The sequence below is a fragment of the Diadema setosum genome, chromosome 2, assembly GCF_964275005.1.
Source record: "Diadema setosum chromosome 2, eeDiaSeto1, whole genome shotgun sequence".
NCBI classification, from domain to species: Eukaryota; Metazoa; Echinodermata; class Echinoidea; order Diadematoida; family Diadematidae; genus Diadema; species Diadema setosum.
This window is the reverse complement of record NC_092686.1, coordinates 9541217-9812697: the sequence shown is the minus strand read 5'-3', so window position 1 is coordinate 9812697 and position 271481 is coordinate 9541217. Positions and strand designations below refer to the sequence as shown.

General features: G+C 39.6%; 8 protein-coding genes across 8 annotated transcripts in view; 6 read left to right on the top strand and 2 right to left on the bottom strand.

The window, feature by feature from the left end:
* Positions 1–56436, top strand: part of LOC140238239 (uncharacterized) — a 211587-nt gene extending 155151 nt beyond the window's left edge. Inside the window, exons 2-20 of the mRNA XM_072318178.1 lie at positions 28016–28920; positions 34462–34573; positions 36195–36289; positions 43823–43965; positions 44708–44862; positions 45354–45377; positions 46262–46324; positions 47189–47229; positions 47812–47907; positions 48954–49115; positions 49876–49971; positions 50509–50610; positions 51330–51440; positions 52063–52237; positions 52889–53004; positions 53518–53611; positions 53975–54208; positions 54644–54741; positions 55309–56436. Coding sequence (XP_072174279.1) covers positions 28016–28920; positions 34462–34573; positions 36195–36289; positions 43823–43965; positions 44708–44862; positions 45354–45377; positions 46262–46324; positions 47189–47229; positions 47812–47907; positions 48954–49115; positions 49876–49971; positions 50509–50610; positions 51330–51440; positions 52063–52237; positions 52889–53004; positions 53518–53611; positions 53975–54208; positions 54644–54741; positions 55309–55431 — 2945 coding nt within the window. The 3' untranslated portion in view covers positions 55432–56436. The remainder of the gene's footprint in view (positions 1–28015; positions 28921–34461; positions 34574–36194; positions 36290–43822; positions 43966–44707; positions 44863–45353; positions 45378–46261; positions 46325–47188; positions 47230–47811; positions 47908–48953; positions 49116–49875; positions 49972–50508; positions 50611–51329; positions 51441–52062; positions 52238–52888; positions 53005–53517; positions 53612–53974; positions 54209–54643; positions 54742–55308) is intronic.
* An 8231-nt stretch (positions 56437–64667) lies between these two features.
* Positions 64668–67811, top strand: LOC140238229 (uncharacterized; the record flags this gene model as incomplete). The annotated part of the gene is made up of 3 exons (XM_072318168.1): positions 64668–64848; positions 66179–66381; positions 67242–67811. Coding segments are annotated over 3 exons (954 nt in total), but the record flags the coding sequence as incomplete, so codon positions are not given.
* Positions 67812–76927: 9116 nt separating this feature from the next.
* Positions 76928–171442, top strand: LOC140238217 (E3 ubiquitin-protein ligase HUWE1-like). The gene is made up of 80 exons (XM_072318157.1): positions 76928–76979; positions 81113–81192; positions 82538–82630; positions 92055–92261; positions 92997–93070; positions 93539–93680; positions 94417–94497; positions 95580–95627; positions 96492–96560; positions 97163–97262; positions 98509–98609; positions 99600–99661; positions 100902–100990; positions 103837–103917; positions 104991–105079; positions 105800–105901; positions 106232–106454; positions 108318–108419; positions 108820–108900; positions 109863–109969; positions 110540–110717; positions 111616–111707; positions 112188–112390; positions 113154–113211; positions 114057–114233; positions 114694–114939; positions 115688–116340; positions 116667–116789; positions 117718–117791; positions 118248–118405; positions 119136–119468; positions 120220–120330; positions 121612–121707; positions 122391–122587; positions 123187–123268; positions 124138–124278; positions 124663–124781; positions 125151–125229; positions 125742–125909; positions 126545–126701; positions 127347–127449; positions 128077–128317; positions 129165–129351; positions 129975–130136; positions 130748–130992; positions 131561–131806; positions 132567–132795; positions 133438–133773; positions 135593–135673; positions 137565–137629; positions 138155–138293; positions 139016–139132; positions 139677–139759; positions 140201–140417; positions 142468–142545; positions 143569–143779; positions 144483–144775; positions 145541–145749; positions 146262–146352; positions 147278–147494; positions 147950–148041; positions 148474–148788; positions 149672–149729; positions 151585–151744; positions 152269–152535; positions 152927–153236; positions 153613–154709; positions 155970–156165; positions 157629–157738; positions 158575–158723; positions 159128–159474; positions 160066–160205; positions 160812–161081; positions 161644–162064; positions 162530–162863; positions 163598–163810; positions 164742–164847; positions 165494–165793; positions 166296–166486; positions 167731–171442. Exons 2-80 carry the CDS (start codon positions 81148–81150, stop codon positions 167831–167833), a joined length of 14070 nt encoding a protein of 4689 aa, XP_072174258.1. The 5' UTR covers positions 76928–76979; positions 81113–81147; the 3' UTR covers positions 167834–171442.
* Positions 171443–178471: 7029 nt separating this feature from the next.
* Positions 178472–185682, top strand: LOC140239642 (aqualysin-1-like). Its single transcript, XM_072319473.1, has 9 exons — positions 178472–178604; positions 179789–179911; positions 180207–180330; positions 180918–181027; positions 181766–181904; positions 182629–182813; positions 183180–183351; positions 185036–185144; positions 185519–185682. Exons 1-8 carry the CDS (start codon positions 178497–178499, stop codon positions 185140–185142), a joined length of 1068 nt encoding a protein of 355 aa, XP_072175574.1. The 5' UTR covers positions 178472–178496; the 3' UTR covers positions 185143–185144; positions 185519–185682.
* A 5435-nt stretch (positions 185683–191117) lies between these two features.
* LOC140239633 (aqualysin-1-like) lies at positions 191118–205859 on the bottom strand. The gene is made up of 11 exons (XM_072319466.1): positions 205845–205859; positions 205511–205652; positions 204640–204752; positions 204087–204209; positions 203286–203409; positions 202510–202631; positions 197447–197585; positions 194697–194881; positions 192943–193114; positions 191924–192038; positions 191118–191650 (listed from the first exon to the last, which is right to left on the bottom strand). Exons 3-10 carry the CDS (start codon positions 204745–204747, stop codon positions 191926–191928), a joined length of 1086 nt encoding a protein of 361 aa, XP_072175567.1. The 5' UTR covers positions 204748–204752; positions 205511–205652; positions 205845–205859; the 3' UTR covers positions 191118–191650; positions 191924–191925.
* Positions 205860–223554: 17695 nt separating this feature from the next.
* On the top strand, positions 223555–241169 carry LOC140239622 (transmembrane protein 209-like). The gene is made up of 13 exons (XM_072319457.1): positions 223555–223697; positions 225602–225798; positions 226612–226877; positions 227732–227861; positions 230137–230226; positions 231293–231534; positions 233178–233274; positions 233855–233980; positions 235096–235193; positions 236896–237010; positions 237395–237489; positions 238236–238309; positions 238971–241169. The coding sequence occupies exons 1-13, from the start codon at positions 223555–223557 to the stop codon at positions 239023–239025; spliced, it is 1728 nt and encodes a 575-aa protein (XP_072175558.1). The 3' UTR covers positions 239026–241169.
* A 4697-nt stretch (positions 241170–245866) lies between these two features.
* LOC140238207 (monocarboxylate transporter 13-like) lies at positions 245867–249394 on the top strand. The gene is made up of 4 exons (XM_072318146.1): positions 245867–246056; positions 246849–246989; positions 247809–248672; positions 249141–249394. The coding sequence occupies exons 1-4, from the start codon at positions 245867–245869 to the stop codon at positions 249392–249394; spliced, it is 1449 nt and encodes a 482-aa protein (XP_072174247.1).
* A 3801-nt stretch (positions 249395–253195) lies between these two features.
* Positions 253196–257557, bottom strand: LOC140238197 (uncharacterized). The gene has a single exon (XM_072318136.1). It carries the CDS (start codon positions 257555–257557, stop codon positions 253196–253198), a length of 4362 nt encoding a protein of 1453 aa, XP_072174237.1.
* Positions 257558–271481: the final 13924 nt, after the last annotated feature.

The window sequence follows — 271481 nt, the reverse complement described above, 5'->3', positions numbered from 1 at the left end:
CTCTTAAGATTTCTCAACCACACTTCCGACAAAGACATCAAAGAGAGCGGCTGGGATACACAGCCGGCTCATTTTCATGCAGAGCATCAGTGGAGGCGCAGCAGTAAATTGAGGTGTGGCCAACTGGTAATTTCCCTTTATCCTACCTGGCGCGATTAACGATCGTAATGTCCGTGATCTTCGAGATCCACATGCTCATGTGACCCAGAGCTCAACAGCTCTTATTTTTTTTTTTTCGGTCAGGGGAAGGGGGGCTGTGGGCCGGGGATCAACGGTCAATGCTGCCCCCCCCCCCCCCCCCCCGGAAAAGAATGTAAGAACCTATTGGGTGAAGTGGTGCATGTTGTGATTTCTTTCCCTATCTTATCTAAGACCCAAAATGTGTGTGTGTGTATGTGTGTGTGTGTATTAATGAGTAAAGATCATTGAAAAAAGTGCGTGTAAGCGGAGTGGGGAGGGACTGTAGTCTAGCCCCCCCCCCCCCTCCCCCACTTTCCCTGTTCCCCGGCCCCTGTTCAACGCACATTCGATTTCCGCTTATAAACAAGTCGTTATAAACAGACAACCTTGTACGCCCCTTCTATACCATTATGAAGCCAAGCTACATGGTGGCGTCCAATAAATGAATCTGGAGCTAACATTCCCTCTCCGGGGAACGCAAGAAGTCTAATTGACAAGACAAAAAAAAAATGAATCTTCATCAAAATTGTCCTTGGGCGAGCAGGATTGGAAAATTTGAATTCATACTTCCTTGGGCGTAATGAATAAACGCTTCGGCTGTTACATCAAATATTATTATTCTAACGTAGCAAGTGGTTTTAAAAGCCTCGCTATAAAGCGACAATCTTAGTGTATGCGGTCGGCCTGTTGTGCGGCTCTTACTGATACCGTTTCATTCCGTCTTGAAATCATTTTCTTGTTCTGTTTATATAATGTACGAGTCCTTATATTTTGTTGAAGTCAGAAGAATAGCGTGTAGGTTCTCGACCAGGGCCCTGGTTCATAAAGCTGTTCGTAAAGTTACGCATGACTTTACAAACGACTGAAATACGAAGTGCCAATATGTGTGTCCACCCCCCCCCCCATGTTTTAACAAAGTACAACTTAATATCAATAATTTCGTATACATTGTGGCAAAAATACACTTTCAACTAAAATCGTGTGTTAACATAAGTAAGAATAATCTAATTATCATTAGCTATTGAAATTAACAATGATTAGGAAGCTCACTGTCTTGGCTTGCCACATTTAAGTTGTTCGTAACGTCGTGCGTAACTTTACGAACAGCTTTATGAAACAGGGTCCTGGATACAGAAGCAGCTATACGTCATAGTTTTTCTTCAGTCTGTTTTGTAGAGTCCCGTCTTTAAAGTTTCGTCGTAATAAGGGAGATGGAAACAAGATCGTTATTCAATGAAAGCAAGATATTATTCAGAGGGGTGAAGGTTCAGGTGTGAGTTTCTTCAATTTGTCTCTCTTGTTGAAGGAGACCAATTGAAGAAACTAAAAAATGATTGTTATTGTTAACAACAAGAACAACATGAGCTCGGTTCAGTAATGCCTGCTTGTATAACTTCACTGGGAGGTGATGATGATGATGATGATGATGATGATGATGATGATGATGGTGCAGAATATGGTCTGAGATCTCCAGACTAGCAGCGGCATATATCCTATTGGCGTAATCACGTGGGCGGCTGTAATTAAACTCCTCTCGGGGTGGCTTGTACACATCATCGAAATCTTCAGGTACGCTTCATTAAAATTAAACAGCAGGAATGCATTTTTTGCCATCGACTAAAGATCACGGATGCCCTCCGACCACCACTGCCCCCTTCCATCCTGTTCCTGCACCACTGTTAAAAGTACGATGAACGCAAGATGTTGTCTTCAATACATTCCTCCGTCGTGGGTTCCAATGAAAAGTCGTCTATCCCTTTCCCTGCGTCGTATAATGGGGGTCGTCGTGAACATCTCATGGAAATGAGCGCATAAAGAGAATAATGCCGCTTGCATCTATTTAAAAGGATCACGAGTCAACAACCGATTCGGACCCCCAAGTGATGTTGTGTAAGATGAGGGCTGCGCTTTTACCGCTTTAAGCAATGACTATAATGGGGAGAACAATCGAGACATTGCTTCTTTCGATTATAGTCGTCATGTTACATTGGCAAAACATTACTACTACTACTACTACCACTACTTATAATGATATAACGATGATAATGATTATGATAATGATAATAATGATAGTAACAACGATAACAATAGTAATGATAAAGATAATAGTAATCAGAAATGTTGATGATAGTGATAATAGTAATAATGATAGTAAGAGTTATGATAGTGACGATGACGTTAGTCAAATGAGATTAACATCTTCAAATTACACATGTAACGATGTCATGTACTTGTGTTTACCTTGGCGTCTAAATAATTTCATCCCCGCCATCGACATAATATCATTTTGAAACATATCTCCTGTCGGGCAGACATGACACAGTGTTTCGAAAACGAGCGAAAATAGTCTTGTAGCTTTGTTTGTTTGTTGTTTGTTTGTTTGTTTCTGCTCTGAAGACGCCTACAAACATGTCGCAAATGTTCCGGCACTCTATGACAATTGCTTCACATTTCCAGCTTAGATTTTTTTTTTTTTTTTTTAGTCGATTGTCTGTAATGGCGTCAAATCATACATTTAGATTTTAGTTCTAACTTTTTTTTAACTTTCTTTTTTTTTCTTTTTTTGACACAGTGATTACACATCAGAATATTGTGCATTATCTTGACGATATAAGGTGTCATCCCATCGTTTTAACATTAAAGCTATTTCTTATTTCGTAGAGGCCCGTAATAACATGGCGATGATATTTTTGAATAAAATAAGATGTCAGTCTAGTCTAACCTTGAACTCAGCTTTGTTTGATAAGAATTCTTTCCGTAACGCAAAATATTTTCGCCATGGTCATGCTCCTGTTTACAAATCTAATGAAGATAGGAAAATATTCAATTGTTTTCTTTTCTCTCATTGCAACAAAAGGGAGTGGATTGATTTCATATTTCAAATAGATGGCAAGCAGGTGAAAAAAAAAAATAGGAGTGTGTTACCTATGTGAACGTTAGATTCGATTATATAGCATTTCTCGAATCCGCACTGTACTTGCATCAAGACGACCCTAATAGGTTCTGAGTCTTTTTTCCATAATGCTTCCTTGAGCGCTGCCTCTTCCACGAAATCAACTTTGATATACAGGTACCGCATCTATTTCGGCATATGAATATGAAAAAATAAAAGAGTAAAACGAGCGAATAAAACAGGCGAGTTTTGTCTTGTATGATCTTGCTTTCTTGGCAGACAACCACGAATCCCAGAGGCTGTATTTCATGCATGCTAGACATCGAATTGTGTGTCGCAAAGCGGAAATCAGCAATAATTTGACTGTCTTGGCAGATGCTTTAATACAATTTACGTTCTTCCACTCCCATTCCCATTCTTTCTCTCTCTCTCTTTCTGGAGAACTTGAATGTTTGTACATTGGCTCAATTGTTCTCTCTGACATGTCTGTTACAATATTCCGGACCAGGTATCCAGAGCTCCTTCGATTAAAATCTCATTACGTTTTCCGGGGAAATTTACGAGGATATTATAATGATCATAATAATGTTTTCCGCTGAGCAAAACAAAGCAGCGAGCAGTTTCGATTTCATTTCCTTTTGACATCTCACATTTCCCATATATATATATATATATATATATATATATATATATATATATATATATATATATATATATATATATATATATATATATATATATATATCTATATATATATATCTATATATATATATATATATATATATATATATATATATATATATATATATATATATATATATATATATATATATATATATATATATATATATATATATATATATACATATATATATATATATCTATATATCTACATTGTTTTCTCACCCTTTCTGTTTAATAACCGAGACGATTACTAGAAGGCCCTACATGGATAATACGAGAAAGGTGCGTGTGATGTATGTCGTATGTGTGATTGTGGATGTGCGTGTATTGAGTTTGTGTCTTTTACGTAATTACGTAATTCAAATTTATTCAGAGTTTTCTACATCCATCGAACATACCACAAATGAGACAGTCTGCTATAAACTTTGGTTTGCGTGTTTGATGTATTCTGCGGAAGCACATACACCATGACTGCTCCCCCACCCCCCCCCCCCAAAAAAAAAAAGAAGAAAGAAAAAACTTCCCTCTCTTTCCCCTTCTGTTCAGCCTGTGCTACCAGAAATAGCCCCCGATAGCTCGAGGATGTTATTAGCGCGCGGGTCGTTAGGCAGGTGTATGGATCCGGGGAACCCTAAGCCTCCCTCCCGCACACCAATCAGTCAAATTTCTTCATGGAAATGCACGGTGCACCGTATGTACGCGGCAATTATTGAGCAAACGTTGAAACAACAAACAGTTCGTGACTATTCTGGCGTTTTTCCTGTTTTCTCCCGGCAGTCATTTTAGCACGACTCCACGTGATCAATCAGCGCCAAGAAATTGTAACAAAACTTGCTGTCGCTCTATTTGCATCTTACGAGATTAAGCAACATTGATACCGCGGCTACAACGTGACAGGAATACGGAAGTTCACTACCTCACACTGTCCTGCCTTTTAGAGACTGTTAATTGAAATCATGTGCTATTTTTTTTTTCTTTTAACCCGGTCATTCATTCTTATGTTTATTTTGAGAACACAGTTCAAAGTTTATTTTCTCATTTATATGTCAACAAACGTTATAGAGACTGAGAGACGTGCTGTCTCACTCCACATATCATACTACAGCCAAAAGACTATACGAGTGAAGGTTTCGTCACTTTACAATAACACAGAATCTTCTTTCTGATGATGTCCAATAGATCATAATAAGTGTCAGTACCTCAAGGACAGTGACAACATGGAGGCACGACTCACTTGAGATTTCTGGAAACTAAAACAAAACGGTGAACATTAAGACAATGAAGATCATTCGAATGCAAACCTGTCATTTGATATCTTCTTTCCTTTGGAAAATAAAAGAAGCAAAAATAACCGGATTGAAACCACTCCGACCTCGCGTGTATAAGATTTCCAATTGCTTTGTACAATCATATTAGCATGATGCCTCTTGATTTTGTATTCTCTCGAAAGAACCTCGCTTCTTCCCAGAGTCCTGCTCAACACACGTCAAGGACATTATGCCCTCGCAAATCATGCCGAGATGAACAAAATGAAGTCTTCCATCAAATCTATTAAAAAAAAAAGGAGATTCGATGATTCGATTTGTCTCGCCACCAAAAAAAAAAAATAAATAAATAAATAAATAATAATAATAATGAAATAAAATGAAATAAAAATGGAGGGGGATCTTATTTGCGTCTGCTCGTTGTCTATCACAGAATGTTGAAGTTAACATGCAAGACTCTATCGTGACAAAAACAACAACAAAAACAACAACAGACAAACTTCTAAACCATTACTCCAATGACCACCAAACTACTGGGTCAGAGATACACTTGCTATGGATGAGCGTCATGTTCTTAACTGCTGTCCAAGGTCGTGTGCCAAGGTTAGAGGTCATTAAAGGTCACAGGTTAAAGTCTATGAAACGTCTTTAAAAAAAAAAACAGGTTTGCCGTTTGGTCATAACTCGTGTACGATTGTATATCTACGGTGCGTTTTTCACATCTTTATATCAAACATTGAAGACATAAGTCCGCATCCCACTTTCGGATATCTACACCGCTGAATTTGATGGAATCATCTGAGTGTAATCTTGTTTTGAATTCTTGGCTCTGCATCGAATATCATGACTCTATAACCAGACTCGTGGTCGTTATTGTGCAGCTTAATTCAATGCGAGGTATATCATCAGCGTGGGTTGCTCATTGTTTTAACCAAGGTGATTTACGTCATAATTCCACTCCGTTTTGAGGAAAATGACGAAACAAATGGAGAGAGAGAGAAAAAAAAAAACACAGAAGAGAAAATGCCCAAGGTGACAGACAACAGAAATCGAAATACTCCGACCTGCCATACATCGTTTGTCTTCTGCCGACATGTTATTGTACACCCACATAGTCGAAACAAGGAGCTTGTAAGCTCCTTGGTCGAAATGATTTCCTGACTCTTTGCTCGAGAAATAACCATCGTCACTATAATGGGTTTGGGATGCATTTGCATGTCTTGTGATGTCCTGCTTTGTTTCAGTCTTACTCTAGACCGACGGTGATCTCGCCTTTGACTGTCCAGCGATGATTCCTCGGCAGAGCCGACGACTCGCCTCCGGGAAGTTCTCCCACATCTTTTCGTCCTACTCCTTGTCCCCAATTAAAAGGATGGTATAATTCTAGTTGAGATGGGGAATTCAAATTTAAAATTTTTCAAGATAATTCAGAAACCACTTATGAAATATGAAAGAGCTTACAGTTCTAACAGGAGTTCAAAGTTTATTTGATGAAAATCGGTGTTAAAATCCTTCTTTACATTTTTTCTTCTTCTTGCTACGTCTCTTCCACCCCTTCTCTTTCTCTTGTTAATGTCCGTGGGAAGAAGACAATGGAAGGGATTTGTTGTTTACCCATGCATTTGAAATATTTACGGTAAGAAAGCCGGATTGGATGTGCTCTACTGGGATTTTAAAAAACACGTCGTCTGTACACTCTGGTTTTGTTACACCTAAAAGATGGACGTAGGTTCATCTGTGCTATCTGACCGAATTTAAGCTGTCGAAGTAATCTGCTTGAAGATGACAGTATCGGTGATGAACTGGAGGAGAACTGGACCATTTCATTTGCCCATATTTGTTTGCTCAGTCTCAGTTATAGCTGGACATTCATAGCAACCAGTCGAGACAAATATATAGATCAAGCGAGTGACTGAGGATCGCTCATCGAGAATTCAAACCCAGACGGGAAATGGCATTCTGTTTGAAATTGCAGCTTTAACACGTAGTATGTATATCGACGTTAGTAGACGGGAGAGCGAGGGAGTATCTGCTGCCCCATACACGCTCTCTCCAAACTCAACTTTGAGGGCGTAAATCAATGTTAGGCGAGGACACAGTCTCGCCAGCTTGGCATTCTCACTCGGAAGAGCAATTTATCGATCAAGTAGTCACTTCGTACTTTTAGGTTTTCTTCTGGTCCCATGTTAACTCTCACATTATTCTTGCCTCTTCGAAATAAAAGCAACAATGGTGTATGAAATATATTTTATCCGGGGTGATAAAATGTTTACTTGATTTCGACGTAGCAGTCTGCCTTGGCATGATATCGTTAGCCCCTTGAGGTTGTCAACGAGTTGCCCTGTGATGTCATGTTCGTGATCACATGTCTATGAGAGAGCGATTCGATACCAAATACATCTGTCATCAAATCATGCCAACGAATCGATATGATTCGATATGACGTCGACACGTACGAATGTCGGTCACGGGCCCAGATATTTGAGAGTGATTGCCATATTATTTTGCAGCTGTATATCTTCCAAGATGATCGCATTCTGCCTATTAAGGCTTACATTCGTGAGCTACATTCTGCATACATTGGGATGTATAGGACGTGAAGCTGCCTTTTGGCACCTGTGAAACTTGAAAAAGGACTCTACATGCGGCGAAAACGTAATACTTAACTGATCACCTTGCTTATTTTCGTCCACATACCAGCATGCACACGCACTCTCTCAGACCAAACGGTAGCCTGACGAATGAAGTATGAAGTTCAATGCTAGATTTAGAAACTGGCAAAAGCCCACATGTTTTTTCCCTCCCCCGCCTGGACTTATCCGTCGGCCCACCTGGTATGACCTCCCGACCTTTTCTTCTAGTTTTCGGGTCACACGGGGAGTGGCTAAGTGATCCCTGCGCTCATGAAACTTTTTTTTTTTCCACCAGTACTCACGAGTAACTTAACAGGGCATTTTTAGCGAAGGTTTCCATGCGCGCCTTCTCCACAGTTTAGTATTGTTAAGACTGAAGTACGGGGATTATCGGCTTCGTTACCTTTCGGTGTTGTTTTGTGAGTCGTGGGGTTCCTTCGAGGGGGATGCTGCTTACATTTTCTACCGAAACCCCCCTTAACCCCACTCGGAACGTGTGGGTCTTTGGACACATCTTTGGAGAGTCAGTCTTTCGCGCCATTTGTTGCATTCGTCCTCACCATGGTAACGGCGTACCATTCTTCATCCCACCGTCACTGCATGCCGTGCCCAGACGACATTGATCACTGCTCGCTACGGAAAAGGGATATGATGGCGTGCTTTCGTTTCGCTGGCCTGAAGACTAACGACACATCGTCTGATCAAACCATGTGATATTACTTTTTCCCATTAGCTGACAGAAACGACTTACAAGTGATTAAATTTGAAGTACGGCTGGTGCAAACTGCTGCAGCCAAATTGCGTAGAAACACTTCTCCATGTTCTCCAAGGGGCATGTCCCATCTCCCCTTCGGTACGCTGGGTGGATTACGTATTCTCCTCGCCTTCTGACAGGAGCGAAATGGAGCAGCACTTTCGGATATTGCTCGTGTCAATTTCGCTGATTCTTCGGATTAGAATGCTGGTCCAGTAAGTCCGCTTCAGCGAGATTGTTCATGACAGCATAATGCGATACACAGGTCATGTCATTCTCTGGACAGGATAGTCGAACCAGTTATGTGTTGTTTTCGTTGGTGGTGGTTGAGCGAGAGCCTTTGAAAAAAAAAAAGAAGCCTCGAGTGCTGCTCGTATTGTGTCGTCTGCCTTTCCGAAGCGCCGTAGCGTGTAGAAACTTTTTTTTTTGTCTCGTGAGGGTATAATATCGTGCAGCGCAGGTCTCACGTCCAGTCAGAGCTTCGTCCGCAGCTTGCGAGTGTGTGTGGCTGTGGCGGGTTTTCGGAAGCGGCCGATGCCAACCTGTTTCGTTTCGATGCAGAATGCTGATCGGTTTAGCAGTTTGGGCTGTTTATCTCTCGAGTCATACTTCAATGAACATAATTATGTGTTGCTGACGATAGAAGGGATTAAAAAAGTGCTTTCTTCCGATGAGCTGCCATATAGTATGCTATCTTGACGAGATGATAAAGGTCTTATACACACAACGAGTAACAATCCGAAACAAAATTGCTCGTATTTTCCTTCGTCGGAGGAGGACGTCTGTGAGTTATCGACAGATTTGTTGAACACCGGTGGAGCTTTTTTGGTGGATTTCAGTGTTTCTTTAACAGTTTGTGTGATATGAGGGACAACAATATGAAACGACGGTGGCGAAGTTTTTCGGTGATCGCTTTTCTGGATAAACGGGATCATATAGGTAAGTGACTTCCCTCCCCCACCCCAATTTTTATCGTATAGCTGGTAATGTGCTAATGGAAGTACTATGTCAGATAAGTTTATAAATGCATATTTGACCCTTTCAAACAAATTTCTGGTCATAAGATATGTTGTCTTGACACTTCACTGCAAAAGCGACTATAAATCATAAGAATATACGCTACTGTCGATTTATAATGACATTTTGTTTTCTCTGTGGTGAAATTGCTTTCAACAGTCTTCTGTAAATGACATGGCATCTGAATGCTTAATATCGAAGGATGCAAACTGTCGAAGATTATCAGTTTTGTCACCAACGGGCCGTGTGTGTATCACCTTCATCGCTGTGATTGCTGTGAGTGTCAAATTAGCACTGACTGATAGTAACATTAAGTTGCTGGTACAGAAGAGGAAACTACAGCATAATATATAGAGAGCACTGTCTGCTTATAGACTATAGCATAGAGAGAAATGGCAAATGAAGAATAATTATCTGAATGCGCCTAAACTTGTGATAAAGACAGTAGTCAAACGTTTCGGTTTTCGTGAAATGCTGTCATTTTGGATTAATTTACACAATGACTGATTCTCGGGGTAGCTTTAGTTTCTCTTAAGATGAAGCTAAGCTATTAAGTACAATAGTGATACTGTATTTTCAGTGCGTTCTGCGTGCGTTGTTTTTTTTTCCAAAACGTTGAGAATTGAGAACAGTTTTGCGGTGATGGGTTCGCGGTGACTGACATGGTCACATGCAAAATTTTACCCACAACAGGTGCAAAATCTTGTTTGCTTTTAAACAACCCTGAATCAATATCGCCAATGTTTACTTTACTCTTGATTTTATTCTTGTTGTTTAGAGTGTGATCCTTCAAAATCGAACTTTAAAATAAAAACTACCCTGAATCAATATCGCCAATGTTTACTTTCCTCATGATTTTCGATTCTCGTTGTTAAAAGTATTATCCTTAAAATGTAAATTTTCCCTAACAACCTATACCACACCCTAAGTCCTATCATACCCCACCCCATACAGTGGCAAGGTAAAGCAGCTGAATGTAGCGGGAGACTATCCCTATCTACAGAATGTACGTTAAGCCTGTTGAGTACGAGAATCTGTTGGGTCGTTTTAGCAAAGTCTGTTGTAATGAGAAATTGAGCAGTTCGGAGGGGGACAGATTCAGAGAGGAGAAAACGTGCTGGGACTGATAATTATGACAAGCATTGTATAGTGTCAGTCATTCAATTTATTTGCAAAGCACCATGGGATATATCGGTGAGAATCAAGAATCGAGAAGAGAGCTCCATAGTAAGATTGGATAATGACCCGTCTTTGAATCGTTTCACTACATGTGGAAATTATGATTACATACTTACACATCACGAATTAAAAGTATAAACACTCTTCCTGTGGAGATGTTAAAAATATGCTTTTATCAGTTCATTGGAATGACAAGTTCATAATTTAGGGAAGTTTCACTAAATCGTATTGTTTTTGAATAAAACTAGAGGAACGATTGCGGCTAAATGTCCATCTTTGGCAATGACGTACGCAGGTGAAAATGCGGTCAAGATATACAACATTGTTACCATGGTTACACTCGAACTCGAAGTCAATTTCGGCTTGAAAACTGAACATCAGAGCGATAAACGTGATGTGCACCCGGCCTTGTGAAAACGTAATTCCTCGAATTCACAGTGGTCGGTCCGCGGGTCGGCCATCGTTGACGAATGAGCGCAGTTCAATCAGCGATAAATTTGTGATGTTTTTCCGACTTCTGAAGAGTATGAATAAAAACAGTTGTTTTTGTAAACCATTCATTGGACCCCCGGAAGAACATAGTAAATCAGAAATGGGTAATTTATTAGTTTTAATCTTTCTTTTATTCATGTATGATGTATGTATTGTTCTGAGTATTTTTTAATGTAAAATGGCGAATAAATAAACAAATATAAGCAAACACACAAACAAGTCGAATTTTCTTTCTCATTTAAGGGTGAATGCAGTTCAAACAGGGATAACTTTGGACAGGAAATATTCTTCCCTGACTTTGCAGAATTTTATTCACCTTCTCAAGCGCATATTATCTATACAATTGGTTTTCCGAACCGTTGGACGATTATTTCTTTTCCTTTATTTTTCCTCGTGCGATTGTTTCCTTGTTCCAAACACTTGAGTTCGTCATCACGCGGGAGACTGATCTCCTTACGTATCCATCTCTCAGCTCTTGTATTTCACATCACTGTGGCACTGCCTACCCCTTTGTGCTTGATCAAATCTAAAGTCGGGTATGAATGGATGAACATGTAGACAAATGGACAGGGTATCCCTCCTTCGACGCGGGTATAATAGCGATGTTCAAATATCTGGTGTAGGTTTTCCGTGGCGGACAAATATCAACTGTTTGATTTGCAAACTTTCCACGGGAACGTTTCGGCCAGCAACAGTTTGGATAGTAAGTGACTCCCGTCACCCACTTCTCAAATATTATTAACGCAGGAGCAAGAAAAGCGAAGAAGGGAGATCCGCTATATAGATACCGCCCTACGGTGGCATCAGGAGAGTTTAGCCCAGAATCCTGTTTACTGTTAGGAGCGTCACAGTGTTTACATGACATTTCCCTTGCTTTTGTATAAATTATTTGAATGCTTATAGCAAGGATGGCACATGTTAACCTCCTTTCATGCAGCTCCGACCCTTGTGTCTTTTTGGCGTTTTCTTTGCTACGGAAACGAATGCAGTACTTTGCGGCTGACATACATCTCTGTGAAATTTCAGAATCGGTGACAAATCTATGTAAGACGTGAGTTTTGATTTTTGACCAAAACACACGTTGACCAGAGAGTTTCAGCTGCACGCAGCTCTCCGGACGAATGCCCATTGCGCCAACTCTCTCATCGAGTGTTGTTTCGCCTTGAGTGGCCACGGGTATTTTGTTGTGTGTACTCTTCCTCTTCCGGTAATAGGATAAAAACAAAGCGAGAGAAATCAGGTCTTGCGCAAAGACACCAATCCGTGACATCCTCACAAACAAAACATCCCTTTGCACGTAGGCACGAAGCAAAGAAGAAAACTCAGAAACACTGCTATACGTGACTGGAATCCTGTTTTTGCAGGCATTGAAAAAGGGACGCTATATGCTACTTTCTTGGAAGCAAACCTGCGAAACAATCTAACGGAAGTCCATTTTGGGACCAAACATCATGCTTCCCTATACGATCAGGTATAGATATCTTGATTGTCTGTAAAAAAAAAAAGTGATGTTTCGAATGAATCTGTACCACTTTCTACGAAGAAAACCTTAGAAGAGGGTAGTCCATTTTGGGACAAGCACCATGCTCCTCTAAGATCAGGTATAAAAATATCTCTATGTCTGCAAGAAAAGTACACTGTTTCGAATAAATCTGTACTACTTTCTTGGATGCAAACCTTAAAAAAGAAGGAGGTCCATTTTCGGACGAGCGCCGTGCTTGCCTAAGATCAGATGTGAACATCTTAAATGTCTGCAAGGAAAATAACTTTTTGCCTAAATGTAATACCTGCAACAACATTTTCTTTGAAATCATTGATCACCATTGTCATAATCTGTGATATTCAAATTATCGCAATTTCCGTTAATGCCGTTACTCTCTCATGATTACTTTCTTTCATCGATATAAAAGATTGTTAGCATTTTTTTTTTACTGGTGTTTTTATAGTTATGATGATGGTGATAATGATAATGATGATGATGATGATGATGATGATGATGATGATGATGATGATGATGATGATGGTAGTAGTGATGAAGGTGAAGATGATTAGAAATCATAAGCCTGTCCTGTAATATGCATGATTATATGTAATTCGATACTGGTCTTAGGGCTCTGTGAAGAACACACTATCTACTATCCACTATCTCAAGCTGTCCGTCACACCTGTTGCACTGGTTTGCTGGCACTCGAGTCCGACCTGCCATAATATCGATCGATCCTGTCTGGTCCCGATATCCCCAGCGATCTCAAGAATGTGTGTACCGTCTCCAGTTCAGGGAAAGATCGAAATTCTACTGGGGACCCTAAACATAAAGGGGGATGTTCTAGGACTGGTGTCTCACATAATTGGCCCCGCTTTGATAGATCGAAAATTGATAGTGTCGCGGTAAGACGTCGCCAACCTTTTTAAATGTTCAAGGAATACTTTGCACAGAGGGCGTAGGTTCCAACCCTTTTATAAGACGTCTTTCTCTGAACGTCTCTTTTTCTTTTAGCACGAAATCAAAGCACATTCTTGATTTTTTTTTTCCTCAATAACCAAGGATTTCCTAGGTAACTGAAGCATTATTCTACACGGTGACTGTACGATTTCCTTGCACTATGTACTGACATTTGTAAAGTGATTCATTTCGAGGATGTGCCTGTAGAATTGTATAGCTGCTGTCAGTGCATGTGTATATGGGGGGGGGGGGGATGGGACTGCCATGTTTGGAACCGTGACAGATGCGACCGACATTAAACGGCAACTCACAAGGGACACGTCTCAAAGTCGGGGAGGTCAAAGTCACGTGGGAAGTAAGAAGAGTCAAACTTTGGTTTCAATCGTAGGCAACTCTTGCCTTTAGAATAACCCGCCCCCGTGGGGCTGCACGAATCACTTCTAGAAAAAAAAAGAGGACAGTGTCATGTTAACGATACATGAATGGTGGAGACGAAGAAGAAGAAGAAAAAAAGGCTTGAGATCAAATTGAAACAATTTCAAGAGAAAAGGAGTTCACGAAAACTGTCATTTCTTCATACGATTGAACAAAAACCATGACATGAATAATTTCTGATAGAAAGAAAAAAGAGAGAATAGGAGAGATGAGGAGAAATTGAGCGAGACGAAGGGAAAAGACAACTAATAAAGAATAAACAATAAAGTGGTGAAAATCCATCAATACCACTCTCTACATTCTCCCAGATAAGTTACTTTCTTTATCTCACTGCATCCTTAAATCCACCTCACCCGAATCCCGTCACCCCATTCCATGTCCCTCCCATTCATATTAGCCCCCCCCCCCATACCGACTCAATGATCCCATCCCTCCACTCCCCCTCCATACCCCGCTCGCATGATCAACCCAGGTTATATGCAATTGAATGGCAATCGAAAGTAAGGATCAAAGTAGCATTAGGTGCACATTACAATACGAGAAGATACATCTCTGGTCGAGAATCACGAACGGCAAAGGGCAACAGACGCTTGGTGGTACAGCGCCCCAAGGAATTGACAGTATACGGTGTCCACCGTTGTTCGTCCCAACCCCAGGTACGAAGATGGCACGCAGAAAGTGCGAAACGAAAACATCAGTTCTTTATAACAGTTTAAAAAAGCGACCCAGCATCAATTGAGGTTATTGGTATTTCAAGTAATAAAAGTCAACCCGCGTTGTCAACAAGTCTAAGGAAGTAACACCACACCAAGAGTGGAATTTCGTGCCATTGAAAGATAAATCGAGGTGTGAACTGCCGCCTTCCTTGACAATGGCATGAGGCTAGATACAGAAACAAACTCTTGTGTCACACCTGGTGACTTTTTCGACAAATAACACGCTCAGAAATGTTTGATGACGAAAACTACTATACATATCACACGTGAAAACAAAGAAGATAACAGAAAAGGAGACAAGGTAGAAAAGGGAAACAACAAGAAAAAGGAGAAAACAGAGAGAGTGTGTGTGGGGGGGGGGGGGGGGGGTGGGGGGGGGGGGGAGGTGGAGAGGGAGAGAGAAAAAGGGGAAGGGTTGGGGTCCGGCCGTCATTCCGACATGATAACCGTGACGAGAAGTCGTCGTTTGAATAGAAGGAACAAGTAGAAAAGTACAGATACGCATATACACAGTACTTGTGATATTTGTTGTTGTTGTTTTTTTTTTCATCTCAGTTGTGGCAATATCTCAATTTCGCGTGATGACGAACATTTACAGTGTCTTTTGGTAACCTTTGATATTTGTTATGACAGTCTATTGTGTTCAAGTACGTCATTTTGACCACAAATTGAATATCGTTCTGATGTACACCATATGGGTTGCAATAAACACAACTTTGTATGTAGCTTCAATAAACCTAATTTACGGGTTTCGTTGTTTCCTCTGTTTTTAACCCCCCGTTTCAAAAAGTTAAGAGCTAGTGCCTTAATCACGTGACCCATTTCCCGCCCTCACTAACAAAAGTCGTTATAGAGCCATAGAGGGGGTTCACATTCTGGGAAGGAAATTAGTCCGAGCAGACGGTCTGGAAGCCAGACTAGGGTAAAGTTGAACACGCCGCCAGACACGAGTGACACCTTACTAGATTTTGTTGTCTTTTTTTTTTCTTTCTTGCTTGCTTTCTTCCCCCTTTTTTGTGTCTTTGTGTCAAACAATGCGAACCGACACGGGGCCTCACCAACGCCCTTTGTGATGTCATCGTTATCTGTCAATTGAACACTCCTTTCGGTATGATAAGAAAAACAAAATGATGGACATTTGCAGCCATAAAGGAACAAACCAAAACAAAACAAAGTTAAAGCTAAAACTGAAACTATAAAACTAAAACAAAAACTGAAACTAAAGCTTAAAAAAAAAAAAAAAAACTGAATAAAAAATCCCGAAGACGTTACGTTGGCGGTGGGTGTCTATCTTTGAAGACCGGTACAAAACGTACACATGACAGGTACACGTGTATCTTGGTCTATTGTGACATACAGCTATTTTTGTTCCTCCGTCTACAAGGGCAAAGTGCGATGCTGCTTCTTTATTGCCCCAGAACATGCTTTTGATTATGCACCTGCGCGTGGGTTCCATTCTTCTTTCTTTTTGTCTGATTAGAAAAGAACATTATCTAGATTAATGCAGTAGGCCCTACTTGTACAAGTGACAATAACTTCAACAGAATCTCCGTCGCATTCGTTGTCCTGTCGTGAATTCAACCCTTGACAATCATCACTAAAATGTCGCGTTTTTATTGAATTCGTCGGGATGTCTCTATTCCATCTTCAGGTGATATTACTTGTGCTTTGAGTAGAATCCATATATAGCTATGCAAAGGGTCAGCAAACCTTTACTTTCCTGACGATTTGCGTCTCTGCTTTGAACCTCGAATGGGTCACCCCCGCAGCAGCTCATAGAAGGCTAAATTGGGATGGTTAGTTCGATAACGACACTGGCCGACGGTGCTTCAAAGTGTTTTCATCATTACGATAAATGGCATATGCGTGCGAGTAAAATAAGATAATATAGGAATACATTTGCTTGGAATTTGACTTATATCTTGTTTCACGGAGATGCAATTTTTTATTGCATCATTAGATTCCATTTGATTCAGGCATTGTCATACTCTCCCTCCTCAGTAAAACAGCAGATGCAGTGAATCTGCAATATCAAATGTCCGTTAAATAACTGCTTGGGTGACCATGAATAAGTTACTTGATGACCAGAAGCATTGGGAGTTTTTATCGTCCTTTTTATGATGCAGATCACTGCTTTTATCTATCTTTGGCAAATGCAACGTTGTCACATGGGGTATATAAATTGGCAACATTCATTCCGAGAACGTTTACCCATGCTCCGAGCATACGGTTGTTTATTGTGCAACATAGATAGTGTGCCGGACTATTGTATACTCGTAAACGACACTGACCTCCAACCTCCGGAAACAATGGACGAAAAATCATAGTATGAGGCAATATAATGTAGCTGAGACGCTTGGTCAATATTCTTTTATATTTACATTCTGACTGAACCAGGAGAGAGGAGAGGAGAGGAGGAGGAGGAGGAGAGAGTGAGAGCGATCATAATCAGTTTGAGTTATATAGTGTTGCAAGAGTCACAGTAGAAAATGATGTAATCAGTGTTACTGGGTTTTGATCATTCTAATTAAACGTAAATTAAGTGTATGCGTGGCACATGCTTCTATCAACAATAGAATCTGCACAAAGCAAGAACACAAGGCCGAATGGGCCTGGCCTATAGGTTATACCGACAAATATGTAGTCGTAGACAAACATATTACCAGACAGTGTATATTTGATTCTTTAACGACGTGTTTGGCATGATTACTGTGATTGGTATATGGTTGCAGAATTAATTCGAATCATTGCATGGGTTAAAGCGTATTTACCAGAGATATCACAACTAACCTGGTAAACTAACACGGCGGTATGGGAAAGGAGGACATTGTCTGCTTTAGGATCAACCAATTCACATTCCTTGTGTTTTCATTCTATGTCTGTCGAAACGTCTTCGCCTTTTCTTAGATTTTGAAGTCGGGGAAAATAGGGAAGAAAAATCGACATGCTTGTCATGACATTCGCTTTAGTATAGGATGTTGCACTATCTCCCTCAAGTGGGATATACCTCCCTGACTATCAAATTATCAACTCCTTACTTGGCTCAGATCAACACCTTCACAATCTCTCTTTTGGAACTTAATTAATTTATCGGGTGGAATACCTTTCTTGTAAACTGAAACGGAGAAACGAGATTTCACCAAGGTGTTCCTTTCTCATGACAACATTTTCGACGACTCGTAATATGAGTTTAACAGGGTGTATGTGCATGCTGCCGCGACCCAATAAAGGTACCCAGGTAGAGTGTAATGAGGTTCGACTTTAATTGGATCATTATATTAGTTTTCTCCTACCAAAGCAAATGATAGATCATGGGACATAGGTTTTTTGTGTTACTGAACGCCTAATGCACTTGCTTTCCAATACAACATTCATAATACAAGTACTCCAATAGGCTCTAAAACGCTGCCCAAACACGGTCTATAGCGCATAGCCAGTGACCCACATCTGGTGCGGAACGCGCTAATTGTACGATCGAGAGTCTTACGCAACGCGGGTGTCCGCATGCATTCAATAATCGCACGAGATCGCTTCGCTTGAGATTATTAATGCCCCCCTTTTTCAAATGTTTAAGAGGCGAAGAAGGGAGGGTTAGTTCACGCTTGAGGTATTAACGATTCATTCCAGAGGGGATTGCTCTTTCCACGTTGGCAGGTGGGCAACACGTTGGAGCTACTTGCAGAAAGAAATGGAACAACTCATAGGCCCGAATCACGAAGGTGGTACAATTGAACCATGGTTGAAACAGGGAGGTGGGAAGAGAACACCTCCCTGGTTTAAACCATGGACAAAGACCGTAGTTTTGTATGAGGCGCCAAGTGTCGCATGGCCTATTTCATTGCGAAATCAGTCATTTCGTCGACGTAATGTTAACATTTCGTAACGAAATGACTGATTTCGTAACGAAATAGGCCATGCGACACTTGGCGCCCCATACAAAACTACGGTCTTTGTCCACGGTTTAAACCATGGTTTCAAGATAGTGTACCACCTTCGTGAATTCGGGTCATAATGGCGTGGAGATGATTTTGTTTGTTATTCGATATCTGACATCTAACTCAATCACTTATATAGTTCATGCACGTGCATGCTAATTCTCTCGTCATTATCGTCATAAAAGCTGACCTCGACATACCACACGGATGAAACATGTGCCAATCCGTTATCTCGTCTCAATCTTACTTGGAATACGCATTGGAGCAGGAATAAGAAGGGAAATGATATGTATCAACAACAAACATCGGAAGAAGAAAAAATATATATATTGTCGTGTAAAGCAAAACAGGTGCACAACAAAGAAAGACACCTGGTATATATCACGAACCATTCGGGTATTTCATCCAAAGACCGTATAAAAGGGCAGCTTGATTGACTCACAGTTATCAATTATTGGACAAAGAGAATGTTTCTCAATGCTTACTTGCCTATAGCCAATATTGGGAAGGGCTGGGAGTTTCAAACAAAAAACAATATAGATTGGAACATAGCCAGTATTCTGCTTCATGGAAAATAGGGAATCAACGTATTTCCCGGAGAATGCGGCGATCGAAATCTGTCCATTTATCTTCCCATGCCAGCAGAATTTGCGATACGCAAAAGAGAAGTTCATCCATTATTCAAGAGGAAAATCACTGTTTGTGTGTGTATTTTGTGTGTTTGTGTTGTTTGTTTTGACATATTATTATGATATATATCATTCAATATTATATATGAGCAGAAGAGAAAAACAAGCCCGGATTGTCTGATTCCCATAATTCCTTATGTCTCTTTGCCTGGAATGTTGAGCGGGAGGCCTAATGATGCATGTCACAATCAATTCGAGTAGGAGACGAAACCAGTCAATTAATGGGGGGGGGGGGGGGTAAGAGTGGTTAGAAAAGGGTAGCGTTCCACTGAACCTGTATTTCGTTATGTTGAGCACCGACATTGCATTATTTTGTTCTCTAAAAGACAGGAAGTATTTAGCTTGGCGCTTGTCTTATCAAGAAATAGTCATTTCCTCGGGGGAAAAACACACTTGTTTCATGCAACTCTCAGTGAGCTAGTGACAATCGTACTATAGTTGTATGCTTCATGCAGCGATTCAACTTTCTGAGTGATTTAGGAGGCATAATAGATTTGAACTTCTTACCTCTGACCACAACACCAATCTCATCTCCTTCTTCAATGTATGCTGCCCCACCCCAACTCCCTAATACCTCCTCCCCACCCCACCCCACCCCACCCACATTCCTGAATTCCTTGACGCCATATGAAACGGCAAGCGCAGTTGTGTGTACATTTACATTACATTGGAGGATGGGATTTCGAAGTTTGTAGTGAATGCTAATCCCGAATCAGACAAAAAAACAGGACTGGTAGCATAGCGTCTTTACACACGACACTCACTGCATTTTGTATGGCTTCATCAGCAAGCAAGCTGCACACGTCGAGCTGTTGACAAGTTAATACACTTTTTGTCATCACTTTTTGTGTTTGACTTGTTCGACCGTCACAACAATTACCCCAAGGTTAGTCGCTCAACGGAAGGAACAGAAAGCGGAGAAGCAGATCGGGCGATCAGGAAAGACTTAACGACAGAATAATGTAGACATAGAAAATGAATAGATCTGTAAACAAATACACAGTATGGGAAGGAGGGCGATTGTGTGTGTGCGAGTGGGTGTGTGTGTGTTTAACAGAGAATAAGAAATCAAGAGAAGTAGAATACTCTGCGGTTTTCTCTTTTTTTTTTCCAGCAATCATTGTTTTCTCATCCCAACATGTTGTCATCTTAAGTAGATCAGTGATTTTTTTTTTGCAATTTTTCAACATTTATTCAGATCAAATCTGAAGTAAAGCTTTTCGTGTCGCATCCCCACCCCCCCCCCAAAAAAAAATAGGATCGAACAGCAGTATCCACAAGCCTTGTATCTAGTTTTAACCCATCGAGCCCTAGTGTGATTTTGCTGCAAATAATATGTTATTATGTTCTAGATATGCATCGCCAACTCTAAATTTCACTTCTTATCCTGTGTTTGAAACAAATAAGATAGATCTGGTTAGATTAGTCAAATGTACGCAAAATCAGACGATGAAAAACTACAAAGGATTTGCCAGATATCAAAGATGAAAGTATGATTTTGTAAATTGAGATACCTATTTTAAGAAGCGGTTTGAATGCAGGTAGGCCTAAAAAAAAAAAAAAAAAGAGGCTGTGAAAATCCAGCTGAAACATAAAAAAGAGAAGATGGAAGCAGGAACTACATAGTGGCGCTCTAATAAAAAAAGTTTGACTTTACCTGATGAAACATCTTTACCTAATAAAATAAGACTGTATAAATGAATGAATGAATGAATGAATGAATGAATGAATGAATGAATAGATAGATAGATAGATAGATAGTAGATAGATAGATAAATAAATAAATAAATAAATAAATAAATTGATAAATGAATAAATAGATGAATACATAGATAAATAAATACATGAATAAATAAACATTAAGGATGAAATGTAAAAGTTATGATAAACAGATAGAAGAGCAAACAACCACAGAAATGTGGTTTTTCTGGGACCTTTGATGTGTTCAAAGAATGGTAGCTGTTACCGGTCTGTTTTTCTTCGAAGTGTGGCTTTCTATGATGAACTAATGATGGTAATGGATGGTGGGTTTCCGCGGATGGTTAGGATTGTAACTAGTTATGTTTATTGTGACGTATAACATACGTATCTTTATTGTGACGTATTACGTATGTTTAATTGTGACCGCCCCGAAAAACGTGGCACATATCACGGAAAAGAAAATGCAACAATTTACTGTATTTCGTATGTAAATGATTTATTGAATTTGTTTGCAAAACTCAATTTTTGTTATCATAGAAAATTTTATTTCACCCAAACTTCTGTGTTGTATTTTCGTTTGTAAATTGTATTCTTGAGAAAAAAAAAAAGTTGCGGAAATAGGTTGAAATTGACATAATTGTCAGACAATAGACTTTCAGACACGGAGTTCGTACGGACCTTCATTGTCCTTTCAAAAAAAAATACAATATTTTACAGTAGTTAGTTAGGCAAACTGGTATGATATGTTGACAATGTATAAAATACCTGCGCAATCAATGTCCTCGTAGAACCATACACAGTTACTGATATTGCAGACACGTATACTCACCATATACCTGCACTATCTTTACACTCCCACTCCCGACCGTCTCTCAGTTCCTAATGCTTTTTCTTTCGTTTTCTCGCATTCCCTTATTCAGAATTCATATTTTCTTCTCTTTTATATCCCATATTATGTTCATATTTCGACGCACAATACATACACAGCTTTATTTGTTTTCACGAACAAGAATTGGGTAAAGATGGCGGCTTCTGGCATCTGTTGAACTTATAATCATTTGCGAGTTGCTGCGAAACATTAAGACGTTTGTATGAAGCAAAAATGAAGTGTGTGTGTGTGTGTGTGTTTTTTTTATATTTTTACGCTGAAATGCAAAATCTTAGTATGAATGTTTGGGCGGTGAGTTAGCTCAGTCGGTAGCGCGTCTGCCTCACGATCCAAAGGACCCCGGTTCGATTCCCGGGTCCCACTGAGCAATATTGTGTGTAATCATACCGTCCCCTCTAGTAAGAGGCAAAACACTCTGTCCCTCGGATGGGACATGAAATGGAGGTCCCGTGTGTGAGAGAGTAGCAACCCATGCACGTAAAAGATCGCGCTTCATTCATTCATCGCAAAGAGCAAAGACTAACCCGGTGAAGAGGTCCCGCCTTATACATCCATTTGGACCCCATGGAAGACCAGCTGTTGCAGCTGAATATGGGCTATCCAGCCATCTTCTCAAATGGAAAATGAAACAAACGTTTAAACAAAAACTGCGCCTCAAGGTGCATGAATGTGTAAGTGTTTGCTATGTTTCTAACTTACATGGATAAATCAAATCATAATTATTAATCTACAACTAATTCTTGCACATCCTGCAGATCGTAGTCAGTTATGGCATCTATTATCCTGACGAATTTTACGTGTTCTGACAAAATTCATGCAAATTGGAACAAAACATATTCTCTGCATTCACATGCTCTTATTAAGCCATGTCCTTTTTCCATAGAAATGCGATATTCGGCCTTACATTCTGCGGCATCATGCAGTCTAACGCTGGAAACATATTCCCTGAATTATGGCTACGTGACCCACTTTGTTCACATTTATGGTTGTTGATGACATCATCCTGCATTAACAAAAGATTAAGGAGAATAAATGCGGTTTTTTTAGGTCCTTAAAATCTTTAAAATAGTCCTTTTTGTCGAATAGCAGATGGAGGGGATAATATTATGATCCGGTATATAAAATCTATTTTGGACTACATTTTTTTAACAGAAAATGTGACAATAAACGATGAGGATAATGTAGAGACAAAAGTGGCCGTGGGTACAGGAACTATTTTCTGGTGGACGAACAGTCACGTTAACCATCCCTTATTTGGGCCCAAATTCTCGGACGAACGCGGATCACTAAACAAGGGGGTGTATACCTGTTCTTGCCTTTAGAAAGGTAAAGATATTCGAGCAAAAGATGAGTTGAGTATAGGACCATGCCTTAGTGCCGATCCTGCGCCCCCTTCCACCCCTTTAAAATCTAACAATCCCTTTGAGAAGTAAATACGGGAAGGATACGTTTGATATGTAAGGTACACGAAGCCTTCGGCGATTATCACTAAGGTCTCTTTCTCGAATTGTTATAAACAAGGGGACTTTTCGCAACGCATATATGAAACGCCAAAGAAAAACACTACGTCCCACTTCTTTCCCCTCTGACACATAACATGATATTCTCCCTATAATACTGCCTGTTGATTCTTGGTTCACGGGGATTATCACACGGCCTTCCTTCTAGGTCATTTCGTAGAAGAGGATTTAACATCCATTCTCTATCTCGTCCCTGGACAAAGGATATAATGCTTGGTGAAAACATAGGAATCGGGAAATAAACGACCATTCTTCGCCTCTTCTTTTCTTTCCCATCTGTCCCTTTTTCTTTTCTCTCTCACTTTTTCTCTTTCTGACAGTACAGCTCACCTCAAGTTATTTGGAAGTTGGTAGTGTTTGACTCGCACCTGTAGAACTCTGTGGTTTGTAGAAGAAAAACAAAAACTGAGTGGAATTCGATTGATAATAACGAAGAAGTGTAGCTGTGTGAACATTATAGAGCTATTAAAAGGAAATAAAGATTTCGTCATATTCCTGTAACTTTAACCGCAAAGAAGTCAGAATGACTTTTTTTTTCTGTATCCTGTTCATACACTAACAACAACAACAACAACAACAATGTATGGAGGCCTATATTCTTGTATATTTTTCTTATATACATCCATTGTCGGTGACAACAAAGAAAGCTGAGTAATCATGTGGTCACGTCATGTAAAAACGATAAACAAAGAACCAAGGCAAGGAAAAAGGGGAAAAAAGAGAAAAACACATGATCGCATTCCTTTAGGTGATATTGAAATATTACAACGTCTTTAAATGGAAAATGATCCTGCTGAATTCTTTAAAGTAAGAATAGACATAGCAGACAGTCTGTTGAAACTGGCAATGAAGGAGACAAAATATAGGCCTACAAAACATGGTAACTTTTTAGGTGGTTACATACAATTTTTCCAGCAATGAGTGCTGCTGTTCTCATGATTCCTTTCCTGCGTTGACAATATAATAAGTATAATTAGATATGATATGATATGATATGAAATGATATGATAATATGATATGAATTATGATGAAATGATGATATATGATATGATATGATATGATATGATATGATAATATGATATGAATTATGATAAATGATGATATATGATATGATATGATATGATATGATATGATATGATATGATATGATATGATATGATATGATATGATATGATAATATGATATGAATTATGATAAATGATGATATATGATATGATATGATATGATATGATATGATATGATATGATATGATATGGATAAGTTGAGTGAGGTCCATAGCGACGGTGATGAATGTAGTTCAGCAGACGCCGAGAGGAGAGGCGCCAATTGCAACTATTTTGCCGGTTTCGTGAAAGTTCAGCATCTGGAACGGGACAAAAAAATAATAAAGCGCAAATATTTGTCTTGTCAATGTACACCGAGGCACTCATGGTCACGGCCTATACACAGCTCCCGATGTTTTGATTTCAAAATCTTTACATTCCGGCTTTTTGTTCTCCTCCTCCGGGATCATTGACGGTAACCCACATTCTCTTGGTTATTTTTAGCCGAGTGACAAGTGAACTTGTAGCGTCATCAGGCAGCTGTCAAACTCGTCCTTCCTTCATTTTCTAGACGACCTTTCACCTGCCTACTTTTTGAATTTTTATCCAAACTGAAGAAGAAAATTAGTTTGACGGTCGGGAAGTATGATTTTTATAAAAACAGTAACATCAGTAATTATATAAATTATTTGATTAATCACTTGTTTAAAAGTTAGATTACCGATGTTTCGAAACAGAGAAAAAATGAAAAAAAAATGGAAAAAACAGAAAAAAAAACGATGTTTCGAAACAATTGTTATAATATTCAGCAAGTTTATGAATTTTCAGTGAACTTGATGGAACTATACGCACCCTGCAACTCCAAACGCCAACTCCCCACCCACCCACCCACTTACCCCCCCCCCCTCGCTTCAACGACTGCACCCGATTATGTACGATCCGTCACCTTTTAAAAGTCACCTGTGTCCAAGGGTGTTAAAGAGCATGTATACCGTTAAAGTGTTCCTTGTCCTTCGTGGAATGCACGCGAGTATCATTTCAATATGAGGCAACAAAGAGGTCAAATTAACCTACAAAAATTTATCCAAACAGCTCAGTGTACCTTCCAGTGTCCCGTGTTCTTCTTTCTTTTAAACATACAATTGGATTCTGTGGCGAAGATCAATCGTCCCCAACTGTGACAGGGAATGTTTGCTGCGCCAATATTTGTGCGCCTGTTTGGTTAAGCGTCACCACAACATGTTGGCACTCTCGAAGGGTGGACGCGCGCACGATTGTTAGCTGAGCTCCGGGGGTTTTTTCTTTGTCGTTCCAGTTTGTACGGTCAACGATTTCGTATCGATCGTCGCAGATCACGATCAGAAGAAGTCCCAATGTGTATTTATCGTTTGCCACAATCGTTCGAAATTTATCTTGTTGGGAAGATGAGAAACTGACTCTTCTGTGGTGTTATGTCGTTCAAGCTATAAAGACAATGCCTCCATGTATGGAAAATGTATATGAGAATGATTTTGATATCTCCACAGATGTTTGCTTAATTAAAGAAAACATATCAGCACTCGCTGTCAATCAAACCTTCGAATGTTAACCCTATAGCCATCGACGTCCACGCTTCAAATCACTCTGACTTGGCTTCAAGAAAACAATACATTTAGATTTGAGGAATAATAGTGATCGCTGCTGTTCTTCGCTTGTCATTACATACGATTTAATCAGGGAAATAATGATAATGATGATGACGAATAGCATTTAATTCCTTAATCTAAATAATAACCTCATTTATCCGTAGGATATTCAAAGGCGCCCGGCTCCCACAATAATAATGTCAAACGTTATTCACAAAAATACAGGACAATGTCAGATCCCAATAATACAGGTATTTTCACGATAATAGTCAGAAAAATACATTGCACTCTCATAATGGGGTGCTTGGTTTCTCTCAGGAGGAATTAGTGACCGCGTTATTAATGTAATGGATATATTTTTCTTTCAGTTGTTTTTTTTTTTTTTTTCATTGGTCTGCTTTGAGTGGTGCAGTTTGCGTTATTACGGATTAAAAAAAAAGACATGAAGGCAAATGCACACGGCATTCTATCGAGTTGGTTAAATGTGTTTCTGGTTGGGCGCGTCCGAATAATTATGAATAGGTATTAAGGTGCGCGTGTGTGCTGAGAAAGAGTGATGTGCGCAGGTCTCCAATCTTCATGGTCATCACTCTTTAGTTGTGTTTGGCCATTGAAGCCGGATACATCATGTCACCATGATTTCCCCCTCTGGACTCCCGACCTTATTTACTGTCCCTCTCCACGACGGACTTTTCATTCAACCGTTTTATGCTTGCGGAGTGCGGACAGAATATTCTTGGCAGCGTAGTTTCTTGGTGTACTCATATTCGTTTTCTATAGGACTCGCCATGCAATCCAGGAGTTTTCTGTTGGATGCCTGTGATATGAATGCTGCCTGGAAAGCATTTAACTTGCAGTGCAGTTGGTTCATTCCCGTGATTAAAACTACGCCATCTTTTGTCCATAAAGGTACCAGCGCATAATGCCAATGCATTGGGCAGTAACTGCCGTTGCTGTTTGCCGTTTCATGAATGCGTGTCATGCTTAATCGGAATTCGAGTAACTTTCGTTAAAACCTACCTTGTTCAACCTGTGTTTGTTGCTTTTTGTTCGTTTTTGTTTCGCAATAATGGTAACAATTTATCAGTATCTTTCAAAAATTGTTTGTATCTCGTTAGTCAGATTAGAAGATTTAAGGTTGAAGCTTGTGATTTATAAGTAGTTTTAAAGAAAAAACAACAACAATAATTTGTTCTACATGCATGACGTATTGTTGAACAAAAATTTGGATTATTTGCGATGAATCTGCAAATACGTGATTGAATGGTGCGTAAATTACGATTTTTTTTTTTTTCATTGGGTGAAACCAATTTGATATATGACGATTTCAGTTTACCTAGAAATTGTTTTCATCCAAAATCCCAGTCGTAAAGGTTCGTAGAAACTAGGCTTATAATCAGTGTAGCAGAGGAAACAAGCCTGCACATTTATATCATAATACTTCCCAAATCATCATTCTAATTTATCGCTTAAAGTAGACTTCCCATATTTCATATCAAACATTCAATCGAATCACTCAAAAAGCTGTTCTGAAGTCTATGTATAACATTGAAGCTGAAATACAAATGCCATAGATTTCACACCTTTCGCTGTGAAACGAAATTCTGCATATTTGTGAGTAAGCAAAGGTCGTTTTTTTTTTTCTTCATGATATTCGTGATCTTCAGAGGGTCTTTAAACCGCTGGTACCTAAGTTGCTTGCTTACAAACACTCTTTATACCCTTAGCGGTAACGTAAGTCATAATTCAATCATTATGTCCAGTCAACAATGTACAGAAGATTTGAATCAATTGTTATCAATTTAAAGTAATTGTTATCGTATTTAATGATTAATATTTTTTTTTCTCTCCCCCATCTCCCCTTCTCTTTTCTTCTTCTTCTCCTTCCTACTTTCTATCTTAAACGTGGTTTGGTTTATGCAGAGAGTTCCGACTGTACCAAATCTGACTCTCTTAGTTCCGACGGTCCGCACAAGGCAAACGGCCGAATTCGAGCTAGCGTCGACATCGGAGAAGTAGCGTCGGTCGGTGTGATGGGCGGGATACGACCCCCTCCGCATTCCTCCGTCGCCTTGGACAAAGCTCCCGCCTCCGGACAGTTCTCTGTGGAGCACACGAACGGCGTGCCTTTCGTGACGGACGACATGGAGCGCGAGAACAACAACGATTCCCTGGCCGTCCCCAAGGAGGAGCAGCAGCAGCGCAACGGCGAGCCCGACCTCCAGTCCGATGAGGATTCCATGTATAAGGACCTCGATATTGTCGGCGATAGTCACGGTGTGCGGTTCCCATGGCAACGGGACGTGATCACGCAGTGCGATGGCGTCGGAAAGCACGACATGAGCGTGCAGACGGACATCTCGGAAATCTGTGACAAGTGCAACTCGGAGAGGGCGCTAAAATCTGAACACAACTCGCCGTCGTTGCTTCATCGAGTGTTCCCGTCGATCGGGCGCGGGTCCCCGGACAATCGGCGGAAGAAGGGGAAGCTCTTCAAGCAGGCCAGCCTGGACTGCATGCTGCCTCCTAAAGATTTCGGCATCGACGGCACGATGACGCCGCCGCGTCCCAGAAGCAAAAGCGCCTTACCCACAGGGCGCCCTCTATCGGATCCGGACGTGATCGCATCCGTGCTGGCTCCCACTATGTTGTCTGTGCCAAACAGCGGACGCATGATGAACGAGACTTTCTCTCAGGGTGAGGGCGGCAACCCCAGGACCTTGACGAACACACTCCAATTATCCCTACCGCCAACAGACCAGGGGCAGGATGTTTCGTCCTATCCACCATCACCACTTCCCTCACCATACCACTCTCCTGAATTACCGGTAAGATATCTGATCCCTATCATCAATTGCTGTGTATCTGTCATTCAAATCACATGCAATGCACTTCACCCCAGTATGGTGTCAGAAGAGTTCATTCAAGTATGGATTGATAATTGTGCGATGATAGAGGATCTTGGCAAAACTTCCGTACAGCGTAGGTCTTTCACAGGCATTTCCGTTCAACTGTCATAAAAATGTATGCAAAGAACTTACGACTGTACTGCATTCAAGAGTCAAAATAGATATGAATATTTCCCTTTTCCATCGTGTGGTCATTTTTTTTTCCCACTCAAACTGCGTTTGACATGAAATAGTCATGTACTTTACCTAGAAAACAGACTTTGTTTAGTTTATGTAGTTTGTGTACATGGATAAGTCTTTGATATCCATGTCGTTAATAAAGATATCGGACAATAAGATAAGATACTTCCAAGTGTTTGCAAGTTGCATGCAACATAACAGCTCACAATAATAACTTACGATCCCTGTTTTTATTTTTCTCATCAAAAGTCAACTGCCATCAGAAATGAAAACAAATCTGCTAACTTCGATGATACCTTTGTATACGATTCACGTCGCGTGCATAAAAATGATGTCGTCGTACGCAAAAAATCCTTAGACACATTTTACTTTTTCTTTATGTATGCGATGCATGCCTTTGTAAATACGTAGTGGGTGTGGTTGTCTGTTTGTTTGTTTTTTTACTGTTTTACTTTACTTCCGTGGGGGAGGGGACTGACTAGTATAATATACACTGTATGAGTCGTTGTTCCATCCAGTGTTTGGTGCTGCTCGTCTGCTGGTATGATTCTGTCTGTCGGTTTAAATCTGTCAGACCTTCTTTCCCCTTGAGGCGATATGTATCGCATCGTTGGGAGGAAATTATGAATCGTTGCAATTTCCTGCCTTTCTGTCTTGTATATCAAACATTTACTTCGCAGCTGATCCGTAAATATACCATCCCTCTTTTTTAACTCACCTCCCTTTCCACATATGGAATCATAAAAACCCATATAGTACTGCGCTCTTGATCAATTTTCCTCTAAATAGAACACTAATGTTCAGCCTTCCGAAGGACCACCATTAGCAAATGCTAAATATCCACAAGTTGCCTGCAGCAATAAATGATTTTCTCCTTGACAGAAAAGGAGTAAGAAGAAGAAATGAAAAAATAAAGAAAGTGAGAGCAAGGCTTCCGAAATCGCGCTGGCGCAACCAAGATTTTTTTGATACCTTGTTTACCGTAATTCCAATGACAATACGCGCTGATTTGGCGTCGAGGCAGCCGAGAAAAAAAAAAAGAAAAGAAATCATGCGCCTTGCTGCAAAATGCATTGCCAGTTTCGTTAAGTCTCTCATTGCCAGATGACGACTTTCCTACTATCAAAAGTCAATAATTTTCCTTTCGCTGTAGTCTAGAGAGGGCTACTGGATAATGAAGTCTTTCGCGGTGGTCGCGCTGTAAGCCATGAAACCAAGGCAGCAGAGCAGCGACACTTTCTTTGAACGAAATTGGAAATATTTATATAAAAAAAAACCATGGGCGTTTAAACATCAGTGTTTCATCCAGTTTGGCGTCCACCGCAGACGTTTTGTCTTCATATATTTTCTTATACATTGTCCCTATACAATTACTGTGAGTTATACACATACATGACATAATTACGTGTAGTCCGGTTCTTATATAACCTCCCGGACAGAAATACAAAAAAGTTGATATGAAAGATATACTTTGTGCAAAAGCAACGTATCAATCAGAAACCTAAATCAGACATCGTAGACACACAACTAGTTCCAGTGCTTTCTGCATGATGTAGAATTAGTGAATTGAAGCTGAATTTAATTTAAATGGTCACTGAACTCCTAAATCATTTTGCTCCAATAACTCTCATTGATTGGGCACTGTATCTGCTTAATGCAGTTTCCAGCTCAGTAATGGTCTTTTTTTTTATAAGATTTTGGTTCTTGCCTTTCATAAAATGAAATCTATGAGATTCCCGGGACTTAATGAGTGGCATTGCATTTTCGATGGCAAATATTGTTGAGTTGTTGAATCAACACTGACGTTTCGAGGTAGGAGCGAGGTATGCATGACATCAGCAGTGTGTACGTGTGTCTGTGTGCACTCATGTTGCAAGGCTGCAGACGCCAGATGGCGTGCTTCTGTTAAGAAGGACAGTGGATGTCGCAGTGTTGGTACCACTGATCTCGATATTTTATAGAGACCAGTGGTGGGTACTGTGCATGTGGACATGAGATCTCTAGGCTGGTAATATAAGCAGGATGTTGAAGGGGCAATATCAAGATGTCAGAAATTTCATTTTCCTTTTCCTTCACTCGAGTAAAGCAACTGTCCTGACCCTGCAAAGAACAAACGATGTCTCAGTGATACACGATGGGTTTATCTTACGAGCTAGACATTAAAAAAAAAGTCCATGAGTCATACGCCCACGAGTCACACAGCCCACGAGATAGGCACCATGTATAACAGGCCCACGAGATAAATACTGGGGTAGAAAAGGTCCACTAGCCCCTTTTTGCCTACAGTTGAGCTCGTTGGCCTTATTCGCCTAGTGTCTATCTCGTTGGCTGGACGACTACTCGGTGTGCACCTCACGAGCTTGACACCCACGATCAAGTCGTACAGCCCACGAGCAAGACACTAGTCAAAAAGGACCCACAAACTCGACAGTACATCACGGAGCTTCATAATGTAGTGTCGAGGTGGTGGACCTTTTTGATTAGTGTCAAGTTTGTGGGCTTTATTTGCCTAGAGTCGAGCTCGTGGGCCGTATGGCTCTTGGGTGTATGACTTTTTTTCAATGTCTAGCTCATGGACAGTTTGTAATATTGCTGCGAATTAGATAAGGAATTAAGCATGTTTTATCTTTTATTACTTAAAATCCTGATTTTGTACGACCCGATAGTGCAATAATTATTCATTAATGTCATTCACATAGACGAAATCGCGGGATCAGGGGAAATGCTGTAAATACTTCCCTTCAGCATAATTATCATTATATTACTATTATGTGTAAGTAGACTATATAACAACTCGGAAAGTGTGTGTGTGTGTGTGTGTGTGTGTGTGAGGGTCAGTGACGTCGTCCGACATGTCTCAATTGTCGTCGTAATTTGTTCTTCGCCCCTGCCAAATCGTCCGCTCAATCAGCACACATTGTCTTCGTCTAAGAGCTGAAAACGCGAAATCGGAACGGATTAACTCCGCTCTTTCGAATGCTTAGCAAACTAACCCCCTAATGAGCATTTTAATAGAGCTACGAAATTGCGTATGTCACACTTTAAGGGCTGCATGCTACCTTACAGAAGACGCCACATGGCTAGTTGGAACATGTCTCTTATAGGAGTGCATTGAGCAGACTATCATTCGGAATGCTCATTCAATAGTGTTAATGATGCCTTCGAGACTGCAAATTACGGATGAATATGTGCTGGGCGACATTTACCTTCATTTAAGGTTCCATTCATCATTTGATTTGATGTAATTTCAGTTCATTTCGTTCATTAAAAAAAAAGAAGAAAAAGTGATGTGCGTCATCCTGTCCCCTGTTGTAAGAACGTTCGGAAATGAGTTTACCAACGAAACAGCTTACATAATTTACTTCCCAACGCACGTTGCACGTTGTTAATCCTTTTGGGTCTAGGGCAATTACTCCCTGGGCAGTTACCCCGGACCCTTCCCCTGATCCTTTGCATGATTCGAGGGCCAATTGGCACACAAAACCCTCATAGCTTTGTACACACTGTCCAAAGTTCCTGTCAAGCAAGCAAGCAAAAACAGACAGACAGACACATAGAGAGACACACATATGATTTAAACACACATACGCACACATACACACACAATCATGTACATTATGATACACACGCATATAGGCTTACATACCCATACACCAACATACATAAGCTGCATACATACATACATACACAAACATACTTACATACATACATACATACAAACAAATAGACAGAGAAGTCAGTTAAAAGAAGCACGTACTTGCCATCGGAATATGCATGATGCAAGGTCGGGTAAAAGTCCCTGAATGTCCATCAAGGATGCAACGATCGCATCCCCACATACGCACAGTGACAGCACTCGAACGAAAATGGCAATAATCTTATCACTTGAAGTGTGGGCAAGGTCAACCCAATGTCAAATGTATGTGTGTTTTGTTTTGTTTTGTTTTGTTTTTAGTATGATTTTTGACAATAGAGCTATCCACGCATCGCTTTATCAATCTTGGTTAACCCGAGGGAGGGGTGGAAACCAAAGAAAGTATTGCAAATATGATTTGGAAACATGGACCAATGGGAAAGAGAAGGGACGAATGCAACTAACTGTAAGATAGATTGAAAAAAGGGGGGGGGGGTTGAAATGAGACTGAGCAAGGAAGACCTGACAAGAAAAAAACAACAACAACAAACAGTCATAATAATTTAACAAACAGAGTCCGAAATGCTGCAATCTATTTTGGGAGGAAATAATACATAACATACACTGCATGCACAGTATTGATAGTCTGTCTGTTATATGCATGGAGTCAGTTAAGTGTCAGGGATAGTCTATTCAGTCGTGAACTAATGCTTGCTTTTAGTGCAATTTGATACGTAAAGTGTGTACCAATTTTGAAGAGTGTACTTCAAGACATTCTTGTTTAAATGTAAACAGTGTGAAATTCAATGTTCTAAACATGTATTATAATTACAAATGTATATACATTGTTTATTGGTTCCCTAAATCGCAATAAAAATAGTTAAATTGCTTATGGATTACACTACAACATTATTTGTAAATTCCTAACACACAAATGCTAATAACACGTAAAATTTGCACTTTCAAAACTGTATCTAGTAACTTACAGTGATATTGGCACATATGGTATATTAGATGTAGTGAGATTTTAACAAAGAAAATGCTATATAATAATCAACATGTATAAATCCTGTAATAAACCGACCGAAAAAGCCTGCAGACGGAGCATCTTAGTGTTCTATGAATTTGTAGATGGCAAAAGAGCACGCGGCCGACAACGTCCACGCTTTCCTGAGGCTGTCTGGGCCTCGAGATCCTAGAGCATCACGATGCTGCACTCGTGCGACGACGAAAGGGCCTGGAGGATGACTACATCGACGATCGCCGGCGGACAGTGCGATGTCCACGACAGAGAAGAGAAATAGTCCCCTTCTGTCATACTTATCATCTCAACTCCCCTTTATAGCATATTTTATGTTGTTCCCCATTTAACTCTGGCTGACCCATGGGCAGTGTGTTGTATACATTGCGAAAAGTATTAGAGGATGGTAACCTTAGAGATGGTTTGAAGGTTAAAACCAAGTGGAGACCGTATATAACCCCTTTTGGAGGCACTCCAGGCGATATCCCACTCCTTAATTCCATCTCTGCTATTTGATCTCTGTTTTTGTTCGTATCAGACTCATCCAATGCATTTTATCATAAAAACAAAAACCTACATCATATCCTTTCTCATTCTTTTTTTCTGTCGGGATTAATTCCTCCAGGTTCGGAACGCTACCCGCCGAGAATCGGGAGGAAATCGCCCAAAAGTCGTCGTAAGCCACCACGAGGAGGACTCCGACTCGGTCTCCCTTGTCAACGCAGACAGCCTTCACGGTAAGAACAAAATCATAACCATCCGATCCGCAAGGTTGCCGGGCTTAAAGAAGTCCGCTCTCGAACAACGCGAAATGGCTCACGTTTAATGGAACTATATAGGAACCTTCCAAGTTTATTATTATTATTATTATTATTATTATTATTATTATTATTATTATTATTATTATTATTATTATTATTATCATTTATTGTTCTTTTTATTATTATTATTCATTCATTCAGCCAAATGAAAATGGCAATATAACAGTATTTTCGTTAGCTTCTGGTGACCGCAACTTCCTGCGAGCACGTTCTGTAAATCAATCTTCAACTGAGTTCTAATGCTGAACCTATATCAGTGAAAATAATGCAAATTCATAGTAAACATGAAGGAATACAATGAAAACGGATAGTAAATTTGAAGGAAATATTATGTGAATGAAAAATCATAAGTTGTATTATTGATATAAAAAACAATAAAACTATTGCTGCTGTCACTTTTGGTAGTAGCAGTAGTAGTAGCAGCAGCAGCAGCAGTACTAGTAATAGTAGTAGTATAGAAATAATAAAAGTTGTAGTATCCAATATTGGAAACAAAAAGGTTTTGTATCCAACATTGATCGGAATCGCATTCATGTTGTTTAGACTGTTGCTTGTCAAATTGTATCATTTGTCTTTATGTATCATATGTGACATTTGCTTTGTACCCGAATGTTATGTGAATAAAATTTCTTTGTGAAAAAAGAGAGAAAAAAAAAGATGAAATAAAAGTTGTAGTAAATGACGTAAGCATGAAAATTTCTTCCGGTCATCCTATGATTACCAGATCGTTCAACAGAACCTACCGGAAGATATAAATTAAATGACAATGTTCAGGGGCATTTAGTGAACTGCACAATACTAGTGGTCTCCCATTACCGCGCGGCAATGTGGCTGTCGTGTGCCGGAAATGTCACCGTATACCTAGAATACTCGTCTGTCCCTGCCTTTTCATCCCGTTTGCTTTCCGAGAATGCGAGGCTGCTATCTCGGTTTGCATTCGGGCTTTTCCCGCCCGAACACGTATGTGATATTTACGCGGTGTTTCTCTCTCCCCTGCCCCCCCCCCCCCTCCCCTTACTCTCTACCACTCTCTCTCCCCTTTCTCCTCCCTCTCCTCTCCCCTTCTCTCACAACTCTCATTCTCTCTCTCTCTCCTCTCTCCTATCTGTCTATCTCACTCGCATGAAACAGCACGTGCAATAATAATATGTGCGTTATGTCATAAGCATATACTTATTTTTTATTGTCCACTGCACATTGTCTTTCCCGTGACCCCTCTCCACTATTGACTAATGGACGTGAAAAACAAAATTGAAAATGACGCAATGAGGATACCTCGAAATCAATAATATTGTTGGTTTTGAGACATTCATTCGAATGGTAATTGTTCTCTTGGGAATGATGCACGGAGTTGAACTCTTTCAACACGACATGAATCGGGTAGAGCACATCAGTAGAGAATGGATGCGCGAATGTCATCAGAGAATTTCATTGACGGGATTGATGCAGCGTCATACTAGTAGGTCCTACATTGTATCGGCCCTACAGAGTATTCCTAACCATCTTTTTATTTGTTTCCGTATTTGCGACACCATAGATTCCGTGGAATCTCTTACGAGTGAGAGCAGTTCATTACGGGTACCTTCACCGGAATTTCTCCAAACCAAAGCAACTTTCAACAAGGACCGAATGGTAAGCGTAGGCGCATGCAGAAACGTTGTCATTATCAATGTACATGTATCAAGATTTGTATTTGAATTGTTTTGAGAGTGTAAAAATGATGTCATGCGCACGCGCACTACACAGCTGAGTGATTAAAGGCATATGATATTATTTTCTTCGTATTATAATCTCCATACGGCACAAGAACGCACGATCTGTTGCATTTTAATGAGTTTCTTAATGATTTGTAGATAATCATTATAAAGAGCATCGGTATATGTATTGCAGGGGAATTCGAGTTTTAACCTTTGAAGCCATTCATGATTATTACCAGTGGGTAGGTCAGTATCAAATAACACAATGTGTCTAACATTTTCTTTGTTATTCATTATATCCTATAATATTCGGTAAACGACTGCGTCATCTAGAGCACAAAACAAAACAAAACAACGGTTTCTTTTATTTTGAAAGAATTCGTACTTTGTATTCATCTTTCTTTGTGCAGTCCTACTTGTAGAAAAAAAAAACCCCATACATACAGATATAAAAGGCAACATAAGGTACAAGGAAAATGATACATCATGCATAAAATGAAACATACATACATGGCAAATGAATAGTGTGACACATCATCGATATACGAAAAGGAATAGAATGTAGGATTAGATAAAGATAACGGCGGGATAGACCATAATCAGCCGCACTTTTCTGGTGCCGCTGGTCTTCCATGGGGACCAGTTATAAAGAGGTAAGAAAGAAAAAAAGAGTAAAAGATTACATATTATATAAATACAAAATTATAATAGTCTCATGAAATATTGTTTTATATTGAAATATTATACAAAGTCTCATGGCAAAATACACTTTCTTGAGCTGTGTAGATACATTTCTTGTGTATCAGAAGAAAAAAAATATATATATACGGTTCCGTGCAGCAAGTCGCGCAGTTTGCTGATTGTTATTGGCATTGTCCTTTTTATTATGCCCTGAACTTTCAACTTAAAAAGGACAATCTTTACCCGCAATCAGACAAGAAAGCAATTGGCTTTCAAGCTTGTAAGTCAGCATTTGCATGCAGATATTAGCCAAGCGTGGGACAACACATCTAATAGTGAATGGTTTGAACGTAAGATAAGCTCAGCACCATTTAAAAAATAATAATTTTTAGAGTCCACCATCAAATTGAGCAAAGTACATGTAAAACTGACACCTCAGTTGTTACAATAAAGTGAGGGCATGAAGTTGAAATATGTGTTTTCACAAGTTGTGAGAAAGTCGCCTTAATGTTGGTGCATTATTATGAAATTCGCGGTATAGCATACACCTGCCAGCTGCCATTCGTCGACACAATTGCGAAGCGGGTTTTCCCGTGATAAGACGGTATCGCGGATGTTGAATGAGGGATCAGGCTTGATGTTGACTCGTTCATACTGGCGCCGGATCTCGGGTTTTGTTTCACGTGATTCGATATCCATTACATTGTTAGATTTATGTTCTTCTTCTATGGCGAGGTGGATGCGACGCATTTTTTTTAAAGTTCTTCTTTACAAAATAATGTGCAAAATTCATTCATTCAAAAAATTATTTTCGATGTAAGTTCCATCGGATCATCACATGAGCTTTACCGTTGAAGTATGATTAACGACTTAAGACAGTGTTAGCTCTCAGCAATTAGCTTACGAATCCTTTCCTATGAAAAAGATTCGTGTTCAGCCTAAAATTCTGGCATAGTTTGATAGACGAAATTTAGAATATGAGGATATCTTCCAAAGTACGCTCTTTGTTATATCGAAGAGAGGTATTGCCGTTGGTTTCCCGCAATCTTAAAATCATATCGGAGCTTACACGCCATGTGGGCAATGGTATTACTCAACCAAACAGAGAAATGCGAAATTGAAAGTAAACGGCATAATGCTGATTAGAATAAAGAGAAAGGAAGTGAAATGAACTATTTAATGTGATACGCAATGGTGTGAGTGGCGATGAGGTATTACTCACCCTACTTAAGCGAGCGTGGCGAAATCTCGTCTGACCGATAAGACTTGATGATTGCCTAGCTTCCTTGATTCTCGCGTTCGTCATGCAGCGACCTGGCAGCCGCAGGGATCGTGCTCACAATCATGCACCCGAATTGGTCCGCGTTGGCATTTCGTCGAAATGAAGTAGTAATTGATTAGAAGTCTGAGAAGGAAAGAGAAAAAATGAAATAGAATTGAGATCTCACATTTATCAACATCAATGCAACGCCAGTGCACCCATCATGTAACATGTGGCTAGGCGTAAAAGATCGATTACCTATGATGCTTTATTCTTGCTGGTCGAGTGTTCATCTCGGGTATTGTATTGTCGGGGTTTATCAAACATGTCTTTATACCCCTCTTTTGTGATTATTCCCTTTAAACTCATATGGAACATGCCCCTCCCCCGTTCGTGTACTTCTCGCTTTCATTTCGATGTCCAATGAGTTTTTTTTTCAAGTAAAATGAAAGCAAACATGAAGATTAATATCAAGAAGAATGTATAATGTGAATCCCCCCCCCCATTTTTGGATACGAGTAAACTATAAGAAGAAGACGTGGTAGACGACACGGAATGCTTGATAATGTCATATACATCTCCATGCAGTTATATACGTAAGATGTCGTTTAAATTCAAAACATGGTTCTCGTATGCTTGCAGAAATGTACACGTAGGCACAAGAAATGGGTGGAATAACGCTGTAATAACACTATTTCTGTTAGGTAGCGACGAAAATGCGATATATTAACCAGAAGGGTTCGCGGGAAGTCAAAAATCACAGAACTTACACGATCGTGGTTGCTACGGAATCGTTCATAATCGATTATCGATAATCGACAAATCGGTCCACAACGATCTTCCGCGATAGAGTGAATCGCTTGCAGCTTGTTGGAAAATACGATTGCAAGGGCACGATCGATCATCACGTAATGTTACAGTCACACAATGCTAAGTGGGGAGGGCTATTCTGGAATAAAAGTCTTGCACTACGATCAAAATTATTTCACACTTTTGATCTCAAAACATATGTATTCCAAAACAACTCATCATCCCGGCAAATCGCGTCGGACAGGTAAGTTTCTTGGTAGACCCTATATTGATGTATTGAAAGCAAACACCACATGGTGGCAGATGAACTTTTTTAGCGCTTCTGAGAACTATGTTTTAGCTTGTAGGTATATTATAATGTGTACGGACTTGAACAATGCTATAAATAGCACGTCACACCCGTCCTCGCAGCGCGGCACTTTCCGCGGAGTGACTCTTCGCGCAGTAATCGTCTATGTTGGCAAGATTTTTGATCAGTCAGTTTCAACGTAAGTACGATGAAGATTTTCAATGTTTCTTTTTTTCTTCTTAGCCCTTTGCCTCCAACATGCTGTAAATTCCCTAGCGGAATAGTATCTTACACACTTGGTTCATGTACTGTCAATGGGCTACTGTGATTATCCATGGTCGCATTCCAATCCATGATCGACGCTGTGATTGCTGTACGCAAAATTTGTGCTTAGTGCAGTCCTCAAGATTGACACGACCTTTTTTAATCTAAGGCGGAAAAGATTATTAAAAATGGATGATGGAGTTTATTATTCTTTTTCCTTCAATGCAAATCGTGTAGGTACTTAAACACTGAGTATGAAAAACACTACTTGGAAATTAAACCTTGTCCATTTCCGGGTTGCTCTTATGTCCGTTAATCAATTCATATAAATATAAAAAACAAAATAAAAGGAAGAGGATTCTAGTAGGGTTAATTTTTACACTCAGTGGGTTCACGTTACTGCGAAGCCGGTATGATGTTTGCGTACAATACTACCTTGGCATTTCCATCCGCACGGCGGTCACTTCTGAAGCCCAAATGAGAATGCGGAAGGATTATTGTGAAGATAATAACGCCCCTGCAAATATTTTATGAGACAGTCAGGGTTTTCTTGACCCATCTTTTGATGGGTAAAAATCGAGCAACTCAAAGCAACGGAGGACGCATCATTATCTCGATCGTGTCGAGTGCTGTCCAACAAATGGCATAACACGTGGGACGCGATGAGAATGCGTGTCAGTCGTCAGAACAGGGATTTTTCGATTTGCATCCAATGTCTACATAGTGGACAGCGACATGGTAACGCTATATAAGCACAAACGTATCAAATGCCGCGACCATTCTCTATGAATTACAACCTGCATACTTCAGGATTGCCGAGCGCAAAACAGCAACAGCCATAGTACCCTGAATCAAAACAGATAGATAGATACATACATACATACATACATACATACATGATACATACATACATACACACATAGATTAATAGTAAATAGATAGCTATGGGGAGAGAAGGAATGTGGTGGCATCCTTCGCGCACGCATGTGTGCACGTCTGGCGATCCTACTCTTCTCCCATCTTTTTCCCGCGTTTTCCTGATTGCTACGAGGGATGGCGTGAGTGGCGTCCTCATCCGCAGGCTGTTGCAATCAATGAGAGCAAGTCACGTGATCTGAAGGAGAGAATGCTCGAGAGCCCAATTAATCAGCTGTACTGACTTTTCCCCCCGCAGTGTCATTTCTACTTCGCCCGCTCTCTCGGTCGGGAAGTGACGCGAACTTCAAAAACCTAAGTCTGCGTTTTGCAAAGCGCACTTTTCACTTCAACCGCTATCTCGGAATCACTGCCGGCTTCGTCTGCTGATTAGATGTCAGTGTCACTTGCAGTCGCGTGATTGACATTCTTCCCCTGGAGTTTTCAGCGTCATTTTTGTTGTATCGTCTGTAACTAATTCATCACCGATAGATGTAAAGAACACATGATAGACATCTCTCCGTGTTGCATTGACTAATTTCCTCTCGACGGAAGAACGGTTGATATCGTGCGAGTATTGTAGACAGAGAATCGTCATCGCCACCATGATCGCCTGTGCCGTGTCGTCGTCTGCCTCGGCGCTGTTGGCGCCAAATTTTAGCCAGAGCCTGGACTGCGTCCAGGGGACGAACGGAGCGATGGTGATCGATGCGGGAGAGGGCCCAATGTCCGCCCCGGAGACGAGATCGTTGCCGTTGTCGCTGCACGGATACAACGTCAAGCGGCTGAGACGCTGTTTATCAAGCGACCGATGTGTGTACCTCGGCAGCCAACAAAAGGTTTTTTCCCCGACTTTGTTCGCTCGCACACGTGTGTGTTCTTCACCTCCTGCTTAGTTTGTGAATGTGTTGATTGTATTATACTCGTTGTACTCTGCTGCTGTGCCTATTGTGCACACAATACTGAACCTACTTAACTATTTTGTTTTGCTGTTTTACTTGACCAGTCAATCGAAGGGTTAAGGTTTTCAGTTATAAACTGGCGAAGCTGCCATCGTCGACCAGTTGAATAAGAGTAGGGAACGATATGATACAAGTCCAATCAAGTTTTGCATCTTTTTCGAGGCAACTAACAATCTAGCTCGTCTAATTCTTCTCCAAGCTCACACCTGATAGAGTTATAGACCTCAATGATAAAAATGTATTAATCAACTTATCAACTCGTAACTTCGTCAGTTGTCTCGACAGCCCGTAAATCTCTTGATATCTTTGCGTTTCGAGAAAATTGTGGATTCTATAGCTCTGTTTTGTTTCGTGTGGTTAAGCCATGTTCACATAATATTGTGAAAGAAAGTTCAGTGCACGCAAGGTATGAATCGGAATGTCGCTTGGCAACTCATCAATTGTCAAGAGTCGTTATCATAATTGTCATGCATGCTTGTTCGAGGTGCGTTGATCTCGTGAGCCCTCAACCTATACCGCAGGGTCACGTGGAAGCCGTGATAAGGCGGGTTATAGACAATTGTCGCCAAGAAAGCGGTCATGATACACTCACATGTCATGATACATACACACTCGCGATATTGCTTGGAAACTTCATTGCCTGAAAACTTCATTGCCGAACGCATTAGAATCCCCGCTCATCACCAGTCATTACTTGGACATGACATGCTAGCTAGGGATCATTAGACGACACGGTCGGGCCTCTGGAGAGGACATAATGAGCTTCACCCACCTTTTGTTTATTCTATCTTATTTCTTTTTAGCCATCGGCAACCGTAGACCTGCAGGTTAAAAGGTCATGGTGTCTTTGCAGTCGTATTCAATTAGTTTCCTACGAAGTTGTTGGGAATTCTCCCAGGGGGCTTCATCAGTGAATAATGTTTCGCCTCGGCGATGCTCAGATTGTCTCATCATCAGATAATTACGTAACTCCAAAGACCCCGTAATTCGTCACTGGGTTCGACAAGCCAATAAGTTCGTATAATCATTATACATTCTCCAACGATTATTAAGTGATGAAGTGTTTCACCTTAGTTTCGACGAACCGAGCGGCGGAAACATGTAGCGGAATAATCGATACATTCTTTAGGGAAGGTTTATTTTTGAGGGTCGATGATTCGCATGCGGCAGAGCACGCGATGGTATGATTTCATTTAGTTTGCAGAGAGAAAACGCTTTCTGAATAGTGCTTCAACGAAATGCCAGAACATGTTACTGCTCTCTAACAGATGCATACTCTCCATAAATGTATTTTTTAAATATGACATACCACCAATCGCACGAAAGTGCAAAATTATCATCTTTCCAATTATCGACGGCTGAAATGAGAAGAAAACATTCAGTTATGCGTCAGTATACAATGTAACTGGTTGTTGTTTTTATTTTGGGTTTTTGTTTTCTGTTCGTTTGTTGTCTTGGGGGCATGTTCTAGTTTAATTGCAAAAGTCAGAAGGCATTAGAAAAATGCGTTTTATGTTGCACCTCGACAGTTTCGTCAAAATGATAAATACAACAAATTTCTTATTCATACATCAACAACCTAAGATATGACCCAATCGCAAATGAAATGAATAATGTCCTAAAAAGGATTGAAAGGATTAAATTTCAAGCTCCTTAATGTTTATATTTAAATTTTCTCATGCCTATTGTTGATAGTTTTGTTTGTCTTCCCCCTCCCCATCTTAGCACCCAGTTCACCCTTAGACAATAAGGAAATACACTTTAAGTCATAGGACGATGTAGAGAACAATTCATCTGCAAATGTTTTCATTAAGTTACATATGCAGCGGACCTTATGCCTCATGTTAAAACACAAACATGCACCAGCCCACATCATGAGCAGTTGGTTTTTGATCACTCATTAGCAACTTAATGCATTCAAAGTGAATTCTGCGTATTGACCATTACTCAGTTCTGAAGGAAACTATGTCGTCATTATGCATTCCGAGAGGAAATGAACACCAATCGATCTTCCGCACAGGCTTCTGATTTAAAAGAATGTTTACAACATGCCCGCCACGTGTGTTGTTATTTTGCTATTTATACCATCTCTCTCTTCAGCCTTTTCTCTCTCTCTCCCTCTCTCTCTCTCTCTCTCTCTCTCCTTCCTCCTTCTGCCCGCTTCTCTCCCTTCTTTCCCTCATCTAGCTATCTATATATATATCTGTCTATCTATCTATCTATCTATCTATCTATCTATCTATCCATCTACCAATTTATCAATATTTCTCAATTCTCATCCACCAGGTCACTTCGACGAATAGTGACGTGGAGGAGGACACTCCCATGCGACCGCTCAGCTCCCGCATCAGGCAGCGGCGAGGCGCCGTCATCTCGCAGGTCGCAGCTGCCGCCAACGAGGTGGTGGCGGACGAAGATACATCGTGCAAGTAAGCCTCTATCATATCCGATCAAGGATCCCTTGAAAACCCGCTAGCATGGTGATATTATGGAGTGTGAAGGCTTGCCCGGTTCGGATATATTCGAGAATCCCCGCAACAAATTGTGTACAGCTTTATTACTGATCTCTATATAAGTACACACACAGAGCCGAAGAGTCTCGAATGGAGCCGAACGTTTACCGATTAGCGTTCGCTCCTATAATTTTCGCTGACACGTGGCTGACGGGGACTATTCGTGGTTTTCGAATGTACCGCCGTGAGCAGCGAATGAAGGTCGATTCAATCCGATCGCCCATGTTTCACCATACTATAGGATCTTTAACTCTATCATAACAATTGCTTTTAGACCTAAATTTTATAAAGTGGATAGGCATGATAGGAGTGGCTTATCGGCGCCGTGCCTAAATGCACACTGACACGGACTTAGGCATTGTTAGGGTTGACTGCCACAACGATAAACATCGTCGCCGTTTGAGAATATAGCTTACTTTTAGGATAACATAAACTTTAGAATGTATCGATCACAAATAAGAAAAATAAATCAAACTTTTGGATTCATGTGAAATGATTCTTACCCACATGGTCATTTTCTTCCCTTTTCTGCTCCTTTTCCTCGCAATTCATGCAAACCTTTGCCTTCTGGCGCAGAGTCCCTCTCACCAATAAGATTATTAACCTCATTATCTTCTCTCTTTAAAAAAAAAATAATTTTGCTTACTTTTCACTGAAGTGATCAGACCGATTCACCACCACGTGCTTCCGGAACGTCATCCACACTGGGACTGAATCCACCTCAGATGGACCTTCTCTTGCCTCCGGGCCTGCCCGGTGCCTCGCATGAACACCGGGCTAGCATCATGAGCGAAGCCAGCACCACGCTAGCATGTACGTTGATCTATATCATGATCTACTGTTTTGCGTGTATGTGTGTAACAAGAATTGATGGGGGGGGGGGGGGTGGTATGATATCTAATGAGTTCCTTTTGGCCTGTAAACCCGCAACAGAATCACTAAGAGCAAGATAAGAGGTAAAAAGTGTAAGAGAGGGAGAAAAGCAATAGCTGAAGAAGAAGAAGAAGAAGAAGAAGAAGAAGAAAGGAATGGTAAAAAGAAGAAGAAGGAGGGGGAGGAGGAGGAAGAGGTGACGCTTGTAATAGATGTCTGCAGTTTGCGCAAGATTTTTATTAATGCTTTTGTCATATAACTCATGAGATCCAGCTGCACACGAGGTGCTCCAGACGTAGTCCGCTTTCTTCTCTTCTATGTTTTTCGATGTTCTGGGGAGACAGATGCACTCACTAGATAGCAATAATTATCTTTAGCCATCGTAGGCTCCGAAAATAACACACTTCCGTTTGTTTCTCTTGCTCTTTCAGCTGTGGCGGCTGTTCATTTGCAAGGTGAGTGTCCTATATACACAGTAATGCTTATCAATGATATCGTGTCAACCTAATGCTTAAAGGGATAGTATAGTGTTGGTGGAGATGAGAATTGTGCTTTTAACTTTTTGCAAGATACCAAGAAGCCACTTATGAAATAGTACAGAGCATACCATTCTGAGAGGAATTCAAAGTTTATCATTTCGATGAAAACCGATTTTGGAATGGCCGAGACATCTAAAAACAAAGTAAAACAAAGCGAGCGTAATAAAAGGTGGGTCCCACCTTTTATTAGGATCGCTCTGTTTTGGATATCTCAGCCATTTAAAAACAATTTTCATCAAATAATGAAGTCCTCTTGGAATTGCATGTTTTTTTCATATTTCATCGGAGGTTTCTCATTATCTCACCAAAAATGTTAGAAACGTGGAAATAAGCTTTAACGAAAACTATACGATCCCTTAAGGGAATCAGATGTAGCATGTGTCTAGCCAATGGTGCCGTTACCGCACCCCTAAGGAGCCAAAGGGGGTTAAAGCCAATATGTTCATATCTGTATCTGATGTGTCGATGCCAGTCCTTTGGTGGGGCTTTGGTTTGGGATGCGGTTGCTAGGGGAAATCGTGAATGTAGGCAAGGGCATCCCTTGGTGAAATACGGAAACCGTATTACTGCAAGCACTGCTGCTGCTACTACTACTCCTACTGCAAATTTATTAGCTGCAAATTATCGCTGGGGATGTAACGATGTATATCGATATAAGCCCATTTCCCGATAAACGAGTGAATTTACTTTATCCTGTTTAAACTGAACAGTAATATCTATGTGATTACTATGTCGCCATGTTATTTTGTCTCACGTGATTAACGGAAATGATAAAAAGAAATACACGTTGTCTTCTGCAGATTTTATCGAACAGAGTGCACAAGGCTTCGAAAGTCCTGGCCTCGTTAGCGACGAAGGACAAGGTAAGGCCTATAGTAGTTCATTGTTAAGGTTTAGAATGCTAATGAGTGTGTGTGTGTGGGCGTGTGTGTGTGTGTGTGTGAGTGGAGGGGTAATTTCCACTCATCACAATGGTTATGATGATTGCGATGGTCGCAAAGGTCTTCATCGAATTCCTTTCCACGAATCCTCCAGCACGTGCCTGTGTTTGCCTGATGAGTCATTTGATGAAGGGTTTGTGCCTTTGGGACTTCCTTCTTACATGGGGTTATGGAGACTTTTATGATGATCGAGTGTATCGGGGACTTCATGGAGACCTTCATGATGATTGAGTGCAAATGTTTGAGCACCCCGAATTTTTTCCCCTAGGAAGTACTTCTGTAACTGGATAAAAGTTCATTTTGTCACAATCAGTTGCAAATTATTCTCTAAGATCGGCGTGCGACAGCTACGTCGGCTAGTGGGAAGACAACTCTCTCGCAGCGTTCGATCTGAAGAAGCCTACACATCCAGTAGGCGAAAGTCTCATCAACAATAGGTAATTTGCAACTGATTGTGACAAAATGAACTTTTATCCAGTTGACATTGCAATCAGATGAATCTTTTCAGCGGTCTTCTGTAACTGGTTGAGGAATGTTGATTACATTGATCTTCTAGATTGGTAGTATTGAATGCTTGCGATCATCTGCAAGCTAAGGATTATACCTTACACACATGCTTTGCAGGTTGGAAATAGAATCAATGGTCAAAGAAATGACGGTTCCTTGCCGTTATCGCCTCTTGTCTGTCTTCGCTGGAAAGTCGAAATTTTAAGTGTTGTACACGCTGTCCTCTGAACGTGTTGTTAAATTTGTATTTACATTTTATATCTCTTTGTTTGTTTTCAGACAACAAGAAGACGATTGCAGCCATGTTCAAGAAGAAATTCGTAAGTCGAAATTATGTCCTTAGAATTCTATTCCCCTCCCCCCCCCCCCCAAAAAAAGGAAGATATTTGCGTTGATTCAAACAACGTCTGATATGGAATAAGGATAAATGAGAGAAGACCGTATATACGTTTCAAGGATTTGCCATACCTTTTACATTGAAGGAGCGAGTGGGAATAAAGAATCTTGTACAGCAGTCGGAATGGAAATGTGAATAAGTGGTAGTAGCATGTAATTCGCATCAATTGGGGCTGTAGTAGAATGGATAGGGCTCAGTGGACACTCGGTTCGAATCCTACCCCCGGTCCGTTCGTCCTTGACCAGGATTTGCTACTATTGCGATGTCCTGGTATTACTGTTCACCCTTAGAGGAATATAAGAGGATATGCCTGGCAATAGCTGCGGTAATAGTCCAAATGATAATTTTCAGACCCTTATGGAGAAAAGTGCTTACGCTGATGAGATTTAAGTGAATGAAAGACTAACAATATCCTATCACTTTTACTATCTGCGAAGCATCTCAAGGCGTGTCTTATCCTTCTTTATAATGATATCAACCCTCTCTCTCTGTCTTTGTCTCCCAGGGAAAGCAGGAGAAGAGTGGTATGGAGGACATCACGGCTCTCTTCTCCAACTTCAAGATCCACGACCAAGATGAATTGGAGTTTGCAGAGTTCAAGGTTAGTTTGCAAAAAAAAAAAAAAAAAAAACCACACACACAACACGCACTAATTACGTAAGTGACTCTTTAACAACAGGAGTCTAGTCGTCCAAAGTAAACATTGCTACCATACCGCTCTCTCTCTACTTATACCTCCCTCCTCCTCCCCCTCTCTCTCTCTCTCAAACACACACACACACTTTCACACTCCCTCATGATGAGAGATCATACCAAAGGACTCACGTAACATATTTAGATCGTTTATTTATGGTAATGTGACTCTTTGTATACAGAGGCTTGGAAAAAAATGTAAAGAATTAAATGCTACATTTTGGCAGTGAAAAAACCCCGAATATGATTTGGAAGACAATGTACATACACTGAGGGGGCACTTAGAGGAGACTCCGGTTGTCCTTTAGAGCATAACATTTAGTGACAGGATGGAACAGAAAATATGAGATAATGACAGAGATGCATTAAATGTGGAATCTGACATTTAAAATTCAACATGACACGGAGGAAGCTGTGAAGTGATTTGCAAAAGTGACAAATGTCTATGCAATATTGCGCTTTGTACTTTGCCCTGGTCGTTCACGATGGCGTGTAGGTGTAATCATCCTGTAATCAGCCAAAGATAGAGATCCTGAAAGTCAGCAATTACAGCGAATTAATTGCAGGAGAAGCCATAGAGGAGGCGTACCATTTCTAGGTCAGAGTTTTTAACTCTCGTTTTTTATCTTGTTTGTTTGTTTGTTTTTGCTTGTTTGTTGGTCTCATGCCGCCGAACGTGAATCTCCAGTTTGCCAATCATTCAATTTCTCCATTCTCCACTCTGTTTAAATGCTCAAGGCGCTTTACATCAAAGCAAAAAAGACTATGTATCACTTTCACTCACTACGATAAATGTTGGTAGCCTATCATCAAAAGACAAACGCTATAGATGCACCAGCAAAGTCTTGCTCACCAGGTTGTAACCAGCATTGTGGCGATGTCATCGCTGTTCTGGAAGAGATTTCAAAATATCCAACCATCTTTTTTCCCCCTTTGCTTTGCTTTCTCCGACAGGACAAACACTGGAAGGACTTCGTCGAGTCGAAGACGGAGCAGTCCGCCCAGCCCAACGGCCTGTCCCTGGCGAAGGAAGAGACCAAGCGGCGGGACAAAGTGTGGGAACTCTTCAGGAGCGAATGCGTCTTCATGGTGGACCACATCCTGGTTCTAAAAGAAGTAGGTTATTACTTGAAAATTTGTTTTTCTTCTTCGTTTACGATGTTTGATTTTGGAATGTCTTGTACATACTGTCAGTCAGATTCCATCTTTGACATGTTTGATAATGATAACAACAACAACAAAATTCACGCTTTGTAACAGAGATGAATGATAAGCTGTAATCAGTTTGATGCTACTTTACACACGATTTTCTTGATTCTACTGACCATTAATAATAATGATGATGATGATTCATCAAAGAACTCATCAAGCCCAAGACGCAAACCACTTCCATCCGGCTCCGTTCATCATCATCAATTCACTTACAGCTAGCACCGGGTCCACGTACTAAGACTCGCTACGGTGACCGTGCTTTCTCTGTGTGTGCCCCCAAGCTTTGGAACGATCTCCCAGTGATAATCCGTGACTCTCCTTCTGTTGACACCTTCAAAATCAGACTCAAAACATATCTATTCAATGGACTGTAGTTTGATTCACTGATTCCATGTCATCCAATCTATTTCGTTCAATTACTTATTATAATGTCATACAATGTAATGTAATATAACGTAATTTAATGTAATATTAAGCAACGCAATGTTATATAATTTATTATGTTTTTCATAATCTTTATATACATGTATTAATTTAAGATTTAAATGTTAAGCGCTTAGAAACTACTGTAATAAGCGCTATATAAATGTACATTATTATTATTATTATTATCATAACTTTGATATGATCCCCCCCCCCCCCCTCTCTATCTCTCTGTGTGCAGATATTCCAGGAGCGTCTTCGTTGGCTACAATGCGAGGGCCACCTCATGCATATCGAAGTGGTGAAGCTCTTTGCCAATGTGGATGAATTATGCACAGTAAGTAAATCTAGTCAATACGATCATCTTACTGAAACCATGTCATCAATGATTAAATCCACTCGCTTCACTTTATAGACAAACAAAATGGTAACACTATGATTGCAGTCTCTATAAACATACCGTCGCCCTCGCCTAAGTTGATCCCGCACAAGTCGAAAATTGGAAAAGTCAACCAAAAAAAAAAAAAAAGAAAAGAAATGCGAACATAATTATATTTTAGAAATGTTATTGTGTAAGTCGAAATTCACGTAAGTCGAAGGATTGTATTGTTTTTTCCAGGTCCCTCTCAATTCGACTTGGTGAGGTTGACTGTATAATGCATTATGTATCAAGAATTTGATAAAAACACATGACACTTTGTACCTCGCAACGGCTAGTTTTTCGTTATACAGCTCTATGGTTGTGAGATCCAGACTCTATAGCCTATACTGTAGGTAGGGTCTCATTTTCTGAATGCGTGTATCTCATGTTCAAACCGGAACCGGAAAGCAATTGAAGTCATATAAGTTGCATCGTGTCTTTTACTCTTTGCAGGTGAGCGCTCATTTCTGCCGCGACCTGATCAAGAACTTTTCGAGCAGAGTGACGCGCACAGAGTTCGGTCACACCGAAGCGATTGTGGTGGCATTTGCGAACGTGAGTTTTCTTTATCTATCTGATATTATTTTTGATGAATTTTTGCATCCTTATCAGTAAAATGCTTCACTATCACAGTTATTGAACATCACCGTCGTTTTGGTGAACCTGTTTTGTTGCAGTTGATCACTGGGTTTTGCGCATCATCATGCTTTCATAATATGCTTGCAATCGGGACGCGTTTACTAAATGCCTGTAACTATGAAGATTACTTGTCTGTGATCATGGAGAATCTGTTATGGGTTTTTCGTATGTTTCGTTTTCGTTGTTGGTCTTCCTTTTCCGGGGGGGGGGGGGGGGGGACTTAGAGGAGACTCCGGTTGTCCTTTAGAGCATAACATTTAGTGACAGGAGAACGGACGGGATGGAACAGAAAATATGATATAATGAGAGAGATGCATTAAATGTGGAATCTGACATTTAAAATTCAACATGACACGGAGGAAGCTGTGAAGTGATTTGCAAAAGTGACAAATGTCTATCCAATATCGCGCTTTGTACTTTGCCCTGGTTGTTCACGATGGCGTGTAGGTGTAATCATCCTGTAATCAGCCAAGGATAGAGATCCTGAAAGTTAGCAATTACAGCGAATTAATTGCAGGAGAAGCCATAGAGGAGGCGTACCATTTCTAGGTCAGAGTTTTTAACTCTCGTTTTTTATCTTGTTTGTTTGTTTTTGCTTGTTTGTTGGTCTCATGCCGCCGAACGTGAATCTCCAGTTTGCCAGTCAGATCTGCCCCGCCTACTCCCGTTACTGCATGAATTACTCCGGGGCGCTGCAATACCTCGAGACTCTGAAGAAACAGGAAGACTTCGCAGAATTCTGCAAGGTGAGAGGGGAAAAAAGAAAGAAAATGATGGTATTCAGTAGTTTAAAAAAAAAAAAAAAATTATTACGTCCATTAACATGGAGGTATAGACAAAGGAATTGTATTTTTCATTGCAACTAATTGACAATTTCCTTGATTTGAAAATGGTACTTTGTGGTAAAATTAGGTCTTGAGACACCGTGCGAAACTCTAATGCATTTTCGTTGTGACGTTATTATTGCTCCATGTATTGAGTGCTGTTGCTTCATTTTGCTTAAAAAACGACAATAAACGCTGCTTTCTACATTAAGATAACGTAAAATTAATTTACCAGTGTTCAGTTTATTCAAGGAAGTACTAGGCGAGCTACTTCCTTGGTTTAATGGAGTAAAACAGGGAGAGAAAAAATGCACAACTCATTTAATTGTCTCCATTTCATCGAATCGGTATTATGCTTGTTCTCTTTTCTTGAAAAAAAAAGGAAAACAGCAACTAATGAGTTCAGGTAGTGACGTGTAGAGATAAAGAGAAGCCAACTAATAGTAGAAAATACTGACTTTCTTGAAACCCTTTTATCAGAAACTCATATTTATTCAGTTCTTGTGGGGATTCTTTTTTTTTTTCCCCCGGTTGCATCCGATAGCTATGCGAGCAGAGTTCTCGCTGCAAGCGGCTACAACTCACCGACTTTCTCATCACGCCGATCCAACGCATCACCAAGTACACCCTGCTCCTGCGGGACATTCGGGACTGCACGCGGGACATGAACGAGCGGAATTCCCTGAACGCCACGCTGCAGGCCGTTGAGGGCGCAATAGGTAGGAATTTTTATAGGATTGATGAATGATAGTCAAGTGAACGTATGATATCATGTGAAGTAGTAGCAGTGAATCTAAAGGAAAAGGCATCCCCACAAAAAAAAAAGTAAAACAAACAAAACGAACAAACAAAGCAAAACAAACATGAAAAACAACAGCAAAGCAAAAAAATGAAAGAACTTGTACATTAATTCATATCTCATGTTCACATCTTATTGTCACTTTTCATTATTTTGATTCAGTGCATCATGTGTCTTATTTTCGTAGATATTAAATTTCTGCACCTCATAAACAAAGTCTCTCTTTCTTCTCAATTTCTCAAGCTACTCATTATCCTCGCTTGGATGTTGTGAAAAAGGAAAACAGGCCATTGCAGCTTCCTTAATTAAGTATAGTCTGTTGTTGGATGCCCTTTGTCGTATGGCTTCAAACTATTCTGGGTAATTGATGTCACTCTTTGTCAAAAACATTCTGACTTTGATGGACAGATTAAGGAAGCTTAATTTGTGTTGTAACTTCCTCTCTAGAAAGCATTAGAACTGATCATTAGTGAAATTCATGTAATCTATAGTAATGATCACCCCCCCCCCCCCCCTTTGCGGTCACGCGTGATTTTTTTTTTTTATTTATTTTTTTTTTTAATCTCGCCAGGTGATCTGGAAGGCAAAGTGAAGTGGCTGTCTAACTTTGAACGGCTGAGGGAGCTACAACAAATGGTCAGCTGGCCGCCAATGGAGGACCTGGACTCCAAGATGGTGGTCCCAGACGTAAGTTTTTGTTTGTTTGTTTCCTTTATTTTTCATGTTGATGTGATTTTGTAGGGCTAACAGTATTTTTGTTGAAACTGTGTGAAGTCGTTAGCAACAGTCGTATTGAGCATATATATTTCTATATTATTGATTTCTTAGGATCATATACATATGATTATGTGTTCTGAAAACCGTATTTTTGTCCCGTGGAAGATAGGTAGGGAATAGAAATAAACAGTACAAAGTATGCATACTTCCCAATTTATTAGTTTTGAACAGTATCTTATACATCCAACAGTTACCTGTGATTAAAACAAAATGATAATTGATATGATCTACACCGTGATTACGTGCGACCCTTTGGCACCTCCATTGGCACATGGCACGATTTGCATCCCGGTGTAGCTTCCTTGGAGCTGCGAATGGGATTACTGCAACAAGTAACAAGTAACAAGTAACAAGTAATGATGACAATGTCCATGTACCGCATATGTCTTTATCAATTATATTTGATACGTTTCCTCTTTACAGTTCCTGAAATCGACCGTCACGAAAAAGTCCAAGGACAACTTGCTTGTGAGCACAAAAAGGACGCTTGTCCACGAAGGGCCGCTCCAGATTTTCGGTGAGTTCATGAACGACGCCATCTTGTGGTGATGTTCAAACAAAATTAAAGTTTCTGTTCGATGCAGTGGAATGGTATAGTTTCTTCGAATCTGCTGTCTTGTTGAACAAGCATGGTCAATCTATGTTATGATAAATGCTCTATAATTTTTCTATCAGGGATATCCGTGTTCACATTGTTCATCACAAGTTCCTAACCACTATGTGCGTAATAGAAAAATGTTCACCCCAGCTCATGTACTGTAATAGGTACGATTTAAAAGCGATTGGTAAAGCCATTGCCTGTACTGAGACCTGATGTAGGCCTAAGCTCCGAGGTGTTGATTAACGATGACATCTTGTTTTCTGCGGTTTTGTTTGGCAGAGAACGGCAAGCTGGTCGACGTGTACGTGTTCCTCTTCGACGACATGCTGCTGATAACCCGTAGGCGGCGCTCTAACGCCAAGAAGCGTTCCCTCCCCGACAGCCCCGTGACGCACAGCGGCCACCAGCCTTCCGTGCCTCGCCTGAAGGACGGCGCGGCGTTCGTCGTTTACAAGCCTCCCGTGCCCCTCGACCGCCTGGAGCAAATCGACATCGATGGCAAGCAAGCCTCGGGTGAGATTTTACCTCATAAACGACATATCGAATGAGACGTGAAATGAAATGCATACACCTTATACCAGCAGTTTTCTGTGGCAAAATGGTAGATTTTTTGGTGCCAACTTGCACGAGAAAGTTGTCGTTTATTGCACACGCCGTTTATCAAATGTAACTTTCCACATGCTTGATTCCATAGTATGACATCCAAATTGCATGTGATATATCTTGACCTTACATGTTTTCCAACACATGATGGGAAAGAGATTAAAATTTCCAGTCTCATGCAAATTAAGAGAGGGGTCTGTAGAGAAAGGTGCACGAGCACCAGTATTGATGGAAATATTTCACAAAACAAATTAATGACATACCTTATAAGTTATATAGAATGAAAACAATGGATTAAGATGAAGTTTAAATCAGTCAATGTCCTCTGTGATCTTTGCCCCGCAGCTAATGGCTTGAAGAACTGCCTAGTGCTCCTACAGATCAGCAGGTACGGCCAAGTAACTGGTGTCTACACGTTTACCAGCACCACCGAAGCAGTAAAGGTGAGTGCCCCAGTAAAACGACGTACTCGTGCGTTGGGAGAATGGCATATCAGTATCTTTGTGGTATTACACGCACCTCGTGCAATAAATACTTAACTATACAAGTATACTATCTCGAACCTTTGTGAGATGTTAGAGTCCCATCCACATGTACATGCGACGCAACGGCAAGAAACTGTGCATTTCACCATAATCCATCTTCGAGTCTTGAGTTGTCCTATATTCATGTAGGGGCCTGTATTAATTTTCCAAAGGAATATTACTGCTGACATAAACATTTCTGTTGTCAGTCAAAACATTTCTGTTGTCAGTCAAAACAGAAATAGGATGTTGTGTAAATAAAAATGATATCTAGATAGAAAATAGTAAATACATATGCATCAATACTGTGAGATGAAATACAGATTAAGGAATAGGTGAAAAATTGATTTAGTGCATTCCTTTTCCCCTGAGTCTTCTGGTTTTCATTAAGTCTCGATAGATTCCGCGTGACACGAGATTAAGAGTTATTTTTTTTCGAAGCACAATTTGATCACGACATCCACTTACTTCCATTTTGCTCTGCAGCAAACCTGGCTAGCCCATCTTCGCGACTCGAGGGGGAAGTGGATCCAGGCGCTCCGAGAGGACCAGGCCGCCCAGAGGAGCAAGGAGGACAGGAAGAAAGATGAGAGAAAGAAGACGCTGTGAAGGGCCTCTGACTGGTCCTCGCACCTATTGATTCCCTTTTGATGCGGCAGGTGGCTGATTAAACAATTTTTCGTTTAATCGAAGCCGCTGTAAGTGCTGGCTGCTTTTGTTTTCCTCGGGAGGTTCTGTTCTCCTTGGAAGTCGTTTCCAGGCATGACGTATCGCCACCATCTTGTGAGGGGAAGCGACGTGATAGTGATGAGATATGTGGTGACAGTTGCTTGTTTTGTGGCGCCAAGACTACGAGTTTGATTCTGCGCCGTGGGTCGTTGAACCCTTTGCTTGCTCTGAGTGCCAACGTGGCACAGAAAACCACATAGCATTGTACAAACTATCCAAAGTCCCTGACACAAAAAGGGTTAAGCGAGTTGGAAAGAGTCTAATTGAGTGTTAATTACTACCAACGCAGTGCACTCGTATAACAATTCTGTGTAGAATTTGCCACTCACCTACCGACCAGAAGGCTTGTCGAACGTTATATTTATCCTTTACCGATTTTACAACTCTCCAGAGCCATGTTGTGGAAAGGCATTCGGAAATCGACCGATTTACAATGGTCTACCGAATTCTTGTTCATCTCAGAGCTTTGAAGAAGAAGAAAAAAAGGAGTACTATAGTCGTTCGTAGGGAATGTGCCTTTCGTGTACTATTCAAGAAACAAAGAAGAGGGCTCTTTGTCTTTCCATCATACTTCGACTGTGGTGTGAAGAAAAACAAAAGTATTATTGCCCCCATAACAAAAGAAATGGCATGCACTGTACTTATACAGAGTGACTACCCGCACGGTACTATAGACAACATTCGGAGTGAGTTTCGATCATGCCATTAATGGCAATGTGCCTCTGAGATATCTAACATCTACTCTTAATGTTTACTGGGATTTAGATATTGAAACCAATAAAAATTCACATCATTTGGTGTTATTTATGGAGCTTCAAAGTTGTGTTGAACTACTCATCAGTAATGAAGGGTAATAGTTGTGATTTAAAGTCTTGTTGAACTGGGCGAGCATTGATTCACCTTGCGCACGAGTCGAGCGAAGGCGGAATATCACGTGATTTATTGAGTGGTAGTGACTGGTTGTTTGTCTACTCAATATTAAAAGCGTTTCTCGTACAGAACGCGAAACACGTTGAATCTGAAGTGCGTAATTGCATGCAAGAACGTGAGTAAATGTACGAATATTGGGAATGGCCTGATCCTGTAAAACGCAATGAACATGGCTAGAACAATAACTGAAGAAAACCGGCATGTAAAATAGGCCATGCAGATGGCAGCAAGAGTAAAAGCAGGACTTTTACCAAGCGAGTGTACTCTTTAAGTGTAATTCTTGCGTCATTGTGTACTCTTTTTCTACAATAACGCTGGGTCAATTACCTGCGTTAAAAAGGAGAAAAAAAAAATATTTGATGTACATAATTATTTATAAATGAAGACGCCTTCACAGTTACATTGTCGCTGGTCCGAAGCTCCTCTCTCGAAGATAAACTTGTAAATGTAAAGCTGCGCTTTACATGCTTTATATCATATTTAATCAAGTGTAGTACTAACTTAAAAATTAGTGAATAATCCTTGTTGATATGATATATATATGTCACAGTTTAAATCAACATCCAAATTTATATCTATTGATCAGTGCATTGACACTTTAAAGAAATGGAATACCACTTTTTGAGTAGGCCTACTAGTAGCGTGTTGACAGTTGCAATTCCTAACATTCAAATGTTATTCGTTAAATGTCCGGTATAATCATGATAGCGATTACTATCATTATTTTTGTTTAGGAAACACAAACTAAAGTAGAACTTTGCTCATTCTGTGTTGAGTTTAAAAAATATATATGTATAAAAGGTACAGAAAATCGCTGAGAATCATCTTATGCCTATATAACTACGAAAACAGATTTGAGTACATTTGATACGTTGGAACAGCTTTCGAGCGAGGAGTACACTTTTGCACTGTTGGGGGGAAAAATATCAGAATAGTACTTTGTAATTTCCGGTAAATCCAAATAGGCAGTTTTTCTCTTTCAAGTTCATGTATCTTGTTGTATGACCTTATATTGCATAGTATTGTGGAAAAGATCCAACTTATCCCAGTGCGATACTGAATTAATACATGGGCATCTTTATCATGGGACTCTTTAAAGCTTTAAAAGCTGTATGTCAGTGTTTTGATTTGTTTTGTTTTGTTTCTTGAACAAACAAATACACGGTTGTCATCGTCATAAAGGCAGCAAGGAGATTAATACATGGTATTATGGTGAGTGTGCGAGCACGTAGTGTGTGAGCATGCATCATTAGGCTATCATGATTTCCATAACGAGGTATAGTTTATTCCCGCTTTGATATCCTTGTAACAGACGTGTAATATTTCGAAATGTTTAACCACACTGGAAACATGTTATCTTTCAACCATTGGACATTGTTGGATATGTTTTTGTTGTTTTTTAACATCTCGTTTATCATTGATATCTTGGTTTACTTGGAATAACATTGTGTACATCGCTATCTTTTCTTGGAAAAGCTGGCAGGTCGTGTGGACGATGGAGTACTCTGGCGAAGCACATATTCCCTAATAGGAAATATTTATGAGTATATATTGATGAGCAGTGTTGCAATAAATGATACACAGTTGCCTCTGACGTTTCAAATGTAAAAATTGGTGTCATAATTTCCCAAAGGACTAGTGGAGGAGAATTTCCATTAACTTTGAATAAAACAACAACAACAAAAACAAAGGATAATGGGACGTAACACCTTCGGAAGATTGTGCTTTTGCACTTTGGAATGAGAGAAGAGAGAAAGAGAAAAAAGTGGAGAGGTGGAAGGGAGCAGGAGAGAGAGAAGGTGAAAATCTATATGTGTATCTGTATAATATGTGTGCCAGTTTTATTTCATAAGAATTTTCGACTATTTTCCTTCAGAATAATCGGATACACCCTCAAAAAAACAAACAAACAAACAAACAAACTTCCAAACCAAGATTCCGTCAGTACATTATCTTTTAATCATCTTGCAGTGGTATGACACGTACAAAGTACAAACTATTAACAAAAGACATCGGAATGCACTTTCCCCTACCAACGAAAGGCATTACTGGCAAATACACAAGTAATGCTAAGTCTAACGGAAGGTGCATATTAAAACTTCACTAGTAATTGACAAATTTCTCAACATTTCAAAGTCTGCACACAAAGCACACAAGAATGTTTACAGGTTCACCGCGGGATTATAGAGGGCGCTGTTGGAAGGGTGATGCAGTGCGGCCGAATACTACTCCGCTTGTGTGTTACAAAAAAGTCCCACTTTCGATCCTTAATAGTTCAAAAACTATACATCAAATAACACTGACATTGATATGAGCAATAGCTGAATAGTGTACAATTTTGTTGGAGGCAATCTAAAAATGAAAGCATAAATCATTTTCGTTAAATTCAAGATTTGGGTTTCAGATTTTGCTCGCTATTTTCAAACCTCTGTACAAAACTTTAATTTTGCACAGGGGTCAATTGGTGTGTATGGGAGTGTATGATTAAGACCCAGACAATGGTCCTGAACAATGGCCAGAGTTTGGATGCTCTACTAAGTATTACACATTCATGAGAAATTCCACTATCACAGCTAGTCTTTATTCATCCTGAAATGTAGTGTATGCCAGTACATGAAAACATGTGCTTACTTTTTTCATGTGCATGCATTTTACCCTTTAACATGAATTCAGACTAGCAGTGCCCAGGGCAATCCATCATGAATTATTAATAAGTAAGCATTCGTGTGCCTTGGAGCAAGAGTCCAGAAGCCTATGTCAGCAGAGCTCTGGAAAGGTGGTATTCGTGGTATATATGTCTATTGTTCAAAGTCATTTCATTGTAAGCACACACTCACATACACATCATTGGTTCTTGTGTAAAGTCCAATTTTGTACAGAGGGTTCAAATTTGACCAAAGTCTGGAAGTTAACTTTAAAATTGATCATGGATTTAACCAAACTGATTCATGCTCTCATATTCAAATCACCTCCAACTAAATTGCGCACTATTCAGCTATTACTCATATCAGTGACAGTGTTATCTGATCTATAGTTTTCGAACTATTAAGGATCAAAAGTGGTAAATGTTTTTGTAACACCCAGTAAATGTATATGGCACTGGTGTGATGGGGACTCCAGCGCGATGCAAAGCCATCAATACTCAGAGTTTGGTCAACGCAGCCTTCACCGCATATAGGACACGAGTTGACAGAATCAGAAAGATCACAAGGAAGAAGAAGAAGAAGAAGGTCAACTCAATTTCAGCTGGTCTCAACATGGCGTACATTCCTTTATTGCATGCTTATATCATGCCACCGTACCCACTTGTATTGAGCAGAGTTGGACCATGGAGCTACTCTCTGTTAGTAGCTCCATGGTTGGACAAACTCTTTGTAATATGGGTGCCACTTGCTTCATGACGAACGCCATCTTCATTGCGAAGATCGACTGTGGCAAAGCAGATTGCGGGGACGTGGAGTGCATGCGCTCTATAATTATGTACAGGTATACAGGTATATAGAGGGATAGTATAGTTTTGGTTCAGATGGGGCTTCCTGCAGGTTTCTATTCTTTTTATTTTTTATTGATAAGATAATGAGAAACCTCTTATGAAACATGAAAGAGCATACAATTATGAGAGGAATTCAAAACTTATTAGATGAAAATTGGTTTTGAAATGGCTGATATGTCCAAAAACAGAGGTCATATTAAAGGTGGGATCCACCTTTTATTAGGACCACTTTGTTTTCCGTACTTTGCATATTATTTCATCCATTTCAAAACCGATTTTCATCAAATGAACTTTGAATTCATCTTAGAATCGTATCCTCTGTAATATTTCATAAGTGGTTCCTAATTATCTCCAAAAAAGTTAGAATCTAGATCCTCCATCTCAACCAAAACTATACCAGCCCTTTATATAATCGTTCTACTAGGCCTACATGATTTTGGACTGGATCGGTCGTATCGATCTTATGTAGATCGAGACTTAGTCTTATGCATCAATTCATTGACTTACCACCGTACTTGTTGCACATAATTATTGAATAATTTTCCGCGGCTAGCTAGCAGCTCTGTCTTTGAACGATGTGTATGTATGATAGAAGGAACTGGCCAGGAAAAATGGTTTATTCAACAAACGAACTCAGGTTGCCATTAGAGCCTTATTTCGACCACTTTCGACATAATACGAATCAGTTTTATTCGGACGTTCGGAACATGACAGATGCGTAGTTGTGGGTTCAGACAACTACACCCTTTTGAATCCAATGTCTGTTTCCCTTTAACATGCACACACACATACACGCACACCCCCACACACACTCACACATGAGCACATACATACAGATATCACACTTTACTTCGCCACAGACACCTTATCACAGACGGTGGGGATCTAGTCTATGGAATAATGCATAGGGAATATGCAGATTGGCTACTTTTCGACGTTCGCTGTAATTGTTTCACATAATCAATATTAGATTTTGTTAATCAGGGAATCAGAAAGAGGTTAGCAAATATACGCCCATACCAGACTATGTCCACTTTAAAAGCAAACAGTGGTCAAGACTTTGGACTGGCATTCACTTTTTTTTTATTACATACATGAATTATGCTTATTCATCAAGCGGTGCGTTCGAGCGCTCTCCTATAAAGCGAAATGTACCGTGTATATACCATACCCGCGCCAGAGGAGCACTCGAACGCTCCTATCTTAGTGTACCATATCCGTACTGTACCGAGCCAATAATTCTTATCTTGTTAAGTGGACTACTTTGCTATGTGCTCCAAAAGGGTACCAAAAGCGTACAGTCAGACCGCAGCGCGGCGGAAAGCGCTCTCATTCATCGTACTCATATGCATCCCGAAGTCTCTTTATCGTTTCTTCGGTGATGTTCGTTTTTAACGAAAGTTCATAAATCCGAAAAGGAAACAAGGTTTGTTATTCTGAAGCTTCGTTATTCCATGAAAAACACACAAATTCCGTTTACTACGATGGTTGTTCATCCAAATATGAAATATTTGTGGCGTTATTCCGAAGGTTAGCTGTAGTCCGAAAACGAAATTAGGCTTGCGATTCCTAAGGTTCGTTGATACGAAAAAAAGTGAGCATTGATAAACATTCGAAATTGCGAACTTTATTTCGTTTTTTGATCAACGAACTTTCGGAATACAGCAACGAACCCGCTCCCCTTTTTTCATTGTCTTATCAACGAACCTGTGAATAACGAACCCTATATTTCATTAATGATTATTTTGTGAATTACGAACCTTCGGACTTATGAACTGTAACCATTTCTTGTTAAGTTGATAAATCTAAAGATCATAGGGTTCTATATACTTTTTTTTCCCATTTTCGGATAAACGAACCTTGGAATAACGAACCTTGTTTCATTTCATCGCAAAACATGTTAACCGCCATTTTTAAACATTTTTAAAGTAAGTTCATACAGATATAGAGCAAGCTATGATCCTTCTAATAATATCTCACTTGTTATACAGAATAATCCTGATATGAACGGTCTTTATAATAAAAAAAAAATGGCAAGTCTAATCGCAAATATTTCAAATTGACAAAATGGGAGTTCACTCGTCTTGTGATCAAACCCTTCATGTACATAATGAAGAACATCTTTTGTTGAAGAATATTCAAACATCTTCATCGCTGATTTTAGAATTCTTAAATTGGCAGTAGGGCTACTATTCTAACCAATCATTGTTTTTTTCTTTTAAAAAATTTCCCATAACATTTAACCGTGCAGTTCAATGTAGTCTTTCTCAGATATCCTGTGTATGCAAGACATGCAGCAGTGAAATTCAAAGTTTTCAACTTAATGATGGCAAAATCATTTTTGCAGCAAAATTCCCCAGGACTTTGATGGGTTAACAAGTTTATTAGCCATTTTGTCAACAAGTGGACAGACTCGCGCCAGTGAATTAGGAGTGAGGCATAAGCCCGCGCATTATGTAGTGAAGTGATCGAATAAACAACAACAACAACAACAACAACAAAATCGACTAAACATCAAAGGAATATAAAGTGTTGATAGTGTGAGAAGTAGAAGTATTATAATGATGATAAAAATAATGATACCGAGGATGGTGATGACGATTATGACAATAATAACAATAACAACAACAGTATAAATTAATCAATACAAAGCTATAAGAATATAGGAAAATACTTATAATTGCTCATGGCAGTTTTCATGAAAACAATAATGATTATCATAGCAATGAATATATAGGAAGAAAAAGATTTTGATTACAATAATGGTCAGAGTGGAGCCTGTATCAGATTATACCAATGACAGTTGTGACTATGTGACCGTGCATCACAAAATGAACAAAACGTCGCACCCCTTGATTTTACGTGAGGACTCAAAAAAGGTGAAACGGGATAACTAAGTCATTATTGAGTTTTTCATATTTTCTGAAAGAACTACCCTTCTTCTGCATTATTCTTAAGTTTGGGATCATAAAATGAATAGGAAAGTGCATTTTCTTCAGTTTTTCTACAACTCTTTTTTGTCGACTAGTGAGGCCACTTTTCGTTTCTTGATAACCATTTGCACACTCTTCACTTTCAAGTCTTATAACTTTTGAAGGGATAAGGCTACTGCTTTAAAAGTTGGCATTAATCATGGTCAGAATGAGTTAATAGAGCACGCTCAATTTCAACTTAATTTGATAATTTCTTCATTGTTGTTGCCCCAGTGGTTTACATCCTGTTTTTTGTCCCATTCATCGCACAACTAGCACGGTTTGGTAAAGATTAAGCGCTTGAATAGATAGATAGACCCTATACTTCAGAGCCTCTTTGCTCGGTTCACACTTTTCCAGAGTGCGTGCTTTCTTTCCAATATTTAGATAGGTTAGGAGAGTCCATTTCAATTGAGCTGTGCATCATTTTAAAGCTTAGAGTCTGCTCTTTCAAAATCTGCCCTTATCTAAAAATCCATGTCAGGCGACTTTTTGTTTGTTTTGTGATGCAGGGTCACCTATGCGCTGTATACATTTGTCATTTTTTCATTGCCTTTGAAAGGTGACTTTGGTGGGAATGATTATGCTCGCGTGTATTTATGTGTGTTTATGCTTCTTTTCTTCCCTAATTATAGTGTTTGGGTGTCCTCAACTTCCCTTCATAGTTATTCTGTATAATAATTATCCTTTGATATGATACACTTTAGTATCAAAATGATTAGCTCGGATTATATGATTATATAAATATATTTCATTCTACTATACTTAATGTTCCGAACTGGATGCATATTCTTCAAAATAAAAGACGGGGTAACAGTAGGTTAGATTATCCAAAACTATAACACTGTTAAATAAAAACTTAAAAAAAATGTCTGATCACTTATACTTTGTCATTCTTTTTATGCAATATCAATTTTCAGCCCTACAGGCCTAGTGATCTGATTTCCTTAAGTGTCATCTGCGTGGATGACACGCGAAAATAATAACACGAAAAATGATGTAATCGCCATCCGCATTGTCATTGCCATTGTCATTGTCGTCGCAAGTGACGAAGTCAAAGTCTGCTAAGAAGCGCAAAGCCGTTTAGAATGATTGTAGTCGTGGATCCCAAAGGCCAAGTTTATAGCCAACAAAACAAAACAAAACAAAACAAAACAAAATCACGAAAGTAAAGAACAGCCAAGACTGATGACAATATCTTTAGTTGTCAAATAGATAACTTTCTCATGGGAAACACCACTTGAGGAGCTGGAGAGGATCGAAGTTCAAATCCATTTTTTTTTTCCTAGACCCGTAGACCCAGAAGCGCACCTCTTTGGTACGTAGGCCTGCTAGTGTTCGTTTACATGGGAGAGACTCTAGTTTGTTTGTTTGTTTGTTTGTTTGTTTTTTAAGCGTAGTTTAGTTGTGAGAACGTAAGTTGAATATCCTATTTCAAGTATGAACGGCAACAATGTTTACTAATGCAACCACGATTTACGCAAAAAAACGCACAATAATAATAACACGAGTGTAATACAAAACAAAACAAAACAAAACAAAGCAATGCACTAAAAACGTCATCTGGCAGCCGTAGCTGTCCAATCTGAGATGTCGGTGTGTGACGCAAGCTCAAGGCAGACGCAAGGCACGCGTTGTACTGTTTGCTTGAACGTTGCTTTTGTTGTTTATGTTGGGATCGCTAGCTGCTTTTCAGTTTTCTGCATGCTGTGCTGTGAACGTTGGTGATCATGGCCAACGTTGGGGAGAAGAAGGTGCTGTGGTCCACAAGAAAAATAGATAAACTTATTACACTATTCAAAGCTCATCCATGCCTGTATAATAGATCACTGAGGGAGTACAATGATAAGGAGCTACGAATGGAAGCCTTGCGGAGCATTGCGGGGGCCATGCAAATTTCTTGTGAGTAAACAAATCGTATTCGCCAGCTGCACCGGCTACGTGTTTTGTAGTGTGTGGGATTACAGTATCATAGTCCCACACGTACGTATTTATGCGGTCTGATCCGATCATTCAAGCCACGGCTATGATGGCTACCAGAAAGATTTCCATCCATGTTGTAAATTTACGTGCAATCGTGCATAAAATATGATTCATGGGGTACTTAGTAAAATTTTGAAATACAAATAATTTCCAAGTTCTGGATTATAATTATTGATAGGCGTTGGTATAGGCTTTCTTCTTCCTTTTGTTCCTTGCTTATAAAATTTAAAGCCTTTTCAGAGTTTTTGCAAACCAAGCCCATTATTGGCATTGTCATTGACATTGGCATTGGCAAGGAACAAAAAAAGGAAGAAGGCCTTAGGCTTTTTGCCAAACCGAAACAAAGGGTAAATTTAAGCCCTGTAACACTACAGTTTTTCTACAAAAATAAAATAAATTTACAATGTAGTGGAAACTAGAATATCAAATGTTAAATTCTGATAAGTGTTTACAAACTCTTAAAATTAGTGGATGATTCTCCACTTCAGATTAGGCACTTTCAATTAATGTCTTAAACTAAAGAATTGATATAGACTACATGTACATTGTAGATAGACACTGCCATTGGTTTTCTCGACTTGAACTGCCTCTTCCATCCCAATGTCATCATCCCAATGTGATCTACTTCTTCTGATTGGCTCTGTGAATAAAATATCAGTCAGAGCTCTGTGTCCAGTCACAGTTTCTATGAATGAAGAGGAAAGAGCGTGTTGGAGAAAGTTTCAATTGTGCCCTCCACTAAATATGACCTATTCAGCTTCAATTCTGGCATTCTTAGCATTTTTTTTTTTCAGTGGGGTGGAGTAAAGAGCACATGGGATTTGTAATTTTGGGGCTGTAAATTTCAAAAGAAATCAAAAGAAATTGAACCTCCTAACTCTAAGCCTAACCTTAACCCTAAAAGCATTTAAATGATTTAGGGGTAGAATTGACTTTTTTTTTTCTTTTTTAAGGGGAATGAGGGAGTAAGTCCTGCTAGGAAGGAAGGGGCAAGGCAAGAAATGTTTTCCAAATCACTCATTATGCTAGATTTATACATGGTACAGTATGTTAACCAAACAATTGCAAATGTGCCACATACATGTAAATCTGAGAAAAGAATGAAATACCCATCTATGGCAATTGCTGCTTCTGAAATGGTTCAGAGACAAATGAATGCTCAGGTAAATGGCACTAATAATATGTTCTCTGTATATCAATTTGGTATGAAAAGCTTTCTCTTTACTCCATGTGAACCTCTTGGATACAGGTGATGATGTCTACAGAAAGATCGTCAACCTTCGTTCCCAGTTTCGGCGGGAAAAGCACAGAGAGGTGAAGCTGTTGAACGAAGGCGTCACGGATGACCCAGCCTCCTTGATCAAATGGGTCCACTACAAACAGCTCAAGTTCTTGGATGAATTTGTTTCACTGAGGAATCCAAGGACTGACTTGCCACAATACAGTCCTATGGTAGGCATTTGTCATGATATTTTTGTTGTTGTTGTTGTTGTTGTTGTTGTTTTTGTTTGTTTGTTTTTCTTAATGGAAATGGGAGGGGAGAATGGCTTGCAATGAATGGAATATGGATCTTCTTATCTTTCAGCCCTCCCAAATTAATCATTTTGATGATAAGGGCAGGAAAAAAAAGATACAAAGGACTAAAGGATCAAGCAGGAGCCGTGATTACTTCTTTTTTTCTCATGTTGTCTTAAGAGATGATTCAACTTTGTATCTTTCAACTCTTGTAAGATTGGCTTTATTCCTTCCATTTAGGAAGATGTTGGTAGTGTTGTATCCTTTGCCACTGGAATTACTTTGAAAACTCCAAGAATTTCAAAAATTAAGACTGAAACCACAACAAAATATGAAAAAGAATAAGTCAAATATGATATGTGTATATTGTCGCAGTGACAATACAGCTTTGTGCTATGGAACTGACTTTTAGAGCTTGTTGCTATTAAATGGAAAATTGTAGTTCTTGGTCATGCTGTTGAGTTTGGATTTCAGACAAATTCATTCAAAACTTACCCTGTACTATGGTCTGTTGTTGCCAACATGTTCCTGTGCTGAAGTTAAACACATGAGAAGCAGCAAATTGTTGCAAAATGTATTTATAATGTATTACAGTATATGATGTAATTGCAGCAATGTGATAAGTAAACAACTCAATAAATGTGTGTAAGCCAAATTACCACATCCTCATGAATTTTGGCACATTTCTTTACTCTATTATGGTCTGGAAGAGTACATTGCATAATGTGTAGAATTTGTAGAATGTGGCATCAAAAGCAGTCACTGTTGATGGATGTTTCTATCACATGTCTCCACAGAATGAATTTGGTGATTTTGACGAAAGCATCGATGACGATTTAGAGTATGACTGCTCCGCTGGGGAAGAGTACAAGGTTGGACAAGCGCCCGACACTAGCACCGATAATGACCTACTGCTAGTTGATGGCCATCCCTGCGATGGCCACGACAATGGTCACTTGCCCATGAGAGGTTCGCACGTGACGGACGGCGGAACGAAGCGAGCGAGGACAGAGGTCCATCCATTGTCTGACCACCACCAAGTCTGCAACCGCCCTGGAATGCAGATGCCCGACAAGACTGACTTGGAAAGGTCGTTTAGCACCACCCCACCGAGAGTGTCACTGCGCGGTCAGAGGTCCAACCCTAGTGGAGAGGGTTCCAGGGGAGACAGCACGTCGTCCTGGCACAGCCACAGTGAGGAAGATGCTGAGGACGATGATATGATCTTCGCCCGTTACATTGGCCGTGAGCTGAGACACCTGAAAGACCCAAATTTGAAGAGGCTAGTCAAACATCAAATCCAGAATCTAGTGTTTGAAGCACATTGCAAAACCTCACCAGCACTATCAAGTCAACTACCACACTGACAGGTCGTCTTTCAACGTAAACATTTACTTTATTTCTGTTTGAAGTCTGCATCACCTGGCGTATCGATGAAGAGATGAACCCAAGGAGACACAATCACATGGAAGTTTGATGCAAAAGAGAAATGTGGAAGTCACTTTTTCACTTTACAGATGCTGTGTGTGTGTGGCCACAGCTTTGAAACCAATTAGGATGGTTGTATCGAGCTGTGCCCCGTTAATATTCTTCTGTTTTATCAAGGAGGTTTAAGAGTTGGAGATCCAACTGTCTGTAATTATTCAAACAGTTGTCAGATTTCTATTGATGTACAAAAGAATTTCACAGGTGCATTTGTGCCTTTGATGATAGATGTTCGAAGCCGCCGTCTTGCTGAGCAATCTGAAGATTCATTTTGAACGTTAACATAATATTGACCATATTTTGCTCATTTATTTATTAAATGAAATGGTATTTCACTTAATAATAAAGCATGTTTACAAAACAAAAGTCAATCCCGTGCAGAAATTTGTGCAAAATTGTAAATTAGAGTTGTACCATGTGAAAATGTTTAAAATTGTACCATCCTGGAAAGCTGGTTTTATCACTTTTCCGCTTAACTCCGACAAATAAAACTAACATGGAATAATCTTCAAATATAATTCTTTATTGATAGATATATCATATTAGTGCCCGGGTATGCCCAGTCGAGTAATTTTCATCTTAATTTCAGCATTTTTTGCGCAATTTCCATTCACACATCCTCGTGTCTGTACCACCTGCCTTTTATAAGAAGGGATAGCGAAAAGTAGTTACCATCACAAAGACATATCTTCCTTTGAAAGTGGCTGGTGATTATGCAATGAGACACGAGTCAATTGTCTTCCTATCTGCGTGGCAGATCCTGTTTGGCACATGCTTCAAATATTTTTGAGCGGCGGCATCGAACATCTAGCAAAGGAAATAAGACACTTGTGACTCCATTCTCTTGAACCTCCTTGGTTTTATAATTTCCACCTTAAAAGCCCAGTAGCATGGGGATACCATGGAGTGGGAGGCTGGCCCGGCTGGGTTACACTTCAGAATCCCCATAACGAATTTGTGTACAGCGTTATTACTGATCTCTGTACAAGTGCACATGGATCGTTAGTATCTTGACTAGAGTCGACCATTGCTAATTAGTGTATGCTTGGATGCACATATTCACTGACTGGTGCTGCATTGTATTCTTGGTGTTTTTTAATGTACCCTGTGGGCAGCAAATGAATTGGGCCGCCCTTGAACCCGCAAGCTACCAGGTCTTGAAAGTACAGGTGTTAAATTTGATCATATTCAGGTTAATCAGGAGCACCTGCTTCAAGCCAGAGTATAGCTCTGCAGAATAGTAGAACTGAGCATTTAGCATCATTTTGAAGTACAATTTGTATTTGTGCAATTTTCTTTGAGATTTGCAATTTCATGAAACAAAAATTGTTTCATATAACTAACTATAGTATTATAATGAAGTTGCTTGAAGTATCCACTGGTATTTGAATTGACTTGTCCCAGATTTACAGAGTCAAAACAGTATGTTATGGCAATATACTCTATTTCTATGGAACAGTAGTTGAAAAAGTATGCAATTAGTTCCATGTACCCCCCCCCCCAAGCAAATGACCAGCAGACTGTTTTCAATGCCACCAGACATGGGATGCTTTCAAACATGTTCACACACCATGTACTGATTCAACGTTTACTGTGTATTGATGTGAGAGCATTCAGATATGTTTCCCTGTGACACCACAATCCTGTTGGCGTTACTTAGACCCTATACCCTGTCAGGTGATAATCAACCGAGCTATGAAAGCACATTTATATCTTTGTGTTCACTCTTGCACAGTGTGGACTAAAAAATGCATTTCACACTGCATTAACACGTCTCAGTGGGTACATCTGGTGAGTCCAGGTGAAATGGCAGTCAAGTCAAGGTGGTGCTCCCTGTAAAGCAACTGTATGTACTCATACATGCGACTCTCATTATAGCAAAGTCCTCAGGACCAGCAGTCGCCATTTGTTATATTAATATTTTGTTCTAGCTGAACCGCAAAATGTATACGATATATACTGTAGATGATAACTTGGGGAACTGAATTTGTACTTCATCATAACAAGAATTTCTTCATGTCCATGCTCATTATATCGGGAGTGCACAGTAGTGTATTATTGCTCCGCCATACCAACACATCTTATCATATGAATTTTGTAATAATAGTTCAAAACAATGCACCCACCATTATATCAATATACTACACTTATTCATGATGTACACTGTATCACTATAAGAGCATTCAGACACTCAAATGGATATTAAATGGAAAGGAAAAGTCTATTGAGGCAGAGCGGGTCATATACCATTTTATATCATATGTTTGAGGACAGTTGGTGAAGTACATTGCGTGAAGGTAGTATGGATGTATACTTTGTAAAGTTTTAAGAAAAAAAAATAATACTGAAATTGGATCAAGAATAATGCATGATCTGTAACTCTCACTGAAAGCTTGTTTATACATGTATATTACTTATTGATACATACCTGTCTTTCACTGTCAATTCTGATGATAGCAGAAGCACTTTCTGAAAAATTATATCACATGGAAGATCCTGTTTTCAGATCAACCTGTACATGTAATTCTTTGATTATGTACCTTCCAGTCCTAATTGTGCCAGTACTGGACAGACAATTTATTTTCCAATCAAGTGATGTATTTTATTTATTATAGTGCAGAATCATGTCCTGATACACACAACGACTGATGTGTTGTGTTTGCTGAGTGGCACACGCATGCTGGAGTGCTTTCTTCTGGGATTGGCACAAAGATCTCAAGGCTGATTGTCAATGAATAGAGATTAGCCAATCCCCTAATCCCTTTTGTGTTACCATATCCTTCATGTCAGACTATTAAAGGCACATTGTATACATGTATACCTTATGCCTCGATCACAACCCGCTGTCGTGCTGTCTACTTGAAAACATGTGAGCAAAATTTGGGGATCCGTACGCAGTAAGTACCGCCTCAGTATGGATTTTGGAGCACGTAGACATGAAGTTGAACTTTTAGTGCATGTAGAACTTTCACTGCGTTCCAGCTGCGGTCGGGCTACAGATTCACCCCCAGTAGGGCCTATGGGTGACGGGCGTGCTCTGTTCAGCCGACTTGCACGCACGTGCAACATACGTGAGCAGCATGTGTAAGTACATTCTCTGTATGATAACGTGGCGGTCGCATGGAAATTGTACATTGTAAGCACGTACAACATAGCATGTGTGCAATGTATGATGGACGTGACCGCTTATGGCATGTACTTACACTTTGCGCAACCATGCGAGTGACGCACTCCCTTCCTACTCTTGCCACATTTTCCCCACATTTTCAGGAAAACGTGGCGGCCTTTGCCTTCTCAAAACACGTAGGGACTAGAAACATGCACGATGGGTTGTGACCGAGGCTTAAGTGGGCTTGTTAGCCTACATCTACTTTCCAAGCTTTGTACGGTCAGCATTCAGTGACTCATCCAGACTGTACGTTCAAGTCCCTTTACACCTGTAGCATGCTCTGTAGATGTGCCTAAAGAATGTCTGCTTTACATATGCATGACAAGTATTGCTGTAGGCCTAGTAGATGTGACCACTTTTGCACATAGTGTGCTATAAGTTTGAAAAAAAAAACAGAGAGGAAAGGAATACACTGTACATATAATCTTTGAAAAGCACTGTCATAGACTAGTACACTTTTATGATTCGCTGCTTGGCGTCGTTTGGAATGCTTATTACCAGATAAAAAGGTTGACGCTTGTCAAGGACATTAAAACAGAAGCATATACAAGTAGGCTGAAGCCTACTTGTGTGAGAGATTTAGTGCCCACAAATTTACAGTGCATTAAAATTCTGTGATTTCCTGCAAGCATCTACAATGAAATGGATATAGTTCATCACTTTGCATTGTTAAGTTTCTAAATAGTTGATAAAACCCCTCATAGTTTTTTATGGTGAACTATTGTTAGGGGTGTACAAGTAAAATGAAAAATTTCACCCGCGTTACTGAGGAGTGAGGACAGTATCTTACTTTTCAGTTTCAAGTAGCTTTGTATCGGGACTTCTTTCAAGCAGTGCATTAACTATGAATAGAACCCAAGTTAGTAAGGATAGAGTACTAGAAATATATGTTGCTGAGTTGTTCTTTTTGTTTATGTTTTTACCACTTACACACAGCCTTGCTTACATGTATGTCTACATGTGACACTGTTGTGCACATCATTGTATGCATAACTAGTAAAAATTGTACCACTTGGCTAAATAAGCATTATCGTGTTGTATACTATGTGTGTTTTACTAAGTTACCAATATTGCAATATCTTGAAATACCGAATTGAAAGTGTAATGTGTATTTTGTTGTTACTTGCATATATACCAAATGTACTGGCACTTGTACATTAAACATGTCTTTCGATGACTTACGGTATTAATAAGTATATAGTTATGTACCATTTGAGGGGCTTTTAAAGCTACACGTAGTGCACTGTATGTTTAATCTTTATTTGAATTGATACTATTGTCACTTTTGGCTATTACTAAATAAAGCCTAATTGTTCTCAGATTAGGTATCTTTTCTGAGTACACACATAATAATGCCGTTAAGTGAAATAAAAATCAGCACTCTATGATGCAGAATTTATTTTACATGTAGCTTATTTTCCAGATGAAATTATATTGCAATAGAAATCAAGTGAACATAGAAGAGAAAAAATATGTTTCATACAGCCCTGTTAATTAAAGATGTAATTGATACAGTATTTTCATGTTTTGTGCTACATTTTGATCTTGAGTGTTTCTACAATGTCATAAATCTACATGATTGTTGGGATTATCTGTGAAGTGCATAAGACATGGCTACTGAGCAGTTGCTGAACTGTTCAAATTCAGGAGTTTTCAATCTGTTGTGGGTCATGTGTAATGTGATGTGTATAAAGCCTTTTAAGTCTTCTACTTCTTCAAAATCTTTAGTTTCTTTTGTGTCTTCTTTTTCTCCTCTTCTTCTACTTCTACACTGTACTTCTTCTTTTTATCAGCAGTAGCACACTTCTGTTTTTGTCATATTCAGCAACATATTAGGATGGTCCATTGAAAACATTTCTTTTGTGTTAAATTTCTGTCAATTCTTTATGCATTTCAGGAATTTAAAAAGCTTAACCATTCAACTGGTTGTCACCCTCCACCACCCATCCATTGATACTGTTTTCTCCATGGTTTGACATATATACGGTATCTAATTTCCAAAAACACTATCAACAGAACATCCCAAGGCTTACCATGTGTGTTGATATTTGCACAGAAGAATCTAACATGAAAGTGCACTGTGTTATCACTGTGGTATACGCTTGGGTGTGTTTCAACATAGTTGTGAAAACCTGCATCGTATGAGTTCACCACAGATGTTAATCTTAGGCAAATTTGGTGTGTGAAAGCATTTCATTTTCTATTCTTTTTCATTGCCATGTACTTAGAATAATTTTATTATTATCATTGCCGTTTGCAAACAAAAATTTGTAAATCACTGTAAATAAATTGAGAATAATTTTTATGATTATTGCAGTGTTGATACACTTTTATTACTTTGTCGTTTATCATTCATTATGAAAAAGGAGAAGTGCACTGTACGTGTGTGTCATTTTTCAGCAGTGTTGCAGGAAAGTAGTACAGGAAAGGCAGAGAGAAAAAGAGAGAATGTGTGTGCGTGTGTGTGTGTATGTGGGTGTTTGTGTGTGCACAGATTATTATATGTTATTTGCGTTTATCAACTCTTTTTCTCGGCAGAAACAGGTTTTCCAAACGGCTTTCGGGGAATTTTTACGAGATGATAAACGCTAAGCTGTTTTGAAAGCCTTTTCGGAAAGCCTTTTCGAAAGCCGCAAATTTGTGCTTTCCGAAACGGGTTTCCTGAACAGGTTTCCAGAAACCTGTTTCTAGGAGCCTTTTGAAACGAGATAAATGCAAAGCTGTTTTGAAACGGCTTTGTACTGCAGTTACGAACAATGCACGCCTTATATGACCTCTTCTCCTCGGGTCGAATTGCGCAATGCAGCTGTGCAGTGACAGGCCAGTTATCGTGTTCGCGAAGAGTTGATAAACGCAACTATTTTGGAAGCCGTTTCTAAAGGGCTTTGGAAACGGCTTTTGAAATCCGTTTAAACAGGGGAAAGATGATAAACGCAGCCTCAGAGAGAGGGGAAATTACTGAGCAAAATTTGACAATACTGTACAATATGCTGTTTGTAAAGGAGATAAAAAAATGTACAGAAGCGGATCTAGAGGGGGGGGGGGTTGTGGGGGTTGCAACCCACCCCCCCCCCCCAAAAAAAAAAAAAAAAAAAAAAATCCGGGGACCATTTTTTTAAAAATCTTATCTTTTTTTTTTAAACTTGTAATTTTATTTTTTTTCTATTTATGGCAATGACCTCTATACCAAAAAGAGTGGTGTTTTAGATGCAAGAAAACGCTATCTTCACACACAGATTTTCAAAAATTCTCCCTACTGTGGGAGGGGGGACACCACCCTCCTCCCCCCCCCCCCCCCTCGCTCGCTCCGCTCGCTCGGGCTCGGTCGCTACGCTTCCTCGCATACTGCCCCCAACCCCCCCCCCCCGTTTATAAAAAGCTAGATCCGCCCCTGAATGTAGGTATTCAGTGAATATGTCAGGTCAGTACCTTGTTATAATTTGTATACTTCATGAAAATTAAATTTCACATTTGGTCAAAGTACACAGGGGAATGCCATAATGATAATCATGCATTGCTCTTGAATATTTCTGCTTAATAATTAGGTGAAGATTATGCTAAAGGACAGATCATGGATAAATAGATATATGATATGTGTGTGTGTGTGTGTGTGTGTGTGTGTGTGTGTGTGTGTGTGTTTATTTTTTTTATTATTTTTCATTTTTTTATTTATACATTGCTGATTGTTATGTTTATACATTCAAGATGAATGTTTTTTGTTATGTGAAATAATAGAAATCAAATAAGGATTACTGAAAAACAAAAAGTGTGTATGTGTGTGTGTGTGTGCGTGTGTGGTGGCTGATGGAGGGGGCGTTGACATTTGACCCAGTCAACTATGAGCTGAATGCCAGCACGCTGAAAAACCACAACAGCAACAAGTAAAAAAAAGGCCCCTGCATTCAGTAAGTTAGATCATGATCATCAGAGCCGGTGGAAACGGGAAAGGGAGGGGGAGGGGGGGGGGGGGGGCGGCGAAGAGCTCAGATCCCTCCTCCCCCTACTTTTTTTTTCCGGAATATAGAGCGTAATCACTTTGCCCCCCCCCCCCCCCCCCCTCCCCCCCCCCCCCCACCCCCCGCATTTGACGTTTGCGAACCGATGAAGCGCGGGAACGGCCTTTTTTTTTCGATTGTCAGCTGATGAAACGCGGAAGTGGCATCTGACCAGAAATATAAAGTGCCCCCCCCCCACACACACACACTTTTCAAAACGTGGCGCCGGCAATGATCATAATTTTGTTGTTGTTTTATAAGGTGCACGAGTATCTCTTTAGGTACCTTATTATTATGAACACTTTATAAAAGTCCACCATGATGAATGAGGATGATGATGATGATGATGATGATGATGATGAATAATGCTTTAATTATAGCATTGTGGTGTAGGAAGAATGTCCCTCCCTTCAACAAATTTCTTAATTTCCCGTTTGTTTGTTTTTATTCCACAGGAAAGATTTTGCAAACGTAGATGTCGATTCGGCCAATGTAGGCCTACTCAATGAAAGTTGAGGTAATTCGGACGCTCCGTTCAAAATTGCCCCGACTTCTCCGACATCATAACTGTTGCAGGGTTTCTATCTAGAGAGGGCAGCAAACAGGTGAAATTGACCCAAAATTCATGTCTAATAATTTCGACAGATTGTTCAATTTTTCCTCAAGCTGTAACCAAAACATAGCGTGTTTCAGTACAGACTTTGAGTGGGCCTATATCATTCAAACTTTATAATGACTTAATAAACTTTATCCCTTCGATACTGGCTTTTTTATTTATTTATTTATTTATTTTTTGCTCCGCGGAAAGCAAAGGCCCCGCAGGAAACTTTGATTTGGGAGGGCCAGTGGGAGTGCGTCTGTGACTATTATGTGCCAAGTAGTTCATGAGCTACTTTACTGAGTACCTCGGATGACTGCATTTCATGCATTATCTACTTTCTGAACACCTAAGACGAAGTATTCTGCTTGGACGGCACGATTGACTCCAGTTCACTCCGTCTTGCGGATCTTAGCTGGTCATCTAGCAATGTCATGAACTATAATAGTGGTCTTGGGGAGCCAACACCGAGAATTGCAGTATATAGGCCTGGTAAATTGCGACGAATTCACACAGACCTGTTGATTTTGTAGGGAAAGTGGCCTAATTTGGTCCATTGCCGTAAAACAGAAAAATCTCTTGTTGGTCCAATAAAAATCCAACACTCAAAGCCAATAGATCTGGGGGTCTAAAACTCTCTGTTGGTCAAGTAGAAATTCAATGTCATCAGACAGAATACTTCATATCTATTGGTACAATACTTATAAACGAAACCCACACATACGTTTTCAGAGCTAAAAGTCGTTCTTTACATTTATATATTACACATCAATCAAAAATTATCCAGTCCAATTACATTTTATAGGATAGGACCTAAAATCAGTTTTTAATTTTCAATTTTCTATTTCAATTTCAATTTATTTTCGTATTTTTCAATAAAAAAATGAATGAGATACATAACAAAATAATTATGGTGATACATAATAGTATCCAGCTTGGATACGTATACCATAATAATAAAATAAGTCCCCCATGAGTTAAAATTTTCTTAAGATAGGCCTATTATGATAAGCAGACCGTACTTTTAGCCACCGCAAGTTGCGAAATGTGCCGGAGTTGCGTTCATTGCAACAGTTGATTGGGGTTTCCCACAGTTGTTGAAATATAGAACGTATCATGCGATTGTGGCAATCAAAGAACGGCGCGAAAGTGATGGGTGTGCATGTGCGGTGACCCTCATCCGAGGCAACTTTGCGTCTGTCATTTCGAGACTAGGTTATACGTACATCCGGGCCCTTCGTATGCACTAGCTGTATCGTGTATGAAGTCAATATGGCGGCGAGTACATGTGAGTCGTCAAATTTGTTTCAAAGTTGGATTTTCCGAAGATTATACCTTATTTTGTCGTATTTCGTAGATATTCATATAACTGTAACCTTGCTGTAAAGTGCATAGGGATATTTATGCTTAGTGAGGTGGTAGTTATCCTTACTGAAGACGTGAATTTATCAATCGCAAGCTGAGCGAGTGACGAGGTCTTGTGACTGTGAATTCCGGTGCAGTGGGATTGCTTGCGACATAACAGGGACCATACGATAATTTATTGCACAGTGTACGTAGGCCTACTCGTAGTAGGCTAGCTAGTGCATTGATTGCAAGCTCATTCATGCCGCCAGACCACCGCACACTGGACACTCGAGATCGTGCCCTAATGTTAGTGTTCTATTTGGATTCCCTTGTAATGTAAATTACTGAGCTGGTACTGCCCTGTTTTCTTCAACTTCAAGTCACACTCACTGTACTCTGTTTGAGATTCTAGTATAGAAACTGTGTGTATGTAGACTAGAAATCTAGAGTAAAATATCCCGTTTGCGGCAGTTTAAGCATTGTTAAGAGTTTTTCCAACTTGTAAACAAATCAGGCAAATTATTTTCAACCATTTCATATATCATAGACAAGATTATTCATTAACGCAGTTGTTTTCATGAAAGAAACTTACCATTGACCAACACAGTTTTCATGATAATACCAGGGCAAAACCCGGCACAATTTTCGCCGATAAGGGCGATATGCGACGTAGTATTTCTGCTTGCGGCACGATGTACAATCCCTATGCAATACGCGCGTGCTCCGCGATCTTTAGCTGAACGCCTTCACACGTCTCGCGAACATTGCGGAAGCGCCAATTCCCATTGCGAAAGCACGTGAAAATAGCGTGCGCACATGCATTGGCCGCAAACAAGATCGCACTTCTGGCGGTGTTGTTGATGTCTTTCTCGTGTTTTTCTCATTTTTTTCGATGGTAACATCCACTTTCTGAAAAAAATGGCGGCCCACATCGGCTCGCGAAAATTCGATTTTACGTGAGGATATGTTTTCAAAATCCATGAACATCGAGAAAACGAAAAAAAATCCAGTTTCTTGGACCATTGTTTCTTAACTGTTATATTAAGAAGTACCGAAAACTTCATTTTGGATGCGATTTGGATGCGATATGTTGTCATTTAGGTGAGAAAATTTCACTTTCGTCAGAGATTGTGCCCATTTTATCGGTTGGTTTTTGTTGATTGCCAGTGTGTTAGTATATGTGTAGTGTGCATGTTACAGTGCAATGCTGTGTTTAGCTGTATATTACCGTGTATGTTGTACCTGCCGCGAACGGCTGCACGGCCGCTTACTGACGCAGTTACTCTAGTAGAAAAGGGAATATTTAGAAACACTGCATTCCTGCAATATTCTGTTTTGATTTAGAATTATGTCTGCTAGCTAGCCTACTGCTGATATTGATAGATTTAATTTGTTAATGAAAGTAGACTAGGCCCATTCAAGGTGCTAGTGTACTTTCGCACACCTCAGGTGAGCTGGGTCATCTCCATCAAATGATTTCTAAACACGCACAAGCTTGCCCTAGTTATTGCATTGGGTAACTAAAATAACTGCATAGCTCCTGAATTTTCAAAGTCGAATAGAAGAACACTGATTATGTTACTAGCATTCGCCATTCAGCACTAGATGGCGCTCTAGCGCATGTACATCGTTTTCTACACACGCAGTGTGCTCAATTTCTGAGCCCATTCGCGACGATCGCTAGCTGTAGCAGTTATGACAGGGGTGCATTGATATCATTCTTTTCAAAAGTAATACGGCCGTACTGCAAACAACATGTTCAAATCACAAACCTGAACTACTTTTGCCATCCTGTACGTGGGTTTGCGTCTGCTACCTACCGCTAGTAGCCCGAGGAGGACGATCTGTTCGGCATGCTAAGTCGAAATTTCGCACTTATTTGTCGTGACCTTTGGTGCATTTTGTACTTAATCCACATTGCGCAAAATATGGCAGTATCGAAACTTCACTTTTTTCAAAATTGAAATGTTTTCTGATTTTTTGAAAGGAAAATTTATCGAGCGCAAGTTAGCGCATGTGGCAAGAACGGTACACGAAATGGACCTTGCAATGCCTGTTTCAGTGAAATTGGCTGCCCGATCGGAGCCCGTGAAGAGCTTCGCGCTTGCTGCCGCGGGAGTCGCTAAGGGTGTTGTGTGATTTACGACTGCCCGCGGACGCGGCGCGCTGGCTCAGCTCTCTACTTACGATGATTGGCAAATCGAAGCCGCTAGGGCCGCTAGCGGCCGCTAGGACGCTCGCTACTGCAATGGGAAAATTGCAAACGCGAAAAGTTATTAAAATGCAAGATTTTAACAAGAAAACGAAAACATCAGTTGATTTTAATACTTTTCATGTCTATATTAGGTATCAATCTACGGATAATTAATCTCATTTCATGGCTTGGTGTACATCTGATTTTTATATGAAGTAAGCTAATGTTACAACTGCAAGTGTTGGAAAATCTTGATCGCTTGAAATGCTGCTCTGCACACATAACAAGCAATCCATACAGTACGAATGTATTGCAGTATTAAAGGGTCAGTCATTTAATCTGAAAGTAGCGCTCACAGCCGCTTTTCTGTGGTGTCTTTGAAAAGCTAAAATTTGTTTTGTCCTTTTCCTCAACCAAGTCTGGCTTGTATACAAAGTGGTTGAGCGTGTGTGTGTGTGTGCATCCGTTTACTTTCTCTTTTTCATCTCTGTTTCTTTGCTCCTTTCACTTTCAGGTGTTCCTAACATTTTCCTTTCCAATTAATAGTGATTAATAGTTTCTTTGTGGATTTCTTCTTGTCTAACTTTCATAATTTCCATTTCAATCTCATTTTCAGTTATTTCCTTCTGCTAATTATCTTTCCCTCGATCTTCCTTTAATATTTTTTTTTCCCTTCTGATATAGGGCCTGGTTTTTTTTCTTATTTCTTTTTTTCCTTATTTCTTTTTCAACCTGCATAATTCTTTCTTTCCTCCCTATTTATCCTTCCTTTTATCCAGATTTGATTCATCTCTCATTCTGTTATTCTATCTTTGCAGTTTGTAATTTGTCGTTTTCTTTCCTATTTTTTCCAACATATTAATCTCTCCCCTTCTGTCTATCTTCTATTTTGTAAATCTTTTTGTTTGTTTGTTTTTTTTCTCCAGGTTTCCCTTTGTGGTATCTTTTCATTCATTTCCTGTTGCCCCTTTTCCCACCTCTTTATATATTTTTTTCACTCCACATTTTTTCACATTCTCATTTCATTCAAACACACACGTAAACACCTACACCTACACACACTCACACACAAATGGCAACATGAACAGCAACCCCAAACCTCCCTAAACCTGCCTCAATCATTTCTGCAAGACTCGGCACCAGCTGAGGTAAAGGCAGAAAAAAAAGTTATCTTTTTAAAGATACCACAGAACTTGATAGAAGAACTGTAATCGCTACATGTATGAGATTGCGATGTTCAAATCAGTTGCTGCGCTCGCTGTGCCATCTGCTCCTGTGCAAAGCAGCGCAAAGCGAACTAGCTGTTGCTTTGAGTATGCAAAGTTTGGATTCCATACAGCTCCATGATTAGCTATAGAACTTGATCTACATGTCCTTGAAGGAACAGAGAGTGTATGGTATCTGCTAAAATGCTCTGTACATTTTGTTGACTATGCGCAATGTATGTTGACAACATGTTTTGGCTGAGAAATCTATGCAATGCTTATAGCATTTCTTCACGATCTACATTTGTATGTCACAGTTTTTCGTAAGGTACAGTTGGATCCTCAGTAGAATACATGTGTAAGCATCATTGATGACATGGAGATGTTTGTTAAATATTTGTAATATCAGTATCATTATGGCTCCTTCACTCGTACTTGTCTCATTTGTTTGGCTGACTGCATGTACAGATATATGTTAGATATTAGTATCATGATTTTGGCACCTTCACTCGTATGTACTTGTAGTTGTGTCATTTGTGTGGCTAACTGCATGTACTTTGCATTCACCTTTGAACAAAAAGTTGTAGGTAATTTCCATACCTTTTATTAATTTTGCAGATGAAACTAACTAGTAATATTGTTTTGTTTCTTTCATGACCAAATTTGTCCTCCCAGTTTCCTGATTGTGTCTGCTTTGAAGAAGATTGATCATGAAGATTGACAGAAGCAAACTGAAGAAGAGCACCTCAGAAGTGGTAAATAAAGTTTGTTTAAAGGGACTGTATGTAGTACTGGTTGAGGTGGGGATTCGTGTTTTGAACATTCCTAAGTGAGATAATGAGAAACCTCTTACGAAATATAAAAGAGCATGTAATTTTAAGAAGGATTCAACGTTTATTTGATGAAAATTGGTTTTCAAATGGCTGAGATATAAAATATAAAAAAAAGATAATAGAAGGTGACAGGCCACGCCTTTTATTAGGATCTCTTTGTTTCACCTTGTTTTGGGATATCTCAGCCATTTCAAAACCGATTTTCATCAAATAAACTTTTGATACCCCTTAGAATTGCGTGCTCTTTGACATCTCATAGAGTCGTTTCTGAATATCTCGCAAAACGTTCAAAGCTAAATCCTCACCTCAACCAGAACTGTACACACCCGTTAAATACATACACTAGTAGAACTTTTTGCCCAGCTAATGGTCTCATTACATGTCGAGCAGAGAAATTTCTGTGAGTTCATTCTTCATAACAATATTTATCTTTCATACATTTACTTAATGCAGTAGATTCATTGACCTCATTTCATCAAAATTAGTGTGCACATTTTGAAAGAGCAAATTGCTGAGTAATTGTGGATCCCAGTACTGTGTTGATATGGGATCGGGGTCAAAGTCTTGATTGTCAAATTTAGTCATGTTAGTATTGAATTGTACTACTATTTTTGTATATGATATGTCATATTTATTGAGAGATTATATTTATTGACAAGATCTAGTAAATTTAGGGTCAAAGGTCATGTTCAAATTCAGCTATTTACTGTAGTCTTTGTTTGTTTAATAATCCTGATTTACCTTTTGTGGTTTCATGAGGTAAGGTATATGTTTAGAGTATTCAGTCAGGTCAAATCCAAATGACCTGTTAGTACATCGTAAAGAACTGCAGCAGTATCCAGAAGCATGTTAGTACATCATAAAGAACTGCAGCAGTATCCAAAAGCATGCAAATGTGAAATATGGAGTTGCATATAGATCTATTTTGCAAAGTCATGGATTTGAAAATACAATATCCAGACCAAAACTGCTCTCTCAGAGAATCACATATTAGCAGCTCCATTTTCTTTTGAGATTTAAAACATATTACAGTTGGAATTCTTTCTAATTGTAATAGTAATTGCATTTTGGCGCTTTATACAGACGTTTCTAAACACACTGGTGCTATCTATACGAGAAAACTAGTTTGTAAGCAGATTACGTAAGGACATGCAAACCCAAAGTAACAGTAATTGAAAAAGATTAAAGAATTAGAGCACGTTGTTGGATTGTTTGTAATTATTCCCATTTCTATTGCATCATGCTGTGAATGCTTTCCTTTTTTCAGCCATTTGACTGTCAGGCCCTGATAGAGCGATTGAAAACCAGTCCCGATCTGCTTGCAGAGCTTCAGGGAATCAAGTCTTGGAACTATGGCAAGGTAACGAATGCTGATGTTTACCATGCATTATTGTGTGTGTGTGTGTGTGTGTGTGTGTGTGTGTGTCTGTCTGTCTGTCTGTCTGTCAAATTGTCAGTATGACTTTGGGCCATTGTATTTGTGTTGTGGTTGAAGTAAAAATCAGAAAAATAAAAGTGATCAAGTGATAATATGCACGAGGATAATCATGATTGTGATGATTGTAATGAATCCTGAATGCTTTTTGCATGGAGTAGAATCAGTATTCTTGTGTTGATTTAACAGGAGGACTGTAAATACCCCAGTGTGTCTTATTTTTGAAAAAAATAGACAATTCTTTCATTATTTTGGCCACTGGGTGATACATGTATATTATTATTATTATTATTTAAAGTAAATCAGGGAAACTAAGTATGCTGCCACCTGTGGTTGGAAGAAGAGTTGTGCATCTCCTGCGAATGAGTTACAGCTGTATGCTGCCATGTGCATCACCTACACTGTATTGCAATGACTTTGCTAAAAATATAAAAAAGGAAAATGGTTTTAACTCAAAGCCATGAAAAGAAAGGTTAGCAGATCAGCAAACGTGTAAATAATGTAAGAACAGTATTTGGAAAGTAATGACAGTTTGGCTTCGTTTAGTAATTTTGCCACATATGAAACACATTTTAATACCCATGCTATCGAAGCAAGTTTGCATATGCCTTTCTGATCATGTTTCTTGAGTTGTTGATTTTATCAACTCTGTTGGGAGTTGATTGGGAGACCTTTGACACTGCGCAGTTTGACCGGAGGAGTGGAGATGTGTAGTTGGCAGTGATTTGCATAGGCAGGTCTGAGCTATAAATGGTTTCAACACGACTTTGCATTTATCAACTCTACAGAAACGCCTTTCTGACTCAAACGTGTTTGGGAGCGTACTTTTTTTTTTTTTTTTTTGGATATTTCAGAAGCACGTTTCTAACCCAATAATTAAAACAGCTTTGCTTTTATCAACTGCCCAAAACTATGAAATTTTTTTGGAAACCGTAATTCTGCACCTAAAGTGAGTTGATTTATAAACACTTTCTTTGATATCCTTTGGCGACCTCAAAAAAAAAAAGCACTCTCAAGAGTACCATCACTTGCAAAGTGCTAGTCGTCTTGGTTAGTATTTACACAAACAAGCCAAAACTATGATTCTTTTAGAAGCTTTCTGTGAAGGATTAAATCCATATGGTCTTTTGAAGATGTATGAGAATGTAAATTCAGTCCTGCATTGAGTAGAGTTTGTTATTTCAAATATTGCACGTTAAAAACTGGCCTTCCAAAAATTATTAGAAAATATGAATGCAAGATCATTGCAGACATAAAACAGATGAAGCTTATGATACAAAGGATGTCGTTCAAGCAAGTGTATAGACAATATTTCGGTCTCATCTTGTGTGATTTTGGTATTACAAATGTATTTTACTCCAGTTTTGATTTCATCTGTTGCTTTTCGTACACTCCATGTGGGGTAATACGTTAGTATATTGGGCCACATTTTTCTTAAAGATGGATTGATCTGCCTAACCCTGACTGATCTCCCCCCCCCCCCAAAAAAAAAGAAGAAGAAGAAAAAAAAAAAAAAGAAAAATGGGAAAAAAAGGTTCTACACTTTATATGCTAAAAGCTTTGAACCGATCTTGTTCCATGCAAATGCAGTATTTGGTGTCAGGTTCTCTTGCATTTGTGCTGTGTAAGTGAGCTGATAATTTCTCACAACAAACTGAGCCCTAAGGGAGGGATGCTGTAGATTACTTACATTCCTATGGAATCGAGGTACTGCAGCATTTATTTGTCTGGGAAAATGTTGATTGTCCTGCTAAAATTCCGTTCCTCATGAGTGCATTCAAGAGCCGTTTGACCTGACGTTTATACTTACACTAGAATTTTGTTGACTGTATGTATGTACACACGTATAATATATAGTGTGCCTGTGTGTTTGTTGATTTTAGGTCATAGCATGTACCTGATGAAAAGGTGTTAACTGGAAATACTGTTATTTCACACAGCACTTCAAAGCGATGGTTTGAAATAGTTTTGATAATTTTTATTTCACTATTTTTGAACATAAATGGTGAATAATCTCATTTTATAGGGAACTTGTTTCCCTAATAGTGTATTATTTCAACAGGATTAGTAGTTAATGTAAGTTTAACCTAAGATTTAAAGAAAAAAATGCAATATCCAGTAGATTATGTGCTAGTCTGCATTACAAAATATTGAAAGTTGAACTTAACTTCAAATTCTGATCACATTCAATTGGTGTGGAACAAAAAAAAAAAAAAAAAAATCCACCACCCTTGACTCTTGGTGGATAAGAACATTGTATTGTGGGTATTTAAAAAGAGTATTCCCTGCAACATATTACAAGCATCCCAACCCCCCCCCCCAAACAAAAGAGTACGACATATCCTTTAAATATCAAACTTGTTGCACATGTTTATGTGTCCACAAATGGATTGTTTTATTCCATTACAGTATGCATTTCAAGGGATCTTGATTTGCTGCATTATTGTATATTGCTACAATGCATCTTTGCTGAAGGTAGCTACAGATTTTGTTGTGATGAACTTTTGAGCTCATAGTCTTTTGTTTCAGGAACATGCCCCATTCCGACAAAATATCACAGAGCTTGCACACAGTCATGCCGTGCAAATTATCAGTAGAACCAGAAATAACAACAGGCAAAGGAAAGCAAGGCATTAACTGACTCAAGTGAATAATGTCTATTTGCAGTCGAAATTTATATCATACAGCTGTATGCAGTAGTGTGAGCATTCTGGATGTGGAAGTACATGTACATAAAATGTAAATGTTGCAACAGAACAAAAAAGGCCAGATTTGAACTTCAGCTGATCAGCCAATTAGAAAAAAAAAAGAAGAAAGAACTGTTAGACAGTCTTAGAAAAAAAAAAGCAAAGAAATCAAATTGAACAAGTAGAATACTTTCAGAATTTATCAGAATTTAATCATTTTCAAAGGTGTACGAACGAAAGCAATGGATAATGTCCACGTGGATGTGAGACCATTTTGATTGTAAATGCTACTCTAGATATGACGTGTTAAAATGTAGTTGTCGACACTGTCCTTGCTCGTATGAAGCAATGACTCATCCACTTGTGCAGTCTGCAGCGATTGATAAGAGGTGTTTGCCAAACAAAGTAAGGCAATGTTCTGACTGAAAGACAGCCCATTTCCTGTATGTCAGCAAAAGCCTATTTTCCTGTGTGCTACTTGGGGATGTTTTCTCTGCACCGATGAATTCTCCAAATGTATAGAACATACACTGTGTTCTTCTTCTTCTTCTTTTTCTTTTCTCCTGGTTTCATACAAATTGTGAGAAGGTTGTGCAGCTGTAGCCAAGGAAGAAATTCATATTTCTGATGAGTGTGTTGAGTTATTAAAAGCAATATCACTTAATGAAAACAAGTGTGTGAGATACATTAATGCAAAACTGGACACTGTAGATCTTGAAATCCTGATCATTTATAAATGTTACAAAATCATCTGACGTGATGCTAATGAGTTGTTCTTGTCCTTATAGTCAATAAAATTGCATGTTATATATTTTCATACATGTACATGTATGTCTTATGTTGTACAAGATGCATTTTTGAAATACTTCACATTCTTCAGTACAAGTGAAATTTATTCCATCATGAAAATCATAGGAGATTACGTTTGGATAGTTTTGTAGTGAAAACAACAATTTTATGAGAGCAATGTTACAGTCATGTTACAATAGCTACTTTTTTTAAAAAAGTGTTTGAGGTCTTCTTGGAATCAAATTGTCAGAAGATGAATAAGATGATTTTAAGGAATATAAATTCAGCTACTGAGCACATAACATAGGAAACAGTGTAATAGAAAATGGCAAAAATTCCAAAGTGTGCTGTGATCATTGATCATTATAAAAAATGTGTACTATGTAAGACCTTTCAAAGAAAAAAACTGGCCTGGACACATTTACTGTTGCATTAGAACTACACGTTTTGTAGGCATTTGTATTCAGATGTAAACTTGGCTGATTTAGTTGATGCTGACAATTTCATGATGTGCAGTATTACTGAAGCATCAACAGTCGTGCATCCAAATGTATTAAATTCTGTTTGTGCATACAATCTGTACAGTGCACATAATGATGTCGTTAGTAAATATTTTCGATCAAGCTGCCTTTGCCCTTGCCGCATACTTCTTAAATACAAGTGTGGAAGTGCGTTCCTTTTGTGTGTAGCAGAGATGGGGGTAATGACAGTGCAGCGGGCGCCTTTATGAGATCAGTGCTAATACTGAAGAGGCTGCCCTGGCTAAATCACAATCTGATTAATACAGTGAACCATACATTGTATGTGACCCTGCCACAACAAAAGGATCCTAAAGTCACTGACAGCTGAGCCAAGAGAATCGAGTTTGAAGTCAGATCATCAAAATTGTAGGTCAAATGATTGGATTTCTGTTTTCGGCAAAATTTTTGTAGTCTAATGTATCGTCTATCATCTGAAATTGCGAAGATAAATGATCAAAGGAAAGGCAAGAAATTAGCGCTTTTCTGGGCTGTGATTTCCGACTTTCAACGGAACAGAAATATGTCCGAAGATTTGGATTTAGCGCCGCAGCTAGACTCAGCCTCTAGCAATGAGAGAGCAATCTTATTGGTCAGTGCATGACTTCCTGGTTACTGATTGGTCGTGCATAGACCGCTGGTGCTATTAAGCTTGAATGAACATCGCAGAGGTTGCTAGGAGCATACCTTCTATTGTCAAGCGGTGAAAACTGCCTTGCCTCCCCTAGATCATGATAGCATCAGAAAGAAAACTTTGAAGGCTGTTTTCTCGAAACACTGATTTCATGAACCACTCAACATGCACCAATAAAATCATCAATATCTCCGCAACGGAGTACTTGAGTCGTGTTATATATGAAATTATAGTGGAAGAGCAAGGGAATAAATGTCATGTCATTTTAAGAAAAGTGTCCTCCCCGACTATAGGATCCTTTTGTTGTAGCGGGTCACATATAGTATAGTGTCAGTGACTTGTACATATACACTGTATTTTGTACATTGTACGCAGTACATACTGTGTTGTCTTTTTCCTTAATATAGCTTTAGAATTTGAATGTATTTTTTGGTAATGCTGTGATGTACCTTTGCTGGTGTCTTTTTCATTAGGTATTACTGCAGAAAACTACATGTGTACACTGTGGTTACTTGGTTATAATGAAGTGTTCAGTGTAGGGCCCACACAACATCTTTAGAAAACTTTTCATGTAGTACATTATGTAGTTGGCGTGTAGTGCATGTATGCCATCTTTTTATCAGAGTACCAAAACAAAGTCACTCAGGGAATAATTTTCCGTCTCGAAATTGAATAGCAATTTTTGTCGATGGACGTACATTTTCAACAAAATGGTATACAAGTCTACAATGTATGTAATGAAACTGCTATGCAAATTACATTTTGTACAGCAGTCATACCAAAATGCATAGCAAAGTGCTATGCGATACCAGGAAAATCATTCCCTGTCCCGTCACTGTATCTGTTTGATGATTTTTGTTTCTTCATTTTGATGGTTTTATTGTCTGTGCATTATATGCAGCATAAAAATTGAAGTTTTCCTGTATAGAAATGTTCAGTCAAAAGAGAACCCTAATAAGGCCAAATTTTGATAATGAGGTACAGTGTACTGTGTAAACCACAGCACTTCTACTCTGTAAAGTCTTCCTGATTCTGCATTGTACTCCCTGAAAAAAAAAAATGAATTCATGTCTTGACAGGAGAATATCAGAATCTCCCTGATTTGGGAATTATTTTTGCCTGTCAGTAGTCATGCACTACACAAGTACATGGTACAGCAGTACTCCCCGCATATAACTCTTCAGAATTTTCCTGATTTTGTTATATGCATGTGACGGCAGCCCTGAACCGTGTGTCATTTGCATTAGCTCTACATGTTATGCATAATACACACTGCCTTACTACCGACATACATGTACATGTACATTCTTTATCATGTAAAGCTCCCATGAACATTCATTTCCTGCTGTCAATGCTAATTGAGATGCGCTGTGATTGAGCCCAATGATCCTGTGCTTTTGACATTATATGTCACAGTGAAGGGCAATTCAGAAGGACATGTACCTAGAGTGGTTGCATTATTTTTACACATGTAGTCACCCCTAATGAGATCTTTAGGATCTAACATTCTAAAAGTGTGTGTGTGGGGGGGGGGGGGGAATACCTTTTACTTGACATTACCTGCAATTCAAATGCTCATGTGCACACTTAATGTGTTCAGCCCTATGTGTGAGATGTGAGATACTACATTGTATTTGCTTGTCTCATATACTTTGTTTTAACACACTCAGCAAAAGCAGGTAATGGCTGTTAAAAAAAAATGCAAACTAATCTTGATAACTCCATTAATCAAAAGCAGCATGATATTATGCAGAGAATGTTCTTGAGGCACGAGGTAGTGCAACAGTTATTTTTGTTGATTGAGATCAAAGGATATTTATCCTCTGCTGCAAAAGTCACTAGACTGGACAATTAAACTGACAATATATAATTTGTGCAATTCTTGCAAAGATGATATCACTTTGAATCTTGCACAATCAGCCTGAATCTAAAACTGAGATTTTTTTTTTTTTTTTTTTTAATGCCAGGAATTACATTGTACATTTCATGAGATATAAAAAAGTTGCTTAAATCACTTTTATTATGTATTATAATCACCTGTACGTGTAAATACAGTATATGTGCATGTACATGTATATAATATGTATAGTACATTTGCAACAAGCAACACATCGCATTATATCAAGATTGGATTGTTAATAGCATGTTTATTGGCACTGTACCAGGTTTGGGGGGGGGGGGGGAGGGGATCCAGGGATTCCGAAAAGGGGAGGGGGGCGCAAAATAAAAAAATAGAGGGGGCGCTCGCGCCTCCTTTCATTTTTTCTTTTTATTTCTTTTATTTAAAAAAAAAAAAATAAAGGGGGTGCATGCCTGGTGTGCCCTCTAGATCCACCACTGCTCTAGGATTCACACATTTAAATGTCATACTTCTATGTATAGTAAATTGGTTTCATAAAATGTTGCAAGCATGCCATTGCAAAAGCTCAAGAGAGTATTTAGATTTATCCAGAGTACCTGCATCACATGCAGTTAGCGCACAACTTTGCCCAGTACTAATGCAGTCAGGTGTTTAAGCCATTACCACTGCTCTCACCTTGAGGATTGCTCAAGATTGCGCGGAAGCCTGTCTCTCTCGATATATGTCAGTGTCCCAGGGTTCACTTTGAGCATCAAAGTGTATTTAAATGAGACTTAGAAAAAAAAAAATACAATCTGTGCTTTGCTTGGTGAGTGCACATTGTTTAAAGGGTGTGTACAGTTCTGGTTGAGGTGAGGATTTAGCTTTTAACATTTTGCGAGATATTCAGAAACCACTCTATGAGATGTCAAAGAGCATGCAGTTCTAAGGGGTATCAAAAGTTTATTTGATGAAAATCGGTTTTGAAATGGCTGAGATATCCAAAAACAAGGTGAAACAAAGAGATCCTAATAAAGTTGTGGCATGTCGCCTTTTATTATTAGCACTTTTTGGGATATCTCAGCCATTTGAAAACCAATTTTCATCAAATAAATGTTGAATCCTTCTTAAAATTACATGCTCCTTCATATTTCATAAGAGGCTTTTCATTATCTCACTTAAGAATGTTCAAAACATGAATCCCCACTTCAACCAGTACTGTACAGTCCCTTTAAGCATACATACTGTGGAGGACCTGGAGTGTATTGTAATCCACTGAAGTGTGAAAGACTTACATGTACCTGTATATGGATATGGTATACGTGTACATGCATTCACATACAGTGAATGAAAAACAAAAGCAAACAAAAGAAAACAGAACTGCCACTCAATGGTCGGTTTAGTGTACATACACTGTTATATTACCTGCAGTTGTTGTTTTTTTGTGTGTGTGTGTGTGCCTGCAAATGTCAAGTATTTCAGGAAGTCAACGTACTTTACATACAATGTACATTGTACAATGTAAGTGTGCCATGCCTCTGTGTGCATGTGTGTGTGTGTGTGTGTGTGTGTGTTTACAGTACCTGAGAAAACATATGTACCTGCAGTTGTGTATAGGAAGTGAATGATATACTTTGTATACTGCAGGTACAGGTACTTGAAGACATGCACCTGTAGATGTTTACTTTTGAATCGATGGCTGTACGTATGTACTTCATCTGTAGTGCTTTGTATTTGTTGGGAGCTCCAGTTTGTGCAAGAGTATCCATTTCTATTTAACCAGCAGGCTTTTATTACTGTAAAAGATATGCTGTCCTCTTGGGATATAATACAGGTGTACCAGTACTATGTAGATCCAGTTGCCCTCTACTTCATATGGAAAAAGACAGTGAAGTCCCACGTACATGCAGTACATCATTTCCCACAATATTCTGAAATCCCTCCAGTCTTTATTCAGACTCCACCAGGTTTTTTGCAGGAAATTGGCCCATCATCTTCACCTGAAAATTTCAGTGCATTGAATATACAATATACTATGTATGTTTTGGGGTTGACCTGAATTCCAGTGTAAAGTCATGTGCAAGTTGTACTGTAAAATGCCAAACAAAGGGTTCCATTTCATTCATTTATTTATTTATTTTTATTTTTATTTTTTGTAAAGGTGAGCAATTACACTTGAAATTCTACTTGAACACTACTATGTGTTTTATGCAGATCGGTTGTGCCAAGATGGAATGGAAGATAGTTGTTCAGGTGTTGGACTACATCTACATTGGAACTAAAATATGCCTCTGAAAATTTGTGCCAAAGAAAATGAACAATCTATGCTCTTTCTGTTTACACTGAATATTCATCCCTTTCATAGGAGGAAGCTCCAAAGATGATTGTGAATAAAATGGCTCGTGTGGGCACATGTAGCATTCATGTGCAGTAACGTCTTGGACGTCAAGCTTTTAAGTGTCAATGCAGTCACAGAAGTTTGGCCTGATTCAGTGAAGTGAGCAAGAAAGGTTGCACATTTCCCTTTTTTCAAAGAGGAAACACTGTCATTCATGCAACAATGTTGAATGATGATGAAATGGGAATTCAGCCGGTGCTTATCTTAAAAAAACAAACAAACATAATCTCTGTTAATGTTATTAACTTAGAATGCATTTTCCCCTTTTAGTCCCCGTTATTGCAAAGGTCTTCTGTGTGTTGTGATGATCGAATAATCCTGACAGAAAGAGGCTGGAATGCTGATTTGCAGCTGTATATCGAGTAACAGAATAGATTACTGTGAGTTCATTATTGCCATTTTGATTAATTTATGAAGAGTTACCGTGATATTAGTTGAGATCACTTCGTTAACCTTAGAATCTGCTGTTGCTTTACCTTCTAGTGTGAGCTGTACCACTGGGTGGACGTCCTCGACCGGTTTGATGGCATCTTGGAGGAGGGATGCGCGGCGTCACCTGACCAGCTGTGGCGCCTGTCGTGTGACCACCCCCAGAATGTTCGCCTCAAGGAGTCCGTGCACAGCGTGCTGACCTTCACCGCCCTGCTCATCGAGCACAGCTTCTCACGGCATCTCTACAGCTCTGTTGAGGTACATTGCAGTTGATAGGCCAGTTATCCCTTTATGGGCCCATGCACTTAGCTTTATCTTGTCAAGCTTTTTACATCAGCTTTCAGTAATCCACTCAAACTTAACCTACTTTTGATGTTAAAGAGCCTACTCAGGTGTAGCCATGTGTCTCAGTCCAACTAGGAGGCCATGGTGACACATAAGGGATTAAGGGGATTAGGTAATCTCTATTCATTGCCAATTTAGTGTATAGACATCTGTGCCAGTTGGTAAAGAAAACACTCCAGCCTGCATGCCAATCAACGCACAAAGCACAGTAAGGGTTAACTGTTATTCTGAAATTCATGGATATATCCTTTTATCATTACTTATCATGCTGTTTTGCTGTGTGTCTATGAGCTTTCTTTTCCTTTCCACTCTCCCTTGATGCAGCCATAATGTGATTTCTTTGAGTAATTTTGGGCCCTATTTTTTCCTGGTGAGGAGCAGGTGATGAGAGGGAAGTCTGTAACTGTTACGTTAGTGGTGGAGATAAACCGAAACTGCTGAAATTATAACATGCTGCCGTGTTGATATAAACTCAGCTGCCTTTTTGCTATAACCCAAGAGTTTACATTAGGCATCATTCAATAAAAGTATAGCCAAGCCTGCAGTATGCAAACAAATCCCAATTTGATGATTTCCATTAAAAGTTTGGGTTGTTCTAACAAAAATGACAAGATACAGTGATAAGTGTTTACTATTTTTCTTACACAGCACCTTACAACTCTTCTGGCATCCAGTGATATGAATACTGTGCTGGCTGTTCTCAATCTTGTCTACGTCTTCAGGTGAGCAAACTAATTGTTGAGGAAACAAATATTGAAATCTTTGAAGGCTTCTGTGGTGGTAGAACGTTGGGTGGTAGAAGGCTTAACGATGCACCACATATTCTTTCTAGGCTATGTGTGTTGCCCTGAAAAATGCCTACCCAATTTTTTGATTGGGTAGCCCCTTTTCAGGGCCACACACATACCCTAGAAAGAATATGTGGTCTACCGTTAAGCCTTCTACCACCCACCGAAACAAATATTGTTATTTCATGTGCAAAATTTATTGTTACACGTTGAGCGGAGATTTATTTCTAACAGTTTCTGAAGAACAGTGACTTGTGTTATTGCTTACAGCGCCAATCAGTTTTCTGATGTGTTTTCTGGAGAAGCAACTGATCTGCCAAAATTTTAGCCATTGTTTTCGTTTTGGCATCACTTCCTATACGCAAATCAAGAGCGCTCTTTTAACTCTTGTCAAATCCGCAGCAAGCGATCCAACTTCCTGATAAAGCTGGCTGCAGAGAAGCGCCAGGAGCTGTTCAGTCGGCTGACGTACCTGGCTGAGAGCTGGGGAGGGAAAGAGAATGGCTTCGGACTGGCAGAGTGCTGCAAGAATGCCGCCAAGCAGGTAATGGATAGCCAAACTTTGCATTAGAATGTGTCAAAAGGACAATTTCTGCCTTTATTATATGTTCAGTTATCACTTCTTGGAAATTTCCTTCTCTCTAGGTACAGTTTCCCACACAGAGATCATTGCTCATAATGTCCATGTCATCAGAACATAAAAATATCATGGTTTCTAAAGTATTGTATAACATATGAAATCATGCTTTGAGCAGAACTGGTGTTCTCAATCAAAACAGTGAGTTCAATAAAAAAACTGTAATCAAAATCTTGTACACAACGTGATGATGTCATCTCCTAAAGACCTGCTCACAAATCTTCATTAAATTACCCCTTTTTGACATCAGTTCAATAAAAATGAGTTCTATGCCTCAACTCAAATTGTTATTTGGAATGATGTAGCAATGATGAATTGTAGGGGAAAAGAGTTGTAGGATGTGTCATTGACGAGAAACCTTATTTTTACATTTTTTGTGAACATGTTAGTGGGAGAGTTTTGAAGTGATGACATCGCCTATTCTAGTTTGTGTATCTGTGTTCTGGTGACACTGCTTTGTGAAAACCTAAAAATTTAGATTCCTTTTCGAGCATATTGAAGGTCCACATTTTGATAAGCCTCTATAATTCTTTTTTTTTTTTATTTTCTAAAGTCAGTTTGAGCATAGAGTGGAAAGTACTTTGAGCTTGCAACTGCATTGAAATTTGCTGAACTGAATATCTGCTGCTCCTTTCTTTGACAGGGAATTCCTCCCAGTGCAACAACTCTTCATTTTGAATTCTACTCTGAGAACACGTCGGAAGAAAAAGTTAGCGTCAAGAAGGTAAGTTACGAGAGACAAAGCTCACGTTACATTATTATCTCGCGCCGTGTGGGCATGACAGTGTAATCAAAGAAGATACTTGTGTGTGTGTGTGTGTGTGTGTGTGTGTGTGTGTGTGTGGTTGCGCTTACTACATGTATGTGACTTGTACGGGAGGAATGTATCTGCCCATCCTGTGTTATGTCTGTTGTCGTATCTTGCTTATCAATGTATGTAGACGGCCTTTCTGTCAATATTGTCAGCTTGTTTAATAACCTCCCATGAGATCATCCTTGGGCTAAGTGCAAGTAGACGTTTACTGGGAAATCTGCTTTGACTTTTTCTTTGTCAGAAAATATTAACAAAGGCCATGGATAAAAACTGAAGCATATCATACAAATAGGCCATGCTCTACAATGCACTATACTGGATTGTAGAAGGACAAATACCAAATAATCCTGAGTACTGTTTTGTTTCACCTCGGCCCGCGGCCTCGGAGAATAGAACTTCACAAGGGATACTGTAGTATTTAGAATTCTATAGTCCAGTACTGGTGCATTATTAGAAAATGCCCTAATTGTTATAGTAAATAGGCCCCTCGATCTACATGCATTTTCCATAGGTCTAGGCCCTAAAAGTACTAGATTTAACATTCGACTCACCTTACTGATTTCTTGCACGCAGAGCAATAGCCTTGTTTATGTACAGCTAGCTAGCACAACTGCGTATGTGTGTATTGCTTAGCAGACTTGTGTAAAATGAACTGCTACTTTCTGCGTCCAGTGCTCTACGTGCGCATACGTTGAAAGGCTTGGCCCTGTCCTATGTCCCTCACTGCACAAATTTCTGTGTAGACAAAGCGTAGGCGCGCTGTAAGTGTTTGGTGTAGTGTCCCGACCGTGCTATTATACTGAAGTTTTCCCACAATCATATGATGCAATCTAACCAATCACAACGCATATTTTTCTCTGCCTATTTACTATTGTGATAATCATTGTACATGTACATGTATGTGCTGATCTTATGACCATCCTGCAAGAAAGAAGACACTGAAGCTTGATTTGCATTTTATTGTTTCTTTCTCTCCCCATTTCATTTGACAGCATGCTGTCCAGGCTGTCACTGTTCTTCACCTGGAAAATGTGGACAGAGTAAGTCTCGTGTTTTATTGCTTCTTTAAACCAGTTTGAATATTCACCCATAATCTCTATGATAAGATTGGGGAAAGGGGGCAGTAGTTTGCCAAGTTCTTTGATTCCTGTTGAGGGCTCTTCTTGATTGGTGGTGGTGGTGGTGGTGGTGGCATGGGAATGTATTTATAATGTTATCTTGTTTGTATGTCCACCTATCTATTTCGAAAGCTCTGCAGGGCATGATTCGTGGCAGCAGGAATGTGTGAGATATATTGGTAGCAAACGCATCTCCGTTTGCTATCCAATTATGCAAAACTTGCAAGTGTATTTTGTATGAATCACTGATAAAGGGTCACCTCTCGTTTTCTTTTCCTTCCACATGCAGCGATGCTGATACAAAAAAAAAAAACAGGAAAAAAATATATATACATATTGATTATTTCATATGTGTAATTAACTTGACTCTTGAATGCTAAGGACTGCGGTTTTATTTTAAGCTGCTTCTTATGATTTGTGGGTAGACTTAGACTGTAAAAACGATGCAACAAAATCTTGCTTCTCTTATTCACCCATTTCATATAATTTTGCTTTGTTACCCATAGTGACAGTGGTGTGAGAGTGGATAGCCTGGCAGAAATTGAATGGAAATGTCTAATTTGACAAAATTTATCTACCATTATAGAGGTCACATTGATGTGAGAACTGGACAGGCTGATCCCTTTTTTAATCCTTCTGGATTATGTTGGGGTCGCGTACAATTCCAATGCACTTTTGCTAATAGCCTCAGGCAGGAATCTGCAAATAAATGTGGATGTGATAAACGTTTGTGGTGTATGGAAGGGACTGAAGGTAAATGTCGAGGGCTTTTCTTCTTCTTTTCAGCTGTCACATGATCCGGTGGATGTGATGGAGGATCTGCTATCTCAACACAGTGTGCCAAAAGACAAGCAGGTGAAGAATCACTCAAATTTCCTGTAGTATATTCATATATAGCAAGCCAAAAAAGACAAAATGTTAATCTCTTATCAGTGTGGTGAAAGACAAGCAGACGAATCACCCAAAGGTTGCTCTCTTGAACATATGTATATTTTATTTTTCTTTCTTTCTTTCTTGTGGCCAATTTGATTGAGAGTCCCATCAATCTTCAGTTCTATATTAAAGCAAAAAAGAAAAAAAAAGAAGAAAAAAAAATGTTGCAACATCATGTATATTTGGGCTTATCTTCGCGTAGAGTACCTTTGGAATTGCATTTTATCCGTAATAGGTTGTGTATTAGATTACATATGTACTTATGTTATTGCATGATTTTTATGTCTGTCTGAAATTTTAATTCTTGATGGGAAGGAGTGTCATCTTGGCATATCCTATCAAGCCATCTTTCCTGCTGACAACTCTAGGTGAAGGTAATCAAATCCTTGGTTCCTTGTAGCGTCCTTCCCCCCCCCCCCCCCAGCAAAAAATTACAGGAAGTAACCATGTACCACAACTGGCATTGTTGGGTTTTGATATGACATTTCATACCTGGAACTATTTCCTGTTTTATACCCGCACAGATGCTTCTCTTTACGCACATCCGTCTGGCGCATTGCTTCTCCAACCACCAGAAGAGGTTACAGTGTGTGCAGGCCAGGCTTCAAGCTTTGTCTGTCCTAGGTGAGGTGCCCTGGAGAATGTTGAACTTTGCCCCCTCCCCTCCCCCTTTTTTTTTTGGGGGGGGGGGTGGAAAGATACGTAGAGCCATTTTGTTGTTGTTGTTGTTTTGTTTTATATATGGGGATGCCAATTTATAGGCAAAAGCCTGAATTCAGGCCTTGGCAGTTTCAAAGTTCAGACTTTTCATGTACAAAGGAGCTCCATGTAGATGTACATATCAGACCCTCTTTTTTTTACTCTAACCGGTGTCCCTGTGATAGTGATGTGAGAAATACTAATGCATCTGCCAGAAGCAATTGCCATCTAAATGAGCAGCTTAAAATGTTTCAGAGCCAAGAGATGTGTGTGTCCTGTCCATTGAGATGTTAGTGCAATGCAATTCCAGTCTTCTTATCCATCTTACAGACACACGCATCCACACTCACAGGCATCTACACACCTGCACACACTAGCACACACGGACACACATCAGCCTGGGTCAGACTCCTTTTGTGATTGTCGTGCTCGTATTTGTAACTATACATTGGGAGTAACAAACATAGTACATAGTGATGAAGAATGTGGAATTACATTTAAGTTTTAATTAAAAAAAAACCAACAACTTGTGTTCCAAGTTTGGAATCTGATGATATGACAGTATTATTTGATATGCGATGAGATATTGGTCTACTTTTGGTGGAGGTTGTAACCTAAGTTGACAGATGCTATGCTCCCTTGAAGTTCTTGAGTTCTAAACTGTTAGGCAATGATATTGCTCTGGAGAAAAAAAAAAATTAAATCACATCTTACAGTATTAACAGTGATGACTGACATATGGTAACGATCTCACATCATTATTATTTTTTTTTTCATTCATTCATTTACGTAGCCCATTTAGCAACGATGAAGAGATTATTAGTGTTGTGTGGTAATTTGTTGTGTAGCAGTCAAACTTGTTTGCACAGTACTGTTGTAATTCTCACTTCATGTTCATGTCTTCTTCCCAAAGGGTGCCAGAGGCATATTTGTTACCTTGCCCCAGGAGATATTAGAGATGTATTAAATACTAAACTAATCGCAAATATTCATCAGCTGAAGTTACAGATGTGATAGAGCATAGTTAACTTTGTTAAAAACTTTAAAGAGCCGTTGAGATTTTAATGCTTTTTGACTGAGAAGTTTTCAGATGTTGATATAGTTGTGCTCACAAGGAGTGGGTGTAAAGTGCATTTCTCTGTTCTGTCTCATACTATTTGCCCTGCTGCAGTTTATTCAAGTGCAATCCAAGAAATCTCCAGTTCATTATTGTACAGTGGCCTCATAGAGGAATTAGTAGATGTCCTGCAACTTGAAGATGCGAAGCTAGTGGTGAGTGTCTTATCTATTTCTAGGATCAAAATAATTTGAAGTAGAGACCTTTGGTCTGACAACATCCTGAAAGATATAGAAAGAGCATACTTGTTGTAATTTCAAGTGATGTGTCATCATCATAGAAAGTCTTGATAGTATTCAACCCTGATGGAATATTTTCCCTGATGAATTGAAATGCTTTAATCATGAGTTGGCATGAGGACACCTCAAATATCCTAAAGAAACTTCAGAATATGTAATGAATATTTTTTTTATTTTTTCCATCACTTCATCCAAGCTTAGCCATTTGTTCAAAGTATGTCACTGAATTACGGGCATATATAACCACACAAGTGGTACTCTTAATCACACGGATGCTGAAAAAGAAGTACCGGTTACTATCTTGAAGCAAAAATAAGCTGTTTCATCAACCTTGTTTGCTCATGTACAAGGAAAAATGCAAATACTCTGCCCTTGCAGAAATGAGCGCAGGCATATTCTTTTGACTCCTGTATACGCTGTTATTTTCGCGTACAGATTTCGCGAATGACGAGGCAGTACACATTTTCGCGAGATGTTGGTTTCGCGAATTGACGCCGACGCTTATGTTAATGCACTATTAACAGGGTGCATGGAGACATTTTCGCTTGTTGAATTCGCGATCCAACTGTGATTTGCGAAATTTGTGAAAATTAAACCCTCGCGAAAATAACAGCTTATACAGTATTATTTTTTGTTGACTCGACCGTTTATATGTACCTTCAGTGCCTTTGTAACGCCCAACTTGGATGTGTTGATATTCCTAAATATTGCTTGATGCTGCAGTATGCTTTGAAAATGCAAGTACAATTGAAAGTGTGCTGTCAGTCAGTTAATGAGAGTACTTGTAAACCTATACAGAGTTGCATAATTATCTTTGCTTTATTGATACTTCTAACTCTACTTGACGTTTCATATCACTGGTATGTGGCATTTATTGGGTGTTTGACTCTTTCCTTTCGTTTTCAGGACATAAAGTCTGCGTCACTTAGAACTCTTACGTCAATCATTCACCTAGATAGAAATCCCGAGTAAGTAATTCTTTTGTATCATGTTTCTGATAGTGTGATATGTCATTTATTTCGCAGTGAATGAAGTGGGTTTTTTTTTTCTGCTGAATCCATTCTGCTGACATTATCCCACTTTTCAAAGTGAACACACTTCATACGGGGTTTGGCTTTGTGAATTTGCAAGTAAAATTCCTCATTTTTTTTTTTTTTGGGGGGGGGCAATAGATCACATGAGAGCGCTATGGCATGTAAAGTATGCTGTATCTTTCATAAATATACCTAGTATGTTTGTAATGCTCTGAATGTGAGCATTGAAATGAGATAGCAAAGCCTTATTGTATCATTCATCAGTTTCTATACCTCTGTGCCATTCTCGCTTGATACACTTGTGACCAGTGGCCATGGCAAGAGGATAGAGTGTCCATGTTTTAGATGAAATGATGGGGTTTAGTCAAGTTATCTACATTTGAAAAAGAAAACAGCAGACTGCAGAGCAATTCCCTGTTATATACTAATTGATTGACAGGTCCTTGTTACAATTTTCAACGAGTGGTGATCCCCAATACATTAGAGACTGCAACATGTGCAAAATAAAATGACAGCAAAAATACATGCAAAATCAAAATTAGTGTCTAATGCTGGCTAGGATAAGAGTGGTATAGATGTATTCTCTCTGTGTGAGGTGATAATGAAAAAGAACTGTTTAGTAACGCCTCTCTGTCCATTTTGATATGCAGAGCAGTCATACAATGTCAACTTATATAATATGTGATTAACTGTATACTCTCGTACGTTCTTAACCTGTTGAAGACCCGTCCCGGGTATACTCAGGCAGGTGTCTATGAAAAATGTGTGTTATAGCAAAATCAGCCCGTCCTCAACGGGGTAATGTCTTTTCTTCAAGTGAGAATTGAAACAATGTCTGATATTTTAATGTTTTGTAGTATTAATTTGCCAGTGGAGGCCAAATTTCGTTAATCCTTACATGGACCAATGAATTAAATCAGTAATTACCTCAAGGTGAGTGAGTAGATAACGTTTGATAGGTTCCTAGTGATCTGTAGTGTACCCCACAGGGTTAAGCACTTTTAGTTTCTATGTATAAGTGTGAACGCATACATATAGTACGTGTAAATCTAAGGTGTATATTTGGCCCATTGGTGCCTCATAAGCTTTACTACTAGTAGTAGGTGCCAGTCATTTCCCAGGGGCAAGTAACATTGTGGGTACTGATGCAAAGTGTATCCCTTATTCTCAACAGACTTGTAACCATCATAGATGCGACAGGTGCTGCCTCATATCACGGCTTTCTCCCCGTAATGGTCAGACAGTGCATCCAGGCCATGATCAGTAAGTCCAGTTGTCCACTACTTTTTTGTCCCCGCCGAACGAGTTCGAGCAGGGGACTATGAAACGGGCTCCGTACGTGTGTGTGTCCGTGTGTCCGTGTGTCCGTGTGTCCGTGTGTCCGTGTGTCCGTCCGTGCGTCCGTGTGTGATCAAAATGTTCAAAATGCTACTCCTTCGCCATTTCTAACCCGATTTTGATTCTGTTTGCTTTATATGATAGCACTACATGAGAGCTTTGAAACTTGTATACAGAATTTCAGTTGTGACCTTTGACCTTGACCTTTGACCTATATTGTACATTTTGCTTCAAAATGCTACTCCTTCGCCATTTCTAACCCGATTTTGATTCCGTTTGCTTTATATGATGGCACTAGGTGAGGGCTTCAAAACTTCTACGCAGAATTTTGACCTTTGACTTCTTTGACCTTTGACCTTGATTTTTGACCTATATTGTACATTGCCTACAAAATGCTACTCCTTCGCCATTTCTAACCCGATTTCGATTCCGTTTGCTTTATGTGATGGCACTAGGTGAGGGCTTCAAAACTTCTACGCAGAATTTTGACCTTTGACTTCTTTGACCTTTGACCTTGATTTTTGACCTATATTGTACATTTTGCTACAAAATGCTACTCCTTCGCCATTTGTAACCCGATTTCAATTCCGTTTGCTTTAAGTGATGGCACTAGGTGAGGGCTTCAAAACTTCTACACAGAATTTTGACCTTTGAATTCTTTGACCTTTGACCTTGATTTTTGACCTGTATTGTACATTTTGCTACCAAATGCTACTCCTTCGCCATTTCTAACCCGATTTCGATTCTGTTTCCTTTATGTGATGGCACTAGGTGAGGGCTTCAAAACTTCTACACAGAATTTTGACCTTTGACTTCTTTGACCTTTGACCTTGATTTTTTTACCTATATTGTACATTGGCTACAAAATGCTACTCCTTCGCCATTTCTAACCCGATTTCGATTCCGTTTGCTTTATGTGATGGCACTAGGTGAGGGCTTCAAAACTTCTACATAGAATTTTGACCTTTGACTTCTTTGACCTTTGACCTTGATCTTTTTACCTATATTGTACATTTTGCTACTAAATGCTACTTCCGGCGGGGACATATATTACGCACCGCGTGATTTCTACTTTTCCTTGTTATTTTTTAGCTCGCCTGAGCCAAGAGCTCAAATGAGCTATTACAATTATTCATCATCCCTTGTGTGTAAACTCTTTAGGTTTTAAGCTTCTTCTTTAAAAAAAAAACCCCAAACAAATTTTCACCAAACTTGTCAGGTAGCATCCCTATTGGATGCCCTCCCTGATAGGATCTCAGTTTGTCAAAATTGGCATCATGTTCCCCCTGAGTGCCCCCCCCCCCCCAAAAAAAAAAAAAAATAAAGAAATAATAATAATAATAATAATAATAAATAAATGAAAAATAAAAAAATAAAAATAAGAAAATTAAAGAAATTAAAGAATACTAATTTTTTTTTTTTAATTCTCATCTAGAACCAGAAGCGATGGAGCTAAGTTGATGTTATGAGTGTGTAGATTGGTGACTGTAGTGTCAAGTTTGTTCATAGCAGTTCCAGGAGTGGCCCCGTTGGGCCAGGGCCAAATTTGTCATAGTATATGCAAATGGTCACCATGCCCTCGTGGAGGTCCCCCCAAAGCTCCCTGTGGTTACTATCTTCTTCTTGGGTAATCAGTCTGCAAGAGTGTGTGGTAGGTGAACTTGTGTTACTTCAGTAAGGGCAAGACCCGGGGTCTCTTGTTTAAACAATTTCTATAACCCTTTCATTCCCACCTCAATTGTAGGCCCTTTCAAATTGCAGTTTCATTTGATAGCCCTTTCATTTCTCAGGACCTCTTTATACCCGCTCACTGTGGAGAACAGTTTCTAAGTTCCTATTATTCCCAGTTATTTTGTAGCTCTGTTCAAATTGTTCCATCTTGATACCCCTCTCATTCTCAGTACCTCTGTGCACCCTTTCATTTTGCAGGACATTTTCTGTAACCTTTTCATTTCCAGCTGTTTCGTAGACCCTTTTCAAATTGCACTTTCCTTTTGATAACCCTTTGTTAAAGGGACTGTACAGTACTGGTTGAGGTGGGGATTCATGTTTTGAACATTCCTAAGTGAGATATTGAGAAACTTCTTATGAAATATGAAAGAGCATGCAATTTTAAGAAGGATTCAACATTTATTTGATGAATATTGGTTTTCAAATGGCTGAGATATCCAAAAAAGTGATAATAATAAAAAGCGACAGGTCACGCCTTTTATTAGGATCTCTTTGTTTCACCTTGTTTTTGGATATCTCAGCCATTTCAAAACCGATTTTCATCAAATAAACTTTTGATACCCCATAGAATTGCATGCCCTTTGACATCTCATAGAGTGGTTTCTGAATATCTCGCAAAACGTTAAAAGCTAAATCCTCACCTCAACTAGAACTGTACACACCCTTTAATCCTCGGGTCCTCTTTATTTACAATTTTAACAAGAGAATACCTTTTACTGAGAAGTTTCTGTTCAGTGCATCTTTTGTATTGATTTGTACTTTATATGAAATTATTTTCATGCCCTTTGTCTTAATGCAGTCTACATTGTACACATGAATAGGCATTTCTCTAGTCATTCACTATTCCCTTTTACTGTGGCAGATGCAGAATGGGAGGAATCAAGATGCCCATGTTTAAAGTGACTTTCTTCCTCTCTTCATGTAACTATGGCCTTTGAGGGGTCATGTTGTATGCAGTGAAGTACTAATCTCTGATCACAGGAAGGACCTATGAGATAGTAATCTTGTGCATTTGTTTTGTTCTTTTACTTTTGTTCCAGATCCTGATATGGAATCCTTCCCTCACAGCCTTGCCACATCCCTCTTTTCCTTCTTGTATCACCTAGCTAGTTATGAAACTGGTAAGTTTTTCTCTTTGTTGATGCTGTTGTACTGCACTTGCATATGACACAGATACGAGAATTTGGATTCGCTTTGTTCTCGTGTTTGTTGGGGGTGGGGTGGGAAAGTAGGTTTGACAAGTATTGAATGGACACCAGGGACGGTGATATCTTCTCCAAAGTTTCATGTTAGTGAGCAACATTCTGTATTTTTACAGATTGTAACGGTTTTGCACATGGTGCAACTGCAACAAAGTGAAGTTTATTACTTGGAGGAACATTTGAACACTGTATATACGCATTAGGTGTAGGTATCTTGACCGTAATCAACATCATGTGGTACATGTCCAGATGCAAGACCTATTGAAATGATACATTTGACCACATAAGGTTATCACGGAAGATAGTAACCCCCTTTTTAATTTTTTTTTTTTTTTTTTAGGCATTGATGTATTCAGAGTGGCTCTAGAGATTATTATCCCTTGATCATTAATCGTCGCTGGGGTGACAAGACCTTGTATCTGCAATTTTGGTGAAAATGACTTTTTTGGATTAATGGTCAGTTAATCAGTTAAGTGATGTCCTGTCCAAATCCTAGATGTCTTACCCCAAAAATGAAGCCACCACAGCATGTCAAAGGAATGTCTATCCCATTGGATACAGTGCTTTGGCTGCCATGTTTTTTTGCTCTCCTGAACATTTGACATTTTGTAGATATGAGGTCTTGTCGCCCCAGCGACGATTTGTTCTCTGCCCCCTTTATTGATCCAGATCTAGAATCACCATCCTTAGCCCTGTTGGTCAGAGCTATTGGTAATCTGAGAATTGTTTTTTAGAGTATGAACATATGGGGAAAAAAAATGTTGAAAATTTTGTATGATCATACCTCACATCTTTGTGCGTGGAGGGTGAAAAAGTAGAAATGTATATCTTTTTCATTCCTTGTGGATTGTTTACACCTTTGAAGTGACACCATAATGTGGGCCATTACGCACATCATCTGATACAATTAAGCTGTGTATATTAAAGATAATTTATTGCATGAGGCCCATGAAATTGCAGCTTTTTCTTTCCCTCCTCGTGTTCTTCCTAAGGAGGTGAGGCATTAGTGTCATGTGGTATGATGGAATCCCTCCTCAAAGTCATCAAATGGCCGGGAGAAGACGAACAACTCCATACGACGGTAAGCTTTGGTCGTCCAGTTAACCCTCTATGTGCTACATTGATTTCCTGGCCATAGGTTTGTGTGTGAAATTTGTGCACATTTGACACATTGGCATAGAAGGGGTTAATTATAGCAGCTAGTTTTTTCATTACTACATATACTACAGGGAAACCCTGTCATAATAAGTTCATGGGGATCGCCTACTGTACAAGCTGTCGTTTTCGCAAGGGTTTTATTTTCGTGAATTTTGCGAATCACAGTTGGATTGCGAATTTAACAACACACGAAAATGAATCTGTGTGCTGTGTTAATAGAGCATTAACATAAGCGTCGACGTCGATTCGTGAAAACAACATCTCGCGAAAATGTCTATAACCTCGTTATTCGCGAAAATATCTGTATATGAAAATAACGGCGTATACAGTATTTTACTGTGTAACAGCCGATACCTCATTGTAAGGTACAAAGAAGTGACCAGCTCAACACAGAGATAAAAAATGGGGAGCTCCGAATTCATCTTGTTGAAAAGAGAACCTCATTGCAAGCGAGCTCATTAAAATGGGGTTTCTCTATGTGCAGTGGATAGACCTTACTCAGAACCATACTGCCATTCTACTTCTCCAGCTCTCCATATGCTACTAGGACATAGTTTCAGTGTATGATGTTGGGGGAAACATTACCATATTGCACTTCGAATTTATGTGAGCATTTGTTTTTCCGCTTTATCCCATTTTCCAGTTTGTCACGCGGGCAGTTCGTGTGGTGGATTTGATCACCAATCTGGACATGGCTGCCTTCCAAACACACGGGGGACTGTCTACATTCATCAATCGCCTTGAGGTAAGATCAGATGCGAAGCAGAATGTCTTTCGCAAAAGGAATAACGGAATTTGATTTACCAATGTTTTCAACTGTATCATATGTGCATTTTTTTTTTGGGGGGGGGGGGGGGTTAAGTAGTAGCGACATTCATTTTTAACATATCATTAAAATGATATGAGTTATTTTATTTTGCCATGATGTCTTCACATTCCTTTACATTATTACCTAGATCAATTTCAATTCAAGTATTTCATGGCAGCGAAACAAAATTATGATGATTGTTTGAATTATTTTTTTTCATTATCATATCAAGAAAAAATTTCACATGAACAATTCCTTTACTGACAGCATGAAATCAGTATCTGTCGGCGAGACGTCCCCTTTGTCATCAAGCCAACCATCCGGACGTCCCAAGACACCGTCCATTCGGCTCCCCCCTCCCCGTTCTCCGAGGACAGCACAGCCATGGAGACGGACAGCCCCTCAGATGGTCAGCGGGTCAACGAGGGGGCATCGTCCAGCTCAGGAGCCGTCAAGGATGAGGGTGCAAGACCCAAGAAGTCCAGACCTGGTGAGTAGTTGCATGATGCAATTTTTGTACACTCATTAATTTTCCTCTCCCAAGAAATATTAGGCGTACAAATCCATCTATGGTATCTCTTCAAGCTTTTGATTTGGAAGTAGGAAAGTGTCTTTGAAAGTTGGAAACACTTTAGATAAGGCCATAAGGGGACTTTGTGACTCAGAGAGATTGATGGCAAACTTCTTTTCTCTAGAGAGGATTTTTATGCCTCCGCCACAAAGTGGTGCCGGAGGCATTATGTTTTCGGGTTGTCCGTCCGTCCGTCCGTCCGTCCGTCCGTCCTTCCGTCCGTCCGTCCGTCCGTCCTTCCGTCCGTCTGTAATGAATTTTGTGGACAAGGTAACTATCGAAACCTTTTGAGGTATCCTAATGAAACTTGGCATGTATGTGTATTAGGGGGTGAAGTTGTGCCTATCAACTTTTGGGTGCACATGCTCAAGGTCAAAGGTCAAAAGGTCAAGGTCAAATACATAAAATTTCACTATTTCCACCATATCTATTGAATGCCTGAAGATATTTTCTTGAAACTTAGTGTATACATGTATTACCCAATTAAGATTCTCTGGTGAAAGTTTGGGTCATGAGGTCAAAGGTCAAAAGGTCAGGGTCAAATACATACAATTTCACTATTTCCACCATATCTATTGAATGCCTGAAGATATTTTCTTGGAACTTAGTGTATGCATGTATTACCCAATTAAGATTCTCTGGTGAAAGTTTGGGTCATGAGGTCAAAGGTCAAAGGTCAAAAGGTCAAGTAGAAATATTAAAACTTCTTTTTTTTCTCTGTACCTTGGAAAATTGTTCAAGGTATCTTCATGGAACGTATAGTATATACATGTACTGACTGATTATCTAGAGAATGTGGGGTTCATGGGGTCAAAGGTCAGGGGTCAAAGGTCAAGTGCAAGACTTCAAAATTTTACTATTACCCTCATATTTATACAATGCCAGCAGGGTTATTTTTTTTACACTTGGTGTATGCGTGTGTAACCTAATAGAAATTCTTTGGAAAGTTTTTTTTTTCTCTTTTTACCTCAAAGGTCAAAAGGTCAAAGATCAATTGAAAGTGCTGAACTAACTTTTTCCTCCATATCTCCGAAGTGGCTCAAGTTACCTTGAAACTTAGTACATATTATGCATGTTCTACCTGAAAGTAATTATCTCATGAATTTTAGGGTCAAGGGCCAGATGAAAATGGTAACAATTTACTATTCAATTCAGAAATTGCACTTTTTCTCCACACCTGTACCTTGAAAATTACTCAATGCCTAAATGTATGAATGGGTCAAAGTCAAGTTAAAGTCCTTAAATCCCTAGATACATGCTCTCCTATTCATCCAATTAAACCTACGTCAAGGAAGGTGAACATTCAACACATTTGTGACAAACTTGTCATTCCAATATTTTGCCAATTTTGTGAAAATGTAATCACACAGTGTCCACATGTACTATCTAGACCTATTGGGAAAATCATGCATTATGGCGGAGGCATACCAGTCGCCATAGCGACATTTCTAGTTTTTTTTAAGGAAATGTAATGGGGAATGAAGTGAAATCCTTCTTTTTGTGGGGATTGGTTATTGGGGGAACAGGTGAAAGAGACATAGTAGGATAAGGCAAGTTGCTGGCATTTCTTCTCTTTTTCTTTTTTTATTAAATCAAGTTAGACTTTTCCACTTCTTCAATGAACAGCTTCTGTCTTGTAGTCATTGAGGTGAAAATTATTTTGGGGAAGTTAGGAATATTCTTACTTGCGGGAGAATGTTTAGAGTATTTTCATGGGGTGGGGGGATAGACAAGAAGCTATTTTGTCATACTTATGTGTTGAAATGCACCTCTTTTCTATAGCATCCCAGTGTTTTCCCCAGAGAGCCGCTCTCCTAAAGTCAATGCTGAACTTTCTCAAAAAGGCCATCCAAGACCCTTCCTTCTCAGACAGTATAAGACATGGTGAGTATATCATTTGCTGTTTTTGTTCTAACAATATTGTTCCCTGTCTAGATTTGGTCATAATCCCACACCTTAACCCTTTCATTTACTTTTTGTTACTCTGGTAACTTATCCCCATGTGACTACCATGAGTGGCCTAGCAACATGATGAAATATGCATTTGATAAGGGCAAGCCACCCCTTCAGCATGTTTAAGATTTGTTTTTATGTGTTTTCTCCATCTCGTTTGTGTTCTCATATCAAATGAAGAAGTATGCCCATATGAATAATTTGAATACATGCTCAGTAACAGTAATTGGAGTAAAGTATAAAGTTTATTAGCATGTCTCCAGCACATTTTTGTCTCATGTAGACTGTAAGCTTGAGTGCCATCTGTGGTGTTTTGGTTTGTTCTACACAGTGATGGATGGCTCCTTACCGAGCTCCCTGAAACACATCATAAGCAATGCAGAGTATTACAGTGCATCACTGTTTCTTCTTGGTAAGTCAGTGTTTTCAATCCGTAGTCAGATTTCTGTGGTGTTCCATGTGTCAATAATGACTCAGTTTGTCTGTCTCAGAATATTGCAAGTCATAGCAGTTAATATTAAAAATTTTTCCTGTTCCAGCTTATTGTTTCTTCAAATTGTGATGTCTTGGTCGTAGGAAGTAAAACAGTTGTATAGTTGGCGAAAAAGCAGATAATCATAGAATCATCACAAATGCTGTTATCACACTATTAAGAAAATTGATTTTCCCACAGGATGCCATGACTGATGATTCACAGCATTGAAACCATGACAACTTTCCAATTATTTAGCAGGACATAATGCGCCGAAGTTCCCCTAATCACTTCCTTTAATATTAGCGCCTTAACTTGAAACAACTTCACCTTGGAGGTTAATCTCCTTTAGAGAATGAAATGTGACCGAAAACTTGACTGTATGATAGTGACCATATCTAATGTGTTATCATGCTCAATAATGATAGTCAACGTGTGTAAAATGTGTATTGAACAAAAAACCTGAAGTGCTCCTTACTTTCAGTTATGTAAAGTGTGCATTATTGTCCAAAACCTAGTACCAAAGTTGTCGATGGACACCACATTGTGCTGGTGTGAAAATCTCCAAACCTCTATTCTAACCTCCTAGACAAATGCAGTACACATTCTTTTTTTCTTGCCTCCTCTACTCTCATCTCTAGTAAGTCACCAAACATCCAATGTCAGATTTATGAAATTAATATGTATATCTAGAGGGCTGCAAATGCATCAAGCCTTGCCTTAGCTATAGCCCTTCTGTAGAGTTTCTGTTCTGTTTTGTGTGGGAAATTTTCATCCTCAAAGACCCCTATGGCAAAATGTATAAAACCAGATACATTTTACCCAGATTCGCCCTTTTTGCCATATGAGGGCAGTGCTGTCCAGTCATCTAACATCCATTTAATAATGTCATTCATCCACAGCATGTGAGCTGGTGACTGTCTATGTGTTCCAGGAGCCGTCACTTCTCTCCTCACTTCAAGACACTGGTCTGACGGATGTCATGCTTCATGCGCTTCTCATCAAAGATGTAAATATCCCCCTTCGCCATGCAAAACCTGAATATTCAACCCCTGGACATTGTTAAGGATTTAGGCGTGCTGGCTGATTTTATATTAGATTGTATGAATTAAAACATAATTCTTTCATATGTTGACTATATTTATTATATCTTTTAACTATACTTGTCAGAAAGTGAAATGAAAACCATGATTTAAGTGTATGTTTTAAGATTTATCATCATGCCAGGCATGAAAGAAAAAAGTGAAAATAATCAGTGGAATTATGCAACATGCGAAACAATGTATCTCTGTGAGTATAAGATGCAGTAGTTATGAGACTGTAAAGGGAATGACAAGGAACAAATTCAAGTAAGTTTTGTTGGTGTTCAGTAAGGTAACATTGTAAAATAGTACAGCTGGTTTTAGGGGCTTACAGCACAATCATATCCCCCAAGGCCCCCCCCCCCTTCCCAAGAGTGTGTAGAATTACATTCCCACGTTCATATAAACCAATACCTTGCACTGTTATGATAGTGTCATATTCTATGTTTGTGTATGACCGTAATCTTTGTGTGACCAATGTATCCTTTTGTTCCCAGGTCCCAGCAACCAAGGAGGTGCTCGGTTCCCTCCCAAACATCTTCAGTGCCCTGTGCCTCAACTCCAGAGGTCTGGACGCCTTCAACCAGTGCAAGCCGTTTGAGAAGCTCTTCAAGGTGCTCCTGTCCCCTGTCTATCTCCCAGCTATGAGGAGGCGGCGGACAAATGATGCAATAGGTATCCCATTTTAAATCTTATCACTCTTGATGCCCCGTTCATACTGGATAAAAGTCCATTCTTACGTTGCTTAGAACCATTTTGATATGATCTTGTGCTCAGTGACAGTAAACCGAATTGATTGGGTGAAGGTGATATGCTTCAATATGTTCTTTAACTCACTGACATGAAGTGTCCTGAGGAGCAGTTTGAGCCGGTAGTTGCTGAGTGTAAGTGCTTAAGACATTGGAAACAGAGTGAGAAGCTGCTCTCACTTAACCCAGATGTTGATATTATGTATTATGATATTTTTTGCTGCACTGTATGATGAAGAATTGTTGTGCTATCCACCATGTGCCTTTTTATGTAGAATGGGAAGCAGTTAACTTCTGCTTGTGGTAGAAATCCATCTTACCACAAATGATCAGAGAGACATTGGTTGCTGTGAAAAGAAGTGTAGGCAGTTTTCATGGACTAAACCCGTATTGCTGTGTTAGTTGTATGCATTTGAGAGAAAGTAATTAGTCTAACCTTGCATTAAATGGGAACTTTGAAATAGCTACTTTCATCGTATGTACCTGCGATATTGCTTGCATCAAACCTGTCAGAACATAACATGTTTCATACCTGGAATGGCAAATATTTCCCACTTTTGATTCCGGTGTAGATATATTTTTAATGGAGTGCACCAAAGTTTAACCATGTAGTAAGATGAAGAGCTATCCTGATTTTTATTTATATTTGTGGCTGTGAATGATATGTATACAAAAACCAAAGCTCTTGCAAACTTGTAAATTAAGACTCCTATTCAACAGTGCTCTGTTGATGCTGTTTATAGATAACTTCCTGATGTTTAATCATTTATGGCATTTATGCACCAATTTTCCATTTGTCTTGTTTTGGGGGATGGTGTTGCTAGGAGACACCGCATCATCATTGGGCAGTGCCATGGATGAACTCATGCGGCACCAGCCATCCCTCAAGGACCATGCAATGATGGCTATTATCAAGGTAACTAATAGTACTTGTAATAATTTCCACTACTCTTATTATGACGAGTCCATCACATTGACTGAAATCACAATTACAATAACTCTCAATAGGGCTTTACTGATGGAGTCTATAACATTGAACAATGAGACAGAAACTTTAAATGACACAAGATGCAGACATTCTTTGTCTCAAACACAATAATTGTGTGTTGACAGCGATGAAAATAGTGTGATCTGAATATTCTTTCATGGAATAAATGTAGAACACATCTCTGTTATTCAGTATCTGCCTCTGTTGAAGATCTTGTTTAAAATCTTGTGTATTCATCCTCTATTTGGACGTATTCCCGAGGCTAGTTCCACATGGTGAAATTCAAAGGCCTTTATGCATAAGTCTATTCCCTGTGTGAGTGTGGTGAGTTCCATTTTGGTGTGTCATGTTCACGTGTGTCTGGGGAAGCCCCTCTCATATTTGGATGTATCATGTCATTCACGGCAGCTCATGGAGGACATCTGCACCATGGGCCACGACCCCAACATTGTGTGCAGTCGGTCAGCGGTCAAGAGCAAGACGCCGGCATCCAGCCAGTCCCAGGCGACCAACGGCGATGACACGTCCAGCGACGATGAGGACGAGGAGGATGAGGTGCCCACGTCGGTCAGGGAGCAGGAGGCCAAGCTGGTCACTCCCATCCAGCCCCAGTAAGATCCCCCTCTTGCTTGATTGATGCTAGTTGTCCACCTTGTTGCTGATTCTACTTCTCACCAAATCAGTTGCTCTTGCCATTACTGAACATAAGAAAAATGAACCTGTAAATTGAACTGCATTGTAGTAAGGCCAACCCCCCCCCCAATAAATTAATTAAAATGTGTATGTCATTTTACTGGCAAGTGTGGATGGTGTCTACATAATTTCTATGGTAAACTTGGGTAAAATGACCTTAATTTGAACTTTAAAAAAATTTGTGATCTATCTTTCATATTTAAATTCAACATGTGTTGGACAAATCCGCAACTGCTGTTCGAAATTTGATGTATTTACAAAGTTAGGGTGAAGTTCCTCTAGCATGTAAATGTGTCAGAGTGTTCAGCAACCTCAAGTGATGTGCTCTCAAGAAGCTGACGTTTGTATCACAGGGGTATCAAGATGCTCAATCACTAACATGTAACCGCATAGATGATAATCAACAGCCGCAGGATAATACTTTAAAAAAAATGAAAACGCATTGTTGTTCCCCTTGCAGTCGAATTCTCAAGGCTGTCAGGATAAAAGGCGATGCTATACAAAACACACAAAGTCCTGCACTTCTGGCTGGATTTGGTATTTCAGTCACGAAATGTACTTTGTGTGACACTAACAGTGAATTGTTTTCTTACTGTCTTATCTTATTATTTCTGCGTTGATGACATGATAAGTGGGGGGAGCTAGTTAAATGATTTTCATGCTTATTGTTTTTCTCACCAGGTCCTCTGACCCAAGTGACAAAATCCCAGTGCCTCTAATGGACTACATTCTCAACGTGGTGAGTAATTTACATTGCCAGTGGCAAACCCCTGCTATGATGTTAACGTTGTAGCATTTGCATACTGTAAAATCAGTTGACATTCTTTTCATGGCATGAAACTTTTGCAAATTGCCACTGGCATTCACTGCATTTTTGTAGACAAAAACTTTTATGTGCATTCTGATTTTGCAAATCTTGGCTCCTCATGAAATTGGCAAAAGTTTCATGCACATGAAAATTTATGGTTTTACAATATATTACAAGTGAACGTAGAGTCATTTTGCAAAAGGTCAAAGGTCACTTCAATTAATCATTCTGTATCTGGTGTATTATGAGGCAGTTTTTGCACAATGTGTTCATCTGTGAATTGTGCTGTCGTTCATATATTTATGAGATATTTAAAGTATGTGTAAATATGAGCAATTCAGACCAAAGTATAGATATAAAACACCATAATCATTAAAAGAACAGAGCGAGATTATGAAAGAAAAAAAAAAAAAAAAGGAGAAAAGCAGATAGGCTAATGATAGGTACATAAGAACACAAGCTCAATATCAAAGTTCTGTGTGTGCAGATGATTGGAAAATGCTTTATAGAAAGCCAAAATCGGGTTGTTATGCTGCACATACCCTAAAATTAATCATTATAAACCATTCGTAAAAACGAGTAATACCAAATTATATCTGATAAATATTCAGAGAGAGAAGAGCACTTCAGTGACGGTGAGACTCCGATGCATGATGCGCTGCCTGATCACAGCAGCTGAAAAGAGCGCCATAAAAATTGAATGAATTATTTGACAGTGGCATGTCGGTGTTCAAAAGTTATTGTACTTAATTGCCACTGTGTTACGACCCTTTCAGATGAAGTTTGTGGAAGCCATCCTGTGTAACAACGCTACCGACGATCACTGCTGGGAGTTCGTGAGCCACCGGGGACTGGAGCCCCTGCTCAAATTCCTGCGACTGCCTAACCTACCCATTGACTTTCCCACCAGTAGTGCCTGCCAGTCCGTTGCCAGTGTCTGCAAGGCCATCCTGGTGAGACCAAAACAACATTTGCAACATATAAAATGTATAGTAAATAGTGTATTCATAACAAGACTTGTGATTGGTCAAATTGCTACCATGTGACATTCAGTGATTTTGTTATAGTTTAATAATAATGATAATAATAAGATCTTATTTATCCAGGGTAGCCTCTTCAGTGTTGCCACTGCTCTACCAGAGGGCCCTGCCCTCTAGTTTATGGTCATGAATTATACAATGTACTTTTGAATTCTTGCAAGGAATTGCAAAGTAATCAAGACAGCTATTAGTATCACAGAGTACCAGTCTATGATGTATTTGATTGAGAACGATAGAAGTGTGTTAAATATTTCAAGTACTCGCCGCTTTTATGGTTTTGTCATGTTAGGGCATGGGAACTCTGTATCCCTGGTACCTAGCAACATCTCTCATGATCTTTGTTTGAGTGGAGTTACTTGTGACCTTGTTGCAGTCACTCGCCAGAGAATCGGGTGTGCTGACAGAAGGCTTGCTGATGTTGAAGGAAGAACTCACTGCCCTCAAGCCCTTGCAACTTCCCCTGGAGCCCCCCGGAGGGTCCATACTCCTGCGGGAGCTGGTCAACTCACCAAACTTCACCAACGCCCCCCTGGGAGCCCCCAGCACCCCACTGCTGAGGGCCATGGTTTCAGCTCACTCCTACGTCACCATGCTGGTACATGTGTGCAGAGTTGGACAGGTGAGTTATGATCTTTTGCATCTTGTACACATAGACTCAAATCTGTCCAACTTCATACTCCAAGGCTGGCACAGTAATCCATTTTCTCTCTTGCATTATGTCTCATCTTCGAAGTATAAAAACATTGTTTTATTGTGCATTGATAACCAATTTGTTCTCTATGGATATACATGCATTGTATGTCTATTGCTTATGGCCCACATGCTCTATTGACAAATATTCTCTGTAATACTTCTAAGAGAAGTGTAGCCTTTCCCCAGTTGTGTGTTGATTGTTGTACTCTGCTATGGTTAGATTGCAGAAATCAGGGTTCATACGGGTCATGGAAAACCTGGAAAGTCATGGAATTTGGCTAAGTCTTTTTCCAGGCCTTGAAAGTCATGAAAAACTGATATTTTCATCAAAAGGTCATGGAAAGTCATGGAATTGCAAAAATTATAAAAGTTTAAGTTTGTCTGTTGTTTGTGTGAGATGTGTAGGTACCCCCTTTGCTTTGCTTTGATTTGAGATCAGATTTTCAGTCTAATATGTAAAAAAAAAAATTGTATAAAAGTCATGGAAAGGTCATGGAATTCTGGCTAAAAAGGTCATGGAAAGTTATGGAATTCAATTCATGAGAGAGAGTATGAACCCTGGAAATCAAAGGATTGCATTTCTGTGTTTTTAATGGCTTTGTGATGTCAGTTCATAGTGGAGAATTGACTTCATTTGATGTCCTCACTTTCCTTCCCTTGCTTGCCACCACCAGACCGATGTGAGGACCATCTCTGTCAAGCAGTGGGGGTCAGAACTCGGCCAGGAGGTGCTACGCCAGCTGAGCCACCTCTACATCTCGCTGGTCTGGGAGAGCATCGTCCTCCTGGCCCTCTTCACCCCCGGCACGCTCCCCGAGGGCTGCCAGCTGGGCAAGCTGGAGCGGGAGAAGCTGCTCCCAAAGGATTTCCCCAAGGACGCAGAGGCTGCATCCACATCCGCGGCGGGGAGCAGCAAGGGCGACGCGAGCGCAAGGACTAGTGAGCTCGATCCTGGTGCGGGATCTGGGAGCACGCTTATGGATGTTAGTGATGCTTTGTCTACCATGGAGGTGGATGACACCAAAGGGGATGCTAAGGACTTGAGAGCCAGGCCCAAGCCCAATGCCCAGATGCTACAGACGGTCAAGCAGGCCATGCCGGTGCTCTACGCCCCCTCACGGCTGGGCAAGGCTCTATCCGAGCTGTTCGGGCTGCTCGTTAAGCTGTGCGTGGGATCGTCGGTAAGGCAGCGGAGCAGGCAGCACCTGCACCCGAACCTGACGCCCCCGTCGGAAGCAGCCAGGAACACTGCTAAAGTGCTTATGGAGTTGCTGCTGCAGAGTCTGTCGTGGACCCCGCCGCCTGCATCCCCACTGCCAAAGTTCAGGTGTGGTAGCTGGACTTCACAACCTTTCCTGCCATTCAGAGCTGCTATCAATAAAATATGATTTGATGTCTTTAAATTATGTTACCCATCCCAAATTATGTGTCTTCAATCGGGTCCCTGTTTTGCTTTTGAACTGCCACAATCATGAATGCTAAATTCTACCATTTCAAATCCCATTTAGTCAGTTTGTCAGGATTCATGTAGTAATCGTGTAATTGGCTTCTGCAGTTCACCAGGTTTCTAGATTTTGCAGAGTTTCTGTGTCCATAGTCCCATTTGTTCAGAGGAGTAATACCAGTTTGTCATCCCTGCCTTTCATGATGCAGAGTGACGTTCTACATATGCGCTGTGAGCTTCGCATCACCCATGCTGTTCGACGACAAGAAGAATCCGTATCACCTCATGCTACAAAAGTTTGTGAGCACGGGGGCGCACACGGCTCTTTTCGAGTGAGTTTTTCATGAATTCTCTCCTAAGAAACAACACTCTGACTCAGTGAATTGCGCTGGAAGATTGTAAAGTTAAAACTTCTTTAGTCTTGCTATAGACACACAAGTCTGCAAGTCAGTGAGTAGTTAACCCGTTGAGGACGAGTCCCAAGTATACTCGGGCAGGTGTCTATGGGAAATGTGTGTTGCAGCATAATCAGTCCGTCCTCAACGGATTAAATGATATTAAGTGTATGTTCTCTTATAGCAAACGTTTTGTCTCTGGCAGTTGCCCTGTAAATCATTTTGAATATATGGGATTAAACAGTATTCAAGAGTGAACATGTTGATATTCTTCATGTCTGGTCTTATTCAGAACAAAATGGCTCATAAATTTGTGTGTAGAAATATTCTGAAATTTGCACATCAGGTGCATTGAAAACTGACTATGGCAACAGCTTAAGCGAAAATCGAGATTAGCCAATAAAATCCAGACGGGTTTACCTCGTGAGTTGTAGATGCATAGGTGCGCTGACACCTAATTATCTAGTGTGAGTAGGGCCAGCATTACCCTTGATGCTATCGTGCAAAGTATGCATGTGTCCATCACCTTTTCAGTTATGTTTGTAGCAGTGGGCATTTGATGCAATTTGTTTAGGTGTGTAAAGCCAGATTGGTGTATAAGTAGATACTTTTGCATGGATAGTGTGCCTGTTTGGTCAATTTTAGCCATCCTCACTTGTTTATAATTCTGTGTATAAGATTATATCTGTACATGGTTTGATATTTATGTGTAGATGTTGGTGTGTTCAAATTTATTGTGCTAATTCAGTACAGAGCAAAATTCAGAAAAATTTCCATACCATGAAATATGTTATGTTTACAGTTAGTGGTGGAGGTGTTAGAAAAAAAGACAATTTTTCAAAAATGGCTGCATTCTTGTGTACAGTGCATTCCACTGGGCAGTCACGATGGGAGGAAAGATGAGAGCGTCAGAGTGTATGGAACACCCAGACCTACCAGGTAAGTGCCAATCACAGTGACTAAAGATCAATCATTGTGAGTTAAGATAATCTTCGTCATCATCATCTTTATCAGTAAGTCCTACAGCACCCATATTTCATCCCAAGTGAATGATTGTTAATGAACCAATGCACTGGACAAAGCTTTAAGAAGGTGAAATGTGGAATTGGACACGGAAAATTTGAAAATTAATAGAAATTTAGTCATGCCTGAGGAAGGCTGGTTCCCAACAACTGAGAATCATTGATATGTTATGTAAGTCTAACGTGGAATATGTTGTACTTGCATGATATTTTTTTAGCGTTTAGGCACACCAGGTCGCCAAAATTGTTGTATATCTTGAGGACATTTACAAGTCATACCACAGGTATCATTACCAGATAGATCCAAGGTCAGCTCAGATATGCATGTGATTTGTGCAGAATTGGAATTCAAGATCATTCTTGTGTCTTCCAGAGGGTACGGGCGAGTTCATCGATGCCTGGCTGTCCCTCATTGAGAAGCTGGTCAACCCAGAAGCGGTGCTAGACTCCCCCCACTCCATGCCCATGAAGGCTAGCGTTCCAGGCTACACGCCTTTCAACCCCGTCCAGTTTCTCATCAACACGCACAAGGTAAGAGTGTATTCACTTTGAAGATCAAAGTATATTAGCTTATTAGTCAATTGTACTCAAGTCAAAAGTTCACAGCTCTACAAAGGTAACTATTTTAGTAGATATATGGTTGGTATATGATTAGTTTTTTGAAATATGCCACCAAAAGATGTTCCTAGTTGATTGGGGAATAAAGACTTTCCTTCTCGTCTGCACAGGATTTTGATTTTTACATGTGTGTGTAAGACCAGCGTGCCTTGGCACAACCCTAATTTTGAATATCAGGCTAAAGTCTTCCCATGATCCATTGCTTCGCCAATCAGGCTAAAGTCTTCCCATGATCCACTGCTTCACCACTTTATGATTTCCTAAAGGTGTCTCCATCATATGTAAAAATTTTTTACATAAGTACTGTAAATGTGGAATGTTTGAGTGAGTAATTTTTTTGCGCTAGGCTGGGTAAGGTGACTCCCATTTGTTTTTAATTCTACAGAATCAAGACATTAAAGAGTGGTACATGTAGCAAGCAAATATTGTCATGCTAGTTTGAGGTCGTGCGAAATGCTCAAAATTTTCCACATCGCAAAAGTTTCCACTGTTACAGTACTCTAAATCTATTCACCTTGTGTTTCAAACTTAGGCAAGGTTTATGTTTTTTCCTAGGTCCTTGCGGCATGGTTGGTGCAGTGTCTCTTATAGTCTCTTCTTAATGTCACATTGTCCTCAATTCTCTTGACATTAACCCCACCAGGCTGCCTTCAGCGTAATCATGAATCTGTGGGGCTGCCGCTCCCTGAAGTCCCTTGGAAGCCGCACGGCTGAGAGCCTGCTCGCCATCCTCTGCCACATCCTGCGCGGCGAGTCCGTCATCGCCGAGCGCGTCAAGCAGGCCAAGAGTGACGAGGCGGGGGGCTCCAGCACCGCTGCCGGCGAGGGGACGTCGTCGGGAGGTGCCGGCACGTCATCGTCGGGCTCGTCCGGCTTCGGCCGGGCCACGAGGGGGCTGTTTGAGTCGGGCTTCCTGACGGGACTGAGCCGGAACAGCTGGCCCCGGACGGAGCCCAACGAGGAACATGTGACGCAGGTGAGCTGACCTTCATGAATGAATCAATGACTGTTTGTCATTTGAGCAACAGTGTTTGAGTGTCTCACAATCAGTCGTATTAGAGGAGAAATATCTGCATTTGTTTGTGACTTAGGTTTACTGTATCATCCCCTCTGACAGCAGATAGGTTTTCACCCAATATACTTCCCCTTTAAAGGAATGGTACAGTATTGGTGGAGCTGAGATTTGGGCCTTTAACTTTTTGCGAGATACCAAGAAAACACTTATGAAATAGTACAGAGCATACCATTTTAACAGGAATTCAAAGTTTATTTGATGGAAATCGGGTTTGGAATGACTGAAACATCCAAAAACAAAGTGAAACAAAGTGATCGTAACAAAATGTTGGTCCCACACTTTATTAGAATCGCTCTGTTTTGGATATCTCAGTCATTTCAAAACCAATTTTCATCAAATGAATGTTGAATTCCTCATGAAATTACATGCTTTTTCATAAGAGGTTCCTCATTATCTTACCAAAAAATGTTAGAAACCTGAAATAAGGTCTCAACCAAAACTATTCGATCAGTTTAAATACCGTCCAAAGAAAAAAGATGTGACATTTACACACAAACAAATGCTACATTCAGAATGCACTGTAGTCAAATCTTTCTCATGTGATTGAAGTTTTCTCTGCTTGAAGGAGAAGTTTTGTCGGGTATATGGTATTAAGATTTTTAGTGAGATTTGTATTGATTCTGTTTATCTCGTTTGTTTGTATGTTTGTCAGCTAATGGACATGGGTTTTCCAAGGGAGCATGCCGTAGAAGCTTTACAGCATTCCACATCCCTTGAGAGAGCTGCTGAATGGGCGCTGACCCATCCCCCGCGGCTACCACAGGTCAGTTTGCGGTGTGCTTGCACCATGTACTGTGTTTAAATCTCGAGCCTTGACCTCTGAACTTGTGCATGGATTATTGCCAAACACTTCATTGCTGGCTGCTTATGTGAACTTTCCAAGATATGTGAATGCCAAATTGCATTTTAATATTCATAGCCTTAATTTTGTCTTTATCAAAACAAGATGTGTGTGAGTTGACGAGAGAAACCTGTCTTAATGCTATATGTTTGAATGAAAGGACAGCTATTACAGCTGCTGTCAGTTTCTGGTGATTGTTCTCAGGGTTCTAGGATAATTAACCCCGGACAATTACCAAAGACCCTTCCCCTGGCCCTAACCCTAATCTTGATCCTGAACCTAATCCTGACCCTAACCCTAACTCAAATTCTAACCCTAACCCTTACCTTAACTGAAACCCTATCACAAAACCGGAATTTAGCCGGGGGGTGATTGTCCTGATACAGTTCTCAGCATTTGTCGCTACGGTTCACTGTGTAGGGTTTCCCGATGGTACGAGAGTGTAGGATATGTAAGAAAAACAATGGACCAGTTCATTCAGAAAACTGTTGTGTACAAATCAATTTGACTATAATCAATCTGTTTGCTACAACATGGAGGTGGTGTGTAGTGTTGGGGGGGGGGGGTTACTATGAGAGAAGTCTGAGAATGAGAGAATTGAGGAATTAAAGGACAAGTTCACCTTCATTAACATAAGGATTGAGAGAATGTAGCAGTATTAGTAGAACATATCATTGAAAGTTTGAGGAAAATCGGACAATCCGTTCAAAAGTTATGAATTTTTGAAGTTTTTGTGCAGTCACCGCGGGATGAGAAGACTACTGCAGTGTATGATGTCACATGCGTACAACAATATAAGGAAAATATAAAGAGAATTTCACAAAATTTCATCTTTTGAAAAAAGTACACATTCCCTCGACTCGTTACTGACATATGTTATTGGTAATATTATTCCCATTGCCTTTAGAAAGAGGCAAGTCAAGTGCTCTTTTATTATGCAAAAAAAGTGAAAATATGTTGAATTTTCTTTACGTTTTCTTTATACTGTTGTACTCATATGACATCACGAGCCTTAGTAGTCTCCTCATCCAGCGGTTCCAACACAAAAATTTCAAAAATTCATAACTTTTGCATCGATTGTCCAATTTTCCTCAAACTTTCACGGATGTGTTCTACTAATATTGCTGCATTCTCTCAATCCTTATGTTTATGAAGGTGAACTTGTCCTTTAAGGAGTGAATTTGGTCTGTTTTCTCTGGACAGAGCTTTGGTGGGACAGGCCTTAGTGAGGAGGAGGAGATGATGCAAGCTATTGCCATGTCACTCGGGGAAGCCATCCAACCTCCAGTGGATCAACAGGTATCGCTGACCTCAAGATCATGATGTTGATGATGTAATGTGGTTTCTCCAACAGGCTGATCCCTTGATTTATAGTTGAAAGATGTTTCCATTACACTGTCAGATGCAAAGTAAGATAAATAGACGTATAAACAGTCTGCCATCTCGTAAGCTCATCTAAGATGTAGCTTTTTCATACATCAGTGTAATGTGGTCTGGAAATTCTTATTGATATAATTCTACCGTGCCACACGAGCAACTGGTGGACTGGGATGTGACATCCTTGATGCCAAACATCATGTGAATTAAAGATTCAAGGTTTGATCCATTTACCAGATGTGTTTGAAGGTTTGAAGTCAGAAAAAAAAGAATGTAAACCGTACTTCAAACTTACAAAAACTGGCACACAGTGTTATACAGGTACACTTGGTATGTAGCATTTACAGACGAATGTAAAAAGAGACTTTCCCCATTTACAGACCAGCAAGAATTTCCTAAATTGGACAGAAATGGAACCATTGATTGAAGAGCTTTTCAGTTTGTGTTGTTTAAGTGAGCAAAGTTTCAATTAAAAATTGTGGAGCTTGACATTTCTTTCTGAAGTTTGTTTATGCAGGTTAATGACACTAGAAATAGAATAAAAAGAGAAATATGTAGAAAGGAGAGTAATATGATGCATGGTTGACCTTCTCACGGATGTACAGGAGGAGGAGAGAAAGAAGAAGGAAGAGGAAGAAAGAAAGAAGAAGGAGGAAGAGGAACGAAAGCTGAAGCAGATGGAGGAGCAGGACAAGATCCCGGAGGAAGCCCCTCTAGACAAGGCCATCCTCAACGAGTTTGTGGACTCCATGCTTCCGGGATGCCTCAAGCTTCTCGACGACATCCCGGAGACGGTCTACAGGTGAGGGTTCTGACCCCGTACCCCACCCCACCCCACCCTGGTGCCAAAGTAGTTTATAGTTTGCAAGGCTTGTTCATGGAAACATTCCACTCTGCTGTCACATTTCACCGAATGTATGATCACGTCACTCTCAATTCTGTCAAAGATTGGTTTTAAACATAATTTTGTTGCCAGAGGCTAAATTTACCTTTGTCAATGTCATAGTGGAATGGCATATCAATGTTTAAGTAAGCACATGATGTACCTGTAGATTTACATATATTGCTCCGGAATTTGTGACATTTGTCGTTGGGATGGTCCAGTTGAGATTAAAGCTAAAGTAATAGAGTATTGATAGTATCATATCACATACAAAGGCATTTTTTTTTTTTTTTTTTTTATGTGTGATGTGTTAGGGTAAGAAAGAAATGTATGTTAGTACTGGAACATTTTATCTATGAGTGAGCTTTCTTCTGCTGCGGTTGATTCTGTTTGGCATCCGAATGGCAAATGTTAAATGGATAGATAAGTAAAGCAAAATGAAGTAGGTAATATATTGATATGTACTCTTGGTGCATTGCTTGTGAGAATTTACATGTTGCCCTCTCTTGCTCCCACAGAGTGTGTGATCTGCTGGTGGTAGCTAACAACAGGAATGGAGAGGAGTGGAGGGACAAGATGCTTGAAATGGTCATCAGTCAGGTAAGGCCGGTCACTTTTTGGTGTTCATTGTCCATTTGTCCATTGCGGTCATCTCTGGCCCAAGCTGTGGCCGTTCAAGTAGGTAAAGGTTTTACAGTCGTCAAAATAAGACTACCTATTATCTTGGAAGAGGTTGCAATGGACACTCAAGTCTGTAGGTGCATACTGTAAAACAAGGAATGTTCGCATGCATTTTAATTTCGCGAATCTTCACGCTCGCGAAATTTGCGAAATTAAAATGCACGCGAAATTCGCAAAATTAAAATGCACGCGAAAGTTCTTTTTTACACAATATGCATTGAATGCCATTTGCAGTTCGCGAAAATGTCATGCCACAAAAAAGGCGGTTGGCTCCAATTCGCGAAAAATTCATGCTGCAAATATGTCATGTTTTACAGTATTCAGGTTTCCATTGTAAAATGTAACTGTAGCAGACTCTGTCCAAGTTTGTGTGACCTGGATTTACATTTTTGTACATTTGCCATACTTGTCCAGGCCTCTTCTAATGTACCTAAATTATTGCTTACCAAATTGAAGTTTTATTGCTAGCCCAGGGTGTAGCCATCTTTCAGTAGATTTTGCTTGCCTTCTCTGTTGCATGTCGATACAGATGAAACGAATGCATTGTTCGTGCTGCATTGGTATTCAATGCTAAATGTTAACCTCAACAGATGCCACATACAAGAAATAGTATTTTGTGAATGGAGCCCAATATTTGTTTTCGTATAATATGACAAGTCACGTTGCCCTTCAGCAGTACTTTGTCCTGTTATTACACTTATACAAGGTGACATTCTGAACATCAAGCATCAGACTGGAAGGTAGAAGCCACACAATTACAGACATGAAGTGAACATTGTATCTTTCAGATTTCGGAGAATGCTGTGATGTTGTGCAATAACTTTGCCAGTATGCTGGTGGACCCGTCGGCAGTGACAGACACAAAAGTTATCGACAGCTTGTCGTGCTGCCTGGCCTCTAGGATCCACCTTCTCTGTCTTCTCTTTGAGGTAAGCTGGGGCTTTCAGAATCTCATCCAATGGAGTGTGCACTTGAACATGTGTCCCTCCTTTAGGAACTGAATAAACATGTATAGTGTAACAAAGATAGTGTGTAGCATTTGTTTTATGGCAAGAAATTGCTCACTTGCAATAACTCATGCTGTGAAGAGTGCTGTGAAGCCTCGTGCCCAAACAACTGAAGTGAAAAATATGTTAACACAGTTAGACATGGGCAGTAGTAATTATGTAACAATACAATAAAGATTCCTCAAAGATAGTTGAGAGTACGAACAGCATCTTCCCAACATGATTTTAATCTTTTTCTGGTGACCTTTGAGTTGTTTCCACAGTGGTAATAACAACTTGTGATATTGATGCTTTGCCCCATTCCAGGAAATCAGAATGGCCTGTGCCCAGAGGGTGGAAGTGTCAAACATCCTACATACGCTGATCGAACTGCTGGACACAGCACAGCGGTGGATGGCCAAGATGAAACAAACCAAGACACCAAAGTAAGGACCAAGAGACCATCTGTCTCTCGCCACCTTCAGAAACATACCATTCTCTCTCTCTCTTTCTTTTTTACCCTGAAGAATGTCACATTTAATCATCCTTTACGCAAACTTCTTATACCTCCGTATGTTCCATGAATACAATAATGTTACCAGCAAGAGCCAAATTTCCTCTTGTTTGTTCATTGAAAAAAAAAAAAAGTATGAGCTTAGATTGTTCTTTTGTTTGTCCTGTTTCTGATTTAGTACGGTAGTCATTCCAGGCATGTCTTCTTTTGTTGTTGTGTATTACACATACATTCATCTTAACAGTAATTTGATTAAGAACTGTGTTGTCACCATTTTGTTTTTTTCCTGTGGTCTCTCCAGATGGATGGGTCCTGCCATGCTGCTGATTGACCTATCAGAGAAGACTGTTCTGACATGCAAAAGGAAGCTGGCTCAAAAGGTATCATCATAAGGAAAAGAAGCATATCGTCCTGGGATGAAGAGACCTTGTGTCTCAATTGGCATATACTAAAAAATCTCCCAACTCAATTTTGAACATAGAAAAATACTGATTTGAGTTTTAAAACTAAACAGTTATTAGTAATATAATCCCCCAAAAAAAGCATTTGTAAGTTTACAGTACATTCTGCAATATACCTCTAAAATTTGCAATTTTATACATTGTGAGACAATGGAAGTGCATTTGTGAAGCAGGTAGGTAGAAATGACCATACATTTGAACACAAAGATGCCACCTATGTGATTTCATAAAATATGGAATATTCCCTTGAAGTGATAGAATACAATAATATTTTGATATCATAAATGTGTTGGAAACTTGATATTACTATTGCTCTTTCCTATTGAATGATATAAAGATGGCAAGTGCCATATTGAGCTTATATTGGTGTGGGATTAAGATCGAGATTGCTGGACTGCTTTGCTTCATATCTTTATATATAACCTTTCCAGGGGGCGTCACACACGTGGAAGTGGTTTGACGATTCCACCGGCCGCTGGTGCACCTACAGCCGCAGCAACAACAAAACCATTGACGATGCCTACTGGGCCGGCAAGCCAAGCGTCCGCTTCACTGCGGCACGGAGGAGATACATTGTACACTTCAACACCATGATTCAGGTAAGCACTGTGCCACCTCTCAAAGTTTCATGAATGCAAGACGTGTTTGAGTCTTCCTCTCTCTCTCTCTCTTTTTTCTGTTCGGTTATCCCCTCAATGGAGTGTGGTAATTCTCTCGAGTGTTTCTTACCAACTGGAATAGGGCGAGCTTGAGATATTGTAGTTGCATAGTGAGAATTTTCCCCTTTTTTTGGAGGGGGGGGGGGTGTTGGAGAAAGTGAGTGAGTAAGAAGTGAGAGAGAGAAGAGAGAGAAAGAGGGACAGTCATGGCAGAGAGACAGAAGAAACAAACCAGACGAAGAAAGAGTGAGAGGAGAAACAGACAGACAGACAGACAGTCAGACAGACAGTCAAAACAGAGACAGAAGAAATAAGCCAATGGGTTCTTGAGAAGAGAGAAAGACATGTGACTGACAGACAGACAGACAGACATAGAAAGAAAGAAAGAAAGAAAGAAAAAGGAGTGACAGAGAGGAGAGAGTGGTAGAGACAGATAGAAAGAGGGACATATGGATTGACAAACACTGAGAGAAAGAGAAAAAAAAATGATTTTAGAATTGTTGTCAGCAGACTTGGTATGGAAATCATAGAAGTTACTAAGTTACTGTGCCATCGTGCTGTGCCGTACAATCCAGGTCAACGAGGAGACAATGAACAAGAGACCCATCATGCAAGCTCTACCGACGCCGAAGGCTGAAGAGGACAAGGGGGAGAAGAAAGAGGACGATGGGGAAAGGGAGGCTAAGAAACTCAAGACCAGTGAGAGTCTCGGGGCAGTGCCAAAGACAGATGGTAAGTTTCTGAAATTTTTCAGCACTTTTCATATATCCTGCCAATGGTGACATGACATTTACTCCTGCAACAGTTGCTCTGGTGTTATTTTCTCCAAGGATTTAGAGTTAGGGTTAGGGTTGTGATAGCATTTTAGGTTTAGTTTGATATTGGGATTAGGGTTAGGGTTATGATTGTGGGTAGAATTTATGTTTGACCTAGTGTGCAAGTATTTCGTGGGAGCAATTGTCACAGGAGCGAATGTCATGGACCCCTGCCAATACAAGCAAAGAAGTCCAGTGCAATTGTGGCCCCTGCTCTTGATGTTTTATTTTGTTTTTTGTGTTTTGTTTTTGTTGTTATTTTATGGGAGAAGTGTTTCTACCCATTCCCAAATTGGTAATTAACCATTGCTTAAATATCTATCTTGATGAGACAGAAGACATAAAGAAGACACCTTTGCAGCTATGCCTAATTTTGGAAAAGAAAGAGTAATGTGTGTTAATCACTGTGTTAATTTCTCCCCCTCTCTCTCTCTCTCTTTTTAGAAACAATCAATACAAGAGAAGGGTTTGTTTTTTTTTTTTTGCAATTTACACTGCACTGTAAGTTGGTTTGTAGCATAGTCCATTCACTTCATGGCTTCAATCTGTTATGTTTTACCAGTTGCCGGGACAAGCCAGGAAAGCAAGGATGATTCAGTTGCCAAAGAACCAGAGATAGTTGAAATTCAGGGACTTGGGGACAAGGAGATCCCCACTCTTATAAGGTGAGTAGTATTAACTTCCACCCCCCCCCCCCAGTTTCTAAATGTTCAGTGATGAAAATACTTTGCATTAACACAAGATATTGAACACTCATAGACAATAAAACAAGGTTCCTATCAGAAAAAGTGAAGTGAAACATGGGAGAATTATGGGCCCTGTTTTATCAAAAGATATAATTGATTTTAAATTTCTTTAATACACAGACTGCCTTAGACTTATGATTGAAATCAATTATATAGTCGATTATAGCTCTCCATAAAACAGGGCCCTGTTGTGTCAAGCTGGAGGCAATTTGATCACAGTATTCAGAGGAACTATGTTATAAAATCTTGCTTATTTCAATGGGCCATGTGATGGGAGGTAATGTGTGATATGAAAGTGTATCATGTGAAAAAAAAATGCATAATTTGATCAACATCATGCATTACAATTAGACTAAGATATGGCAATGTATAGTCTATGCAATGAAGTATGTAGGCCAATGTTCAAGGAGTATGGAAAGAAAACTGTATGCACTATGGGGATGGGGGTATGGTAGGGTGGGAATGATCAACTAATAAACAGTGAAGGGATTGGAACTAGTGTGTAAAATGCGTACAATTTTGAGATGTGTGTGTATTTGCTTCCAGGGCTTGTGTTGGTCTGATCGGCGTGCCGGTGGACCCAGACACAATGCACGCCGTCCTGCGGATTTGCCTGCGCTTCACCCGAGACCACAAGACGGCGCTCCTGTTCGCCGAGCTGGGCGGGCCCCGCCTCCTCCTGTCCCTCACCCAGGCGTCCTCCTTCAACAGCTTCCCCATCCTGGCCAACCTCCTCCTCCGGCACGTCTTCGAGGAGAAGGCTGTCCTCCAAAACACCATGGACAAGGTGAGTGGAATGACCAGCTTTAACCCTCTCTGTGCCATGCGGTCAAATGTGCACAAATTTCACACACATACCTATGGGCAGGAAATGAATGTTGGCATGCAGAGGGTTACTAGTAATCAGTCTCTGGCCACACCCCCAGGAGAATGAATGAGTTTGATTGATGACAGAGCCAAGTGACGTTCTGCACTTTGATTGATAAAACACAAGCGCACTGTCTATCTCCCCAGATTCAAAGTAACTGAAGACATAATTATCATGGGATCTGAAAAAGTTTTCGCCACTGAGAAATTTTGTGGACTATTTCAGGTAGACTTGATGCTTCGTTCAAAAAAAATTATAAAAAATTATTAAGAATTATGTGTCAAATGTTTTGATGTGTGTGAACTTCTGATGGGACAAAATGTTGGTATAGATCTAGGAAATGGACAAGGGTAAACTGGATTTGGGGTAGCTTCTTTTGTTGTCATGCGGGCAAAGACATCATGAACGGAAAAATTCTAGCCTGAAAATGAAATTCGATTTTGTGAGCATTTCCGTTTCTCAGATTGAATACAGCATTGAGTGTCTTCTTCAGTCAGCAAGTTACAAATTCAGCATAGTTATAATTGATATTCATGCAATCAAGAGAGTTTGATTGTCTGCAGCATAGACTGCCCTATTGGTAGCTCAAAGTTATTATGTAGTATAATGAGAGGCACTTGTGGTGCAGAGAGTTAGATGAAATAACTGTTCATTTTTTTTCGTTTTCAGTTGACCTTTCTGAATGGGATGATAAAGGAAATAAAAGTTTTAGCAAAGTTAATGATTAGTACTGGCACTCCAATCATTTTGTAACACCCTCAAACAGTTGATCTGTGCGGTGGCCAGCAAGGGCGTCGGCTGCAACACCTGTAACGTGACCCTGGGTAGCGTGGGCTGCCGCGAGATGAACTTTGTCCTGAGGAAGCTTGGACCCCTGGCCTGCAGGAACCAGGAGCTCTTCATCAACTCGGCCAAGAACAACCTCAAGATCGCGCTGCTTCCGGCCAAGAGAGGTGGGTATCCCCCCCAGTCATCAATGCTCCAGGAGCCATGCCTGACAACATGCACGCTTTCTCACATGATGGACATCTCAAAATGCCTGTCCGCCACCTTTAATTAAAGTTTAGCATTTGCATGATTGAGTGTGCAACACAAAATTTGATTTATCAGTAGGCTATCAAGATTTAAACCTAGAATAATAATCCTTTTGGTAATATACCTCACATTTCCTCTTTAGTGCAATGCGATAACGGAGAACATGTCATTTGATAGAGTAGTATGACTTTGGTATATGCAGGGTGTCAAGTAGGAATTTGTGTATTGGATAAAACATTTTCCATTTAAGCTAATGAATTTGTGAAGAGACTAGATTTTGAAGAACCCGTGTGGCATATCCACAAATTGAAGATTCTCTTTAGTCTTCAGGATTGAACAGAGGTGATTTCATATCAGAGTGATACAGAAGCCACATAATCAAAAGAAACGAAAGAAACCAAGCAGTGCTGATCACCTCAAGACCAGATTTTCTCATTCCAAGCATATTCCGCATCCCCTGTTGCATAGAGCCGTTAATGTATTACACTGACCAATCACTTACTGTCTACACTCCTGTTTCTTGCGTGTATCCACTTTGCAGGCGAGGAGGATGAATCGAGGTACACGGGGCCCAATGCCCTGCAGCTTCTGACTGCCTCGGCCCCCAAGACGTTCTCCCCACCGGCCCTGAAGGGGCCCATGCTACAGGTCCTCTGTGAGCTCCTGGACGCACTGGTTGCACCTGTGGAGGCCACACACAGTGGTGAGAGTCCATGGAGGGTGTCACTTGTTGTAGTATTCAGTTGATCAGTAGGGACTGAAATAAAAAAAAATATAAAAAAACAGAAAGTGTTGGTACATACACAACCATGGATATAAACATGTACATACCTATTTACCTACTTAACGTTCTCACATGTGCACAAAGATGTATGAATTCTATCCATTTATTTATCTTTATCTGTCTTATCACTCTATTTATCTAAATATACAGTGTACATATACATATATGCATACACACATACATGCATACTCACAGGCATTCCCACAAATGAACTGACTCGCACAGTAGATGTTTATGTTGATGATAGCTTTCTCTCCAAGAAAGTCTCGCTCTCACTCAATTTTATATATGTGTAAATCTATATGTGCATACATTTGGATATTATTTTATAATATGTAAGAGAAAAAACAACCTTAGTAGAATTTGATGCTTGACAAATCCAAGCCAGCAAAGAATAGTCTGAATTGATATGACAAACAAGCGTGCTTTTAGAGCAAATCCCCTAAACAAGACAATAAAATCAATAATTCAGTAATTTAGTGTTCTATTTATTGGCTCATTTGTTTCATCACAAAAACTTCTCTTCTCAGAAGAGGCCAAAGCGAAGGTTCCAGATAGCCAGCCTACTCCTGCTGCTGCTGCGGCAGCGGCCCAAGTCCCCCCGGGCACCTCGGAGGGAGCCATAGCCTCTGAGCTCCAGACCTCAGAGGACATTGGCATGGGACTGAGGGAGATCGGAGACAGACTGCTGGGCATCTACAGCGGGTCCAGAGGCCCACCCAGGACGGCTGACAGACTGAACAGCGTGCCGGATGGTGCTGTGCAAGAAGATGACGTATGGCCTGCCACTTACGTGTTCATTCATGTTTTAAGTTTTATAACATTCAAATTGGAACACTGTAGCTGTGTTTCAGGAAGGGGAAAGTTTGAATTCGCCCTCTCTTGGCTGAGGAAATGATGAAAGAAGCTCAATTGGCCACTCAGGGTGTGATACATAATGTCATGCATTATTAAGAATATAAAATCTGTGGCTGATCACTGACATTGATGATAATGATGATCCACAGCATTTGTATAGCGCCATATATCTGTTGTAGAAACATTCAACGGCGCAGACTCCTCCAAAAGAGTTAGCAATTCAATTGTTAAGGGATAATATTGTTTGGAATGATGTCCTCTCGCAAGTATACTTTTAGAAATTGGAATCTAGTTCTTGGTGTTGATTCCTGTCAGCTATGGAGAATAACATCAGTTTGATGTCTAATTAATTCTTCTACATCACCTTAGCAGATTCTTTGTGGTCAAAGTTGTATTTTGATTTGTAGAAAAATTGGGAGAAATGAGTGGAATTAATTCAAGCACTGCTGAAACTGTTTCATATCTCTCTTTAGGCAACAGACCAGGCGTCATCCTCCAGTGGGGTGAGTAGCTCCCAGGGTTCCAGCAGTGCGAAGAAATCCTCGCCGGCCGCCGGAGCAGGATCGGCGGCATCGTCGACGACGAAGGACGAGGCGTCGAAGAACAAGCTGCTCATCCCCAAGTCGGCCATCCTGCGACTCCTGGCCGAGCTGGTGATGTCCTACGCTGGCATCGCTCAGGCTGTGGCTCAGTACCACTACTCGGCTGGTCAGACCAAGCACATCAAAGAGGTTTGTACCCCGGCTTGAAAATTCTGACTTGCCGCTCAAAAGTAGAAGTGCCCATTTTGAAAATGTTGACTCACCATCTAGGGATATCCAGAGCTGCCCACAAGCATATTTTTACAATATTTAGAAGGGGTTTTTGTTTTCTTCCAAAATATAACAACATTTGTGGACAAATTTTGAGTGTTTTCTTTTGTTTCTTTGCTGCACAAGAAAGTGCCCTTGCTGCTTGTAAGTAGAAGTAAGGTTTCATCCTTGTGCCACAGGAAAGAGTCACTGATGGATTAAATGAGCCTCATTTGGTCGTGACTGAGAGGCTGTTCCATCTGTGTCTAACACAACGTGTGTCCGCCCTTCATCTGACATGAGACAGACACAAATGTCATGAAACTATTACCGTACTTAATCTTTATAAGGTTCTTTTTATTTTCATAGAGAGAGTGTGTGTTATTTCTTCAGTGCTTTGTTTCATTTGCAAGGAAGCACAACTCAGCACATGATTCAACGTTGGAATGTTTGTGTTGAGTGCAAAGGTTGTCATATCTCTATGCTGCATTCTTTCTCAGGTGTTACAAGTATGTGTGAGATGGCAGTGAATATATAATGATGCTTATATTCTTCATTATGTGTCTTTTTTAACACTCACTGTCAGGCCATATGTGCCCCACTATAACTTTGTTGTCATCTCAAAATGACCGTCCGTGAAGTTGAATGTGATTATAAAACCAAGTAGCACAAGATCTCAACTTGTGTGTTGGATATGCAGGATGGTCCGGCCCTGGCCTACATCTTGGACCAGCTCCTGCCGCAGTGCCAGAAGGGCGGGGACAAGGACTGCCCCGGTCTGGCCCAGGTCCTGCTCGCCAGCATAGCAGCCAGCAACCACAGCCCCGACGCCCAGATGTTCCTCGTCACAGAGATCAAGTCGGCCCTCGGCAGGACGTTGGCCATGCCAGAGAGCAGCGAGAAGCACTCGAGAATCCAAGCCCTGACGAGTAGGTTGATAAAGTGTTTGAAGATTTGATAGAAATCTGTTTAAGTTCCTATTGGTTGAACAATATTTCTGCTACTTGGGTTTTGTGTAATTTTGGAGTAGTAGACATACATTGTAATAGAGCTCTTCATACTTCATGTGAAAATGGTCAAAATATGAGACAAATATATATCGAACAAAAGAATTGTGAAATGTATGTTTTATAGTGAGAAAGCAAAGCTTGTTGATTCCTCAAATAAAGCTATGGTATCAGCTTTGTTCGTACTACTCGCTCATATTAAATAATGAGGAGAGTACATGAAGAGTAGTGTTCATGTACTTGTTTCTGATTTATTGTATAAATAATTTATGTAAATATGCATATATATTCCTTGGGTGATTGCAGGGTGATTGCAGGGAGATTTTGCAGTATCACATCCACTGTTTCTCTACTTCCCCAGTGAAAAACAAGAGAATGATTAAGTTATAACAAACTAATGGACCATTTTATGAGAGAACATCATCTCATTCAAAGGAAGGCTGTGAGGGCTTCCATTCATGGCATATACACTTGTATGTCAGTGCTGTATGCATGAAAGAGCTTTCTTACTCATTCATTCACTCAACCTCTTGCCTGTGTTCCCACGTGTTTCTTGCCGAGCAGTGCTCATCAGCATTATGATCGAGGCGTGCACTTTCTCCACGTCCGCCTACCAGTCGGCCGTCGTGAGCTCCTCCTACAAGAACCAGCTCGGCGGCATGAACAACATCACCCGGCTGCTGCTGCGCAAGGGTCTGGTGACCGACCTGGCCCGCGTCCCCCACAGCCTGGACCTCTCCAGCCCCAACATGGCCTCCACCGTCAACTCGGCCCTCAAGCCCCTCGAGACGCTCTCCCGCATCGTCAACCACCCGCATGTCCGGCTGCGAGGCCTCGGCAACATCCGCAACGTGACGCAGTACATCAACCAGCGGTCCGCATCGGGCGCCGATAGTGCAGGTCAGTTTGATCATGGTCAAATGGGATTCTTCCTTCCGAATACCTGCCCTCTTCCCCAACCCCTCTCCTAATAGGAACAAAACTGAATGCATAGCATCAAATATTTGTTACCAATGCAGACAATTGTCAAAGGTCATCAGAATATTCTGTATGAGATGATAAATATCATTCTGGCACAATTTCACTTTTTTTTTTTTCTCATCACTTTGCTCGACATTCTGTCATTGAAATGGAGAAGGTCATGATTTAGGAACTCTTTCATGTTGTCTTTGTCCCAGTAGCGAGGTCATTGAGATCATGCAAACATATCTTTTGTGGCAATGATGGCACTTATTTTTGGTGTCACAGTGTGACGATGGAATGAACTTTGCTGCATTAAATGTTGTAAAACATAATTCATGGTACCGTTACAACCCATGTGACACTCATTCCATCAATCATCGCCTTACCCAAAGAGGGCTGTCATGGGGAAACAAAGATGGGTACCTTAACGTGTTGTCACTGTCGAAGTGATGCAAGACCATTATAGATTGTTGAGGTGCGATAGCCATGTATTCCATTTGTGCATCCAAAAGTGTTTCCATGAGCTGAACTCATTGCCAGTTCGTGGAATCTGCATAATGCTCATACCCATCAACAACTGACCCCTACACAATGGATTGAGTGGTGGCCAAGTGAATGTGGACATTTCTCCTGTGTGTGGACTCTCTTGCAGTGCTGTGTGAAGTGCCCACAATATGTCTCTTAATTCAGGTTTCTTGTATTAACTTATCTTTCCAACAACCCCCCCCCCCCAGTCAGTTTGAACATGTAATTTTATGTTGTTTGAACATACTCTTTCACTGTCTCGAGAGATGTCTGAACAACAGAGATAATGCTCTCCCTCCTTTCCTCCCATTGCTCCCCCCCCCCCCCCCAGCAAAACAAAAAGCAGAAAACATTTGTTGGCTTCAAATGAAGTGAGATCATTGGTGTGATTTTACCTCCATCATGAATTCACAGCCCCAATCTCTCATTAACTGATGGATAATCCAGGCACAGTGTGCAAACATGTGGAGTGATATAGTAAATATGCTATAGAATGCTCACTGTGAGGCAGGTCCACCTTGTGTTGACACCGTCAACAGAAAGCCCTAATCATAGATTCTCTTTGGAATATTTAATGGCCTTGAATTTATCAATTCCCAGAAAACATTTTTTTTTTTTCTGTGCCATATATTATGAAGATTTATACTATTCATTCATAATGTGTGATCAGGTAGAGTAAATATTTAATGGCCTTGAATTTATCAATTCCCAGAAAACATATTTTTTGGTTTGGTGCTGTATATTATCAAGATTTATACTATTCATTCATAATGTGTGATCAGGTAGAGGAAATAATTCTTTTACGGATGAGCTCTTTGTTGTTCATATATCATTTGCTTCTGTTTACTAATTTGCTAAATTTATGGCTGATTCTTGAATTGGCAAAATGTTTTAGAAGATTATAGTTTCTGTGCTCTTACAAATTGGCAGTTTTTATGCTTTAAAAAAAAATGCTTCTGATTTAATGCACATTTGATCAACTTAACTAGATCCGTGTTATCTTTCTCAGTAAAATTCAGAGTTGCCAGTGTAGTGATGTCAACATGATATTTGCTGCTGCAAAATTACCCCAGGGCTTGGTTAAAGCTGTAATTCAGGACTCTGCCAAGCAGCAGATCTAAAGGGAGCTTGAATTGTTCGAAATAAATCATAATACCCATGACCCCATCCCTGCTGGCACCACCACCACCATCATGATATACGGTGTCATGTTGGCTTCTTTGTTGCTCAGGGGGCGCCGTGTTGCGTCGTAACATGGACGCATCGCCTTCCCAGCACACGGCTCAGGGCGGCGGTGGCCGTACGAGCACAGGTCAGACTCGTCAAACTCTGATCAGCATTATATGTGCACTCTCGCAAAAGGGCACCTGCATCCGTTTAATAGCCATGGCATCGTGCAATTGTCGCACAACTAACTATTCCCGTCATCATCTTATGATTTCGCATCAATATCTTCATTTGACATCATCATGCAAAATGATAAGACCCCAAACACATGAATGACAGTTGTGCCATGTTGAACACTTTTTGGTTTTTTTCTTTTTGCACACCATCTTCTCCTCCAGACCTTGATTTCTTGTACCCGTGATCCCACGCATCCATGCATCCAGCTTAAAGTGTTTACTGTTATGCTTAGATGTCACTGCGGGAAGTCGTGCTTCTCTGTGGCTGCGCAGGCTTAGTGGTGGCTTCTTGTTGAGGTTAACTGTTTTAATAGTGGAAGCCCTTTCTTTTTATATTTTTATTTTTTTCTGTCATATTTGATGTTTTGGCTTGATGTACACCCCCTTCTTCTGGCTGCTACAGCACAATTAGTTACAATATGAATTGCAAAAGTAGTCTCTTGGTGAGCTACAGTATGATCGTGGGTATGTCGGTATAAACCCTCTGTCCCTTTAGATTGCCTTGGTTTTAACATTAGTCATACAGTAACTACTTCGTCTTCATTGTAGGGATCTTGATTCATGTGCGTGTCAACATCTAAAAGCCTAACAATATTAATTTAGTAAATTTAGTGTCTGCTAAAAATATTTCATCCTGTATTCTCCTCTTTGGTTATTCCATGTGTCATATTATAATGTTTAAGTTCTGGAATTGAAAGTGGGGGAAACAGACTAATAGAAAAATTCATCAGTCAGGTCATGTCCACTCCAGTGGATAATGAGTATACTGTAAACGTGGAATATGTCGCAATGTGGCACACGTTATGTGCTTAACTGAAATAGCAAGAAAATTAAAAGCGTGCAGACAATTTTCTGAGATTTTGATTTTTTGCCACAAAAATTCCACAAGAATTTGAACAAGGAAAGTTCATGTGAATTTTCCTTCTCAAAAGTGTCATCGCGTGAAGTTTCAGCATTTACATTTTTGTGTCTGCATTGCAAGTCCAGTTCCCTTCAGATGAACACATACAGACACAGAGAAAAGGGGCACATGGCAAATGCAAGAAGTCTGCCTCAGTCTATCCCCTGTATATTCATTTGTGTATTATATAGTTCCTCTAGTTTTGTTTTATGTTTTTTCTTTGCAGCTTGAGCATGGTTGTGGTATCCTTCTCACTAGCAGAATAAGTTCTGTCAGATATGATGCCGTCCTTTTGTGCAGGCCAAATTTTTGTTTTTGTTTTCGCAACGTTAATGGGGCTGTACGTTACTAGTGCAAACTTATTAGGATGCCTTCAAATTGAAACCTGCTCGAGGCTCTGTACGATAGTGAATGCAAATTTTTTGTTGATTTTTTTTTTATTTGTGAATATTTCTGAGAGCTGAGCAGAAAGACTGCCTCCATGCTTAGGCTGTCCTGAAAGTAGTCCCCGCATGAGAACGATGCCATGTCGCTGGAATACTCGTTTCTGCCTCTCCCCAATTGCGTTGTGCGTTCATAATCGTAGATAAACTGGAAGAAAATAGCTGCCTGCCATTTTCCCATCCATCATGTCACTGCACCCACCCACTCCATGCATCAGATCAGATACTGTGCCTCGATTCATGTGCACGAGTCAGTTTCAGTGTGTGCAAGCAAGCGATGTGGAAATTGTTAGTGTTGACTACCTGTGGCATGATGTCCATTGTTAGTGGTAAATAAAGATATACATGGGAGTTACCATGTATCTTCTTGATGACTTAATTCATGTGAATGCATTATAATTTCTTTGGATGCTGGGAGTAATCGCACCTCTCTTGTTTTTTCGTGTCCACATTCAGAAAGAGAATCGAGTGCCAGCGCTCTGGGACTGACGGGAGACACACAGGACTCGACAGATCTCGACGTAAGTATCAACATCAATTTCAGAACAACCGGTTAGTGTCAGAATATCACGGAGTGCATTTACTCGCCAGAATGTGTCTTTCTCAACTACAATTCTCGGCAGAGCACGGTGCTGTAAATTTATTCGTAAAGTGTGCAGATGAACCCTTGAATTTGATTATTGATTTTAGTTGGAGATACTAAACACATGATTCCCTTGTCTAGGTGAGAGTACTATGTGTATATCTAGTTGTGAGGGTTTGTCTGTCTGTTGAAATTTCTGCCATTATTTGTTTGTCACTTATTTACTTGTTGCGGGAAAGATTTCTGCATTGCATTGTTAGCTCTTTTGCGAGTCTGATGTACAAATTGCTTTTTATGAAGCAAAGGATGTTTGTAGAATAGACTGATTATGTATGTGTAATTAGTGATTACCAGGATTGTCACCTACCAAAAAACAAAAACAAAACACACACACACAAAAACACACAACAGAACAAAACACAGACAGAAATTGGAGGAGACTGTTTCATTCTTCATGTGACAGGAACCATCTGACCTGGACTGCATAGTTGATGAGCTGCTAGACAGAACAAGCGGTGGGGCAGGTGTCCTCGGGGAGACCCTGATCGCCACTGGGCCAGAGCGGCTGGGATCACTTCGATCTGCGTTTGTGGACCAAGCAGGTAACAGCCCTTGTCTTTACTCATCTAACAATTAAGATGCAGCTGTCAACATTCACTTGACACCTGATTCACTACATTACTGTGTACGCCCTATATCAAGCGAGTCAAATTTTTTGCTGATCGGGACTACCCAACTATTTTGCGAGCAGTTCAATTCGCGATCGTGGAGTACAGTAATCAACAGAGCAATATATTCGTGCACGTTGCATTAATGTCGGGATCAGAGTTAATATTTTTTTGTGTTGATGAATTACCAAATAGCACCAACCTGTGAAATTTGTGAAAATGAAAATCCCGCAAAATATATGGCATATACAGTATCTAGCTAATGGACACATACACTTGGTAATCTGCATGATACGTGTATTAGTAAACATTTTGTTGATAATAAAAAGTATTGGGGATTTTCTGATTGACAAAATTGCTATTTTTTGCTTGTTCTTTGTTTATAAGATCCCATACTGTAAGGAAATGCTTAAATTGAAATTGTGAAAGCAAAGTTGCAAATACAAAATGCCATGTTTAGCAAGTAATGAAGAATTTGCTATTTCTGGCAACTATTGCATTCACTTGTTTGTTGGCATCAGTGACAGTCGAGAAATGACTACAAAAGCTTTCAGGAGTAGAATTTTTGCCTTTTGCTTGTTTTAAATCATAATTGCTGGTGTGATGTCATTGGTTCTCTGGTCCAACGAGCTTGGGTTGGTTTGTGTTTGCTGCAGGTGAGGCTTCGCAGGACGAGATGGTGATCACCATGACGGACGATGGGGAGGAGATGGAGCAGTCACTAGGAGACGCTGAGATGAGGAGCCAGCACAGCCATGAAGGTGTCCGAACAGGTTGGTAATAATAAAGCAAGTCGCAGATGGCCACTTCAACTTTAAAACAAAGAAACATGTTGTTGTTGTGGTCGACATTATCATTTCATCATTTCATCATCATTTCATCATCATCATCATCTCCGCCACCACCATGACCACCATCTCTGCCACCACCATGACCACCATCATCATCATTATCATCGTCATCCTAACAACCATCACCACCACCACCATCATTATCATCATCTTCATTGTCGTCATCATTACCACCATCACCACCACCATCATCATCATCATCATCATCATCATCATCATCATCATCATCATCATCATCATCATCATCATCATCATCATCATCATCATCATCTCCTCCACCACCACCACTACCATAGGATCATCGTCATTATCATTATTACCAGACATATAGATCTGCTATTACTATTCCTGTGAAGTGAATGTTGATATGAATTTGTCATTCGAGTCTTGATTTTCAGACTAATGTGTTTCAAGCATTTCCTAATGAATTACAGATAGCGACCTTTTTCTTTCTTGCCAACAGCAGACATCGATGCAGATGATGACAGTGTCCAGGACGAGGACTCGGCAGCTGAGAGTGACTCGGATGACGGCAATGAAGACAGACAGGTGAGTTAGTGCTGTTCTATCCCAAGTATGACATGTATCTAGGGTAGGTCAGGTTTCTAGTGACATCGATGTCGATGTGATGGGATACAGATTTGGTTCATATGAGATTTAAGCCTGCTTGGTTGTGTGTCTGATTGTAATCAGTTGTGCCCTTTGTATCAATTAAAGTTCTTAGGGCATCTCATTGATGAGTGCTGTTTTGCATTGAGTTTCCAATTTCTGTGTTACATGTACTTGCAATTGATGCTACAGCATATTTAACAAATGATTCTGGACGAATATGCACTTGTGACGGACATGCTACGTTAATTTAAAAAGATTGTTGAAGTCGTCTAGAGAACATTTAGTGATTTAGCATTCAATTTTATGTGGTCTGCTCATTATTTCTGAATTTATGTGAAGCACACCCAGTGACTGAATATCATCTATGTTTGTTGGCAGGATGAGGGAGAGGAGGATGAGGAAGATGAGGAGGAAGAGGATGAAGAGGAGGAGGAGGAGGACGAAGAGGACCACGACGACGGCTCGGAGATGGACGCCGAGGATTACGACATCACCGAGGACTTGGACTACTTCCGGGTCGGGGACCGAGACGAGGACATGTGGATGGGGGAGACGGACGAAGACATGCTGATCCAGCTGGACCCTGTCTTCTCTGGTGAGGCATCGCCCTTCCAGCATCCTTGAGAGGACAGCTTGGGGGGGGGGGGGGGGGGGGTGGGAGGGGATGGCGGGGAAGAGGATTACACCCATTCAGTGTAGCAGAGCTGCCAGGTCGTCCGAAAATCTTCATTAGCTACAAAATGCTACAAAATGCTTCTCCTTCGCCATTTCTAACCCGATTTTGATTCCGTTTGCTTTTTGTGATGGCACTAGGTGAGAGCTTCAAAATTTCTACACAGAATTTTGACCTTTGACTTCTTTGACCTTTGACCTTGATTTTTTAGCGATATTGTACATTTTGCTACTAAATGCTACTTCCGGCGGGGACATATTTTACGCACTGCGTAATTTCTACTTTTCCTTGTTTCAATTTATGTGCCGACGATGGGGGCACTACATCAAGCGTTTTGTCAGATATTTTTTTTTCTGACAAACTTGCTCTCAGCCAATCACATGCAAGTATTTCAGTAGCTTATAACTGTTTGTCAGAACAACAAAAATATCTGACAAAACGCTTGATGAAATGCCCCCCCCCCCCCCCCCAGGATCCAACAGTCGAGAATGCACAGAAATATTCAGTGATAGGCACTCCTTATAATCGTTCAGTTCTTGTTATTGGGGCTTCTGTTTATGACAGTACAGTGAAATACACATAATAAGTATCGATGCAATTAATCCCAATTATACACATAAGCATTCATAAATTGAAGGTATATGTATTTGACAATGTGTTCAGGTTGCACCATTGAAAAACCTTGTGATAATGCCGATTTACTCAGGGCTTCTTGGTGGTGCCAAAGTAAACCAAAGCACAGCGCTAGTCTGTTTTCCTCCTCTTTCCCGTGGTTCACAGATGCTGCGCATTTGGACATTAGCTTTAAGACTTATCTAAATTGTCTTGAAATTGTAGTAAAGAATAGATTCTCTGTATGTGTTTGGTTCTCATATGAGACTGCATTTCATGTGAGAGTATTATAATGAACAAAATGAGCATCCAGGATGTTGTATTTTGCATAGCATGGGTTGATATTTTGGGAGCATTCTAAGCATGTGTGATCCAGCCAGTGTAAATACAGTATGTTTGATGAATAATTACGTATCCCTGCATGTCCTGATGAGAGAATATAAAAGGCTTTCTGATTTTTGTGATTGTTGGCACCCACTGAAATGCCCCCGAGACACAAGACTTGCGCTGATTTCCTGCTTGGAACTTCCTTGTTCCCTGTGTAGACAGCACCGTGTGTAGAGCTGGTTAGTCTTTCAGTGGAAGACTCTTTGTTGGCAATGTCACTATACTGCTCCCAGTAAAACCAGGGGGCTGTTTCACCGAGCTGTAAAATCAATCTTAACTTAAGTTGAATTCAACTGATCTTACGAACAATTGTGGGATCATTGATTGGTCCTCAGAAGAGTGGAACTGTTTATCTAAGCCATTTATGAACCATATCCTTGCCCTCACCTTGCCATTTTATAGAATGCTGAGTACATCTTGAATGTCTATGTATCCTTCCCAACTAGATATGATCCGTATCTGTTTCAACTTTGGGTTCATTGTTTGGCATGATGTAGTTCCTGTGTTCGTGAAACAGGGCTAAGGACTGTGAAAAGTACTGCCAGATCACCAATACCATCATTGTTTTGTAGTGTTTTACCCACAGCAAGAAGAAGACAATGTTGTGAAAAATAGAAAGGAAATAGGTGTTAATGACTAACATAAAACTGAGGAACAAGAGTGAAGGCCTATCTGCAGACCCTGACATCACGATGAGGAGGGCTGCCCTGGAGATCATCATGAGGGAGAGGGTGTAGAGTTCTCTTCCTAGCTAATTGTAGAGTTGCCCTCTGAATTGAAGTGCAGATGGGCTTCTGTGTGACATTGAAAAGAAAGAGAAGCAGGAGAAAAAAAGCATCCCAAAAATGGAAATTATATGTGATAATTCTGGTGACTGTGTCCCTTTGTGTTGGCTTGCATTTTTGTGCCAATGTGACGGACTCCTGCAAAGGACTAGAAATGCATGTATGTTGTCTTCTTCTTCTCTTGCCAGGTGTGCCCTCCTCTATCAGGACATACCAGCTTCCTGTTGCCATTCATGATGATGCCAGGAATGCCAATGATGTGTCGGGTAATCCCCTCTTTAATTGTCTGATCATTTGCTCACCTAATTCTGAATCATTTCTTGATGTACTTTACTGTTACATCTGTTATTGTCACATGTATTGATTTGTTTAATTTCAATTTATGTGGTGACAACGGGGGCATTTCATTGAGCAATTCATCAGCTATTTTTTTCTGACAAATTTGCTCTCAGACAATCTCATGCAAATATTTCAGTAGCTTATAACTGTTCATCAGAACAACAAAAATATCTGACAAAACGCTTGATGAAATGCCCCCAGGATCCAACAGCCATGATGTACACATCCGAGAATACACAGAAATATTCAATGTCAGGCACTCCTTAGAATCATTCAGTTCTTGTTATTGGAGCTTCTGTTTATGACAGTACAGTGAAATACACATAATAAGTATCCATGCAATTAATCCCAATTATACACATAAGCATTCATAAATTGAAGGTATATGTATTTGACAATGTGTTCAGGTTGCACCATTGAAAAACCTTGTGATAATGCCGATTTACTCAGGGCTTCTTGGTGGTGCCAAAGCAAACCAAAGCACAGCACTAGTCTGTTTGCCTCCTCTTTCCCGTGGTTCACAGATGCTGTGCATTTGGACATTAGCTTTAAGAATTATCTAAATTGTCTTGAAATTGTAGTAAAGAATAGATTCTCTGCATGTGTTTGGCTCTCATACAAGACTGCATTTCGTGTGAGAGTATTATAACAAACAAAATGGGCATCCAGGATGTTGTATTTTGCATAGCATGGGTTGATATTTTGGGAGCATTCTAAGCATGTGTGATCCAGCCAGTGTAAATACAAGTTTAATCCTCCAAAGCAGGCGAGTGACAGAACAACGGTCACTCAAAGTGATGGAGAAATATCGACTGTAGTGTTTGGTTCAAAGGAATTGATATGTTCTCTCATGTGTCATTAACGACTGTTGATGATTGAAAGCAGTGAGAGTCCAACATTTTGTTTGCAATCCAAAATGTGTCATCACATACACTTCCCTCGCCATCCAGCCCCCAACATCCCGGTGCCGCCCAGCGTCATTTCGGCCAGCCACCCGCTGCTGGTCAGGCACGGTGACCACACCAACCTGACCCATGGCGTGAGCCAGTCCAACCGCAACCAGCGGGCGAGCAGGCAGAGGGTCAACCGAGGCACCACCCAGACAGTGCACATTTACCACTCCGGTTCCTCGCGGCCACCCAACGTGCAGAACGTCTTGAGGTAATCTGAACACTTGCCCCAGTCCATCAGTGTTTTGATGGGCTTTGATATGTGTGTATTTGTTTGTCTGTTTGTGTGTGTGTATGTCATGGACAAGTATAAGTTTCATATGATTTGATGAGCATTACTGTAATTTGCATTCTCATTTTGGATGGTTGGGTGTACTGGTGCCTGCAAATGGATAGAACGTTAGTTTTGTTTTGTTAATCCAGAGGATATTGTCATTCATGACAGTAAAGAGGGTGAAGGAAAATCATTCATTAAGACTTACATTGTACAATACATTTTTTATATCTCATTTTGAAAGAGATTTTAACATATATTTTTATTTTGTTTGGTTGTTTTAATGTGTTAATGAATATTTGACACCCTTATGCAGCGACATGTTAAACGAACAAGAAGATATATCATTGATTTCGATGTTTGGTGAAATTGCAGCTGTCATTAAAGTTCATTTGTGTTTGGAATGTTTTCTGTTTGTTTGATAAGCAGTCCCTTTAAAAAGAGCTGTCCTTATCTTTTTATACCCTTCCACACGTGCTTGAATGCACACATCTAACACACACTGACAAACAAACACATACCCTTCAACGATGAAATAACCCCACGGAAACCCAACAAACAACCATACATCTCCATCACACTGGTGCACACACACTTGACACGCACACACACATAATGGGGGCCCCCTAATGACCAGCAGGCAATACACTTCCTCCCTCCCTAGGCTGCTCGGCCTGTCGTCGTCCACTGACATCGTCCAGCTCACCACCTCCAGCACCAGCCAGGGCAACCAGACGCGCGTCTACGTTGCCAACTCCGGCGATGACATCAACCAGAATCATCGGGAGGAGGTGTCGGACATCTTCGAGGAGGGGTACAGCCTGGGCTACTTCAGCGCCTCCAACTTCCTCTCCGTCGTCCCGCCTGTCTATCGGCGCTGGGATGAGGAGAGTAAGGTGCTGGATGGACGCAGCATGCACGACTGCGTGCAAGGTAAAGGACTGGCTCAGTTTGACCGTTAGGGGGTAGCAGTGGTCTAATTGAGCTAACGTAATTCTTGTCTATGGTGCATCTTCTTTTGTCTGGTCACGTTGGGACTGGGGGGGCCATCCGGTTAAGTGATATTGCTGAATGAGTGAGCTATGCTCAAGCATGAAGACTTTTATGTAACAGTCCATATCCAAATAATTAAGAGATCCGGAAAAGTGATGGTCGGATTAGATGAGATTGGACTTGTTCTTCAATATTTTTTGCGAACTGTTTCAGGAAATGTGGGCATTTTTTGATACTTGAAATACTGTAAAAGTGAATATTTTTGTGTGAGTAATTTTCCACGCTTGATCAGGTAAGACAAGTTTCACGTGTTTGTGATTCTGCTGAATCAAGACATCAAGTACTGGAACGCATTGCAAACAAAAATATTCGTGTGCTTTTATTTTCGTGCTAGTTTCTGGTTGTGTGAAATGCCAAAAATGTCAACACTGCAAAAATTTCCGCTCTTACAGTATGTGAAAAAGAATGTAGATGAAAACGTTCAAAAATGGTTTGCAAAATTCTGTTACTGCCTATGTGATTTCTTTGATTTAAAAGCATATCATTAGAAGGATAAAGAAATGGCACAGTGACTCACAGAAAGTACGATTGATGCTGTGAGACGTTTGCTACGAGAAGAAAAAAATTGTGATGAGATAATTTGTTGATTCCATACAAGTGAAGCCAAATTGGCAGCACCTTGATCCCTCTCCGTTCCTCCTTCAGCATTGAAGCCCGAGATCATTGAGGTTCTGGAGAAGCACCGGGACGAAGAATTGGCGGAGCGTAAGGAGAAGAGGAAGAAACAGGCAGAGGAGGAGGCCAAGAAGAAGGCCGAGGAGGAGGCCAAGAAAGCGGAAGAAGAGTCAAAGAAGACCAAGGATTCCGCCATGAAGACTCCGGAAGAGAGCAAGGAAAAGGAAGAAAACATGGAGGTCAGTTGTTTGGTTTGCGTTTATGGGGACGTGCTGTGTAAAAGGACTGTGGCATTAATGATAACTGGAGTGGCTTTATACCTGTCTTGTACTTAATGATAAGAAGCAACTGCTACCAAAGCACAATGAGTTTTGCAGAAAATAATAATAATAATAGTCTGTTCTTAGAATGCATAATACCATAAGATAGTCTCTATGCATGTGCAAATAGAAACAAAATGTGCAATGTTGATGAGATGTTCAAGGAAATATGAGTAGAGTTGGCTACTAGTGACAGGCATGAAGATTTCTACCCCATCGACAGAGATCTTTGGGATAACATGGTAGTTTTGTGGGTGTCTGATAGAAATCAGCATGGTATGCAACTTCTTGTGGGTTGAATCAGCCTCATAGGAACACAACAGGCCACACTGTGTTCATCCTTTTTGTGTTCTTGATAAACAGTGTCCTAGATCCAGGATAGAGAAGTGACTTTAATTTTCAATATGTCTATCGTACATTTTGACGGCCAGGTCGGAGAGAGCAGTGAACAAGCCCAAGAAGCAGAAAGCGCCGAGAATCTGTCCACCACAGAGTCTTCTCAAGCGAGCAGCTCCGGAAGAGGTATGATTTCCCCAGTATTCGTATTCATACCAGAACTGATGGTATCAAATATTTGAAAAGAATGCTGCATACTGTCCCTTGGATGACAAGACTCCATATCTTAATTGCCATACATTAAAAAAATCTCCTAACTCAGTTTTGAGTATCGAACATACTGATTTGAGTGTAAAATTATTATATGCATTAATATAATCTCTAGTAATGTTCAACTACATTATTTGATGTCAACAGTGACGTTATTTTGCAAAAATGTTAGCTTCCTTTGCTCTCCTGAAAATTCACAAGTTTTGAGATACGAGGTTTAGTCAAACCGGGGATCATACAGTGTATAGTTCTGTGTAATCTTGGGGAGCCAGAATGTGTGAAAGTAAAATGCATGTGAAAGACTTCATTGACACAATCAGCATTGAAGCAATTTGCAAAAATTTCGTGCCAGGAAAAAAAGACTGTTGGCTCCAGTTCACACAAAGGGATCATAGAGTGTACGACTTTCTGTGATTTTGGGTAAATCAAGAGAACTGAGATTGGTATTATCCCAACCATTTTCGACATATTGAACAGATCATTTGTATTCAGATGTTCGGAACACGGCAGATACACAAGTGTGAATCCATCGGACATTACCCTCTTTAATCTTGGATCCATATACTTAAAATCAGAAATTTTTGCGCGCTTGGAACTGTCGCAGATTTCGCGAGGAGCCAGAATTTGCATAAGTGAAATGCATTTGAAAGATGTTGCCTACACTATCAGCATTGAATGCCAATGGCAATTTGCAAAAGTTTCATGCAACGAAAAGGGCAGTCTGCTCCAATTCACAGAAGCTTCTTGCCGCAAATATTTCTGGATGTACAGTACCTTTACAGAAGCTGTTGTACTTTCTCATCCATCTTTGTATTTTGTTTGTTTCTCCACACCGATGCAGACATGGGTCAGCTCGTTGCCAGCGTGGCCGAGTCTGCCCTTGGCACCGCCATCTCCTCAGCACTCTCGGCGGCGACGCTCAGCAGCACCGCTTCAACCGCTGCGGCCACCACCACGAGCTCCACAACCACCACTGTCGCTGCAATGCCATCGGCCACGCCGGCAGGCAGTCAGCAGGCTGAGGCTTTGTCATCCTATGCAGGTGGCGCAGTCTCAAGGTAACGTCATTTGGAGCATCCCGCCAGTTATTGGCTAGAGTAGATATCAACCAGACAACTGTGAACAAATCATAATCGTAAAATGAATGCTGAACAAGACCATGAAGTGTGAAATTTAAAAACCAAGTGCTTGCTGCTGCACCTGTTTATCAGAAGAATCCTGTTCACACAAGAAAATAAAAGTTTTAAAATCAATTTTTGCAACGTCAATTTTTGCAATGTGGTGCGAAAAGAGTTAAGTGCTGTGTGGGGAAACATAAAATCTTTAACTTTTGTGATACTAGAGATGTGAAACTCTCGGTGGCTTTGGAATGACATTTTGATGCAGTGAGATATGTGTAGTCTACAAGAATTTCCCTGATTTCATTGTGGGAATGTCGGCAGTCCTGATATAGAATGCTATCAGATGGGTAGATGTGTGGGTGATAATGAAACAAACTCCCATCATTCCTCAGCTCGTCGCCCGTGGCTCCCGCTGAGCTGTCCCGCATGCCCCAGCTAGTGACTGTCACTGCATCGACCTCGGCTCCAACGTCCACTGTATCAGGTAAGCCCGGTGGTGAGATTGTTTTGAATCACTTCTTCCATCAGAGGGTTACCTCTTCCTACATCCTTAACGTCTAGTCTCCACTTCATTTGAACAGGAACAGTACAGTTTCATTCATTGTAATGTTCAGTGTATTAATATCCACTTAGTGGCCTCATTCCTCTAAATTCATTTTTCTGTTTGTCAGCACTGTATCTCCATGGGGACGTTGTAATTATTTGTTTGATGATGAAGGTACTGATGATATGCTCAACAGCGACTTTATTGACAACAATGGAAGTTTGTAAGAAGTCATTAGTCTGTGCAACGTTTGATCATGGCATTCATCTACGTGAGGGCCATTAGCATTGATGGAATTTTGGATTGCATATCTGTTCGCTCTCATGTACTAGTTATTTTATCAAGGGCACACTGCTACCTTCTTTTTCCTAGCATCTGGGTCATCAGTCCTTCCCCCAGCCATGCAGGCCACGCCCCAAAGTGATGCCTTCCCGTCCGTCACCGCCACCCTCACCACCAACACTGCCTCTGTGGCCACAGCCACCACGAGACTCACCACCATCGCTACCACCATGTCCACCACCACCACCCCTACTGTGGCCACCACTGCCCTGGCCACGGCGGCATCAGCCGCCACCACCACCGCCTCTTTCACCAGCCCCGCATCAGTGCCTCAGCCTTCGCAACAGACTTCCTCGTCAATCTTCGCCTCTCTCGACGAGTCTGACCCGATGGCTGCTCCCATAAGTAAGCCATTTCAACCCCCCTCTCGCATATTTGTGCATTCCCCCTCCCCTCCCCACAAGTCTGCCGATTATTTCTCAGCTGGCATCCTTTGACTTGCAGCTGTTGGAAGTTTCACTGGCTTTATCATCTCACACATGGACTGGCCTTTCACTCTGTAGTCGTCAGTAAATTGTGTATTCACATGTTTTATCTGTCATGAATATTTCATCATCATTGAGGTTACATTTCTAACCCCCTCAAGATGAAGTGAACGTTTATTTTTGATCTGTAGATTTCATTCATGAAAAAGATGGTGAATGACATTTTGTCTATGTGCTGTCTGTTGCATGGCATAAGCTCTGTTGCCAAGATACTGCTACTCTTTGATAAAATAAGCTGTTATTTTCCCAAGGGTTTAATTTTTGCGAATTTTGCAAATCGCTCTTTGACTGTGAATTTAACAACACGCGGAAACGTTGGCCATGCGCTCGTGTAATAGTGTACTTATGACAGCTTCCATGCCAATTCGTGAAAACAACATCTCATGAAAATGTCCATGTCCTCATTCGTGAAAATGTCTGTACGTGAAAATAACAGCTTATACGGTACTCAATGGAGAAAGATATCTTGTTGAATTCGTAACACTTTTCTTCTTCTTTTTTTTATGTGTCAGTATATGCCAGTCGGAAGCAGGCATTTGAAAAGCAGTTTGTTTCAGAACCATAGGAATGGCAATTTTCGTAGTTGAGTTTTCAAAAAGATGGTTGTGGCATATGTGACTGTGGGATCGTGTCATATGTGACGTCAGTTATCTTATCTTTGCATTCTTTGCATAACAGGCTTTGCATTCTTCTAATTCTCTCTTTCTCTTTCTGATTCATTCCCTCCCTCTCTGTCTCTCCAGCCACCATGGCTGCCCCACAGGGTACCTCCTCACCTGTAGTCAGCATGAGCAGTGAAAGGTGAGCTGCAGTGAGATATTGCTTTATTCGTCTTGCCTTTTGCCACAGTAGAACTTTTGTCTGTGAAGGCCCTAGCGTAGCATAATCCTAATTGTCATCATGAAGCCAAGCTCCTGTAGAGACCTGTTATTTTGACATAGCAATCCCAGCATCCAGTGATTTTTGGTGGCATTCTATGCAGAAAAGAGACAAATCTTGTGGGAAGTAATTGGCTGCCATTTGTTTGTAATGCTTGAACCTGTGTGTACCTGTACATTCCACATCATGAGATTAACAGAGTTGTGAAAGGAAGTGAAACGAGCATATTGATAAACGTTCAAGCTCATAATTACCAGCCACATTATGAGTTTTTAGCTCACCTGAGCCAAAGGCTCAAGTGAGCTATTGCGATCGCCCTTCGTCCGTCGTGCGTCGTCCGTCATCCGTCGTCCGTCGTCCGTCGTGCGTAATCTTTTTACATTTTCATCTTCTTCTTGAATACCCCAAGACCGATTTCCATCAAACTTGGCAGGTAGCATCCCTAGGGGGTTAGGAACTCAATTTGTTAAAATGGGCACCATGCCCCACCCAGGGGGCCCCCAGGGGGCCCAAACCCCCCAAAATTAAGGAATCTGTAAAAATCTTCTTCTCTAGAACCAGAAGTGATAGAGCTAAGTTAATACTATGAGTTAGTACATTGATGACTGTAGTTTCAAGTTTGTTCATGGCAGAATCAGGGGTGCCCCCCTTGGGACCCAGGGGAGGGGGGTGGGGAGTGGTCCTCATGGGGCCTAAATTGTACATTTTCATCTTCTTCTTGAGAACCCCATAACCCATTTTCACCAAACTTGGCAGGTAGCATCCCTAGGGGGTAAGGATCTCAATTTGTTAAAATGGGCACCATGCCCCACCCAGGGGGCCCCCAGGGGGCCCGAAACCCCCCAAAATGAAGAAATCTTTAAAAATCTTCTCTAGAATCAGAAGTTATAGAGCTAAGATAATACTATGAGTGTGTACATTAATGACTGTAGTTTCAAGTTTGTTCATAGCAGATCCTGGGGTGCCCCTCTTGGGGTGGGGGGGGGGGGGGATTGGGAAGGTCCAAATGGGGGCCTGAATTGTACATTTTCATCGTCTTCCTGAAAACCTCATGATGGATTTTCGTCAAACTTGGCAGGTAGCATCCCTAGGGGGTCAGGATCTCAATTTATCAAAATGGGCACCATGTCCCACCCAGAGGGCCCCAGGGGGCCCCAATCCCCCCAAATTAAGGAATCTTAAAAAATTGGGGCCCTTTTTTTTTTTATTATACATTTTCATCTTCTACTTGAGAATGCCTGGTCAAATTTTAGTAGAGCTATGAATAATTTAGATTAATGACTGCGTGAAAGGTGAACTTGCGATACTCAGGTGAGCGCTAGACCCGCGGGTCTCTTGTTATTTAATGTAATGAGAGTATTTTTTATTTTTTTTTTATTTTTTTTTTTTTTTTTTGGAAATGAAAAGTACTGTGCCAGTACTTTGATCATCAGAGCTCAAGTTGTGTGTTGGGAGGATGTTCATACACATGTACACTTATTCCTTATGATTATGAGAGAAATGTAGAGTTTTACAGTAGTACTCTGTTGGTGTGTCTGTGCCTCTGTTCTTGCACAGCTGAATTCAAGCTTTGATATGACCTCAAAAAGGACTTGGCTCGGGGACAACAATATTCTGACAGATTTAAAGTTACCTAACAGCAGCCCGTGTCATGTTATCATGGTTGATTTGCATTGTTAATTCAAGACTGCTTTGCATGGTAAGGGGAGAAATGAATATTAAATTTTCGTGCATGAAAAATAAAAGCAATTGAATTATTGTCTCTTGTGTCTTACAGGTCTGCCTCATCGTCGGGTAGACCAGATAGCGCTCTGACAGGTATGTGTCTTCATCGCCTTATCTCTGCTAATGTGTTTATGGCTGATATGATGGAGTCTATAGTCTCGTTATTGTGTTGCCTCTTACTGCTGCTGAGCCAAAGCAAATTTGGGGAAACAGTAATTTATTTCTCTGATTTCTTTGACATGGTTAACATTGCTGCATCTTTGGACGTCTGTTGAAATTTTATTGTGTGATTATGTGGCGTTATTCACCCCATACAGAGAAAACAGTGGAATGTTTGTTCAGTGTATGTAGACATTTATATACATATATGCAGGACTCAACACTAACTTTTTTTTCTCTCTGGTGGCCTGTAGCAGCTACTAAAATCTTTAAATATGAAATTAACATCGCCCAAAAAAGAAATGTAGTGGTCCGTATTAAATGGAAGCGTAACAATCCATTTTGAATCATAAGTGCCTGATCAGGCCATCAGAAGATAGCTTGCTTGGATATTTGATGGCCAAACATAAGTTTTTAGTGTTCAGTGGGCCTGGGCCACCAGGGCACTGCTTATGTTGCGCCCCGTATAGGGCCGTGAGAAGTGGAATAGGCTCAGGTGGGGTGGGGGGGGGGGGGATTTCTTCTCTGCACAGCTACAAGAGCTATGATCACATCTCTTCTGTGCATTTTGTATGAGTGTAAATACATGACCACATCATGTCCTTCCTCTTCTCCTTTGCCAGGTCTCCAGCTGCCGGAGGGTGTGGATCCGTCCTTCCTGGCCGCCCTCCCGGAGAACATTCGGCAGGAAGTCCTCCAGGAGCATCTTGGGATACGCAATCAGCCACCCCCATCGGCCCCTTCCTCCAATCCGCCCACCTCACAGGCAGACCCCTCCACCAGCTCTCTCAGCCAGGTCAACCCAGAGTTCCTGGCTGCCCTCCCTCCCCACATACAAGAAGAGGTCAGTTTGTAGACATCACGATGAGTCTTAATTGTGATCTCATATAATCGTGGCAAGTGCAAAGATCACACAGCATGAAACTTGTTTTATTTCTCTCTTATTTTGTGTTTGTTTCTGTTGGCAAAAGTATGTTCTTGGTTTCAGCAAGGAGTAGCTACGTCTGCCCTCAAGATTGTAAAAGAGGTGACGAATATACAAATCCTTACTAAGCTGGCTAAAGGGTGCTTCGTACATGTAGCATTTCACTGATACCGTCACAACCATCATTGATATGCTAAAAAATGTTGACCCACTTGTTAAATTTTTTAACTCTTTCACCCTTCGGTATGTAAAATTCTGATGATGATGTTGTGGAAATTAACATTGATGAGTCAACTGTGTCTGCCAACAGGTGCTTGCCCAAGAGCGTGCAGAGCAGCAGCGTCGTACGCTAGCTGCAGCCACTGCCGCCTCCACCCCGTCAGCGTCCGTGGTGCCAGCGGAGCCCGTGGACCCCGCTGCCTTCATCCAGAACCTTCCCCCGGGACTGCGCCAGACGGTGCTCGCCGACATGGACGACAGCGTCCTGGCCGTGCTGCCCGCCGACATCGCGGCCGAGGCCCAGGCGCTGCGGCTGGACCGCGTGCTGCGCCACCGCCAGCTCATGCAGGAGAGACTACTGAGGGAGACCGGTATGCTGAGTGCTATCCTCCGCTATTCAGGTGCTTCACAGGAGGGTGGAGTGGTAGCGCCCCCACTCTCGTGGGTCGTCACCCTATCATCCTCCTAATTTCATTCTCACCGAGAGACTTGAGAGTATATATATATATTACCCAACACTTTTCACCAACCTGCATCTCTAAATCCAATCAGTATACGTGACTTTTGTCCCTCTCCTTTTGTGACTGTATCCTCCATGTTTATAGGAGGCAGGATATTCATTTTGGAATCTGCTCTTGGTAATAATGTTTTGTCATGTTTCAATGTTCCTGACGTTTGCAAGCTAGGGCATGTCATTAGTCTCCCATGCATCTTCACAACTTATATATGATATGATGATGGTGTTCTAATGTTGCTGCAATTTTTTTTGTCTTGCAGGTTTGCAAGGCAGACTTGGTCATGGGATGAACTACTACCGTTTGTCGGTGCCACGGCAGGCGGGGCAGTCATGGGGCTGGGGCAACAGCGGGTCAAACCGTAGCGGCGGGAGTCAATCCAGGCAGGGGGTCTCCAGTGCTGCCCCCCAGAATCAGGGCAGGCAGTTGGTGGACCTGGAGGCCCTGACGTGTCTCCTGGTGCTGCTCTTTGTCAACGAGCCCAAGCTGAACTTGGTGCGGCTCCTGAGGGTGCTGCGCAACCTGAGCTTCCACCAGCCCACCCGCCAGTGGATCCTCCAGGCGCTGCTCAGCATCATGGAGCGCACCAAGTCCTGCAGGGCGCAGGCAGATGGCAAACACAGCATTGCTGAAGGTGACCCGCTGGCCTCCATACAGAGAATGGACTCTATGTCGGGCAAGGCATACCAGCAGCCATCCTGGCTGTCGATCAGCATGGATGCCGCACTGGGATGCCGTGCCAGTGTCTTCAAGGTGCAGCGCTCGAGCAAGAAGAGCTCAGACAAGCAGGGGTCCCTCGTTTGCATCCACCCTCAGGTTGCCCCAATGGTGTGCAGACATGTCCTGGATGCACTCCTAGCTCTTGCAAAAGAATTCCCATACCAGTTTATTCCAATATCCAGCAAGAAAGACTCCAAGAAAAATCCTCCAGGGAATCTGTTGAATCTAACAAGTGGTAGTAGTACGGGCAGCAGTAGCGATCGCAAAGCAGCAACTGGAGCAAGCCAAGAAACAGCTGATGACGGCAAGCCCGTCGCTGGTCAGAGTGATGTGAAAGCGGGCAGCAAACTAGAACTTGACTTTTGGGACCTGCTGGTGCGGCTGGACAACACGAGCCAAGGCCGAAAGGGCAAGGTGACTTCCCGCGTGTCCACCGTCCCCGCAGCAAAAGAGGGCCAGGACCCAGACACGAGCAACTCGGCCCTGTCAAAGCTCATGGCCATGCTGTCGCACCCGGTGGTCAAACGAAGCACGGCCCTCACGGACAAGTTGCTTCATCTCCTGTCCATGGTGACCAGTTCCTTACCGGATGGAGAGAAAGACAAAGGCAGCAGCCAGCAGTCCAGGACAGGCCCTGGGGTAAGTCTACCCTGCCTTTTTTTAAGATTATCTGGAAGTTTTGGGTTTTGGTTTGCTTGTTTGATTTTAGATTGGCAAATGGTCCTACAGAAATGGTTCCATGTTGTGCATCCCAGCATTACCTGTTGAATCACCTGAAAGCTTTTTCTCCTTCTGCATCCATCTCCTACTTCTTGAGAAATCTCCACTAAACTTTTCCCAGCATGGAGTGCTCGAGTTGACTCTCAAGTCTAAGAGAATTTCCTACTTGGAATTTAATCCTCAAAGAATAAGAACACATTTGTATTGAATTCACATCAGAGTACTGGGAAGGTTTAGTAAACTTAACAATTCAATTCGTTTCAATTCTGTTTTATTGTCCATTTACGGAAATTTGTTTTGCTTGCATGCATACATATTACATTAGTACATACATAGAATGCATACACACAGAGCAATAAACATAGATACATGTATGTAGATATGGTAGACATTGTCAATAATGTTGGAAAATATATCACCAAACTGAATAAAGTTTCCATGTGCTTTTTTGCCAGCACATGTACTCCACGAAATCACACAATATGTGAAAAACGAATATCACATCCGGAGACGAAATGACATGCAAACTGGCTGCTATAGTGCAGTGCTGTCTAAGATGACTTAATCAGCATGGAGTAGTGATTGTTACTAAATCATGGACTGAGCATCCTTGCATGCTGTTATAAGAGTTGCAAAAGTTGTCAGACAGAGACGCCATCATATCATCAAATTTTAATTTCTGGCCGTGACTGATGTGCATTGAAAACACATTAAAAAAGTTTGAATTAAATGAACTGAATTGAAATCAGTTGCTTTTATATATAATGCACTCAAAAAAACAAACAAATTCACAAACTTGTTAAGTAGTGGTAGATATGAAAGTGTCATTGTTTCATAATTATGTTGACTTGCCAAGACCTAATGCATCGAGTAATCGTAATCACAGAGGCATAGTCACTTCTGCATATTGATTCACAGTTGATGATTGTTTTCATATACAAGATTACACTTCAGTGATAGAAATATGTTCTTCTTTCACAATCATATGAAAGAAGAACCTATTTCTATGAAATCACCAATCAGATGAACCTCATCCAGGATACACTTCAGTGAGTTATTGAGAAATGGATTATGAGTTTGAAGTATAATTCTGCAATAATTTTGGCACCCTACCCCTCTATTACTATGGGAAGGAAGTTTTGATGGTCAGCCCGAATGAAATGCTCTGTCCATTTACAGACGGCCATTGCCGCCATCCGTCAAGCCAACCAGTCCATTTGCTCTGCAGTGAGGGCTTCCTCGAACAGATCGTCGGCTCTTGCCGTGGCAGCTCCCTCGTGTGGCGATCAGTCGAGCAGGAGCCAGAGTGGCGGCGAGCCCAGCGAGTCATCAAACTCTGCACCTGTCGGCAGTCCAATGGACACGGCATCACAAGGTATGTGTAGTGACTGAAGGTGATGCCCTTTGGAGTAGTGACAGACATATAATAATGATAATGATAATAATAATGATGATGATGATGATGGTGATGATGGTAATGATGATCATGATGATGATGATATTATTATAAATAATGGTGTGGGTGGGAACAAAAAAAAAAATCTCCCTAGACAAGAATCATATCTGAGGAATGTGAATGTTGAGCAAAATTGTTAGCTGGTGGAACAGTGTTTACAGTGAGGAAAAATTAATGGTTCCATAATGATATCATCCATGGGAATTTTTTGCTTTAAATTAGATATTTGATACTTTCACTGAGTGGATGCTGAAAAGGAATTATTATACCCCCGCCAAACGAAGTTTGAAGGGGGTATATAGGAATCAGCGGACGGTCGGGCGGTCGGGCGGTCGGGCGGTCGGTCGGTCGGGCGGTCGGTCGGGCGGTCGGTCCGTTGCAAATCTTGCGTCGCGAACTACTTCCTCAGTTTTCAACCGATTCCCATAAAACTTGGCACAGATGTGTGCCTTGGGTTGTAGATGTGCAAGACGTATTTTTTGACAGTACCCAAAAGTACGTTGCCATGGTAACGGCATATTATGGGCAAAATGGGTACAAATCTTGCGTCGCGAACTCCTCCCACAGTTTTTGATCAATTTTTATGAAATTAGGTACAGATGTTCATCTGAATATGTTAATGTGCAAGACACATATTTCCGCAGTGGCAAAAAGTGCGTTGCCATGGTAACGGCATGTTATTGGTAAAATATAGGGCAAAATGCTTCATGGCAAAACTGCTTCATCAGTGTTCTTCCAATTCTCATGGAATTCATATTGAATGTTTGTCTTAGGATATAGGTCAGCATGACACATTTCTTGACAGTGACAAAAAGTATGTTGCCATGGTAACAGCTCACATATTATGAGCCAAAATGATGGAAAATTTTGTGTTGCAAACTACTTCCTCAGTTTTTGCCCAATTTCCATGAAACTTGGTACAGATGTGTGCCTTTGGTTGTAGATGTGCAAGACGCATTTTTTCGACAGTATCCGAAAGTACGTTGCCATGGTAACGGCATATTAATGGCAGAAGATCAAGGAAAGATCTTGCGGATTTAACTACTTCCTCAGTTTTTTTACCAAAGCTTATGAAATGTTGTTTTGACCAAAGCTTATGAAATGTTGTTTGGCGGGGGTATAACCAGTCGCTGTAGCGACATTTCTAGTTTGTTTTATCTGTCTCTTTGAAAAGCCCATACCAGTGTATCATTACATTCTAGTTTTATATATTGGCATAAAAATTCAATGATCTATGATATGTTTATGTATTAGTACTATCGATCTCTAGGTGAGAGGAGGTCCCATGATCAATCACGTCTATGTTGTCAGTATCTTGTGGAGGTTATGGCATAGAGCTGCGAGATGACGACTCTGCAACAACATTTGTTTTATCTCTGTAGAGCTACCAGACACTCAGTCCGTTCCAGAGGAAGAGTCAACGAGCAAGGCAGAGCCCGCCGCACCAGAGAAAACCTTGATAGACGAGAACTTGCTGCAATTGGCCGTCGAGGTTTGTATTCTCCTATCAGGGATGTCTTGACCGTTTGTTTGTTGTTTGCTATTGTGTAGGAGGGGATGTCCACCTATTCCAAAAGTCCTGATCAATTCTAGTCAAATGTGGTTGGTACGTGATATCAAAAGGCATATGTCGGCACATACACTGCAGTACTGAGTTTAGAATTGAACAAAATGTGTTGATGAAACATCCCTCTATCCACATTGAGAGCTTAGGACATCGAAGCGGATGGCAAAAAAAAAAAAAGGGGAGGGAGTTTACTCTACCACTCTGCTGTGACACTTTCATCCTTCTGTAATAAGGTGGATTCCAATTACTTTTACTTTTGCCTTTTGCCAAGGTCAGCATGGTAATTTTACAGAGGAAATTCTTGACAAAAGCATGTTTGTCAGTTTGTAGCCATGAGGTTCGCTGGAAGTCGGCTGTTTGCAGACCCAGCCATTCCTATGACCTCTGTCTCGGGGAGCTTGGTAGGCCCTGTAGAAAGCATAGTGTGATTTAAGAATCAAGACAGGGAATGGTTTGATTGTAGAATGCTTATGCAACAATGTTGCTGTAATGTTTCTTAAGGAAATAGGAATAAATGTTATTAACTGGCTTGACTTACGAAGCTTTAAATAATGCGTTGAGACCTGATTACAAGGTCATTAAGAGAGAGAGAAAAAAAGTAAAAGGTTTCAACCAGCTAGCCTTTTAGCCAGTTATTGTGTGTCCCACATTTGGAAAGATTCTTAATCTCCAAATCACTTGTAGAGTTAACAACCACTAGGCTCCCCCATCCCCTATGAAAGTCATTCCCCTTGGTTCACACCCCTGCCTCTCCCCCACAGGTCTTGACGGCACACACCTGCTCCGAGGACGGTCTGGAGGATGCCACCACCATGCTGATGCAGCTGTCCAGGGGGCACGGGAGCACGCGGGAGGCGGTTCTTAGACTCCTATTGCAAGGGGCCCAAGAGCTGGGACAGACCCTCTGCAGGTGAGGCCATCATGGGACCAAACATTTGCCTTTGGCAACCCCCAAACTGAGGAAAAACTTACAATGAGATGTCCAGAAATTAGCAACTGTAGCATCATTCAAAATTAGACGTGAACTCCATCTCTCCATTTGACAGTTCCCTATTTACATGTATGTCTGTAGGTTCTGCACTTTATGAATTGATTTATTGCTATCATTACCAGTCACAACTTTGCACTTGGGTGGACAGGTGTATTTGCAAGCTCAAACCTTGCAGAATCTTTATGAAACATAGTTACAGTGAAAACACTTTCAGTTCATACTCACCTGTCACAATTTTTTTCGTTGCACATGTACATTTGAATTTTTTTCACATTTTATACCAACGTTTCCTTTAAGATGTCATTTGTTTTCCTCAATGGCAGAGACATTGTGAAGCTGTTGGGGCAAGTACAGGAGTACAGATCTCGCCAGCAGCAAGCCGACACCTCCTCGGACGACTCCGATGACAGCCCCGTGACTGAGGCCTCCACCTCCGGCCAGATGCCCAAGCAGGGAGCGGTGGCGGACCGCTACAACCCGGCGGCCAACATCGTCATCACCGCCCCGGCCACGGGCACCAAGCGGTCCGGCTTCGAGCTGCGGCTCCAATCCATGGGGCTCTTCACGGGCAAGACGTCCAACCAGAACTTCCTCCTGCGCATGCTGAAGGTCATCATCCAGCTGCGGGAGGTGGCCAAGAAAGCCAAGCGGGTGGCCGACATCCAGAGACGTGAGTAGTCCTAAAACCCAAATCTGTGATGGTCTTTACATGACATTCAAAGTTTAAGCGCACATAATGACTTTCTACAATAGAGGCCCAAACCCTGTTCTTGTGTATGTTTACATGTGGTTTTGTTTTTGTTCTGCTACTCGATTGAGTTGTTTCAGCTTTACGTGGGTAGTTTGTGAGTTAAATATACACACTTTAGTTGTTTATCTCATAGTTTATCTATTCTATCATCTGTCCTATATTTTCAAGACTTCTTCAGATAGCTGTTTTGAAGTCTTTGCTGAGGCACATACTGAGGAGGATGTTTCGTTTTGTGTATAATTATGACTTGAAACAATCCTTTTAGTATCCCTTTTGTTGTAATTGCTTTCAGCAAGATTTGCTTTGTTGGAGTTGGTGGAGTTGTGTAACCTTTCTTAGAGGCTAGAATTTTTAGTGAATTCAAATTTATTGAATGGTGCTTTCTCCCGATTGTGTAATGAAATGTTCACATGACGTAATTAGCCATCCATTCGAGTAGTTTTAGTGTTGTGTGATGACATCGAACGTGATTTTTACCAGCCAGTCCCACCATTTCCCCGCATTTTGCAGTGGGAGGACCGAACATAGCAGCAGCGGTGGCGGCCCTGGAGACCAACGCCAGCGAGCTGATGCAGATGATGAGCCGACGCAGCACGGTGTCGGCCAGCAGCCGACAGACAGACCGGCAGAACAGCCAGACGTCGCAGGGGGTAAGTGGAGTGACTGCATGGATTCCACATGTCTGTCATTGCGCAACCTTGCAAATGTAGGACTGTGATTTTCTGTAGCACTGTGCATAGTGTATTTGACTTGGAGGAGATGAGAACAAAAAGATGAAAACTCGTTGATGGTCTGTGAAATGCCAGATGAAAACACCAAGCTCAAATTATATAAATGGTATATGCCTGTGTGGGGTTTCATTCTTGGGATGTTTTTTCAGCGAGTAACAAGAGAAGTGACATTAACTCATTGGTGATTTCTATCATTTTCACAGATTTACCTCCGAATAAAGTTGAAATTAAATATTCTACATTCAAGTTTTTGAGCTGCAAGTAGTGGACATGGGAGAGTGCACAAGTAGGCTCTGCTCCTGAATAAAGCTTTTGGAGATTATAAATGTTATTATATGTCAAATGGCACCTTTAATTGAAGTGAAGCGGGTTACTGAAATGAAGCTGGTTACTGAAATGTGTCACATGGCATGCTAGAAAACAATCCAGTACAAGTGATACTGGGTATGCCATGATTCTATGTGAGCATGTTGACATATCAATTTTTCATATCATATGACAATGCAATCCACTGTCTTGTTTTAGGCATCTGGTGCTGAGAGCAGCTCAGCCGCCACCACCCCTTCTGGTACAGCCAATACCACCCCAGTGTCAGAACACCTCCCCTCCACCGTGCCAACTGGTGCCGCCCAGCCCCCTGGGATGGCCGACACCACCCCATCTGGGGGTGCCCTCAGTGGGCCCACGGAAACGCCCATGGAGGTGGACCCGAGTGTCCAGCCGCCGGAAGGGACTCTTTCTCCTCAGCTGGAACGCCAGGCATCGACCAGTGGTCAGGCCAGTCAGAAGCAGGAGGTTAGTCTCTTTGTAAGTTTTAGACTATTCTACTACTGACTGATTGTTTTCTTGGTAGAATTTACACGCTAGCAGACCCCATAGCTACTGCAGATTTCTGAGATGAGGAAACATGAGTTTTCACCAATCACTCAAGAAAGAAAAACAAAATGACCTCATCTTTCCATTTTGGCATTTGTGTTTTTGGCACCTTAAGATATGATATTGGGCTTTGGTGTGTGGCCAAGCAGCATGTATGCAAAGGTCTGAATTATGCAGGTGGAGTATGACAGCGAACTGTTTGCAAGGTGATAGTGTAATCACAGCACCCCTACTCATATAATATAGGCCAAGGTTTAAAAACCAGTAATGAAAAGAAAAGCTATGGAAAGAGAAGTTGTACAGACGAACAGATAATAACATTTTATCATATGATTAGGTGTGTTGAGCAGTTTTGGATATGGAATATAGGAATGTGTGTTAAATGCCATATGTGGTGTCAGGCTGCAACTTTGCTTCAGCATCGGAATCCTGATAGAAAAGACGGGAAAAATTCATTTAATCTACATAATCAATACCATAGGAGGAGGAAGATGGTCCACGTCTCAGTGATCTCCTGGGGCTGGAGGATCTATGGGAGACCCTGAGCACCTGCCTGACGGAGCTGTCTCTCACACCCGACCCCCACGCAGTCCTGGTCCTGCAACCGGCAGTGGAGGCCTTCTTCCTCGTGCACGCCTCCGACAAGGATGCCACCAAGGCAGGGGCGGAGTCTTCCTCCCATCCCGCCGCGGCTACCGCCTCCGCCTCCTCGTCCTCCTCCTCACACCCCGCCAGAGAGGGGCTGACGACCAGCGCCTCGGATACTGGCCCCATCTCCCCGGTGCCCAGCACTCCAGCTTCTGGTATCATCCCACCCGGGTTCTTTACCCGGGAGAGCTCAGTCACATCCATCGTCACCCCGAACATGCCAAACGACACGCAAAAGTTCCTCCGATTTGCAGGTATGGAGATCACTTCTGTTCACTCTTGAAGAATAGGAGGGCATAATAACCTTGCTTTATCCTTGATAAATTGATCACATGATTTTATGTATGGCAACATTTGTAGAGTTTTTAATGATTTATGCTATGACTGCAGTGTCATTGCTTCTGGTTTTGTTTTTTTTTCTGTGTCACCTCCATGTAGATTCATCATTGTTTGCCATGACTGAAAATGCCATTATAACAAACACAAAATTTTGTCACAATGAAGTTAAAATGCAGACCCAACATATTATCTGTATATCTTTATATGCTTCACTTTTACAGCTAAAATGAATTTTTGATATAAGGAAAGAAAACTGCCAGTCCCAGGAACTTTGTTATAACAGGAGTCGCTTGTAATACCCTTCATGGATACCTTCAGTCAAAATGGATAACCTATTCTCCATTGTTTCTCTGTCACTCATGTCGTGCTCGTTTATGTAGAAAAACACCGCAATGTACTGAACCAGATCCTCCGGCAGTCCACCGTCCATCTCTCAGAGGGGCCCTTCTCCGTGCTGGTCAACCACGTTCGCATCCTGGACTTTGACGTGAAGCGCCGCTACTTCCGGCAGGAGCTGGAGCGGGCGGACGAGGGTGTGCGCCGCGAGGACATGGCCATCCACGTGAGGCGGGAGCACGTGTTTGAGGACTCGTACCGCGAGCTCCACCGGCGCACCCCCGAGCAGTGGAAGAACCGCTTCTACGTGGTCTTTGAAGGAGAGGAGGGGCAGGATGCTGGTGGTCTGCTCAGGGAGTGGTATCTCATCATCTCAAAGTGAGTGTCATGGCTACTAAAACTAAGTTTCTCTGTTTTCTCAATGTATTGAGAGAAAATGGTGCGAAGCTCATCTTGAGAGCAATGTCCGACTGATGTACTGTAAAAGCTGTTATTTTCATGTACAGATATTTTCACAAATGAGGTGGTCATAGACATTTGTGTGATGTTTTCATGATTTAACACCGAGGCTATCGTAAATGCACCAATGCCTGTTTGTAAATTCAATGCGATAAAGATTAGGTGGCAGTATGTTTACAAGTTGTTGAATACGAGGCCCAAGAGTGATTTGCAATAATGGGCAATAATTAAACCCTCATGAAAATAACTGATTTTACAGCATTTTGTAAAGAGGATTGTTTGTTGTTCTTTTATCTGTTTTTACAAGTTTGTGGGTTTGCATGTTTGTTTGTTTTTCTTTTAGGTAGAATGTGATATTGGGTTTTAGTTGAATAGATAAGACAGCAGTATAACTGCAGACAATTCCTGATAGATTACTTTGTACGCCTGTGGAAACAGCTGAAGATATTTTGGTCAAGACTTAGGCGTGCAAGCAAAGAAGCTGATGTTGGAAAGAATATCATCAATTGCAATTTGTTAGGTAAAACTTCATTTTTTGTAGAAAATTGAGCTTTGCCAAATTTCTATATTGTTGTATTTCTGTTTTAAGTTGATAAAATAAATTGGAATTTGAATTGACACTTCAATTGATTTGTAACATTTGGCACCAACAGAGAAATCTTCAACCCAATGTACGCCCTGTTCCGCACCTCCCCGGGTGATCGTGTGACCTACATTCCGAACCCATCCTCCCACTGCAACTCCAACCACCTCAGCTACTTCAAGTTTGTGGGCCGCATCATCGCCAAGGCCATCTATGACAACAAGCTCCTGGAGTGTTACTTCTCACGGTCGTTCTACAAGCACATCCTTGGAAAGTCTGTCAAGTGAGTTTCTCTACACTGTGCTCGTCATTGAACCAGTTGGAAGTTTCCACTTGTGTTGATTATTTAAAAAGGGATGGTGTAGTTATGGTTGTGATGGGGTATCAGGTTTCCGACTTTTTTGTGAAATAATGATAAACCTTGCAGAGCACTGCCTGAACATGCTGACTGGTTTAACTACTGCTTCTGTCATATATTAAGCGAATCTAATTTTGCGCAAATCTAGACTTCCCAACAATTTTGCAAGTGGTTGAATTTGCTATCACAAAATATAGCAATGGACGGAGGAATTGGTACTGTTAAAGTGGACATTTTCGAGCATTTCGCGCAACCAGAAACTAGCACAAAAATGAAAGCACACAAATATTTTTGCCTGCCATAATGTTCCAGTAGTTGAGGTCTTGATTCGGCGGAATTAAAAACATGTGAAACTCTTTTTACCCCACTGAGAATGAAAAATCAGTCGCGCGAAAATAGCCACTTTTACAGATTATATACTCATCATTTAAGGAAGAAGTCCATGCATCCATTCACACATTAGGCACACCAACACTTATGTCTTCTAATCTGTATTTTAGCACTAGTTTCTGGTTGCAAGAGAAGCACAAAAATTTCAACACCATGAAAATTTCTTCTTTTACAGTATTCAGTTTGGACATTACATGCGCTTTCCACAGAAAATCTTCACCTGCCCAGCAGAAGGGCCTTAGGCTTGTGTGCTCAAAAAAATCACACCAACAAAAAATTAAAAAAAATTTAAAAAAGGGTTACATCAAATGAAAGAGGTTTTAAACTCTGCCGAATTTTGTCACAAACCACAATCAATTTTGGGTCGAAATTTGATGCTTGTGCTCTTCTGCGGGGCCGCTTTGATTTACTTGGAATGATGAGCGTTTGTAAGTGACACATCTGTCATTCTCTTTCTGATCCCCAGATACACGGACATGGAGAGCGAAGACTATGCCTTCTATCAGGGACTTGTGTTTCTCCTGGAGCACGATGTCTCTGACCTAGGCTATGACCTATCCTTCAGCACTGAGGTATGTGGCTGCAGCAAACAGGGACCCAAGGAATTGATATTAAGGCTGTCCAAAAATAAGCTGCCCAACCTTACCCCCCCCCCCCCCCCCCCCCAACTCCTGCTGACATATATCCCAAACAAGCCTGGAATGAATGGGATCTTGGTGTCCTGTTGGGCCGTCAGAGCTAATTTGTCAACACAGTTAGACCCATGTGATTTTTGTGGAATTATGAAGTGTATTGACCCAGGGGAAGAGTGTATTGACCCAGGGAAAAAGTGTATTGACCCAGGGAAAATGTTATTGTTGAGTCTCCCATTTTTTTAATGTACATGCTGTACACTCATTCTTTTGCAACATTTGATGTAATTTGTTGTGCTGTAAGATGTTGATAGTTGTTTGATATGGAAAAGGGGTGGAACAAAATCTTGCAGAAGTGAATAATAGTTCTCTTCCCAAATCCTTTACTTTATTTCAATTTCGTTATTGGAAATGTTGACGTGTTCCAACGTTTGTGGAGGAAATAGTCATAGATTTGACACAGTAGAGGGGGAGAGGGTAAATACAGTGAATAGAAAGAAGATTCAGAACAGAGAATCTAAGCGTGTTGTTGAACCTGTTTCAAGTGTCATCCCTTTGATGAGCCATTGCTGCTCTCGCCCGACAGATTGAAGAGTTTGGAGTGACGGAGGCGCGGGACCTCAAGTTCAATGGCAGCAACATCATGGTGACAGAGGAGAACAAGCACGAGTACGTGCACCTGGTGTGCCAGATGAAGATGACGGGCGCGATCCGCAAGCAGATCGACAGCTTCCTGGAGGGCTTCTACGACATCATCCCCAAGAAGCTCATCGGCATTTTCAACGAGCAGGAGATGGAGCTCCTCATCGCCGGCCTTCCGACCATCGACGTCGACGACCTCAAGGCCAACACGGAGTACCACAAGTACCAGAGCAACTCGCTACAGGTAATCAGAGAGGAGAGAAAAAGGGGATGTGGGCTCATAATAGCTTATCCGCCCTGATGTCCACCAACAGGGCTAGAAAATAAACTGGCTTTTTTTTCCCCAAGGGTTCTTTGTGTGTTTAGTTTTACTTAATTCATGCAAACACCAGTTTTTGCATTTTAAAGGGGAGTAAATTCTGGACTGTCCTAATGTTTTTTTTTTCTCTCTCTTTTTCATTGCAGTCTATGCTAAAAAGTTTGCATATGATAATTGCAATAAGAGTATAAAGAAATTATTCCAGTAAGCTTGATTTCGCATAATATTTCACAGTTTGGAGGTGCTTAGGCGAGGCATTACAAAGTCGGGAATGTATTCAGGTAAATTGGATCAAGTAATGGGGTGAAGTCTTTGTATTAGCCAAGAGGATAAGGAACTCTGGGGAAAAAACAAAGAACAAGCAAGCAAACAAACTTCCTTGGCTTACCATACTGCATTTTTTCTGTGTGTTTTTAAATTGCTATAGATTCAGTGGTTCTGGAGGGCCCTTCGCTCCTTTGACCAGGCCACCCGAGCCAAGTTTGTGCAGTTTGTGACGGGTACGTCCAAGGTGCCCCTCCAGGGCTTCTCCTCACTGGAGGGCATGAATGGGCCACAGAAGTTCCAGATCCACAGGGATGACCGCTCCACTGACAGGCTGCCCACAGCGCACACGTGGTAAGTCACATCTTCTTGTCTTTAGGAAATTTCTACCCCTCCCCCTCCCCCCCCCCCAATTGCTACAGGCTTTTCATGGCTCATGTTACCAGTAACACACTACAGGCTTCTCATAGCCCACATATTGCAAGTCAAACATGTTACAATGTAAGTTACACCAAGCTATCTCTAGGATATCACTGCCCCTCCCCCTCACTCATCCCCTACATACACACACACACACACACACACACACACACACACTACAGTCTTCTCATGGCCTATAGTAATAGACTACAGGCTCCCCATAACCCATATGTTACATGTCGGACGTGATAAGTCAAATTCACCAGCTCTAGGACGTCTCCGCCCTTCATACCCCCCCACGCGCACACACACACACACACGCGCGCGCGCGCAGGCTGATTTACTGCAGCGTTTTTTTTTGGAGGGGGGGGGGTTTTCATGGTCAGTATTAATGCACAATAGTCTCTAATAGCCCATATGATACAAATCAGTCTCGCGGATGTCTTGGATGTAGGGTGTCACAATGTTCAGGATTCCTGTGCGGTCAAAATAAGCCCTTTCTGATATTTGGGTGTGAAACTTCGGTTTGCGATACCGCATTGAGGGGAGCTGGCCTACGATCGCTCATGAGTTTGGATTGCACCAAATTTTGTTGCATTTTAGACTTTGTAATGATGATTAACGGTGCTTACATAGTGCATTGAATGTTTATGTCCCTTGTACATCAGCAGAAACAGCACATCCTAAGGTCCTGCTGAAGACTATATACACAAGAAGATTTCTCATGAAACGTAGACGGGCAAGATGATTTTTTTTTTTTCTTTTCATAACACAATTATTTCATTTACTTCTGCAAACCTTAATTGCAGATCTTTACTACAATGTTTTCTTCCACATCAGTGTGAAAAAATTCTCCCAAATGTTTTGTTGTGATTTCAGGTGTCCCCAATTCTATATTGATGCTTCATATTATTTTCTTTTGTATGTTTTTGTGCGTGTATATGTAAATATGTCTTGTATACTTGTCTTAGTAAAATTATGTAAACAGTTTTTTTCAGAAGTGAGTGCATAGAAAAATACCTGAGAGAACAAGTAAATGTTACTGTTACTACCTCACAAAATACTGTAAGACAATCCCAGACAAGATTCGAAGTAGACAGTCAAAGAGGAAAAACATGTGCCAATTATCGCAAATTTTCCCTGTATCTGCTTTCCGTCCATCCCCTCGCCCGCCACAGCTTCAACCAGCTTGATTTGCCAGCCTATGAAACGTACGACAAGCTAAGACGCATGCTTCTTCTCGCCATCGAGGAGTGCACCGAGGGATTCGGACTCGCCTGAGGCCCGGTTCCTGCGTGCTGAACTGTTAATGGCTCATCTTGAAGTACATCTTGACCGGGACGTCCCAACTCACTCAAGTCTACTTATTATTATCCAGACGGTTGTAGATGCGCAAAGGAAAACGACTTTTGATTGGAATTGTTCACCAAGGCCAACATAGTCAAGTTGTGAGACGTCCAAGGGCAACGAATTCTGAACGCTTCTGGAGTCATTTATGTTTCTTGACTTTGTTTTAGGCATTTCCTTCATTAAATCTCCACTAAAATCTTAATTGCATGTCGAAAAACCCAAATGACTACGTCCTTGGCTGAGGGAATTTCGGTGCGAGGTTTGCTTTCAGCAAGGCAATGCGTAGTGCATCTGACCGCTTTCTCATACAAAGCCTATGGTCAGAGGTCTGCAAGAAATCAGCCGCCTGTTGATGCTGAAAGGAACACCAGTTCAGAATAAAGGACTTGCGGTGTAGAATTTTCATGATGAACGGGCAGCTTGCTATTGCCATTGATATGCACAAATATGTGATGAATATAGGAAAGAGGCCATCAAGTGGTAATAAGCGAGTCCAAGGCCTAATCTTGTGCTATGTTTACTGCCAACAAACGTGATTGGGCTGCAGTGGAACTGTGCATGTTTGAAATTAAGAGTTTTGGAGAGTGGATGGGGGGGGGGGGGGGGAGAGAGAAGGGAGTGAATATGCTGAATCATTGGTTGTGAATGTTTATGTTTATGTTTCTACGTAATGCTGAGAGAGAAAAGTATAGTATTAAGCCAGACTGTCATGTGCATGGGTACAAGGCATAGAGAAAGTCCCGAGACCGCAATCTTATGTATATGTCAAGGTGTGAGAAATACAAGAAGGCAGGGTTTTACTTGAAAAGGCAAGCTTCAGGGTGCTTCCACTATACTCGATTTTGGTGCGTAGTTGCAAATGTTGAAAAAATATACATATATCTCTATGTTATTACACATTATCATAAATGTCTCACTGTTGTCGGCCATGTGAAGGAAAGACTGGGCCTATTTCCGGGCAAACGTATAAGAGACTACCGTCTGCTGGCACTCGTGTGTGTCCAGAGTATTTTTGGACCACTCATGATATCCTATCTTTGAATTCGCCAAAGCTGTAGATTAGGCCTGAGAATACTGTGAGAACACAGCAGCTGTTACTGTATGCTCTTGTGACAAGGAAGCGCCAGCATTGTTTTCGCATCCTCTCAAAGGTCGGATACGCTTTACCGAAAGACATTGCTTTTTATCTCGTCCGTGTTGCGTTGCAACAGTACATGCAAAGAGAAAGCTGCAGGTTGATACCTGACTTATTGTTAAGTGTCTGTGATATTTCATCTTGTGTTTGGGGGGGTTTGTATGTTTTTTTGCCATGAGGAGAAAAATGTAACGGGAAAGTTACGAATTCTGTAAGTGATGTGTCGTCGGTGAACCTTCAGATACACGTCATTGAGAAAAGAGGCATTGTGCACAGCTTTGGATATGAGGGTAACGATCGGGGCAGTGGCTAGTTTTGGGCGATTGACAGTGAATGTGTGGTAGGCATGATTGGAGCAAAACTTGAAAAGACTTTGCAAGTGGGCTTGAAGGATATAGTTCAGCTTCTGATAATGATACTGATACTTATGTAACTACTTTATATGCAACTTGAAACATGCTTTGGTAAGATGATTAAGTCTGATAATTGTAATAAGTGAATAGATCTTATGATTGTCAGCGAAATCTCCTTGTTGAATCCTTCGTCAAAGGGGCAAACGGTGATGATATTCTTTTATCCATATTCGGGATTAGTCAGTCTGGAAGAGGCATGGAAGACCACACAAGGTCACGTGAATCAATCCAGCTGTCCCCCGACGGATATGTGCCTCACAAGCTGTATCAGAAAAACTTCCTTGACTATTTCTCCATATGCATATTTATATACGAGCCTGGTAGAATTTGACAGAAATGAAGTACTGGTAATAACCGCATTTAGCACTTACATATGTTTTTAGGAAACAGTGGGGCTATGGGCAGTAAGCAGTTTGAGCTTTTAGGGGTGCCATGGTACATGTACATGTACTTCACTTATTGTAGATAAATCATAGTTATTGCATGTCTGTTTATGCCGGGTCATTGACATTTGCTCCTGCGACAATAATCATTGCTCCCATGGAGTGTTTACATGCTGAGCCAAACAGTAATTCAACACACAAACATAAGCCTAACCTCAATCCTAGGTCCTTGGAGAAAATAGCTCTGGAGCAATTGTCGCAGGAGCAAATGTCATGTCACTGTCTATGCCATGACACCCAAGACATGTATCTATGATGCTGATGAGAAACAAATGGTTCCAATTTAATTCAGATGCCTCCTGATAATTCAAAAGAAACAAATGCACTGCTCTTGCTTGCAAGTTGCGTAGTTGCTTCTCACCATTGTACTTTTCATTGGGAGGACACACACACACAAAGAAAACCCCACAAATGGTACTCAATTACTTAACAATGGAAGTAGTGAGGATAAATGTGACTGCCTAATTGTTACTGTGGTTACCAATGCTATGTTGCTTCTATATGTCATTTATATAGTTCTGAGACTCTCATTAGTTCTATTTATGACGGCAGGAAAGAGATGTTAACCTGATGCCGTTCGAAAGGACTCGAGTCTTCACTCGATGTTTGGAGTGAAACCGTTCTTGCCATGCAGTCTTCACATGTGATTCTGTTGCCAGCTAGTTCTTCGTTCTATTCTATGACGGACATCTCGTATCAATGCCTGCATAACATTATGTGTGTGCGAGGGTGCGACTGTCGAGAGCACACAGCAGAGACGCATCTTGACGAATGCCTTGTGTCATTGCAGTGCATCTTATCTAGCCGGCGGAGTCCCGCGACAAACAGCGATGTGTCACGTACGTGTTCCTTGTCGGAAGCGTTTCCACTTGTGAGACTTTGTAAATGCAGAAAGACGGAATATTGATTACTCAAACAAATTGTGTGTAATTTGTGGAAGCCCTGTACCTGTTTTTTGTTTTTTTGTTTTTTTTTAGGAAATAGCTCTGTCATGTCGTATATTCCTCATCAGCCTTTATAATTGACAGTGCTGTGATACACTGGACATAAATTAAGCGAGTGTACATTTTCATCTTGTTTTTTTTTTTTTTCAAGATTGTTAACATACATTCAAGCATTGGGCTTGGTGAAATGGCTCAATATATCAAAAGAGAGTGAAATGAAACCACTGGGTTGAAATGATGGTTTCTGAAGGTGTAGATTTAAGAGCGCTTGTAAATTTCCTTGTATGTTAACAAGGACTATCGTATGATATTTTAAGGGATGGTGTGTAAGCATTTTGAAGCAATAAAGTTATTGCATCAGTTAACAATGCATTTTGGTAAACAAACAAAAAAGTTATCTCTAGTCAAGATTTGAAAGTTTATTGCTTTGTTGTTATTGTTCTGGACGAGGATTTTGTACAGACGTCTCATCTTTCACTTACCTGTATTCAAGGGTAGTTGATGAAGAATGATTAAAAAAGAAATTAAGTTGTTTCTCTGGCCAATGCCAAATGTGAAAGAGAACTCAGTGGTCATTGCCAATTAAATATGAATTATTGAAAGAAGGTAACCGATTTCGCTGTGATTATTTTGATTTTACTCACATTTGTTTGTTTTGCGTTGAGAAGTCTTCATGGATGAATGTGTGTTCACAAAAGGTAACAGTGGCATTGTTTACGGGATTTATGTCTGCCCCTCTGTTTTGTTTTTGTTTTTTTTTTCCATCCATCCATCCCTCCAGGTTCTTGTTATTGTTATTTCAGAAAGTCACTCAAATTTCCTTTGTGCTATATCTGACCCCAATGTGCTCTATTAGGTGGTGTAGGTGTGCTGAGTAGAGTTTAGGAAAAAAATCCCGCCCTTACGGTCAAAGATTATAGAACTTGGGCTAAACTATCATTATTTTCAACTGTATCTTCATTTAGGACTGGACTGTCCAGTTGTGATAAGAATAAGGTAATACAGTGCACTCCCGCTATAAGGAACGCAGTTGAAACGAAATTGCGGTTATAAGAAAGTCAAAATCCGGATGGCAACATTTTCTGCTCTGTGTTTTTTTATTGTTTATTTGTTTGGTTAAAATGAAATTTCGATATAACGAAAGAAAATTGCCGGTTCTGAGGACTTTGTTATAACGGGAGTCCACTGTAGTTGTGATAATTTGGTGGGTAGGGCAAAAATAGGTTGTTATTTTCATGAAAAGATTAAGAAAGTCAAAGGTCATTGTAGTTTGTGTGCTGTACCCCCCCCCCCCCCCAAAAAAAAAAAAAAAATAATAATAATAATAATGGAATTTCTTCAGGTAGTGGTGCATAGCAGTGATGATGAAAGATAGTAGCCAGGGTAGAAATAATTGCATTAATGTGACAGTTGTGATAGGTCAAGGCCACTGGTCACTCTACTGTTAAAATATAATTAAGTTGGAACAATAGAAATAATATATATTTTTAAAAATGTTTCCTGCAATGTAAAGTGAGGGTCACTCTCTCTACCTTGGGAATATCATTTAGTTAGAACAATAGAAATAATTTTGAAAAAAAAAATAATTTCCTGAAATGTTGAGTCTGGGTCATTCTCTCTACTTTGGAAATATAATTCAGTTAGAACAATGGAAACAACTTTGGAAAAAAAAAAAATATTTCCTGAAATGTTGAGTCCAGGTCAGTCTACATTGGAAATATAATTCAGTTAGAACAATAGAAATAATTTTGAAAAAAAAAAAATTTCCAGAATTGTCAAGTCTTGGCCACTCTCTCTACTTTGGAAATATCATTAAGTTAGAACAATAGAATAATTTTGAACAAGAAAAATAATAATTTCTTGAAATGTCAAGTCAAGGTCAAAGGTCACCCAGTTTTGTGTGACATGTCACTATCTGGCAGTATTTTTCCCCCATTTTTTTTTTCTATTTCGAGGCATGATAACGTTTGTACAATTCAAAATACATTTGTCACAAAATACAGGGCTTGTTGGAAATAATCCCTCACGAAGAAGCATTACATTTCAATGAGGACAATCAAACAAATTCACATGTGGTAAAAAAAATTTGGAAGAAACAGAAAAGAGAACAGAGATAGCGGAGGAAGCATGCCTGAGTCATACATACAACTTTAGTTTTAATGAAAATACAATGTAGATACAGTCCTATGCGTGTGTGTGTGTGTGTGTGTGTGTGTGTGTGTGTGTGTGTGTGTGTATATATATATATATATATATATATATATATATATATATTATATATATATATACATATTTATAATATTTCTGTGTGTGTGATATTATATATACATATATATATATATATATATATATATATGAGTTTATTCGACGTGAATTTTCGGCGTCCTATGCCTTCTTCAGGGGTCTTGACAGAGAAGAAAAATATATATTATATATTTATTTAAAAAAAAATATATATATATATATTTTTTTTTTTTTCTGAAGAATGCGTAGGACAACGAAAATTTAAGTCGAATAAACTCATTCTTTATTGGCCAAAACTCTGCAGTCTGTATTCATATTTGTATGATGTTATAATGATTTAAAAAAAAGAAAAGTATATATAAAAATATTTTTGGCCAATCCAGGTGTTAGAATCATGAATGGAATAATTCAGTTTGAAATGATTGTGAAATACTTGAGAAAGAATATTGTTCCAAGATTAAACTGGTAGAATTTTGCATCTTAAAGGGATGGTACAGTATAAGTGGAGATGAGAATTGGGCTTTTAACTTTTTTCGAGATACCAAGAAAACACTTATGAAATAGTACAGAGCATATCATTTTAGAGGAATTCAAAGTTTATTTGATGAAAATCGGGTTTGGAATGACTGAAGCATCCAAAAACAAAGTAAAAGAATGCGATCGTAATAAAATCAGGGTCCCACACTTTATTAGAATCGTTCTGTTTTGGATATCTCGGCCATTTCAAAAACAATTTTAATCAAATAAACGTTGAATTCCTCATGGAATTACATGCTCTTTTATATTTCATAAGAGGCTTCTCATTATCTCACAAAAACAAAAACAAAAAATGTTAGAAACCTGAAATTAGTTCTCACCCAAAACTGTGCGATCCCTTTAAGATATACAAAAATTTACTGAGGGCTTGATATTACGAATTGATCGTTCAAAGAATACTTCGTTTCTGAATTTATCTTTATGAATGCGAGCAATGGTTGTCCATGCAGAGAAGCCCCAAACAGTACTCCCAAATTTTATGTGGGATGAAACAAAAGAATACTTTTTTTTTTTTTTTTGGAGGGGGGTTGTAGCTGATAAAGAACACCAATACTTTTAGATATAGTTGAACATAATGTGATCGACATGGGGGTCCCAAGACAATTACGCATCAATAAAAACTCCTGAAAATCTAATATTTCAATCAGGTTTTATTTTCTTACCTCTGTTCCTTAAAATCAAATTGTCGTTTTTGTTCCAAATACACGGTGTAATGTAGATTGGTTTTATCAACATTCAGAATATCCAATTACTTCTACGAAGTTGAACATTCCAGGAAATAAATAAAGTTTTAGAATTTGTTCCATCACAAAATACGCTTGTGTCATCTGCAGATAATAACTTATTTAAATGTGTTGGATCCGACAAATCATTAAATACATATTCAAAAAGGGGAGTCCCAAGAAGAGACCGTTGTATTGTTTCATAGTTGTTAATGATTTGTGAGATAACTTGTTTATAATTAACACATTTTTGTAACAAAATAAATTGATCTACAATGTCAAACACTACAGTTGAATTAATGAGAATTAATGAAATTAATGAAAGCAGGTAACGCAATATTCTTTTGTCATATACATGTATAAAACCATTTCTTTTATTCAATTGCTGTTTCTGTTGGATGGCTTTGCCTAAATTCAAATTGATTCTTAACAAGTATGTTATGTTAAAATGAAATTCTATTAATCTGCTATAAATGCAAATTTTTAACATTCTAGAAAATATATGCAATACTGATATTCGACAATTTGATGAATCAGTTTTCCTTTTGTGTGTGTGTGTGTGAATGGTTGTTACTTGTGCAGTTTTTATTATGCCTCCGGCGACACTTTATGTTTTCGGGTTGTCCGTCCGTCCGTCCTTCCGTCCGTAAACAATTTTGTGGACAGCGTAACTAGAAAACCGTTTGAGTTATTCTTATCAAACGTGGCATGTATGTATAAGTGGGTAAAGTTGTGCCTGTCAAATTTTGGTTGCACATACTCACGGTGAAAGGTCAAGGTCAAATGCTCAAAACTGCACTATTTCACCCATGTCTATGCAATCCCTGAAGGTATTTTTTTTTCAACTTAGTGTATACATGTACTACCTAATAAAGATTCTCTAGAGAGAGTTTCCGAGTCATGAGGTCAAAGGTCAGAGGTAAAAGGTTAAGGTCAACTCCACAAATGTTCCCGTTTCCCTCATATTTGTGACCGTGCATCACAAAACGAACAAAAAGTCGCACAACCCGATTTTATGCGAGGACCAAAAATAGGTGAAATAGGTCAACCTAGTCAATTTTTATTTTTTACATTTTCTGAAAGAGCAATCGTTCTTCTACATATTACCGAAGTTCGGGATCATAAAACGTACGGGAAAGTGTCCTTTTTGCAGTTTTTCTAGAACATTTTTTCCCTCGTATTCAGGCAATGCCTTCAGGATTTTTCTTGAAACTTAGTGTATACATGTGTTACCCAATATAGATTCTATGGGATTTTTTTTTTTTTTTTTTGGGGGGGGGCATGAAATTTTAGGGTCATATGCTCAAAGCTCAAGGGTCAAAAGCCGGGTTAAAATGCTGAAATATTACTATCTAATAATGAAATTACACCTTTTCCTCCATACCTTGAATATTACTCAACGCGTAAACATACAAAAATAGTCAAAAGTCATGTAAAAATCCTCAAATCCAAAAATACATGTACCTGCACTGCACAATATAGCCATATTCATCCAGTTAAACCTAGTTCAAGGAAAGTGAACATTCAACATATTGTGTCAAACCTGTCATTTTATTTATTTATTTGTTGTTGTTGTTGTTGTTGTCAGTTACGTGAAACTGTCATCACACATTGTCAAGACGTACTATAGACCTGTAAGGAGAACTATGCATTATGGCGGAGGTATACCGGTCGCCAAAACCGCATTTCCAGTTTTCCCAGGAAAGGTACAAACACGTAAGCAATTGTTAAAATTCATTTTTTTTTTCACTGCCTTGATATTTAAGTATTATATCATCAACATCAGACCTAATGCTCTTTTTCATTATGAACTATAATTGTTATTTTCTTCTTTTATTTTTGGCATTGTTATTATTAGGCATTTATAACTAATCTTGAGAATATTAATTCTCTATCAAAGCATTATTTAAGTCTTACAACTTTGTACTAAAGTTAATATGAAACATCATCTGATTAATTTCCTTAAATTGACTGTTGAGTATGTTTTCATGTTAAAGATGAAAAGAATCAACTAAATATTACATAATTTTATTCAAAATGTTATTAATCAATTTTCTAATACGCTTTATACTATTTTTGACTTAATTAAAATTCCTGTTAAAATATTCTATTTTGGCGTGTATTTTAATGGTTCCATAATTACATTACAGAATTGGGTCACATGGGTCTTTTTGCATAGTATACGACTCGTAGGCCGTGTTTGTCCTGATACGGAGTCTGACTCGCGGGGCTTGTTTGCCTCGTGTCGAGCTCGTGAGCTGCATTGACTCGTGGACTGTGTAACTCGTGAGAATATGTCACTCGTGGGTGTCAGACTCGTGACGTGCACTAGACACAGCTTGCATATATGACCCACTCCTTACTTAATGCCAAGTTAATGCCTCTGGCAGAACTTCACGACGGAGGCATAAACTCATCGATCCACATGAAATTCCCATTCTAAAAAAATAAAGTTGATTAGAAAACAAATGGGAGTGTGTGATTATCCAAACGCAACGTTTCTGCATGGAGCTATAACACAAACGTTGTAGCTCCGTGGGTTTCTGTAATTGGGAGATCAGTAGTGGACAGCGATATTACAAAAACCCCATGAAATTTTTGAAAATTTATGTGGATGACGCAGATGAATGATGAAGAACCACAACAGATAGGTGTTACTTAAAGTTTTCTCCCTCACACGTACACACAGACAGACAGACAAACAAACACAGAGAGAGAGAGAGAGAGAGAGAGAGGGAAACTGCAAAACATGCTGTGCTCGGCAGCAAATCTCCTTCCAACCCCATTGCTATAAGTTATCACAAAGCTATCATAATTTGTTGATTTAAAAAAAAAAAACGTTGGCAAAAAATCTATATTGTTTTGAATTCATTCAAACACAAATTTAATGAAGATGTATGGTTTGACATGATGTGGAAGTCTTGCTCAAAAGGACTGACTGTTCCATCAAGTCCAGTGACCAAATCTAACGCCTCCTATATCATTATACGTGAAGACATATTGATAATTAAAAAAAAAATGAAGGTCGTACATCTTTGTGAACACGTTCATCTGTCTCGTATTTGACTATGATTAGCAGTGACGATGTTACGCAATGTTTATCTGCCTGTCTCCATTCTTTTCTTTTTATATTTCTGGACTCAGACGTGTACATTCTGTATTCCTTTGTTGTTTTTGTTCTTACTTTATTTCCTTTTCCTTTGACAAGAGACAATCATGTTACCTTGTACCGTCTCATCTTAATAATCATCTTGGAAAAGCTCACTAATCTTTCCTTTAAACATTCAGCTCAGTGATAAGGCAGAGGCAAAGACGAGAAGCTCAAAAATTAGAAGGGTTGAAATTTTCTATATAAGCTGCCTTCTTCTCTCGCTCAGACATCCAAACCCGTCTTGTGTCTCCTTAGAGTCTTCTGAACACTTCGGCTGTGAACTTCAAGTCCCAGGTGAGTATCCATTGCTAGGGGAAGCTCGTCGTCGAGCAGCTTGTGCTTTTGCTTTGGTTTTTTTACCGACCAAGGAATAGGGGGAAATAAATGGATGGTCCAACCTCACGGATAGCCTGCATCGCAGCCGTTTTAGGCGCCTTGACAGATTACATTCTGCGGCCAAACTGCGGCGCCGCCGTTCACCTGCCTTTGAGCGGTCCTTTGAAAAGCCCGCTGAGGAGCCCCGGGTACTCATACGTATTCTCATTTTGGCCCGATCTGCGGCTTCCCCTTTCAAAACGCCGACTGGATCTTTCCAATGATTCTAATAAATAACAAAATCCTTGTTGTCAAAAGTGTGACAGCCCACCACTTGTGAAGTGGTGCCCGTAATAGATAACCTCATATGCTACCAATAGACGCATCATGTATACACAAGACCGCATATATAGCGTGTGTAACCTTCGACTTTCCGTGTCTCGCAAGTAAATGATATACTTTTTTCTAGCACGTGTTCACTAGCCAAAATTACCACAACCTCTTGTGATTCGAATAGTAATCATTAAGCACTACCAGCTGGGAGCATCACAAATCCAGCAAACAAATATAAAAGCAGGTTCTTAAGAAATCAAACTGTAAGCAAGATATGTCTTTCTTGTCATTGTGAATATGTTTAATTTTTACTGTGAAATCGATGTCTTTCTCCCTTGGGGTTCGTCACCAGACAAGATGCGTGCTTTTCTTGCTCTCCTCCTTGTGGCTGCTGCCACAGCCGAGCTGGCCCCGCTCCTCAAACACTCGGAACCCATCCAGGGCAAGTACATCATCAAACTCAAGGTCAGTGCTGCAGAGCGCAGTTTTCTCTTTCATTAATTCTGATTATAATCAACATATAGAAAGAGATAGAGAAAAAGAGAGAGATTTGTAGAGCTAAAGATACATAATTGCACGAAATAATGCAATGCAAACACAATAATGCTGCACGATAGTCTCAGTATAAATGGGCGCTTGTATATGTATGCTTGCTTTGCTCACATTAATTCTTCCTTGTATGCTGCCATATTCTGTAAACAAACACTGCACCTTACTCGTTGTAGACAAGAGATTAAAATGTCTCGACCTGTACTTCTTGGGTCATCATGTAAATAAGATATGCATCATTCCTAATAATTTTGATTGCTTCTTCTTTACTCCATGAATAAGCTGTTAAGCAACATTGTATCATTCTGTTACAAATAATTTATACCAGTGATAATGAATTCCAGTCAGTTTGTGAAGGAAGGTTTGCAGGTATACATGTATTCTTGATGATACACTTTATCTCGCAAGACGTAGTTTTTGGTATTGTCATATGGTTATTTTTTTTAAAGAAAGACTCGAGCCTCATCCTTTTAGTTGTTAGCAAAATTAGTGTTTAGTAAAGCTTAAACCAGAAACTCAACCTGCGACATTTTTTTTAGTGTTTGAAACTGACGAAAATTTATTTGTTCCTACATAGAAGACTTTTTAAAGAAGAAGCCATCACAAAATTATCCTAACGATGAACAAATGTTCTGTTTTTGCCACATAAATGACTTGAGTGCAATGTTTGCAATGTCACTCTTGAGGTTTTCTTGAAGTGGTTAAGTGGAATGGAAAATGGCGTTGAAAAATGCATCAAAAACGATCGGCGCCACACGTAAACAAAAAGAAACAAACTACAGCAATGACGTAATTGCAAGATTCATAACCTCTCGCAATGATGTACGTATTGTTTTACATGACCTTCTGAATCATGCTTTTGAATTTTGTGGCTGACCTCCCTCCCCTTCCCGGCCGTGCTGGACATGGCAAAATCTGTTGGAGGCGACATTTTAATCTCGAGATTTTCATATCAAGATTTTGAGTTAGATTGAACAACATAGACCTTACTTTCACCTTCTGGACTACAGTAAAACTACACTATACAACTGTTTCATGATCGTACTCTGGAAAATTCTTCTTCTATCACGTATTCAACCTCTCCCTCCTGAATCTCTTAGGACGAGTACGACGTCGACGATATCGCCTCTACCGTCAGTCTCTCTGGCGGTCGTGTTGGAAACAAGTTCCGTCACGTCCTGAATGGATTCGCCGCGGAGCTGTCTGACAAGATTCTTCGAGTCGTAAGTTGAAGAAACATACTAACACAGGGGCTTCGGACAGTGTGTACAATACCAAGGAAGTTTTGTGCACTCAGCACTGCTCAAATCACACAGATAGTTAATGGTCCTGATTCGTAATGATATCGTGATACGGACGGTTCGAGCAAGAATACCTGGTGTAAAAGTGTTAGAAATAAAAGAGTCAGAGGTATACATGCCAGAGGCATTTTAGGATGTAACACGGCACTTTGACTGATAATATATTAATTTGTTAAGTTTCCCAACGACAGCATGTTTGATGTCGCTACCCCTGCAGGTCCGCAGCCTTGCCGCCGTTGAGTACGTGGAGCAGGAAGGCGTCTACCGCACTCAGGTGACCTGGGGTCTGGACCGTATCGACCAGAGGAATCTGCCTCTGAACAACTACTATGGACCGAGGGGTAAGAGATACTACTTGTTAGGGTTGCAAAGTGGGAGCAAAACAAAGACCAGAGATTTTCATCGAAACAAAACACGCAAGAGACTTAAATGCACACAAGGAGCTTAATTATAGACTCCCGAAGCAAACTTCGGACCTTGAAATGTAAACAACATCATCACTTCAATAATTCAATTCAATTCAATAGTTTATTTCCATTAAACAAAAAACACATGATTGAAAGCGGTACATGTGTCAATCTAATAGCTTTTCATTCAGCTGATAAGGATATTTCATTGAACACAATATAAGATATGTGCACGAATGATATTATAACAAAATATGCGCACATTGTCATGTAAAATAAAAAAGAAGAAGAAGAAGTAATCATTACGATGGAAAAAGAGTGTTCCACTAAAAAGCCAAGCTTGTAGGACGTGGAACCCTGAAATGAAATGAGAACACTTCGAGGTCATAAATAAAGTAAAATAAAATCTTCATGAATTACCTAGATCTTGTCATGAGGATCTGTATATATAACAAAATGTTAACACGGGAAGTAATTGACCCAAGACCAATGAAGACGTTGATTTTGGAATGACCCCACAGGCACCGGAAGTGGCTACACTGTCTGGGTGATCGATACCGGAGTTCGCGATACTCACAACGAATTTTCAGGCCGCGCTCAGCAGGTGGCTAACTTTGCCGGAGGTATCAATGTAAGTTCAATTCAATTCAATTCAATTCAATTTTATTTCCATTTCCATTGAATAAACAGAAAAAAAATATATATATATACAATACATTTAAAGTTTCCGAGTTGGTCTATCTATAAATGTGCAGAACAACTACACATAACAGAAAAATGAAAGAGGAAGTTTAATTGGGGGTTCGTTTTTTTTTTTTTTTTGTTGTCATTGATGTCTTTTCCTGATGCTTTCCATGCCAATACTTACCAGTGTTAAAAGGGTTTAAATGAGTATTATAGAATAAAGGTGTTTATCTTAAAATGACATACTAATAAAGTGAGATTTATGGAGTCAATAAATTTGAATATTCGTTCCAATTTCAAACTTCCTTCTTGGGAGGGAATTTGTATAATTTCTATCGACTTTATAAATTCGCCATTACTCCATAGCTAATCGGAATGCGCATTCCCCTTTGGCAAACACATGTTTTGTACTCTACAGCAATATGTGAAACTGGCAACAAGTCTTTCTTCAAACTCCTTGTGGATTTGGCGGCGAGAGATGACTTTTGTTGCATTTCTTACATTCCATTTTAGACCTAGGTATATTTCATCAAGTTAAAGATGGAAATATTTCCTCTTTCAGAGTTATGGATAAAGAATTACAACGAAACAATAATATCTACATTCGAAATATATCACAACAGTCTGCAACACCAAAATGTTCAGGACACACCATCTCTCCTCTTTTATGATATTCACAACGCAGGAAGATTGCAACGGTCATGGCACCCACTGCGCTGGTACCGTGGGATCGGACTCCTACGGTGTGGCCACCGGAGTTCAGATCAGGGGTATCAAGACACTCGGCTGCCTTGGCAGCGGCAGTACCAGTGGCATCATCAGCGGTACGCACCGTCCCCTCTTTTGATATCATTTTTAACGTAATGATCTGGACTACATCAATCTCTGTCCAGAATGTCCAGATGACAAGCAGAGCACATCGGGCGAAGAAAAAAGTATGTCGAAAGATAACAACGAAAAGAAAAACATGCGCAAGAAATTCGAAAGGAATCTGCCGAAGCCTTTACAGTTCTCGGCTTTATCTATTTCATCGTTTGTCTTTTCGCTCCATATCTAAGTCTAAATCGACTGCTGCTTTTTAACCTCGCCACCACAAGTAGTTTCTTGCAAGCTTTACTGTCAAATGAATGTGCATTGTCTTTCAGGGGTGTCTTAATCTCTGACAACTGCTCTAACGAATGACAACCTATACGGCATTCAGGAGTACCACTCATTTTGTGTTCAGCAAGATATTTACCTCAAATTTATCCCAACACTCGTATCTTTGGAAACAATGAATCGATTCCTAAACACTTAACGAGATTTTTAGAAATTCATAGGTAGGCCTAATTGTCTTTCCTTATGTGTATGAACCGTACTTATGTGGCTCTTCAAAACATTAGAAAAATTTACGGTTTTTCAACGTACGTGTAAGAAGTGGTGTTGTGGATGGCACTAAGAATTACAAGTGAATGTAAACCTCGGGATCTGGTTGGTATAACAGTATAAGTTGTGACTCAAGTTTTCTATAATCCCGTGTTCTCTCCTCTTATCTGGTATAAACCGCAGGATGCGACTACGTCGTAGCCAATGCCGACGGTAATTCCATCGCGTCCATGTCTCTGGGAGGAGGCGCATCCAGCTCTCTTGACAGGGCTGTCAGGAGCATGATCTCAGCGGGTATCCCGACTGCCGTTGCCGCTGGCAACGACGACGCTGATGCGTGCAACTATTCCCCCGCTCGCACCTCGTCGGTGAGGCTTTACTCTATGCCTTACGGAGTTAGCCGAGATTAGATACTTCAGTAGTGTATCTGTTCGGGAGATACATGTAAATTCCAAGCTTGGCAATGTTAAAGTTATTTAAACCTACATTCAAACTTTATGAAAATAACTCGAAACCCATTGCGATATCGCAACAAAAATGTTGGAATTTGGCCCTGCAAAGCTAAACAAACAGTTGAATAATATTCATAACATTGACAAAAAATATTGTATCTGTACAATTCCCATGCCATTTTACGGCCGGCTTTGTGAATACAGCATGAAACTTCTGTAATTGTAAATCCAAATTTTTATGACATTGTTCTTTTCTTTCCCCCCCCCCCCCCTGTACTGCAGGCCATCACCGTCGGCGCCACGGACAGCTCCGATGTCCGCTCCACCTTCTCCAACTACGGCTCCTGCTTGGACATCTTCGCTCCTGGTACCTACATCACCTCCACGTGGCACAACAGCGACTCGGCAACCAAGACTATCAGCGGAACCTCCATGGCTTGCCCGCACGTCGCAGGTACGAAGATATATAGGATCTGGGTTTTGGTACACTTGGGATAATTGCTGGCAGGGGTTTAGGGCAATTACCCCCATGGCAATTACCCCAGACCCATCCCCTGACCCTAACCCTAATCCTAAATCCGGAACCTGAACCTAATCCTAATCCAAGCTCTAACCCTAAACCTAACCGTAAACCTAATCTTTACTCTCACCTTATCACTAATCAATATTTAGTCGGGGGTAATTGCCCTCGAGGGGTAATTGCCCTGATACGTTACGGCAGATATCCAACCCCGTTTAAGTCAATTTCCACATTGCACTCGAAATAAAAGATATATAACGATACTTCATAATTATGATAGTTTATTACGTTGCATTTTACTGGAGTGGTGGTAATGATTGGTATTAGAGATTTGCACTTAGACAGAAAAATGACGAAAAGATATTGTGTTCTTCATCATTCCATCCGCAGCGCATTGGAAATCAGTTAGGCCTATAAACACTTGTACTTCATTTTGATGGACCTTCTGTGCTGCGTGGTACTATATAGGCTATCACTTTGTTTGTTTGTTTGTTTGTTTTTACATATTATATTGCGAAATAGAGCTATAAAAAAAAGGACTTCTTGCTAGAATGTTTGTGGAATGTGACAACTTTGTGAGGGACTAAATTTACCACAATCAATGCTTTTCATAATTTCATATTGATGTTTGCCACTAGAAATTTTTGATCGCGACAGCCTATTTCAAAACTTTTGTATGCGTGAGAGTTTTTTTTTTTATTCATCTGTAGCGTCATCAGAAAACAATCTGGAGAAGTCCATTTTTTTTTTTCGCCATCACAATTTTAGGTAGTGACTTTAAATATCGGTCTTTGAGACCTAAATGAATTGAATTTATCGTGAATTCATCAATCTAAACAGTTTAAGCAATCTATTATCCCTAATGCAGGACGTCGCCTTAGCCACGTATCATTCAATAGACAATAATCTGGACGCTTACAGCTATTCGATCAACTGTTTGTTTGTTTGTTTTTTTGTCATGTACATTCTTTTTGCTCATTTCCTAATAGTCATGGAAAACACTAAAGATTACAGAATGATTGTGTTGTACCAAAATAGGGTTATCTATTTCACCAAACTTTCTGTGTTATTAATGTATTTATGTAAGTACATTATATTCTTGAAAGAAAAAAGTTGCAGAATATTGTGAGCGTATCACCAAGTTTTCTAGTAACAATATCATAGCTAATGTAAGACGTTTCAAAAGTGCATTCTCCTCATTATAACTTATTGTTGATGATCATAGGCAATATTTCTACTTGTACCGATGATATTCATCCACAGTACACGTTGAATCATTTGCTCTCGCTTTTATCAGCCTCTCTCTGTCTCCCTCTGTCACTAAGAGAGAGAGAGAGAAAAAAAAAACAACAACAACCATGATTGCAACTGATTGACAAATTGCCCTACATCGACGTAAATAAGCACTGAATTGATCAGTGTTTTAGTAGTAGATGGCTACTACTAAAACACTGATCAATTCAGTGCTTATTTACGTCGATGTAGGGCAATTTGTCAATCAGTTGCAATAAAAACATCTCGACGGAAGAAAATCATGAATTTGAATAACAACCATGATTGCTATACACTAGCGCTGAGGAAACTGTGTAATAATCACTTGTTCCTGTCATTTTTACAGGTGCTATCGCCCTCTACGGCAAGAGCACCTCCGCCATGCTCGCCAACACGTCCAATGACAAGATCTCTAATGTCGGAGGATCTGTCAACAAACTTCTCTACGTGTAGAGGTAGGTTCTTTTTCTCCTCTGTTGTCAGAGCTACAATGAAAAGGAAAACAATATAATTGAAATGAACAGCTGTTCCCCACAAACCCCTTATGGACAATTATTGCTAATACAGACATGTGTACAAGGAAGCATTCATTTTTTTTAACAGGACAGTTAGCAGAGGGATGATACATAAGTATCACCAAACTTGACATTAAGACTTCTCTATAGTATGTATTCGTTTGTCTTGTGTAAATGAGTATTCAACCAAACTTGACATAAGACAGACTTCTGCCTCATATTTGTACGACTTGTGTAAATGTGTTTTTCGAGTTCGTCTGTTCATTCACATCGATATTACGTCATTAACGATATTAAACTATCTTTGAACTTAGTCTTGCAGATGCAGAAAAGACGTGATGTAACAATCGGAACGTGACGTAAACAATGGACGCTGATCTCTCTCCGACACAGATTTGATGTGAATGAGCCAGTGATATTCTCAAATCAAATACAACTTAAGCAGAATTCATAAAACCACGATAAAAGTAGCATAAGATGCACAATGTTGCCATTCGAACAAACCGGATTTGAAAATAAACTCACATTTCCAAAGTAGTGGTATCTGATGGCTGAATGTTCGTCTCATTGCAGTTCGTGTACTGTCTCTGACACAAAACGTTGAGGATAATGTTTGATGACTGTGTATTTAACAATCATGTGAGAGCACGAATGAGTGTGTTTTGCTTCGGACATGTCTTTCATATCATAATTATGCGCTGTAGGCCCTTGTAGTCTTACAAGGCGTCACTTCCACTCAAGTATGAAGAAAAGCTTAAGCAGAATGTCATACCCCGCGAGGAAATCAAACATCAAACTGAGAACAAAATTTAATATCTAGCTATTTTCCCGTCAAGATCATAACGTCTGAGGAAAGTGGCAACAATCATCTCATAAAAATAATAGAACAAAAGACACACACAAAAAAATAATATATTATTGTGCGACTGCTGTTGGATTTGGTCGAGATCGGAGGCCTATAACCATAAACCCGAGATGCCTCGGAATTCCCGCGAGTGAATGATGATTGGGGTTTCAAAAATGAATCTGACTGTTTTTGAAGATGTTTTCGTAAATTAGTCCACATGTTTGACAAAATTCCGACCAATTTGTCTCACAATTGTCTGGCATGATCATGTATTGAAGGAGGATGAGTGTGGTATGGAGTGTGATATAAGCGTGCATACGTATATATGACGTATACAATGCTTTATGTGTGTAGTGGATTGCGTTTGTAATTTTTCATTGTGAAGAGTCAAAATTTGAAATTTGATGCCAAGCAGCCAATTTCACACACACGCATACACACGTTATACATAAATATAATCATGTAAGTACAGCACACACAAACGCACACACACTAACATATATATATATATATATATATATATATATATATATATATATATATATGTACACATATATATATACACACACATATATATATTGTGGTAAGGCTCGACACTAACTTGTAGTTGAAGTTTTTCCCAATAAGTGTTTGTGTGTGTCTCTTTAGATATACATTGCATTTACGTACAGCATGAAGAAATGGAGGGTTGCCCCTTCAGCCATATCTGCAAAATATGACTGTTCTTCCACAGGGTCCCGTATTTACAATACAAGAATAATAATACACTGTATACACAAAACATTAAAAGAAAAAAAAATCCTTAAGAAAAATCATTTACAGGACTAGTACAGTGAGAGTCAACAATAATCAGAGATAAATAAAGAAAAGCAGCGCAAGGAAAAGAATAGAAGAGAAAGAATAAACCTAGAAAAAGTAAGCATGACTCCTAAAAGACCTACCCCCATAAAAATAAAGGCGGCTTTTTTTTTTTTTGTTTGATGTTTCATTGTGTCTGTTTTTCTTTTTTCTACAATGCTCTATCCAGATGATCAGATAGTGGCATTTGAAAAGATCTTAACGTTAATACATTACGAATTTCATTGGGCAATAGATTATTCATTGGTATTCCCCTGTAGAAAAAAGAAGTCATTGTGCAGTTATTTGAATTTGGCTTAGGGAGATTCAAAGTCTGATTCGAACTAAATGAAAAATTCAGAAATCTTCTAGAAATAATGTCAGACATATAATTTTGAAAAAAAAAGCAATATGTTAAAATAATCATACTAATATATTTTCTATAACGGTTTTCAAGAGATTCCCAACCCAAAATTTCATGAAAATGTTGAGTAGAAACAAAAGAATATGGATTACTCTCATAATCATATGGCCCGCTCTATTTTGTATATAGTTTTTAAAGGGCTGACAGAGAATCTTGTAGAGCGGAATGCCAGATAACGTTTCCGTAATCAAAATGTGGCAGAATAACGGATTTGTATGTCAAATTCAAGTTTGATTCATTATCAACATGTCTCGATTTTCCAAGAAAACCATTAATCTACTGATTTCTGGCACATTTTATCTACATGAACATTTCATTTCAACTCAGCGTCAATATAAATTCCAAGGTATTTTGATTTTTTTCAACATTTCGAATTTGGGTATCTTTTAATTTTACGTCTAGTGTATGACACCTTGAGAGCATAAATCTCGGACCAAAAAGCATACTGACTGTCTTTGAATAATTGACCAATAATGTTATGTGACATCCTTTGATCCAAAGCTTGCATTTGTCTGTGTAAAATGAACTCCAAAACTTTAACATCTTTGTTGGATTAATAAATAACTGTATCGTCCGCATAAAGATGAACACGACATGACTGGCAAATGCGAGGTAGGTCATGAATTAAAACACAAACAGATTTCTTCCAGAACATTCAGATAATTCATTGATATAATACTATCCTTTCTTTATTTTCCTGATAGCATTGGCGATTTTATTTCTCAGCCGTCGATATTCCTTCCACAACTGTTCCTTATTTTGTATAATTGCTTTTTTCCTTGTCCCTTTCCTCATCAACGTAAAATTGATTCATTTAAGCAAGGAGAGCATTTCTTACGCATACGCTTTGTCTTTATAGACCTGTGCTTGTTGATAACTAGCAATACCTTTTCTTCCCATTTCTTAACAGCGTCATCTAAATTATGGCAAGTTTCAATTTCAGTTTTGCTCTACGAGATCTTTTTGAAGTGTATTCCACTCAGTATTCTTTGACTTTCTAAAGGTTACATAATTGTGGTCATTGGTGGTTTAAACTGTTTGTTTCCCAGTACAGATAGTTCATAAAATGATGGCCCATGCTTACTGCGAGAACACCCGAGGTCTTTATACAGTCAGAGTTATTTGTCAGGATAATTATGATCAATACGAGTGGCTGTCTCCTCAGTAACTCTGGTGCATTTCGTACTATTAACATGATAGAATCGATGAATGATATTTATCTGATTATCTGATTATATTCATACAGTTGTATGCGGAGAGACTGGTTTTCTATAAATATCAAAATTTGTGTCACCCATGATAACTGAATGACAGTTGAAATTTCCCATGAATGTCAGCAAATCTTCGTGCGTATCTAAGACTGCACGTCTAGAATTAGGCGGCCTGTACCAATTCACAAAGAGAATGGGTTGAAAATTTCCCAATTCGATCGAGATTAAAATTGCGTCTAACTCAAATAAAGACCGATGTTCCAAAACTTTTCAACAAATGCTTTTCCGAATATAAATGGCTACACCTCTACCATTTCGATTTCGATCTTTTCTTATAATCGAGTAACCAGGTATGTGTGTTTTTATGTTTGACGACTAATTTCAATTTTTAAGAAAGTACTATTTATGCAAGAAAGGTAGTACCTCTTGGTACCTCCTGGGTAATACACTGTTGCTATTTGCGTCAAAAAAAGGTGTGATTTTTCTTTTCTGTTTTACAGCTGAATCAGCTGATAATATCATATTTGCATTGATTTAAATGTCAACAAATAACGATTATTGAAAAAAAAATGTATATATATATATATATATATATATATATATATACATATATGTTCATCTTGGAACTTTCCACGTGTTGAACTTCGAATGTTGTAAATATAAGAAGAAAGAGTCTCAAATACGCCATGGATCCAACGAGAATTTTTTTTATTACAAAATTTTCGGTCTGCCTCAGACCTTCGTCAGTGTAGTGTATACTGTAAGACAATTGTCTTATAGTATACACTGACGAAGGTCTGAGGCAGACCGAAAATTTTGTAATAAAAAAAAAAAACTTCTCGTTGGATCCATGGCGTATTTGAGACTCTTTCTTCTTATAATTATAAATATATTATATATATGTTATATATATACATATATATATATATATATATATATATATATATATATATACACATATATTTTTTTCCTTCCTTGTCTCAAAATATATACACACACACACACACACACATATATATATATATATATATATATATATATATATATATATATATGTATATATAATATATATATATATATATATATATATATATATATATATATATATATAATATATATTATGAATGTTTGTGTAAGAACCAATAAGGAGAATTGCACGGAGATGGAATATTTGTCTTGGATCGTAATTTGCATGAATATGTGGTTGAAATTTGGATCCGTCAATGTAATGAAACTATCTCTGTCTGCTTTATCTATTTAGATCAATATTTTGTTATGATAATAACGGTCGACACTAACACACATTAAATTCTAGCTAGCTAATCAAATTCTGGAAACGTATACCTGATGTGACATTCTTATGCGTAATATAGCAATTTTGGTCCAATCGTCATTGATCACGTGATCATGGGCATCACCTTTGAAAGATTATAGAATTTATGATTTATGGGTCTTGGAACAACAATAATTTGCTCACTCCATCAAAAAACAAACAAACCTGCTGATGTGCACAAACGACAAAGACATTTACGCACTCTTCATATGCTATTAACACACCAGTTACACGATACTGCAAGATAGTTAAGTAGTATAGGTTGGTTTCTTTCTTTGCTTGCCTGTTTGCTTATCTGCTTGTTTCTATGTTTTTGTTTTTATTTTCATTTTCCATCTGACAAGATGGCTGGATAGCCCGTATTCATCTGCGCTAGATGGTCTTCCATGGGTATTATAGAGTTGTATTACTTGTACCGAATACTAGTACTGTAAACCTCGTTCTTCATACACACATGCATGCATACGTGCTCAGAACCGTGCGCATGTACTCCCTCCTCGTGGTTCAGTTCAGTTCAGTTCAGTTTATTTTATTTTCGCACGGAACCGGCTTCAGCCAATGGCTGTTCTTCAGCTGGTCCGTGGTTCACTACAGTGTATCATAAATGAATCGATAATAGGCCCCATTTATAGCATGAAAGCCCATAAGAATCTTGTTGCATCGATTTCCATGTTATAGGCTTCTTTCCAGGGGGTTTGAGTAGCTCATCCATTATAGATCATAAAACAAAATCTGATTTTTTGTTGTTGTTTTGTTTTCATTTGGTGAACAACGTCACGTGCTAATCAATGATACCATTAAGAATGGAGCAAGCGTACAATCCACCGCTGGTGGTATTGAAAAACAAAATAATGGGCCTTCCTGCGTGAGTGTCGAGAAGTGTGTGTGTGTGTGTGTGTGTGTGTGAGTGTGTGTGTGTGTGTGTGAGTGTTTGTGTGTATGCTTGTATGCGAGTGAATGTCTCCGTGTTTGTCAGATGATCTTAATGGAAATGTTGGATCCGATGTTCTATTCTCAGTTTGATGTGTATTTTCCTCATGCGTTATATTCTTTAACCTTTAATAGTTTTTGCTCCCACTGGCATCTCCCTCAAGGATTACATGTCCCAGAGCAAATACACTCCCGATTCCTCCATGCTTTCAACACAGTGGTTGTACAATGCACATCACACAACAGCCATGGCGTATTTGATTAAAGAGAGTAAACGACAAACGAGAGAAAAACATCCGCCATCAGTTACCACTTCTTGGGAATTGTGACTTTATTTTTCAAATCAGTCCAGTTTGCACAGCAAAACTGTTCTTATCTTCTTTCTTAAATCATGATTTGGTTTCCTTTTCTACCCTATTTCTCTAACTTTCTTTTGATTCATTTAATTTTTGAATTTAATTATTGAATTTAATTAATTCATGTAATATCCTTTACGTTTTCCAGGATCCTTTCTTCCCTTTCCAATATGCTTTGAACTCATGTAACTTTAGATTATTAATCCCCTTTTTAGAGGGTCCCCCATCTCCATCTTGAAATTATTCAACACCAAAATGTTTCACTTTTTTAATCTCATCAAAAGTACAATGTAGTAGGGTGTTTTTTTATTATTACTTATGATTCACACTGTACGTATATGTACTATATTGATCATTTTGGAGATGGAGGAAAAAAATAAACTTGAACTTTTATTGAACATCATTATAGTTGTTTCATCAAATCCGTCTCAGAGAGAGAGAGAGAGATCAGCGTCCTTTGTTTACGTCACGTTCCGATTGTTACATCACGACTTTTCTGCATCTGCATCTGCAAGACGAAGTTAAAAGGTAGTTTAACATTGTTGATGACCTCATATTGATGTGAATGAACCGACTAACTCGGATAACACATTTACACATGTCATACGAAAAGGGCCTGCAAGTTACAAAAGTCTGTCTTCCATTATGTCAAATTTGGTTGACTGCTTTCTAGTAACAACGCATTGCACAAATATTTGTATACATATGATGACTGAGGATTCCGTGGGATTACTTTTTTTTTTTCTAACATTTGTTTATTGACAGGAAAGAGAACGGTTACCTCTATGAAACGTAGAGAAGTTTGTTGGGAGAGCCCCATCCAGGACTGGAGATCTTGTTACTCGAGGCACTGTTTACCATGTTGCTGGTATTCTTGCCGTAGAGGGCGATAGCTCCTATAAAACAAGGGTGACAAAAGAAGACGTGGTTGCTCTTCCTTTTAAGTTATTTATCACACCATGCAATATTCTTTAAGCGACGTGAAGAGAGAGAGAAAAAGAAAAGTGAGGAGGGGCAGAGATGAAAAGAGGACAAATAATTAAATATATGTACTGGACAGCTTTTGAAGTCACTGTGTTTGTTTAACCATGTTTTAATTGATTCTGACGTAGAAAAGTTTGAAAAGATGTCTGCAACAAATTCTGGCGAAAAACAATAAAATACAAAAACAGAATACATAAGAAAATAACAAAACGACAAGAACAAAAGAAACTTTGTTTTCTGATTTTGCTATTTTTTTTTGAAAGAAATTTGTTTTGTGTGTCTTGAGGAATTCTGACACAAAAATGAGCAATCTTTCAAGCCTGTTTAAAGAAGTTATAGGCAAAATTATGATTTCATGCACAAATTTGGATAATTGAATAACACAAAACAGAAATTATTCTTTTTCTATTGTATAACCAAGTAATCTCTCTCTCTCTATCTATCTATCTCTTTGAGCATGTCACAATGATCTGAAAGCGAAGTTTTCTCATAGTTTTTAGTTTGTTTGTTTTTTTAATTTCACACAATGCCAAGACAAATTTTACTACGGAGGTCAATGCAACTCAGAAGATCAACCAACAACTTTCTTAATTACCAATGTGCTGCGGGAAGAATGATGTAGAACACAACATCCTCTCTCAATTCCTGCCAAATAGCAAGCTTTTAAATTCAATCATCATCGCGACTCTAGTGAAGTAAAGCACAATATTTATTTCAAATTAGATGTGAAATATGTTAATGACTTTAAGGGGCTTTGATATCAATTTGCAATCAAATTTAAGTATAAACCACCAAAGGCTAACCATATTTTCGTACCTGCGACGTGCGGGCAAGCCATGGAGGTTCCGCTGATAGTGTTGGTGGCCCAGTTGCTGGTGTGCCACGTGGAAGTGATGGAGGTACCAGGAGCGAAGATGTCGAGGCAGGAGCCGTAGTTGGAGAAGGAGGAGCGAATATCGGAGCTATCCGTGGCGCCGACGGTGATGGCCTGGGGCACACAGAAGAAGAAGAAAAAAAAAAAGAAACCAGAATGATGTCTTGAAAAATCTGGAAACCCATAATTGAATTGAATTGCATTGAATTCTCATGTATCGAGACAAAACCAAATACCATGCATATCACTGGACAAAACATTGCTAAAATCACCAGATTACAGTTTAAGACATAGAAACGTACACCTACGAAAATAAATGCAATGTAATAAAAGCGAACGGACAACACACGCTATCTTGAAGTGAATGCTGGCACCAAGGCTGAAGTCCATTACGAATAAGAGTGTGAAATATGACGGCACCAACTAAAAGCAATCGATGCTTATAAGTACTAGTTGGTTCCTAAGGTTGAATGCGTTTCATATAATACATAATAGAAAACAAACCTAGCCATGAGAACAAAGATGCAAAATATTTGCTGATATCAGGAATAAACAACAAAGATTTCAGACGGAAAAAAAATATAAAAAAGTAAAAGTACCATGATCACTCCACTTTAAAAATAGCTCTTTAGATTCAACTTTCAACTTTATTTTCATTTCCATTAGATAAACAGGGACAATTATATACAATGCATTAACAGAACATATTTGTAATAATTTCAAAAACGTAAATTAACAAAATACATGTGATCATGAGTAACAACATGATTGCATTTTTTAAGGTATATACATATGCATATAGTACAAGGATGGGAATGGAAGTGGAGGGTCCCACTAAAAAGCCAAGCTTGTACGATATGGGACCCTCAGAAATACATAAGAGAACGAATAATGACTTACTGAAACTACAAACAAATACATGAAACAAAATCAAAGAAACCAATGTCAACTGACAGAAAATCAAATGAGGAAGGAACGAAAAGAAGAAGAAAAAGAAGAAGAATGAGAAAAAAAGGGGAAAAAAATGAAACTACAACACGCGCCATCACGGATACAAGCAAACTGGATTCCATGTGTAGGAATATAATGAGAAGCACCCTGGATTGATCTTGCGAAGAATAAGGTACATGATATACCGGTAAGAATGCAGAAGAGCGGACATATAAAAAGGAGAGAATAGACACAATGATATACGGTTCAATAACAGTAACATCTGAGGAGGACTTATATTTCACAGATTATTTTACTCTAATAATAGAAAATAATTTATGTATAATTGATTAATGCATATATAAAAGATGACTGAATTGAGATTCTATAGGGTTAAGAAGAAAATAGGAGAACATAAAAAAGTAATAATAATAGTAACACTGATAATGCATGTAAGCCGGCCGAAAATTAGAAGATGCACAGACATAAAAATATTTCTTGTGAAACGATTATTTTTTAAACCCCATAATAGAATCAAATCCTAGTCTAAAATGATGAAATAATTATGTCCGCAGCTACTGTTAAGCAGTTTTCATCGTTGGGAAGGACTTTGGAAGATGATGTTAAAGGTGCAATGCTGACGCTTTATGTGTATACTGGAATGTATTAAAAAAAAAAAACATAGTCGAACTGATTCAATCATCTGTTTTCAGCTAACGTTCGTAGGTGTTAGCCTATAAACTGGTATATGGTTAAGAATCCTCACCGAACTTTCGCGTGCTGGAGAAGTGCTGCATGCATCTTCGTTGCTGTTGCCAGCGGCAACAGCCGTCGGGACACCCTTTGAGACCATGTATGCGACAGCATTGTCGAGAGAAGTTGATGCACCTCCTCCCAGAGACATGGACGCGACTGAATAGCTGCCACCATTATCTGCGACGTATTCACATCCTATGATTTATAACAGAAGAGTTGAGAACACACAGGAATATAGAAAACTTGAGTCACATCTGAACTTTAGCCAGATCCCGGCAATGCGTTCACTTGTAATTCTTACTGCCGTCCACGGAATCATTTCAATACACACATAGAAAAGGCATACTAGGATATCATTCAAGTTTTGGAGAGGCCCGAGTAAAATTCATGACCATCAAGAAAAAAAAAAAATTAATTAATATTTGGAAATCTCGTAGAGGCATGTGTAAACATTTCCAAACATAAGAGTATAAGGATTAAGTTAAGGTAAATGACTTGTTTAACATAAATGTACGTTAAATCTGCTGTTAGGGTGTTTTAGTGTTTTACTTTTGATACTAGCAGCACCCGTGGGAAACAACGGGACTGAAGGGTTTTATTTTTTTTTCTCATATATACGATTTTGCACATTTTCATTTATGAAGTAAAAAGAAACGTATTCTCATCGTTTCGTTAATTGTGCTCTCTTCTACCCATGACCACCCCAACACACACACATTTCCACCACCCCCCCCCCCGAACAAAAAAAAAGGAAAAACAAACATTCAGGGTAAAATAACCAAAAACGGTAAAAGCAAAACAGTATAGCTGAGCTGAGCAGGACTACTTCATATATAGACCCCTAGTGTTTTTGTGGCTATTGTGCTAAGAGAAATTAAATTTTTCGTCTTAATATGCTCTGTCCTTTTTGTTTTTATCGCCAAAACCTTGGTTTGATAGATCATAGAACCCCCCCCCCCTTTTCCCCCACGTTCGCACACGTCTTATGAATATGTATGTTTACATATCCTTACCCGTTTATCTCCTTCAGACTGTATATTACCATAATAATAATAATAACAATAATAATAATAATAATAATAATAATGACAATTATTATCTATGATATGATCTATGATTTGGGGCGAATGGCCATGTGATCTATAAAATACTCATCAAAGAAAGGGAATTGAACCTTCAATCTTGCGTACAGGATTTAAGATTTAATAGGTCATAATTTTACTAAAAAGATGCAAAGTGAAAACTTTGTACCTTTGAACCTAATTTGCACATCCTAAATGGCGTCTGAGGAAAAAGTCGTTATCGTATGAAAAAAAAAAAATGCCATGTATTTACCAAGATACAGGGTGAGATATTTTTGACCTTTGACCCTGCTTTACAAAGCCAAGATTGCATCTGATTAGATTAGAAAAACGACCCATATGACATAGGCTAAATGTGTGCAAAATATGGGAGTGATAGGGCATGTTATTACCAAGATACAGGTCGAAGTATTGACCTTTGACCCTACCTTGCACAGCCAAGATGGCATCTGAGGTAAAAAATTGTTGCTTTATGAAATGATATCAGGTAACACGGTCCACACATGTGTAAAATCTGGCCCCTGCAGGGCATATAGCAACCAAGATACAGAATAAAAAGTGTTTGACCTTTGAACCTCATTTTCACAGCCAAATTGACGTGTGCCTACAGAGTCGTTATTTTACAAAATGACCCCATGTATCGACGTTCACATGTGTGCAAAATATGGGGGTGATACCGTATTCACTAACGAAGATACAGAATGAAGTATATTTTAACTTTGACCTCACTTTGCACAGCCAAGATGCCATCTGAGCAAAAAGTTGTTACTTTGTGAAATTATTTTTGCAACATGGTCTTTACGTATGGGAAAGATGGACCATTGTATTCACCAAGATACAGGATGAAACAATTATGACCTTTTATCCTATGCAACAATTTACCTGCTCATGATGGTGTCTGATGAAGTAGTTGTTATTTTTATGAAAATTAATGATGTACGTGACATGGGCTAAACATATGCGAAATATGAAGGTGATAGGGCCTGTTTTTCTGGAGCTATTGCAGACAAAGTTGAGAGAAAGAAAGAAACATCTCCCTTATATCGAAGCAAAGCTTTAATTTCAGCCAAGCTTCTCAACGTGATCCTGACATCCAATAAAAAAAAAAAGACAAAAACGGAGGGCTTATTACAATAACCCAAAGTCTCAGCTACAACATATTAAAATCTGGGAGAAATTCACCGAAGGTTAAGTGAGCTAGTTCTCAATGAAGACAGTCATGTCAATTTTCATTTCCAGAAAAAAAAAAACACTCCCATAGACATAACACGTAAACTGGTCAAATTTGACAAGCTAGGTTATCTTCAATCGATTTGTTCGAGGTTATGACGTCATCCAATCCGGAATCTGAGGTTTTGGACTGAAAGAGAATTCAACAAGCTACAGTACAACATACTGAACTTTGGGTGAAATTCGGCCAAGGATAAGTGAGATACGCTCGAGTGAACTTATTCGATTATGCCATTTAGAAAATATCCTCTTTTTTTCATAGAGAAATTTGATACCCTTTAATAATTTTGCCAGCATCGGCCACCCATGAAATGATATCTACAACTCATTTCAGAATGTTATGTAATATGTTATATTTCTTTCAGAATGTTATGTAAAATCCGAGAGGATCTCTCGGATCACCTAATTATGTTCAATTGAAGTGCCGTTTGAACAGATGAAAGAATACCTGCCACGATGCCACCGGTGGAGCCAAAGCCAAAGTCCCCGAGCACCTTCACACCCCTGATCTGAACCCCCTTGGCCACGCCGTATGTGTTCGATCCCACGGTACCAGAGCAGTGGGTGCCATGACCGTTCCCATCAGACTGATGTGTCGTGATAGAAAAAAAAAAGTCATGTTGTAGCAGACAGATAGATTGATTTTAGATATTACGGGTAATTCATTAATGAAGTAAGTCTTTTCCTCTTGAATAATACCTACACGAGTACATGGAATATTAAAGAAGAACTCAGAAAATGTAATTTGAAGGAACTTGAAGAAAACATAACGTTTAACCGGTTGCTAGTTTTGCAGATTGCTGTGAGTTCATGTGTCTGCCAATATCTATTTACTGTAAGTCAGTATTGATAATAATGATAATGATGATAATAATGATAACAATAATGATTATGTTGGTGATGATGAAGATAACAATAATAATAATAATAATAATAATAATAACAATGATGATAATAGTAGTAGTAGTGCTTTACTGGCAAGATCTGGACCATGATTTAAAAAAAATAAAAAACAATCATTAAAAGATTCTGCTGTGATAATTGGGTCGTCAATTTCACAGCCGTCCACCAACACTGACCAAGATGTATTTTGGAGGATCGGTATTATTCTTTTGTTTGAGCACTTCCTTAATCACGTCAAATTTGTATTTAACGAACTGCCGCAAAAAAAGAGAAAAAATACTGCTTGGCTGTAAACGTAGCAAGAATGTTAGTATTTGCAGGCCCGTAGCCAGGGGGGGTGCGTCGGGTGCGTACGCACCCCCCCCCAAATTCTGAAAGGTCCACTTTTTCATAATAACGGTTTTTAGCAATTCTCAAGATAACAATCCAAATAAATATAAAGACACATTATATGCTACGTAAATGTGGAAGAGTACGTTTAACAATGTTAAAAGTAATTGTACGAAACCCTTTTGTTGTATGAACCATCGGATCGTCCCCATGCACACAAACACAAATGTTATGTATCAATTTGTGCGAGCTATTATTATATTGGCACTGCATGCCATGGCCCTTGGCGCGTGTGACCGGTGTTTTGTTTTTTTCCACTGGCCGCCCGAGTACGTGCGATTCGTGGATGACATTGAGGTTGACACTTGCATTTTTTCACAGGAACAGAAGTAAGTGGATGAAAATCTAATAGCCTCAAGTTTACATATATGATAAAAATTAAAGAAATTTCCTCGAAATTACTATAATCGAAAACCTGAGACATTTTATATCTACATCTCACAAAGATATAGTACATGTATATATAAGTACATGTTGGCATGATAATGCCTGGGGATAGATAATTATGTCAACTATTTTCCATTATGAATGCATGCTCCAATCAAATTGTGAAAAGGTGGTCATGAATTAGCATTTCTTACGAACGATCAGGAGAGACAAAACAAAATGAAAGGCCTGTCTTACTCCAGTTCTCTATTAGTTATACATTTTCTGATGTTGTGACAGTTCGATTGGTTCTCATTTTGAAGTGAGCCAAAACCTAAGAACATTCTCACTTATAATTTCCAAAGAGTATTATGCAGGCACGCAAACTCAATTTAGTTGTATTTCATTTAAATGTAATGGGTAAGAGGGTATGAGAGAGAATGCTGAGCTATGAAGTAAAATGGTAAAGTAAAAAGTTTGTCAGATAGTATTACAAAAGCCTGAATATTGCAAGAGCTCCGGAGTAAAAACAGTCAGGGAAAAACCCTATGTATGATAACATTGTGAGAGCGTTAGACTGCATTGTGACGCGTCGTTATTTAATTTACATTCTTTATTCATATTTTTCATAAAAAAACACAGGTAATGAGCCGGATTGGGTTAAAATTCTCACTTACAGCTTTGTAGAAGTCTGAGTCAACAGTATCACACAGTACTTCAAGACGTATTAGTACAAACGATTTCTTGAGCCTGCACCGTTTCAGGCTCTGTTCTGGATACGGCGGTAGAAACTCATTCTTTTTTGTTGTTTATTTTATCATTATTTACTAATCTCTTTTCTAACTTACAGGTAGCGGATTTCTTTGCAGGCCAAATTCGGAAATGTACTGTTGATTATTACTTATACATTTTCTCATGTTGTGACAGTTCTATTGGTTCTCATTTTAAAGTGAGCCAAAACCTAAGAACATTCTCACTTATAATTTCCAAAGAATATAATGCAGGCACGCAAACTCATTTTAGTTGTATTTCATTTAAATGTAATGGGTAAGAGGGTATGAGAGAGAATGGAAAGTGCTGAGCTATGAAGTAAATGGTAAAGTAAAAAGTTTGTCAGATAGTATTACAAAAGAAACTCATTCTTTTTTGTTTGCTTGTTTTATCATTATTTACTTATCTCTCTTCTAACTTAAAGGTAGTGGATCTCTTTGCAGCCCAAATTCGAAAATGCCTAGAGACAGCTAGTAACCAAATATGCTACTATTATTTAATATATAAGAAATAACCATTCCAGTATGTATCTTAGTGTGCACAGTAAGACAGATCAAATCAAATAGGAAAACATCTGAGCACTAAGCCTGAGGTCTGAATTTGCACTCAACTTCTTCCAATGGCTAACGGATGTTTAATTTTTGAATTTCACTGACCTCCAAATTTCACAAAGAAAACCTTCTTAGCATGATGGTTAATATGACATTTGACTGATATTGGAGATGTTTGCGAATCGGATCTACTACCTTTAATATTATTAAATCTAAAATGATTATTTGAAAGTTCGGAAATGCTGGAAATATCCTACCACAAGGAGGCAAAATATAAATGGTTCACATTTACAATTCATTTTGTTTTAAAAATTTTCTTATTTATTTTCGTTTTTGACAAACTCGCATACCAACGGCTGATATACTGTATAGTAAAGTGAATGTTTCATCTTCCAAACAGCATCCAATGGGATGGAAAACTCCAACTGAAAGGTGGACACCGTGACCATACTCGCTAAAGAAAACGCGTAATAGGGGTCGTTTTTTCTCACGGATTAGATGGAAAGTGTGATGTACGAGCGTATATAATCAAAGGGTATCAAAAAGGCCGAAATTTGGGAAAATGGTATATTGTTCAATCATGATGAAGTACTTCTTTAGGGTGCAGGAAACATTTAAGGAATACTTGTTTTTAAGGCCCGAAAAAATCATGTGATCATTACTCGTTTAGGGGCCATTTTGAAAGTCCATGTATGAGCATGGTGTCCACCTTTTAATTGTCGCTACCCCTCCCGGGACAGTATCAAAGGACCGTTTTGTTAATTAACGCAATCCCCCCTTCCTTTAAATATCCTGGCTTCAGGCCTGCTAACGCAGGTACACAATAGAAAAAATAAAAGTTAAAACAACACCAGGAAAATCACTATTCTCAATTTTGCGGCGCGCTACGCGCGCAGAGTCTCGAACACAATTAAACTTTGCAACTTCCTGGCAAAATTAGTTTTTACTATTTCCTAGATGAAATACCGTAACGCGATTGCATGCAACAGACAAAAATAAAAAACTTCCTTGAGACTTTAAAACGTCATTAAAACAGTCAAAATTCACAATTTGCGCAAATTCTTATACAACTTTTGTAGTTCGGTCGTCCAAAGAATATATATATATATATATATATATATATATATATATATATATATATATATATATATATGTAATTGTGTGTGTGTGTGTTTGTCATCATTGGTATTGGTACCGAAGGTCCGTTTTTTTAGTGACCGCACCCCCCCTTGAAAAATCCTGGCTACGGGCCTGATTTGCGGTATCTACGAGTACATCTTTGGTTGTTGGGAGCCATGGGAGGGCATGGATATTTCTGGTATTTGTGAAAAAGATTACTCTTGTGCGATTAATAGACCTGAGAAGAGTTATTGTGATCCATGGTTGTCATGGTACCACTTTTTTTTTTTCAATTTAAATGATGAAGTCTACACTAGAGTCATAAATTTAAATTTTCATTCAATTTTCAAAGGATAAGTCAGCATCACTATGATTACACCTCGGACAAATCTGATAACCTTAATTTCTCTCTAAATTTACTAAGAATTAATTCCGACATTACACGAATACTAAAGGATTGTGAGTCTGAAAAAAGGTGGTCATTAAGTTAGACATAAGAACATAAATAAGAAAGTGATCTGTGACGTCAGAAACAATTTACCAGGTGTGATGTCAAAAAATAATGAATCATTTACAAAAAATTCCAGTCGGGTTTCTCGTGAGTGGCATAAATCATTTCGATGAAACGCATACAGGAATCATCACTGTAATACATAAGATTGAGGTTAAAAACCGACTGAGGACGGAATGAGGCTGTTAATAATCTACATGAGAGCGAAATTTCACTTATACCCCCATTTCACAGAGATTTTTTTTTTCCTTATTAGCCACTAATCGGAAGCAAAGTTTGTTGCTTCTGGCCACCCACCGAAATGTATTTGATAGCAGTCTGATGAATCCGAATTGTGTTGGTCGACCAGCAGGTCGGTTTCAGACATGTCGGGCTGTGATCTGATGAGGCAAGATCGTCCGGTGAGGATGGATCATGCCTGGCATGTCTGACACTGACTCGATAGTCGACAAGCACTAGTGGGATTCATGAGACTGCTATCCGATACACTTCAGTTGGTTGCCGGAAGCAACAAACTTCGCTTCTGACGAGTGGCCGATGAGCAAGAATCTCTGTGGAATTGGGGTAAAAACAGTTTATAGCGGGAGGCAACAGCTATAGGGCAAGTAGATAACAAATTGCTGAGAATGGTCGAACACACTACAGTAACGCATTTTGCATGCACAATAATATTGACAAAAATCAGTTGGAGCCTACTGGTCAGTAACGTCATGGAAAGGAGCCCAGAAAAGGACATGGACTAAAAATAATTGAAATTGGGTTTTAAAATGAACTTCAGAATAAAGATGAACCCCCTCCCCTCCGAAAAAAAAAAACAAAAAAAAAAACAAAAAAAAAACAAAAAACACACACACGCACACATAGAGAGGCTTGCTACTTATATCGAAGTTGAAAACTTACGCCACCGGAATTACAGATTCCTGAAGTACAATCAACCACCTGCTGAGCGCGGCCCCCAAAGTCGTTGTGAGTATCGCGAACTCCGGTATCGATCACCCAGACGGTGTAACCACTTCCGGTGCCTGTGGAATCATTTCAAAATCAACGTCAAAAAGTCAACCTAATATAACGTCCTTATGGCAAGATCCAAGGAATTCATCACCATCTAATTTTACCTTATTCATGATGATGGGGTTGATGTTTAAAGGGATGGTATAGTATTGGTTGAGGTGAGAATTCAGCTTTTTTTTTTTTTTTTGCGAAATACTTTAAAACCACTGTACGAAATGTCACAAAAAAATACAATTATATAAGAGTTCATTTCATATAGTTCATTTGATAAAAATCGGTCTTGAAATGGCTGAGATATCCACAAACAAAGTAAACCAAAGCGATCTTAACAAAAGATGGGTCCCACCTTTTATTACTATTGCTTGTTTTGAATATCTCAGCCATTTCAAACCAATGAAGTATTTTCATCAAATAAACATTGAATTCCTCCTTAAATATAACATGCTCTTTCGTATTTCTCATCATCTCAAAAATCACCAAAGAAGTCAGAATTCTGAGCCAGGTGTCAGCCAAAACTATACCATCCCTCTAAGCTATATTATAGGTCTGAAATGTGTATGTTATCCGATTTCTTAGTTGTTTTGTTCTGACGGGAATGTCTGAATTTAGTTTCTTTACAGCCCATCACTCTCAGACGAGTCAACTGCATTACAAGTCTTGCTTACCGCTCGTTGAGTAGTAGTCGTCAAGAGGCAGATCCCTCTGGTTGATACGGTCCAGACCCCAGGTCTCCTGAGTGCGGTAGACGCCTTCCTGCTCCACGTACTCCACGGCGTCAAGGTTGCGGACCTGCAAGGGTAATATTCATGGCAACATCGAGTCGAGAACCACTTGCTGACGTGATACCAGCATTGTTTTTCTTTCAAAAGGATTCATGGAGGAGGAACGGAAGAGCAGACTGGGACAAGGGAGGTTAAAGGGGGTTGATATTAAGTGGATGGGAGAGGGGTGAGGGGATGGAAGGGGGAGGGGGGGGGGGTTTCTGATACCAGACCCGATAAAGTTTGTGGAGAAAAGAACAAGATCAAATGCAATAATTCTGCAACGTATTACTCTAGTAACCCCGACCTGTGTCATCACATTTTGAGAAACATGATTATGTAATCCTGCTATCCACAACTTCGTATAATCGATTTTTAGTAGGACGAGCTATGATAAATAAACACAATTCTAAGCAAGATTATACAGAATATGCAATCAGGAAGATCGGAGGACCACCTCAGTAATAAATGTTTAATACAGTAGTTTACTAATGAAAAACAATGTTACAATTTATCTTTACTTTCCCAAAGCATGGTATAGAGACAGACTATCAATCTTCTTTGCTGGCCTAAAAGTGCATCGATCCGATTACTGTAACACACAAAAAGACATTTTTAGCCGAATACCTTTTACAAATGCAGGCTACATAGTGGATTTTTTTTCTGTTTTGTTTTGTTTTGTTTTGTTTTTTTTTTTAAACTTACGATAGCAAGAACCTTGTCCGAGAGCTCCGCGGCGAATCCATGCAGGACGCGACGGAACTTGCCTCCGACACGACCACCGGTGAGACTCACAGTAGTAGCGATTTCATCGACGTCGTACCCATCCTGTGACGTGATTAAGATGCACAGTAATTGTGTTGAGTCAAAGTCTAATCAGCAATAACTGCATAAAGGCTGCGGAACCTGAGAGGGAGTCTGAGAATCCACCCCTCAAGCACTTTCATAGGCTCTTAAAAAAAGAAAGAAATAAACTCCTATACCAACCCTCCCGCACACAAGGAAACACAGAAGCAAACAAAATTATAATCGTTAAGCAGCAAGCGTGACCGGTATGATTATTACCGATCTGTTGACAGTGAGATCACTATAGGTTTGTTCAAAGTAAGAAGCGCAACACCACGTCATATTGGTTTTTTTTTTATCTCATTGGAAACGGAATTCAACAAAGGCATAGGAGGAGAAATTTCATTTCTATAAACTCATGAAATATAAAGCAAACTAATCCTTTAGACCCTCTGTTCACAGCCACACTGACCTTGAGTTTGACGATGTACTTGCCCTGGATGGGTTCCGAGTTCTTGAGGAGTGGGGCCAGCTCGGCTGTGGCAACAGCCACCAGGAGGAGAGCGAGAAAAGCACGCATCTTGTCTGGAGACGAATTACAAGGTACAAGGGCCTATGATTCATGTTCTTTAGTGCTCGTAAAATCGAACAATTTGTCTTTTCAATAATTGCTGCTAATAGGATGCTAATCGTATGCTGTTGTAATACGTTTTAATAAAAGGAGCATCGATATGGAGTGAGGACTACAAATGATTCTAATGTGTGGCAAGAATCGACTCTCTGTTCGCAAGTGCGCGGAGAACATTCCTTCTTTCTTTTATTTCTTTTTGGTGGAATAATGAGCAAAGAAAATGAGATTCCATGGGTATTCGAACCTGAGACCTCCGGATTGCTAGCCCGGTGCTCTACTGACTGAACTAATAGAAAGCCCTAGTGCAGTTTTTGTCCCAGAAACCCTTAATTCTCAATGCTCGTGTGGTCAGAAGCTAAAGCAGTGTGTGTGTGTGTGTGTGTGTGTGTGTGTGTGTGTGTGTTTGACACACACGCATACACTTAAACCTGATATAGATCCGAATAATAATTCAACTTGGGAATAAAATATGAGGATCACCGAAGTGATACGGCTTTTTGAGTATGTAACAAACGCAATCAGAAGGAACTTATTTCTTCTGATAGAAAAGAAAAAAAAACATGTACAGTGGATAAAGATGAAAAGCCTCGTGAAAGGAGGATGGATTTGATGGCAAAGACGCCCTACTGCAAAGGAAACAGTATGATATGTCTATACATCAAAACTGTATTGTGATAATATGGAGAGATAAACAACCAAACTCCAAACTCACCGTTGATATAAAGCAGAAGTAGATTCTGAAGCTCGAAGATTGAAGCTGATGATGTGTGTGCAATAATCAGCCGTATTTATACTTTTCGAACCATTGAATATCATCATCGCTTTCCTGTGGACTCACGTCTTTATCTGATATTCTGCATCAAAGGAATGAAAAAGAGTTCAGTCTTTTTTTAGCAATGGAGTAAATATCATTCAATAGAACAGTTAAAAGTGATATCCAGGTCTAAGCGTGGAAAAATGCCAGCTTTCGATTACATGATTGGTCGATGCCCTGTTGACAATCACCATTTTGATCTGCCATGTTCAGTAAATGTTTCAAAGGTAACATTTCACGTCACGCATGGAAAAATACTGGCATGCAACCAATAGCAGGATCGTTTTGTATTTCTGAAGTACATGGCAAAGGAGTCAAAAGACCTCTCGTGCACATCAATAGGGAGCTTTAGATTTTAGACGCGCGGACGTTCAAAGGGGAAAAACATGGTCTGAGCGTGCGCAGTAGCGCACGTCAAGTTACTGCGCACGCTCAGACCATGTTTTTTTCCCTTTGAACGTCCGCGCGTCTAAAATCTAAAGCTCCCTATTATCTAGCCTTTAAACAAGGCGACTCGCTCTGCGTGCCCCCGTATAGCGCGTTTACCCCACAAACTTGTTGGCCGGCGAGCGGAGAGAGCCGCCTTTATCCACTCGTTCAGGGATGTGTACGCAGAAAATACACACGGCACCAAGGCAAGCCTCGTTAATATTAAGTAGTGTGCCGTGTGTGCCGTAGTGTGCCGTGTGTATTTTCTGCGTCAAATTTGTACGCAAATTTGTCAAAGAATATAAAGCAACAACAACGACAAAAGTACACATCCCTGCAGGCGCGCCGGAAGCAGTTTTGGATTGGGGGGGCAAACATTGGAGGGGGCTCAAGATTAGACCATGCATATGTTACACAATACACACACACACACACACACACACACACACGCACTCACATCTATTTTATATATATATATATATATATATATATATATATATATATATATATATATATATATATATGTGTGTGTGTAAAGTGGCGTACGGTGGGTCGAAACATGGGGGAACCATAAAGTAATTTTAGACGGTCTGTATGCTTACAAGTGCGTGTGTGCGTGAGCAATAATGGGACTACAATACATTACGGAATGTGATACATTCAACAACACAATCAATGAGGAACATTGTAAGTTTTCCTTACATGGATTATGGAATGACGGTGTGAAACGATCGACAAATTATATACTGTCAGCAACATAAGGTGAATGGCATAACAATAAAATGCGAGCGAGCGAAGCGAGCGAGCTTGAAAATTTTGATATTCTACAGTTCCAAAACTGGAGTTTTAATTGTAGCTATTCGCTTTGGAAATAAATGGGGGCGCATCGGGCGCAACTGCTGGCAATTATTGGCAGCAACATTTAGGAGAATGGCATAACGATTCAATGCGAGCGAGCGAAGCGAGCAAGCTTGAAAATTTTGACATTCTACAGTCCCAAAACTGGGATTTGTAGCTATATCTTTCACTCTGGAAATTAATGGGGCGGCGCATCGGGCGCAACTGCTGGCAATTACTGGCAGCAACATTAGGAGAATGGCATAACGATTCAATGCGAGCGAGCAAAGCGAGCGAGCTTGAGAATTTTGACATTTTACAGTTCAAAAACTCCCGTTTATAGTTATATCTTTCGCTTTGGAAATTAAGGGGGGCATCGGGCGCAACTGCTGGCAATTACTGGCAGCAACGTTAGGAGAGTGGCATAACGATTCAATGCGAGCGAGCGAAGCGAGCGAGCTTGAAAATTTTGACATGTTACAGTCCAAAAACTCCCGTTTAGTAGCTATATCTTTCGCTTTGGAAATTAAGGGGGGGGGGCATCGGGCGCAACTGCTGGCGATTACTGGCAGCGACGTTAGGAGAGTGGCATAACGATTCAATGCGAGCGAGCGAAGCGAGCGAGCTTGAAAATTTTGACATGTTACAGTCCCAAAACTGCCGTTTGTAACTATACCTTTCGCTTTTTAAGAGGGGGGGGGGGGGCATCGGGCGCAACTGCTCGCAATTACTGGCAGCAACATTAGGAGAGTAGCATAACGATTCAATGCGAGCGAGCGAAGCGAGCGAGCTTGAAAATTGTGACATTTTACAGTCCCAAAACTCCAGTTTGTAGCTATATTTATCTTTCGCTTTGGAAATTAAGGGGTGGGGGCATCGGGCGCAACTACTGGCAATTACTGTCAGCAACATTAGGAGAATGGCATAACGATTCAATGCGAGGCGAGCGAGCTTGAAAATTTTGACATTCTAGAGTCCAACAACTGCCGTCGTAGCTATGTTTTTCGCTTTAGGGGGAGGCGCACCGGGCTCAACTGCTGGATGCGAGCGAGCGAAGCGAGCGAGCTTGAAAATTTTGACATTTTACAGTGCAAAAGCTGCCGTTTGTAGCCATATTTTTTCCCTTTTATTCTTGTATATACATATCTATTTTATTTTCTTTGTTTATTCATTTATTTTTATTATTATTATTTTTTTTTTTTTTGGGGGGGGGGGGCTTTTTGGGGGGGCAAAAATGCGTTTTGCCCCCCCACTTTTTGGATTGGGGGGGCGGCCGCCCCCCCCTGCCCCCCCACTTCCGGCGCCTATGTCCCTGAACGAGTGGATGAAGGCGGCTCGCTCCGCTCGCCGGCCAACAGGTTTGTGGGGTAAACGCGCTATACGGGGGCACGCAGAGCGAGTCGCCTTGTTTAAAGGCTACCTATTATCTGGCACCAGTGCCAGCCGCGGCCCAGTGCTAGTTTGCAGGCACAAACCCTTGTTGGTCGTATAGGAGTCTGCATGCGCCAAGACTAATACACGCACCACTACACTGCAGCCTCTCCCAACAAGGAGAAGCTTCAACACAGGGCCTATGGGACAGTGCCAAAGTGGTGTATGTAGTAGTCTTGGCGCAGACTCCTTTACGACCAACAAGGGTTTGTGCCTGCAAACTAGCCCAGTGCCGTATCTTAATATACGGCACTGCCGCGGCCGAAGAAATAGCGCCCTCAACGAAGGACAAACAGGACACATCCACAGAACTATATATCTGTGGACACATCAGAATCGACTCGACACATGCTCGACGCCATGACTGTGTCAAAATGAACTATTGAGATAATTAGAGCTCATACTGCCACTTAATGCTGCTTGATGGACGGATCATTATGGAGATGAAAAGGAAAGGGAAAGACGATCGATTCGTTTCAAAGATACATGTATTTTGATCCTCGTGTAGAAATTGAGTGGAAATAGGACCCACACCATGATTATTGTACAAATCAATTTCAGTTTCTTTCACGAGAAAAGCATGTAAACTTCCAGACAAAATTTCGTAATCGTCAAGACCATTATTATACTTCATGTCTTTCCTTTTCGTTTCTCAAAACGCCGTAGGAGTCTTCATGCAACAGATGAAAATATCTCATATACACGCACCCACACACTTTTTATTACATGTATGTATGTATGTATGTACGTATGTGCGCATATCTGTAAAAGAAAAAAACAAGCACGCACACACACAAAAGGGACTCAAGAAACTACAAAGACACATAGCCAATGAAATGGAATACCCCGACGTTGACATAATAAAAAATCATCAATCGCCATTTTTTTTATGCAATATGCTTGAGAGTATAGGCCTATATTATTCATGGAAACTTTATTACGTGAATTGAACACGTTTTTTTTTTTATTTAGTATATTTTAGAGTCTGTTAATGAATTGTCTTTCGTAAAGATCTTTTCCCAGAGAAACACACAACAACAACAACAAAATAAATATATCTCCCCTTCTCCCAAAACTATAATAACTTTTGAATGAATGAGTTTTTAGCAAAGCAATTTTGCAGAGGAATTTGTACAAATTTCATTAAATAACCCCAGTGTGAAAATAAGAGTGTTGTATGAGCTGTTGCGTATAGGCACACATTGCAGACGAAATGATAACTTTTCAAAAGTCACAACAGTCTTTTTTTTTTCTTTTTTTTTTTTTTGGTGGGGTGGTTGTGAAACATTCTGTTCCTGGTTAGTGTTAAATTGCTGTTGTTATTAACATTTATCAATGATTGTTTGACATCCCACCATTATGCCATAATCATATCAACGGTAGCATTTCTTGCTCCATCTTAAAATTCCATCTTAGAATTGTGTGCACTCAACCACCACACAGCGACTCCCTCAAGTATGTTCACATGACATGGGATGTTATGTACATATTGGTAACAATATGATTGTGAATTCGTTCAATAAACTGGGTAGAGTTTGCAGTTAAAGAGGGCTGAGAATGTATAGCCATTTCCCCCTGAGATTGTGGTCATCTAGCCGTAGAAAAAAAATAGAAAGCATTAAGTGAGGTAAGGCATTATCATTATTATTATTATTATTATTATTATTATTATTATTATTATTATTATTATTATTATTATTATTATTGTTGTTATTATTATTTGGTGGGGGAGGGGTTTGGAAAAAAGAAAGCTAACGGTCCGTTTGCTCATGTCAGTAATAGCATAAGACATATTATAGCCCTATACTTCACCTTAATATCCGACACTATAGTTATTACACATGTACATGTATGCCATACATTTTACTGGCCTCTTGTATGTATTAATTGCTTCATCGTGACTGCATCCCATTTGTGATATCTTTCATGAATGATTTGGAATCCATAACGTGCAAGGACTCATTTGCGGGTATTATATGCAAATTTCGAATTTGGGTATAGCTGCACCTGACACATTCCGTGAATTTAAGATCCTTGATGTGATTAAGCCCACATTACACATATTAAGATGTATCTTGGTAAATTTGGACCAAGTAATCCGGTATCATACATGACTCGGAAGTTTTTCTAATGGATATGCCGCTTAGGAAACATAATCTCTTCGTTATACCACTTCAGGGGAAATGGAAGAGTCGTTGAATCGAAAGAGGATCTGTCTAGCAGAACCAACAGTCCACAAAACATACCCTTCGGATTAATGCTACAGTGGTCCTTGACCAATCTGTTCTGTTCTTCTTTTACTTCTTACATCATTGTGAGACGATATTACAGATGTTATTGAGCCAATTTAGCAACTTCAAGACAAACATGTAACATTTTACGTTACATAACATGTAACATTACGCTACCCATAATGACACAAAAGAACTGAGAAATGTTGACTTTCATTTTTAAATTCATACATCATGCTTTTTAATCAATTTATGTTTTCTGTAAAATATCACACACTATAAAACGCAAGGAGGTACTTCTCTATGTTAATGTTACTCGGAAAAATATGGACTGGGGTCTGTAAGTTGATGATTCCTTTCTTCAAGCTTTTATTTTTCTCTCCAGTATTACAAAAGCGGCATGGACCTCATCAGTATTTTTTTGTTGTTGAAGATATTAGTTCGTTGACGTACATGCAGTTGCCCGGGGAGCATTTTTCTTTCCAAATATTTGTTTTGACCTAGATCTGTCACATTTTGACGAACTTATCTTCTTCTACCAATAAAGATTGCACGTACCACCTTCCTGACCAAACTCTGCAAGATACTGCCTGTTACTTTATGCTAATAAGGAATCATATCTTCGAGCCAGTAAAAATAATTATCATAACAGTCAAGCTGTCTAAATTCCCACGCGCGAGTTCATCAACAATATTTCGCAGAGAATTTTTCTCGCTCCAGTGACCGTGAATTACAATGTTTTATGAAACGTTTTCAATTTTTGACTGCTTATTCATATATTCATACATTTGATATTCGTAAATCACAGTACATTTTGCCTATGTCGAGAGTAGCATAAGACATACAGGCCGGTGCACGTCAGGAATCCGACAGCCAATTAAGAGTCATACAGTCGATGAGTCATACAGCCCACGAGTCAAACAGCCCACGAGCCCAGTACAACCCACGAATCATACAGCCCACGAGACATATAACTCACGAGTCATACAGACCTCTAAGTATAGAGCCAGACGCTAATAAGTGAATAAGGCCCACGAGATCGACATCAGGATAATAGACTCATGACCAGGACGGTCCACCGGCCCGACAATAAGCATCTGAGGCCTATGAGTCAGACATTATAATAGCAAGGCCCACGAGCTCGACACTGTAGGCAAACATGGCCCATGAGTCCGACACGAGACAAAAGCCCATTAGACAGGTATTACATCATGGGGCTTAATGCATAATAGGCAGTGTCGGTCTCGTGTGCCTTGTTTGCCTATTAGTGTCGGACTAAATGCATGGACCTTATTTGCCTCCAATATCGAATTCATAGACTGGATGACTCCACGATCTCGTGGGCCGTTTGACTCGTGGATGTTAAGCTCATGGGATGACCCTGATGTGGATTATAATCACATAGGGAAACGATTTACAGGGCGGATCCAGGAATTCTGTAAAGGGGGGGGGGGCAACTAATATTTCTGGGTTCACTTCCGGGGTTCATTTCATGTTTTCTTTTTATTTCTTTTGTTTTTAACGAAATCGAAAAATGAAGGGGACGTGGGCCGGTTGCCCCCCCCCCCCCATCCGCCACTGATTTAAACATTGCTTCATCATAAATATATCCCATTTTTTGACGCCTTTACTGAATTCATTGGGTTCCCATAAACACAACGCAAGCAAACATTCAGACGCGTGCGAGTGCAAGGTATATCCACAAAGTCCACGAACGAATTTTAGATTGAAACCATAGATTTGATTAAAACTGCTTTTAAAAGTTACCTTGGTGAATTCTACCTCACTGATCAGGTATAATATTATACATCCCTTGCAGTTACCTGAATAAGTGTGCATTCTGTTTTGGAAAATCAATATACTCATACTTCACTTCAGTTTCACTTCAGGGGGAAGAAGCTAAAAAGGATGCGTCTAACAGGACCAACAAACCACCAAACACTTTGTACTGTTCTTACACCATCCTACAGCTGGTGTCTCCTCCATCTCTTCTGTTGTTGTTTTTTTTTTCTCTTAATTCACTCTTACATACCAAAGAAACGACGGTATATACAAAATCCCTTCTAAAGAGATATTTATTGACCGAATTCAGCAACTTCAAGAAGAAAAAGGCATGTAACATGACATTGTACGTAATGACATAGACTTGACTTGATTTGCTTACATATAGGCAGAAATCATTAACTGACATGCATTAGGTTAACAAACATGATATCTCAATGTCATTTTCCTAGTTTACTTTACATGAATGAGAATAAGGAAAATGTGGACAATTCGTTTAATACTAACGAAATGCAAGTTTATTTATGATATCTGTATTTGATTGACAGCATGTGGAATGTACACTGCATACGAACCATATTGCATGCAAATCAATTCATGATTTTCTGTAAAAATTACACACCAGTAAAAGGAAGGTGGTGAAAACGAGATTTCGATCCATTTCCCATTGCAAGAAAAATTAGCTGCATCTACGGGTTCAACGAACTATCAAATTTTCAGGTGTAATTTATTTTGAATACCGAGTATAAAGAAAGCGGAATGGAACCCATCAGTATATTATGCTTAAAGAAAAGTTCGTTGATATGTAGGGACCTATAGGTGCCTGGGCGTCAAACCAAAGCTTCCTTCGTTTTGTGCTTGGTCTAGAATTGCCACGTTTGGTGAACTTTGTCTGCTTATTCCGATAAAAATTGCACGTACCACCTTCCATCAAGATACTGCCTGTTACTCTATGCTATTAATGAGTAGTCATATCTTCCAGGCAGAAAATTATTATCATGACGGTCAAGCTGTCTAAACTCCCACGCCATGTGTTTTATCAACATTATTCCACAGAGGAGGCTCAGAAACTGTGAATCCAGTTGTATCCTTTTCAGTCTTTTGACTTTATTTTCTACTTATTTTTCCTTCTCAATCCATGGTACATTACAGCACTAACTCATAGTGTCGATAATAACGAAAAAAAAAAAGTATAGTTTTCAGAAATACCGGACAATACTATAATAACATAGTACATATCCATAAATACGATTCATTACTACGTACAGTATATCTTTTGGCTAAAATACAGATAATTATATGCAAATCACCGCCAGTTCTGTCTCGACCACTGAACTAGACGATTATGACGCGCCATGACGTCGCGAGCGCATCAGTGATGTCGCGCAGTCCACAGCAATCGGCGTAGCCTATCACAAACGTTTGCTGCACCGAGCGTCTCCGACGTGGGCGTGGCCTGTTTATCATCGCGGCGCATACTGGGTGTGGTCTTTATATCCCTTTGCCCTCGGTGAGTGCAGCAAAATTCTACCTTGGTAATACTCGATCATTTTCTGAGTTCGGCTGTTCTTGCATGTCGTTAATGAAATAATTGCTTTGTCAGTTTGGATAAGAATAGGTTTCGTCGTTTCTTTTCATTCTGCTCAAAATTCCAACGATCAGTGACATTTATTTCCAGTATACAAAATACAGATAGCAACATTTCGTAATAATTTTGAACATGCACGTGGCATACATCTAAAGCAAATTACCTCAGAGATTATCTGTTATAGGTATTGCAAATTCGTCCTATAAGTGATTTGTGAATACATCTGGTTTACACATCGTAGGGCGATAGGGCGTGGTCTGATTGTCCTGCTGTGGTTGATTCTACTGTGTAGTAGAACGGCAAGACACCACAGATATGCAAATGACGCATGGGATGTCCACAGCGATCGGCGTAGCCTATCACAAACGCTTGCTGCACTGAGTACATCCGACGTGGGCGTGGCCTGTTAACCATCTCGGCGTACACTGGGTGTGGTCATTATCTTTTTTATGCCTTCGCCACGAAGTGGTGCCGGAGGCATTATGTTTTCGGGTTGTCCGTCCGTCCGTCCGTCCGTACGTCCGTACGTCTGTATATACGTCCGTACGTACGTCCGTCCGCTTTCGTTTACGCGATAACTTGAGTAATATTTACTGGAATTTTACCAAACTTGGTCCAAGTATGAAGTATGATGGGGCAATTATTTGATTAGATTTTGGGTGAAATCGGCTGAAGGTCAAAGGTCAAAGGTCAAGGTCAAATCATGAAATTGTATCCGTTTACGCGATAACTCAAGACTGGATGGAGCAAATTTCACGAAACTTTGTTGGAGGATGATGTATGATGGGACAATTACTTGATTAGTTTTTCAGTGAAATCGGACAGAGGTCAAAGGTCAAAGATCAAGGTCAAATCCTAAAATTTATCTGTTTACGTGATAACTCAAAACTGGATGAAGCAGCTTTCACCAAACTTGGTCCAAGGATGATGTATGATGGGACAATTAGTGGAGTAGATTTTAGTGACATTGGCAAGAGGTCAAAGGTCAAAAGGTCATGGTCAAATGCTACAAATGTTGCAATTTCCCCCATATCTATGCAATGCCCGAAGGTATTTTCTTGAAACTTGGTGTGGACATGTACTACTGCGTAAAGATTCTCCAGAGAGAGTTTCATGTCATAAGGTCAAAGGTCAAAAGGTCAAAGGTTAGGTGAAAATGTTGCAATATTACTTTTCTCTCAAATGCTTCAATGTATCTTCGTGGAACTTGGTACATATGCATGTACTGTCTGGCAGGGATTATCTAGGGAATTTAGGGGTCATGGGTCAATAGTCAGGGGTCAAAGGTCAAGGTCAACTCCTCAAAATTGTACTATTTCCCTCATATACTAGTACATGCAATGCTTGCATTATTGGTTTCAAAACTTAATACATGCATTACCTAATGGAGATTCTCCGGGAAATTTCCAGCCAGAAGGTCAAAGGTTAAGGGTCAAAGGCCAGGTTTCAACGCCCCCCCCCCCCCTCAAAAAAAAAAAAAAATCTATTTTGTACCGTCATCACACTCTTTCTTCGTACCTTGGAAATTACTCATTGCATAAGCTTTCCCAAAATTCCCCAAATATGTGTAGCTGCACTCTTAGAAAATTATAGCAAACCCAGTTCAAGACATTTCTGACAAACCTGTCATTTCAATATTTTGCCAGTTATGTCAAACTGTCATGGATCACACATTGTGAAGACCTTGTACTATACGCCTATTGGAAGAATCATGCATTATGGCGGAGGCATCAGTCGCCATAGCGACATTTCTAGTTTTTTTTTTCCCTCGGTGAGTGCTGCGAAATTCTACGTTGGTAATACTCGAACAGTTTCTGGGCAGAGGCTGTTCTTGCATGTCGTTAATGAAATAATTGCTCTGTCAGTTTGGATAAGAATAAATTTTGTCGTTTCTTTTTATTCCGCTCAAAATTCTATTGTTCAGTGACATAAATGTTCCAGTATACAAAATACAGAGAGCAACATTTTGTAATAATTTGAACATGCAAGTGGCATACATCTAAAGCAAACAAATTACACCCCAGAGATTATCCGTTTTATGTATTGCAAATTCACCCTATAATGATACTGATTTGTGAATATACACACCAGTGCACTTAATAACATGTAATACCACAATAAGTCAGCTGTTTTGAAAACTTTCGTTGATAAGGATAATTTGTTTGTGTGAATGCATTATTAGATTTGAAAATTCATTCCCACACACAAAATCGAATAGCTACATTCGAATTTGAACATCAGCTGACCATCGATTTGGAGGCCTGTGAAAACGAATTTGGAAAGCCCTAAACATGAAATCATTTGACCAATGTCTCTCCACTGATGCAAACACACAAATTTGAATGCACGTTTAAGAAAACGATGACATTCTTCAGGAATTACTATTTTTACTATCACTGATTAGAGCTATTATTGTTGTTGTTGGTGGTGGTGTCATTACTGTCATTATCGTCATTATCAAGAAGACATGGAAACGGAAGATGGTGAAAGGAGATACTGATCCATTTCCCTGATACCAGAAAAAAATAAATGCATGGGGGATGATAAAATCAAACGAACTTTTAGTGTTTTAGGTGTAAGTTTGAATACTGAGTATAAAGAAAGCGGAATGAAACCCAACGGTAATGCTGAAAGAAAAATTCATTGACTTGTATACGTGCCTGGGTGTCAAGCCAAAGTTTCATTCGTTTTGTGCTCGATCTAGAAGTGCCACTTTTGGTGAATTTTGTCTGCTTATTCCGATGAAAATTACACGTACCACCTCCAGGCAAGGTACTGTCTGTTGCTCTATGCTAATGAAGAGTCATATCTACCAGCCGGAAAATTATTATCATGACATTCAAGCTGTTTAAACTCTCACGCCCCGAGTTTTATCAACATTATTCCACAGAGGACGCTCCTTGGATCCAAGACTGTGAATCCTGTTGTAACGTTTTTGGTCTTTTATCTTTATTTTTTCTTTATTTTTCCTTCTCATCCCATGCTCTATTCAACAATTAAGAATATTATATCACATCACTAGCTCATAATGTCGGCAGTAACATAAGACGTGAAAGACGTATTAAACGAATACTCGATGATACTATAATATTACGTATCCACAAATGCGATTCACTTTGCCTTCTGGATGTAACAATGTAACATGTAATTTTTGTTGTTATATTTTGTATTACGGTATAATTTATTTGTTTGTTTGTAAAGCGCATTGAAATTCTTTTCAAGTCTGTAATGCGCTATATAAGAATCTGTTGTTATTATTATTATTAAAGATATGCAATGACGCAAGTTCTGTCTAGTCATGATGACGTCGCGAGCGCATGTAATGTTTGCAGCGATCGGCGTAACCTATCACAAACGTTTGCTGCACTGCGAGCATCGGACGTAGGCATGGCCTGTTTACCATCACGGCGTACACTGGGTGTGGTCATTATCCCTTCGCTCTCGGCGAGTGCAGCAAGATTTTACCTTGGTAATACTCGGTCATTTTCTGAGCAAAGGTTGTTCTTGCATGTCGTCATTACTCTGTTAGTTTGCGTAAGAATGAATTTCGTCTCTTATTCTCATTCTATTATAATACGCAGACATTTATTTCAAGTATGCAATATATACAGATATTTTTGAACATGATGAAGGCACATCTTTAAAAGCAAAGAAATAACACCAGAGGGATCACCAGTAACAGTATCAATTATTTATTCTGAAGATCATTTCTACATATACTGCTATTTTATTTCTACATATATTTCTACATATACTGCTGTTTTTATTCTACATTCTACTGCTGTTTTTATGTATAAATATACATTTAATTGTCTTCCAAAAATTTTTGATGGCTTCTTCACTCCAAATTCCACCGTTTATTCATATCCAACACGTCAGTCGTCCGATTACCATCTCGAAAACCCCAGAATCATTTTAGCTCAAAAATCATTAAAGCATAATGGACCAGATATTTGGAATTCTTTACCCCCTAATTTAAAACAATGTACGTCGTTGAACATTTTCAAACGAGAACTAAAAAAACACCCTCATAATCCAGTATACTTCTGATACATAAATATTCATACCATCTGGTCAACAAACACCCTAAACAATGAGTTCACGGCCATAACTGAAGTAACATTCACCTCATCACACTGATACACTAAATAACACTCAACGTACAAACCAAGATTCATCCCAACACAATGCACACCGCACTGCACCGCACGCCCTTCGCACAATTACTTCCCACTCAGTGAGTGGCAAGATTTTCTTTATGTATCTCTCTATTGTGCCCTTTGCACAATTACCCCCCACTTAGTGAGTGGCAAGATTTTCTTTATGTATCTCTTTACCTGGGGCCATCTTCCTCGTCAAGCTTAGCTTATGATGATGGTCCCCTGCATTTCATTTTTATCATTTCCTATTGCTTCCTTTATAATATTCGTTCTTGAAAAAAAAAATGTATGTATGATCCAAACGTTACGAATATTAGCTCTGTAAATGACTATGTAAGTATTTTGTTGATTTGTTGATTTGTATTGATTTTGAAATGCAGAAATAAAAACTGAACTGAACTGAACTGAATATATACACACCGACGCACTTAACAACACGTAATACCAAAAATAAAGTCATCTATTTTGAAAACTTCCTTTGACAAGAATAATTTCGGGTATTATTCACTCTACCTCTTCACCTCTTTTGCTATATTTGGGTGTTTGTTTGTTTGTTTTTTTTCAGGAAATATCTTGTGCAATATCTAAAGTATTTTTTCTTGTTATATATGTATTATGTAATGAATTTCATAGTGAATATTTTGCATGTGGTTCTGTATACTTTTGATATCCGTTCTGTTTGCAACACCATGACGAATGTATGAGAAGAAATTTTATGTATATTTCTACATGACAATAGAATATCTTGAATCTTGTACGAATGCACAGATTTGGAACTTCATGCTTACATTTGAATTTGAACTTCTGGCTTTTCATTTCCGAGAGGCCTATATGTGAACAACGAATTTAGAAAGCCCTCAACATGAAATCGTTTTACCCAAGTCTTTCCACAGGTGCAAATACACGAATTTGAATGCACATAAAGTGAAAAATCGATGACATTGGTTTGATTATTGTTTGTTTTTCTTGCACGAGACCGAAACTACTGTATTCGGGCAGCTTTGAATCACTTGAACGAAACGCGTATAGTTTTGTCTGTAGGCTATTATAGTGTGACTGTGTTCTTGAAATTTAGGAAATTATCCGGAAACAAAACTAGTGTAGTGTTATCTCGCTGCTGGGCAAATTATTGTGAGCTACATTATAGACTGTTTTATAATAATAAATTCATTTTAATAAGTGGTCTTTTTACGGCGCATTTCAAATAAACTGATCAATGCGCTTTACATCAAGATTCGCCCCAATGACAAAGTCAAAAGAATGTTTTTATAGGCAGAAGAACTTTTTGTTTTAATTCTTGTTGCATATTAAAACCAAGGGCGATGAGCGGAGTTCCTTTAGCAGGGTATTCCATGCCTTTGTCCCACACAATGAGAAACTTTTCGCTCACCAACCTAGTTATTCATACTTCAGTGGTATCTGGAGCGCCGTATAGTATTCATGGCAGAGCGCATTTTATAAGATGAACGATTGGAAGAGTGCAAAAGCTGTGATAAGTTTTTAGGAGCCGAATGTGTTGGCAGTGAAAAACCACTGAACATAATATCTCATATGCGGCTCTTACTGTCTATCACACAGGCAACCAGTATAATTGCGTAGTGGTAATGCACAATCACGCCTGCATGCTCCAATCCCAACACGAGCTGCTCGGTTTTGAACACTGAATTGAAGCCACCCCCACGTTCATACTAATGATATCTATAACCTCTTCAAAAACATCGAACACATGACCTGTTTACGTACATCCAATGTCATTTAAATGTCATGTAAATATGATAATTGAGAGATTTGCATAATGAAGAAACTGTGGCTGGACGTAAAATGTATAATAATGATGAATCAAAAAGCACTCTAAGGTTTCTATAATATGCTTTCTATGAAAAAAAACCAACAACAACAACAACAACAACAACAAAAAAAAAACAACATCGTCATTCTAACTATGAAATGCACCGTATACTGTAAAAGTCGATGTTTTCGCGCGAGTATTTTTTTTTTTCGCTCTCGACCGGGTAAGACAAAGAGTTTTCAACTACCGGAACATAAAGGCAAGCAAAAATATTCGCGAGCTTTTATTTTCTGGTTGTGCGAAATGCGCAACAATTTCAACACCGCGAAAATTTCCACGTTTACAGTAACACAATGATGGCAAGACGGGAGTGATGAACATAGTAGCAGTAAGGTAACAAACTATGGACTTAAAGTTTAATTTCCAATTAGTTGGCTTTATGATGTTTTGCTTCATTTTCATCTGCAATGTATTTTATTATCCTCACTATCGAACCAAGTTCGTACTGATCATAGAATAGGCCATATCATAAGTAGTAAACCAGTATGGTAATTTAAAGAGAACGTTTGACGCTTCATGAAATCGAAAGTAGAAATTAAAGATGAATGTTATGGAACTAAAAAATAATAATCATAGATACATTGTACATGTCTTATAACTTTTTTCCGGAACTTCCCTCCAGGATAGACGCTGCATATCACTGGAGGTAAAAATCACTGCGCATCCCCGGAACGAAGATGATGTCAGTGGCCGCCTATAGTCCTCCCACTGACTTACACAGAAATCCTCACTCATTTCGTTTTTTTTTTTTTTTCTTTTGTTTTGTTTTTGTTTGTTTGTTTGTTTGTTTTTTGCCATGACATCAGAACGAAAAGAGTTGTAGGGCTCTAGGCCCGAAGTTTCTGAGAGCCAAATGCTGGTTTGTGACAATACTCTATAGCAGTGGTGAGCGCTTAAATTTTCGTTAAAAGGGGCTGGAGTTGCTACTCATGACCAAAGCATTAGCTTTAAAGGACTGAATGCTTATGCACAAAACATTGAGAGAGTTGAGTCTAATTAATCTTTTTTTTTTTTCTACTCCTGACCACCTCACCGTATGACGCTTTAACAGTGAATAGTTTGCCACATTCTGTTTATTTATTTATTTATTTATTTATTTATTTATTTATTTATTTATTTATTTATTTATTTATTTATTTATTTATTTATTTATTTATCTATCTATCTATCTATCTATCTATCTATCTATCTATTTATTTATTTATTCATTTATCTATCTATTCATTTATTCATTCATTCATTCATTCATTTGCGAATCAGTCGCACAACAAAAGCAAAAAGCTGATAGTGATGACGCCATCATCTCAACTGCTGGAGTTGTAAACTTGTGACCAAAATGCAATGCCGTACTAAAACTTTCTTATATTCATCGTCCAATATTGATGGAACTTCCTATTCTGACTTTACCAATCAATGGCATTCAACATACAATGTACTGGAATGTGGGCGTAAAACTTTATAGGACATTTGCAGAGATATTTTGGTTCTTTGACGTACCATAAGCTATGGCGCCTATACATCTTATAATTACCCGATGGCCTTCCATACTCTTTTTTTTTTTTAACTTTCGTGCACGACGGCCGTTCACGTGCGGAATGTTTCAAGTGTTCCGGTACCTCACCTTTGCATTTGAATTTCTGATATTTTTGATTATTCTCGATATCGTAGTGGTGCTGTATTACTTCGAGTGGCTTTAGATCCATACCATACGGCATACAATTGGTAGGTATGACTTAATGTTGAAGTGAAGAGTTGTGTCTATACGGACTGACCAAAGATTAACCGAAAAACTTCCGTTTGTTTGCATCAACATTGTCCCACCTATTTGTATACACGTACGGTTGTCCATAACGTAGACGCGCTATTTTCAAACCGTGAATGTGATCTGATATCTGACTCAAGACTGGTGGTCACGCCTCACATCACAAGCACTAGCGCGTAAATTTACTTTGCATGAATACCAGTAGAAATAACAAACAAGCATTTATTATTCACAACTGATCTTCTGTTGTAGAGTGAAGACCATATCATTATGTTACCAGATTTGACGGTAAATGGTAAATTTAGACCTAACTCCGGCCCGGGGCGCTCCTTTCCCCTTTTTGGCCTTGTAAGTTGTATTGACCATGTAGCCATGTTGACCGACAAGTAGGCCGAGGCCTACATTGTATGTCTAATTCCGCGAAAAACTTCTCATTTATAATAATGACATTTGCTGGGTCAGTTTTACGCTACTGACCCAGCAAATGTCATTATTAAACATGATAAATGAGAAGTTTTTCGCGGAATTAAATGTAGATTGTACTTGTCTGTTGTCGGTCAACTCCTTGACTTGTAGAGACCCTTCGTACAATAAATCACTGGACTTGGAAATAGCCCGACCAGACGCTGTGCGAGGATACAGCGACTGGGCTGTGTATAGTTAGACTTAGAACTAACGACCGTTAGCTCTAACTAACGTTAGATCTATAAACGTTAAGATTTACATATTTTTAAATGTAAGTTACTGAATTCTAAAATCAATTTAAATTTGATTTAACGTTTAAGCCTTGATTTGTAGATATCTAGAACTCACTAACGTTACAGAAGTAGAACTCACAATCACACTACACAGTGACTAGATCTCTAGAGTAATAATAATAGACATGAGATAATCAATAATTTCTATAAGTAGACCCTAGAAATCTAAATCATGATTTCAGATTCTGGATCCAGAAATTACGTAGAAATGTGTTGATTATATGATTATAATGTGCCTCATTGCAGATTTGAAAATAACCTTTAAATATTAATGCTACACCATCTTTTTTGCCATGCCATTCTCGTGGGAACCCGACTTCCAGTCGACCTTGGTCAATATAAGTTGAATAATTGCCTATAAAAAGAAGCCTTTTCAAATCAAGTCCTACTCTCTTTATTATTCTATTGATTTTAATCCCTCATAAGTCAAATTTCCTGTAAGTTGAAGCTTTTTCTTCAGTCCAAATAGATTTGACATAGGCAAGGTTGACTGTATTTTTCCCCCCTCAAAGCAGAACTTGTCAAAGGAGGGAGGGATTTTTTTTTTTTTTTTCCCCGGGAAATACATTGTACCTACCAAAGGAGAGGAAGAGAAAGGGCTGGATGTTGCCAAGGAAAATGGTGCCCATTACTACTGCCTAAATGGTAGCAAGTTACATCCAGAAAGTATCATGAGTATGTTCTCTTTAAAATGAGTTGATCTAAAATCACATCGCATTCATAGTCTCAATCCTCACTATGAGCATCACTGGATATGTGAGGTTAACCCATTGAGTCACAAAAACCACATTGCCTTAATTGACCCGATCATTCTATTTTTGTTATAGTCATGTATTCTTATTACTTCATGATATAGAATAAAATTTCTCTCATTTGAGCCCTGTTTTGGTTTTATAACTTTTGTTCATTTTGATCGCCAAATAATTTTTAATCTTTTCAATTCAATTGTAGACCTTGTAATTGATCCTTAAATTGGCAAGACATAGGTAGTTCTATGTCAGTTTTGGCAATTTTTACGTGTTGAGACAATGACTTCTGGAACAAAATTAGAGTGGTATTCTATTGGTTAAACAGTGCATGCAAAGCTTGTTTCCCGTCTGTTTGTTGCAGCCAAGATGACGCCAACAGGGATAGGAAATGCCACCACCCCCATCGCCAGGGACACCCTCAAGCGTAAGCTCAGCAACAAATCGGCCAAGAGGGCGCTCATCTGGTTTGGCATCAACCTCTTTCTTGCTGTCGTGTGCTTCTTGGAAATGTAAGCCCCAAAGCCCCCTTTGCCATTTAGTTTTGTGTCATAATCTTTAATACACACAGTGTACATGTAGTTTCAGCCACCGGACTCACTCATGAGGTTTACTGGGCACAAGAATACAGGTATTCTGTGTAAGTATCAAACCTACTTGAGTCCTGAACCACGCTACTCATTACAAATTGTATGTAGTAAGAAATAATGCACATATTGCTCTAAATATTGATAGATATTGCAGTGAATTTTCATGCACAAACACACACACTCTCTTTATCTTGGCTCGAAATAAGACAAACAAAACATGCATTTCATTTGGCTGGAAAATTGGTTTTGATGAGACATATGGGAGATGTTTATCACTTGAAATGCAGTATTACTGTTCCCATGGGCAATGTTTGAATAGATACTGCACACATGATCTGCTGCTATTCTTAACAAGCAAAGAGGCAGAGTGATTTTTACTAGTATCCAGTCTACATGTACAGAACATGTCTGCATGCACTGACCTGCAAACTGACTTACTACGTACAATCGGTTATCATTTTCCCTACCGTTACTTACATCATCATGCATGATAATCATATCGTATCATCATGGTGTAATTATACAATTTAGTTATTTATAAATTTATAAATTATACAATATAGTTATTTATAAATGATATATTTTTATTATTATTATTATTATTATTTATATAGTGAGAACAACTCTAATTTCTGTAAATCCCCTCTCGTATGAGTCGCCTGCACTTATTTAATACTTATAAACTTGTGGTTTAAATTTATTTGAAGATCTTTATGACTCCCACTTTCTGGCTCTAAATTTCTACTTTCTTTTGGCTTGAAGCCCGCAGGTGTACTCGTACGTCATACAGAAACCACGATTATATTTGTACATCAATTCTCCGTTGTTTTGTTGCGAACGACTTTGCTGTATCAACGCCTCTGGATTTTTCACGAATCATTGATGTGATGCTCAGAGCTCTGTGATATAAACACTGTATATACATCTTTTTTTTTTTCTCGAAATAATGATATTCATATAAACACTGTATATAGTATATTTTTTTTTCTCTTGAAACAATGATACAGTTATAGTAATGTTCCCTATTCTGTAATTTACATCGTTGTGTGTGCGTTTTATTTAAATACTTTATATCATGTTGGGTTGACCTCTGATATTAGTATTTAAGTGTGTGCGTGGTTGGAGATGTATGTGTGTAAGTGTATGTGCACATGGGTGAATTAATGTGCGGTGCACATGGGTGAGTTAATGTGCGGTACACGCGCGCGTGTATTGTATAGTAATTTGAGTTAAAGAATTTGAGGTATTCATGAATATCATATGAGCTCCATCGTGGAGACCTAATTAGCTCCTTTGTGGAGACAATATGAGCTCCCCCGTGGAGACTTAATGAGCTCCTTTGTGGAGACAATATGAGCTCCCTCAAGGAGACTTGGTACATACATATATATTTAATAATCTTGTTTATATTTTTCTAAGATCTATAATGTCTGTTTTATCTTAAGTGCTGTCTGGGGCAAATTATTTGTATAGGGCCCCATTTTTCTCTCTCTTCTTTCTTTCTATAAAACAACAACAACAACAATTTTGTTGAATTGAAATAGAGGTGTGAAAATAGCATGCTCCAAAGGTTGGATGTAGGGCTGGCTACAAAATATCTAGGTGGTGATGACATGTTGTTAGTGTTTCTCTTTTCTTTTTTCGGTGGGGGGGGGGGTCCACCCCCTGTATGTAGCATAGAGCATTTTATGTACAGATATACCCATTCACTGTGGGGTAAAAAATTGCCATTAATGTCTTTAAGAAAAATCTTATTTTCAGACCAGCAACTGTCATTTTGGTGGTCACTTTAGATCCAAAACATTTACTCTCTGCATTCCCTCTAGGACCTACCGCTCCACGGCAGCCTTCTTCGATGTCACTCACCCGTCTCTCTGGTATGTCACATGCACGCTTAGCCTGCTCTTTACCCTCAACGCTCTGGTGGATCTGTGGCGGTATGTCGTGCCCACCCTCGAAGCAGTCAGCCAGCCGATCTCCTTGTCTCCCAGCGAGAAGAGTCTCCTGGGGGTGCAAGACCATGGTATTTAGTGTGACTATTTCGTTAGGAGGATTGTCTTGCTTTCAATGTGTCCCTAATAGGATATTAATCTTATCGGCTAGAGTTATTCACACGATACAGTTTACCAATAAAATCGTCTTGTACACAGATGTCATTATAGGTTAATACCATTCATCTTGTCTGTCCAGGTTTCAATGAAATCTATTTATCAGTCGTCAGTGGTATATTTTTGTGACGCTCCCAAATTTCCCAGTTTTAGTTGAGGCACCAGTTCAAATCAAAATCAAAAGCAACCACCGATTTCAAATACTGTATACAGTATGTTTCTCAGTGTTTTTATCTATTATGGACAAATTTTGTGAGATGACTGAAATTTGTGAGATTAGCAGCTGAAGAAAGTAGTGGTGCCTCCTATAGTATGATTGTGCTGTGTGTTGTCTCCAGAGGTGAGAAATCACTAGTTTTTCTTCCAAAATAGGAAAATGAATTTCTCATTTGCCACAGTGATTCGTAATCACAAGTGCAGTCGTTCCTGATTTTGTAGTGCAAGTCCAGGGCAACATTTCATGAAACTTGTCATTCACTGACAATTGTTTCAAGCTACTGAAATCCTTTGCATCTAATTACCTGAGAGCAAATTTGTCATTTGGAAATCACTTACAAGACACTTAATGAAATGCCCCCCCCCCCCCCCCAACAGAAGCAGTACTGTACTAACAAAATATGTGTATGGATATACAGTAGTGCTCTTTGAGGCATCCCAGACCTTGTTATCTGTACTGGAACCCTTCAGGCAGTGTCATTTGTGTACCATTTTCATTACCACTGCTGCAGCGGTTGGCTTCAAAGTCTCTCGCCAGAGGATCGCCTCGGCGCCCGCCAGCCTTTCGGCGCCGCATACGCCATCCTCCTCACCGTCTCTCAAACCACCCAGCCATTACCTCTACTCCACCCCTCCACCCCTGTCAGCCGCACTGGGCGGCAGTCCCGTGGGCGGACAGCTGGGCCTCAACCGCAGCTTCCCCAGCCAGTTCTCCCCCAGTGCCTCCCCCTCGTCTCAGGGGAGCATTTTGTCTCCATCTGGGCAGTCATTCAGCCAGGTGATTATACAATGAGTTAATCTTCCTTTAAAATTATTAATTACTTCCTCCCCCCTCCCTTCCTCCTCCTCCTCCCTCCCCCCCCCCCCCCCCCCCCCCCCTTGGTAGTTGTTTCCAATGTGTGCATGTGATGGTTTATTCCTAAAAACAAGTGACAGGCAGGGGCATGTGTTGTCCAAGCTCAATCTGTTAAAGGGTGTGTACAGTTCTGGTCGGGGTGAGGATTTAGCTTTAACGTTTTGCGAGATATTCAGAAACCACTCTATGAGATGTCAAAGAGCATGCAATTCTAAGGGGTATCAAAAGTTTATTTGATGAAAATCGGTTTTGAAATGGCTGAGATATCCAAAAACAAGGTGAAACAAAGAGATCCTAATAAAGGTGGGGCATGTCGCCTTTTATTATTATCACTTTTTGGGATATCTCAGCCATTTGAAAATCAATTTTCATCAAATAAACGTTGAATCCTTCTTAAAATCACATGCTCTTTCTTATTTCATAAGAGGTTTCTCATTATCTCACTTAGAAATGTTCAAAACATGAATCCCCACCTCAACCAGTACTGTACAGTCCCTTTAATGTCTCAGTCACCATAGCAGCAATGTCATAGCACATCATAACATCCTGTCACAATAAACAAACAAAAAAAAAACAAACAAACAAACAAAACAAAATAATTGAAAAGTAGAGGATGTTTTGGCTCAGAAGAAGCTTGTTTGGCATATTGCTCTGTTTAGATATTGTCTGACCTTTTGATAAACATGAGATCTTCTGCTTCTCATAGTAAGCAGACTTCAATGCATGACAACTTGTCTTCTGTTTTTATTGATATAATGCCTTCTTGTACAATGCAGACCCTTGGCGCAGCCTCTCAAACGCCGACCCAGAACATGTCATCATCCGTCCTCCTCCGTGATGCCAGTGGTAGTGGGGGAAGTCTGCTCCGACCGAGGCATAGATCCTCCCCAGCGAGACACTCCCCAAGTACGACCAAGTATCACAGTAGGGCCCATGTGCAGTTTTGAATGACATCATAGAAAAGTGCATGTTCTTTTTTATTGGGAGGGGGGATTCTTTCCATCTTTTTGGTGTTCACTTTGTTGGTAGTTTTTTCTTTTTTTCAATTTATTACATCCACCAGTAAAGACTTGACTATCAAGTATTGACTTGTCTGTTCTGTTGTTGCTGGTTTGTTTGTTTTGATATTTTTTGAAAGGTTGCTATAGTCTTTACTAAGTTTATGCAAAGAAGTGCGAGTGAATTTTTGCCCTTTTTTTTAAGGGAATAGCAGCTATGAAAAGAGGAATATAATTATGCTTAGTTTTCTTCTCCGTTTTTTGTTCACTTTTTTTTTTTTGGGGGGGGGGTATTGATTGACTTGCCATTTTAGATCCAGGAATCTTTTTTTGTCCCCGCCGAACGAGTTCGAGCAGGGGACTATGAAACGGGCTCCGTACGTGTGTGTGTCCGTGTGTCCGTCCGTCCGTCCGTCCGTGTGTGCGTCCGTCCGTCCGTGTGTCCGTGTGTGCGTCCGTGTGTGATCAAAATCTTCAGTTTGCTACTTCTCTGTCATTTATGAGCCAATTTTGATTCTGTTTGCTTTATATGATAGCACTACATGGGAGCTTTGAAACTTCTACACAGAATTTCAGTCGTGACCTTTGACCTTGACCTTTGACCTATATTGTACATTTTGCTACAAAATGCTACTCCTTCGCCATTTCTAACCCGATTTCGATTCCGTTTGCTTTATGTGATGGCACTAGGTGAGGGCTTCAAAACTTCTACACAGAATTTTGACCTTTGACTTCTTTGACCTTTGACCTTGATTTTTTGACCTATATTGTACATTTTTGCTACAAAATGCTACTCCTTCGCCATTTCTAACCCGATTTCGATTCCGTTTGCTTTATGTGATGGCACTAGGTGAGGGCTTCAAAACTTCTACACAGAATTTTGACCTTTGACTTCTTTGACCTTTGACCTTGATTTTTGACCTATATTGCACATTTTGCTACGAAATGCTACTCCTTCGCCATTTTTAACCCGATTTCAATTCTGTTTGCTTTATATGATGGCACTAGTTGAGGGCTTCAAAACTTCTACACAGAATTTTGACCTTTGACTTCTATGACCTTTGACCTTGATTTTTGACCTATATTGTGCATTTTGCTACAGAATGCTACTCCTTCGCCATTTCTAACCCGATTTCGATTCCGTTTGCTTTATGTGATAGCACTAGGTGAGGGCTTCAAAACTTCTACACAGAATTTTGACCTTTGTCTTCTTTGACCTTTGACCTTGATTTTTGACCCATATTGTACATTGGCTACAAAATGCTACTCCCTCGCCATTTCTAACCCGATTTCGATTCCGTTTGCTTTATGTGATGGCACTAGGTGAGGGCTTCAAAACTTCTACACAGAATTTTGACCTTTGACTTCTTTGACCTTTGACCTTGATTTTTTGACCTATATTGCACATTTTGTTACAAAATGCTACTTCCGGCGGGGACATATGTTACGCACCGCGTAATTTCTACTTTTCCTTGTTTTTTTTTAATCTGTATGAGTCCAAGAATTGGGGTAGATTTACTCATCTACTGCAAAACTAGGGGGAAAAAAAGCAGGACCCAGGGTAATTAGTCACAGGAGTACATACCAAGCTCTCAGCTTCTTTTCTAGTACTACAAAATATGATATGCGTATGATCAGCTATAGTCTGGATCTAGAATATTCAGATTATTCGGAGCTTCTTGGCTTAATGCAAAATTTGCTTGTACAGTTTCACTGCATTTGGGATAAATGAGCTGCCCTCTTAGAAGATTTGTGCATTCTTGAGTAACCGCCTGCTCAGAAAGTCTGAAATCCTCTTCTATTATTCTATGTCCAAGTCTCTTGTGAGAATGGCGTGGGTATGAGAGAGTCTACCACAAATATCACAAAGTTATTACGCATTTTAACCCGTTGAAGACCAGTCTCAAATATACTCAGGCAGGTGTCTATGGGAAATATGTGTTAGCCCAAACTTGGTCCATCCTCAACAGGTTAATAGCTAATAGATGCAGAGGAGAACGTTTTTGTGCGTCTTCTACTTCACACATTTACAAAAGACACCAGTAGAGTTGTTTCTTCTTTTTTTTTAAATGGGGGTTTTCATCCTTCAGGCCTGAGTGTCCTTTATTTGACACAGTTGTAGTATTGCCGAAATGAGGCTCGAAAATTGCTCGCCTGACATTTTCTTTTCCCATATTTCACAGTGATGACCCCAGAGACTACCATATCAGACGAAGCGTCGCTGAGCAGCTACCTGAAGTCATATGAAGACAAGGAGAGGAGAAATATCCTCGGTGAGAAGGGTTTGAAGTGAGCCACGATGATCCGACTATTCTCATGGTCGGACATCCTGGTATGTAGCGGGGGTTAGAGTAAAAACAAACCCACGATACTCCATGGTTGACATATCTTTGAGACAAAATTATCTACTTTTCTTCCTTCATTTGCCATGAGCTTTAATGAATCAATCAGATATGGTCCATCTAAACCTTTCTGATAGACACAAGAAATATTATTGACAAAGTATAGTAAAGAATGGTAGATCAAAGATTCTGAACACTGACTCTGTTTCGTCTGTATCACCACATTGATCTTTACGATGTGCATGCAAAGCATGCACGCCAATTCACATGCCAGCTCCGCACATCCTACTGTACAGGCGAGCTGTTTGTTTTCATTCCAGGTATATTGGAACTATTATATACCCACTCATGAGAAGTGGGTCACCTGGTTGAAGCCATGTTGGTGATACATTACTCTATTGACTTACAATCTCATGGAAAAGAAAAAAAAAAACACCTAACACAAAATATTTGCAAACTTTAGCAATGTATATGTGCAGGCTTCAAATGATGCTGTGAAATGCAATATGTACAAAGTGTAGTAATGTAATAATAATGAGAGGAGTAGTGTTACAAATGAAATTGATAGCTGTGGAAGAAGTGGCAGTAAAATAGTGTAGTATTAGTAGTAGTGGTGGTAGTGATGGTGATGGTGGTGGTAGTAGTAGTTGGAGGAGGAGTAGTGGTAGTAGTAATAGTAATGTATGTAGTAATGTTTTTGTACTTGGGAAATTAATGAAGGTAATGGCATATGACAATTTTTGTACATTGTGTGAAGGTGCAGTACTTGTGTCATGCTTATAATCTCTTCCTGTAACTCAGGGAGCTGTCTGTAGATATACATCTCTATTTCATAATTTTTCACCAAAAAGTTCATGATATGTTACCCGGACATGATGAACTATTTGACAGCATAACAACACAGTCAGATGTAAAAAATCTTTTCGGTTCCCATTTGATTGAAGTTATGGCAGGATACTCAACAATGCTTGAACTGATTCTAATCCTGCATTCCCAGGGACACCCGACCACTCCCCCGGCAGCAGCCCCTCCTACTGGGCGTACAATCGGTCTGCCGCCGATTTCACCTACCTCTTGGGCAAGTACCAATACCAGCTGGCCAGCCGGTCACCACAGTCGCCGGCCTCTCGTGGGAAGGATGACCAGGACTGCCCGGCCACATACGGAGCAGAGGAGGTGTGGGACAGGTTGGAGGTGGATCGAGAAACCCTTGACCGCTGGATAGCCAATCTAAGACAGGTTAGTTTTGCACCAGAATCACCCAAGTGTGGCATAATGTTGCCTATACATCACACTCCCATTATAACGATCAAGGTTTATAATGAAATTTTGTAGCAACGAAATAAAAACTCGGGTCCAAAAATATAATTCATATATCATCACAAACCTTAGTAAAGAACTTTTTTTTTTTCATTGTCAGATTAATTAACCTTCGAAATAAACCTCATGTCAGTTTGGATCAACAAACCTTCAGAATAATAAATCTTATACTGGTGGTATTTCATAATCAAAATTACAAACTTGGAATAACAAATCTTTGAAATATTGAACCTTTGGAATGTTCAACCTTCAGAATAAAGCACCTTGTATTCATAACAAAACTTTGGATTTACAATATGTAAATGAATCCTAAACCATTACTTTTCATACTGCATTTTCAAACTAAGCATGAAAGTAGAAACAATAACATGCTCTTTCTTAAAGGGTATGGCTAGTAACTGATCAGAGGGAATCAGTGGGAATGCTGGGGGATGATTGTTCCAATTCTTGTGGGATTCATTTAAAATTACAATATATATCTATTGTTGTGTGAAAATTATTTGCTTCAGAATAGTCTCATATTCAAGTAATGTGCAGTTTAATGCCCCTTCACTGTACAGGCATGCTAACCTGGAAACATTAAACTGCACATTACTTGAATATGAGACCATTCTGAAGCAAATAATTTTCACACAACAATAGATACAGGTATATAATGTACTCTTAAATGAATCCCACAAGGATTGGAACAATCATCCCCCAGCATTTCCACTGATTCCCACTGATCAGTTACTACCCATCCCCTTTAAATGTAACATATACAGGAAATCAATGATCTGTAGTATTGCCTTTACCATGATTGTTTTTCAGTGTATGATGAGCATTCAAAAACAACATACAATATACTTATGGTTTGTGCGTTTACATCGTAAATATACTGTATTTATTCTGTCATATGATAATGCTGTAGCAATGATTGCCTTGGGAGTTTGAAGCCCCCATTTTGTTCTACACGTAAGTAAAGATAACTCTGTGCTTCAGTGGGCTTTGATTTCAGAGCCCCTTTTCTCAGAAGTAGCATTCCCATGTATTGAAACTTTCATCCCTCTTTTGTTATGCCACTAATAGGAACATCCAATTTTGACAAGTTATAAAATGTCATTTCAAACTGAGAATCTCCTCTCTCAGAATTTGATTCTGTCTAAAAATTAAGTCTCATCTCCCAACTTTTTGTACTTTAAAAAAAAATGCATTACTTTAATTTGTGTTTTTTTAAAATGCATTACTTTAATGCTGCATTTGTATACATGCATAATGATGTTGAACAGATAGGTACTCACTCTGTATCTCGCTATTATGACTTGACTGGCCTTCCATAGTGACCCTCTGCTTGCTCCTTTGGCAGTTAGTACAGCGAGTGGGCCTGCAGCAAATACAACAATTTCATGTACTCTTTTAAGATGTTAATAGTTACTGTGATCTTCAAATCTGTTGTGGCTCATTTTCAATTTTCCATCCGCTGCCAGTCATGATCTAGTATGTACCAAAATGAGGATTTTATGAATACTTTTTGAAATGGACCAGAACTCTATGCTATGCTGTATTTCCACACTAATGTTTAGTGGCTGAGCCAGACCGTCTTGGTTCCCGTCGTCAAGGAGATAGGCAAAGTCAACAAAAGCCTGCAGAGACTTGGCCATGGGGACCTTCAAGTAGGAGGTAAGACCTTAGCAGATACTTCCTCACCCTACAGTCCTTCTTTTCTAATAAACACAACACCAAAAATAAGTCACCCTCTCAGCAGTTTGACATGACACCATAAAAGGATTTTACCAATAAAACTAAACTTGGAAATAATCTTATTCCTGGTTTGCAAGTGTTGTGTGGAAATGTTCTGTCAAAATGAAAGATGTGATTGCTGATTGAGCTGAAATAGGTGACAAAAACTGGCTGCCTTTAAAGTCACAAAAGTTTTAACAACAGAAGGTGTTGATATGAGATGAACCTGGAGAGGTAGAAATTAAAATGGTTATGATATGAAATATTACAGCAGTGAATGTCTAATGTGTAAGCAAATTGTGCACTCCATTCCACTGTTGTGGATTAACTCTATTCTAACTGCAATTTGAGACCAGGTTTTTACTGGGTGGGGGTCAATTTGAGCCTCCCCCCTTCAGGGCTTAAGGGATTACTCATTTAAATATTGAGACATTTGGTAATTACTGTGCCCCTCATAGCAGTCAGCGCATCTGAAGAATATTGCCCTCCCCTATCCCCATATTCTTTTATGTTTACCCAGATACAAGCGTATCGGCCCTTCGACAGATAGCCATCCTCAAAAGCCAACATGTGCCTTCCCTCAACATGCTGTTGTCTTACCTCGATGTCTCGCCCAACCAGGAATATGTCATCCAGAGATACAAAGGTAGGGCATCCATTTTCATTTTGTTTTCTTTCTGTCGCCTTTTTAAAGGCACTGTTTACCATCGGGAGCAGTGATTTGAAAAATGTTCAAGATATCACATTTGATGCATATGTGTAGGTCACTTGTTTCACAAAACATCCGTCGATATATAAATTTGGTGATAAAGACTTAAATATAAGGAGATATCACTATTTTTCCCACTAAACCATAAATTTAGACAGTTTAGTCTAGAAAAAATTTTCATCATAACTGTTGTTCACATTTTGTATCTCCAACAATACTTGACATTGATTATACTGATTCAAATTTTTACATTGGTTGTTTCTATCCATAACTCACATTTTAGAACTATTTTTAAGCACTAAAGCTGGATTTTTGTTTCCTCTGCAAATGGTAAATAATGCCTTTAAACTTTCATTTCTCTTCCTCCCCTCTCTCCACCACACTGTTTTTTAGCTCTCTGAATATGTAGATTAATCTTTTATAAATACGCTTTCATTAGGCATGTCAGGATATCATCTCATTATCAAAGCAATTTTACTTTTGATGATGATCCCTTCTGAAAATTGTAGTTTTATGCCACTACAAGCAAAAATACAGTCATTTTGTAATAGACAATTCAGGATAATTGAAAGGTTAGTTCATATATATCGATGTTGTGACAAGACCTTGTTTTTCAAATTTTGGTGAAAATCACTTTATTTTATTAATTGGCAGATAATCAGTTAAGTGATGACCTGTCACTGTGGCATGTCAAAGGAAAGGTAATCCCAAGAAAAAGCAAGCCAAGAAATAAAAGCTGTTGGTGAATTTTGTAACACCTTGCCCCAGGCAAAATGCTCCAAAGTCCAAGTCAAAGGTTACTGACTGTTGCCCCCCCCCCCCCCCCACCTTAGGAAAAATAAAAGTCAATCACAAACCGTATCTCCCATTGTCTCTTGGCTCCACTTTGTCCTGAAAAGAATTTGTGTGACTTTTTTGACAGGCTTTGATGTCAGATTCACAGTGCATTGCAGTTTTGTGTGTGCCAAATATTGGGTCAGATGAACCCCCCCCCCCCCCCAGTCTAGCTGGAGTATTCATTTTGATGTAGTTGCATATTATCCCATGTCCAGAATTGGCGCGAGGAGGCTACCTTTGCGAGTTCAGATGGGATCAAGGGGGAGAGCAGAAAGGCCGTAAGTGGCACAAAGACCTTCCTACTGACTGCGTGGTGAGTCCCTTGACGTGTTTGACAGAATTCTTTTTATGCCCCATCCCCCATGTCTCATGCCAGTAATAAGGCTGAAGTCAATGCAGTGAGGGCTAGGTTTAACCAACCACTTGACTATGATCCCTTCTTGCGCTGTTTGTACGTTCAACAGCAATTATGTGAGCACCCAGTGAAGCAGGTTGAAGCTTGTTGCAGTAACGTGAATGCTTTTTACAAAGATGAACTGATGAGTCGTTGAGTTGTCATTTGTTTGTTTCGGGGGAATGACATCAAGTGCCATGGCAACAAGGTCTGTTGCTGAAATTGCCCAATATGAGCTGTAATTCATTGAGAATTATTAAAAAAATGTTGATTCAGATCTTTTATAGTTGTGATATTCAACACAGGTAATGGACAGAGTTGAAGTTAATGTCATTTAGAGTACTTGCTGCTGCTTGAAAAAAAAAATAGATTAGCCACAAAACCCAATCAACTAGAGAAACACTCTAGAGCACAGCAGACCTCTGCAAAGCAGCTCATTTCCACCACTGATCTTGTTTTTCCATAGAAATCAGTGAGTTCCACCCATATGAACATATAAATGCTGAAAATTGCCCAATTTCCCAATATAGAAGCCTTATGTTATGTCCTCAATTTCCAGCTCTGCGGCCCACCTCGCCCCAGCAGAAACTAGAGCATGCACTTTAGTGCGCGTATGCAACCCTAAAAAAAATGTGCAGCTTGAACTCCCAAGTTCATTGACCCTACCTGCCAAAATATCGAAAATCCATCATAAAACCCATAAAAAATTCCTGGATCACGACTAAAATTTAATGATCTGTTCCTTGTGTCATCCTCAGCCTTTCCTATAAGTTTAATCCCAGTCTGTTCACTAATTTTTGAGTTATTTTACATACAGTCAAACAAACAAACAAACCAACAAACAAATAAACGCCGATGAAAACATAACCTCCTCCTTCTGTGATGACTTTGTTCTTAGATACATGCTATCTGTTTTGAAATCGTTAAAAGAAAAATGATTATACTGGGATGAAAGCAGAGTGGATGGAAAGGCAAAAACTCTTTCATGAGTAAAGTAAGTCAGTGCTTCCATTACTTCCATAAATTCTCACAGCCCCCAAATATTATACTTTGCAACTACAAAAAAGTATGATCTGTCGCAGTTGCACCTGATGTATACTATATTTTGAAATTGTTTCATGGTAATTTGATAGCTTGACCAGCCAAAGAGGTTAGATGAGATTTTACTGGCTGGCATTTGGGCAGACCAACTATATATATGACCCAGTATTTGGCTAGCTGGCTGGTGTTAGGGTCAAACCAGGTATTGAAAGTTTTATTGTCATCCTGTTGAGCAAGACACTGCACTAATTCAATCAGCTGTGGTTTATTTGTGTTTAAATTGCTTTCATTATGCAACTAGTTTTAAAGTGACCTTTGCCTGTACAGTGGAACCTCATAATGGAAAAGGTGGATGTACTAAAACCCTCTTATAGCAAGGTGATTTTAAAGCTTCCAATTTGTCATATTTTTGATGATGTTTTTGTGTGTCTGTGCCCTGATACAGTAAGAAACCTGATATAACAAAGTAATTGTCATGGTTAGTGAGAAACCTGATACATGTATAACAAAGTTATTGTCATGGTTCTTAGGTCCCTTTATAACGAGATTGCCCTGTAATTTCTCCTGGTTATGCTTTCAGTTGGTTCTACATGCCCTGTGTACCTATTTGGATTCTTGCCTGCCGCCTCACCCGAAGCACCCGGACGGCAAGACGTTCACTGATCAGTACTTCAAGAAGACGCCAGACAAACCTGGTACCACATTCTGCATTCGTTTGTTTCATCTCTTTTGTGTGTGTTTAATTAGTATGTGTGTACGTCTGTCTGTTTGTGCATAGTTGGTTCAGCATTCAGATATGCACACATGATTTTTCACTTTCTTTGAATATGTTAAAGTGTAGGTTTTCATTCAGTATACCCAAATCAAATGAATGCTTTATGATCATGTAAGTAGCATACATCTTACATTTGCTTTCCCATTTTGTATTATGTGAACGTTTTGTTTCAGTTTAACACTTTAAAGCATTTTCTTATGTGACTGTAGTGTATTAAGAATTAAAACAGTTTGTAAAATGTTATGAAAATCTGACAAAACTGAAGAGCAAATGATGAATTTGGAAGCAATCATCCTTCTTGCAGACTTGAAGAGGGAGAACTTGCTGCTCTACCAGTCGAAGGTCGACCCGCCGCACTTCAAAGTGATCCTCGGTGACGACACGTGGGACATCCCAATGGTAACATATTTTTCTCTCCACCTTCCAGTGGCCACATGTGCTCTCACTGTAAACTGTAACAATAGTTTGGACATGGTTACTGTATACGCCATATATTTAGCGAGTCTAATTTTTTTTTTTTTTGCAAATAGGACTTTCTGACACTTTTAATTTAAATTACAACTTCTTTTGTGTCCTTACGTGGGAGTGCTGTGGTATAATGGAGAAGGCTCTGGATTTGTAAATAATACGCTTCGTGGTTCAAATCCTGCCTAGCGCATCTATCCTTGGACAACATGTTTGACCTCAAATGCTCCTCTTGACCTAAGTGTATAAATGGGTACCTTGCAATGCTTTTGGTTAATACTAATGGCAGGACCCCTTTGCCAGAGGAGAGAGACAATTGCAGAAGCTATTGTGGATTGAAAAGAAGAAGAAGAAAAAAAAAATAACATATGTAGTACTGTACGAGAGATAATTTTCCCGCAATTAATTTTTCGGGCTCAGCCAGGTAACATGAATTTGGAGTGTTATCAGTTTCACAGAATCACAACATAGGAAATTGTTACATATATCAAGCAGAAAATTTTGTGTACTTTTATTTTTGCACTAATCTTTTGTCACGTGAAAATTTCCACAGGGAAAAATTGTACACTTTGACAGTAATGTTTCATCATCATGAGTATTTACGACATTCTGTGGTTTTTAATCTTCCAATGGAAAAACAGAAAAAGTAAACAAAGTCATGTTCTTGACTCTCTCTACAGGGAAGAAGCAACATGTTTCAGGCCATCCTCCTCTTTCTGCATCACATCAAGACAAAGGAGAATGGAATGCTCGGGTGAGTCTAAATCCTCTTGTGTCCTCTTTGATTCCTTTGTCATGTGTCTTTTCTCATACTCAAAGGTTCCTGCAAAACTATTTCTCGAAAACTTTCATGCGGCTGATTTTACCATGCAGGGCCAATTTTAATTAATATGACTCTATTTTTATTCATAACATTATTTCTGTGCATAGTGAATGTTGATATTTTAAGTAATATTTGCATTTTGAGGGGATGGGGGGTTGGGTTGCCATAATTCAGTAGAGTCAAGTGTGCAAAAATTTTCATGGTGTAAATTATTCCAGTGACTCTACTCTCATGTGTACATGTATTGTGTATCTGTTCTGGTGTTTCCCTTGTCATGCAAAAATCTGTTTCTACTTGGAGATTTATTTTTCATCAACAGCAAGTTGTCAAAACACTCTTTTTATGTGAAAATCCCTTGTCATGTCCTTTGCAAATGATCTAAATCATCAAGATACTCAAAAGTCATAGGTTATCAGATCAATTATAACCTGGTATTTTACAAGTAAATTTCATCCACAATATGTTAGCAGTGTATGTACCACCACTAAATTGTTTTGCAATACATCGTTATTCTCCTTTTGAGAAGCACACATCATTAGAAATATTATGTGAAAGTCTTTTTCATGTCAATATATCTGTGTTTTCTGCACAGGAGAGTCAACCTGGGTCCATCGGGGGTGAATATTCTGTGGGTGATTGACAGCTGAAACTGCCCAATTGGAAACAGGACTACCAAAGCATGGGCCAAGTTGAGGGACGCAAATGATCCATCTCGTACGGTGGACTCGTGTGATAAGAAAACCATGAGCTTGATGGAAAAGTTTTGAGGTTTAGAGAAACATGGGTAATGTGATGTAAAGAAAGAAATGTGAGAAGTGACAAAAATCAAGGAAAGAAAGGGGCGGTCGATGATCTGCGGCATCTGTCATTGCCGATAGCGATTGTGAATAGTATATCCATCAATACAGATGAAATAGTGTAATCCTTTGTCGCGAGTGATACTGGTATCAGCTTCCCAGTATCAGCCAGTGTGCCATTTCTATGAATACTGTCAGCAATTTTAAATACTCCTGTTTTAACGAACATGAGTATATACACGAAATTCCAGTTGCAACGAAGTGAAAATTCAGGCCATAACATTATCCGATATATGTTTTTTTTAATTGTTTATTTGTTCAGTTATAACGAAATTTTGATATAACCAAAGAAAACTGCAGGTCCCAAGGACTTCGTTATAACGGGAGTCCACTGTAAATGCTTCCCAGTGACCTTGATGGGCAGATGTAGCCATGGCAACTGTGCGTTAAATTCATTGAAATTGACAGTTGCCCTGAATTTGCGATGAAGATATCCCTGTGTGGACAGGACCAAGAAAAACAAATATACATGTTTATGGGCCGTGATGCGAGGAAAGGGCCCTTTAATGCTGTTGTGCACAAACGCCATAAAACAGCGCGGAAGTTTGACACACCAATACACGCAAAAAAAAAAAGTGTTATCAACTAGCTAGCTGAGTGTGAATGCATAGGTGCATCAAAAAGTTGCAGCATTTGGGCAAAATGTGCTTTTTTAATGCAGTAATTGAGGCATTTAGGAGTAGAATTTCAGAAAAGAGTTTGCATATCTAAATGTGTCAGAGTTCATTCCACAATATGGCGGTAAAAACTGATTTTCAGTATTTTATGGCCTGAGGGCCCTTTTCTCGCATCACAGCTCATATGTTCATCAGTTTATCTTCAAGTAGTGATCTCCTCGTCTTCCTTATTCTTATTTTGATTGACATGGCAACTGAGAGCGAAAGTTATGCAAAGTATGCACTGTTGAGGTCATTATACTATGTTGTTTGAATTATTGTTCTGGAGGTTTCACACAATGATCACCTGTATGGAAAAAGACCATGGAAAGTCATGACATTTATATTTTCAGAGCTGCGAGGCAATTGCAGAGAAAGATGTCGAGTGTTCATGATTCCCACCTTCAAAACAGATTTCTTGGATGTTTTTGTTGAACAAACTGACAAACTTTCGATGTGGAAACGGTAGACTGACTCCCCCAGTGGGCAAATATAACAGTAAAACTCACATAAGAGAACATGCATGGGACTAGAGGAAATACATGTATGTGGACCTACTTATGTGGAAGTCAACAAACTATCAAAAGAGATTTAATAAAAAGTTTGGACCTTTTCATTGTGTCTGCTGAATGTCAGTACACGTATGCTGTAATCGCATCTAATTTTTCCATTTTTGTCATGACTAAAGCATTGTCACTTCATAATTTTAAAAAAAATGCACTTTTAGAGCTTATAACTTGATACATGTATTTATTTCACCAACACTTAACAACTGCTGAGAAAAGTTGTCAAACTATGGGTAGTTTGGAGATAAAAAAGTGCTCCATGTTTTGGGGGCATAATCGAATAGAGTTCGCACTGAGCATGCACGGGCACAACGTTGTTGTAACACTGTTACAGAAATGAAATAGCGCCACCGACATTTGAGATTTTGTAGTTGTATGCTGTAGGGAGAATCATCCCATAGACTTCATACGTGGTTAATAACACGATGTCTCAAATGGGCAGGATGATTATTGCCTTTTTGTTTAAAAACAATGAAAGGTGCATGATGTTATTAAATGCTGACCACAGATAAATGAGAAAGTTGTAAAGTGTATTGTCAAACATCTCTGAGAAGAGGCCAACATTTGTGAATTTGTAGTGTGTAATGTACTTTTCGTTGTGAGTGAATTGAGTCCATTTTTTGTCATTGTGTTTTGATTATGTCATCTTTTTTTTTTTATTACAAATGAATTGCATTGTCCTTTTGTCAATAAATTCTAAACTGGACTCAAAGCATGACTTGCACATGTGGCTTCTCCTCTCAGTCTTGCAACATGCAAAATCAGTCATGTTCCTGTGCAAATTTTTGTTGGGTTTGAATTTTTTGATTTAGCCACAATTAGGATCCCAAGTACTGAGCCTGGAAAACTAGTTTGATCTTTGCAGAATTTCTGTACAGTTGCATTTCTTTGAGGAACAAACCAAGTGTGCATCTGGATTTGCTCAGGTAAACATGTACATTTTGCATGTATTTGGAAGTACATGACTAAATTGTTCGGTAACATGTCTATTTCTCAATTATATGTATATGAGATACACCATTCTTCACGACACAGTATCGCATCCAAAAGAAATACATTGTACATCCAACAGAAATACGTGCTCATGTTTGTCGAGTCAACACTGGTAGGCCTAGATGATTACGTAAAAGATAACACTCAAAGGTTAAAACACTGCAAGCTTGCAAGAAATAAAAGCGAGTCCACTGGAGAACTGTTCTTAACTACGATCTGTACCAGCTGAGGGTAAAACATGCAGCGATTTTTAATTCGTGCTTAAATGGGTACTCTGTACTTCTGTTCAAAGCACGCAAAAAAGTATATCTCTGACTTTTCTTAAAATGTCTGATATGAGACCTGATTCTTCAAAAACATGAAAACGACAATAGACTGTATGTGTGTTTTGATTTGTTAAGTTTTTTGTACGTCGAATGGGAGCGGTATTCACAGAGTGATCGGGTGAATACATGTGTATGAGTGTATGTGGGTGTCAATGCACGACAAATGCATGATTAGCCCAAGTGCAATTTTATTTCATATTGCCGAAGCCGGTAGAATGACAGTGAAATTAAAGAGGCTTATCATGGACGGGACCGCAGAACCATAGGATCTGACCCCCCCCCCCCCCCCCCACACACACACACACACACACGTTCTTGGTGTCTATAAAAAATCTGGAGGAAAAATGGACAAAAAAAACCCCAAAAACTTAATACCATGGACCCTGTTGAACTCTAATCCCCCCCCCCCCCGAAAATTGTTCCGCGGCCCCTGCTTACTATATACTCGGGCCTTTATACATTAGGGTTTATATTGGCTAGATACAGTACTACCATTACAAATTATTGCCTGAATTGCACCGATTATTATAGTAAACAAGGCATATCCATAATGATTTGTCTAGGCCATACATGTAGATACGCTTCTCCCCATAGATGTACACGTTGTATTTAGATGTACAGCTGGGACCCATTTCATAAAAAGCTGATATGATAAGAACTCTTGCTTGAATGTCAATTGTCATGGTAACAACAAGAATCCTGCTTCCTGATTGGCTGTTGCTATTGGAAGTTGTCATTCCAGCAAGAGTTGCTATCCTAAGATCTGAAATGGGGCCCACGCAGTACTTCAAAGCCACTTTGGGGATATGAATTAACTTAGCCGATAGTGCAATGCCTGTTTTCATTATCATGCTTATGAAATGCAATAGATGAGGCCTAAACCACGTTAACTCCTGTCCATTAATCAGTGGATAAATCTATCGCTCGGAAAGAAGAATGTCGATTACAAGATGATAACAGACACAACTAAACATGATGACTTTGTCCTTCTATTTTTGCACGGGATTCCTCGTCCAAGAATTAAAAAAAAAAAAAAAAAAAAAAAAAAAATATATATATATATCCACCGGGCCACATGAGCACAGAAACACACCACTTTGTCAGTCTGCCTGAGGATCGCGACAGCGTGAAACCGCCGGTAGCAGACAAGGCACCAAAACACAGGTACGCCTAATATGCTTTGCTTTACAGCATTGAGCACTTTTCAATCCTCAACAAACTACATATTCCCGGCGGATATATACCAAACAGATATATATATATATATATATATATATATATATATATATATATATATATATATATATATATATATATATATATATATGTATGTATATATATATATATATATATATATATATATATATATATGTATATATATATATATATATATATATATATACATATATGTGTGTGTGTGTGTGTGTGTGTTTGTGTGTGTGTGTGTAGTTCATGATCTTGAACTATATATATATATATATATATATATATATATATATATATATATAGTTCAAGATCATGATCATCGACACTACAACTACTCAGTCAGTCTTCCGATTTTAAGGGACTGTACAGTATTGGTTGAGGTGAGGATTCAGCTTGTAACGTTTTGCGAGATATTTAGAAATCACTCTATGAAACGTTAAAGAGCATATGACAATTCTAAGGGGAATCAAAAGTTTATTTAATGAAAATCACTTTTGAAATAAGATATCTAAAAACAAGGAAAAACAAAGAAATCCTAGTAAAAGTCATGACCTGTCAATTTTATTAGGATAGTTTTTTTTTTTTAAAGATAGATCAGCCATTTCAAGACCAATTTTCATCAAATGGATGTTGAATCCTTGAAATTACATGCTCTTTCATATACCTCAGAGGTTTCTCATTTTCTCACAAAAAAAAAAAAATTATAAACCTGAATCATCATCTCAACCAGTACTGTACAGTCCCTTTAAGTTAAACCTTCGTTTGTAGAGACGTTACCGAACTAAGATACACTGGTGTAATTATGTCGTACCTCCCGTTGTTTATTGAGGATGTTTGACGAAATGCTAATTGTTACCATTCTACCAACCGTCATTCACAATTATGGCCAATAATGATATTATATGAATGACAATTAACTATAGCCAACGTATTTTTAGATACAAGGAATGCCGATGTTAGATACAAGGTATGTTATGTAAGATGTTAGATACACGGTATGTTATGTATCCTTAAGGAAGTTTTATGAAGCTCGGTACCATCGTTGCAATTAGAATTGAGTGTTTTTGTACAATATCTTTCCATTTTTGAGCGCATTGGGACATATGCACTATGCGTTATGCGCTATATAAGCACTGTTGATTATCACTATTATCAATATTTTGGAGCGTGATTTTATACGTACATAAAAGTAATTCCGTCAAAGATAGGCCTACTACGACATAGTAGTAAAGTTTATTGTCAATTGTGAATCATTTGCAATGCATGGTACACACGTGTATATACCTTTGCAGTATATCCTTCTGATCTGCGTAAACTTGCTTCTGCTCAAGCGCTACTTATCACATTGTATAGACCGAGCCTGCAGTATTATGAACAACCGCGCTGAAGAATCTATGATTTGTGAACGTACAGGGTCAACGCGCTGGGTCAAAGTCATGAATTATAGCCTCACTTCAAAGGAAACAAACAATTTTCTTTATGCGTTATAGTTTGGTTATTTGCGCTTTCCACTGGACTTTTTTTTTTTTTTAACCAGCATTGCTTGTAAATCTTCCAAAATATGCGCAAACACTGTAGAAAATAGATGCTATTATCGTCGCCATATTGATATTCTATTGTAGTAAAGAGTAAAAGAAAAGTAACTCTATGTTACTAATTTAAGGTTACAGGTTCTACACATTATTGTACAGCCGTCGGGATGCCCTACTTCGCATACGAGGCCACCCGGGGACATAAAACCAATTACGGTACACGTGTGGCGCCTTCCTAACTATTTTCAATGATATTGTTTGGTGACTGAAGTAGTGGTGTTGACAGTGGAGGTACAGACTGCATATGAATACCCGTTACATCAAACCATAGTGGGATCGACCGTATAATCGTCATTGCAGTGCATTGCGCATACCTCGCACAGATAATAAAATATTCAAGGTGAGTGGCGATCGCTTCTTTATCAGGTACTTTGGTCATATGATACCATTACAAGCACATTGTCTTTGACAGGTCGTATAAGGTTTACTACGTAGGAGCCCGTGTGCGTGCAGACATTCTTACTATTAAACATATATGAAGATAATGGTTTGGTGTTTACTTTTAAATACATACCATGGCATATGGAATGTGACACATTTTCTTCCCATCTTTACATGTTGTACATGCAATCGATTCTCAGAATACATAATGACTGCAAGCTCTTCTTTGGTGATTAACTCTATCTCTGCCAGGGAATTTGGACAGTGTGTACAATGCTATGGGGTTTCCTGTATTAATTAGCACTCAAAACATACAAAGGGTTAACTGAAGCGTGTAGACGACCAGGAAAGTAAAATATCTGAGGGACGATATTGGTGATTATAGACATCAATTACATCTGTTTCATGTCATTACTGCAAGTTGCTATGTAGCAAGTCGATTTAAGAGATTGCAGCGTTCGAGTAATATATTGTAATCTGAAATTCACCAGTTCGGAACGGACAATCTCTTGCAGTTAGGCCCTATGTGGTTGTAGACACTTTCAAGTCATTAGGAGTAACTTGATAGGAACTTTTCTTTTCAATTCCTGCATGTGTAGGTTCACTTGTCCAGTTTGACGATTATCGTTTCAATAATTTGAAGTACAGGCGTTTTACCATTCCTATTACCCCACAGTCATCTCTCTACCTTTCCTGTCAATATCTCCCCTCTCTCTATCTCTTACTTTATCTATCCATCTAAAATAACTATTCATGAATGCTCTGATATATATAGATATATTAGATACACATACACACACACACACACACACACACACACACACACACACACACACATATATATATATATATATGTATATATATTCATGATTTGTATTTTGCCTATGTGAATTAAGTGACCTTAGCCCACCATGACGTCCGTGCCTGACGGAGGGTGGGGCTGGATGGTGGTGTTGGCGGGCTTTTTCTGCAACTTCCTCAACGCGGGCTTTGTGCAGACGCTCGGCGTCTACCTGGTCGAGTGGCAGGACCACTTTGGCGTAGGGGCGGGGGCGTTGGCTGCCATCTCCAGCGAGTTCAGCTGTATCAGTCATCTAGTCGGTATATGCTGAAGTCTCACACATTCGCCCAATCTAAATAAATTCGCCAGATACATGTAATAAAACAAACAAAATACAGGACATAATTGATTTAATTATGTACCGTGAGGATTTGGCAGTTTGTTTTTCAAGGGATCTACGTTTTACAAGTTCCGCTGTTTTGTAGATTGTTCTTTTCCATTTTCTATAATTCCGTTTTGTCACCATTGCAACGTGTATGCATTGTTACTAGTCATTCGTTCATACTTTGTATTAATCTTTGTCATCTGTATTGTTTACAATGATTATGATTTATCGTAAACAATGATTATGTTATGAAACGTATTCTTGTATTTTCATTACCTTTCTGTTAGATGAAAGCACAATTGAATTGAATTGAATTCAACTGAATTGAATGAATAAATATTATCAAATCACTATTGATTCAGTGTTCGGGATCCAGGTATCCCAACTTGTTTGATTATAGGCCCACTGCATGTAGGCGGCCCTACAGTGTGAAAATCTACTCAATATGGATAGAGTAAAATCCATAATATAGAATAGTAGAAATTCCATTTACATAATTATAGGACATGAAATCAGCAAATTCTGGGATCACGTCCATGTCAAAAGGGGTTGCATGAAATATTATATTAAAGTAATTGCAGAGCACTGAAGAGAATGAAAATACAAATCATAGCATTCCAAACAAGGCATACTCGATAATAATGATGTTCGTTGTCTCCGTCTTTGGATCACGTTGAGTTCGTTATTGGGTGTTTTTGTTTTTGTTTTCTCTGGCTTCCATTGACAGGCATCCCAGCAGGAGCCCTGTGCAGCCGTTATGGTTGCCGGCGAGTCGAATTATTGTCCGGTTTCATCGCCACATTGGCAACATTTCTTGGAGCATTCGCAACAAAGCTCTGGCATCTGCACCTTTTCGCCATAATTACCGGTATAAGAACAGCCACATGTCATGTTTGGGAATATTCGTGTATAGGGAAATACATTGATGACAGAGAGGGATTTTTTAGTACAGTTTGGTCAATACAACTCTTAACCCCATTTCACAGAGATTTGTTCTCATCGACCTTTCGTTGGAAGCAAAGTTTGTTGCTTCCGGCCACCTACCGAAGTATATCGGATACCAGTCTGATGAATCTGACTTGTGTTGGTCGACTAACAGGTCAGTGTCAGACATGCCGGGCGCGATCCGATGAGGCAAGATCGTCCAGATGAGGATCACGCCCGACATGGCAGACACTGAACTGATAGTCGACCATCACAAGTCGGATTCATCTGACTGCGATCCGATACACTACGGTGGGTGACCGGAAGCAACAAGCCTAGCTCCGACTGGGAGTCAGGAGTCTTATCAACTATGCCACAGCGTCCCCTATTTGCCGAGTGTCGACTTTGGAAAAAGGTCCATGAGTCATACAGTCCTTGAGTCATTCAGCCCATGAGTTCGACACTAGGCAAATAAGGCCCATGAATCCGACATTAAATCACGAGGCTTGTCGATCTTGTGGGCTTTTTGTTTGCTTGTTTGTTTGTTTATTTTGTGTGTGTTTGTTTTTGTTTTGTTTTGTTTTGTTTTGCGTTTTGCTTAGTGTCGAACTCGGAGGCCTTGTTTGCCTAGTTTCGAAGGCATGGGCCTTTTTTTTCATGTCTATTATCATGTCTTTGTGTTTCTAAGGTTGCATGTTGAAAAGATGATTAAGAGCTGAATCAAAGTGAAATGATGACTAATCGTGGTTATCCTTATTTCCAGGCATTGGCTACGGAATGGCGTTCCCACCTCCAATTGCTATCATCAGTCTCTACTTCAAGAAGCGGCTCGGTCTAGCGAACGGCCTCCTCTACACGGGCATAGGCGTAGGAATATTGGCCATGGGGCCCCTCCTCGCAGTGCTGTGCAAGACTTACGGCTGGAAGGGTGCGCTTCTAGTACATTCCGCACTCACAGCAAATACTCTCGTTTGCGGAGCTCTGTTCAGACCGTCGAAGTTGGAAAAGCAGTTATTGCTTAGGACATTGCGATCAGAAAGGAGGAGGAAGGAACTCAAAAAGCATGTCACAAACGATTCCAAAGTGGGCAACGATCGACCCCGTTCGCAACAACGTTGCCCGTGCCTGTCATCTTTTGTAAATGTTAGTCGTGCCTTCGGGCTGAAGGAGTTATTACGTAACATTCACTTCGACATTTATCTCCTCAGCACCTTTCTCGTGTTTACCGGTCAAGCGGCATGTGTAATGTTTATCCCCTCAAAGTTTGTATACGATTTAAATGTATCCAACATCCGAGCCAGCTTTGGACTAACTGTCATGGGTCTGTGCATCACAGCATCTAGCCTGCTTCACGGGCCGCTCCTGGACTGCGGATCCATTTCTTCCATAACGCTTTTCATCTTCTCCGTGGGCGCCATGGGAACTAGCGCCCTCATAAGTCCCCTTGCGAAGAGCTACGCCGGGCAGCTCGTCTTGGTGGCGCTTTTCGGGACTGGACAGGGAATCGTTTTCCCCATGTTCAATCTGGTCTGTCTCGAATTTGTCCATATATCCCAGTTACCGCTCGCCATTGGGATGGTGGTCGGTCTAGGAGGAGTCGGCGCGCTAATTGGAATTCAACTGATGGGTAACAATGAAATTCAGTTTTCGATGATTGCTAATATTAGAAAGATATTTCTGAATATATTCAGTCTTGGAAACCAATTTCCTGCTGTCATGTCAGTTTATCCGAATAGGCACTACTCAGCAAAAACTTTTACAAATGGTTTATAAAATGGTTTATGAAATCATCATGATACGATTTTTAGGCCTAACAAAAGTTCATATCAAATTATATATTATTGAAATGAAGCTACAACAGAGTAGTTACAAATAACAGAGAGTAAAGTCAATTAAACACATTCAGGCTCATACACATTACATCTTTTCGGCTGATGTTCATACCGAAAATAATAAAACAAAGAAAGAAATGGTTGATGAATGTTCAAAGATTTTGATGGCTTAATCTCAACACTTCAGTTATGAATTCTTCATCAAATTGATCCGGATCTTCTCCCTGTGTGTTTTTTTAAACCTTCTTATCATGTACGCCCAGGGTTACTGTATGACAAGACGGGCTCTTACGACCTACCGTTTATCCTCGCTGGTTGTGTCCAGTGGTTGGGGGTCCTGATTTTGTTCTTGCTGACGAGATGCTTCAGATGGAAAAGACCAAACGAGAAGACGCCAAATCAAAATGGCGAAACGAGCGAACGCGCAAACACCTCGCGGCCAGGCGATTACACCGAAGAGTTATACGATCACGTTCCGTCTGTAGAACTCATTCCCACTCAAAGTCAAATCCAGTAGAAAATAGACCTATAAATGATGTGCAATTATAATTATGTTGATATCTGATTAAGATGACAAACATACGCATATGACGTGTGTGTTGTTTGTGTGGGAAATGGTTTCGATTTTGTGATTTGGAAACATTGTTGGATTTTGAAAGAACATTGCAAAGGATTATAGAAATAAACATAATTATTGATAATGACATAGCATGTGATTTCGACGTTAGCAGCAGAAATATAAACGCTTTGTTTCACGGGTTTTACCATGTAACTCCCGTAAGCCTGCGTTCATAGTATAGGAATCTACACTGTGTAGCGCATACGGGTAATTAGATTCGTCCACACGCCCAATAGCAAGATTCCGTATACAAATATGCGGCGAAGGCTGATTCAATAATGACAAGCCAAGTAAAAGATATATCATGTTACTTTGTTTGTCGAGATTGCTACCTAGAAGGTGCAGGTCATGCGTGCACACAGTGGAAGGAAATAAAAACATAAACACATTATCAGTAATAGTTGAACGTTGCGCAACCTTCACGAAAAACAAAAATATTACAGTAATGATGTAACATCAAATTACTACCAGTACCCAATCACCTTTAGATTGTTGATCGAAATGTTTATCATAGGTACCCCACACAACGTGCAAAACGCGTAAACATTGAGTGTATTTGTGTACAGTGGACTCCCGTTATAACGAAGTCGTCGGGACCGGCAGTTTTCTTTCGTTATATTGAAATTTCGTTATAACCGAACAAATAAACAATGAAAATACATAAAATGGTTCACGTTATGGCCCAAATTTTTACTTCGTTATAACCGGAATTTCCTTATAACTGTGTTCGTTATAACGGGAGTGCACTGTATACTAGTATACTTATACAAGATAGTGTTTGAACAATATGAATCCTAGGGTCCTCTAAAAGCAAATTGTCAATATTATTACCTCTTATCTTTTATGTTTTCCATATTATCAGAAGTACATCTTGTCATCATCATCGACAAACAGTTTCTGTCGAAAATATTTTGAGTTAGTTGTCCTTCGAGGCTTACAAATTTGAGGAGCTGACGGACAGGGTTTGGATAATCTCAAAATTTAATCTGTTACCTCAAATAGTTTCATCAATTATTGTAACATTTTAGTGTCTGAATCCGTACATAATTATGTGAGGTTAAATACATATTCCTTAGATTAATACACTTCCTGAAAACATCGATGCCGTTAGGAAAAGACCTAAATTCCTCATTTTACTCGATACTATTTTCTGACGTATTTTTTTTTTCTTTTTTTGGTCACATATATGATTGACGAAATGTTTGGAAGTTGTGAGTATTTTATTAACAGTGTAATTATTCACATAATATTAGATAACAATAAAACGTCATGATGACTGACTTAGGTTTACTTCCTTTTCTATTCATACTGCATGAAAGAATATCACAGGAATAGAAAAAAAAAACATATACAGTATCTCAGAAAATGGGTAGGAACTACTATAGGAATCTTTGCTGCAGGATTAAATTATTTTTCAGACAAAATGGTGACTTTATTTTACTGAGACTCATATCCTTCAAAAGAAAAACCATAACAATTTGAATTACATTAGCCTTCAACTATAGGACTATTTTTTACACAATCTATACTTACATTTGCTGGACCTTAATACTGGAATAACCTCTGTGATAGTTTAAAAGCGGCCCTAAGTTTAAGTTCTTTTAGAAATAATTTGTATAAAAACTTTTTGATTATTTACCAGAATCTCTCTGAGTCATGTCACTATAATGTCTTTTTAAGATCATGAAATCAATCCTTCAGTGGTGGCAGAGAACTGTAAAATCAGGAAACGACTGCTGAGCGGCTCCAACCATCCATTAAACTCTCGTCTTGTTGTAGTCTTCTACCTTCATCTTTTATCTTCACACCGCGTAATCGGTTTCTCCCCCCCCCCCCCCCCTCTCTCTCTCTCTCTCTCTCTCTCTTCCTTCTCTCTTCCAGCATGTAGGGATTTGTTCAGAGCGTTTGTTTCGGGTTAATTAGGTTTCCATATCTTAGTTGTTGTCACAGGGGACTTTCCTCTGAATGTGGGGAATGAAAGTCCTCCCTGCGACTGGGATCTTTTCTATAGTCAAAGGTTGACTTTCTCTAACTGCAGCAGATTGTTAGCAGACCATTCACTCATTCAGCTCTTTCGACTTGTGCAACTACAGTGCCTCGAAAGAAGTAGCCAATCACACAGTGTTCTTACAATATAACAAGCAATAAGATTTATTATACTCGTCTCAAATTGTGGTCGTTTACAATAATAACATATTACAAACTTGAATACAGATATCCAATTCCACTTGATCTTGAGCTTGGTTGCTCTGCTCGTTGGTTTATTCTAGAAGCTCCCGTGCTTGGTTGCTCTAGGTTGTCGACGATGCCCTGCCTGAAGTAGCGGGTCGTCTCCCCTTACTTCTGGTCCTCTCTGGAACCCTAAACGTGGTCCTCGCTGGAACCCTAAACGGTGGCTCTCTCCCTGGAACCCTAAACGGTGGCTCTCTCCCTGGAACCCTAAACACCCTGTTAATTTAATAACATGATACCTCCCTTGTAATTTGTGGTCTTTGGTTATTCCTGATTCTATTCATATAACTTCAACAAAACATATGATTGTATATTCCATCATATTAACATTGATTAGCCACATATAATTTCCATAATAATGTTTCACCATGGATCATTATCTTTCAATGTTGAATAGGGGTGATTAATCAGCCCATTAAAATCCAAGCGTTGCTCTAATTCTCTATTCCTTTCATAATGCAATTAAAATTCGGTTTGACATACAAACATCACACATACAATGCAATATCGGGAATTACATAGGAACTTACAAGGCATAAACAACTTCAATTAAATGATCGTGTACTTACAACAGTTGTTGGTGTTTACACTCGAATCCTCCTAGATTCTCTGCTGGACGGTCAGGCTGTCCAAGCCGAAATGCAACAATCCCTGAATCACACTGATTCCAAATAACACTCTGCTACTCTCTAACTTCGCAATCTCGAAGTAACGTAGCCTGGTCCTGAGTGTTCCGCAAATAATGTGGCATCTGAATTTTATGCCCAAACACTGCATATTCATACATTTGTTGGACCACAGGTCTCCATGTAAAATTAATTAAATGAAGTCAAGTGACTTCCTAGAAAGTTTTCATAGAAGTCCTGCCCCCTTTTCTTATTGGTTGGCGTTTTCTGTCTGTCAAAACTTTCTTGAGTATCTCATTTTGCATTGGTCAAGCCTCTGCTGACGTCATCATTTCCTGTCTACAGAAACCAAAATTCTTTGAAGTGGTCCTGTTTTGACCTAGCCAGAAACTTGTGTTTGACGTCGTGAATGACGTCCACATACCAGTTAGTATGAGGCATACTACCAGGGATACCCTTTCCTCGTATTTTGACGTCATGTAGGGTTTACTCATCCCCAAAACATTTAATTCCAAATCACTCTCTTTTACTTTGATTGTGCATCGCAACATCTCCTTATATGGTTATTTTGATGCAAGCTTTTGTCTTTAAAGCTGCACTTCTTTTGTAACCATTGCGATAACATCAATTTCTTACATGAGCTACCTAATAAACAGTAGTACAATGAGACAAATTATTACGTGACAAATACAAAATATGTCATATCATGACACGACCCCCCATTTCAAGATAGTACTGCTATCTACAATAGTATTTTCACGTATGAAACTAATTTGTCCGTACATACACATGACAATATCAACATTCGATAATCCCCTCGCTATGGGTAAACATGCCCCTCTTACTCTGGACATCGGCTAAGGAAGTCTGCCCCAACGTTATCTGTTCCCTTGACAGCGGTCACGTGGTAGCGGTAGGATTGGAGGGCAAGTGCCCAGCGCAAGACTCGGTTGTTTTGCAACTTAGCCTTGGCAATGTACATGAGGGGACGATGATCCACCTCAAGTTCAAACTCTCTCCCATATAGGTAAACATCGAACTTTTTTACTGCCCATGCAATTGCGAGGCACTCTCGCTCTATGACGGCATACCGTCGCTCTGTGTCTGACAACTTCCGGCTGATGTATGCGATAGGGAACTTCTCTCCCTCTACGCGCTGCATCAGTACTGCGCCGATGCCTACGTCAGACGCGTCGGTCGCCAGTATGAACGGGGATTCATGGTCTGGAAGATGGAGTATGGGGGATGAAGTCAGTCGGGACTTCAGCGTGTTGAACGCCTGCTCTTCCAGGGGTCCCCAGTCTACGCGGTTGGCTCTGTCTTTCTTTGTTAAGTCCGACAGCGGTGCGGCGATAGCTGCGAAGTTGGGTATGAACTTGCGGTAATACCCAGCTAGCCCTAGAAACGCGCGTACCTCCCGCTTTGTTTGCGGCACTTCCGCCTGTAAGATCTGCTCTACTTTCTCAGGGTGAGGCTTCAGCGTGCCGCCACCTACGACATGCCCTAGAAAGTCGAGAGTCTTGAAGCCCACATGACATTTACTTGGCTTCGCGGTCAACCCAGCATCTGCAAGCCTCGAGAGTACAGCTTGCAAGGAATCCAAGTGTTCTTCCCAAGTCTCGGAGAACACAAGGATATCGTCGATGTAGTTCACTACATTGTGGAGTCCAAACAGCACTTCTCGCATCAGCCGTGAGAAGGTAGCTGGTGCATTCACCATACCAAACGGCAGCACGGTGAAGTGAAACAGGCCTTCAGCGGTGACGAATGCTGTTTTCTCCTTATCAGACTCGGCCATGGGTATCTGCCAATACCCCTTGCTGAGGTCGAACTTCGAAAAGTACTTACCTCTTGACAGCTTCGCCAGGAGAGTGTCAGCAATCGGAATAGGTTCTGGATCGAACACAGTTATAGCATTCAATTTGCGGTAGTCGACGCAAAACCTGTTACTTCCGTCCTTCTTTTTCACTAGTACGATCGGTGACGCGTACTTGGATCGTGATTTCTCTATCACGCCCATCTTTAGCATTTCGCTCAATTCTGCTTTTACCGCAGCTTGCATAGATTGTGGTAGGGGATACGGCTTGCTTACCACGGGGTCAGCGGTAGTGAGTGTCACTGAGCATTCCATCGCGTTTGTTCGCCCTGGTACATCGGTTAATTGTGCATCGAACTGATTTAGCAGATCGGCTACCTGCGCTGCTTGTGACTCAGTAAGTTCCGCATCTATCACCACGTCGGCCACGCTCTCATTCTGCGCTAAGGCGGGCAGTCCTATGCACGGTCGATCGAGATCGGATTCGACCTCTTCTTCGACTACGGAGATGGCATTCGCTTGGACTTCATTGTCCCTACTTCGCGCACGGTCAACATACTTCTTCAAGAGGTTAACATGGTAGGTCTTGACCTTGCCATTGACCTCCACTCTCACATCACATCGCCCTAGTGTGCCTGTGACCGTATACGGTCCCTGCCATTGCATCAGGAGTTTGCTTGCGCTCGTTGGCCTCATAATGAGCACTTTATCGCCAACCTCAAACTTCCTGTCACGCGCCTTTGCGTCATAGTACTTGGCATATCTTTTCGATGCGCGCTTGAGCTCCTCATGCGCCACTTTGCAAGTCTCCTCGAGTCTCGCTCGCAGGTCCACAACATACTCGTATGTTGTTTTGACCTCTTCGTCGACTGTTTCCGCTTCCCAGATTGTCTTAATCAAGGAGAGAGGTCCACGTACAGTCCTACCATACAGCAGCTCAAACGGACTAAAGCTAAGGCTAGCTTGTGGTACCTCCCGATACGCGAACAACAATGCCGGTAAATAACGGTCCCAATCTTTGGGTCGCTCTGCACTCATTCGTCGCAGCATGGCTTTGAGAGTTCCGTTGAATCTCTCAACCAACCCATTGCACATGGGATGGTACGGAGTTGTGTTACGCTGCTTTACGGACAACAAACGCCCTAACTCCCTCATTAGCTCAGAAGTGAACTGCGCCCCTCTATCAGAGAGAATCTCATCTGGCAAACCTAGGCGGCTAAACATCTCGACAAGCGCCTCAGCCACTCGCTCGGTTTCAATGCTCGGTAATGCAATTGCTTCTGGGTAGCGAGTTGCATAATCGACCAGCGTCAAAACATACCGATTCCCACGATCGGTCTTGGGGTCAAAAGGTCCTACGAGGTCAATCGCCACGCGCTTGAACGGAGTATCAATGAGCGGCATGCTCGCGAGCGGCACGCGACCCACGCTCCCCTTATTCACGGTGCGCTGACAGATATCACATGATATGCAATATCGCCGGACGTCATCTCCCATGCCTGGCCAATAGAAGCTTTGCTGTAATCGGTCGAGTGTTTTCTGTGTTTTTAGGTGTCCAGACATTATGCCATCATGGGCAAGCGCCATTAATCCATCACGGTATGCGCTCGGCACGGCCAATTGTCGAACTGGCTTGCCATATTCCAATTTTGTAGATTGGAATTCGCGATAGAGCAGGCCTCGATGCACGAGAAACTTGCTCTCATTTCCTTTGCTTGTGGTCGTTTTCTGACCACTCTCTGCTGCTCGCCAAGCCTTCGCAAGCGTCGGGTCAGCCTTTTGCGCTGCTTCATACTCACCTTTACTCGTCGCGAGTGAGAGTGCACTTGCTGTCGGCAGTGGTTTGAGGGGTTTCGCACTTTGCGCTTTCTGGCCACGTGTCTCTACCGCCCCTCCCTCGGATGATTCAACCATCTCTTCCTCCTTTACCACTACCTCGTCACTATCAAGTGACCACTGTGGATCGGGATTATTTTGGTCCCTGACCCCGGGAATATTCCCCAAAATAAGCTCATACATTGGGTCTTCCATAACCAGAGCTTCCACTTCCCCAGTGTAGAAAGGCGTGTCTACCCATACCCTAGCAATGGGGAATTCTCTGACAGTCCCGTCTATCAAAACCACCCTCTTCTTCTGCCCTGCAACAATCTGAGGGGTTCTAACAAACACTGACTTTACCACGGCTGTACTACAGCCACTGTCCCTTAGAACGGACACTACATGCCCTCCTACTTTTCCCTGAAGAACAGGCATGTTCACACCTGATGGTCTGACTCCCGAAGAGCATCCTGCCTCGAGAAGGGGTATTTCATCCCCCGAAGCTAGCTTCACATACGAGCCCGGCTGTCTTGCCGTTTCATATCTAACGGTGTTAGCCTCAATACAGGCAGCCCCCTTTCGGTCCTGACTAGTCTTCTCCTCAGACCCCTTCATTTCATCCAAAGCAGTAGCCCGGTTTGGTCTCGGACTATTCGTTTTGGCCTGGCAGTTTCGAGCCAAATGACCTGCCTTCCCACAAACATAACAACCACTTGACCCCTTATTTCCTTGTGGGCCACTGAATTTGGAAGCCAAATGACCCTGACTTTGGCCCTTGTCAGGTCGTTTTTGGTCTTTGTAGGAGTGGTTCTTTTGTTCCTTATGGGGGTGGGCCTGACTGTATTGATCCGCTAGCTTCGTCATTTCATCTAAGTTTGCCGGATGTCTCTCGCGGACAAACTGCTTCAGCTCTTTCGAGCTCCTGGCATAAATTTGATCCATTATCATCAATTGAATTAGGTCATCAAACTCAGCCCTAAAACCAGCTAACTCTAACCAACGCAAGAGATAGCGCTTCAGCCTCTCGGCTAACTGACTGTGAGTCTCGCCAGGCTCTACCTGCGAGCTCCGGAATTTAGCTCTAAATCCCTCTTCGTTCAACTCATACCTTTGGAGTAAGGCGGCCTTTAATTCATCGTAATCATTTGCAAGTTCCGACGGCATTCGGGAATACACTTCCAGGCCTTTGCCCGTCAACAGTGTACTGAGGGGTAGGGCCCACTGAGTTCTGGCCCATCCCATACTCTCAGCGTATCTCTCAAATCTGCATAGATAGGAATCTAAGTCATCTGTTTTCTCATTGAAGAGAGGTAATTTCACCTTTTTCATGCCATTACTAGGAGACTCATTCCTAGGTCTGGCTGCTGCAATTTGCAGCTCCAGCTCTTTCATTTCTTTCAAATGTTCCCTTTCCTTTTGTCGTTCCTCTCTTTCCTTTTGTCGTTCCTCTCTGAGCTTTTCTTCCTTCAAGTCTAGTTTCTCCTTTTCATCCTTAGCAAAATCGACCAATTCCTTGCCTGTCAGCCCTGCCTCCTTCCCCACTTTTATGAGTTCAGAATACACATCCATTGCAATGTACAGTCATGTTACTATAGCAACAATCACTCCAATGTAATCTGACCTTAAGACACTGGACCTTGAGCCTAACTCTCACTGGTCAGACAAGTGGCCACTGGCGGTCTAACCTTTGGCTTCTTGTTTCGAGTCGTCAGTTGCACATAAGTTGACTGGTCTAGTTTATAACTTTTAACAATTGCTGCCCGGGTTCTCCACCAATTCTTGTCACAGGGGACTTTCCTCTGAATGTGGGGAATGAAAGTCCTCCCTGCGACTGGGATCTTTTCTATAGTCAAAGGTTGACTTTCTCTAACTGCAGCAGATTGTTAGCAGACCATTCACTCATTCAGCTCTTTCGACTTGTGCAACTACAGTGCCTCGAAAGAAGTAGCCAATCACACAGTGTTCTTACAATATAACAAGCAATAAGATTTATTATACTCGTCTCAAATTGTGGTCGTTTACAATAATAACATATTACAAACTTGAATACAGATATCCAATTCCACTTGATCTTGAGCTTGGTTGCTCTGCTCGTTGGTTTATTCTAGAAGCTCCCGTGCTTGGTTGCTCTAGGTTGTCGACGATGCCCTGCCTGAAGTAGCGGGTCGTCTCCCCTTACTTCTGGTCCTCTCTGGAACCCTAAACGTGGTCCTCGCTGGAACCCTAAACGGTGGCTCTCTCCCTGGAACCCTAAACGGTGGCTCTCTCCCTGGAACCCTAAACACCCTGTTAATTTAATAACATGATACCTCCCTTGTAATTTGTGGTCTTTGGTTATTCCTGATTCTATTCATATAACTTCAACAAAACATATGATTGTATATTCCATCATATTAACATTGATTAGCCACATATAATTTCCATAATAATGTTTCACCATGGATCATTATCTTTCAATGTTGAATAGGGGTGATTAATCAGCCCATTAAAATCCAAGCGTTGCTCTAATTCTCTATTCCTTTCATAATGCAATTAAAATTCGGTTTGACATACAAACATCACACATACAATGCAATATCGGGAATTACATAGGAACTTACAAGGCATAAACAACTTCAATTAAATGATCGTGTACTTACAACAGTTGTTGGTGTTTACACTCGAATCCTCCTAGATTCTCTGCTGGACGGTCAGGCTGTCCAAGCCGAAATGCAACAATCCCTGAATCACACTGATTCCAAATAACACTCTGCTACTCTCTAACTTCGCAATCTCGAAGTAACGTAGCCTGGTCCTGAGTGTTCCGCAAATAATGTGGCATCTGAATTTTATGCCCAAACACTGCATATTCATACATTTGTTGGACCACAGGTCTCCATGTAAAATTAATTAAATGAAGTCAAGTGACTTCCTAGAAAGTTTTCATAGAAGTCCTGCCCCCTTTTCTTATTGGTTGGCGTTTTCTGTCTGTCAAAACTTTCTTGAGTATCTCATTTTGCATTGGTCAAGCCTCTGCTGACGTCATCATTTCCTGTCTACAGAAACCAAAATTCTTTGAAGTGGTCCTGTTTTGACCTAGCCAGAAACTTGTGTTTGACGTCGTGAATGACGTCCACATACCAGTTAGTATGAGGCATACTACCAGGGATACCCTTTCCTCGTATTTTGACGTCATGTAGGGTTTACTCATCCCCAAAACATTTAATTCCAAATCACTCTCTTTTACTTTGATTGTGCATCGCAACATCTCCTTATATGGTTATTTTGATGCAAGCTTTTGTCTTTAAAGCTGCACTTCTTTTGTAACCATTGCGATAACATCAATTTCTTACATGAGCTACCTAATAAACAGTAGTACAATGAGACAAATTATTACGTGACAAATACAAAATATGTCATATCATGACAGTTGTTGTTGTTGTTGTTGCTTTGTTTTTTGTGTTTTTTTTTTTTGTAATTCCACTTGTTATGTATAACAGTATATCAATCACATGATTTATGTATTACATGTGGGGGAATACAAAGCATCTTCTTTTTTTTTTCTTGCATTACTCCCCATTTCCAGCATTTCTTTATACTTAGAATATTCAAAACTTATCTTCTATTATGTATTTCAATGTAATTTGTGTATTCAATTTCTGTAAAAGATTTATATGTTTCTGTTGAAAATTAAAAAAAAAAATGAATGAATGAATGAATGAATGAATGAAGGGCACAAACGAACGTGTGGTTCTTGAACTAACATCATCATTTACTGACGTTGCTGTTAAGATTTCACTGTGATGAAATGCATTTCAGATGAACGTGTTTCCTCATTGATCTGGATGAAATTTCCACTAATCTGGATACAGAATTACAGATGATCATTTCGGTATTTGTTTACTCTGTTATTTTGTGGCACAGAGTGCCATAAGAGTGGATAAGCTTGTAATGTAATGCGACGAAGGATAAGGTTTTCTGTTGATAGATGTATCAAGCCGGCTATTTCACACCTTTATTATTGTCATATAACAATGCCATTAAGTAAAATTTAACAAAATATTCTACGTTAATGCCTGGTTTAGTTTTATAGTGCTGCTTTAAAACGTAAGTATCCATGGAGGATTTGTGTTTTTATCATAGTTCTTAGACACGTGGCGCTCCGCCATGCCTAAGTACAGTGCACCATGAACAAGACCGCAATGACCAACAAATCGAGCGTGGCGGTGAAGCAAGCTAAAGCCAATGAAGCTTTCAAAGAAATGCTTTACCACATTCAACGTTTACGATCTTGTTTTCTAGAATGATAATGACTCCTAGGTATTTTATCCCATGGACGTCGATGACCGGTCTCAAGGAATTCATAGAATTTGATGTAGCTGTCCAAGCAATTTTTCGCAACATGTTTATCAGAAATCCAAAAGAAATAACAAAGGATGTCTTTGACCCGTACATCATATTACAAAGTACACAATACTCACAGTTAATGTCAGAAGTTTATTTTTTATCGTTGTGTTTATTGTCATCTTTAATGCGGGAAAAAGGTCACAAAATCATAAGATGAAATTAATTTTAAAGAATATAAAAATAAGCCAAATATGAATGCAACATTGTAAACAGGTTTATGTAAGTATTTACTTTCATACAAACTTGTACAGAGTACAGAATATCAGGTATCAAAATTGTACACCTTTGTATGAATTTTGACCTAATATTTCAAAAACTGTACGTCTGATGCTAAGAATAAGAGAAAATGCGAACCCATGAACTAGCCAAATTGAAAGACAGGTTATTCGTAATCGCCCACTATCTCACCAACGCTGCTCACACTCCGCAATTCTTCCATCGCCTCAGAAACACATTCATACACCCACGGGCCTTACACTCATACCTGACACGCGCCACAAATTTAATGTTCCTTAACACATTCTTGTATCTTTAAGTCCACCCATGCAAGATCTAGTCGTGCAAGAGAGAGAGAGAGAGAGAGAAAAAAAAACATGATCATAAACAAACTTGCAGCAACTGACCGAAGGTTGCAGGATTAATCGTTTGATACGATTAGTCATGATTTTGCTTAATTTTCGTTTATTTCAACAAATAAATAATCATGGACATTTCTCCACTTGTGAAGAAACCTTCTAATTCTTTCACAACAATGAGTTCCTTATGGGCTAGGTTACTTTAGTATTGCCTAGATGATGAATGCCAATAAAACATCTTGAAAAGAAGTTTTTCAGACGCATTCTTCAGCCTCTCTTGCCACTCACTTTCAAGCCCGTATTTTGATATGTGAAGCAACGGCCTAACATTTCGAATTTATCACTACAATATGAATATATCTCTATGAAAATATATTATAAACTTACGTTAAAAAAGTTATTTCTCAATACATACAACTCCCCCCCCCCCCCCCCCCGATACAGGTGATGTATGTAAAAATACACATGACATATCCTGTGGAATAAAGAAGGATATCACTAAAAATAGAATTAGAATTATTGAGGACCATCATTATTGAGCAAATATTTGCAACTATTGCTATTCTATTCTGCTGTAAAGAAACCAGGTCATAATATTCCCCATGCTTTGTTCATATGCAAATATCATATTGTATACTTTCGTTGGAAATGAAATAAAATGAAATGAAATGAAATGAAAATGAAATGAAAAAAAAAAAGAACATAGATAATTAACGCTCGCGGGTCACCCTCACGTCAGGGACCTCAACTTGTTTGTTCCAGACCCAAAATAACTATATAAGATAAAAGTATATTGTTACTGCTCTGGATAGCAAACACAGTAGTTCACGTCATGACGAAATGAGTGAATATCATCTTAAATAGCGACATAGTGACATTGTCTTCCATTGCTGATCACCTTGGACATGTCTTCTATCATCTTTAACAATTATAGGCACCTATAGTGGTGTTTACCCGGAGCAAACGTTCTCTTTAAAGAAAGGAGGTAATCTTAATAGACCCTACATCGTACCAGCATTATTATCAATACAATCACTTCAGTTGTATACATCTCTGTCTCTGTTTCTGTCTCTCTCTCTCTCTTTCTCTCTCTCTCTCTCTCTCTCCAAGGTCTTGAAAGAGCTTCCGGTTTGTTTGTTTGTTTTTGTTTTGTTTTTTGTTAGGGTTTGAGATCTGTCACATTTAAAAAAAATGCATAATTACTCCAACAATGCTCTTCAAAAATATCAGCAACAATCCTCTCCTAATCCTGGACTTCTTCAAGGCTTTCGATACCATTAAGAGGTACGATTTACCATTAGGAGCAGTGATTTGAAAAATGTTCGAGTCATCACATTTGATGCATGGTATGTGTAGGTCAGTTGTATCACAAAACTATACCATGTAAACATTTTGCAATAGAGCCTTAAATATAAGGAGATATCTTTATTTTCTCAATAAACCATATAACTGTAGACGGTCTAGTCTAGAAATTTGTTTTATTATAACTATTGTTCACATTCTGCATATTTAACAATACTCTATTCAAACTTTAACGTTGGTTGTTTTTATCCCTGACTCACATTTTAGAACTATTTTGAAGCACTACAGCTGGGTTTTTGTTTCATCTGCAAATGGTAAATAATGCCTTTAATCACTATAAATAAATGGATGGTATAGTTGTGGTTGGAATGGGGAATCAGGTTTCAACTTTTTTTTTCGAGATGATTAGAAACTTCTTATACGAAATATTAAAGAGCATGCAATTCTAAGAAGAATTCAAAGCTTATCTGATGAAAATTGATTTTAAAATGGCTAGATATCTAGAAATAAAGAGGTCCTAATACAATGTGTTTCCCATATTATGTAGTTATAGGACAACTTTATCTTACTTTGTTTTTTTGATATCCCAGCCATTTTAAAACCGATTTTCATCCAATAAACTCTGAATTTCTATTAGAATATTGTTAAGTTCTTTCATGTGTCATGTAAGTGGTTTCTGATTATCTCGTAAAAAGTTAAAACCTGAATCCTCATCTCCACCAGAACTATTTAATCAATACAGTATTCCATCATGGTATACGAGGGATGGCCTCGGTTTCGGAACAACCAACACAATATAAAGAAGCTCTTTTATTTGAATCGAAATAATTCATATCAAAGAATGGAAAATGAAATGCAAATATAAAAGTGTGGATTGAGTGAATGCAGAAATATTAGTGAGATCAGTTTGAGGAAAATTGGACAATCAGTTCAAAAGATATGAATTTTTTAAGTTTGGGTGCAGCTATGTCTGGATGAGAAGACTACAATTCACCATTTTGTGACGTCATGTATGAAAAACGATTTAAAAAAAAAAAAAACATGCAGAGAATTCCACAAAATATTCATGAAAGTACACTTCTTACTGACACGTGATCCGGCACATGACAATAGTAATATCTTTCCCCCTGCTCTCTGAAAGAGAAAATTCAAGTTCTCTTTTATGCTAGAAAAGTTGATTATGTTGGATTTTCTTTTTCTTCAGACTGATGATTTTCGAAGTGTATGTTTGGCTTAGCTTTAAGTTTTGGTGTTGCATGCCTTTGTGTGTGTGTGTGTGTGTGTGTGTGTGTGTCTAAATCTACATTTGCATGCGGATCTTCGAATAATTCTTAGTGCTTCCTCTTACCCAAGACTTTGGACCCAATACTGCAAATTCCCACACGGTGCTAATAACTTTTGTATGTTCTCATTTGTGACTACATTACAGTATTCATGTTTTCATGTGTGCTCGAGAATGCACGAAATAAAATTGATTTCATTCTCTTTTGGATTTATGTAATACCACCTACATTGCTCTATATTTACTTTGACTGTATGATATCTGTCAACAATGACCGAATGTTCCAATGTCATTTAAAAAATGAAGGCATAACGAGGACGAGCTAATATAATATTATATATAGTGCATGAGGCTGAATGCACTATAACAATATATAAACACCGACAAATTCTGAATTTGTCCCGAAGGCCAGTTATATTCAATGAGGCCGCAGGCCGAATTGAATATAACTGCCTGAGGGCAAATTCAGAATTTGGAGGTGCTTGTATATTGTTATAGTGCAAGAAGAACTCATGCACTACGTGTTATATATTAAGTTATGGTATTACTTGCTTATAGCCTTATAATCAATATAGGTTACTGTGGAAAGTTCGTAACGTATGTAGATTTATAAGTTTCTTTTTGTTTTTTCTCCATTTTATTAGCATGCCAACTCTGGTAAATGTAAACTATGGGAAGGAAAGAAGCTTTGTGCTGTTGAATACGTTATTATTCTTTCCTTATTAAAGTCGTTGACATAGACGTATATCATTACTTAGCGGGGATAATGCGTTGTATAATTAACCAGGTGGAGACTTGTTACACTGTGTTGAAGTCACGTCATCTTGATACACGTTGTATTTGCGTATACAAACTTCAATGTATACATTATATGCATACTACATCTTATGTTCCCGACGTGTTAATCTAACGACCTATTTCTTATGATTATTTCTATCATTTATTATTATTATTATTATTATTATTATTATTATTATTATTATCATTATTATTGTTATTATTATTATTATTATTATTATTATTATTATTATGTTAAGTATTTGTAATTACAGTATAAGTATTTTTAAAGCAATTTTAAAGAATGTTCTAAGAAATTCAAAAAAAAAAATCTTGAGTATATAAGCATCGCTTTTTAGTGGACCTCTGGTCTCAGTTCTTTTTCCCCCTCTAAACATAATTTAGTATTTTGTCGGTATGTATGTATATCTCTGTTTGTTAGCAATTGTTTAGGGAGGGAGGGAGACAAACTGAAGAAACTCAAAAACCCAATTGTTTATCTTTCGCACATTCCAATGCTTATAATATAATTCCTGATTTACTCTGTCTTATGTTTTGTTGGACGAAAAATGAGAATGAAGAACAAATGAATTGAATGAATTCTGATTCTCAGAATATGCTGTAAGTGGGAACGGTATTTCATACAATTTATTTCTATCCGCGAATATATCAAACGAGGTTTTGAGTATGCTATGAAGTTAATAAACATAGCTTGAACGTCTCGTACTATCGCTGTATTGTTCCGTCTTTTTTTGTGGTGTGATGTGAATGGCATTCCGAGCGACATAACTTCTTTCTACATGGCTAAAAAAAGGAAAACCCAATAAATTACGAGTTGACTATCCAGCAATACTATAAAGGCTCAAACAGAAAGAGATATGAAACAGCGCGATGATAGGCCTACGCCTACCGGCACAACCAGTTTGCATAGAAGGATATAAAAAAGTTATTTTACACAAATAATGACGAAAGTAAAGTGGTTGCCTAGAAAATTGAAATAAGTCAAAAAATATGGAGCCCTAGGTCAACCTCGTCAGGTCCCCAAAATAGTTTACAGTTTCGTAGGTCCGGAAAGCAGTATGTGGCTGGTATAATTAAAGCCCCATATAAATTTGATATTCCTTCTCCATTTTTTGTTGTTTATGATTTTTGATAGTAGCATGCAATATTTATTACAGGTGGGGCCCCACAATTCTGAACACGCTAGGAATCCACTGTGCAATCGATATCAAGTTGTAATATCTTCAGGCATCCATGTGCATGCAGTTGTCAAGATTTGGCGCCAATTTTATAGACAATCCCTTGCCTTTCCCATAGCTCCGAATAGGAGCTAGACACAAAAGAGCTGAAGTAGACAAGAGCAAAAGGAGGAATCGAATAAACAGCTGTGACTCAGTGGACGTAAGTTCTCTCATTCGCGTCATCTGGTTGGCAGCAGCTATTATGCCACAATTACAGACAAAGCATTATACTTTTATCCTCGCTATTACCTATCCTGTCTACTATCATAGCTTGCTCGTAAGCATTAAAACGTTGTCATTTGGCCACATATCAAATAGAGTAGAAAAAAAAAATGAAAAAGGTCTGCTCTATATGCAGAAATAAATATTGCGATCGTGTCGATGGACTGGATGCACGTCAAGAGCTCGACATCCACGATTCATACAGCCCACGAGTCATGCAACCTACGAAGTATACAGCTCAGGAGTCATACATATATAGACCACGAGTGAAGTGAACAAGTCTCTCGAGCACGACATCAAGTTAAATAGGCCCACGAACTATACTGTCCACGAGCTATGACAGTAGGCAAATAAAGGCGTACAAACTCAACATTATGCGCCTACGGGCTTAACTGACGTAGCATCGAGCTCGTGGACCTTTTCTTTTTGTAAGCTCGTGGGCCTTATTTGCGTAGTGTGAGCTCGTAGTCCGTATTGCCTAGTCAAGATCATGGGCTGTATGACTCGTTGGATGACCCCGTTTGTACTACCTAGGGACTGTACTGAAGAACAGGGGTTCCGTTACCAATGCTAAATGGGCCATCCTTACCAGTATGCTGGTTCACATTTGCAGTAAATTAACGCTCTTGATTGTGGATCTACTGCTTTATGTGTATGATTCTGATTCGACAAATGAATGCGTTAATCAAATTAATATTAAGACAAAGACTAAATCAGTTTCTTTGGTACCAAGCATTTTACTAAATATTTTGCTAATTTAGACACAGGAGAATGTCCCGGATTCGCGCCAAGTGATATGGGTGCAAACATCATTTAGGCGGGTAGTCCACGCGATACATGAATATGACACCAAGAATAAAAGTGGGAATTTTATTCACTTTTAGTGGGTCTTTAAGTGTAGCTCTACACTCCATTAGCAAGTAATCTGGTTCACATGATTCCGGGTTCATCGGAGGTTTCATGCTCAGAAGATTCAAAGCTGAGTTAAAAAACAAACAAACAAAAAACAAACAAAAAACAAAACATGAAAACGATTTCATGCAAGGTACTAGTCGCCTACCCGTAACATTTTTACGTTCCCAAGTGAAAAGTTTATACTTGTCTTTAGTATTGTATGGTACTCGTACATTGACACGCAACAATGGGGTTTGCATAAGTTCTGGAGAGTGCTTCGCAGTTTAAAAGAAAAATGAAGTAGCAAATAATATATGAGCAATAGATAAAGAGCAAATACCGGTAAATTCTGAGTAAATGGTGAGTTATGAGTGGTTTGTCTTGAACTCGACGCGTAAATATTACTGTCAGATTCTAAGGCAGACTTTTCGGTCCATGTCAACATGGAAATTTAGTTGCCAATGATTGTACAATAAACAAATACTGTAGTTACAATGGCTACCGATGAATGGAAAACATAATTTTCATTGTGACAAAAATATGTGCCTATATGAGCCACATTTTGTTACTATTATCACTATCAACGTTACTGCCTATCATGTATCTTATACTGATTGAATTCCGACCAAAAGTTTTAACTAAGTGCAAAAAGAAATTAGTGCATTTCGATATAAACATAAGGATGCGCCATGGATAAACACCATGCAATATCTTAAGACGTTATGTGAGAAATATATTTATTTACACACTTAATTGAAGTAATATGTAATTAGCAGAAACAATATGATTCATAACATCATTAACTAGGAAACGACACAAGGAAGAAAGATCAGAGATTCTATGTAGTGGGGAGGGGGGGCATTTCATGAAGCGTTTTGGTCGGATATTTTTCTGACAAACTGTTACAAGCTACTGATATCCTTGCATCTGATTGGCTGAGAGCAAATTTGTCGGACAATCTTGTCGGACAAAATGCTTCATGAAATGCCCCCCCCCCCCCCCCCCCGGTTATTGAAGGGGTATATATGTGTGTGTGTGTGTGTTTGTGTGTGTCTGTTGTGCGTAGGTGTGTGTACGTGTGTATGTATGCGTGGGTCATGCTGTCCGTTTTGTCTATTTTGTACAATTAAGCAGGCTTTCATGTTATGCTGTCCTTTTGTTTATATTGTACGATTAAGCAGAAATTTTGTCAGTCTGATTACATTGATCACGGTGAATGCTTGTATTTTTTTTTTCATTGTGGAAACAGCGGTGACATCAAAAGGAATTCGATTTAAAATATCATTTTTTACAAAGTAGGTTCTGTGCGAGTGTGTGTTTCAAATGAAGTCGATTCCTTCGTTTCTTCTCTGATGTCACTCAGATCTCGTTAAACTTTAGCGTCACATTGCATTTCATAACATGTTATCATTCTAATATCTTCTGCAAGTAGACGTCTCGCCGAGTGACATCACACATTATAACTACTTTTACTTCATTGCCAATATAATGCGAATAAAATGCAGCTGGGGTATCTTTCTTCACGTAAGAAGCCATTACCCGCATAAAACAACAACTAAAACCAAACAAAAAAGACATGATTTGAAAAGAATTGCATAAACGTTATATTTTGCAACCGAAGAACATTTTCTGTCTGTGGGATAACCTAATTTCTGGCGATTATAACATAATATAGGCCTATTCAAGTTAACAATTAAGGTACTTTCAATTGATTTACCCTATTTAAATTCACCTATATTGCTCTACGTCAAATTTCAGATCGCTAAAATGAAACGTAATACAGAAAACAATACAGTGGATGTTTATTGAATAAATGTCATAAAATTGCCACAAGCGTAGACACCCTGTCGGCATACGTATCAATGATCGCATTAGGCTCTCATTATCTCTCTTTTTTATTTTTAATGTGAGTGTAATGCATTCACCCTATATTCGCCAAACTTTTAATGCACTCGTGAATATATTATGTTGCACACACTCAAACGCACATTCACCACATACACACCAAATCACAATTACATTACACGTATATCATAAACATGGTTCAAATCAAGATTTATTTCACGGAGATTGGAAATACAGTTGGTCTCCACGCAAAATCTTTCCACACTGCCCTAAGTAGAGTCATGAAAGCTACTTACTTTCTGGTAATGACTGTACTCTCTGGTGTAGGGAAGAAGCTTCAGAAGCTCACGAATTCACAGCCGGTGATACATCATGTATTAACATGTTAAATTGAAATGAATTGACGGGATTAATTGTACTGACCCTAGTTTTGTTACTGTATAGCTTCAAAGGACTTGCCGTTTTGTATTTTATGTATGGGGACTACTTACGACAAAACAAAAAACAAACAAACACACAAACACGGCGGGACACTGCTTCTGTGAACGCGGAATATGCAAGTTTTTAACAATTCAACTATAATTCGCCAGAGGAAATGATGCTTTCCAAATGATTTTTTTTTTTTAAACAGCTATAAAGCAGTTTCACATTACAAGATATATAACAATGTGTGGAATTATACCATGCCCATGCACTTAAGCTCTCAATATTTTCTTTTTTTATTCAATAACAGTTGTTGGTTTGACAGATGATTATCAGTCGTCTGGATTAATCAATTAATCAGGTTCCGTCTAAACGTGCCATTTTCTGTGAGTTTTTTTTTTTTTTTTTTTTTTTTTTTTTTTTGCTTGCCGAAATTCGATATTTTGAGATTACCGAATTACGATTATCTTTTCTTTTTCTATCCTTTGAAGTTCATCAAACGCGACTCTCTGGACAGTGGGTGATTTCAAGTTCTAGTTAGCCCTAGCACCGGCGATAAAACCGAACTTGAAATCAGTCGGTGTTGGGAGGTTGACCTCAAAATCATGACGTATTTCCGGTTGCTGGTGCTGGGCTCGGTGTTTATGTCGTCTGCTGAACCGAGCTCTGCCGTCTGTGTTAGCGATTTACGTACTTTTTCTCCATTGACTAACACTAGCCCCTAGGGATTATCATTTTCTTGATTTCAAGTTCGGTGCTGGTGTTAGCGTTGCCCTATGCGAGACCCACATTCACTTCCATAATAGATGCATGTTTTACGTACAAAGTATATGCAAATGCAATGGTCGCCCACGTGCCGTACACTCTAGACATGGCTACATAAATCTGAGCCTGGGAGCAAAATGAAGTTAGTTGTGTTTTAAAGAATGGATGAAATTTGTGGCATTTTAATCTGTCTTCCTAATTATGTGTCTAAGACTAAGTAATAATGGCTAAATGTTGTGATATTTGACTGCAATTACGCGTAATCTTTTTTTTTTTTTTTTTTTTTTTTTTTTTTTTTTTTTTTCGTGGCGCAATTCCCGAGGACTTCGCGGTGGTGCGATGCTAGCACCTAGTGCTGGGGATCGATAATTTTGATCGGTATCGCTTCGTTAATCTGACCGTCGGTGTTGGAGCTCGATTTTAAAGGCAGTCATTTGGGAGCTAGCACTAGCACTAGCACCGAACTTGAAATCACCCGGTGTATATGGTATCGACCAACCTCAAAGGGGTCGAGATAAAGTGTGAATGACAATCATCATCAATTTGCACAACTCATCTTCTGTTCATGACTCTATACCTTTTCCCTTCCCTTTTCATTATTTGTCGCTAATCTAACCGTGTTCTTGAATCTTTAACCTTAACCCTTAATTACGAAATAGGAAAAACGAGAACAAATGAACAAATCCAAACTTTGACATTGGACAGCGCTTGAACTTTTTGCATATAGCAATGTTTACGTGTTGACGCCCTTAAGAGCAGGAGTTATAAACCACGCTGGAAACAACAAAGTCATTATTCACGATAAATAATCGGAACGGTAGCAGGGGCTTCGCCCACCAGCAAAAGTGAAATCACGCGGAGCACCGTAAGAGGTGCCTTGTAATTGAAAGGGTGACCTCCTGCAGGCCCCCATCTACCTTGACGGATGCAGGATACTGGCTCCAGTCCCAATTTACCGGATACAAACACGATCAAGGTGGGGTAATTAATTAGTTATAAATGACTTCTTTCATTCTCTGCACGTTCACCACTGTATAGTATAACTGTGACCTCTTACAGTCATAGCGGTTAAGATTCCTCATGTTTTCATTTAAAAGTATATCCCCTCAATATCCAGCTAGTAATTGAATCAAAAACATAAGGGTATAATAGGCACAATGGATGCTTGCGGATCCGTAGAAAGCTTTATTATTCATTCTGAAGATATGACATGTCTTCAAGATTTTCATTTTGTCAATTCTAACTATTCAATCATTGCATGAAAGCAAGAGAATATTACTGCTTGGTTGATACAATGTAGATCAGATAATATAATTGTTTGTTTGTTGAAATATAGATCAGAGAATTAATGCTTGTGTGATAAAATGTAGATCAGCAATCTTACAAATACATTGTACAGAGGATGACAATTGATTGAAAAACTGTTATATCGAACACTTTCCATTATTTTCAGCAATTACTTACCAGATTGTGAATAAGACGGGGGTGGGATCTGTAAAGAAGAAACAATTTGGAATGCTTTTTGCTGTTCAAAACTACGAAATTACAAATACATATTTGCTATGCAAAACAATGAGGTCAAACTGTACTTAAATAGCAACATATCAAGATTTCCACATGGAAAAAAGAAAGTTTCTTGATTTCTGTAGATTATCTGTGCAACATCATGTGCTTGATGTTACGTTTGTTATTGACTTATCTTACTAAATTAAATTCAGTATGTTCATGCAATAAAGATTGTATCACTTTGACCAATGGAGTCATTGATTGACAAATTGATT

What these genes read in the sequence shown, in the direction of transcription:
- LOC140239642 (XM_072319473.1), top strand. Translation starts at nt 178,497, where the DNA reads ATGCGTGCTTTTCTTGCTCTCCTCCTTGTGGCTGCTGCCACAGCCGAG. An exon ending in AGTACATCATCAAACTCAAG is followed by an intron (nt 178,605 to 179,788) that starts GTCAGTGCTGCA and finishes TGAATCTCTTAG; the next exon opens with GACGAGTACGACGTCGACGA. An exon ending in GGCTTGCCCGCACGTCGCAG is followed by an intron (nt 183,352 to 185,035) that starts GTACGAAGATAT and finishes TCATTTTTACAG; the next exon opens with GTGCTATCGCCCTCTACGGC.
- LOC140238217 (XM_072318157.1), top strand. Translation starts at nt 81,148, where the DNA reads ATGAAGATTGACAGAAGCAAACTGAAGAAGAGCACCTCAGAAGTG. An exon ending in TTGAAATGGTCATCAGTCAG is followed by an intron (nt 123,269 to 124,137) that starts GTAAGGCCGGTC and finishes TGTATCTTTCAG; the next exon opens with ATTTCGGAGAATGCTGTGAT. An exon ending in AGCGAGCAGCTCCGGAAGAG is followed by an intron (nt 146,353 to 147,277) that starts GTATGATTTCCC and finishes ACACCGATGCAG; the next exon opens with ACATGGGTCAGCTCGTTGCC.
- LOC140238197 (XM_072318136.1), bottom strand. Translation starts at nt 257,557, where the DNA reads ATGGATGTGTATTCTGAACTCATAAAAGTGGGGAAGGAGGCAGGGCTG.
- LOC140239622 (XM_072319457.1), top strand. Translation starts at nt 223,555, where the DNA reads ATGACGCCAACAGGGATAGGAAATGCCACCACCCCCATCGCCAGGGAC. An exon ending in GGATAGCCAATCTAAGACAG is followed by an intron (nt 231,535 to 233,177) that starts GTTAGTTTTGCA and finishes ACTAATGTTTAG; the next exon opens with TGGCTGAGCCAGACCGTCTT. An exon ending in AAGGAGAATGGAATGCTCGG is followed by an intron (nt 238,310 to 238,970) that starts GTGAGTCTAAAT and finishes TTTTCTGCACAG; the next exon opens with GAGAGTCAACCTGGGTCCAT.
- LOC140239633 (XM_072319466.1), bottom strand. Translation starts at nt 204,747, where the DNA reads ATGCGTGCTTTTCTCGCTCTCCTCCTGGTGGCTGTTGCCACAGCCGAG. An exon ending in CGACTACTACTCAACGAGCG is followed by an intron (nt 202,632 to 203,285) that starts GTAAGCAAGACT and finishes ATGATTCCACAG; the next exon opens with GCACCGGAAGTGGTTACACC. An exon ending in GAATCTGTAATTCCGGTGGC is followed by an intron (nt 197,586 to 202,509) that starts GTAAGTTTTCAA and finishes ACGACACATCAG; the next exon opens with TCTGATGGGAACGGTCATGG.
- LOC140238207 (XM_072318146.1), top strand. Translation starts at nt 245,867, where the DNA reads ATGACGTCCGTGCCTGACGGAGGGTGGGGCTGGATGGTGGTGTTGGCG. An exon ending in CTGTATCAGTCATCTAGTCG is followed by an intron (nt 246,057 to 246,848) that starts GTATATGCTGAA and finishes TTCCATTGACAG; the next exon opens with GCATCCCAGCAGGAGCCCTG. An exon ending in AATTGGAATTCAACTGATGG is followed by an intron (nt 248,673 to 249,140) that starts GTAACAATGAAA and finishes ATGTACGCCCAG; the next exon opens with GGTTACTGTATGACAAGACG.